The sequence below is a fragment of the Rhinatrema bivittatum genome, chromosome 11 (genome assembly GCF_901001135.1).
Source record: "Rhinatrema bivittatum chromosome 11, aRhiBiv1.1, whole genome shotgun sequence".
In the NCBI taxonomy this organism is placed as follows: Eukaryota; Metazoa; Chordata; class Amphibia; order Gymnophiona; family Rhinatrematidae; genus Rhinatrema; species Rhinatrema bivittatum.
The window spans coordinates 24,227,889-24,516,246 of record NC_042625.1 but is presented as its reverse complement, the minus strand read 5'-3'; the positions used below and the strand labels follow the sequence as shown (position 1 = coordinate 24,516,246).

General features: G+C 43.3%; 2 protein-coding genes across 5 annotated transcripts; one reads left to right on the top strand and one right to left on the bottom strand.

The window, feature by feature from the left end:
• Positions 1-50,943: 50,943 nt before the first annotated feature.
• SH2B3 (SH2B adaptor protein 3) lies at positions 50,944-242,013 on the bottom strand. 3 transcript variants are annotated; one of them, XM_029572112.1, is made up of 8 exons: positions 241,882-242,013; positions 219,586-220,389; positions 96,236-96,337; positions 92,141-92,232; positions 85,687-85,784; positions 78,632-78,846; positions 72,955-73,126; positions 50,944-53,074 (listed from the first exon to the last, which is right to left on the bottom strand). In XM_029572112.1, exons 2-8 carry the CDS (start codon positions 220,360-220,362, stop codon positions 52,764-52,766), a joined length of 1,767 nt encoding a protein of 588 aa, XP_029427972.1. In that variant the 5' UTR covers positions 220,363-220,389; positions 241,882-242,013; the 3' UTR covers positions 50,944-52,763. The 3 variants fall into 3 exon arrangements, with proteins under 3 accessions (XP_029427972.1, XP_029427971.1, XP_029427973.1); XM_029572111.1 differs by lacking the exon at positions 241,882-242,013 and adding an exon at positions 241,007-241,335; XM_029572113.1 differs by lacking the exon at positions 241,882-242,013 and adding an exon at positions 241,007-241,335 and having other exon boundaries at positions 85,687-85,781.
• Positions 242,014-242,448: 435 nt separating this feature from the next.
• On the top strand, positions 242,449-288,046 carry PHETA1 (PH domain containing endocytic trafficking adaptor 1). Of its 2 annotated transcripts, none has more exons than XM_029572115.1 (4): positions 242,449-244,633; positions 284,916-284,991; positions 285,201-285,273; positions 286,783-288,046. In XM_029572115.1, the coding sequence occupies exon 4, from the start codon at positions 286,817-286,819 to the stop codon at positions 287,681-287,683; it is 867 nt and encodes a 288-aa protein (XP_029427975.1). In that variant the 5' UTR covers positions 242,449-244,633; positions 284,916-284,991; positions 285,201-285,273; positions 286,783-286,816; the 3' UTR covers positions 287,684-288,046. The 2 variants fall into 2 exon arrangements, with proteins under 2 accessions (XP_029427975.1, XP_029427976.1); XM_029572116.1 differs by lacking the exon at positions 242,449-244,633 and adding an exon at positions 277,652-277,743.
• The last annotated feature ends 312 nt before the right edge of the window (positions 288,047-288,358 follow it).

Below are 288,358 nucleotides of genomic sequence, written 5' to 3'. Positions count from 1 at the left end.
TCAAACACATTCGATGTGTGTAAGCTGTAAAAGATAAATGATATATTAAATTGGTTTAAAAAAAGGGGATGAACATATTAACTTATTGTATCTAAAAGAAAGGGTGACTTATTGACTTGTTGAGACTACTAAAAATAATAAGCAATGATGATATGTTGACTTACTAAATCTAAAAAAATGGATGAAAAAAATTGTGTGTAGTGGAAAACAGCAGGATAGGATGTATGGCTTGGAAGTACTGCTATCTCTAAAGTATGTGCCATTCAGTGCTGCTGACTGATAATCTTTACAGAAAAAGGGGTTTAAAAGATGTGCTATACTTAAAAATAGCTGATTACTAGCTGCCGTCTATCTGTGGTAACCAATCATAGTATCTGCGGGAGAATTTGAAGGTAAACAGAAACAGAGGCTTAAATGTTATGCCGTGAGCCCAACATTTCTCTCTTCTCTGACAACGTGAAGCAAAATACTTAACCAAATGAACACTCTTATTGGAGAGTCGAAGGGCAATACTTACAGCCAAACTGACGAGCAATGTCACAAATTGTCAAGCACTAGAACGCCGGAAATGACGTCATTTATGCAAAATCACGTGAAGTAATGGCGATTTTGGCGCCAAAAATTAGGGGAGGATCAGAAACGCTGTCATTCATGCAAAACAATGGCGATTTTGGCGCCAACAAATAGGGGAGGATCAGAAACGCTGTGAAGACTAATGTGAAACGCTGTAATGCTATAAATAATATATAAAGAAAATATAAATAAAATATAAAAAACCACTAAGAATGATGATGGACAAATGTATTGGATATAGTGAAACCTAAAATACATGACATGGAAGCTTAAATAAAGAAAAATAAAATAAAAAAGATAAAGTGAGTAGTGTAAAAAAGTGGGATAACAAAATAAAAAATAGAAAATATATAAAAAATAAATAATAAATATATTGATAGGGATACTGTAAAAAATTAGAATAGAAATGCTGTAAAAGATAAAAAGTGGGCTTCCTATAAAAAATAAATAAATAAATAGGCATCCTGTAAAAAATAAACATTCTGTAAAAGATATTATTGGCTCAAATGTAAAATGTTAAAATATTAAAAATGACACAAAGTATATTTTATAGATACACTCCAAGATCTAATTCACTATTGAGACCTTCTGGTATTACAGTATTGAATTCATAAATAAATTTTTGTTCAATCCTAAGTAGTGCACTATTAAAATCACCACCTCTCCAGTTAATATTCATTTTATGTATCACACAAAACTTGAAATCTGTAAATCTATGACCTTTATCAATGCAATGTGCAACCATGGGTTTGCCCTCTTTCAGTCTGTTGATTGCACTCTTATGTTCAATAATCCTGCGGTTGAACTGTCTAATAGTTTTTCCTATGTACCACTTGTTGCAGGGACACATAGCCACGTATATAACACCTGAGCTCTTGCAATTACTTGAATGATTAAGTTTAAAAATCCTGTCCGTGTTTGGAACTTTAAGACTCTGTGTTCTCAAATTTACAATACAAACGCTGCAGTCTCCACAGGGACTATGACCTACTTTTCCTTTATTTTCTATCTGTGCCATGGGTAAAACTGAAGGTACTAAAAATTCCTTAAGATTTTTCTCCCGTTTGTTAGCCACCATTATTTGACTATCTTGAAAAGCTGGAAGAGCTTGGAGGATATGCCAGTGTTTTCTGATGACCTGTGTAATACTGTGTGATAAGCCTGTAAATGTAAGTGGACATATTATCTTGTGCATTTCTTTCTTTTTGCCTTTTTCTTTTGTCACGCCTTTGTTCTTGGGTTGTAACAGGACAGTACGCTGTTGTTGATCAGCTCTCGCAAAACATTCATCTATGCAGTCCTCAGGGTAACCCCTATCCAAAAACCGTTGTTTCATCTGCTCCGATCTCATCCTAAACGTAGTTGTGTTTGTACATAAACGTTTTAGCCGTAAGAATTGGCTATAAGGAAGGTTACGTATGAGTGTTTTATTATGACAACTGTCATATAACAAAAATTTATTCCTATCGGTAGGTTTATGATAGATGTCTGTTTCAAAACCTCCATATGTTTTCTTGATCAGTATATCTAAAAAAGGTATCTCTGTTGAATTGAATTGCATTTTGAAATTCAAATTTGAATCTAGACTATTCAACCATTCTAAAAACTGTAATAAAACCTCACTGCTGCCATTCCAAACTAAAAACACATCATCAATATATCTTTTCCAAAGTACAATCTTATCTTTAAAATGATGCTCAGTTAAAAACATTTGTTCAAAATCAGCTACGTAGAGGTTGGCAATAGATGGGGCCATAGGAGACCCCATAGCTACACCTTTGATTTGCAAGAAGTATTCACAATTAAAAGAGAAAAAATTATTGGTGAGTGCTAAAGTTGCTAATTCGATGATAAACTGATTGGGTATGCGAGAGTTAGCATTGTGTGTATGTACTATTTTCTCAACTATATCGACTGCCTTAGTTTGTGGTACATTGGTATAAAGTGATTCAACATCTAAAGTGGCCAAGATTGTGTCTGTATTATCTATTTGTAAATCCATAAGTATCGTAATCATGTGGGCTGAATCGCGTATGTAAGATGGAACTTGAGATACGTGTGGACGTAGAAAGGTATCAACAAAAACTGCCAAGGGTTCCAGGAGAGACCCATTGGCAGAAATAATTGGTCTGCCAGGAGGATCTTGTAACGATTTGTGTACTTTTGGCAACGCATATATCACAGGCATCATTGGGAAATCAACAGTCAGGAATGCTATCTCTTTTTTAGTTAGAAAGCCAGCAGAATCTCCAACTGCTATAATGTTATCTACTGCTTTCTTAATCAGACCTGTCGGATCATTTTTTAATTTTTGATAAAAATTGGTATCACTAAGTTGTCTTTCAATCTCTCTAATATATTTTGATTTGTCCATTACAACAATTGATCCGCCCTTGTCTGCTGGCTTAATCACTATTGATTGATCTCTACTTAGCTGTGTAAGTGCCTCTCTTTCAGATTTGGATATATTATGTTTATATCTGAATTTGTTTTCTTTAGCTATAATGTCTTTGGTTATGAGTGTTTCAAAAGTGTGAATGATGGGATTCGGAGGTCCGATGGGTACCCATTTACTTGGGGGTTTAACTATTGAACTGTCTATTGTTGATGGTTTGGTTGAAAATATATCAATGATTTTTAATTTCCTGATAAACTTGAATAATTCGACCCTGGTTTTAAATGCATTATATCTGCTAGTTGGAACAAATGACAGACCCTTGTTTAGTATAGACAATTCCTCATTGCTTAAATTTTTGCTAGATAAGTTGATCACCCTTCCTACTTTTTCTTCATCTCTATTTTGCATCACTGATGATGGAAGTATCCCCTTCCCCTTCCTCTCCCTCTTCCCCTTCCTCTGGTGGGTGGTGTCTCCCATTTGTTTTCTGAAACATTGGTTTTTATGGTATCTTTTTTCCATATTTTGCCCAGTGACTATTTTGTATATTTTTTCATATATACATGTTTTTTAAGTTCATTTACTTCTTTGGTCAACACACATATATATATGTATTTATTTGGTTTTATGTCCTTTTGGTTGTATGACAATTTTATGTTATTATTTATGTGAAAAACTTTTATGATATGTGCACATTTATATGTTTTAATTACTTATGTGTCTATTTGTAGTTGCCCCTGAGGCAGCTCTGTGCAAAGAGCGAAACTCGGCCACAATAAAGGGCTTGTTTTTATCCGATTCCTATTGTCCTCACTGGATCGGCTACCGATTTGTTTTTTGGGTCCATCCCTATTACCGGAGATGTCTTTCTCCCCATGGAAAGACGTACTGAGTTATACAGATGGGACAATTAATGACCTCCTTCCACCCGAACCTTTCTTCAAGGAGAGTGAAGAATTTGATGATTTCTTACAAAGATGGGAGGATGCTATCAATTTGAACAAAGGTGTGGTTAGAAGCAATTTGCATGCTTCTACCCTCCTGGACTATTGCAGGTACAAAAGGATCCCAAGAGGATTAAGAGTAAATAAACCCCCGAGTATGTATCAAGATGATAGTATTTTTATGAAAAGTTGGGAAGCAATACTCAATAAGTGTTCTCTTGATTTAATGATTTTAATTATTAAAACAGCCAAACAAAGAGAAGAAAAGTTAAAAGCTGATTTAGATACTCAACTACAATATTTGAAGGAAAAAGATTTATGCTTCGATATGATTTATGAAGACTATAAAGTTAATTTAGATAAATTCACCAAAGAATTAAAAAATACTAAATACGAAAAGTTTAGAAGGGATGAGACAGATTATAAAAACAATAGTGTCTATTCCTGGCATAGATCTAATACATATAGGGGTAGATTTTCAGACGAGCGCGAATAGCCTACTTTTGTTTGCGCTCCAGGCGCAAACAAAAGTACGCTGGATTTTAGTAGATACGCGCGTAGTCGCGCGTATCGGCTAAAATCCTGGATCGGCGCGCGCAAGGCTATCGATTTCGTATAGCCTGCGCGCGCCGAGCCGCGCAGCCTGCCCCCGTTCCCTCCTAGGCCGCTCCGAAATCGGAGCGGCCTAGAAGGGAACTTTCCTTTGCCCTCCCCTCACCTTCCCCTCCCTTCCCCTACCTAACCCACCCGCCCGGCCCTGTCTAAACCCCCATCCTACCTTTGTCGGGGGATTTACGCCTCCCGGAGGGAGGCGTAAATCCCCGCGCGCGAGCGGGACTCCTGCGCGCCGGGCCGCGACCTGGGGGCGGGTACGGAGGGCGCGGCCACGCCCCCGGGCCGTAGCCACGCCCCCGTACCCGCCCCCAAAACGCCGCGACGACCGGGCCCGCCCCGACACGCCCCCGACACGCCCCCCTCCGAGAACCCCGGGACTTACGCGAGTCCCGGGGCTCTGCGCGCGCCGGGAGGCCTATGTAAAATAGGCTTCCCGGCGCGCAGGGCCCTGCTCGCGTAAATCCGCCCGGTTTTGGGCGGATTTACGCGAGCAGGGCTCTGAAAATCCGCCCCTCAATCATAGACAAAATTATAATCAGAGACCAGCTTTTCAAGCACAAAATAATCATAGACAAAAAGAGAAACAACAAGAAATAGTCACTGTGCACAATAATAGTCCCAACATTGATAGAGGAGCTAAACGCATTCGAAGTGAAAATGAAGATGAGATTGATCCCTCGGCATCTTTGTTTGACCCACTTCCACAGAATCAAGTGACATCTAAGCCAGTGTATCAGGTTTTTCAACTGGGCAAAATATGGAAAAAAGATACCATAAAAACCAATGTTTCAGAAAACAAATGGGAGACACCACCCACCAGAGGAAGAGGAAGGGGAAGAGGGAGAGGAAGGGGAAGGGGATACTTCCATCATCAGTGATGCAAAATAGAGATGAAGAAAAAGTAGGAAGGGTGATCAACTTATCTAGCAAAAATTTAAGCAATGAGGAATTGTCTATACTAAACAAGGGTCTGTCATTTGTTCCAACTAGCAGATATAATGCATTTAAAACCAGGGTCGAATTATTCAAGTTTATCAGGAAATTAAAAATCATTGATATATTTTCAACCAAACCATCAACAATAGACAGTTCAATAGTTAAACCCCCAAGTAAATGGGTACCCATCGGACCTCCGAATCCCATCATTCACACTTTTGAAACACTCATAACCAAAGACATTATAGCTAAAGAAAACAAATTCAGATATAAACATAATATATCCAAATCTGAAAGAGAGGCACTTACACAGCTAAGTAGAGATCAATCAATAGTGATTAAGCCAGCAGACAAGGGCGGATCAATTGTTGTAATGGACAAATCAAAATATATTAGAGAGATTGAAAGACAACTTAGTGATACCAACTTTTATCAAAAATTAAAAAATGATCCGACAGGTCTGATTAAGAAAGCAGTAGATAACATTATAGCAGTTGGAGATTCTGCTGGCTTTCTAACTAAAAAGAGATAGCATTCCTGACTGTTGATTTCCCAATGATGCCCGTGATATATGCGTTGCCAAAAGTACACAAATCATTACAAGATCCTCCTGGCAGACCAATTATTTCTGCCAATGGGTCTCTCCTGGAACCCTTGGCAGTTTTTGTTGATACCTTCCTACGTCCACACGTATCTCAAGTTCCATCTTACATACGCGATTCAGCCCACATGATTACGATACTTATGGATTTACAAATAGATAATACAGACACAATCTTGGCCACTTTAGATGTTGAATCACTTTATACCAATGTACCACAAACTAAGGCAGTCGATATAGTTGAGAAAATAGTACATACACACAATGCTAACTCTCGCATACCCAATCAGTTTATCATCGAATTAGCAACTTTAGCACTCACCAATAATTTTTTCTCTTTTAATTGTGAATACTTCTTGCAAATCAAAGGTGTAGCTATGGGGTCTCCTATGGCCCCATCTATTGCCAACCTCTACGTAGCTGATTTTGAACAAATGTTTTTAACTGAGCATCATTTTAAAGATAAGATTGTACTTTGGAAAAGATATATTGATGATGTGTTTTTAGTTTGGAATGGCAGCAGTGAGGTTTTATTACAGTTTTTAGAATGGTTGAATAGTCTAGATTCAAATTTGAATTTCAAAATGCAATTCAATTCAACAGAGATACCTTTTTTAGATATACTGATCAAGAAAACATATGGAGGTTTTGAAACAGACATCTATCATAAACCTACCGATAGGAATAAATTTTTGTATTATGACAGTTGTCATAATAAAACATTCATACGTAACCTTCCTTATAGCCAATTCTTACGGCTAAAACATTTATGTACAAACACAACTACGTTTAGGATGAGATCTGAGCAGATGAAACAACGGTTTTTGGATAGGGGTTACCCTGAGGACTGCATAGATGAATGCTTTGCGAGAGCTGATCAACAACAGCGTACTGTCCTGTTACAACCCAAGAACAAAGGCGTGACAAAAGAAAAAAGCAAAAAGAAAGAAATGCACAAGATAATATGTCCACTTACATTTACAGGCTTATCACACAGTATTACACAGGTCATCAGAAAACACTGGCATATCCTCCAAGCTCTTCCAGCTTTTCAAGATAGTCAAATAATGGTGGCTAACAAACGGGAGAAAAATCTTAAGGAATTTTTAGTACCTTCAGTTTTACCCATGGCACAGATAGAAAATAAAGGAAAAGTAGGTCATAGTCCCTGTGGAGACTGCAGCGTTTGTATTGTAAATTTGAGAACACAGAGTCTTAAAGTTCCAAACACGGACAGGATTTTTAAACTTAATCATTCAAGTAATTGCAAGAGCTCAGGTGTTATATACGTGGCTATGTGTCCCTGCAACAAGTGGTACATAGGAAAAACTATTAGACAGTTCAACCGCAGGATTATTGAACATAAGAGTGCAATCAACAGACTGAAAGAGGGCAAACCCATGGTTGCACATTGCATTGATAAAGGTCATAGATTTACAGATTTCAAGTTTTGTGTGATACATAAAATGAATATTAACTGGAGAGGTGGTGATTTTAATAGTGCACTACTTAGGATTGAACAAAAATTTATTTATGAATTCAATACTGTAATACCAGAAGGTCTCAATAGTGAATTAGATCTTGGAGTGTATCTATAAAATATACTTTGTGTCATTTTTAATATTTTAACATTTTACATTTGAGCCAATAATATCTTTTACAGAATGTTTATTTTTTACAGGATGCCTATTTATTTATTTATTTTTTATAGGAAGCCCACTTTTTATCTTTTACAGCATTTCTATTCTAATTTTTTACAGTATCCCTATCAATATATTTATTATTTATTTTTTATATATTTTCTATTTTTTATTTTGTTATCCCACTTTTTTACACTACTCACTTTATCTTTTTTATTTTTATTTTTCTTTATTTAAGCTTCCATGTCATGTATTTTAGGTTTCACTATATCCAATACATTTGTCCATCATCATTCTTAGTGGTTTTTTATATTTTATTTATATTTTCTTTATATATTATTTATAGCATTACAGCGTTTCACATTAGTCTTCACAGCGTTTCTGATCCTCCCCTATTTGTTGGCGCCAAAATCGCCATTGTTTTGCATGAATGACAGCGTTTCTGATCCTCCCCTAATTTTTGGCGCCAAAATCGCCATTACTTCACGTGATTTTGCATAAATGACGTCATTTCCGGCGTTCTAGTGCTTGACAATTTGTGACATTGCTCGTCAGTTTGGCTGTAAGTATTGCCCTTCGACTCTCCAATAAGAGTGTTCATTTGGTTAAGTATTTTGCTTCACGTTGTCAGAGAAGAGAGAAATGTTGGGCTCACGGCATAACATTTAAGCCTCTGTTTCTGTTTACCTTCAAATTCTCCCGCAGATACTATGATTGGTTACCACAGATAGACGGCAGCTAGTAATCAGCTATTTTTAAGTATAGCACATCTTTTAAACCCCTTTTTCTGTAAAGATTATCAGTCAGCAGCACTGAATGGCACATACTTTAGAGATAGCAGTACTTCCAAGCCATACATCCTATCCTGCTGTTTTCCACTACACACAATTTTTTTCATCCATTTTTTTAGATTTAGTAAGTCAACATATCATCATTGCTTATTATTTTTAGTAGTCTCAACAAGTCAATAAGTCACCCTTTCTTTTAGATACAATAAGTTAATATGTTCATCCCCTTTTTTTAAACCAATTTAATATATCATTTATCTTTTACAGCTTACACACATCGAATGTGTTTGACATTACAGTTGCTATTTGTAGCTCTGCTATGTGGATAAGAAAAATCAATTGTAAGAAAAATCAATTGTTTTCGCATGAACTCATCCATGCTGTAGGTACACTTTATGAAGCACGTTTTTGTTTTTATTTTTATTTTTATTTCTTTTTTGCTTTTCATTAATTTGATTGTATCTGACTTTCTTTCTTTGTGTTTTTATATTTTTGCTTTGAGTATATTGTTTCTTTTTTATCTTTTTTATTTATTTTCACATTCCCTCATTTGATATTTGTTTTTTATACAATTAGGACAACTTATGTGCTACTTTCTACATTGACAATCCCAAGTCCTGGTTTCATTAAGTAAGCATTAATTATTATTGGCTTTTTTATATTTATATTTACAACCTATATATTACATTTGACACAAGGTCGCCATCTCTGCATTTTTTGCATTTTTTGCATTTCGCTTTGTCACCCTTTCATTTTATTTATGATTAAGTTTACATACATTGTAATTTGTTCATCATGTTTTTATTTTTTCATATATACATGTTTTTTAAGTTCATTTACTTCTTTGGTCAACACACATATATATATGTATTTATTTGGTTTTATGTCCTTTTGGTTGTATGACAATTTTATGTTATTATTTATGTGAAAAACTTTTATGATATGTGCACATTTTCTTTTATTATTTTTTATATATATATGTTTTAATTACTTATGTGTCTATTTGTAGTTGCCCCTGAGGCAGCTCTGTGCAAAGAGCGAAACTCGGCCAGAGTCGGGCGTTTCAATAAAGGGCTTGTTTTTATCCGATTCCTATTGTCGTCACTGCTATACAGCTCACTGGATCGGCTACCGATTTGTTTTTTGGGTCCAACAGTGGCCAATCCAGGCCAGAAGAACCTGGCAAGTACCCAAAAACTAAGTGTATTCCATGTAACCATTGCTAATGGCAGTGGCTATTCTCTAAGTGAACTTAATAGCAGGTAATGGACTTCTCCTCCAAGAACTTATCCAATCCTTTTTTAAACACAGCTATACTAACTGCACGAACCACATTCTCTGGCAACAAATTCCAGAGTTTAATTGTGCGCTGAGTAAAAAAGAACTTTCTCCGATTAGTTTTAAATGTGCCCCATGCTAACTTCATGGAATGTCCCCTAGTCTTTCTACTATCCGAAAGAGTAAATAATCGATTCACATCTACCCGTTCTAGACCTCTCATGATTTTAAACACCTCTATCATATCCCCCCTCAGTCGTCTCTTCTCCAAGCTGAAAAGTCCTAACCTCTTTAGTCTTTCCTCATAGGGGAGTTGTTCCATTCCCCTTATCATTTTGGTAGCCCTTCTCTGTACCTTCTCCATCGCAATTATATCTTTTTTGAGATGCGGCGACCAGAATTGTACACAGTATTCAAGGTGCGGTCTCACCATGGAGCAATACAGAGGCATTATGACATTTTCCGTTTTATTCATCATTCCTTTTCTAATAATTCCCAACATTCTGTTTGCTTTTTTGACTGCCGCAGCACACTGAACCGACGATTTCAATGTGTTATCCACTATGACACCTAGATCTCTTTCTTGGGTTGTAGCACCTAATATGGAACCCAACATCGTGTAATTATAGCATGGGTTATTTTTCCCTATATGCATCACCTTGCACTTATCCACATTAAATTTCATCTGCCATTTGGATGCCCAATTTTCCAGTCTCACAAGGTCTTCCTGCAATTTATCACAATCTGCTTGTGATTTAACTACTCTGAACAATTTTGTGTCATCTGCAAATTTGATTATCTCACTCGTCGTATTTCTTTCCAGATCATTTATAAATATATTGAACAGTAAGGGTCCCAATACAGATCCCTGAGGCACTCCACTGTCCACTCCCTTCCACTGAGAAAATTGCCCATTTAATCCTACTCTCTGTTTCCTGTCTTTTAGCCAGTTTGCAATCCACGAAAGGACATCGCCACCTATCCCATGACTTTTTACTTTTCCTAGAAGCCTCTCATGAGGAACTTTGTCAAACGCCTTCTGAAAATCCAAGTATACTATATCTACCGGTTCACCTTTATCCACATGTTTATTAACTCCTTCAAAAAAGTGAAGCAGATTTGTGAGGCAAGACTTGCCCTGGGTAAAGCCATGCTGACTTTGTTCCATTAAACCATGTCTTTCTATATGTTCTGTGATTTTGATGTTTAGAACACTTTCCACTATTTTTCCTGGCACTGAAGTCAGGCTAACCGGTCTGTAGTTTCCCGGATCGCCCCTGGAGCCCTTTTTAAATTATTGGGGTTACATTTGCTATCCTCCAGTCTTCAGGTACAATGGATGATTTTAATGATAAGTTACAAATTTTTACTAATAGATCTGAAATTTCATTTTTTATTTCCTTCAGAACTCTGGGGTGTATACCATCCGGTCCAGGTGATTTACTACTCTTCAGTTTGTCAATCAGGCCTACCACATCGTCTAGGTTCACCGTGATTTGATTCAGTCCATCTGAATCATTACCCATGAAAACCTTCTCCATTACGGGTACCTCCCCAACATCCTCTTCAGTAAACACCGAAGCAAAGAAATCATTTAATCTTTCCGCGATGGCCTTATCTTCTCTAAGTGCCCCTTTAACCCCTCGATCATCTAACGGTCCAACTGACTCCCTCACAGGCTTTCTGCTTCGGATATATTTAAAAAGGTTTTTACTGTGAGTTTTTGCCTCTACAGCCAACTTCTTTTCAAATTCTCTCTTAGCCTGTCTTATCAATGTCTTACATTTAACTTGCCAATGTTTATGCTTTATCCTATTTTCTTCTGTTGGATCCTTCTTCCAATTTTTGAATGAAGATCTTTTGGCTAAAATAGCTTCTTTCACCTCCCTTTTTAACCATGCCGGTAATCGGCACATCCAGTAAAACTGTTTTATGTGTTGACTATTTTATTTATTCATATACCATTCTGGTTTACAATCGTGGTTTACAAAGTAAATATACATAAAATAAAAGCGACATACATAAGTATTGAAAAGATGTGGTAATTATAGTAAATCTTCATAAGCATCACTGCTTCAACCAATGATAGATTTAGCCAAAGCATTGTAGTCTGTCTCCATCTCTGAATTATATTGAGGGTTTATTACATGCCCTTGTTACAGTAAAAATGTCTCATAGTGCTAAAATGGTCTGGGTAGCTACATATTTATATATAAAACCCTATTGAGATCGCATAGTTGATTTTACTAATCCACACCACCTGAGTTTTATGGTGGGAGTTAATATACTAATACATTTACTCCCATTGTATGAAAGAAAAAAATCATGCGCTACAGCCCATGTTCTGCTAGTTGGAAAAAACTTTTATCCAAAATGTTTGGCTGCATCTGTTCTATCTGGTAAAACTCTTATTAACTGAATTTTTAATTGGAAAAATCATTATTCAGACCAATCTTGCTCCTAATTATTCCAGTTGCATTTAGCAAATTAGCTCAAAAAAGCATTTAATGTTAAGAATTATTAGAAGGGACAAGGTGAATAAAGTGGAGAATACCATAATACCTCTATCACTCCAGGGCAAGACTGCACCTTGAATACTGGGTGCAGTTCTGGTGCTGCATCTGAAAGATAGAGTTGCACTGGACAAGGTACAGAGAAGGGTGACCAAAATGATGAGAGGATGGAACAGCTCCCCTGTGAGGAAAGGCTAAAGAGGTTAGAGCTGTTCAGCTTGGAGAAGGTAGAAGTCTTTAAAATCATGAGAAGACTAGAATTGGTAAATGTGAATTAGTTATTTACTCTTTCAGTTAATAGGACTAGGGGCCACTCCATGAAATTAGCAAGTAGCATATTTAATACAACTCAATTTCTTTTTCACTCACCATTCAATTAAGATCTGAAATTCATTGTCGGACAATATTGTTAGGGCAGGTAAAGTAACTGGGTTTAAAAAAGTTTTGGATAAGTTCCCATGCTACTGATGCCAATAATAGCAGAGGCTATTCCCTAAGTCAACTTGATTATTAGCAGTTTATGGACCTACTTAGTGTTTGGGTACTTGTAGCCTGGAGTCTCACAGGACAAGCAGGATGGTAGTCCTCACATGTGGGTGACATCATGAGATGGAGCCAATCATGGAATACTTTTGTCAAAGTTTCTAGAACTTTGACTGGCACCTACTGGGCATGCCCAGCATGGCAATAACCCTGCATCCAGCAGGGGTCTCCCTTTAGTCTCTTTTTTTCCGCTCAGCTAATAGGCATGTGGATTTTTGGAGCTCTTCACAGATCCTGATTGAAAATTTTCCTCAGGAAATTATTTTCAAAACTTGTAAAAGTTTATACCCCTAGGGGTCTCCCTTCTTCGCCGTCAAATACCAGGTCGACTGGTAAGTTTACCACCGTTTTTCAGTCTGTTCCCGGGGACATCTGTAGGCCTTGTCAGCGCCGACCGTGGCCGGCCTAAATTTTGACTGCCACAATGGTGACGTGTTTTCGTTGGTGCCCTGACTGTCTGAGGACTGTCAATCACAGATCCTCATTTAGTCTGTGTTTTATGCCTTGGACCGTCGCACGACGTGGAGACGTGTACCGATTGTGCCCAAATGACCCCGAAGGGCCGTAAGGCATGGTTGGAAAAGATGGCATTTTTATTCCATCGCCGAAGCATCGACGTCTCTCCAAGGTTGAAGACACCCGATCGCTGTCCCAGTCCTCAGCGTCTACATCATCAATGTCGGAATAGGGGAGAGTGGACCGTTGAGAAAAGCACCGACATAAACATCGACGGCTGATGCCCTTGGCTTCCACTACGTCTGTGGAGCCATCGACAGAACCACCAATGAAAAAGACCTGAGCTGAGGAGCATCCTGGGCCCTCGTACCCGGATGCACCAAGGCATCCCACGCCTTCGGTGGAAGGGGCTACTGAGACTCCACCGGGATCAGTGGACCCTCCAGAACTGCCCGTAGTGCCTCCCACTCTGGACCTGGGGCTCACCACCCCAGCGCTCCGAGAGGAATTGCACTGGATGGTGCAAGAGGCTGTAGTCCAGGTGATCCAAAGCCTTCTGCGACCACAGACACCAGCACTGGTGCCTCTGCCAGAACCGGCACTGATGCCCCCGGTGCTGCTGCCTTTCCTGGATAAACTGGATTTGCTCATCAGTGTCCTACCAGGGGCACCGAGAAAATCACCGTTACCGATGATTCCATCGACACCCATCCTGCTTTCATCGGGAGAGGAGGATACATCGCCGGAGCTGGTTCCAAGGCCGTCAGGAGTACCACCATCGAGGCCACCAATGAAATTCCCGATGCCATCGGTTCCTGGGCGTCTGGTACCGATGCTGGATCTCGAGTTCTCAATGCCAAGACCAGGTCCCTCGATGCCAGCACAGATACCTGTCCAACCTTGACCTCCGGCTGGAGAAGTTCCAAGTTTTCCACTTGGACCACAGAGGGATGCAGGGGATCAGCCCTGTGATCCCTGGACGGATGATTCCACAGATACCCAGGACTCAACAGAAGTTCCATCAGAGCCGTCTCCTCCAGATGAAAGGCGTAAGTCTCCGCCGGAAGACCTCTCCTTTATTAATTTTATAAAGGAGATGGCGGAGACTATCCCCTTCCAACTGCAGATGGAGGAAGATTCCAGGCATAAAATGCTAGAAGTCCTGCAATTCCTGGATCCCCCTAAGGAAATCATGTCCGTCCCAGTTCATGAGGTGCTGCAGGACCTGATGCAGCGCAACTGGGAGCATCCTGGGTCGGTTCCTAGTCCAGTCTTCCCCGGGATTTCAGAAGACACAGCTAGCTCATTAGTCAATGGTGGTGGTGGAGTCCACACAAAAGAAGGCCAAGCGTCCAAAACCCCATTCTTCAGTGCCACCTGGGAAGGAGCAGAAATTCCTCGATGCTTTGGGCCGCAGGATATTTCACGGGGCCATACTTATCTCGCGCATTGTGTCATATCAATTATATATGACCCAGTATACCCTTAACCTGTTTAAACAGCTACAGGAGTTTGGAGAGTCCCTTCCAGACCAGCTGAATTCCATCATAAAGAAGGGATTCAACGTGGGAAAACATGAGGTCTGCTCAGCATAAAATGTCTTCGACATGGCCTCCCGTTTATCTGCGGCTGGTATCAGCGCCCGCCGCTGGGCCTGGTTAAAATCCTCTGACTTCCGTCCTGAAGTGCAGGATCGTTTGGCCGACCTCCCCTGCACAGGGGATAACCTGTTCGGCGATATAATCCAAGAGATGGTGGCCCAGCTGAAGGACCATAGGTGAAACGCTTCGTCAGCTCTTGGCAGCTGAGGCGGATCTTTCCACTCCATCCAAACGATCCTTCCGGTGCAACACTAAACGGACGACTTACAGGACCCGTAAATATTATCCACCGGCGACTCGATGTTGCCAGTCCCGGCCTTTCCAGAAGTCCACAACACGCCAGCTTCGAGCTCAGAAAGCTCAATTAGTTAACAGTTTTCGAATTAGTTAACAGGTTAACTAAATCCAGTCCTATCTGCTCACAAGTTACTGACGAACAGGGAAAATGTGAAGACCTAGCCATATTCTTCAACACGAAAATAAGCAACATTATGTCGCGTTTCTCTTCCGCCCAAGTTTCTACTGACTGCCATCTCGATAGTAATACTGCAAGGCTCCCTGCACTTGACACCATTTCCTCAGTGAAAATTGAATCTATATTAAAAAAAATTGAGACCATGGACACACCCATCAGACACCATCCCTACTAAAACTCTCCTTACTATCCCTAACATCATTGCCAAACCCATTTCAAATATCATCAATAGATCCATCACACTTGGTATTGTTCCACGAAATCTTAAACATGCCATTATCAAACCTATCTTGAAAAAACAGACACTTTATCCAGCTGACCTTACCAACTTTCGCCCCATTTCAAATTTGCCTTTTATCGCTAAAATCCTTGAAAAGTCAGTCAACTGGCAATTAACTGATTACCTAGACGAACACAACATTCTCTCACAATCGCAATTCGGCTTTCAACGACACCACAGCACTGAGACTTTACTAATTTCACTGTCTGATTACATCCTCAAAAGTCTAGACAAAGGCCTTTCACATATTCTGATCCTCCTGGATATCTCAGTTGCCTTTGACACTGTCAATCACAAAATACTGGCTCAACGCCACTCAGATATTGGCATTACAGGATCAGCCCTGCAATGGTTCCAATCCTACTTACAAGACAGGCAATACAGTGCACAAATAGGCAACTGCACCTCCAAAACTATCCCCCTGCCACAGGTGTCCCCCAAGGCTCCTCCCTGTCCTCCACTCTGTTCAACATCTACCTCCTCCCTCTCTGCAACCTTCTATCCAATCTAGGCCTCCCGCACTTCATTTACGCTAATGATGTGCAAATTCTTATTCCTGTAAATGACACGCTTCAAAAAGCTACAGAGACCTGGAATTCCACTTTAACGGTTATTAATACACTCCTGACAAGCAACTTCCTAGCACTCAACACTGCCAAAACAGAGCTACTGCACATCACTCCACAAAGCATTTCCCTTCCCCTGCAGCTAGGCTACAATCCCCACCTCCCCTACTACCTCCAACGAACATGTTCGCAGTCTTGGCATCACCATTGATAACCATCTTACCTTCAAAAAATACATCAACAACACACTCAAAGCCTGTTATTTCAAACTTCACACACTCAAAAACTCAAACCCTTACTACACCTCAGCGACTTTCGCACCATCTTACAAGCATTCATTCTATCCAAAATTGACTACTGCAACGCCCTTCTCCTAGGTTTACCCCAAAGCACATTGCAACCACTACAATTACTCCAAAATGCTGCTGCACCGATCCTCACTAACATACACAAAAACGATCACATCACCCCTGTTCTTAAACACATTCATTGGTTACCTGTTGCTGAAAGAATAACATACAAAACTCTCGCTCTCATCCACAAAGCACTCCACAACCAAAGAATGCACTGGTTCACAGAGCACCTTACTTTTTCACAACCCAAACAGACCTATAAGAACATAAGAAAATGCCATACTGGGTCAGACCAAGGGTCCATCAAGCCCAGCATCCTGTTTCCAACAGTGGCCAATCCAGGCCATAAGAACCTGGCAAGTACCCAAAAACTAAGTCTATTCCATGTTACCATTGCTAATGGCAGTGGCTATTCTCAAACAGGCCGATACAGTAAGGAGCGGTAGGAAGAGCTGCGTTAGTGCCGGGCGCACCCGCGGTTGCCGCACGCACAGTCCAGCTCACCTACCGCTCGATACTGTATGTAAATAGCTTGCAAATGCAAGCTGCGTTTAAGAAGCGTCCGTGAAGCGTTAGGCCCGCGCAACCCATTTTACTGTATACAGCGCTATACAGTATCCTGAGTGCGCTGGCCTAAAGCTTCACGGACACACTGGTATCTCTCCCCTCCTCCCGAAGCAAGGCTGCTTTTCGCGCCTTGTTTCGGGAGGAGGGGAGAGAGGACTGACAATTCAGAGCGTAGGATTGCCCGTCCTCTCTCCCCGCTCTCTCTTGCTTTTTTTTTTTTTTTTTCGCTTTTTCGCTTTTTTTGTTTGTTTTTTTCGATTTTTTCCGCTTTTCCAGGAAGTGGACGGTTCTCCTATGCTCTGGATTGCCAGTTCTCTCCTCCCGAAGCAAGCAACAAAAGCGGAAAAAATCGAAAAAAACAAACAAAAAAAAGCGAAAAAGCGAAAAAAAAAAAAAAAAAGCAAGAGAGAGCGGGGAGAGAGGACGGGCAATCCTACGCTCTGAATTGTCAGTCCTCTCTCCCCTCCTCCCGAAACAAGGCGCGAAAAGCAGCCTTGCTTCGGGAGGAGGGGAGAGATACCAGTGTGTCCGTGAAGCTTTAGGCCAGCGCGGGAGAGAGGACGGCCAATCCTACGCTCGGAATTCAGTCCTCTCTCCCCTCTTCCCGAAGCAAGGCTGCTTTTCGTGCCTTGCTTCGGGAGGAGGGGAGAGAGGACTGGCAGTGAAAAGCAACGAAGCGACTTACTTTTTTTGCAGCCCCCCTCCGGAGACGGACATCGGCGACGAGGGACCGCGGCTTCCCTGCCTCCAGCTGCCCGCGAAGATGGACGCATCGCACGGGCAAAAGCGGCCCCTGTGCGTGCAATTGGGCCGCTCAAGATGTGACGTGACATGCCGTGACGCCAAACGCTGCTTTTCGCGCCTTGCTTCGGGAGGAGGGGAGAGAGGACTGGCAATCCCGAGCATAGGCTTGCCTGTCCTCTCTCCCCTCTCTCTCTTGCAACTTTTTTTTTTTTGCTTTTTCGCTTTTTTCCACTTTCGTTGCTTCGGGAGGAGGGGAGAGGACTGGGGCTGCCCCGGAGACCAGCACCCATGGATGCGGCCAGGGCAGGTGAGCGGGGGCTGGGGGAAAGTTTGCCGCCTACCCTTACCCCTGCCTCTAACGCAGGGGTAAGGGTAGGCGGTAAGTTAGAAGGTTAAACGCGCGGCAAAACGGCAGGGTAAAAAAGCGATAGTCAGGGCGCGCGTTACTGTATGGGAGGGAATAGCTAATTCGATCGTTTACATGTAATATACATGCCGCAGGCGGAAGGGGTTACCCGGTGATTTAAGGACGCGGTAAGAGTAGGTTAAAGGGGATTGTGTATCGCAGGAAGGGCTAACGCGGCCGAAAAGTGGGTAGAAAGCGGGTTAGGAGCAGGGTAACCGTGGCCGCACTTTACTGTATTGACCTGTAAAGTGTGTTGGGAATTATTAGAAAAGGAATGATGAATAAAACGGAAAATGTCATAATGCCTCTGTATCGCTCCATGGTGAGACCGCACCTTGAATACTGTGTACAATTCTGGTTGCTGCATCTCAAAAAAGATATAATTGCGATGGAGAAGGTACAGAGAAGGGCTACCAAAATGATAAGGGGAATGGAACAACTCCCCTATGAGGAAAGACTAAAGAGGTTAGGACTTTTCAGCTTGGAGAAGAGACGACTGAGGGGGGATATGATAGAGGTGTTTAAAATCATGAGAGGTCTAGAACGGGTAGATGTGAATCGGTTATTTACTCTTTCGAATAGTAGAAAGACTAGGGGGCACTCCATGAAGTTAGCATGGGGCACATTTAAAACTAATCGGAGAAAGTTCTTTTTTACTCAACGCACAATTAAACTCTGGAATTTGTTGCCAGAGAATGTGGTTCGTGCAGTTAGTATAGCTGTGTTTAAAAAAGGATTGGATAAGTTCTTGGAGGAGAAGTCCATTACCTGCTATTAAGTTCACTTAGAGAATAGCCACTGCCATTAGCAATGGTTACATGGAATAGACTTAGTTTTTGGGTACTTGCCAGGTTCTTGTGGCCTGGATTGGCCACTGTTGGAAACAGGATGCTGGGCTTGATGGACCCTTGGTCTGACCCAGTATGGCATTTTCTTATGTTCTTATGTTCTTAAGTGAACTTAATAGCAGGTAATGGACTTCTCCTCCAAGAACTTATCCAATCCTTTTTTAAACAACGCTATACTAACTGCACTAACCACATCCTCTGGCAACAAATTCCAGAGTTTAATTGTGCGTTGAGTAAAAAAGAACTTTCTCCGATTAGTTTTAAATGTGCCCCATGCTAACTTCATGGAGTGCCCCATAGTCTTTCTACTATCCGAAAGAGTAAATAATCGATTCACATCTACCCGTTCTAGACCTCTCATAATTTTAAACATCTCTATCATATCCCCCCTCAGCCGTCTCTTCTCCAAGCTGAAAAGTCCTAACCTCTTTAGTCTTTCCTCATAGGGGAACTGTTCCATTCCCCTTATCATTTTGGTAGCCCTTCTCTGTATCTTCTCCATCGCAATTATATCTTTTTTGAGATGCGGCGACCAGAATTGTACACAGTATTCAAGGTGCGGTCTCACCATGGAGCGATACAGAGGCATTATGACATTTTCCGTTTTATTCACCATTCCCTTTCTAATAATTCCCAACATTCTGTTTGCTTTTTTGACTGCCGCAGCACACTGAACAGACTTTTTCAATGTAAGTATGTAGAAAAGAAGTGATAAGTATGAGAAAAATGTAAGTATGTAGAAAGACGTAATAAGAATGAGAAAAAAGAAGTGTGAAGCTTGCTGGGCAGACTGGATGGACCGATTGGTCTTCTTCTGCCGTCATTTCTATGTGTTATCCACTATGATGCTTAGATCTCTTTCTTGGGTTGTAGCACCTAATATGGAACCCAACATTGTGTAATTATAGCATGGGTTATTTTTCCCTATATGCATCACCTTGCACTTATCCACATTAAATTTCATCTGCCATTTGGATGCCCAATTTTCCAGTCTCACAAGGTCTTCCTGCAATTTATCACAATCTGCCTGTGATTTAACTACTCTGAACAATTTTGTGTCATCTGCAAATTTGATTATCTCACTCGTATTTCTTTCCAGATCATTTATAAATATATTGAAAAGTAAGGGTCCCAATACAGATCCCTGAGGCACTCCACTGTCCACTCCCTTCCACTGAGAAAATTGCCCATTTAATCCTACTCTCTGTTTCCTGTCTTTTAGCCAGTTTGCAATCCACGAAAGGACATCGCCACCTATCCCATGACTTTTTACTTTTCCTAGAAGCCTCTCATGAGGAACTTTGTCAAACGCCTTCTGAAAATCCAAGTATACTATATCTACCGGTTCACCTTTATCCACATGTTTATTAACTCCTTCAAAAAAGTGAAGCAGATTTGTGAGGCAAGACTTGCCCTGGGTAAAGCCATGCTGATTTTGTTCCATTAAACCATGTCTTTCTATATGTTCTGTGATTTTGATGTTTAGAACACTTTCCACTATTTTTCCTGGCACTGAAGTCAGGCTAACCGGTCTGTAGTTTCCTGGATCGCCCCTGGAGCCCTTCTTAAATATTGGGGTTACATTTGCTATCCTCCAGTCTTCAGGTACAATGGATGATTTTAATGATAAGTTACAAATTTTTACGAATAGGTCTGAAATTTCATTTTTTAGTTCCTTCAGAACTCTGGGGTGTATACCATCCGGTCCAGGTGATTTACTACTCTTCAGTTTGTGAATCAGGCCTACCACATCTTCTAGGTTCACCGTGATTTGATTCAGTCCATCTGAATCATTACCCATGAAAACCTTCTCCATTATGGGTACCTCCTCAACATCCTCTTCAGTAAACACCGAAGCAAAGAAATCATTTAATCTTTCCGCGATGGCCTTATCTTCTCTAAGTGCCCCTTTAACCCCTCGATCATCTAACGGTCCAACAGACTCCCTCACAGGCTTTCTGCTTCGGATACATTTAAAAAAGTTTTTACTGTGAGTTTTTGCCTCTACAGCCAACTTCTTTTCAAATTCTCTCTTAGCCTGTCTTATCAATGTCTTACATTTAACTTGCCAATGTTTATGCTTTATCCTATTTTCTTCTGTTGGATCCTTCTTTCAATTTTTGAATGAAGATCTTTTGGCTAAAAAAGCTTCTTTCACCTCCCCTTTTAACCATGCTAGTAATCGTTTTGCCTTCTTTCCACCTTTCTTAATGTGTGGAATACATCTGGACTGTGCTTCTAGAATGGTATTTTTTAACAATGACCACGCCTCTTGGACATTTTTTACTTTTGTAGCTGCTCCTTTCCTTTTTTTCTAACAATTTTTCTCATTTTATCAAAGTTTCCCTTTTGAAAGTTTAGCACGAGAGCCTTGGATTTGCACACTGTTCCTTTTCCAGTCATTAAATCAAATTTGATCATATTATGATCACTATTGCCAAGCGGCCCCACCACCGTTACCTCTCTCACCAAGTCCTGTGCTCCACTGAGAATTAGATCTAAAATTGCTCCCTCTCTTGTCGGTTCCTGAACCAATTGCTCCATAAAGCTATCATTTATTCCATCCAGGAATGTTATCTCTCTAGCGTGACCCGACGATACATTTACCCAGTCTATATTGGGGTAATTGAAGTCTCCCATTATTACTGCACTACCAATTTGGTTAGCTTCCCTAATTTCTCTTAGCATTTCACTGTCCGTCTCACCATTTTGACCAGGTGGACGGTAGTATACCCCTATCACTCATTGTTAAACATTCTAATTCTCCCATCTTACTTCTTAGACTTCTGGCATTAGCATTCAAACATTTCAAAGTTTGTTTTTTGTATTTTCATTCTGCTTTTTAATTGATAGGGATAAGTTAGAATTTTTTAGCTCAGGTGAGTTTTTAGTTACAGGCACTTGGACTATTTTTCTAATTATTGGAACCTCACTGTCGGGATGCCCTAATTCTAATGCATCATTAGTATCCTTTGAAGATACCTCTCTCCGAACCATGTGCTGCTGAGCGACTGTCGGCTTTCCCCTTTGTTCTAGTTTAAAAGCTGCTCTATCTCCTTTTTAAAGGTTAGCGCCAGCAGTCTGGTTCCACCCTGGTTAAGGTGGAGCCCATCCCTTCGGAAGAGACTCCCCCTTCCCCAAAAGGTTCCCCAGTTGCTAACAAAACTGAATCCCTCTTCCTTGCACCATCGTCTCATCCATGCATTGAGACTCCGGAGCTCTGCCTGCCTCTGGTGACCTGCGCGTGGAACAGGGAGCATTTCAGAGAAATCTACCCTGGAGGTTCTGGATTTAAGCTTTCTACCTAAGAGCCTAAATTTGGCTTCCAGAACCTCCCTCCCAGCAACACTTCTAATCCCCTCTCCTAAACAGTCTAAACTTGTTTCCACTAAAGCTTGGGCTTTATCTTTGGCGGGACCCGTCCTATAAAACAAGTTCCCATCCTTCCTTCATCAGGAACCTTGCCCAAAAAAATTTAAGCAGAACCTGAAAACTTCCCTTTTCAGACAAGCTTACTCATAACAACCTACCTCTCCCCTCTGAATCCTCTGATACTCTAACTTATGACATTCTATCTGTATTTAATTATACTTTGATCCCACATAACTTGTAAATTGTTCAGTTTTAGCTCTCCATTACGTTCTAGTTGGTTTTTCCCCCTTGTATGTTATTTACCTTGCTCACTATTGTTCAGTTTTATGCGCATTGTTCCTTGTTCTCTGTAAAGCTCGTTTAGCTGCATTTTTGTTTATTGTGAACCGATGAGATGTTCCCAACGTTCATCGGTATAGAAAAGCTTCTAAATAAATAAAAATAAATAAATAAATAAATAAAGCTCAAGCTCCTTCCCAATCTGATCCTACAACGGGATTTTGACTTCCGACTTCAGAGCAAAGGTCATCCTCCATTGCCCAATCTACTTGTGGGCGGCCGCTTATGCCAATTCTCCACCAAGTGGCTAACTATCACCACCGACCGCTGGGTGCAAGCAGTCGTCGCTCAAGGCTACCATCTAAAATTTCCTCTCCATTCCGTCGGATACTCCACTTCAGCCGGGGTGGACCTCTTCCGACCACTGTCTTCAACTGCAGCAAGAGATATTCTCCCTGCTGCAAGCAAATGCTATAGAACCCGTTCCTCTTGCCCAAAGAGGACACGGATTCTACTCTCAAAACTTTTTAATCCCAAAAAAGCGGGAGGAATTCGCCCAATATTAGACCTAAGGGCCTTAAACATCTTCGAAAAGAGAAATTTCGAATGGTAACCTTGGGCTCTTTGCTTCCACTTCTCCAGCAGGGGGATTGGCTTTGCTCTCTCGACCTAAAAGACGCGTACATGCACATCGCAATTACCCTGTCTCACAGAAAATACCTCCGCTTCCTTGTAGGGAACCAACATTTCCAATACAAGGTCCTCCCATTCGGCCTAGCGTCAGCCCCTCGGGTGTTCACGAAGTGCCTAGCAGTAGTAGCTGCATACTTAAGAAGACTGGGCATTCATGTCTATCCTTACCTGGATGACTAGTTACTGAGAGCTCAGTCATCGGAAGGAATACTTCACTCCCTCCATCTTACAGTGCAACTCCTACTCTCATTGGGATTTCTAATCAATTATCAGAAATCTCACCTGACTCCATCTCAGTTCCTCTCCTTTATCGGAGCAGATCTCGACACGATCCAAGCAAAAGCTTTTCTTCCCAGGGACCGAGCTCACACACTGGCGTCGTTGGCACAGAACATAAGTTCTCGTCAAACCACAACGGCTCGTCATCTACTAGTCTTGCTGGGGCATATGGCATCCTTGGTCCATGTAACCCCAATGGCTCATCTAGCCATGCGAGTAACTCAATGGACATTAAAGTCCCAGTGGTCACAGGCACGTCATCCAATGTCCAACATTGTCCACATCACCAGGCAACTTCGTCTCTCACTGGCATGGTGGATCCTGGAGTCCCATCTACTTCAAGGTCTGCCCTTTCAAGCTCCAGAACCGCAAATAATCTTGACGACTGATGTTTCCAATCTAGGTTGGGGAGCACATGTCAACAACCTGCAGACACAGGGAATCTGGTCAGCAGAGGAGTCGCAACATCAAATACATTTTCTGGAGCTCCAAGCAATCAGATATGCTCTCTCTGCATTTCGGAACTGTTTGTCCAACAAAACAGTCCTGATCCAGACGGACAACCAGGTAGCAATGTGTACATCAACAAAGGATGAGGAACCGGATCCTACCTCCTTTGTCAGGAAGCGATACATATTTGGGTTTTTGCTTCAGCCTTTCAATCTTTCGGAATCTGTATCTTAGGTCCTCGTAGCTTCATGAAAACCTTCTACGAAAAAGTCTTATCGTTCAAAATGGAAAAGATTCTCGTTGTGGTGCACTTTAAAAGGATTAGATCCTTTTACCTGCCCCACGAATCAGTTTTTAGATTACCTCTGGCATCTCTCGGAGTCTGGTTTACAAACTTCCTCTATCAGAGTGCATGTCAGTGCGGTGGCCGCCTTCCATAAAGGTACAGGGGATGTATCTATCTCATCCCAGCCCCTGGTGGTGCGCTTTATGAAGAGGTTGCTTCACCTGAAGCCTCCTGTCCGTCCACCAGCCCCATCTTGGGACCTTAATGTGGTTTTGGCGCAGCTCATGAAACCTCAGTTTGAGCCTCTGCATTCCTGCGAGTTGCGGCATATCAATTGGAAGGTCCTTTTCCTTCTAGCGTTAACGCTAGAAGGAAAGGTCCTTTTCCTTCTAGCGTTTCCTTCTAGCGTTCACTGATCCTGGATCAGTGAACTGCAGGCGCTGGTTACATACCCTCCTTACACATTTCTTGGACTGTAAACGTGCACTTGCCTTTTATTTGGAACGCACTGCAGACCATAGGAAATCCACCTAGCTCTTTGCTTCCTTTGATAAACTGGGAACCCCGGTCAAAAAGCAGACTCTGTCCTCCTGGTTGGCAGACTGCATTTCCTTCTGCTATCAGCAAGCAGACCTTCCGCTTCAGGACCGAGTTAAAGCGCACTCCATTAGGGCTATGGCAATGTCGGTTGCACACCTTCATTCTGTACCTCTCATTGTTATCTGCAAAGCTGCAATCTGGAGTTTTCTTTATACCTTTGCAGCTCACTATTGCATAGACAAGGCTGGTACACAAGATTCTATCTTTGGACAGTCTGTTCTACGCAATCTATTCTCAGCATAATATCCAACTTCCTTCTACACCCGCTGGGATATTCAGGCTGCCCGTATACCAAAGAAGCACCCCTGTTGTTGTGCCTGTTGCACGTCTTTGGGTGTTTTCGGTACATGCGCGGACATCCTCAGCTTGTTATTCACCCACATGTGAGGACTACCATCCTGCTTGTCCTGTGAGAAAGCAGAGTTGCTTACCTGTAACAGGTGTTCTCACAGGACAGCAGGATGTTAGTCCTCACAAAACCCACCCGCCTCCCCGTGGAGTTGGGTACAGTTGCGATTTATTATGCTATTTTTCGCACGCTCTTTTTTGCTATACATAAGACTGAAGGGAGACCCCTGCTGGATGCAGGGTTATTGCCATGCTGGGCATGCCCAGTAGGTGCCAGTCAAAGTTCTAGAAATTTTGACAAAAGTATTCTGTGATTGGCTCCATTTGATGATGTCACCCACATGTGAGGACTAACATCCTGCTGCCCTGTGAAAATACCTGTTACAGGTAAGCAACTCTGCTCCCCCCCCCCCCCCCCACCCCTTCTGTGTCTTATTACCAAGTTTTGTAATAATCCTCACAACCACCCAGATTAGTAAGGCTGTTACAACAAAAAAACACACCTCTCTTCACTGCTGCTTGGGTTTTAACCATGGTCCCTCCATGCAAGTCACTAGCCTCTGTGGAAGCCCACTGTAATCAGACCACAGCTGTTCAAGGTTATAACCTCTCTGCCATGCAGATTACCTATGTATTGCCTTGGGAGTACAAAGCAGTGGGTTGACAGCTGTTCTGAGTTGAACTGATGTGATGGGTAGATTACCTTCCTCTTTCATCGCTGTTTTTTTGTTTCTACCATCATCATCTGTGGAGGGTCTAGGCTGTGAATTTTATGCATATATATTGTGTCTGTAGCGGGAGAAAGTGAATGCTCATATTTAGTGTCCCATTTTCCCAACCCACACTGACAGCCAACTCTCCTCTGCACCTGACATCGAGGAAGCGCTAGGGACGCACAATTTTCCCTAGCACCTCCTTTTTAGCACAACCCCCTCAATTAAATATTGCATCGCGTGACCATGAGAGGTGGCTGTGCACGCTTTAGGAACAGGTGCGCAATATTGAGCGCTTGTTTTCTATGCACAAATATTGCATTGGCCACACTGGAACAATCTGTGTATGCTCCTTCTGTAAATTTTCAAAGTCACAATTCATTATTGCTCAGCATTTTTTGTAAAATAAAATTGAAAGCTGAAAAATGTTTGCATAAGTATTCACCCCCTTCAGACTAGTACTTTGAACCACCTTTTGCTGCAAAAACAGCTTTATGTCTGTTGGGGTACGTTTCTAGCAGCTTTGCACACTGGGAGTGATTTTTACTCATTCTTCCTGGCAGATTTGCTCCAGGTTGTTCAGGTTTGTTGGAGGAAGCTTATGGACTGCAATTTTCAAATCATGCCAGATTTGAAAATTCTCTACAGGATTGAGATCTAGACTTTGACTTGGCCATTGTAGAACATTCACCTTTTTGTTGTTCAACCACTCCTCTGTTGCTTTGCATTGTGCTTGTAATCATTGCCCTGCTGAAAAGTTAACTTTTGTACAAGTTTTTGGTTTTTATCAGACTAAAGCAGATTGTCTTGCAGTATCTCCCTGTATGTTGCAACATCCATCAATCCTTTGATTTTAACAAGATGCCTAGTTCCCACTGAGGAAAAGCATCCCTACAACATGCTCCTGCCACCCCCATACTTTATTGTTGGGATGGTGTTTGCTGAGGAATGGGCAGTGGTAGATTTGTGTCACACAAAGCATTTTGAATTTTGGTCAAAAAGCTCCATTTTTGTCTCATCTAACCACACAATCTTATCCCATATTTTAGCTGGGTCACTGATGCTTTCTGGCAAATTCCAGATGTGGCTTTTCATCAGTAATGGCTTCTTTCTAGTCACCTTCCCATGCAGGCCAGTTGTAGGCAGAGCTCTTGATATGGATGACTGGTGCACTTCCACTCCAGTCTTGGGCATTGAATTCTATAGCTCCCTCAAAGTGATTGTTCGCCTCTCTGAGGCTTCCCTCACAATTCCCCTCCTTACTCTGATGCTGAATTTTGAGGGATGGCCTTGTCTAGGCAGTGTTTGGGTGGTATGATGCACCTTCCATTTCCTCACAATTGATCCAGCAGTGCTTACTGGGATATCCAAGCATGTGGCTATTATTTTTCCTCTCTTGTGCATGTTAATAACTTTATCTTTCATTTCCTTAGAATGCTCTTTAGTCTTCATTTTCACAGCTTTCCTTCACATTGTCTGACCAATGGTACTGGAGTTTTTTTTTCTGCATAAAAGACCCCCTGACTTTTAATGATTCACAGGTAGAAGCCAAGTCTCAGGGCAGTATCTCATCTGTGTAAACTTGGAGCTTCCACAGCACAGGGGTCTAATACTTGTACAAGCAGGATTGTTCAGTTTTATTTTATTTTACAAAAAGGCAGACAAACAATGAATTGACTTTGAAAGTTTTCCGTAGGAGCATACTGGAGGAATACAGGAGGAGTAGCCTAATGGTTAGAGCAGTGGACTCTGAACTAGGAGACCAGGGTTTGAGTCCTGCTGTTGCTCCTTGTGATCTTGGGCAAGTCACTTTACCCTCCATTGCCTCAGGTACAAAAACTTAGATTGTAAGCCTTTGGGGGATACAGAAATACCTACAGTACCTGAATGTAAATGGGTGTGATATCTCAGATTGAATGTCAGTATATAAAAATAATAAATAAATAAATAATGTAGTAGACTGGCATTTAACAGTACAATTACATAGATAATGAAGAAAAAAGTGCTCCTGGATGCATCAACAAAAACTTCGTGCCTCTTTTGGTTAGACTGGGAGCCAGGGAACATTCTAACATTACAATTTAAAAAGGAAACATTTCTGAGCTTAAGCAATAGGTGTAGTAATAGTTCCCTATCTGCAGTCCAAAGCTAAAGCGACTAGCAAGGTAGCAGAAGAAACAGTCTCCTCCAGATCTTTCTTGAAATAAGTAAATCAAACTCTTGAGCAGGAATCAAAGATTGAGCCTTGGTCGCTTCCCTCCGCATTTGAGACAGATAGTAAATGTTAGAACTAGGTGGAAAACTTTGGTGTGGGATCTTCAAACATTCTTTGAGAAATCTCTTAACCAATTCCAGTGGTGAAATAGTAATTAACTCTGGAAAGTTTATCAGACAAAGATTATGTTGCCTTGAAAAGTTTTTCAATTTTCCTGGAGAGAAGAATGTTATCCTTAATCAGTGAACCTATTTGACACTTATACTCTCCCAAACCATTTTCAACCCTTTTCTAATCAAACTTGGAGAGGTGTTAGCTCTGTCTCTTGCTCTGTAACTAGTGCCATCTCTTGTTAGGGAAACTTGTGAAATGTGAATAAAAACAGATTGTCCCATTGCAGCTTGGGAGTCCTATAAGGTCTCCATGCTAAATTCCAAAGGTTGAGGCATAACTAAAGAACTTATGTGTACCTGCTTCCAAAACTTAGGAGTCTCCTTAGTACTGCTTCTTCCGAAGAAAGCACAGGTTCCTGGGCTTGTAGCGGTAGCATGCCTCCAGCAGGGTCAACACCCTGGAACTTGCTCCCTCTAGCTGCAGCAGGGCAGAGCTATCCTTGGCAATTCTGGATGTTTTGAGGCTGGGAGCTTCAGGAGGCCAGCTAACAGTGTCGTGCTCTAAGGGCAAGGTTGCGGTGTTGCTGTCTTGAGAATCCATCTTACTGCTAAATTGCTCTATTGGACCAGAGATGGGGGGGAGGAATCGCTGAGATTGAGGGAAAAGTAAGACATTGAGCTAGATGGAAACCTCAACATGCCATCTTTGAATCCCCAAAACCAACAGCAAGGTTCTCTGTAAGGGTCATATTCTAATCCACTCAAATTTGCTGCCTTTTTTAGGGGGTCCAATACTTTTGCAAATCACTATATAGCTTATCTGTAGATATCTATTACTTATGTACCTGATCCCTTGTTACTTTATGTAAGCCAGCTTAGGTCTAGAAATATTAAATGTTTATTGATAAATTTGTCCTTCAAAAGTGAACACTATTTTAGGTGAGGTGTCCCCTAATGCTTTGTACAAAGACATTAGCAATTTTTTTTTTTAATTCTCGATATGCCTTTCCCTATGCACCCTAACATCCTTCTGGCTCTGGACCCACCTTATCCTACTTTTGCTACCTAGAGAGATCTGGGGCTTCCATTAGGCAAACTAGGCCTTACCTAGAGCATCAACCTACAAAGGTGGGAGGGGGGGAGGGCAGTTAACTTGCCAGTGTGAGCTTCTGGCTGCCAGTGCTAGCGAAAGAAAAGAGGGGAGAACCCATCTGCTGGCAGCTGAAGAAAAGAGATGGCTCAGGGTGAGCATGCCGGGGAGAGGGGGGGGGGGGGGGCACAAGGCTCTATGGTGTGGCTATGACACCTCATAACCTCGCATCAGCCCTGCCTTGAGATCATCAGCTACTTATCAGTCTGAGGTCTCCTTTCTGGGCAATATTGTGAGCTGCTCACCCTCATCACATATTGGTCATGCAGACATGAAATAGGAGAAAAAATTAAATGCAAAAACATGCAGTCATAGAGCTGAGATGTAGAAATCTAAGGGGAAAGAGAGTAATGGAGCAGGCGCTTTAGAAATAAAGATTATTTTTTCTTCTACTTAATCCTTCTGACCTACCTACACAGTTTGCTTTTCAGGATAACCAAACTCACTATACTGGAAAGAGATTTGCATGCAGTAACTCAATTGTATGCAACTCTAGCTCTTCCATAGAAACATAGAAATGACGGCAGAAGATGACCAAACGGCCCATCTGGTCTGCCCAGCAAGCTTTCATACTCTTACCTTCTATGCTGTCCACAATGTCGCTCACAAAGATATTGAACAGGACCGGTCCCAACACCGATCCTTGCAGCACTCTACTTAACACCACTCTCTCTTCAGAGTAAGTTCCATTTACCATCACACATTGTCTTCTGTCAGTCAACAAGTTTGCAATCCAGGCCACCACTTTGGCACTCACTCCTAAGCTTCTCATTTTATTCATCAGCCTCCTGTGCGGAACCGTATCAAAAGCTTTGCTAAAATCCAAGTAGATGACATCGAGCGCTCTTCCTTGATCCAATTCCTTACTCACCCAATCAAAAAAGTCTATCAGATTTGTCTGACAGGACCTTCCCTTGGTGAGACCATGCTGCCTCTGGTCCATCAATTCTGTTACTTGTAGATAGTTCACAATTCTTTCCTTCAGCAGCGACTCCAATACCTTTCCCACCACCGAGGTGAGGCAAACCAGCCTGTAGTTTCCAGCCGCCTGTCTGCTCCCTCTCTTGTGAAGCAGAACCACCATCGCTCTTCTCCAATCTCTCGGCACCACTCCCGTTTCCAGAGAGCTATTGAACAGGTCACACAGCGGAGCTGCCAGCACATCTCTGAGCTCCCTCAGTATCCTGGGATGAACCTCATCAGGCGCCATGGCTTTGTCTACCTTCAGTTTTCCTAGCTCTTCCCATACATTCTCTTCCGTAAACGGAGTTTCATCCATTCCGCTTCCCTCCAGTTTCTTGTTAACTAGTGTCTGTCCTTCTCCGGGGTCTTCTTTAGTGAATACCGAACTGAAGTATTCGTTTAATATTTATGCCATTTCTTCATCTGTCTCCACCCATTGATCCTTTTCACCTTTCAATTTCAGTATACCACTTTGAACTTTTCTCCTTTCACTGATGTATCTGAAAAATGTTTTGGCACCTCGCTTTACCTCTTTGGAAATCCTTTCTTCCACTTGAATTTTCGCTTTCTTGATGGCTTTCTTTGTCTCCCTCAGTTCCACCAGATATTCTTCCTTGTGTTCCTCTCTTTGGGATTCTTTATATTTCTTGAACACTGTTCTTTTAGCTTTTGTTTTGTCAGCCACCTCCTTTGAGAACCAGATAGATTTCATTTTTCTCTTGCTATTCTTTACTTTTCTAACATATAGATTTGTTGCCTTGGTACTTGCTCCTTTTAGTTTGGTCCACTGTTCCACATCTCTCTCGTTCTCACAGGACAAGCAGGATGGTAGTCCTCACATATGGGTGACACCATCAGGATGGAGCCCAATCACGGAAAACTTCTGTCAAAGTTTGCAGAACTTTGACTGGCCCCTACTGGGCATGCCCAGCACGGCACTAACCCTGCAGCCAGCAGGGGTCCCCCTTCAGTCTTCGTTTTTCCGTGCAGCAGTAGCCTTGCGGTTTAGGAGCTCTGAAGAGATACCTGACAGGAATTTTCCTCACGGACTTATTTAAAATTATTTTGCCCCACAGGGGTCCCTCCTCTAACTTTTCTCAGGCCGCGGTACTCCGGTAAGTTTTTCACCCTTTTTCATCGATTACCGTTGTTTGGCCCTCGTGGCCTACTGGCCGTCGACCGTTCCGCGGCTCGATTTTTTTCTATGGCCATTGCGTCGGGTTTTCGTCTGTGCCCGGACTGTATTCGCACCATGTCTATCACAGACCCTCATGGAGTCTGTGTAATGTGTTTAGGCCGTGAGCATGATGTCCTGACTTGCACCAAATGTGCCCTTATGACACCAAAAGGTCGCAAAGCCAGAATGGAGAAGATGGGACTCCTTTTCCTTGCTCACACCCCGACATCACACTCTGAACCGGCACAGTCGAAGTCGCACCACCATTGACAAATGTCCGGTGACCGCCCGCCATCGATGTCTTCATGGCCATCGACTCCCGTTTCTCCCCCTCACGATCGGGGGGATCGAAGGGAGAAACATCACCATCGGCATCGTAAGTCTTGGACCGCTGAGGGAGCAAAATCATCAACCTCGCCACCATCCGAGCCGTCATCAAAGAAGCCCCGTCCAGGAACGGCACCGACCACTCCTGCGACCGGGACATCGAGGCCACCCTCACCAGATTGGGGTTTAGGAGTCGCGATTCCGCCTGTAAAGGTGGTCCCTCCGACTGTGCCTCAGTCTCCCTCTTCAGTCACGGAGCCGGAGCTGATTGCCCCAGGTCTCCGGGAAGAACTGGACCGGCTGGTCCAGGAGGCCATCGACAAGGGGATGCAACGACTCCAGGTCCCTCCGGCACAGACACCGGCATCAAAAGTGGAACCGGTCACCGACCCGATTCCAGCAGCGCTGGCACCGCTGCTATCCCGGATGGAGGTGCTCATGACTGCCCTTCCACCGGTAATTCCAGGGTCTCAGATGGCCCCGGTGGGCTCCCTGATGACAGCTTCATCGGGAGGAGAAACATCGTTTCGCATTCCTCCTTCGGGGGTATTGCCTCAGCCATTGATGCCATGTCGTCCCTCGCCACCGATTCATTCATCAGGAACGATACGCACATCGGCGCAATCGATGCCGGCACCGATGCCCCCCAGGGCGTCCACGGTGCCCCCAGTGATTCCTTCGATTTTCTCGGAGCCTCAGCCGGGCCCTTCGGGTATCCAACCCGCTTCTCGTCCTACAGGCCAGCCTCCTGATCCTTATGACACCTGGGGTGATGATACTTCCACAGACACCGATGATTTACCTTCACCTCCTTCTCCTACTGAAAGTAGAAAGCGTTCTCCTCCAGAGGACCTCTCTTTCATTAATTTTGTGAAGGAAATGTCAGAATTGTTCCCTTTCCAGCTTCAGACAGAGCAAGATGACAGGCACCAGATGATGGAGCTTCTCCAATTCCTGGATGCCCCTAAAGTGATCACTTCTATTCCCATTCATCAAGTTCTTCTTGACCTCAAAAAGAACTGGGAAAACCCTGGATCCATTGCCCCAGTACACAGAAAGGCTGACACTACTTATCTGGTACAGTCAGCCTCTGGCTTTCAAAAATCTCAGCTGGACCACTTCTTAGTTGTGGTGGAATCGGCTCAAAAGAAAGCAAAAAGGAAGAAACCACACTCCTCTACCCCTCCTGTCAAGGAACACAAGTTCCTCGACAATATTGGTCATTGAGTGTTCCAAGGGGCCATGCTCATCTCCAGGATTGCTTCTTACCAGCTGTACATGACCCAATACAACAGGGTCATTTTCAAGCAAATACAGGACTTCTCTGAAACCCTGCCTGACCAATTTCAAGAACATCTTCAAACCCTTGTCAACAAGGGGTTTGAGGCAGGAAAGCATGAGATAAGAACAGCTTACAATATCTTCGACACCTCCACTAGAGTGTCTGCAACTGCCATTTCGGCAAGACGCTGGGCCTGGCTCGAGTCTTCGGACCTTCGCCCAGAAGTACAAGACAGGCTCTCTGATCTGCCCTGTATAGGAGATAATCTGTTCGGTGAACAGATTCAGCAAATAGTGGCTGAATTAAAGGACCATCATGAGACCCTCAAACAGCTCTCATTGATACCTTCTGACTTCCCTTCTAGACAGCCCTTCAAAAAGGACTCTAAGAAGTCATTCTTCCACCCAAGGAAGTACTATCCTCCACCAACAAGGTCCCGAGTCACGAGGCCTTATCAAAAAATCTCAGCCTCGCCAGCCCCGGAAGCAAAAGCCACAAGCAGCTCCCCAGCCGGGGCCTGCTTCAGGTTTTTGACTTTCCCTCGGAGAGCAGCAGCCTGATTCCTCTGCCAGGCATACCAGTGGGAGGTCGATTGTGCCACTTTCACGGCATGTGGCAATCAATCACAACCGACCAATGGGTGCTAGCAATCATTGCTCAGGGTTACCACCTGAACTTTCTTGCTCTTCCACCGGAAACACCACCTCTACAAGCGTGGAGAGTAACCGACCACTCTGTCCTTCTGGAGCAGGAGGTTTCCCTTCTTCTCCAGTTAAGAGCAATAGAACCCGTCCCTTTTTCGCAACAAGGCCTAGGGTTCTATCCCGGTACTTTTTAATCCCCAAAAAATCCGTGGGGCTTCGTCCAATTCTGGACCTACATGCCCTCAACAAGTACCTCCAGCAGGAAAGGTTCAAGATGGTAACCTTGGGCTTGCTTCCTCCTCTTCTACAAAGAGGAGACTGGCTCTGCTCTCTGGACCTCCAGGATGCGTACACCCACATTGCGATAGCTTCAGCTCCAGCTCATCGCAAGTACCTCCGGTTTTTAGTAGGCCCAAAGCACTATCAATACCGGGTGCTTCCATTCGGCCTAGCATCGGCACCACGAGTGTTTACCAAATGTCTCGTGGTTGTCGCAGCCTTTCTCAGGAAAGAAGGTGTTCACATCTACCCCTATCTAGATGACTGGTTAATCAGGGCCCCAACCCAGCAAGCCGCTCGATCATCCCTGGATTTGATCCTGCACACTCTAATTGCTCTAGGATTTCTCATCAATTACGAGAAATCCTATTTAGTCCCATCTCAAACCTTATCGTTCATTGGGGCAGACTTGGACACCTTACAGGCAAAAGCCTTTCTACCTCAACAACGAGTGCAAACCCTTGTGTCCCTCGCTCATCAGTTGCAGTCTCAGTATATAGCAACAGCTCGACAATTCCTTGTCCTTCTCGGACACATGGCATCCTCAGTCCATCTCACACCAATGGCCCGCCTGGCCATGAGTCATGCATTGGACTCTGAGGTCACAATGGGTTCAAGCGACTCAGCCTCTGTCAACTATTGTCCACATCACCGACGCACTCAGTCTGTCTCTCGCCTGGTGGAAAGATCAGAAAAATCTCCTCCAGGGACTGCCTTTTCACCTGCCAAATCCTCAACTCATTCTCACCACTGACGCTTCCAACCTTGGCTGGGGAGCTCATGTGAACGATCTGCAGTCACAAGGATTTTGGTCTCCAGAGGAAGCCAAACACCAGATAAATTTCCTGGAGCTTCGAGCAATGCGATAGGCAATCCTGAAAAGCTCTGAGAGCATATCAAATCACGTCATCCTGATTCAGACGGACAACCAGGTAGCCATGTGGTACATCAACAAGCAGGGAGGCACAGGCTCCTTCCTTCTGTGTCAGGAAGCTGCGCAGATTTGGGCGGAAGCGCTCTCCCACTCGATGTACCTCAGGGTCACCTATTTGCCGGGAGTGCACAATATCTTGGCAGACAAACTAAGTCGTGTCTTCCAACCGCACGAGTGGTCCCTCAATCCCTCCGTAGCGACCTCTCTCTTCCAGCAATGGGGTCATCCCCAAATAGACCTCTTTGCGTCCCCTCAGAACCAAAAGGTGGACAATTACTGCTCCCTCATTCGGAGCGAGCGCTCTCAGCCCAGAGATGCATTCTCCCTCTCGTGGGCAGCTGGTCTGCTTTATGCATTCCCTCCACTTCCTCTTCTCTCGAAGACTCTCTGAAGCTCCGTCAGGACAAGGGAACCATGATCCTGATAGCACCTCACTGGCTATGCCAAATGTGGTTTCCCATAGTCCAGGATCTCTCCATCCGCAGGCACATTCCCTTGGGAATGCACCCGCTTCTGATCATTCAGAACGACGGATGTCTACGCCATCCCAATCTTCAGGCCTTGTCCCTGACGGCATGGATGTTGAAAGGTTAATCCTTCAACCACTTAACCTTTCAGATTCAGTTTCTCGTGTCCTGATTGCTTCATGGAAGCCTTCCACAATAAAGTTTTATTCCTATAAATGGAAAAGGTATACCTCATGGTGTTCTTCGCAATCCCTTGATCCCTTTTCCTGTCCAATCCCAAGGTTCTTGGACTATCTCTGGCATTTATCGGAATCAGGTCTAAAGACCTCTTCCATCAGAATGCATGTCAGTGCGGTAGCCGCCTTCCATAAAGGTGTCGGGGATGTCCCTATATCGGGACAACCTCTCGTAACACGTTTTCTTAAAGGCTTGCTCTATATCAAGCCACCTTTACGTCCTCCGGCCCCTTCTTGGGACCTTAATCTGGTTCTCAGGCGGCTCATGAAACCACCCTTCGAACCTCTTCACTCCTGTGACCTAAAATATCTCACATGGAAAGTGATTTTCCTTTTGGCTATCACTTCAGCTCGCAGGGTTAGTGAGTTACAGGCCCTAGTTACCTATCTGCCTTACACTAAACTCCTGCAGGACCGGGCGGTACTCCGCACTCACCCTAAGTTTTTGCCTAAGGTAGTTTCGGAATTTCACAATCATTAATCAATCCATCATACTACCTATCTTCTTTCCCAGGCCCCACTCCAACCCAGGGGAACAGGCTCTGCATACCCTTGACTGTAAACGGGCTCTAGCGTTCTACCTAGACCGTACAGTTGCCCACAGGAAGAGCACTCAGTTATTCGTCTCTTTCCATCCCAACAAATTAGGGCAACCTGTGGGTAAGCAGACTCTCTCCTCCTGGTTGACGGACTGCATATCTTTTTGCTATCAGCAAGCAGGCATTCCATTTCAAGACCGTGTTGAAGCACACTCTGTGAGGGCCATGGCGACTTCAGTAGCACACCTACGATCGGTACCGCTTCCTGACATTTGCAGGGCTGCCACCTGGAGTTCTCTCCACACTTTCGCAGCCCACTATTGCCTAGACAAAGCCGGAAGACAAGATTCCATCTTCGACCAATCTGTCCTGCATAACCTATTTCCAACGTGACGTACCAGCACCCTTCCGCCTGCCCGGTGGGGTTCAGGATGCCCTCTACCAAACTCCACCCCAGTTGTTGTGCCTGTTGCACGCCGTTGGGTACATTTGGTGCATGTTTGGACATCCTCAGCTCGGTACTCACCCATATGTGAGGACTACCATCCTACTTGTCCTGTGAGAAAGCAAGTGTTGCTTACCTGTAACAGGTGTTCTCACAGGACAGCAGGATGTTAGTCCTCACGAAACCCACCCGCCGCCCTGCGGTGTTGGGTTCGTAACGTTTTGTGTTATTTTTTCGGCACTGCCTGTAGCTATCAAATAAGACTGAAGGGGACCCCTGCTGGCTGCAGGGTTAGTGCCATGCTGGGCAAGCCCAGTAGGGGCCAGTCAAAGTTCTGGAAACTTTGACAGAAGTTTTCTGTGATTGGGCTCCATCCTGATGATGTCACCCATATGTGAGGACTAACATCCTGCTGTCCTGTGAGAACACCTGTTACAGGTAAGCAACATTTGCTTTCTCCCAGCCTTCTAGTTCTTCCTCCAGGTACTTCCCCATTTCATCAAAGTCCGTGTTTTTGAACTGCAAAACTAGAGTCTTCGTGCTACTTCTCTGTATCCTATTTCTGATATGATGATCACTGGTGCTGAGGTGGGCACCCACCTGGACATTAGAGACATTCTCCATTAGTGAGAACTAAGTCGAGTATAGCTCCCTCCCTTGTGGGTTCCATTACCATTTGTTTGAACAGAGCCCCTTGCAGGGCATCCACTATCTCTCTACTACTGTTAGATTCTGTAGAAGGGATTCTCCAGTCTACATCCAGCAGCTTAAAATCTCCAACAATCACCATGTCTTCCTTCTTTCCCATCTTTTGGGAGTCTTCAACTAGATCTTTGTCAAGCTCTTCCATTTGATTTGGAGGCCTGTAAACCACTCCAATAGAAACAGAAGCCCCATCATCTTTTTTTAGGTCAGCTTCTTTGCCCCATCTTCCTTGCAGCTCAGATGCTTGGATATTGTTTCTGACATAAAGAGCCACTCCTTCCCCTTTCTTGTCCTCCCTTATTAATTTATAGCCCGGTATTGCCATATCCCAATCATGAGATTCCGTGTACCACGTCTCTGTGACAGCAACATTGTTCAAGTCCGCCTCCACCATTAGGGCTTGCAGATCTGGGATTTTATTGCCCAAACTACAACCATTTGTTCTCATAGCTTTCCAGCTTTTCTCATTCAGGTTACTGGTTTTCTTGGCCTCCTTTTGTGATTTATTTATTTATCCACTTCACCCTTTTCCATTGCATATTTCATTGGGGATATACCTAGAAAGAGAAGAAAGCCAGTGCCTTGAAAAGTGTCCCCTGTTCAAAAGGGTCATATCTATCATGGCTCCTACTCCTAGCACTGCAATGGCATCTCTTTCTGTGCACCTGCCTGAGCCCACATATCACTACTTCTGCGTCCATGGCATCAGCCTGGAGATGCCATCACAGCATCCCTTGCCCCCCTACCTTCGATGCAGAGCCTCGACTACATCACTCTATCTGCAGATGGACATCCACAGGAAATGAGACAGTCTCCTCCAGAGGACTACTTCTTTGCCAAATCTTGCTGAGACTAGAGGATACAAATCCATTTATATTACAAGAGGAAGAAGCCTGGGCAAAGCTGCTTGACATTCTTTAGTTTGCAGAACCCCCAAAGCATATTCTGGTTGTGCCTGTCCCTGAAATCCTGTTAAACCTGTGTATAGCATTTCCCACAGCTTTAGAAAGCACTATGTTTAGCACACCATGAGTGGGCAAGTCCAAAGATTTGGCAGGAATAGCCAGTATTGTTTTTAGAATTCCCATGACCTCTGATCTTGGGGTCTGGATCTCTTCATATTTCTAAATTTAAGTGCCTTCCCCATCGTTTCCATAGATTTTCTGGTGGAGATGTGTTCAGGCAGCTTTGGAAGAGAGTCTAAAGGTGCCTGGGGCCTCCTTTGGTATCTAGTGGGAGGACCATGAAGAAGACAGGGATCTGTTGGGGCTGTGAGGTCATTCTGGGAGCTAGCAGATCATTATTTGAAAGTGATTTTTTTGTATATTGGAGGAAGATTATGGTTGTAGTGGAGGGGCTCCTGGTATTTCCTCCTGAGAGCTAATAGAAATGATAGTGGGAACTGTGGTTGTTTCACTGGTAGAAGAATTGACAAGAAGAAATTTCTCATGTCAATAATTTGTTCTATTACCTGCAGTAAACAGTGGGAGTCAGAGGAGGAGCATCTTTTTCCAAAACTAGTCCAGGCTCTTGTTCCACAGGGGGAGGCTGGTAATGGACTTTGGAGCATTGTGCTGTGGCTCATGGGCCACTGTTTTTGACACAATTACCTTTTTAGAAGCCTTAAGGGAGGCCTCAGAGGCAGTACAGCGATAAGTTGATGCATTTGATGTTTTGGTCAGAACAGGCACAGACACCATTGAATGAGCAGGAGAATCCCAGGCCTTACTTTAAGCTATCCACTTATTTCCATATTGGATGCATGCTGGATTTGCTGAGGCAGCTCTAGGATGAATAGGAAGAGCATTGATCACCAGAGGCAGCTGTGTCTTTACTTTCTGCCCTGTAAGCTAGGGTTGCTGTGCATGATCGCTGGGCGCCTGGTGACATTCTAGCATAATCGTGGAAGTTTTTCTGGTGATGGTCTGAGCCTAGGCAGAGATTGTAGGAGTTATGGCTGTTGGTTATTCACATTATCTGTCTACAATCACAGTATTTAAACCAGCAGGATTTTCTTCATGGCCATTTTCCAGATAGCACTGAAAAGTGCAGTAGGAGGGTTGCTTTTGTGAGAGAGAAGAAAAAATGATTTCCTGGCAAGAGACCAAGAAAGGTTTCCGTGAGAAGCACAGCCAAAAATCTCAGACCCTACAGGAACTCCTACCCATGCTCAGTTGTGCTCAAACCTGTACTAGCTTGAAGAGACATTATGCATTCAGTGCCACTGTGTGATATCAGCCACAGATAATGGCTAATGATGCCTGCTTCTTGCTGGAAAATAAAGAGACCATAAAAGTATAACTTGAAACATACAGACAAAGCCTAACTTGGAAACAGCAATAAGCCAGGCGTTGCATGCAGTGCAACAATCAAAAAATGGAAATCTCACATTCATTATAAAACAAACAAGAATATAAATCAATATTAGTAAAACCACACTAATAAAAAAGCAGGTATTTTAAAACAGTTGCCATAGAACATCCAGTAATTATAAATTAAAAATTTACCAAATTAAAATATTTTTTAAAAAACACCCAAACAACTAAGGATAAAAGAAATCTCCCACCCTCTATACCTGGAAATGTTTTATTCCCACATCCCCTGAGCTTTTCATAGATTTCGCTGGAAAGGGGCACAAACTTTCTCCTCTCCCTCATGTAGATACGTACATTCACCCATCCATGCTCAACCACACCCACATGTGCTCTCTACGCCTGCTCACTCTTCTCCCCCCGGCAGCAGCAGCAGCAGCTTCCATCAGCACCAGCAGCTAATGGACTCCTTTCTTTGGGGTGCAGGGGGCAGATGTTGCTCTGCCTCCTGCTGTTCTCTCCTGCAGTTGCACAGGCTGATTATGTCACTGCTCTACCTTCTTCTGGGCATTTATTTATCTAATTTATACACTGTCTGATGAGCAATCAAGACAGTGTACATAGCGGTTGTATAATATATCATAAATTTCAATCTAATTAAGCCAGTTTAAAATTTGCCATATTAAAATAAACTATAATAAGATACAATGCAAAAATTAAAATGACTTTAAAATGCAATAATTTAAAAGAATCAAAATCTAATATTAACTTTAATAATAACAAATAATGGTACAAATTAATATCAGTATAATCTTTTGTTAATCTAATTGTGGGAAGTAATTTAACTTAACTGTCAGTTAAATGATTGATGGTTGGGTATTAGCCTGTTTGAACAGTAGGGTTTTTAAACATTTTTATGGCATGTGGGCCAACCTACTCTGCTGCCTCCTACTCCTTCCTGCGATGTGGCTGATGGCTGCATGCTGCTTTTGCTTCTTTTAGCACTGCAATGGCATCTCCGTCTGTGCACGTGCCTGAGCCCACACATCACCACTTCTTCTGGGTCCACAACATCAGGGTGGAGATGCCATCACAGCACCCCCCCCCCCCCCCCCCCAAAAAAAACCAAACCAACCTGTAGTACTCAACAAGCTGGCTGCATCGTCTGCCTACTGCTTCCACACGCCCACACCTGGAGGTATAATATACTGAACATGCTCAAAGTTTCTAGAAAGTTAAATCAAACTTCCAGGCCAGGCTCAGTCTCATCACACATGTGGGAGGATGAACAGGTGTTCTCAACCTCTGCTTTATGGCACCCACTGTAATATTCCCTAAGCTGGAAAGTACATTTTATCATCAGTAATGCAATATGTTAAAATGTGCTGAGCCCCTCACTCTCCACATCGGGGGGGGGAGGGGGGGGCGGCATAAAACCATTTATTGACAAATAACTGCTGCTGTTTACTTGTACCATCCAAGGTGGTGCTTCCCTTCCACCCATTAGCTATATGTCCTGCAACAACCCCCAAAAGTAATCATAAAGCAGATGTCCAGGGAAGGTGTAGATGTGCAGCAAAAAAAAAAGTGCCTTTTTTTTGTTATAGAGAAATACTTCAGACTTCCATGAAGTGTTTTTTCATAGACTATTCCTGATCCTGAGTTGCCATCCACAAGCATTGTAGACCTGGAGTGTAGATGAAAGCCTTGGAAAGCAGTTTCAGCTACAAATCTTTTACTAGGAACATTTTACAGGAGGTGATAAGCATACTACAGCTTTGACCTGTGAAAGAGGACAGACTGATATAAGCCATTCTGATTCATGCACTCACTGAGCATGGGGAAAAGATTTTAGAAGTCTGTGAAATTAAACAGAAAAATGAGCAAAGATGGCTTTTGATGATCCAAAAGGATTTAGTGTACATCTTGTGCAGAGAATAAAATTTCTTAGCAGAATCCTTATAATGCAGTAAATATGACAGGGAACGTTATCAGGTCGCTGCAATATCGGCACATTAAACGGTTGCTCCTTCTTCCTTAACGTACGCTGATCCACCTCTTCAGAGCACCCACTTTAATATTTAAATTGGCTGCCGTGGTAAAAAGGAGGCACATGGGGAAATTGTGCAGCCCAAATGCTGCCACGGCAGTAGGCTCCCAGCAGAGGTGGCTGTCAGCCAGTTAGGAAAATGGATGCTTAATTTTATGAACCTGTGCTCAGCCACAGATTAGGAAAATGGACAGTCATTAATTGATCATCATTTTTCCTAACCTGACCAGCAGCATACTTTTTTTTTTTTAATTCTCCTATTGCAGCTCCTTCTACTTAATACTGCAGCAATATTAAGTCATAGAAACCAAAAAAAAGGAACAGAAAGCAGTATTTTCTGCTTTTCTGTAAGTTTTTGGGCATCTGAGGAATTAATCTCTGCTCCAGGCCGATGTTAATTTTTGCAGGTTAAAATGTGTGCATCAGGCAACGTTTTGGGGGTTTTTTTGGCGGGGGGGGGGGGGGGGGGGGATGTGTAATAACCTCATCAACATGAATTTACCTGGGATGAGCACTATTACCATGCGCTCAATTGGACACACTAATCCCGTTTTGCATCAGAGGTTATAGACGCATGTCCAAAACACGCATTCAATCATGTGTTGAGCCGTGTGTTAATTGCATTGGGCTGTTGCAGATAAAACCACAAAATGTTAAAAGTTGACCATCTCCATTTAGGTCTCGCTTTAGGATTCCAAGATGAGCTTTTAGAAGCCTTAAAATAAGCTCCTAATTTTTGGTGGCATACACCAGCCAGGTGGTAGCAAACGCAGTCCTAATAGCAGGGATTTGAAAATTCACGCTGGTGGTAGGCGGATTTCCACGGGCTGGAGAAAGCAGAGCTGCTGGGGGCCCAGCGGAGGCATCCACCACCACCTGCAGCCGTAGGGAGTGCTGGGAGGATGGTGAGAGCGAGAGCTGCCCCCTCACCCAACTTGTCTGGGGAACCCTAAAATGTGCCGCTCCTGTTATGAGTACTTTGTAAAAGCTTCCCCCTGTAAACCAAGTACCACATCAGAAGCCATGTACAGTACAAGAAAAAACACAAAAATTCATAGAAGTGATTTTTAAGAGGAAAAAGTGACAGGTTAGGATATGACCAGCAATAAAGTAGGTCAGCATTTTTATTCACTGTTTGAGCTGATTTTATACATTACAGAACAATTAATTGCATTATTTAAGAATAAGTTACTTGCAGATATTTTATGCACAAGTTCTTTATATGCTGTACAAGATGCTATTTTTATACAAGTTGAATTAAACTTTGTGTACCGGTGATAGCTAAAACAAAGGTATTAGATACAATTTAACTATGTCTCCTTCTTACAAAATGAATTCAGGGTTAGGTGGTGGCAGAAGGCAGTGAGCAAGGATACAGATCAAATGTGACATAGCTTGGGAAGATTAAGCAGAAAGGCACAACTGGCTTTCAGTGGAAAGGTGAAGACAAATGTTCAAATCAAGCCCCATAACAAAAGAGCCTTCTACTAGTCAAGAAGTGTAAGAGGGGAAAAAAAAATTGCCAATAGTGTTTTTCAGTCTAACAAACACACAAACGTTCAGATGCTATCATCTTGACCAGTTTTCTATTGCTGAGCCAGATCTTGGAGTTACACACATTGAGACTTATTTCTGTTAGTCTGCATCATTATTACGCTGAAGATTTTAGCAAGTAAAAAGCTTTAGTACTGTATTTGGTGTGAGCCAGCCTGGGCTGTTAAAGAGCTCTGACAGCAATAAGCCCAGTTGGCTTGCTTAAGCACTTCTAAGCTAGCCTGCATCTCCCACACAAGGATTTAATGTCCTGGCAAAAGCCCAACGCTTTCTCCACCTTTGGGCAATTTGGCATACTTTTCAGCAAATAAATCTTTAGCACGCAGGATATTCACATTAACATTAAAGGTGTGAAACAAACCTTTTTGTTTTTAGTTTTCCCTGTAAAATTATGTTCTTGTTATATAAACATTCCTTCCATGAACAGCAGGATTTAGACTCTTCAGTTCATTAGTTATTTATTTATTTATAGATTTTTTTTTATACCGAGGTACGTAAGTAACATCACCTCGGTTTACATTCAAACAGTAATTCAGCATTGCGCTTTACAATATAACTTAGTAACTGAACGAATACAATACCATGTATAACTTTGTATTAATAGAATATAAACAATATATGAGAGACTGTGGAAATTAGGAAGAGTAGTAGAAGATTTAGTTCATTAATAGTAGGCTTTTTTAAATAACCAGGTTTTAAGGTTTTGTTTAAATTTTTTGTGACAAAGTTCCTGGCGTAATTCAGAGGGCATGGTGTTCCATATTGTTGATCCGGCAATAATGGAAGATTGTTCTTTTGTACTAGAGAGTTTAGTCAGATTGGGTGCTGGGATCTTTAGTTTGGCTAAATTCTGGAATCTCGTTGGGCGGGAAGAAGTTTTGAATTGTAGTTGATCTGTGAACCAGAGCATATCTCTATTTTGAATGGCTTTATGTATCAGTGTCATAGATTTATAAATTATCCTGGAAGCCACGGGTAGCCAGTGCAATGACTGAAGTGCTGGGGTGATGTGATCATGGCGGCTTGTGTCGGTGATAATGCGGGCAGCTGCATTTTGCAACATTTGCAAAGGTTGAATGGTGGCTTTAGGTAGACCCAGTAGCAGAGCATTGCAGTAATCATTGCTTTGAACAGCAATTATTTCTGTGTACTCTGTCCAGATCCCTCGAATGCGAGATCTGATGAGAAAGCTACTTGTTGCAGCTGTGAAGGGAAAGGTCGCGCAAGCAAGCACTACTGCCCAGTGTCTGTGTGGGCATAGTAGGGATGGAAGGACACCCTCCTTCCAGTTTCTGTTTTTATCTGGTGTTAATCTTCCAGAGGGACAGGTGCAATAGCCAGCATTAGGCTGTAGGAGCTGGTGGTACCTTATAGCAGTGTCCCAACCCTCGCCTGGAGGCACAGCTAACCTATCAGGTTTTCAGGATATCCGTAATGAACATGCACACAGCGGAGACCCGGTGTTTGTAAAGCGCTCATGCATATTCATTATGGCAATCCTGACAACCTTAACAGACTACAGCTGTATTTGAAGGTGGATTCTGCCTCAGATCTGCTAGTCTGCCAGTATATCCCAACCCTGTCCTGAAGGCACACCTAGCCCGGCCTTTTTTTCAATCTAAGGACAAAATGCAGGTACAGATAATCTACTATCTATTAAATGTGAGGAAAAATGCTTTTTTTATGCAAATATGTATTTTGTCATTACAAAATCTATTTGATGATATTTACATAATTGTATATAAAAAATGTTTTAAACAGATTTTCCTTATAAATGATTGATATTGGACTTTGTCTCTTCTATGTAAAAAAGATGCATTCTTTTCACTTTTAAATATGAGTGCCCTTTGCTTTCTATCAGTGCTCACAATTGTTTTCATGCACGTTAAAGTTAAAATGCATACTAAAATAATTACTAAAATAATTGCTCTAAGTTATCACTTCAGTCTGCTTCAATAATAAATCATCCTGATTGAAAAAAAAAATCTAATTTATATGGAATATTCCAGTGAAAAACGTGAAACACGGAGGCCTATATAATAAAGGGTTTTCCCCAGTTTTGGATGTGGGGAAAAATGCTTTGTATATTCTCGCTTTTATAAAAGTTCTGCTGCTGACAGTTTACATAAAATTGGAAATTAGCTGGCCATGTTCCAATTTGTGTTTTATGGCAAAGCCACAGTACTGCCAAATCTGTTGCAAAACTTCTTATAGTAAGTGAGAAGCTGACAGAGGACTAGAAAATAAAAATAAGGAGCAAAAAAAAAAAAAAAAAGCAAGCAAGTAATGAATTGGGCTATAAGGAAACAGCAGGGGATTAAAGTTACTCCCTGCCCCTTCCCCACTCTGCTTTATCAATATTGATTCCTGCCCCAGAGAGGAGCTGCAGCTGCTCGTACATGAAGTCTCCATGGTTTTCTTGTAAAAAGTCTTAGCAATCACTGGCAAGAGTTAGAATGCATATGGGAGAACGGGCGGACCTGCACACAGAAATGGACATTGAAATTAGCCCAAATTCCAACTGGACTAAACAGCCTGTAACGGACCTCATCAAAATACAATTTTTATTACTAGTTTGCTCATTTTTCACAGTAAGCAGAAGAATCCATCATCCTAAAATCTATACGCTACTGCAGGGCGGTGCGATACTTCATTCTGCATAAGTGGCCTTCAGCCTCCGATACACAGGGGAAAGATTAAGCTTCCACCTTAGGAGCCTCAATCTGCAATTGGCAATATTCTGCATAGCTGAAGCTCATTTTATGCAGAGTTGTAGAATTTAAAGACCTCATTAAATGCAGACTTTGGGTGTGGGGTGTTTGCTAACTTCTGGCATTCCTTGGATTTAGCCCTTATTTGATGTGGTGTTATGATTCAGCTTGAGTGCTTCAGTTATTCAAAAAACAAGATTTTACATTTCACTTTTATACCAATACTGTCTTCAGTATTTACTGCTATTTCAAAAGTAGCATCAGGTAGCCTACCCCAGGCCAAGGCCAGTAATAGGCAAAAGATCCTAAAAACCTTCTTGCAGCAGCCGGTTCCTAACTGTTGGCCAGCCTCGCAGGAAGAGAACTGAACAGAAGTGCTTAAATTACTGGGAATTTGTGGGCCGGCTAAGGATGTGCTATAGTGAGGATTCCAGGTCCTTAATTAACAAAGAGCCATCCTTTATGCCCACGTGTTTTTGCTACTAGTTAACCTCCCATTTTTTGCATTTCTCAAGGTAAGCAGAGTGCTAGCATATATTCCTAGCATTCTATGTACACCAATTGCAACCGCTTTTTGCATGCCAAATCTATCAAGAGTTCAGCTCAATCAAGTCATCTGCATGTGTTTCATGAATTTGCATGAAGAGAATTTTGAAATGTGATTAAACGTGTTTGCAGTGCTGTACAAGTAGGATTGCTCACCTCTGCACTGGCATGTCCTCATTGGCACGCCAATAGAAATGGTGGATTCTGCTTTCTGTATCAAAGTTTAGACTTCAGAGGAGACAGCCTCACAGAGTGTTCAGTCTCATAGTTCAGAAAATGCAAAAGCAGATCAGAAAGCTAGCTCAGAATCCTATCTAGCAAAACTTGTTGCTTGACTGCAGAGAATGCATACATCATCAGGGGTAGGCAACTCTGGTGCCACAAATGCATCCTGCTTTTAGAACACCCACGATGAAGGCAGAACATGCAGATCTCTCAGACTGAAAACCCAGCCTGTCTGCAGCACGCAGAGCTGCTTAAGGGCAACTTTTGGTTACAGTGAGGCAGCCTGAACAGTAGGGTAGTAATTGCCAAGGAAGACCTTGTGAGACTGGAAAATTGGGCATCCAAATGGCAAGGTGATGCATATAGGAAAAAATAACCCATGCTATAGTTACACAATGTTGGGTTCCATATTAGGTGCTACAACCCAAGAAAGAGATCTAGGTGTCATAGTGGATAACACATTGAAATCGTCTGTTCAGTGTGCTGCGGCAGTCAAAAAAGCACACAGAACGTTGGGAATTATTAGAAAGGGAATGGTGAATAAAACGGAAAATGTCATAATGCCTCTGTATCGCTCCATGGTGAGACCGCACCTTGAATACTGTGTACAATTCTGGTCGCCGCATCTCAAAAAAAAGATATAATTGTGATGGAGAAGGTACAGAGAAGGGTGACCAAAATGATAAAGGGAATGGAACAGCTCCCCTATGAGGAAAGACTAAAGAGGTTAGGGCTGTTCAGCTTGGAGAAGAGACGGCTGAGGGGGGATATGATAGAGGTGTTTAAAATCATGAGAGGTCTAGAACGGGTAGATGTGAATCGGTTATTTACTCTTTTGGATAGTGGAAAGAGTAGGGGGCATTCCTTGAAGTTAGCATGTGGCACATTTAAAACTAATCGGAGAAAATTCTTTTTCACTCAACGCACAATTAAACTCTGGAATTTGTTGCCAGAATATGTGGTTAGTGCAGTTAGTATAGCTGTGTTTAAAAAAGGATTGGATAAGTTCTTGGAGGAGAAGTCCATTACCTGCTATTAATCAAGATGACTTAGAAAATAGCCACTGCTATTACTAGCAACAGTAACATGGAATAGACTTAGGGGTAGATTTTCAAATAGCGCGCATAGGTGTACTTTTGTTGGCGCTCCAGGCACAAACAAAAGTACACTGGATTTTAGTAGATACGCGCGGAGCCGCGCGTATCCGCTAAAATCCGGGATCGGCACGCGCAAGGCTATCGATTTTGTATAGCCGGCGCGCGCCGAGCCGCGCAGCCTACCCCCGTTCCCTCGGAGGCTGCTCCGAAATCGGAGCGGCCTCGGAGGGAATCCTCTAACGCCCTCCCCTCACCTTCCCCTCCCTTCCTCTACCTAACCCACCCGCCCGGCCCTGTCTAAACCCCATCCTTACCGTTGTCGGGGGATTTACGCCTCCCGAAGGGAGAAGTAAATCCCAGCGCGCCAGCGGGCCTCCTGCGCGCCGGGACGCGACCTGGGGGCGGGTACGGAGGGCGCGGCCACGCCCCCGTACCCGCCCCCAAAACGCTGCCGACACACCCCCTAAACGCCGCCACGACCGGGCCCGCCCCCCGACACGCCCCCCTCGGAGAACCCCGAGACTTACGCAAGTCCTGGGGCTCTGCACGCGCCGGTAGGCCTATGTAAAATAGGCCTACTGGCGCGCAGGGCCCTGCTCACCTAAATCCGCCCGGTTTTGGGCGGATTTAGGCGAGCAGGGCTCTGAAAATCCGCCCCTTAGTGTTTGGGTACTTGCCAGGTTCATATGGCCTGGATTGGCCACTGTTGGAAACAGGATGCTGGGCTTGATGGACCCTTGGTCTGACCCAGTATGGCATGTTCTTAAAAGCAGGATTAAACCACCTTTTTTTAAGTAATGGTTGTTACATCATATCTCTAATAATGTTAGATAGTAGGGCATTAACCTTCCTACTCTGTGCAGTGGTCACAAGGGACACAATCTCATGGCTCAGACCCTGTGCTTGGATCGTAGTCTAAAGGAGACCAAAAAGTGATAAATTACCGTGATCAAGGTCCAATACCAAACCTAAATAAAATCACATCTAAACCAAACGAAGGGTCTGAGCCATTTTATTTATTTTTTAATGATAGAAGATACACTAAGATCATATGGTTCAGATAGAGAGTCTGAGGGTTAATGTTCTAGCCCTACTGAAAAACAAAATGATGTAATGAGAATCTATGAAGTAGGAGGATTAAACCACCTCCTTAAAAAAAAAAAAGACTGAACTTGCTAGTAAAAACACACTGCAAGAAGTAATAACTGAGCTTACTTCAATTCCTGCCTAGAAACATTACAATTACTATTAAGGTAATTTTCACACTTGTTTTTTCCTTCTGCTTGGAATATTAGGATATAAGAGAATAATAACGTGTTGGAATTTTCCATGTAAAATATCTATCAAAGATGCCACTGTAGCTTGGTCCTTGCATTCCTATTCCTGAATACTTATCATCATGGCTCAGCACAGCACTATAAAAGTAAGGATTATTCAGGAGAAGTATACGTGGCAAGAGTTTGCAGGAGACGTTTTCCAGCTGATGGCACTGGATTCCAGTAGGTTCTGTACATGTTTCAATGAGGCACAAGAAAAAGCATCAGTTTCAGCTATTTTTCACAGTTGTGTTGGGAAGATTGAAGTAAATCACATTGGCCAAATTGGCTTTTCCTGCTGAATAGGTTCACAAAAGCTAGGAATGGTCTTAAACAGGTTGTGGCCATCCCTTCTCTCTCTCTCCTATGAAAAAAAGTGTAAAGCATCTTTCTTGAGAGCTTAACATATGAATGCTCAGGCTGGTTTTGGACAGAAAGCCCTAGAACAATACCTTTGGTGTAGCATTTGCATAGCTTTTTTGAGAGAGTTAGATTACCTTGGCACGGGTGAGGAAGCTTGCCGATTGTGTCCAACTTGAGAGAAGTAATTTTGTTTGGAAGCTCGACCCAAGAGGCAGCAGACATCCCCACGTTGGAGGTTCTGCTACAGGCAACCTGTTCACACAACAATTAACAATCAAATTTAAAGTGAGAGCCCAACCAGGGAGGGTCTAATGGAAAAAGATGGGCAGACAGTGATTTCTGTTGAAGACAGAACAGGCACTGATATCTAATTAATCTAAGGAAAAGCCACAGCTTAAACGGAGGTAAGACCCCCTGGACAGACTGTACCTGATTAACGTTAGACTTGTGCCTTAAACTTGCTCCCTCTTCTGACAAAATAGAATTAGCTTTCTCTAGAAAGCGCCAGTACATTTTTAGATTATTTTTTTATCCAGACAGGCAGTGGGAAATTAGTGTTTATTTTTGGTAGTACGGCCTTAGTCATTACATGCAAGTTATCTTAAAAAAATATTGTGTGTGTGGGGGGGATGGTTTTGCTGCCTTCTCTCCCAGCTGGGTGTCAAGCTCAATGAATTTAAACCATGAACAATTTCTTTTTACATAATAAATGGCACAGCTGGCCTCTTCACCCCTGTTTCCAGCTTCTCAATCACAAAGTAAAGCAGTGAAAAAGAAAAACTAAGTTGTCTTTAGATGCTTCAGTTTGCTTAATTATGGAAAAACTGGCGAGACTGGAACAGGGACACCATGGGTTGAAAGGAAAGTGCTATTTATACAATAACAAAAGGGCCACTTTCTTGAATAAATTTAGGTTTATAACAAACATTTTTCATTAACATGTACTGAAAAAATATTAAGTAAATCTAGCAATAAATACTATCATACAAGCAAAAGAAATGTAGGCTACAAGTCTATTTACAAAGCACTTCAGAAGAAAGACACACAATATGCAGCCACCTCTGGGGCAGAACCAAGGCAGTTGGTGGTTACTTTATAATGCTACCACTGCACCCGGGAGGACGTTAAAAGCCACGGACAAAATACCCCAAGGGGTCAGCTAATCTATCACTGGAGGCCTACTTTTTAAGACTTTCAGGTTCCATCTACCCAGAAACTACATAAAGCAACAGTGTTTCTTACTTGCAGTAAGTAGGAAATGAAGAGTAATGGGAAGCTTAAAGCCCCTCACACACATCAGACTGCTAGCGTTAAAACCGGAGCTTGGGTTAAGCTATTAGCTATGCTTCAGCCCGCTGACAGGCCTGCCGCTGCCTCTCATTGCCGCTGCCCTCCTCCTTGGCAGAGACGAAGTCACCTACTGACAGCGTTAAGCCGACCGCAGGTTTTTCAGTGCCAACATTGCGCTGGTGTGTAAAAATGGCTTTAGCACCAAAAAAAAAAAAAGACACACCCCATGGCAAGCTTAGGCTATTACCTGTAGTTTGCATGCACCTGCACTGCAAGGAGGCAGGCTAGATAGGAAGCCGCAGGACCTTTAAAGTTAAACTGACAAGTCCTCCTCAGGTTACAAGGCCTGGCCCAGTCTGGACCTGGGGAGGGCCCTCTCTTGTACCAACCTTTTAAATTGTTTGTTCGCCGGCAGGTCCTTTTAAAGTGCTGGTTGGCTGAGAGGTGCATGTCTTCAGAAAATAAGACGCCTGTTCCCAATTGGTCTTTTTCATTGACATTGTCAGGGGAAAGGACCAATCAGCAGTAAGTGAAGGAGTGAATAAATGAATATTAAGTGTCCAGCGTGCATCGGGAACAGCCCTGCCAGTATGGGTTTCTGGACAGGGGAGAGGGGATTTCAGGGGCTGGGAAGTCAGCATGGGGGTTTTATTTTTCGGCCAACCAGCATTTTTAAGAGACTTGCTGGCGACTGAGCAATTTAAAAGGCTGGCACAAGAGAGAAAGGACCCCTGGGGTCTCAACTGTGGGCCATGTCTTGGGGAGGGAGGCTTGCTTTTTTTTTTTTTACACACACAAGTTGGCATGCAAATAGACCAGGAGTTTAAAAACAAACAAACAAACCAAAACACACTTTGGTGACTCACGGCCTATTTACTGCATCCCACGGGGAACAGGGCTCTTACAGCTTTGCCTTAATTAAAACCCGCGCTAAAAGCAAACTGATTTTAGTGCGGGTTTTATTACTTTGGTCCCCTGAGTGATTCTGAAGTAGCCACTACTGAAATACAGGAGAACAAGTGAGAGGAAACATGAATTTTTGAAGCAAACAGGGGGTGCTGGTACTTTAAATTCTTTCCTTTAAAAGAAAAAAAAATCCCCAGTAAAAACTGCATATAAATAAATTCGGGAGTGCAGGCTGCTTTCTGAGACGGCATCAGACCATGAGCAGGCGCTTGTCACATGTCCTCTCCCAGTCTTACTCAGCTCTGCATTCAGCTAGACTCTCTGTTAGTAACGAAAGGCAACTCCAGCGCCTTGCTGAAGGGAAGCATGAAGGCATCTGATCCTAAATCTATGAGTAACTAGCAAGTCTTTCCTGCCTAGACCGGCACAGAAAATGAAAGTTTCAAATGCTGTAGACTACTGATCTTAAAGTCTAGGCACAAGCCTAACGCCAGACTTCTGGTTGGCCAAAAACGTTCAATCTGTAAACAGGAATAATTAAAGCTGCATGACTGATTAAAGCTTAAAACAGGCCCTTTAACAGGCCTAATAGAAAATTTCACCCATCAAACTGGGTGTACACTTTATATGTTAACCCATCCCTCTCCCTCCCCCGCTGAAAGAAATAAAAAGATACATTCTGGTTTTTTTGCATTAAATCATGCAAGATTTTAGCAGTCCTGCAGCAAGTTGGCATCCACACGAGCCCATCTGCTCAGCATCAGTAACACTGTCAAAGGGGTGTGTAATGATTGTCAATGGCCCGGACGCGGCCCCGTGCTGGGGAATCCAGTTCGTAGTCCGATTCCCGCTGGAGGCTCATGCGTCTGCCCGCACCAGCTGCTTCACTCTGTCGAAGGCTACGAGTCAGTTCTTCAGGCGAGGGCACCAGGTGAAAAATTGGCTCTGGATACATGTGATGAACATCTTCTAGGCCACGTGCTAAGGGGCGGCTGGGAGAACTGATATGAGGCAGGTTAAGCTCCGAGCTCCAGCGATGGATTGACAGTGGAAATAGTAAAGTATTACTGGATGTGCTTGGCCCTTGATAAAAATAAAAACAGAATATGTTGTCATAACCGGCAAGAAAAAAAAAAAAAGTCACAGGTCCAGTTTAATTCCTATCCCTCTACAACTCGATTAACCTCGGAGCCTGAGATAATGGATATTCACAAGATCTAGGTGTCTATTTTAAAAGGAATTAGGGACCTAGATCTTCCTAAATACAAATTTCACCTGCAAAACACCCAAATTTAGACACTGAAAAAGTGGCTAGGGCTAAGGGGAATGGGGTCACATAATTTAAAGACACCTATTTTTATGTTTATATTCTGCTTTTCACACTTTTCTCAGCACATTACATTCAGGTACTATAGGTATTTCCTTATCCCCAGAGTGCTTAAAATCTAAGGCCAGGATTCAAACTATCACATGTGATAGGAAGAGGGGCGTATTTTATGGTAATAGCTTATTTATCGCAAAGTACGCTATCTTAGTGCTTCGCATAGGTATTACCACAAAGTGTGAAAAAGTTATCACACTTTGTGGTAAGTGCCACAATTGTTGCAACTCCTACCTACAACCACTGGGGGGAGGGGGGGGGGGCGGAAGAGAGAGAGAGACAGAGAGATAGAGACTAGCTATAGGCCCTCATAGTAGTTAGGTATTTATACCTCTATAGGAGGTATTTATATCTCTATAGGAGGCCCACAGAGTTACTTGAGGTGAGGTTTAGGTAGGAGTGAAGGGGTTAGGGGCCGCTTTGACATTCAGAGTGAGATGTACGAACAGAACAGTGCTCTCTTGTGAAGATCTGATGACCTTCGGAGTGAGGAAACTCACCCAAAGATGAGAATTGTACAATGGTCTCTCAACCTAGCTTGATGGACCTCTATACTTGGGTAACATCAAGCTAGGTTGAGAGAACATTGTACAAATCTCATCTTTAAAGTGAGTTTCCTCACTCTGAAGGTCATCAAATCTTCAAACGAGAGCACTGTTCTGTTCGTACGTCGCACTCTGAATGTCAAAATGGCCCCTAACCTCTACACTTAATACCTGAACCTCACCTCGAGTAACTAGGTGGTCCTCCTATAGAGGTATAAATACCTAACTACTATGAGGGCCTTATAGCTAGTGTCTCTCTCTCTCTCTCCCTCCCCCAAAACAGCTTAAAAGACTAAAAATGCTATGTGCGAAAACATCACAAAGTGCAATAAAGCCATGTCCCACAGCTTAACACAAATGAAAAAGATGTAGTTATTTCCCGCCCCAAACTCCCCCCCTTTTCTAAATTAGCATCGCACCATGCGTTATGGGGCTTTTCGCATGAGTTAAGGTGGCTTGGAAAATAACCCCCTAAGTTTGTACCTGAGGATAAAGTGACTTGCCCAGGGGTCACAAGGAACGACAGTGGGACTTGAACCCTGGTTTCCTGGTGGTTCGTAGCCCACTGCTCTAACCTCTAGGCTACTCCTCCACTCTAAAAGTAGGCATTCAGCTTTTTTTTTAGTATCAGTCTATTGTCCATTCCTTCTAATACATGTTGCAAGCTGGAAAACACTGGTGGCAGGCACCAATTAGTTAGGATAAGAATAAAGGCACACCATCAGGCCAATGCAATAAGCTGAGCATTAAAAGACCTGTGCACTGGCAGCAGAGAAGTTGGTGCTTTATCTGGCTAAGTAGCAGTGAACTGCACCAGATACCTGGATAAGCGACAGCAGCTCGCCACTGCCAAGTAGTCAGAATAGTGGTGGAGGTTGCTGCTGTTTACATAGCTAAAGGACAGGTGCCCGGCTTCAGCAAATTCTTGCTGAAGGCAGCAGGGAGAAAGAAGCCCAGGAGCCTGATTCCTTCCCCTAGCCTGACAGAGCCTTAAACCAGGGAAACTTCTGACATTTTCCTAGCGTTGGAAAGTTTACTCCATCTCTGACCAGGAGTTCAATTTCCAGTGCTAGTAAAATGGGAGCTATTCCAGCCCACCACTCTGTATTAGGAGGGAATAGATAATGCCCTCATTTGCATGGGATTTCCATGCGAGGGTGCCAAGACCAATGCACAGTTTTACCTGAGTGTAAAAATCCTTGCTGCATCAGCTGTTAAGTTTTAGGCACAGAAAGTGCGCGTAAAATAAGGGATAAAACCGCACGGAACTCACAGCGCACCTTATTGCGTGGGCCTGCTTGTGAAGAAGCTGGGATCAAGTTAGGTACAGTGGACTATGCAGGAGGGGGTCTTTTTTTCCTTGGACATTTGTATAATATTACTGAAAGAATTGCTGGTCCACTTTGCGGTATGTCAGGGACAGGGAAATAACCTATAATTATATGTAATCCTGTTTGAAGTGACCAACCAATCACAAGAGGCGGAATATCGAAGACAAAATAATCCACCACCTGTAAAGTCGCTTTCCTTCAGCTTCTACGTGCAAGCTAACAGTGCAGTTCTACAGCAACGGACATTTAATTTTATTTATTTCAAAATACATGAGGGAAAGGCTACTGCTGCTGCTTCTTTATAACCCTTTTTCCTTAGACTTCAGAAAAAAAAAAAAAAAGGAAAAAACACCCGAGCCAGTAAGAGCTGGATGGGAGGCCTCTAGCATGTGCTTCCACAGTATTGCCTGCTACATAACACAGAGCCTGGATCCTCGCCGAGGCTGCGTGAAGCAGAGATCAGAGCTCCTCCAGCAGGGTGAAGCCCCCAGTCCCTATCACCTAGCTCTTCTTTTGGGAAAAGGAATGCTTGTCATATTTACTTCAGTTTTTAAGAGACTGGATGGCATTTTTAAAATGACAGGAATCGAGTGTCCTCGAAAGCTCATGCTGTAATAGTCTCTAAGGTGCCACTCGACTCCTGTCATTTTTGCTACACCAGACTAACACGGCTTTCCCTCGAAAGATTTTTCACTGGCTGGTATTTTGATGGTAAAGCTGAGATCCCCAGGGCTGGGCTTCTGCATTGCAGTAGACCCTATAGGGTTTGAGTTGGGTGTCTGACCCGGTCAGCTGGGCTGGGGAAGGGAGCACCAGGCACCAGTGGCAGAGGAGTCCTTGTACTTCCGGGGGCATTCTGGCTGGAGAAGGGAAGGCGGGCACCCCATACACAAATGTCATGTTAGGAGCACGCTCAGCATCCTTTTCAGCTTGGGTACTCTTTGTACAGGAGGATTCTGGCACTGGGAGCTTAATGACATGTGTTAGCTTTCCTCGTATACTACAGACAAATGGTAACAAACCTTAAAACTTCTCATATACCCAGTGGAACGGAGACTGAAGACTGGTTGAGTGTTTCAGAAATTTGTTTTACAGGTTTAAGCTGTTCGGATAGCCCCCTTTAAAATCCATGCAAAATCTTCAAGAAAAGCCTGGTAGCCAGACCAGAAACCTCCGCCCTCTGCAAATACCAAGATCCTCCCATAGTGGCATTATTGAGCTTTCCAACAAAAGCAAGGCCTGTCCTGTTCAAAGTTTATATTCACCCACTCTCAAATTCCTGACATTTGTTCTGTTCAACACAAAAAATGCAGTCATTACTCAGTAAATCCATTACCTGATTAAAACCAGTGGTCAGTTAATGAGCTCGCCTTTTCTTTGTAAGAAATCGGCATTTAACGCAAGACACAGCTTGTATACTTACTAACTACCCAGTAAAGAAAGAAAAAGCCAACACCTCTTCCTGCAAGGCTCCGTGTCAGCGACTGGAGCGACCCCCGGTCTAATGTCCGCTCGTCTCTCTTACCTTCCCCCACTTTCTCCTGAGCTGAGCTTCGCATCCTGCGGCAGGGTGTCCTTCCACCCTACAGCTCTTCACTACTGAGACTGCTACACTCACACCTTCTGGCTGCCGCTGACCAGTTCTCTCATTTCTTTTTAAACAGGAGAAGGTTTGTCGTTATTACTAACCAGGCTTTTTTTTGCCCGGCTGCTTCTTTTTTCTCCTTTTGAATCTACCCCGTGGCAATTTAAGCCTTCATCTGTGGCTTCCTGTGAGGAAGGGGGCAGTGGAGTAGGCTTCCCTTTTTAATTTTTTTTTTCTTTTTAAACGCTCTCTCTCCCCTGTTCCACCTGGCTCGAGTCATTGCAGCATCAGTCAAGACGCGGGGCCCTCTGTTCCCTCTAGATTAAAGCTCAGTACATGTGCAAGCGGGTGGTGTCACTCACTCATCCCAATCCCTAGGGCAGTGATCACTGCCTTCACAGCATCCCCGGCCCCAGGTCTGAGAAATGTACAATGATATTTTCAAGACCTATACAAAATTTCCAAACCATTTAAAATGGATGCACTAATTACTAAAAAAAAAAAAAAAAAAAGTTATCCATTAACCGCTGTGCTATGAAACAGAACAATGTTATGAGTTTTGAAGAGCTAACTCTGCAGTTGGTTATACTGCGTTTTACTGACATCTCAGCATCACAAAGGCAATCAGTTATAGTTTTGATGTATTTCTTGATTTTTCACCCACAAAAGGGCAACTATTATGCCAGACAAGAAATGCATACAAAATTTTGAAGGAACTGTAAACAGTATTGCTCCTTAAATTTTACTAGTCTTAACGTTCAATTTCCTTAACAGTAAAGCTATTTCAGGAGAATGAAAGCTTTGTATGCAGCATATTTTGATCTTCGTAAAGTAGAAATGAGAAGAAAGCTTGCGGGCAGTGGTTAGGGTGAAGTGCTCCTCTTATAAAGGAAGTGAAGTGAACAGAATCACCTGTTTTTGGCTTTGCAAAGACACTTCCTGTTTGCTCTTAGGCATATGTAAGTGCCCTAAAGCACCAGCCAGAGCACCAACCACTCCTGTTATTTCTATTAAAGGCAATCACCTCTAACTACTCTCCAATATCCAAGAGACATGATTCACTACTGCCTTTCTTTCAAACAGAGAAACAGTGTACACAGGCAGATTCTGCCTGGGCCGACCCAGCAGCAGTTCCGTGCACTGCCACACAAAGGTCATGGGTTTCATTCCTGGGTCAGGAAGGGCTGGGGAGGCAGCATTCACAGCCCCTGGAGAGAAGGGAGACCTGTTAGTTGGACAACAGAGGCCACTTCTTGGCTGGACATAGGGTCCATGACTTCAGGGTTTGAGGAGCAGCTGCCCTGCTGCACAGTCAAGTGGAAGGCACTACAAAAATAAGATATTGATATTGTTTTATACACTGTTAACCCATCTTCATACCATAAGCCTCAAAGTGGTGATCAAATAAAAGGGAGAAAAATCCCCAAGTAATTGTGAATGAAGAGGTGGCATAGCCCAACATAGGCTTATTTCAACCGAGCTGTAACCTCAAAAGGCACAAGAAGAAATTGCCGGGCTAATAAAAACAAAAACGAGTAGCTAATCAATCAATCCGATATCAGGCAGTCAGACGGAATCCAAATTTAGTCACTTCATTTTCTAGAATGGAGCACAGTTTATAATTTTATATTAACTTTAGGCCTTTCTAATTTCAGTCTGCTATCTGTCGAGGGAGCTGAACACGTTCTCCTAAAGCTCGGCTTTCTAAACTCACCCCCCCATAGCGACGAGGAGATCAGACTGTGTTTAGCTCCGCTCCTTCCTTTCAGTAAAGCCTGGCCTTCGAATGGCGTACACGAAATGGGTTAGATTTTAAAAACCCTGCGCACGTAAATCTTGCTGGATTTACGTGCGCAGGGCACTCACGCGCCTATTTTGCATAGGCCGCCGGCGCGCGCAAAGCCCCGGGACGCGCATAAGTCCCGGGGCTTCGTAAAAGGGGCAGGAGGGGGCGATCCAGAGTCCCCCGGCACTGCGGCCTGTGCCAGGGGATGCCGAGGTGGCGCGCACAGGTTACGCCTGCTTCAAGCAGGCGTAACCTGCGCAACAAAAGGTGGGGGGGGGGGATTTAGGTAGGACTGGGGTAGATAGGGGAAGGGAGGGGAAGGTGGTGGGACGCGGAAGGAAAGTTCCCTCCGAGGTCGTTCCGAAATTGGAGTGGCCTCGGAGGGAATGGAGGCAGGCTGCGCGGCTCAGCGCACGCAGGCTGCCGATTTGGCACAGCCTAGCGCGCCGACCCCGGATTTTATAAGATACGCGCGTAGCCAAGCGTATCTTATAAAATCCGGCGTACTTTTTTTTAAAGATCTACCTCAATGTGTGCAGTGTATGAAAAAAACGTCCATGACGGGGCTCGAACGAAGGTCCCATGAGACAGATACCGCAGGAGGTGGCATTTCTAGCCGCGTGCAGCGAGAATCTGTGCTTGGGGCGAAGGGCAGGTGATCCCTTCCTGTACTGGAACAGACCCGAATACGTCTATCCTTTCCACAGGGGGGGGGGCCTAAGAAGAGCAGAGCTGGCCGCCGAATCCTAGGGCTCGGCTTAAATTCTGCCTCTGCCACAAACTCTTACAGCAGGACCCGCGCCCCCCCCCCCCTCCCAAACAGCAGCTGCCTGTTCTTCTTGTAGATGACCGCTTTGTGCTTTATTGTTAAACATTCCTCTTTATGTTCAGCCCTCAGTAGGCTTGGGGTCTGTTATGCATCTTATACTTGCTTTTTTCTAACTGCACCATTCTTAGCCTCTCCCTTTCTCTCCTCACATCTCTGTTCAACAACTTGGACTCCACAATGCCACTGGCTCTCTATTGGATCCCGGGTAAATCACTTCATCCAATTCTGCAGCCTTGGACAAGTCACTTATCTCATTGTCCCTCCAGAAACCAAAGCATTTCATTTAAACCTATTTTGGCCAAAAGAATCAGGTTACTACGACTATACTGAGGTGATATTAGGGGGGAGATTCTCAAAAACGTAGTTTTGAAGATAGTATATGTGCCTCTCCTTTGACACACCTTAACTGCACATGCCAAGGTACATATTCTCAGAATTTGGGCTTGTAGCGGTCCCTCTGCAGTGCAGACTGCTGCACATGGCTAAAGAGACCACACACAGGCACAGTGCAAACCAGATAAAAGATCACGTGTGCCCTAAGTGGATTCATTCTGAACTTCAAGCTGTTCACAGTTTTTTGTTTTGTTTTTTTTTAAATCCACATACTGTGAATATCCCAAGCTCCCACAAATTTAGAGTTGCTGTGAAGAAATTTGTTCTAAACTGAAACATGGCTGTGCATTAGGAGGTATCCAGTCCATGATCACCAGTACAGCAGCAAAGCTGCCTACGGAACAGTAGACTACATGGGCCTGAGCCTTGGCTTTTTGGTCTTCAGTTTTGGAAACACTAAAATGTGATCACCCTGCTAAACCACTTAAATACATACAAAAGGGCAAAGTGGCAGGCGATGCCGTCTTACCAAACTTTAATTTATGTGTAACTAACTTTCAAATCATTTTGCACACTGTAACTCTCTCAGTTGGGCACAAATGTGTTGTTAGCCCAATAAAAGTTCTCATCTGTAGCTTATCTGGCATTAGTACCAGGAGCCTGCTGATTTACTGAGAGAGACAGGCAGACTGTCGCAGTAGCCTCATTAGAACCGGTCTGGGTGCTTCCATTTACTTTAAGATTCTTGTTTTTGTTTTAATAATGAAGATACAAGACCCACTTCTGAGCTAGAAATACTGGAGTAAAAGAATTTGCTTTATACATGGTTTCTTTTATTGATTTAGATGTTTTTATTATCAACTGACATGTTTCTCTTTGTCTTCCTTTGAAGGATCTGTTCACCATTTAGAATTCTGGATAAGCAATTTATAAGACTTAAAGGGGGGTGGTAGACACAACTGCTTAGGTTTGGTGTTTTTTTTTTAAACAAAGCAGATTTGTACAGTTGAGTTCCTCTTTAGTGTTTCTTCAGTCTCTCACATTAACTAAAAGGTTTCTCTTCCACTTTTTGTTCTGATAAGGAGAAGTGGTAACATGTTCCAGCTCTTAAGTATCTTTCTAGATCATGAAACAAATATTAATAATCCCTGTTCATTTGGTTCAGCCCCTGCATTACCTTTAAAAGTCTTTATATTTGAGGACATTAAATATTGTATCTTTCCGATATTGATTATAGTATATTTGGATGGATTTAGTTGACTTTTGCCAACTAAAGTACGTCTTGCTTGGGCAAATGTGTTTTTTTGGTGAACGGTTTCTGTGTGTGTGTGCCGTAAAGACACTATACACAAATTCATTGATAAATCTGAAAGCTAGCACTACACACACTTTACCCTCCATTGCCTCAGGTACAAAGTTAGATTGTAAACCCTGTGGGAATAGGGAAATACTTACACTATCTGAATGTAATCTGCTTTGAAGTGCCACCAAGCGGAATATAAAAATTTAATACTACACATGATAGATGTATGCTGCTTGAAAGGCAAGGATCTGGGCACTTGAGTACCTTCTCAGTTTCGGTGTAAAGCAGAGTTGCTTTCCTGGAACAGGTGTTATCAGAGGACAGTAGGATGCTAGTCCTCACACATGGGTGATATCAGATGGAGCCTGGCACGGAAAATTTCTGATAGTTTCTAGAACTTTGACTAGGCATACTGAGCATGCCCAGCATGCCACTATCCACACAGAGTCCCTCTTCAGTCTCATAACAGAATTACGATAAAAAAATAAAAATAAAAACAGGAGAAACACAACTGTGGGGTGGCGGGAGGGTTTCGTGAGGACTAATATCCTGCCGACCTCGGAGAACACCTGTTACAGGTAAGCAACTCTGCTTTCTCCAAGGACAAGCAGGATGATAGTCCTCACACATGGGTGAATCCCTAGCTATAGGCTGCTCCCCAACACAAAAAGGGGACCAACAGACATCTAACCAGGTGTCAACGGGCACAACACCACAGGTGCTGTTGGTAACAGAGGAGGAGACAGCCTGAACCCAAACAACGTGCCCTAGATGGGAAAGTTGGGTTCTACACCTCAAACAGGTTCCGGAGGACAGACTGGTCGAATATACTGTTGCGTCGGCCATCCCTATCCAGACAATAATGTGATATGAACGTGTGAACTAGGACTCCACATCGCAGCCTTGCAGATCTCCATGGTAACTGCTTGCAAATGTGCCACAGATGCTGCCATGGCTCTGACAGAATAAGTCTTGACATGACCCCTAAGATGCGGTCCTGCCTGGGCTTAAGAGAAGGAGATGCAATCTGCTAGCCAACTGGATAGTGTCTTTTTGGCAACGGCAACACTCAACTTATTCTTATCTAAAGAAACAAAGTAGGGTGGACTGTCTATAGGCTTCTGTCCGCTCCAGACAGAAGGCTACAGTCAACTTGCAGGTCAAACTGTGCAGTATTCATTCGCCTTGGTGTGACTGGGACCTGGCAAAGAAAATTGGCAGGACGATTGACTGACTGATTAAGATGGAAATCAGAGGACTTCCTGGACAGGCTCCTTCCCCTTAAAATGGGTTGAAAAGGACATGAAATACCTGGGACTTAAAATACCTAGTAATTTTTTTTTGTAATGTAATTTTTAGTAAGTATGTTGCAAATATAGGAACACCACATATAATGAATATATATGCACACAGGAAATTCCAATGCACGAATCAATAAAGTATAAGCACGTGCACCGTCTGATGGAAAGTGTACAATCAAAAAGAAGGTAATTATGCACTATAACACATAATGCATGCTATCAAATGTCAGCAATATGGAAATGAAAGAATGAGAATAAATGAAGTGGAAAACTGAAAGATCTTTGCCAATCGTGTCAGTCTGTTCAATGGAGTATGTCAATACTTAAGGTGCAGTAGACTCAGAAGTCTTTAAGGCTGCAGATAGGTTCTCGTCTCTCCATGATAGATATGGTGACCTCGTCCGGTGAAATTTGGGGAGATGGTGATGTTTTTGAGCAGTTATCTTATACATCGTGCACATGGTGTCCAATTTCTGTAGCAGTGAGTCCTTTGTGGACACTAGAGGCTGTTTCCAGGTGGCCGCCAGAATGCAACGTGCTCCTAGGCAAAACTGATTAATCAACACACTTTCAAATCTGGAGTCAACAGCAGGAACATTCAAGAGACCTTGGGCGGGAGTTAACTCCACCTGTCTTTGTAAAGTGCATTGTATGATATCATTTACATCTGACCACAATTTCATTACTTTGGGGCATTCCCACCATATGTGTAGGTAAGACCCAGTTTGACTACAACCTTTCAGTAAGAGAGGAAGAAACAGAACACCTCTTAGTGTGGAGAAATATTTGATCCCATTCTTCATCAGTAAGAGAGATACCCAGTTCTCCCTCCCATTTGTGAGTGTATTTCGGCCGTCCCACTAAAGAGCCCTGCAACATATTATAGATTTTAGATAAGCCTCCCTTTATGCGATCAGCATGGTCACACCAGCCCTCAAATTGAGACTTTCCTTTAATTAGTTCTCCCTGGACAATCTCCCGCTGGTCAAATTGTCTAAGTTGTAAGTATGAGAAGACGGCAGATGGGGACAACTAGTATAGCTCCTGGAGTCGATCAAATGACATTATATCATCCTTATCTCTAATCTGACCCATTGTTATTATGCCCTTGCTTTTCCATTCACTAAACAGTAGAGAATCCCATCCCGGGGAGAATTTAGTATTATAAAATAAATAGCTGGAGAAATATCTTCTCGTGCCCACAAGAAGAGATTTCCACTGATCCCAGGTCTGTAGTGTAATTTTGAGTGGGAGGGAAATGTCTCCTACTATTTTCCCATGTCCCTTTGGGTTGCCAGGTGAGGGCTTTAAGAGGAAAAGAGCCCAAGAGAGCCTGCTCTATAGCCACCCATCTCGGAGTTTCTCCTCACCTGTGCCATGACAGGACCGCAGTGAGCTGAGCCGCTGCATACTACCACTGGAGTTTGGGTACCCCCAACCCACCTCGGAGTTTATGTCTGTAGAGTATGGGTTGTACTACCCTAGGGGGCCTCCGCTTCCATATGAATGCGAACAAACGTTTTTGCCATGTTTTCAGCACTGCAGTGGGAATATGGATTGTAGCAATTGGAACAAATAATTAAATTTTGGAAGCACAGTCATCTTTAGTATCGCTACTCTCCCAGTCCTAGAGATAGGCAAAGATGCCCAGTTTTCTAAATCTTGGAAGACTTTGGCCGTGAGAGGGATGTAATTAAGTTTAAATAAATAGTCTAATTTAGTGCCTATCATAATTTCCAAATATTTTACTTTTGTCCCTGCCCATTTCAGGGGGAACTGCTGTTGTAAGTGTGTAGCTTGTGCTGGAGGTAAAGAGATATTTAATTCCTCTGACTTATCAAGGTTTAAGCGAAAACCGGACACTGAGCTGAATTCCATCAGTTTGTCTACTACACCTGGTAAAGATTGTTGGGGGTTAGTTAAAGTGAACAACACATCATCTGCAAAGAGCGATAGTTTGTAATCTTCTGACCCCACCTGTATACCCCGTAATGGACCTGTCCTCCCGGATATTCGTGGTAAGTGGCTCCAAAAATAGTGCAAAAAGCAGAGGGGATAAGGGGCATCCCTGCCGAGTTCCTCTAGAAATAGGGAAGGGATTTGAGTATACCCTGTTTACCTTAACTCTAGCTCTCGGGTTGTCAAAGTGTAAGCAGCCAATTTAAGAATCTAGGGCCAAAATTCATCTTTTCCAAGGTCTTGAAGAGAAATTGCCAATGAACCCATGCCAAATGCTTTTTCAGCATCAACAGCTAATAATATGGTTGGTTCTTGAGTCTGCTGTGTCCGCCATAAAAGATCTATAATTCTCCGGACATTGTCCGCCGCTTTCAGACCTGGAATAAAGCCGGCTTGGTCAGGATGTGTTAATTTAGCCATCACTCTGTTGAGGCGGGCTGCTAAAATTTTGGCCAGAAGCTTTAGATCTATATTTATTAGGGAGATGGGTCGATAGGACCCGCACTCCAAGGGATCTCTCCCCGGTTTTGCAAGTATGTTGATACCTGCAACATTAGCTTCAGCTGGAAGTGTACCCCCATCTCTAAGCGCATTAAAGGCTTCCAATAAATAAGGTGATAGGGGATCCGTAAACTTTTTATAAAAAAACATACGCGTGTATCCATCTAGTCCTGGCGCCTTGTTTATTTTGAGAGCTTTAATGGCTTGATGAAGCTCATTAGGGGTTATAATTCCCTCAAAATATTGTTTTTCCGTTTCTGTGAGTGTGGCTAAAGTGATTTTATCAAGATAGGCTCCAATAGCCTCCTGAGATATGGAGGAATCTGCAGTGTACAATGCTCCATAAAATTGTTGGAATCTTTGCTGTATCTCTGCTACGGAGTCCAACACTGATCCATCTGCTGCCTTGATCTTGAGTATTTGATTTTGCGCAATCTGTTTCTTCAATTTGCGCGCCAGTAATCTACCCGCTTTATTGCCCCATTCAAAATCTTGCCGCACCAATTGTAATTTATATGCTATGTCCTTGCTTGGAGTGCTTTTAAAGCACTACAGGCGCTCTGGAGCTTAATATAGACTCTGGGAGACAGGATACCTAGTAATTTGTCCAACCTCTATTCTGCTAACATATGCCCGCTGCTGTACAATACTTCTCAGCTCCTCAGCAAGTGGCGGAGCTTACTCTTGTCCCTTTCGGGTAAGATTCAAATATTTAAGATGATGGTCCTTCCCAAGTGGCTTTATGTCCTCCAGATGTTACCAATTTGGCTTACTAAAAACGATTGTAGAGAAAAGTGGAGAAATTGCTTTGTAATTTCCTATGGAATGGGAAGAAAGCTCGTATATCCTTACAAACTCTCATGCAACCGATGTCCCAAGGGGGGTTGAACTGTCCCAATTTATGCCTATACAACCTAGCCCGTATGTTACGGTTTATATGTGACTGGGTTTTGAGGACTTCATACTTGATCCCATACCATCAATTAGCAGCTTGGTTAGATCTCCCATCTTTCAATAATATCTTACATGCAAACAGAACAGCTTTTTCCCCTGCTCTGTCAACCCATATACTGAAAAAACTCAGGGTGGAAGGCCTGGTCTTATCTATGCCAATCGCTCCATCTCCCCTCCAGAATAGCATCGTTGCTAAGCATTTGTGACAATGACCTATTTCCCCCGGCCAAAGGAAGCTCCATGTTCCACAGACGGAGGAAATTAGGCTTAGAGTTCAACTGTCAATGCTTTTCACAAGACTCCGGCAGTTACTTAGTTTTCCGGAGTTGCAAAAGCAGTTCAGTTTACCAACATTCGATCTCTTTTCCTATTTACAATTATGGCATTTCATTAAAGCACATGAAAATTCCTTTAAGGGTTCGACGCAGATTCAATCATTTTATAGTATTGTTTTAGGCAAACGTAAGCATAAACTTTCTATAGCTGGTTTTTCTAAGGCTGTGAGAACTATCTTGATAGTGGGAGACCAACCAAAACTACATGATAAGTGGAGGTAATGGCTGGACTTCTCCCTATCCTTGCAGGAATTCACCCTGTACTTTCAGAACATTACATCCTGGTCAGAAAATATACTTTACCGGGAGCTACAATTCACATTTCTGAGGCAATTTTAGTTGTCCCTAGGCAGGGCCTTCCAAGCTAAGTTGGTAGCTTCCCCACAATGTGTTAAATGTTCAAAATCCATAGGTTCCTTCTTTTATTGCTGGACATATCCAGCAGTCCAGGTGTTCTGGAAGAAGGTAGGCCACACGTACAGCCAAATTCTTAACATCTCAATACCGGTAGATCCCATGTTGTGGCTTTTCGGAGTCACTTCACATCTCTCTTTAGCAATTGATCTTCCTACTCTGCAATTCGTACAGAAAGCAGGCCTTTTAGGGAAAAAAGTTATCTTGTGTAACTGGATCGATAACTCAGTACCACAACAGGAACATTGGTTTCGCCTGTTAGTGAAACTGTATACCTCAATTTTTATCAGTAAAGTTTTCTTCACATAAATGATTCTTAGAAATGCAGTCAGTGTGGGGAAAAGTTTAACAATTTTTTAACACTCAATATATGGTAGGGGGTTCCCTCTTTCCCTTACACATTTCTATGTCATTTTTCATCCTCCCTTCTCTTCGCCAATCTATTTTTACACTCAGGAGGGAGGCTCCTCTTGGGTGGGACTTGGACTAAATTCTTACTTACAATCAAAGGACTCCAGGACTTAAATCCGAGTTTATCTATTGCTTATTGTTTATAGCTTGCCTGAGTGTCATCTGCTAAACAATTTTGGGAAGGGGGGGATGGGTTAGGGAAATTTGGGGGTTATTTTAGTTTAATTTAGTTAGAGTAGTCTGGATCAGACAGTTGCAAAATTGATGATTACACATTTTGGTAATTGGAATGCTATAGCCTCTCTTTGATTAGCATTGATGTATGTCTCTTATTAAGTATTCAGTGTTAATTTGATGTTATATGCAGTTCATTTGATGTTATAACTTACATGATGTATGCCTGGAAATTCAATAAACAAAATTAACCAAAAAAAAAAAAAAAAGATGGAAATCAGTCACCACCTTAGGCTGGAACCTACGGTGGCACGCAAGATCACTCTGTTATGATAAAACTTAATAAAAGGTGGATAAGTCACTAAGGCCTGGAGTTCACTGACCCTGCAAGCTGAAGTGACCACCATCAAAAATATGACCTTTCAGGTCAGGTCACAGGTGCATAGCAGCTCAAAAGGAGCTTTTATCAGATGAGCTAACATCACGTTGAGGTCCCAAGACACAGCTGGAGGCCTTAGGGGAGGCTTCAACTGAAGCAGGCCCTGCAAGAAATGTACAATAGGCTATACAGAGATGAGCATACCATCTACACCGTGGTGGTATGTGCCAATTGTACTCAGAAGAACTCTAACAGAGTTGCTTTTCAAGCCCACCTTCAATAGGTGTAGAAGGTAAATGAGCAGTTTTTGTGTGGGATAGGAGAATGAATCTTGGGCCTTCTGCTCATACCACATGGAAAACCACCTCCACTTCAGTTCATAGGACTTTCTAGTGGAAGGCTTTCTAGAAGCCACCAGGATCCGAGACACATCCTCTGAAAGATCAAGTGGTTGCAGGATTAACCTCTCAACATCCAGGCTGTGAGCAACAAGGCCTGGAGGTTAGGATGCCGCAACCTGCCCTGATTTTGAGTGATGAGATATGGGGAAGTCCCCAGACTGATCAGTTTCCAGATGGACAACTCCCACAGGAGTGGAAACCAGACCTGTCTCGACCAATGAGGGGCTATGAGGATCATAATCTCCATGTCCTCACAAAGCTTCAAGAGTCTTCGCCACTAAGGGAATCTGAGGATATTGTCCTTTGTCCCAATGACGGGGCAAGGGTATCAGAGGCTGGTTTGCCATCTGACCTGTACAGGAAGCAGAACAGAGGTACCTTCCTGTTGTAGGGGGACACAAAAGATCTACGTCTGGGCTCCCCCCAGAGGCAGAATATTCGATTCGCTACTCCCTCGAGTCCAGGGACCATTCTTGGGGTCTGAAGGCTCAACTCAGCCTGTCTGCTTCCGTATTCTCTGAACTGGCCAGGCATATAGCCCTGACACAGGAGGTAAGTGCCCGTGCCTCACTGCTTGTTGACATACCACATGGCTACTTGGTTGTCGATCTGGATGAGGACAACTTTGTTGGACAGCCTATCTCTGAAAGCCCATAGCTCACACTTGATCGCCCTTAGCTCCAAGAAGTTGATTTGACAAGAACATTCCTGAGCCAACCACAGACCCTGGGTGCTGAGCCCATCTACATGAGCTCCCCACCTCAGGGTGGACGCATCCATGGTTAGCACAATTTGAGTAGGGAGACTCAAAGGAGATCCCCTGTTCCAGATTGGAAAGTACTCGCCACCAGGGCAATGAGTCTCTGAGAGATGGGGTAACTTGGATACAATCCTGGAGGCTCTGAGTGGCTTGGCGCCACTATGATCTCGGGGTCCATTGGGCTCTCCATTTGCAAGCATGCCAAGGGAGTGATATGGATGGTTGCGGCCAAGTGGCCCAACAACCTCAATGTGAGCTAGGTTGACAACTGCTAGCTCTGTTGAACCTCTGCCACAATGGTTGCCAAGGCGACAGCCCTCTGGCAAAGCAGAAAGACCTTGACCTGACCCATGACTAGCAGGGCTCCTATGAAGTCCAATCAAGTTGATGGACTGATATGGGACTTTGGTAGTTGAGGACAAAGCCTAGTGACTCCAACACCCAAATGGTCAAGCGCATGGACCTGACAGCCCCTGCTTGATACACGCTTTTGACCAGCCAATCATCCAGATACAGGAAGACATGCACTCCCAAGTCTGTGGAGGTGCGCCGCCACCACGGCCAGGAATTCTGTGAAGACCTGTGGGGTGGATGTGATCCAAATGGCAACACCTAGTACTGGTAGTGCAGGTTTTCCCACCGCGAATCTGAGATATTTCCTGGTCACAGGAAGTATCTTGATATGGGCGTGTGCGCTCTTTAGGGCAAGGGAGCATTGCCAGTCCCCTTTTTGCAGAAGGGGGATCAAAATGCCCAGGGAAACAATCTTGAATTTATTTTTTTTTTAAAAACTTGTTCAAGGCCCTTAGGTCTAGGATGGAACGGAGTCCTCCTGTTCTCTTTGGAATCAGGAAGTACCTGGAGCAGTATCCTCGCCCTCTTTGCCATGGTGGAATGGGCTCAACTGCTCTGGCAGGTAAGACTGAGGATAGCTCCATTGAAAGTACCTCCTGATGTGCTACCAGCCCCCAAAATGGGTATGGAGAGCAATTTGGTGGGATACCCAATAGATTTCTACATGAAATTCATGTTATGTTTTGTCATGTTTTATGTTTCTCAATTATTTTATGTGTTTATTGTAAATCGCCTTGACTATTTGTGAAAGGTGATTAATAAATATGAAAAAAAAAAAAAGATTCAATTGGTAACCCTGACAGATTATGTACAGAATCCACTGGTCAGAGGTTACACTGGGCCACTGGTTTCAAAGAACCACAGTCTGCCCCCGACCGGAGGGTCAATCGTCCCGGGTGCGGGCGACTGGCTTATGCTCCCTGCAGCCCAGTCAAAACTCCATCCCCGGGTTTGGCTGAGGATCCAGCTGGGGCTTGGGAGCTCTCTGCTGCCTGGGATGGCCGTGGGAGCTCTGATGGTGTTGACGGGAGTGAGGCAGCGGAGGATAGTATTTCCTTTGGCGAAATAAAGACTTCCTTGGCCCCAGTCTCAATGGCCTCCTGGAAGAGAAGGATGGGTCTGGAATATTGGTGGAGAGTTGCTGGAGGGTTTTGTGACGGTCCCAGAGTTGGGCCACAGCATCCTTCACCCTATCTCCGAAGAGATTCTATCCTGTACACGGCATGCCAGCGAGTCGATCCTGTATCTCCGGCACTCCAGATCTTTGTGCACCAGCAACATAAGGGTGTCTTGCTACGGTTGAGGCAGCTGCTCAGCCACTTCCTGTACCTGCTTCCAGATGTCCTGTGAGTATTGGCTCATGTAGAGCTGGTAGGCAGCAATGTGGGCAATAAGCAAGGTGCCCTGGAACACCTTCCTATCAAGAGCGTCCATCACTCTGTGGTCCTTCCCTGGGGGCACCAAGAAATGGGTCCAAGATCGCATGGCCCTCTTGAGGCGGATTCGACTACCGCAGAATGGTGAGGCAGCTGACACTTACTGATTCCGGCAGCCTTCTGGACGAGGTAAACTCTGTCTGCCTTCTTATTAATGGGAGGCACTGTGAGGGTTTGTTCCCAATCCTCAGCAGCAACTCCTTAAGGATCTCATATACTGGGACCACTACAATCTCTTTAAAAGGCTCCATGAACTGGAGAATCTCAAGCATTTTGTGCCTGGCATCCTCCTATGTCAAAAGCTGGAATGGGATGGCCTCCGCCACCACCCTCACAAACCCTGTAAAGATTAAGTCCTCAGGTGGAGACTTCCTTCGCTCACCTGGAGGAGAAGGTTCTAATGGGAGACCATCCGAGGCCTTAGAGGAGGACAGTCTGATCATTCCCCCAAGGGGACTACAGGTTTCGTTGCCTCCGCCGTCCCCAGTAGAACTTCCTCCTCTGAGAAACTGGCGATGGCCTCCATGTCCTCCTGGGCATTTGTGCCATCCCAGAAACAGACAACAGCTGGGTTGGTAATGCAATGATGACCACATTTAGCTTCTCCAGAAGCAGTACAAGGACGGGCGGCACCAGCTCTGGTGCCATTTGGGCCACAGGACCAAAGTCCTGCAGTGCCTGCTCCACCACTGCTGGACTTGGTGCTCCAGCTCCTCCTCAAAAGTTGATGATGTCAACACCAACTGGGAGGAAGGAGGGGTGGCCAGATCTTCCTTGGCCCCATGAGGGGGATCAGCAACTGGCACCAGAACTGGTGGAGACAGTCATGGACTCTGGGCATCGATGGAGGTTGGGCATTCCTCGCCACAGGGACACTTTGAGGGCATCACTGCAAAAGCAGGTGATTCCCTGTGCCGATGCTTCTTAGTGTTCCCTCTATGCTTGGTCCAGTTCTTCCCCCTTGCCAAGGTTGAAGACGGCCCAGAGAAGACAGAAAACGGTCAGTCTCCGGCACCCCTATCCACCGGCAACATCGATGGAACAGATGGTCCCGCCAATGTTAATGGTGGGTGTCCACTGGTGCAGCTCAGAGATCCTTCAATGCAGATGCCGCCTTTGCTGATGGCTCAGACTTTCTCAACTCAAAGAGCTGATTCATCTTGTCAAGTTGAAGCAGACATCCCCTTCAGGGTCACCTGAGTGCACAAGCAGCAGCCCCTGATGTCATACGATGCCCCTAAGAAAAGGATACTTACCTCATGAGGATCAGTGATGGCATGGTCCTCGGGAACTGGGGGCATTGGCGAAAACCAGTCAGGGCCACAAAGGGGTGAACAAAAGGGCCAAAAGGCGAACAATGGTGGTGGGGGTTGATGGCCAGCAGGCACCGAGGCATCACTACCATGGGGTGAAATCGACTGCAAAAGAAAACTTACTGAAACGCCGAAAACCCTGACTGGGGATACTATAGGAAGGCACCGAGAGGGACGCGGTGACGGATCAAAGCGAAAAAAAAATTGCAAACAAAAGTTTTCCACAAGGCAAAAAGACAAGTTTTGAGCTCAATCAAAGCATGAAAGAGAGAAACTAATGAGGGACACTGCATGGCCGTGTGGATTAGGGCATGCTGGACATGCTCAGTGTGCCAAGTCAAAGTTCTAGAAACTTTGACATAAGTTTTCCATATCGGGTTCCATCTGATGTTGTCACCCATGTGTGAGGACTAACATCCTGCTGTCCTGGGAGAAACGTACTAATTGGCCTGCGTGTTCAGCATCACCTTTTCAGAAGGTGCAACAATCCATGTTTCTCATGAAAAACCCAGACTAGACTGAATAAAATGAACACACTTAAAAGCCTGAAAGGAAGTAGATGAAGGCAATTTAACACTACATAAAAGATTTTCATTTAAGTAGTACAACATGCAACTTTTATCCAAAGCAGAAATCTAGGGGTTTTGAATCTGATTTTTGGAGTTGGCTGACATATTCCTAACTTTACAATACCCACAAGAAACTAAGAGAGATTATCAGCTGAAATAAAAGAAATCTCCTCACACCAAGACATTTTGACAATGCAGCATAAAATATCCTGACTATGGCCATACACAATACTGTACCTGGCTGCAAATACATTCTTTTGAAGATGCCTAGAGATTTACACTCCTGCTTTATCTAGAGAAGATTCTGGTTGTCTAGGTGATAATCTCAGAACTCAGACTGAAAAAGCAAGTGCTGATGAAGCAATACTCAAACTGCCTCCTACACAGTCTAATGGCAAGAGATAAACAAGACATGTTTGTCAACTCAGTAGTTTTTGTGAGGCTGAATGAAATGTCTGTGGGGAGGGGAGGGGGGGGAGGGAGTATACATTCTATACATTCAACAGAAAAAAAAAAAAAACAAAACCCTAGAAAACATCCAATTTGATTATTTATTTATTTATTTATTTATTTATTTTTTAGATGAACTGCCACGCTCTCTGGTCTTACCTTGTGGACGAGACATCGCCACCACATAACTGGAAAGCTTGACATTGCAGGCTGAGCCACACTCCAAGGGGATGGGATACAGGCGGAAGTGATGAAGCATATCCAGGACAGAGGGGAACCGAAGGTGCTGAACGCGACACTGTCCCCCCTCTGTCAGAGTGAGTCGCAAATGCTGCAGGAAACACGCAGTGGGAAAGTGTTAGCAAATATTAGAGAGGTTAAGGGCCTTATCCCTAAGCCTTCAAACGTTTTTCAAAGTGTAAACTGACAGAAAAAAACCACAGGACCGATGTGATGCATTCCCTCAGACCTGACCCTGAGTAAACTTCCATGTATTGGATAATCATTTATTACATGCTTTTCCAACAAAAGAGCATTGGCAAGCACTGCTGGCAGACAAATAAGATAACACATACTATAGCTGACAGTAAAATACAGCACAGTAGGTGGAGGTAAAAAATGGTTTAACAGGGTAACACTTGGGAACGCATAACGAGTAGGAAACATAGGGATATAGGGGCTAAAGATTAAAACCAGTTCGGGTCAACCTCGGACGTATTCTTAAGGTAAGGTAAGGAGCAAGCTGATTTCTAGGTGGCTGAGAACAGTTGTGTTCTGCATCAGAGTGGCTTTTTGGTGATGACTGGGTAAGGTATAAAGCATTCAAAGCAATTTTGCTTTAAAGCACTCTTTTAGATGGCAAAATAAGATGAAAAGTAGTTTTCCAGCTTTCATCTGTAAAAGAGACTGTAGAGATTCAGCAGCAGAGCTGATCGCATTAGCTCTTTCAGGCAGCTGCCTTTGGAGAAGTATTGATGGGCAGCAGAAACTATGACCTCAGTGAATTTTCTGAGAGATAGGAGGTTAGGTGCAAGTCTGATGTTAAGTGCTAGGGAGTTCCTGAGCAGGCTCTCTCTCCAGTACTTGCAAGGTGCAGTTGGTTTGGAGAGCTGGATGGCGTGTTAACGGTTCACGCTACTGAAGGAGGCTGGTGCTTTGCCTTTGATGGCCTTGAAGGCCAACTTCTGGATTTTGATCTTGGCATGGCAGAGTGTTGGGAGCCAATGTGAGATTTTGGGAAAGGCGTGATCCATTCTCTTTTTTTTTTTTTTTTTTTTTTTGCTGCATTGTTCTGGATAAGCAGCAGCACTGATTAAGCTTTTTTTGGAATCCCAGTATAGCTGGAATTGCAGTACTCTGTGTAAGAGCCTGTGTGATTTTCTGCCCAATTTCACCTTTCCTAACAACCAATACTGATTACTGTATAATAGATACAGCTTACAATTCTCTCTTATGCTTATTATTCAATTACAAATGGCTAGAGACTGAGGCCATGAGGCACTGCTGAATACTACTTTCAGCACGTCTACAGAAAAGGGAAAGAAGAAAACAGGGCACATCCCTAAAAATAAGAAAGGAAAAGCAGAAAAAAAAGAAAGTCCTGATGTGTGGAGGATAGCTCCAAGCATCACTGAAATCTGAATGTCAAAAAATACTTGGGGATAAAATTGACATTTTTCTGTGCTCACTAAATTGAGAAATATTCATCTCCCTTTTATGTTGCTCCCACATCTCACATGGAGTTCTTTTATTCTAGGAATATGCCAGTCAGGACAGTCACTACTAACCAGTTGTAGGGTTTTATACTATCCATGGCTGTTGACTGGTTCAGCTCTTCAATACACTTCTGTTTTTCAAGGACGCAAAAAGAATTAGAGCGCTTATCTTAAGCATCCATGTGAGATAATAGCTAAGCTATGATTTGCATGTTATCCCTACTGCTTCCTGGCTGGTTAAAAATCATGTTTCATAAGAACATAAGATATGCCATACTGGGTCAGAGCAAGGGTCCATCAAGCCCAGTATCCTGTTTCCAACAATGGCCAATCCAGGCTACAAGTACCTGGCAAGTACCCAAACAAATAAGTCTCAAGCTACTATTGCTTATTAATTAAATAGCAGTTTATGGATTTTTCCTATAGGAACTTATCCAAACCTTTTTTAAAACCCAGTTACACTAAGTATTGTAATCACATCCTCTGGCAATGAATTCCAGAGCTTAACTATGCATTGGGTGAAAAAGAGTGTTTTTCGGTTTGTTTTAAATGAGCTACTTGTTAACTTCATGGAGTGCCCCCGATCCTTCAATTATCTGAGAGAGTAAATAACCAATTTACATTAACCTGTTCAAGACCTTTCATGATTTTGTAAACCTCTATCATATCCCAACTCAGACGTCTCTTTTCTAAACTGAACAGCCCTAACTTCTTTAGCCTTTTTTCTCATAGGGCAGCCGTTCCATGCCACATCATTTTGGTTGCACTTCTCTGCACTCTCCAGTGCTGCTATATCTTTGTTTTAGATGGGGTAACCAGAACTGCATACAGTATTCAAGGTGCGGTCTCACCCGGGAACGATACAGAGCCATTATGACATCCATCCCTTTATTTGCCATTCCTTTCTAATAATTCCTAACATTGTTTGCTTTTTTTTTTTTAATCGCCATAGCACACTGAGCCAATGATTTCAATGTATTATCCACTATGACTCCTAGATCTCTTTCCTGGGTGGTAACTCCTAAGATAGAACCTAACATTGTGTAACTACAGCAAGGGTTATTTTTCCCTATATGCAACACCTTGCACTTGTCCACATTAAATTTCATCTGCCATTTGGAAGCCCAATCTTCCAGTCTCACAGATCCTCCTACAAATTTATTATAATTCGCTTGAGATTTAACTACTCTGCATAATTTTGTGCCTTCCGCAAATTTGATCACCTCACTCGTCATATCCCTTTCCAGATCATTTACAAATATACTAAAAAGCACCAGTCCAAGTACAGATCCCTGAGGCACTCCACCGTTTACCTTTTTCCACTGTGAAAACTGACCATTTATTCCTACTCTCTGTTTCCTGTCTTTTAACCAACTTGCAATCCACAAAAGGACATCGCCTCCTATCCCATGACTTTTTAGTTTTCTTAGAAGCCTCTCATGTCGAACACCTTCTGAAAATCCAAATATACCTCATCTATCTGTTCACCTTTATCCACGTTTATTCAACCCTTCAAAAAAATGAAGGAGATTTGTGAGGCAAGACTTCCCTTGGGTAAATCCATGTTGGCTGTGTCCCATCAAACCATGTCTATCTAAATGTTTTGTGATTTTATTCTTTATAACAGTTTCCATGACTTTTCCTGCCACTGAAGTGAGGCTCACCGGTCTATAGTTTCCCGGATCACCTCCTTTTTTAAATATCGGGGTTATATTGGCCACCTTCCAATCTTCAGGTATAATGGATGATTTTAATGATAGATTACAAATTACTTGAAACAGGTCTGAAATGCCATTTTTTTAGTTCTTTCAGAACCCCGGTGTGTATACCATCTGGTCCAAATGATTTACTACTCTTCATTTTGCCAATCAGGCCTACCACATATTCCAGGTTCACCGTGATTTGGTTCAGTTGATCTGAATAGTCGCCCATGAAAGCCTTCTCTGGAATGGGTATCTCTCCAATATCCTCTTCAGTAAACACCAAAGCAAAGAATTTTTTTAGTCTTTCCTCAATGGCCTTATCTTCCCTAAGTGTCCCTTTAACCCCTCAATCATCTAACAGTCCAACCAATTCCCTCGTAGGCTTTCTGCTTTGGATATATTTTAAGAAGTTTTTACTGTGAGTTTTTCCTCTAAGGCAAACTTCTTTTCAAATTCTCTCTTAGCCTGTCTTATCAATGTCTTACATTTAACTTGCCAGTGCTTATGCTTTATTTAATTTTCTTCTGTTAGATTCTTCTTCCAATTTTTGAATGAAGATCTTTTGGCTAAAATAGCATCTTTCACCTCACCTTTTAACCATGCCAGTAATCGTTTTGTCTTCCTTCCACCTTTCTTAATGTGTGGAATACTTCTGGACTATGTTTAAAAAAAACCAAAATACAAAAAACCCCACCCATCCTAGAAACAATGTCCACGTCTGTTGCACACTTTATCTTTGTAGCTGTACCTGTCAGGTTTTTTTCTTTTTTTAAACTATTTTTCTCATTTTATCAAAGTTTCCCTTTTGAAACTTTAGCACTGGAGCCGTGGATTTACATACTGTCCCCTTTCCAGTCATTAATTCAAATTTGAACATATTATGATCACTATTGCCAAGCGGCCCCACCACAGTTACCTCTCTCACCAAATCCTGCACTCCATTGAGAATTAGATCTAAAACTACTCCCTCTCTCGTCGGTTCCTGAACCAATAAATGTCATTTATTCCATCCAGGAACTTTCTCTCTCTAGCTTGTCCTGATGTTTCACTTACCCAGTCAATATTGGGGTAATTGAAATCTCCCATTATTATTATTAGCTTCCCTAATTTCTCTTAGCATTTAGCATTAATACAGCCTGTTTCTCTTAGCATTTAGCATTAGTACAGCCTGTTTTCCGTCAATTCTGTTAATTGTAATTTTTTTCTAATTAATAACTGCTAAGAATGTCAATTGTAAAGCCTGTTGCTAAATTACTGTTAAATGTAAACCGCGGTGATGTATATCTTTACGTACTGCGGTATATAAAAAATCCTTAAATAAATAAATAAATAAATTTCACTGTCCATCTCACCATCTTGTCCAGGTGGACGGTAGTATACTCCTATCACTATACTATTCCCCAAAACATGAGGGATTTCTACCCATAAAGATTTGATTGTGCATTTAGTCCCATCAGGATCTTTATCCTGTTGGTCCCTATGCCATCCCGAACATAAAGCGCCACACCTCCTCCTGGGTGCTCCTCTCTGTCATTGCGATATAATTTGTACCCTGGTATAGCACTGTCCCATTGGTTATCCTCCTTCCACCATGTCTCTGAGATGCCAATTAAGTCTATGTCATCATTCACTGCTATACATTCTAATTCTCCCATCTTACTTCTTAGACTTCTGGCATTAAACATACAAACATTTCAAAGTGTGTTTTTTGTTTGTATTTTCATTCTGCTTTTTAATTGATAGGGATAAATTGGAATTTTTTTTTTTAGCTCAGGTGAGTTTTTAATTACAGGCACTTGGACTACTTTTCTTATTTTTGGAACCTCACGGTTGGGATGCCCTAATTCTAATGCATCATTATTCCTTTGAAGAAACCTCCCTCCAAACCATGCGCTGCTGAGCAACTGTCGGCTTTCCCCTTTGTTCTAGTTTAAAAGCTGCCCCACCTCCTTTTTAAAGGTTAGCGCCAGCAGCCTGGTTCCATCCTGATTAAGATGGAGCCCATCCCTTCGGAAAAGACTCCCCCTTCCCCCAAAGATTCCCGAGTTCCTGAATCCCTCTTCCTTGCACCATCGTCTCATCCACGCATTGAGACTCCGGAGCTCTGCCTGCCTCTGGTGACCTGCGCGTGGAACAGGGAGCATTTCAGAGAATGCTACCCAGGAGGTTCTGGATTTCAGCTTTCTACCTAAGAGCCTAAATTTTGGCGTTCAGAAGCACTTCTGCTCCACTTCTTTACCAAGCCACTCCAGTGGCACCTTCCTTCTCAAAGTGATATTAACAGGCACCATCTTATTGAGCTTTTTTAAAGCAATATCAGAGACCATCTTCCGAGCAGGTCAATTACTGAAAAATTCCTTCTGAGCACTGCACTCCTTTACCATGACCAGCACTTTAAAGTCACGCAACAGCAAATACCTTTGCTCTTCCTTGGTAGTTGAACGTTAGGACATATTCTCCTCTCCGCGTTTCGCTCTGTCGAACAAGGAAGATCCCATGCCCTTCGATTCCTTGCAACTGGACTAGCTGGGCAGCCTTGAATCGAGAGATGGGGCCGTGGAACCATGGATGTAAAGAAAGCAACTGATCCGTTTTGTGCCAAGATTGTTCTTGTAGCCCTAAGTGAGTAGCACCTAGTGAATACAAAATAACATGTCAAATGGTCATGAGAACTAAATGAATTCCATAATTAAGAAAACTGCTATGATTTAATCTGACCTTAAAGAAAGTAAATTATCTACTGCATTATATGATGCAGACCACAGATGGGCAGAAAACAGTCAAATCTGAACTGGGTGAATCTCCATCTGGTTTGAGTTGATTACATTTTTAGATTTTCCCAGATTTTTGGGTAAAATCTGCTCAGATTTTAATGTAGATTCATCAATTTATGGGAATCCACATCAAATCTTCCACTGTGATCCCCTTGAATTGAGTAGATTTTCTCAAAAACCATAGCAATTTTTTTTTTAAATAATTAGTTCATTGAACTAATTAGACAAATCCATTAACTTTTTCCAGATTCGCCCAATTAGTTTGTGAACCTTTTCTCAACAGGTTCTTATATCCAGAGTATCAAAAATAAGAGATTGCAGGTACACACAGTAGCGAAAATGGAATATTTTGGACAAGGGGACAAAAGTTGCATTAGATTTATTACCCATAGTACCCCACTGTTTTCAATGGAAAAAATGTTTGTGGAAAGCTGGGACAACTCTTCAGTGCTGCAAGCCTCACACACATCAGCTCAATGCCTTACACAGCCATTACCCAAGTGCCCCATTCAAATAAACTGTACCATATCATGCACACGACACTTCCTTTTCAGCAAGGTCTATGAAAGAAAACAGAAGCAATTCAGTAACCTGTTTCATAATCCACCTTTCTTCCTGCCCACTTTGCTCATGTCAAAATCCAGCGTCTCCATTAGCCACAATTCAGTCACCAAAATGAGCGGTTGGGGGTCTGTGGCATTATGGGATAAATCAAGCTTCTCTTTAAATGTAAACAATTTTGGGCACTGGTCATTGCTGGGACGGACCACCATCAGCTATGGAACGTTTCTGTGGCTGGACACCACTCAAACTGGATGATTCAACTATCTGCCATCCCGGTTTTCAGACAAATAAGAGTGAGCTGAAATCCAGGTAGAAATACTGTGCAAGCACAGGATGCGCAATGCAACCTATTTGTGTCTGGACGTCACCATTAATGAACAGCGCCTTGTGTAATCAGAAACAAGGAAAAAAAAAAAAAAAAAAAGGTATAGGAAGTGTGCCGTGGGTTAGTGGACGATTTAATGCAATCAAGGCAATTTTTTTTTTTTTTTTTTAAACAGGGTTGCATGCTTTCCTGACTATACTCAAGTGGAAAACCAGTCTAATATTTAATTTGATTTGCATGCTTTGGAAAAGAAATAGAAACTGTTCTCTTGTTTAGACACACTACAATAAACATATTTGACATTAACGTTACGACATTGCAGTAATCTGCATCGACTTGTCTTTTGGATATCATGACCTTATAAATTAATTGCAATTCATCTTGTAGCCCCACTACCAGTTGGTGTTCACTTCAGCCAAGCAGAAGTCCCTATCTGCATGCATGCACAGTTTGCTATCCCAGGAAATGAAAAAACTATGACACAGCAAAGCTTGGATTTAGGTAGACCAAATCCCAGCTTCGTGTAAACTATACCTGAGCCCAGCTCTGTCTTGACTCTTATTTTAAAGAAACCATGGTCACAAGTGCTCCCTTTAAAGTAGTTGTACTAGTCAGATTGCTCAAACCTCCCACTTGCCCATTTCTGGTCCCTTATTTAAAAATGAATTTAATTTTGTATTTTTTATTTCGCCTTTTGTGGCTGTTCTGCCACTTCAAAGCGTATTACATAGTGTATGGTGCATTATGTTATAGCTTAGGAAGCATTAGGAGGCATTATATTACAGGTAGTTTGCATGCACTGTAGTGCATTCATGCAATATTAGTTATGACTTACAAAGAACAGTAGCTAACAGGTTTACAAAGAATAGTTTAATTACTTGACAGGGTGATATGCTGTCCTACAGGGCGTTAGTCTGCTAGGTAAGCAGCCATGTTTTTAGCTGACATAAGAAATCCTCTCCATCTAATTCCCAGGAGTCCTATTTATTTTGTCCAATATATATATTTGCTTACATATTTACATTTATAAGAAATCTATAATCTTGAATTACAAAGCAGGCTTTTTTTTTTTTTTTAATCTTTTTCCTTAAGTCCTTTTTTCAATGGTCTGTGCCATGTTGCTTTCCACGTAATTTAAAAAAAAAACAAAAATAGATGGCAAACCACAAGAAGGCATCACAAAAAAAAAAACAAACCCACATCCAATTGAGTACCAGGCATAATCAAATATAATAAAAGACGACCATCATCTGATAGAGCGTAAACAGACACCGATTCACCAGGACGACAAAGTGTCACTAAGGATTCACAACCGGATCATAAACTGGTCCTTGCTATTTTTTGAAGATTTTTTTTTAAGTATATTGCATAATAAAAGACAGGAGTATAGCCACACTTATCTTACATGATGAGGCTCTGCTTATAATAATTTTGCAAGGCAATAATTCAAAATCGATAGATGAAATCAAATGAGCCCAGCAGATTCTTCTTGCTCTTTTGGGGAAGGTGAGGGGTGGAGGGTCCCCTATTTTATTACCTGGCCAATCACTACAGTGACGGTCCTTATCCAGGAGCCAATGATCGTAATTTCCTCTTGTGCCCAACATATGTGCCCCCAAGTCTGGCCACTAGGTGTCACCGAGAGACTCCCCTGCCTTTCCCTCCCCCCCCCCCCCCCCCCAAAAGGTCTATGAACACTGCCTCCCTTCAGCACCAGCTAAACTGGAGGCAAGAACCCCGAGCCCAGGAAACAAACACAAGTCTGGCAGGTCAGATCACTCTTAAAACTTCTAATAAACTAAAAAAGAAAGTGCAAATACTGCAAGAACTGCATTATACATCAGCTTATTACACAATGTGGGCATCCCTCTCTTTATAACGTCTGGGGCTGGAAGCCCAGATGTTTGCTGATTATTAAAGAGACTTTTTTTTTTTTTTTAATAGAAGAAATTAGATTTCCTTCTTCTGAAGAGGACAGAGTGAAACACTAGGAAGGGTGATGTGTGCAAAACCATGCAGGCCGTTTGCAAGAGTCTCTCCCACCTGAAAGCCACTTTCACTCTGCTCCAGATGACATTCACATTTATATGTTTCAATAAATCTCCAATATATTCCTGCAGAGGCCTGTTACCACCCATAAGGGATTTCAGAGTGAAGCAGCCTGCCACAGTAATGGAGTCGGTTTGTTCTAGCGGCTGCAGAGAGCAGACCCAGGCTACAGGAAGACTGGATGCAATCTTTACATCCCACTAAAGCCTTGCAAAAGATAAATATGTAACCAGGCCCCAGGCAGACACCATTGTTCTCCTGCAAGACAGCCTAATTCACTAAGACAAAAACCTAAATCCCATTCTTAATGTTAGCAAATCACTGTTACATCCATTAAAAGTGTTTCATACGGGAATTTCATGGTGTTAGCTTGGAAAGATTTGGGATTTTCATTTATAAAAACAAATTACATCAGGTACATCCTGGAGATAAAATGCTTTTTTTTCTTTTCTTGACTCAATTAAAGGTGGTGCTGCCTGGATTTGATTACATGAGGTGGTATTGAGGGATAGGTCTGAGCTCTGCAGCCTCCTGGTTTCAGAGCTGTAGCTAGCCATCCACCAGGGGAGCCGTCCTGTGAAAACTATCAGTCTCCTCTTCCCTCATGCGACCCCACATGCCTGATCCCTCCCTGCCCCCGGCAATGAAGAGCAGCACCACAAAAAACATGTTTCCTACTTCCTGCCCAGATAGTGCAGGGCAGCTCAGCTCACACTCCTGATCCCTCCTCACCCTGGCACTGAAGGGCAGTGCGGCCTGCGGGGCCGTGAAAAACAGCCGCCTCCTCCTCTTCCTCTTCCCTCCCTGCCACCCCCCCGACCGTGCAGGGCAGTGTGGTCCTCTGGGCCTCCTCCTCTTCCCTCCCTGCCACCCCCCGACCGTGCAGGGCAGTGTGGTCCTCTGGGCCTCCTCCTCCTCTTCCAGCCCCACAGTGAGGAGTGGCGCAGCGGGGCCTCAAGGAGCAGCAATGAAGAGCAGTGCGGCCCACCTGATGCCAAGAAACACTGGCCTTCTTCCCCATGCTGCAGCACGCAGGGAGGCTAAATATGAGACAGTGTATGAGTGTGTGTTACTGAACATGTAAGAGACAGCATATGAATGCATGGGTGCATGACTGAGCGCGAGAGTGCATGACTGAGCATGAGCATATGAATGTGCTTGAATAATTGAGCATGCGAGTGAATAAGCATGTATGCCTGAGCATGTGAGAATGTGTGTGTATGGCTGAGCATGAGAGAGCTAACAAGATGTGTGGATATAATTGAGCATGCATTAGAGAGCATATGAGCGTATGAATGATTGAGCATGTGAAAGAATGCATGAGCATGTATGCGTATGAATGAGCATGTGAAAAGGCATATGAGCGTGTGTATATGATTGAGCAAGTCAGAGAGTATATGAGAGTTTATATGTGTGACTGAGCACATGAGAGACTGAGCAAGAATGTATGTGTATATGATTGAGCATGAGAGACAGCAAGCGAGTGCGTGTATATTATTGAGCTTGAGAGTGTGAACAAGCATGTGGGTGTATATGATTGAGCATATGAAAGAAAGAGAGAGTGTGCGTGTGTATATGATTGAGCAAGTGTAAAAAAGTTTGTATACAACAACCCTCACCCCTCTCCCTGTTAATCCATGACATTCAGGTCATCTGGAAATCAAAATTTCCCAGGTATGGACAGCAGGGGATTTTTTTTTTATCCTTATTAGTTTTAATTATTGGGGGTTATTTGATATATTAGCTGTTTTGAAATATTTTGACATTTAGAAATTAAGAGATATGAGTTTTTAATGATTGGATGTTCTATTTGTCAGTTTTTTAAAATGTATATCATTGTTATTAGTATGGTTTTATTATGATTTATATTACTTGATTTTATTGTTTGATGTTTTATAAGAAATAGTGATGTTTCTGTATGCAGTGCAACTACGGAAAAGCAGAATCTGGCTTGTTGTGGTTTTCAGTTCAGTTTTTGTCTGCATGTTTCTATTTATACTTTATGGTCTCTCTATTCAGTGTTTGGTGAGGGTGTGTCTGTGTTCAGCATGTGTGACCAAAGTGAGGTGTTCTGCTGGCACGTAGTGTCTGTGTGGGGATCTATATCAGCCTGGCTTGTTCTGTTTTCCTAATAGGAGGTGTATTAGTGTTTTAGGGCCTGGTGTAATATTTGTAAGGTTGCCCTTTCATAGACAGTTTCTTACTTTTTGAGTGCTGGCAGTTAGTGTTTTGGTATGGGAGATTTAGTATATTGTAATTCAGTGTACTCATGGCTTTCTGAGGGCCAAGCCTACCACTTTTTATTATGTATGTTTTATCTGTACCCTGCTACGATCACTGGCATGGTGGGTAACAAATATTTTTTTAAATAAATACACCTAACACTCGCTACCATATTTGTCAGTTTTTTAAAATGTATATCATTGTTATTAGTATGGTTTTATTATGATTTATATTACTTGATTTTATTGTTTGATGTTTTATAAGAAATAGTGATGTTTCTGTATGCAGTGCAACTACGGAAAAGCAGAATCTGGGTTCCAAGTGTCTGTTTTGCAGAGTTTTCTGGTTTCCACCACAGCAATGCATGTAAGTGAATTTTTGTTACCTAAGAATGTCTTTTTCATGAACAATCTAGTATTATAAATGCATAATTTGTAATTACGTGTGGGGAGGGCGTGACAGAGAGAGGGGTGACACCTAGTGCTTGGATTGGGGGCCCATGATTGCAAGGATCTGGAGGGAGTCCCGGTGCATGGTCCCCATCCCAGAGCTAACAATGCAATGATAAAAGAGTAAAGGAAGTTGGAAGGGGGAAAAAAAGATCTCCGGTAATCGTGACTGAAGGCTGCTGACACCTGGATCTCTGTGCTGGAAGCCCAAAGGAGCAGGAGGTAACGTCTGGGTCACAATAAAAATAAGAATCAAAGCCCCCTACATTTAAGAGTGTCTCCCAGTTTGCAGTGGGTTGTACGTTGGGCTCAGGATGAAGGTACACTTTTTCATTTGGCCATGGCTCTGCTTGGTTTCCTCATGGAGAGAGAGTATGGTCAGATGCTGTGCTGCAGGTGTCCTTACAGCCAAAAACTATGCAGCAAGGGAAGTGATGCGGCTCACAACAGTTCTGTTCGGTTCCTGAGCTGAGGAAAGTGAAATCTGGTTCTTTCTTCCAGTGTACGTCTCGAAAACCACAACTTTTACAATAAAAAAACAGTTCATCATCATGGTACAGCTAAAGGACTATATACATACACATATACAGTTTTTAAGCCTTAAATTATCCACATCAATCAAAATGTAAATAGCACGGTTCTGCCCACTGACCTGAACAAACAGCCCAGAAGTGTCATGATCTCTTTAAAAAGCTAACAAAACACACCAAAGCATTCAATAAGAGTTATTGAAAAGCTGGATCAAGTGCATAGCGATAATACACCAAATCTACACCCAACCCCCCCCCCCCCCCCCCCCACCGGAGTACAGTGTGCCTAATTCATCAGCATCTGGAAGACTTGCACACACAGATCATAAATGGTTGCATTCTCTGGGGAAGAAAACGGCCTTTAAAGTCAATAATGCACGACATAAGGGGGGTCAGCATTTTAATATAGCATGGAGGTGAATGTGAAAAGCTAGGTACCCTTCATAAAGCAGCTAGCACCAAAATCTGCAAAGAAGAGGAACATGGCTTCAAACCAGAACGTTCACAACATACACTGCTACTTGCGGAATCAGAGAGGAGAGCGTGTGCCCGCACTTACCTTGGTTAATGGAATCCGTGCTTCCAGCCCCGGGGGTTGACGTCATGGCGTCCGAGTGAGATGCTGAAAGTAGCTCTACATCAGTGCCATCAGACCTGCTGGAAGGAGCACATCCTTTACTTTGCCTTCAGTCGCAGGTGTAAAGTGAGTACGGCATTTGCAATTTAACTACGACAATCGCTGAACATTCCTTGCACTCTTATGCTGCACACTTGGTACTCCTGAGTAGCGTAAGCGTGTGTATACCCCAGAAGGAGCACAAGCAGCACAATAGATTACTATTCAAAACCTAGTCAGTTTAGGATAGAATATTTCCAGCCTAGCTTTGTGGTCTACTTGCCCAAAGTGAACACAATGGCATTTCTTATAGCATAAGAGACATTTCACAGGATACATTTAACTTATATAAATGTCGCTGAAAGTGGCATTCCGGGTAGTCTTCTCTCACAGTAAACGTACATCAAGTCATTGTGCTGCCTTTTTTTTGGGGGGGGGGGTGGGGGGGGGGGACGGATAGTTTCCTCTCTCTCATTTCCCCTCCAGCTCAGTCATAACCACCGTTGTGACCTGGCACTGTGAGAGCCTTCATTCGCAACTACCCAGGGATTTGCTAGACATCCCCTCCCCACCGGCCATTACAGCAACTGCCCTGAGGCCAGGAGCCATGCAACAGGGCTGCTTCCAGGACCCTATTCTAAGGGCACTAAGACCGGCCACCAGACGCTGCCCTCAACTAGGACAGACTCCCCCCTTCCCACCTGGGGCTGTGAATGTGAACATGCAAAAGCCCCAACTCAACCTCGCCCAGCCACTGCTCCTTAGTCCAGGGGCACTGCAGCATGGCTCCTGCCAGAACCCTGTGACCTTGAGCCCTAAATCTGGCCAGTAGATGTCACAGGTCAGCAATGACGGAGACTCCCTCCTCGCACTCCTCCTAACCCGAACTCCAACCCCAGGGGCTGTGGACCCAACCCCAGCTCCGCTCGTGACACAGAAGATGGACTCAGCAGTTCTTCCACTTAATGCACAGCACTTGCCACAGAGTCAGATCTGGCCTACATTATTTAAAGCACACTAGAGCTGCCTTTTTTTGTTGTTGTTGCTGTTGTTGATACTGCCCTGTTGTGGGTGTGGGGAAATACTGAGGCAAAGCAGGGAAGGAAAAGTTTAATCCAAATCCATGCACCAATTTTCTGCTACTTTTCAAAATCTAGTGGAAGTAGGGCTATTTTCATTTTCTCATATTTATTTTGCAAAGGTACAGTATAACATTGTCATTTTGTGGTCAATAAAGACCACAAAATCGCTGTGTCAACTTGGTATGTTGACATAGCGATCCCGCAGCCACACTCCTACCATCAGTTCATTATTTATTTATTTATTTATAATTTTTATATACCGATTTTCCTGCATCAAATGCAAATCAAACCGGTTTACAATGAAACAGTATAAGCAGGAGATACAATTCCTTAGTCTAATACATTGAGCATCTGTAACTAATAATTGTAAACTGAGCAAAAAGCTAAACAACATTAAAAAAAGGTTAAATTTATAATGAAAACATAAAAACCAACTATTTTAAAATGAGCACAAAGGTTAGCACGAAGGGGAGCACAAAGGGGAAAGCCCCTTTGTCGCACCCCTTCGGCGCGCGACGCCTGTTGGAAAGGCGCCGTTTACCGGCTCGACGCTGAGATGACGTCGGGGGGGGGGGGGGGGGGCGGAGTTCTTCCTCACTGTGTAGTCCGATTTCTTTCTTAGTTTCAAAGCGAAGTTTTTCTATTTTTTTGTTCTTTTTTTTTTTTTACACAGTTTGCCTGATTAAGTGCCCGATGTTGTTGGGCTGCCTCACTGTGTCAGCGCCTATGCACACATAGCGTTCCCATAGCCATGCTACTATTATCTTTCTTCCAATTAGATATGCAGCATTTCAGTTAAGATTATTTATCAGTTTTTATCCACATCCAATAACCGTCATGTCAGTTTTTATTGCCATTTGTAACTAGTTCTTTTCATTAACACAGTCGGCGGCATATTGTCCTAATCTTGGTATTCATTTGTTCTGTGTATTTTAGTCACACAATTCTTATCTGTGTTTGACGATGCAAACTGAATGAAGTGATCTTCACTATTGGCATTACCATACATTCAAAGTAGAGATTTATGATCCAACAGGTAAACTGGCATATTTGTAGGTGGTCCTTACTTCCTATGACGTACCATACACTTTAATTCATATTCATACTTAGATACTTTATCTTTTTCTTTATAATTATTTATTTTTTCTTATTTTATCAGCACAGATTGTTTTTATGTATTTATCTATTTATTTTTTTACAGGTAACAATCCTTATTTTTGTTCTATATTTTATATAAGTTATATGTTTTAGTCCTTAAGTTCCATCATGAAGTAGGGAAGAGTCATACTTTGACAATTTTTTGACTTAGATTTATCTTTTTTCTATTATCGGTATAAAAAAAAAAGAGTTAAATAAATAAATAAATATTATTTTAACAGTACAGTTCATTTTTAATTTACTATTTTTTTATTTTTTTTTATTTTTTTTTGTACAGGTTACTTAATCTTTATTTTTGTTTTCTTTTATATAGGTTATACGTTATAATTTATGCACAACACTTTGTCATCTGCCCTGCAGGCACATAAATAAGTTCTGCTTAAACTGAGTAAGCATTCTCATTATGTTCTATATCATCACTTTTTAATTTTACTTTTGGTTTTAAATTTTAAATTTTCTTTTTTTATGTTTATAAAATTGCAATCTCCTTTTACATGATCACTTTTACTCCCTGACATCTATTCATACTTTAAGCATGATCATTTAATCACGATTCATTCTAACACCAAGTTATCCTCTCCAGTACTATCGTTTCTGTGTTTACAACTGTTGTCTAATTCATTCACATCTGTACACATATTGTGCCCTGTGTTCCTTTTCTGCATCATTTCTGTATACCATTATGATGTCAACACACATATATGTTAGGATTTATTTTCTGGAGTTTGTACACCTATATATGTTATTGATTGATTTTAATTTTTTAAGTGTGCTCATTTTTTAACAATTTATATATTTGTTCCTAGTTGCCCCTGGCAGCTCTAGAATAAATTTATTTATTTATTTAACATTTTTATATACCGGGCTTCATGCAGAATTTGCATATCAGCTCGGTTTACATTGTAACTGAAAGAGACATGCATGAAGAATGCAAGTTACATAGAACAGGGACTTAAAAACTTGGTACAGAATACATGGGTAAAATAACTTATAACATAATTGAAGAATGAGAAACTGAAAATTATCTTTGATTGTGAAGTGTTATGTTTCAGGCTTGGTTGAGAGTCTTTGGATGGATTATTTGCTAGTGTGTGGATGTTGATGTGACTTATTATCATGATTTGAACGCTTGTTCGAAAAGCCAGGTTTTTAGTCTTTTTTTGAAGTTGATTGGGCAAAGTTCTGTCCGGAGAGAAGAAGGTAGCGAGTTCCAGAAGGATGGACCTGCTGAAGACAAGGCTCGCTTGCTAAGCGAAGTTTTGACGTGTGTTGTTTGGAGAGTGTTTTTGTAAGCTGATCTCGTTGGTCTGGATGGTAGATGAAGTAGAAGAGGAAAGTTGAGTTCCAGCGGACTGCCCTTGTGTATGGTTTTTTGAATGATTGTTAATGTCTTGTATAGTATTCTATACTTAATTGGGAGCCAATGTAGGTCCCTCAAAATGGGGGTAATATGATCTCTCCTGTTGGTCTTGGTCAGTATCCTGGCTGCGACGTTCTGCAGCATTTGAAGGGGTTTAAGGGTGTTAGCTGGAATGCCGATTAGCAGAGAGTTATAAAGAGATTATAAAGAGCGAAACTCGGCCAGAGTCTGGCAAATTTTAATAAAGGCCTTTTTCCATCATCAGGTTCTCGTTATCTTTACTGCTACACAGCCAACTGGATCGGCTTCCGCTTTGTTTTCTGGGTCCACTTTGTGGTCAATGCACATGCATAAACATTCATAAAACAAAAGTCTTGTGCGATCTAAAATATAATCATATTTCTTCTTTGGGCGTTGTGTGTATTATGCCTTAGAAAAATAGAGGCTTAAAATAGTGAAACGAATGCCTCTGATAAGGCATAGGTTGCTAGACTCTGTTGCATTGAAATGCACTCGTTTGTTTTCTCTCTTATCTTTACTCTTCCTTTTTATCTAGGTCAAAGAGAGACCAGTACACCCTGTACTCAGATACACAAAGATTAGTGCAAAGGAATACTGCCTCAGTCAGAAGTCAGACCCAGGACTTCTTGTAATCCACATCTGATTGCACACTGTGCCTGATAAGTTTTCACGGGAACCCATGGAACAGAGCAAAGCATTCAGGTTACAAACCAACTGGTTCTGGGCCGAATCAAGCTATCACTAACTGTCACCAAGCGAAAGCATGAAAATATGCCTGCAACTCTTGGAAAAGGACAGGAAAAGCTTAACTGCTGACAGAGCTCTCAGTATTTCAGTGACTGGCAAAGCCTCTGTATGACTTTTAAAACCCACGTGACATGCAGCCTCTGTAGGCCCAACTTCCTGCCTAAGACACAGACCTCGTCACTTTTTGCAGCACTAAAAGACAAATAAACCATAGCTTAACATTTAGAACAGGCAACTAAATTATACTCTCCAGGGGAAGGATTGTGTTTCTAGTCTGTCTATTCAAGCAATAGCCTTCCAAAGGAAAAAAAAAAAGAAAGAAAACTTTACACATCTGCCCGATGCACTATAGAAGTAAACAATGCTCATTTTGGGGCCGATGGAATAAATGAGCGCAGAAAGCAGGCGCTCCGTGTTGAGCGCCCTCTTGCCTAATGTGCGCCCTGGCACCACTCATGGGTGCGCGATGCAATATGTAAATAAAGGGTCATTTCCCTAACCTGACCTCTGGCATTTTTTATTTATTTATTTTTTTAAACCTTTTGAACTTTTGGTTCCTCCGACTTAATATCACCACGATATTAAGTTGGAGGATGTACAAAAAAGCACTATTTTCTGCTTTTCTGTACAACTTTTGGGGGGCTAAGAAATTGACGCCTGATCTGAGCAGACGTTAATTTTTGAGCGTAAACATGTGTGGGTCGAGCACACTTTTTTTTTTTTTTTTTACATTCGGGGTGAATAACTAATAGCCTCATCAACATGCATTTGTACGTGATGAGCACTGTTGGTTTCGCCGGGGGTGGTTGGACGCGCGTTTTGGATGCACTAATCCCCTTATAGTGTCCAACCGCAGGTTAAAGAGCGCGCTTGGCTGAGCGCACTGTTTTGCATCAGCCCCTCAGAGGAAATCCAAGAAGAATATAGCAAGGACTATAGGTCACCTGCAGGAGTCAAAAATTCTCTGGTGCTGCCCACTCTTGTTCACCTTTTCAGACACGTTTCTCAGCCTAAAACAGACTCTGATTCTTCTCCCCACCTACAACAAACTCCTAGCCTGAGCGAGTCCACAGTTTCAGCTCCAAGTTACTTTCCAAATCTTCATTTTAGCGTGTTGCAATACTGACCAGACAATCCATTCATCAGACGAGGCCTTTTCTGTGCCCCTAACAGATTATTATTGCATTTCTTGGTTGACTTGTTTTCTCACCTATCATTAGGATGATGATGAGGTGGTCCAGAAAATGAAAAGTAATTCAATAGACTCTTGCAAAGTAAATGAGATTACAATAAACATTTTGAAGTACAAGAAAAACCTTAATACAAATTCAAATCGCCTCTTCCAGTGACCCTGTATGACCTTGAATAAGTCACTTTTTTTTTTTTTTTATCCCGTGTCTCAGGTTACCCAGCTGTAGTTCTCCACTATATAACAGACATCAGAACTGTGCCGCTCTACTCTCCACTGCAGAACCGGCCGCATCTACAGTCTGGGGTTACAGCATGCACTGGCATCCTGCTCAGATGCAATATAAACCACAAAATGATTTTCCAAATATGTTTACTAAGCCACTACAGTCCATGTACTTGTCAATCCTGCCGTCTAATAAGTTAGATAAAATTGATACTGTGCAGGGTTTTGCCTCTAATTATCTGGGCTGGTCTGCTGGCTCGGGAATGTGCCGTGCACGGTCATACAGAAAAGCCAGGCTGGACTCATGCACAGCAGCAAGATCAGACTCTGGGGACAGGAAGGAGATTCCAGACAGAGCTGTGCTCCACGGCCCCCCAGCCAAGGATTGTCACTGAGATGACTTGGGGGGGGGGGGGGGACGACTGCAAAAATGGGGAAAAGGCCTGGGTAATTACAAAGGAAGGTAAATGGCACTGTAAGAGGCTTTCTAATTGGAGCCAAAAGCACAGAAAGAACAGAGAGAAAACTGTCAGATCAAAAAAAAACAACACAAAACCTGTGGTATCTGAGTTTTAGTCCGTGTAACACACAAACAGATGCCAAATGCATTCTTACCCTCGATTCATACACTCGCTGATTGCTGATGTCCAAGAATTCAACTGTTGATCATCAGCGGTCTCAAAAATAACTTCTGTTGCGTTGTTAACCTAGATTAAGGGGTAAAAAAAAAAAAATTAAATAAAAAAAAGAGACAGTAGTTGCACTGTACACTGCACAAAATGCTTCAGCTTCAATCTTAATGGCCCTGTGTGAAAGCACTGCAGCTCCTTCCAGCACTCAAGCGACCTCCACCACTGTGGTCTCCTCTCCCCGTGGCTTCTCTGCTTCATTCTTCCTCCCCCCCCCCCCCCTAATCCCCACTGCCATATTTACTTGTTCTCTGCTTACTGGGGCTTGCTGTAAAAGGAAATAGTGTTTGCTGCTGTAGAGACAAAAGACAGACAGCGAAAAGCCCAAATGTATCGTATTTATTTATTGGTGCATTTTATATACCGACATTGGTCAGAACATCATGCCGGTTCACATTACAACTGCTTAAACAAAAGAGCGAAAATACATTATAACAGGGAGGGGGAAGGGGGAGCAGTGGTGAAAGGAAGAGAGAGGACAGCAAAAGGAAGGATAGGGAAAGAGAGAAAAATGACAGGAACTGTAAAGCATGCATATTAAAAACTAGAAACAATAAATATGCAGGTTAACTGGAGGAGTACAAAACCATTGATGGAGGCAGGGGTAGCTGAGGGGAGGAGGAGAGAGAGAGTGGGCTAAGTGACTAGTGGTCTAAGCTATGTTGGTTCTTTAGTCAAACCTTTTGTGCTCTGTGAAACAATACACGTTAGCTTTATCTCAGATCTGAAGCGCTGCTCTCCACTCAATTCATTTCTCAGAGTTTGGCTAAGTGCTAACAAGCCAGGATTATTATAAAGTATGATGAAAGGGCTCTGTCTAGCGAGATCAAAGAACCAAGATAAAAAAGTGCAGACACTATTGATATTAAATCATAACTTGCTCATGCAAATCTAACTTATTTTCTATTAGTGTTTCCCTGTTTTCAGCTAGAAAAGGGGGAAGAGGAATTACAGTTGTCTAGTACATTCTTCAGCAAACTTGTTGGCTCAAATCTGATAATCTTATCTTTGCCTCATTATTAGTTTCAATCAAATACGAAGAAGTAAAATCAGCTTTAAACATGGAACTAACCTACCATGTCCATGTTACCTCCAGCCACTAGGTGGCAGCCAAGTGCATTCTAGCTGGGGAGCTGCTCTGGATCTGGTTTCCTGCAGGAGTTCTTGAACTGCATAAGTAGGCCTGGAGTCCCTGAATAAACTTATGTTATTTATAAGTTCTGCCTCCTCTCATTCTTCAGGATGACACAACAAACCCCACCATCTGAAGCATTATTCTTCTCATTTGCATAATAAAATACATGAATTAATGTAGGGGGCCCACACTCCCATCACAACTTTTAAAAGTGGAAGTGAACTTATTGGAGAGCCAGTGTCAACAGTCCCAAGTGACAGGAAAGAGCTGGCAGAAAAAAAAAGCTTTAAAAAGGAAGATTTAAAATAATAAAAACATAAGGACTTCAGCAGGTAGTTGCAAAAGCAATAGTTTTGGCAACTGGACAAAAAAAAAAAGTAAATACATGGCCTTTTCTCTAGCATAATAAGTGCTTAGCACGCTTTAGTCTGAGAAGCAGGTAACCATTAAGATCAATGAAAAATCCCATGAGCAAGAGAGCTAGGACCCGGGTTACATCAAATGAACCACAAGTGCCCATTAAACTGATTAAAAGCAACACTTTTTTTGATTACCTGTTTCAGAGAAATATTGTGCCTGTTCTTTTACTTCATCCCTGAACTGTGACCATAGCTCACTTTGATCCTAACCCTTCCCCCACAGCCATGGATATTAAACTATAGGGAGCAATCACTCAGTCCTTACATGGATCATCCTGGGACATCTGCTGGCTGTCCACAGGGGGTCCGAGGACTGACATGAAGGACTCTGCATCATCACCAGAGCATTTAGCATGATTTGCTAAGGCCACCACCAATTTATTTCTCTGAACTAGACTTTCTATTCAGTGAGAATACCTTTGGATTTGAATTGTAATTTAATGTTAGCATTTTTATTCTGCCGTCTGTGGCTGGTCAGCCTCTTCAAGGCAGATTACATAAGTGGATGGTTAGTCAGATTAGGTTAGAGCATTATATTACAGGTTAGGAGGCAGGCATGCATGCATTAAGGAGTGTTTATAAAATAGGTGACAGTTATGATTTACAAACCATTTATTCTATTAAATCAGCAGCTATCTGAAAGAGGTCTTTATGCCACCTATTCTCTTCATCAGTAATTACTGCAAGACCTTATGGCCAGACTTAAATGATCCTGCATTTTTCCCTCAAGCAAGCAAATGTCCTCATCTTGTCCCAAGAGGAAGGAAACGACCCTTCCCCTTTTCCAGAATTTGAAAGAATTTCACATAAAATATTTCGTCTTCTGGGGTGCATGCATTTGTCAATTCTAAATCTGTGAACCCTGCTGCCACTCAAACTTGTGAGATATTCCTTGCTATGTGTAAAGCTGCAAATGACCTTGTTCATGTGCTGCTCCTTCTGATGGACTGTGAAATGCCTTGTGTGAATTTTCGTATTCAAAATGGCAGGTAATAAACCCAGTCAAATAAATAGAAATCTAGGAACCAACCATGTGACGCTTCCCCTTAGGGAAAGGAGCCTCCCTTCTATGGGGGAATATAAAAGTCTATTCGAATGCACAGAAACCTTTATTCCTGACAAAGGAAAGTTAGGCTTCCAATTCGGCAAGGACATCTGGGTCAGAAATCATACGAGGAAGTCAAATATTGTCAGACATCACACACACATATACCATCGAGTGCACTTAAAAATAAGTTAGAAAAGGATTAATCACTCAGTCGATATTTACCCACTTCATAAACCCCGGAACTGGCCATTCCTTCCTAGGCAGGGGGAGATATAAGGGAGCTTTTCCCAAGCATAACGCAACGCATAGAAAATGGTTCTCAGAATTCCTTTGCTCTTCTAGGGGGTAACTTTCACATGCCAAGTAGTGCCGACATGCATGAGAGCACCTTTGAAAATTCACTTGCAGGGCGGGGAGGGATGGTGGGAAAAAGAGAGGGTTCTGCTGGCAAAACGTACACGCAGGGATTTAAAAATAAAGTCGCCATGCACACTTTACTGTGCTGGCCCCCCAGACGTGGCTCTGTTTGGCACAGATAAAAAGGTATGCATGCTTTTTAATCCACACTCATGGAGGAGTGGGGGCAATTTTGAAATGGTATTTTTTATATCAGCAAATACAAAGTTTAAATGTGTAAACTCTTCTGAATATTGCCCTCCAAATAGATTATTTATGTGCGGACTTGTAAAAGATAAAGCTTTGTGTTCCCACATTAAATACTCCTAAAATAGACCACCAGATGGTATTAAACTGTAATCATGAAATTTGTATACTCTTGCACATCATAATTTACATAACGAGGGAGAAAAAATAATCAGCTATATAATTACGGATAGCTATGTAAAGTGCCTAAGTAGAGCACATACAAAGTTAATTTAGGATCTTTTCCATACTTGCATAAGTATTTTAGTAACTGATGGGAAACAGAAAACAGTAAAGACTTTCATATTTGAAATAGAAAATATACTTTTTGTTACTATCCCGACAATTAAGGAACTGGCAAGTCTTGCTAGCCAAACATAAGGAGTCTTCACTCAGACAGGGACTCTGCAAGAGGACGGAGGAAGCTGGAAACAGCCCATCCCATCAGGCTGAAAGAGGGAAGCCCCCTCCACCAGCCACAGACTGAGCCATCAGAAGAAGGAAGAGGAGAAGAGCAGTGCACCGGGTAATGTCCTCTAATCGCCTGGGGCCTGCCTGATACTTTGCTGCCCAGGACCAGACTTGTGTGCCTTAAACTTCACAAGACACCATGCTGCCACGTGGTTCAGAGAGGGACTCAGCCCAAGCCACTATAAGAATACACAGATAATAAATTTGCAAGGTTTGCTTATCCTGAAAACCAGATTGGTTCTGTGGACTTTGATGACCGCTCACGCTGAGGCGCTCTCTCAAGAACCGTAATGCATATATATGTACCTTAAGCACGAAGGTGTTCAGGTTGTCTGGCATTTCTAGGCGTGTACACTTCCGTATCTCTTGCACAGCTGAACAAGGTGTGTGTAGCTTTGGTTTCAGACACTGTAAGGAGAAAAACAACAACATTTAAACAATCAACAGAATGCAGCAGAGCAGATCAACAAGCAAAAAAGGTTGTTTAAAAAGACAAGCATGGAAATATCCAGAGTTGTCAGGGTCACACTCTGACTCAAACGCATCAGCACACTTTTCCACTCCAGTCAGTCAAAACATGAATTTGGTCCAATTTAGTTCAATGGGGGAATTAAGGTAGCACCAACATTTCCAAAGAAAACCACCCTTAGGCGCTGGGTGTTTATATCCTTATTAACTGGAACTAACATACAATAGTAATATTCATGTATAACAGGAAATGCTATGCAACTGAACAGGACAGCCGACTCTTACTCTTCTGTTGCACAAAATATTGAATAATCTTGTAATATACATGAGTTAAATCATGTATAGAATGAGTTTATTATTTTGTGCAGCAGAAGAGTAAGCGCTGGACTACTGCATTCTTCCGGAGGCTCATGTAAAATGAATCATATTAGTACACTATACATTTTATTTAAGGGAATGCAAACCATAATCTGTCCCTCTTAAATAAAATTTGCACATCAAAGTCTAAAGTCAAATAAGCAGTAACCATCTCGCATTTTATACTGCTGTAGCACCACATTGTGGGCCTACCTCAATAGATAAGCACCCAATTTCAGGCAATACAAAATGCTATTGCCAGAATGGCTACTGGGAAGAGAAAATGGGAACGGTAGTCCCCTGTATTGTACTTAGTACACCGGCTCCCCATTCCTCTGTGCATTAAATTCAAAATCCTTTCTTGCTTTCAGAGAAAAAAAAATGGATGTCAACCCCTCTTATGTGACAGAAAATAAAGGGATAACAAGTCATCTGAAACCTACTTTTGTTAAAAAAAAAACAACCCCCCCCCCCCAAACCCCTCAAGACCCTCCTACAGACAAAAGCAAGATCTTCAAGGGTGTGGTGTGGCACCTTGCTTGTGGAACACCCCTCACTTGTGAGCCACTAACAGTGTATATGGCTATCGCCAATTGAAAACCTGGTTGGTTCTTCACCCAGTACCTTCCATCAACCAAAAGCAAGTACAAAGGACTACAGTGTAAATAGAACTCCCTTGATAGCTCCCAACAGCCTGCAGTCCACCAGACACAAGACAATCTATGTCCCGCTATAATTCTCAGGGCTATAAATATATCTTTACATGTTTGTCCAGACTCAACTTCTACCATGCACCTAATATATGTTTTTTCCCTGAGGAAAAGAGTCATCGTTTTGCAGCAAGACTACCTTCTCAGCCTCAACTTTAGTCTACTGTCTGAGGCTGATCTAATATACGTACCTTCTCTGTTACAGATCTATAATATGTCCCTCAATTCCCTTTGTAACAATGAACTTGCCTTCCTTTCATCATTTGTAATCCGCTCCTTCCCTTAAATTGTTTGCAATCCACTTTGCAGTGGCTGCCTAGCCACAAAAAGGTGGAACAGAAATCCAAAATTATATTAATATTGAATTTATAGATGAATCCAATTCTTTTTGGCATCAACATTTTCAGAACTCTGAAAAACGCTAAAGCTTATTAATTTGCCACATGCACTGTAAACCAGCCAATATTTTTTTCCCTTCCCTCTAAATACTATCCTGAAATCTGGCAGAATTAGTAGATCTCTACCTGTGTATCTTTTTGATAAAAGGCTCTTGAAAAGCCAGCCAAATTTCCCAGATTCTGGTATAAAATCGCAGTCTTTGGCTGGATCTAGTAGCACTGTGTAAATGTGGACGAGTCTTTCAACACAGGTCAGAAGAAGAATGTAGTACTGGTACCAGAATTACCAGAACACAAGTAATAAGTAACAGTAAAGGGGTGAATTTTCTCAAAGGTGTGTGTGTGTGTGTGTGTGTGTGTGTGTGTGTGTGTGTGAAAAAGGCCTATACATGCACGCATGAAGCCTTTGAGCACAAGTCTCATTTTCCAAATGGATCACATGCGCACGTATATCCGTAAGCGCGAGAAACGGGAGCATGGTTTGCAGGTGCACGCCTTAAGCTGCTATTTTATAAGAGATTTCTGCAAATACATTTAGGCAACTTATCTGTGCAATTTTACACCTGCTAATTACGTAATGCAAATGACAGACGAGTCTGGTGATTTCAAGTACACGCACATTTTAAAATACACCTGCCTCTGTGTGTAAATCAGGGTTTAAGACAAGCAAGACTTTATTCGTGTATAAAATACACAAACATGTTTGGAATTTAAGTAGAGAATGTATGCATTGCAGGTATTCACATGTAACCAAACATATGTTAGGGGGTAAATACACGCATATTTTATAATGAGAAATTACTCCTTACTTGATAATTTCCTTTTCTTTAGGACAGACAGATGAATTCAGAACCAATGGGTTATGCACCTCTCCCAGCAGATGGAGACAGAGCAAAGTTGACATCAAGGTATTGTTATTGTTTGTAAGGTTTTGGGTGGACCCTTGGACACTGTGGCAGCTGACCACGCCCACGGGGGGGGAGTCCCGTGAGGGGCCACAGGTCAGGCTCAGCTTTGGGACACACAACACAGAGTTATATCTTTTATTAGAGTTGAGAAGCCACCAGAGGTGGCAATAGTGAGTAGAGATGAAGCCTCAGGATACTGGAACAGCGATTCCCTCTATGGCTGTGCTGTAGTGGAGAAAACTGAGATAGTGAGTACAGTGGAGCATACCCAGGGTTCTGGTATAGAGCCTCGTTGGTAAGGTTACTCACACAGCGATCTCTCCCGGAAGGTAACACAGAAGCTGGAATAGAGGCAGGCCCTCGAGGAGCGAGTACCTGGTTCCAGGGAACAGCTATGAGGAAATAAAGCTGGTAACTCACTGATGGTGTAGGCAGTGGTTTCTTCCAAGCAGAAGAGATAGGTTCAGGCAGCGAGTCCGGTAACATGGACCCTCGAGGAGCGAGTACCAGTTCCTGATAGCGACCTGAAAGAAATGAGAGAGGCTCCCGAGGAGCGGGTACCCCGTTAGGATAAAGTCCAAAAGTTGGAGAGGCAGAGTAGCAAGGTACGGAGAGCGAATCCCATCTGTAAGGAGTCCCTTGCTAACTCGAATAGCTAGCAAACAGAGTAGGCTTTTGTATCCGGGATGCGTGACGTCATCACAGGGGGACGCCCCTGAGGTTCACACCAAAGAGAGAATAAGAAGCAGGGCCGCGCGGCGCATGCGCCCTATGGTAGCTGAACAACATGGCGGGATGCAGCGCCCAAGCCAGACCGGGGACACCGGAGAGGACGGCAGGCAGATGCCGTGGCAGCCAGACGTCCATCAACCGCAGGAGTCGTCGCAAAAAAAGGTAAGGTGGGCGGAGTGGAGACGTCGGGCAGTGACAGTCGTAACAGGTATATATACCCCTGCAGCGACATCAGCCCATCAGTTTTCTCTGCAAAAGCCAACCGTGGACAGACCAGCAAAACTTTATTAACAGATAATGATTCGAGCACTCAGTCAACAGGAAACACTGAGCTCAGACAAAGAGTATTAACACTAGTCTAGGGACTGGATTAACACTGAAATACGTAGTCACGCAGGAGGACCACAGCAAAACCATTTGACAGCCAAGGGTGGGAAGCTGGGTTCATCTGTCTGTACTACCACCCTACAAAGTAAAGATTAACCCTCCCTATGAGGTAGCAATTCTAAAATCTCCACAACTAAAAACTTAGGACTGGTCTATGGTCCACCAGATATTTTACAAAAAGATTGCTCACCACGTATTAATTATTTGCTAAGATGCTTCCAAACCCAGAGTCCACCTTAATTGTAGGAGACTTTAACCTACATAGAGATAAAATACCGAGAACAGTAGCCTGTGAAATGTTCATAGAGACAATGGGAACCTTGGGATGTTTCTAAAGCTACTCAAAGAGGACATAGTCTAGTCCTAATATTTGCCAATACCAGTAACTGTCTATTAATTGGTGATCAGACCAAGGCAATATGGAGTGAGAAGTATTGATTAAAGGCAAAAATAACCTTCCTCAACCCAACTCCTAAGTTCAGATGAGCATTATACTTTAACTTTCAGAAAAAAAAGATAAAAACACAATTACTTGCAGAATCAATAGAAAACAGGTTCTCTGAACTAAATAAAACCAATGCCTCTGCAGCATTTGATTCCTGGGATCAGATTGTCAATGAAATAGTTGAACACCTCAGTCCTGTCCAGACAAAAACTATTAACAAAGACAGGAATACCTATAAACTTAAGAAACCCTGGTACAATGAGTATTTAAGACCCACTAACAGAACCTTAGAAAATTAGAGAAAAAAATGGCAGAAATGCCCATCTTCTGAATCCCTAGGAAAATACAACTCTTTCCTAACAAAATATCTGGCTCTAACCGATAAAGCAAAGAAAATTACTATGCGAAACAGATTCACGGGGTAATATTCAATTCTATATTGCTCTTTGATGATGTTAAACATTTAATTAAGGACCCATCAACCTCCATCCCGAGAAACTATAACTTCTCAAAGGCCACTTGCAATGAATACACCACATCCTTTTTACACAAAATCAACAGATTAAACTCCATTCCCTATCTGTTCTCCCACAAAAGCACCTGATGATTCACATAGCCCTCTAAAGTGGTCCATGTTCAACAGAGCAACTAATCTTGAAATTAGTCAAATCATTGCTAAAATTAATCCTGCTATTCACCCACGTGACCCAATTTTAGCCAGTTCCTCGAAACAAGTGCACAGTATTATCACTTCTACAATCACAACCTTAATCTCTCTCTCTCTCAGAAGGAATCGTACCACCTGAGTTAAAGCAATTTGTAATAAAACAAATTCTGAAAAAAATCGGCAGAATCAATGACGGACAATTATAGGCCCATATCCAACTTGCCTTTCCTCTCAGAAGTACTGGAAAAAGCTGTACTAACTCAAATCATGAATCATTTGGAAGAACAAGCTATTCTTTTCCCTAATCAATTTGGATTTAGCAAACATCGTTCAAATGAGACTACTCCTCTCCTTAATGGACGCTGTTTTAAGAGGGTTTGATGCTAAGGATTCCTATTTTCTTGTAATAATCGATTTAACAACTGCCTTTGACACAGTGGATCATATCCTGCTATGCCATCAGTTGAGCAAGATTGGGATTGACTGCAGTGTTCACAGATTGTTTTCCTCCTTTCTATCTAACAGAACATTCCAAGCCAAATTACGATATCACATCTGATACCTTCAGTATTGATACATGAATACCACAAGACTCAGCCCTCTCGGCAACACTATTCAATATGCTCCCGTTATGTAAATTACTGGCAGATTTAGGGATCACTTTCTTCTTGTATGCTGATGACACAGTTTTACATTCAATTCGCCAAATCACTGGAAAATACAGGAACCACACTTTCAACCTATATGAAAGCAATACAGCAGGAGTTATCAAAACTCAATCCAACATTAAACCCTAAAAATACTGAAGTAATTTGGTTAAGTAGAAACTCTTCAATAGTTAAACCACTGGTTCTAGACCTGGGTAATTTTCAAATTACTCCCTCAGAACCTTACTATGAAAAAGCACAATCAACAAATTGATAAATACAGGCTACACCAAGTTGCATTTATTACATCGGTTAAAACCTCTATTAATTTTTCAGGACTTCCGTACTGTATTGCAAACTAATCTTCTCAAACCTAGACTACTATAATTCCTTATTACTTAGTCTTCCCATAAGTATCCTAAAACCATTACAATTATTACAAAATGTGTCAGCAAGACTGCTGTTAGGAACTAGGAAATTTGATCACATTACACCATCACTGATTTCTCTGCACTGGCTACCAGTACAATACCGAATCTATTTTGAAGTATTAATGTTAATATTCAAAATCATTAATTCCAGTAACACCGATATGATCAGCGTGACATTACAACCATACACACCTCAGCGAACACTAAGATCTCAAAATAAAGGATTACTGAATGTTCCCACAAAACAGAGCACATATCTGTCACAAGTAAGAACGTATGTTTTCCATTGCAGGCCCAAAACTTTGGAATTCTCTGCCCGAGATGCTATGTTTGATACTAGATAGAGATTTAAATATGAGCTAAAAACATGTCTATTCAAAAATGCATAACACCTAACTTAAAATCATCAAAATGCAGAGAACTACAATAAGAAAGCAAGAGAAATCAACTGAAGCATGATGAATAAATTTAACGAATGAATGTAAGAACCTCCACAACATACTGACATATGCGAAATCTGTTGAATTATTATATGTTCTGTACCTCTTGCCTTATGTCCTAGATCTTTAGTTACTATGTAATGGAACATTTCATTTAATGCCTGTTGATGAATACCTCCTCTATAACCCATCCTTATTTGTTGCTACATAGCTATAAATGTTACTTTTGTAAACCACTGTGATCTTTACATGGGACAACGGAATATAAAATGTCCAAATAAATACTAAAGAAAAGGAAATTATCAGGTAATTACTAAATTTCTCATTTCTTAGCACTCAGACAGATGAATTCAGAACCAGTAGGATGTACCCAAGCTACTCCCAAATAGGGCGGGAGGCTGCCTGCAGTCCAGTCAAAAACCACATGTGCAAAGGTTGTGTCCTCTAGGGCTTGCACATCCAGACAATAATACCTGGAAAAGGTGTGTAAGGGAGGACCACATCGCAGCTCGGCAAATGTTGACAGGAGACAACAATCTAACTTCCGTCCATGACACTGCCTGAGCCTTAGTGGGTTGAGCACTAACCTGACTAGGTAACAGCTTACCAGCATCAACATATGCTGCCAAGACTACCTCCTTAATCCAGCAAGCTACTGTAGTCCACGAGGCCAGCTCTCCATGCTTAATACCACTGTGAAGAACAAACAGGTGATCCGTTTTCCATAAAGGCTCGGGAACCTCCAGATAACGGACGATGTGTCTCTTGACATCCAAAAGTCACAACAGACTATACTCCTCTACATCTCTCTCTCTGTCCAGAGACAGCAGGAAGATGGACTGATTCAAGTGAAATTCAATGACCACTTCGATAAAAAGGAAGGAAAGAAGGAAGGAAGGAACAGCACACAGCTGTATCATCCCTGGAGTCACCAGAGGAATAGCTCCCAGCAAGACAAAGCCTGCAGCTCGGAAACTTTACGCAGAACAGATTGCCACAAGAAAAAACGTTTAAGGACAGATTATGCATCGGCCTAAATGTAGGACCTGCTAAGAAATCCAAAGCCAAGTTAAGACTCCATAACGGTACTGAACCACAAGGGAGGACGAATATGTTCCACTCTTTTCAGGAAATGGGCCACATCAGAATGAGCCAACAAGGAGCCACCATTTACCTGGCCCCTGAATCAGGCGAGAGCCGCTACTTATACCTTTAATGAATTAAGGGCCAAACCTTTAGTCAAGCCATCCTGCAAAAATTCCATAATGAGTGGGATCTTGACTGAATGGGAAAAATAACTCGATCCTCATACCAGGCCTCAAATACTCGCCAAACCCGCACATAGGGCAAGGAAGTGGAGAATTTTCTAGCTCTAAGCAAAGTGGAAATCACTGCCACTGAGTATCCGTTTCAGCAAGCGAGCCCTCTCAAGGGCCATACCGAAAAACAAAACAGAGTCAGATCTTCAAGAAAAATTGGACCCTACTTAATAGGTTCCTGTGCACCGGAAGTCGAAGGGATTAGTCCTCCAGGAGCTGCCACAAATCTGCATACCACGGCCTCCTGGGTGAATCTGGAGCAACCAAGATCACCATCCCTCAGTGGCGCTCTATCCTTTGGATTAATCTGCCCAATATGGGCAATGGAGGAAAGGCATACAGCAACTTGTCTTCCAGCCACTCATGCACCAGGGCATCGATCCCTGACGACTTCAGATCTCTCCTGCGACTGAAGAATCACGGAACTTTCGCACTGCAAGAAGTTGCCAGGTCTAGAAATGGGGGACACCAGTGATCCAGAATCACTCTGGATTTATCAGAAATGCCTCTTCTGATAAAGCCCATTCTCCTGGGTCCAGACTTTTCCCTGCTGAGAAAAAGTCTGCCCTTACATTGTCTTTTCCTGCTATGTGTGAGGCTGAGATTATCTGGAGATGTACATCTGCCAATTCCATAAGATAATCCATTTCCAGTAACACTTGCTGGCTCTTGGTTCCTACCTACCGATTGGTATAAGCCACAGTCGTCGCATTGTCCGACATTATCTAGACCGACTGACCCTGCAGCCTGTCGCTGAACCACAAACATGCCAATTCAAACCGCCCTGGCTGTCAGACAGAATCCTATGCATTCTAGTGCCCTTGCACCATCAGCTCCTGACAGTGAGCACCCCAACCAAGGAGGCTCACATTTGTGGTCAATAGCAGCCAGTCCGATGGTGCTAGGGAAACTCCTTTCCTTAGATGATCCACCTGCAGCTCACCACTGCAGTTGGGAAGAGACTTCCATTGGCAGGAGGATCTGAATCAAATAGCCCCGAGGTTGCGGGTTCTACCGAGACAGTAGAATGAGCCCTAACCTGACTAGGCAACGGCCGCTCAGCATCCACATATGCAGCTGTGACTACCTCCTTAATCCAGCGAGCTATTGTAGCCCGCAAAGCGGGCTTGCCCTGTTTACTTCCACCATGGAGAACAAATAGGCGATCCATCTTCCTGAGGTTAAGAAACCTCCAGATTTATTATGGTAAGTCTCTTGACATCCAAGGGTCTCAACAGGCAATATTCCTCTGCATCTCTCTCCCTATCCAGAGACAGCAGGGAAATGAACTGATTCAAGTGAAAATCAGAGACCACTTTGGGCAAAAAGAAAGGAACAGTAAGCAGCAGTATTGCCCCCTGGAGTCACTCAAAGGAATGGCTCCCAGCAAGACAAGGTCTACAGCTCAGATTCTCTACGTGCAGAACAAATTGCCACAAGAAACACAGTTTTCAAGGTCAATAACCACAAGGAAAGGTTACGCATCGATCAAAAGATAGGGCCCACTAAGAAATCCAAAACCAGATTAAGACGTCACAAGGTAAATGCAAGGGAGAATGAAAATGTTTCACTCCTTTCAAGTAATGGGCCACATCTGGATGAACCAACAAGGGTCCAGCATTTATCTGACCCCTCAAACAGGCAAGAGCCACTACCTCTACCTTCAAGGAATTAAGGACCAACCCTTTATGCAATCCATCCTGCAAAAATTCCAAAATGAACGGGATCTTAACTGAATGAGGAAGAATCCTCTCGTTCTTTACACCAAGTCTCAAACACTTGCCAAACCCACACATAGGCTAAGGATGTGGAAAACTTTCTCGCTCACAGCAAAGTGGCAATCACTGCAATAGAATATCCATGCTTCAGTAAGCCAGCCTCTCAAAGACTATACCATAAGACAAAATAGAGTCGGATCTTTGTGAAGAACAGGGCCCTGCTGCAACAGATCCCTGTGCACTGGAAACCGGAGGGGGGGGGGGGGGGAAGAGTCTATCAGGAGCCTTCGCAGATCTGCATATCATGGTCTCTTGAGCCAATCTGGTGCTACCAGAAGCACCATCCTCCTGTGACCCTCGATCTTCTGGATCACTCTGCTGAACATGGGCCACATGGGGAAGATGTACAGCAGCTCGCCCTCTGGCCACTCTTGCATGAGGGCATTGATTCCCAGGGACTTTAGATCTCTCCTGTGGCTAAAGGAACAAGGAACCTTTGCAGTGCGAGAAGTCGCTAGTAGGTCCAGAAATGGAAGGCCCCAGCAACCCACTATCAACTGAAATGCCTCATTTGACAATTCCCATTTTCCTGGATCCAAACTCTTGTCAGCTGAGAAAGTCTGCTCTTACATTGTCTTTTCCTGCAATGTTCGAGGCTGAGATCTCCTAAAGATGTACTTTCATAAGCTAGGCTATTTCTTGTGATACTTGCTGGCTCTTGGTCCCTCCCTGCCAATTAATGTAAGCCACTGTCATTGCATTGTCCAACAGTATTCGGACTGCTCGACCCCGCAACCGGTCACCAAACCATAAGCATGCCAACTGGACCACACGGTCCAGTTGGCATGCTTCCAGCCAATTGATACTCCAGAGAGACTCTTCTGGACTCCAGCACCCTTGTGCTATCAGCTCCAGACAGCGAGCCCCCCCCCCCAACCCTGGAGGCTCGCATCTGTCTTGAGTACCAGCCAGTCCAGTGACCTTAGGGAAACCCCCTCTCTCAGATGATCCGCCTTTAATCATTGCTGTAAGTGAGTGCAGATCTCTTTCGGCAGGTAAAGCTGAATCGAATGGTCTTGAGACTGTGGGCACCAACAAGACAGTAGGGAGCACTGTAGAGGATGCATATGCGCCTTCACCCATGGAACCACTTCCAGGGTCACTGCCATCAATCCAAGCACCTGCAGATAGGACCGCACTGTTGGGCATACAGTGTTCTGAATATGACCTTCCGGCATGAAGCAAACACCATGATACTCTAGCGACTGAGATGACTTAAGACTGCTCTTGGCCAGGTTCACCAGCCAACCAAACTCCTGCAACAAGCAGATCACCTTGCACGATACCAGGAAGCTCTCTTCCAGAGTCTTGGCCGAATCAGCCAGTCATCCAAGTACAGGAGTACCAGAATCCCATTCTCTCTCAACTTTGCCACCACCACTACCATTACCTTGGAAAAAGTTCTGGGCACGGTGACCAGACCAAAATACAGCACTCAAAACTGACGATGTCTCAAAACCGCAAATCGCAGAAAACATTGGTGCTCTAGCCGGATGGGAATATGTAGGTACCACTTGAACAGATCCAATAATGTCAAACTCCAACTGCATGGCCATTATCACTGAGTGCAAGGTTTCCATGTGAAAAAGTCACCCACAAATGAGAGTTGACTCCTTTGAGATCCAGGATGGGACAAAAAGAGCATTCCTTGGGCACAATGAAATAAATGGAATATTAGCCCGCATTTTCTTGCGGCGTGGGCGCTGGAAACACAGCCCTTAGACTGAGGAGCTTCGACAATTTTCACTTCATTGCCTGCCTCTTCTGTGGGGCGTGGCAGGGAGACAACATGAACACATCCCAAGGACAAGTGTGAAACTCTAGCGCATATCCATCTCATATCACCCTCCAGGACCCATTGGTCTGACATGATTTCGACCCACTACCTGAGCCTGTGCCCCATTTGGGTTGTCCGGGGCAAAAGGACTGAGACCTACCGAAAGGTCGAGTCCTCTGAAAGGCCACTCCTCTATAGGGTCATTTGGATCTCCTAGCATGACTACTCATGCTAAAGGAGTGCAGCATCTGTTTCTTATCCTCTGGTAACAGAGGAACTGGGGACTTGCCCCATTTATTGAGCTTTAAAGGGCAACTTCGTAAGTTTAGATTGAGGTCACATCAGCCGACCAATTTGTCAGCCATAACTGATGCCTGACTAGTATTACCGAAGCCACCCCTCTGGCTGAAATGCAGACCAAATCACAGCCCACATCTGCTAAAAAGGGGCCTGCTGGCCTTATCACTGCCCTGGAGTTCACACTAGATTTATCGACCTCCTGAGAGAGAAGTAAACAGGAGCAAGCCTCCAGGGAACAACAAGAAACTATCTTAAGATGGCTTCAATCCTCCTAATGTGCGCATTCTTCAAAGCCGCTCCTCCCTCTACGAGGATAGTCATCTGCTTGGTGACAGCACACACAAGTGCATCCCACTTTCGGAAAATGCAACTGCTCTTTTGCTGCTGGATCCAGGGGGTACAGGCCTTCCAAGACTCATCCCCCTTTGAAATTAGCCTCCAGGGTGTCCCACTCAAGATCAATTAATTCTTGAATGGCTTCCATATCACGAAAAACACAAGAGGCTTTAAGCAAAGAAATCAAAATGGTATCTTTCTTTGGCTCAGACAAGGATTCTGCCCCAGGGACTCCCAGCATCTTTAATGACTGGAAAATCAGAGCCGGTAACTCATCTCTATGCAACATAGTCCTATACGGTTCCAATCCTGGAGGAATTTCCCCATCCTCCAGGGAGTATCTGTTTCATCCTCTGTGCCATCCGGGTCCCTACAGGAAAGACAGTACACCAAGAGCGGCGTCCGTCGACACTTAAACCGCAGCACCAGGAGGTCACCATCCGTGACTCTGACCTGGCAAGATTAGTCGGGGCTGAGACTACGCCTGAAGAAAGGATTGCAAACCTTGAAGAAATTCCACCCAAGAAAAGTCAGAAGGATCCATGCCAAAACCAGGAAGCACCTGCCCTGTGCCCACTGAACTACCTTCCCCCACTATCAAACCAGTTAGGGAAGTTCCAAGGTCAGACGCCCCCTTCTGACACATCTTTACCCAGGCAATTAGGCTAGGAAGAACCGGATTTCGTAAAATCAGACTAAGGCAATTCTCCCTGAGCCTCCAAGCAGCACTGGCACAAGTTAGAGGGAATGCCAGCCTGAGATGCCTGAATATGACAGGCAGCAGAAGGCAAGGCACTTAGGTTTCTTAACTATAGTTACATTCAGTCTGTCAGTATGCTTAACAGGCGACTGAAAGGTGTGCGTCCAGCTGTATTCATGCCGCAAAAATAAATAAATAAATAGGCATCCAAAATGTAAGCATACAACCCTGTGCCTCGATGAGTGCCCTTAATGCCACTCAGGATGTGCATATAGATAAGCATGTGCTTCAGTTAGATGCTGCTACCAACTGGACGCCCAAGTAGACATCCAACTAAGCATCCAAAGACTGGGTGCACAACTGGATGCACAGCTGGATGCACTCACACAAACATATGGTGCTGAAGAGGGCAGCCAAATGTGCAGGAAAAATGTGCAAACACACTGCCGGCCTACCAAATGGCGCACATAGATAAGCCTAGGAGCGGGGCCTAGCCTGAAAGGGATGCTCAACCTACCAGGCTGCCCATGTCCCCTAAACTCCCACAGAGACAGGAACGAACATCAGATAGGCGCACCGAGCACAGACACTGGAGGAAGGAGGAATCCCTACAAATAACTCTCCTCTGTTCTTTTTTTTTTACTTTATCTGAGCTCAGCCCATCCCGGCGGAGCACAGAGTCTGTCTCTGGCTGCGGAGGGAGAGGGTATATACTGTCACCACAGTGCTCGGCTTACTGCACCCGCTCGCCTTTCAGTTGCTTTTACAGCTAAGTCCACGCCAGCTGAAAATCAGCTACCAGAGGGAAAATCCAATATATATCACCTCAGGAATTCTCAACTGAGGGAGGGGACCATTTGGTACCACCACAGAAGAGCGGGGAGAATTAATATTTTCTTCTTTTCTCCTTCTGAAAACTTTAAGCAATCCCTAGAAAGGAGATGCGCATCCACCATCTGCTGGAGACTGAGAATACTGGCGGGCTGATGCCACTGCAGGGGTATATATACTGTGATGTCAGCTTTGTTCCATCTCCATCTGATGGTAGAGGTGCATAACCCACTGGTTCTGGATTCATCTGTCTGAACGCTAAGAAATCTGCGCTTACCTAATACATGCAGGTTATAAAATACTGTAGTAGATCTCCATTCAGAATCTGTTCCCAGTAAAGAACAAAAAAAAAAAAAAGTACAAGCATCTCCACAGAGGGTCTGTTCACAGATTTGCTGCTAGATGAATAGTTTGAAAGTTGTGAGCAGCAGGGTCCATCATAAAGGTCTCTACCCTGGCTACTGCTCACACGTTTCAGACATGGGCTAATTCAACCCGTTTTTGGATCTGTTGTCACATGTCCGATTTGTCAGTAACTTTGAAACGGCCACGCAGGTGCACATGTACGTACGATTGCCGGCTCACATCAAAGGACAGCCATTTTATAACATACATGCATTTATGTGCGCATGGTATAAAATAGGCTGTATGCGCGTACATGTGCGCATACTGTTATATGGACGCGCTCGTGTGTGCAAATGCCTCCTCTACCGCATAAGTGAGGGGACTTTAATAGAAATGCACGATGACACAATTACCAGTTAAACCACTTCATTCCCAGTTTGCCCAGGTAAAGGATAGGACTTCCTTACCCACTAGTTAATTAGCCTCCCTTTTACCCCGTTAGCCCAGACCCTTAAAACTCTGCTGTCTAGCCTAGTTTTTTTTGTTTTATTACTTACACACCATCCATAGCAGAAGTAAAGTTACACGGTAAGGGACCCCGGCGCGCGCCTGTTCACGTATTTATGTGCTGGTTTCATTCATAAATCCTGGAATACCCATGCCCCGCCCCCTTTTCTGCAAAACATTTTTTTGTGTGCGTACAGGAGAAACGTGTGTACACAGGCGCCTTTTAAAATCTGCATGGTGCGCGCCGGCCCAACTTCTGCGCGTATCTCCAGGCTTTGGCACGCAACAGGCTTTTAAAATTTTTTAAAAAGTGTTTTTCTGCTAGAGGAATGTGACGAACGACAATCGAAGAAGCCTCAGGTCTTTGGCAAATGCATGCACTCAGCCTGGAATCTGGGATCGTCCATGTTCAAACATGCATCCACCAGGAAATCAAGAACTACAATTCTCGGGATAGCATTAAGGAACTTATTTTATCCCATTAATAAGCATTGTCAAGAATTACCAAAAAAAAAAAAAAAAAAGTGTTGGTTTGTAGATCTTCCTGCCACAAAAAAAGCAGAACAGGAATTCAGAATGCATGTTTTTCTTTTATTTGGTGCAAACACCTTAAAATGCGGTGGGATGATCAGTGGCAAGCAGCTACTATTTCTCTGCTGGCTCTTCACATCCATATAGCGTTTGCTCAAGCTGACACAGCTACCTAAAACACATGTTCCCTTTGGTAAAAATAAGACAGCGTCAGCATAATTTCTGAAGGAAGTCTTTGATGGTTTACTTAGAGAGAGTTATACTGTAGCGTCAACATGTGAAAACACACACTGCTTAACTACAGAAGCTGCCTTCGGCAACACCGATCCGCCCAGTGCTGAAGGCAGCAGAGCGCGCGACAGCGCCATCAACCAGAAAATGAAGACGACACGGCGCCTTCAAAAAGGACCAAACTGCTGGACGTTTCGAGTCCGGTGCTGGTGTCTGCACCTACGACAGATGCTCATGACTGTCTGGAGCGTGCTAACCTGCCAAGTCTGAGCAGAAATTCATCTGCGCAACACTAATGGCGCACTTTACAGCATACGTCAGCGCTGTGCGTTATTCGCAGAGATGGGCTGTTAATTCAGCTTTGCACCGCTCATCTTAAAATAGCATATGCAAGACTGAAATGTGCAAGCAATTTATTTCTAATCAGCAGTAAGTATGGGAAAGTTCTCTGAATGTAAGCTGAGTTACCACAGGACATGGCTCCCAGATGGGTTTTGCACACAAGCTGAAGTGGAGCCAAGTTGTGGGCTGGTAGATAACTTCTGAGCAGCTGTACTTTTGCTTCCTGAAAACTAAATTAGCATTTATTTTTTTTTTGTAAAACATTTACAGGATAATACAAGAAAAAGCTCTCTGACGTTGCTAGTGCATTGCACTGAATTAGAACAATTGCTGCTGTCCCCCTTAATAAAATTATGCCCGAGTAACAGGCGTAAGAAGCTGTGCGTGGTATGATCACCCACACTACAGAAAAAAAAAGCACTAATATATAAATATCTATCTCCAATGTACATCTGGTGTGCCCTGGAGTGTCTTCTCACATCTGAACGTTCAAGGCCTGGAACATGCAAACAAGCGTATGTGGCTGAGGTACAGAAAGAAGAAACCTCCAAAGGCCATGTCCAGGATATTCACACTGACCGCATGCTCTATTCACCATCTTCCAGCTCTCCTAGGCCAGGCCCCTCCCCCCCAATCCTGACCTGGAAAGCCCCACAGCCGATTGGGTTTTCAGGATATCAGCAGCGGATATGCCCAAGATGAAGCTCCATACATTAGAGAGCCTGGTTATACAAATCCACCTTATGCATCTTCACGCATGCATATTTAACGTGGATATCAGGAAAACCCAACTGGCCGAAGATTCCCCCAGCTCAGGTTTGGGAATCAGTGGCCTTGACAGCCAGCACTGTCTTTTATCAAGGAACCACCTCGCTACAAAATGTAAAATACTGGGTTCCCAATAAACAAAATGCAAGACTAAGATCTGTTGGGCGGAACTTTACACTAGAAATTTTCTTTGGCATTGATATATATATTTTTTTTAACTCCTTTATTTCTCCTACTCTGATGTCTGACTACACCTCATTTCCATCCTGGTAGTAAGAATGTTTTATGTCCTCTGGCTCCAACTTTATAGCAGACAAAACTAAGATGCACCTGCACACACACCCAACCCAGACACCCACATTGGGTAATTAAAAAATAAATAAATAAATAAATAAATAAAAATAATAAATTCCCCCAGGCAGAGAGTTTTCCTTTGGAAATTCAGGGTCATTGTATTTGGGCTTTTCCCCCCATCAGGGCCTGTTCCTCCCACTCAATTGGCTCAAGACTCTCTCGTATGGGTTTATCATTCCTATGCTTCAAGATAAAGCTTTGGCATGCAATGCTCTTGGGACTTCAGCACCCAACCCTAACATGGCACTCATCTCACTTAGCCCTGATTGTTGACTATCACCAGGGTTACCAGGAGTATTTTCAACAGTCTACTGCAGAGGGAGTGACAACCAGGAGAACGCTATCTGCATGACTGATATCTCCTGTTGGACCCAATATCTACCCCCGGAGCTACCAGACCTCACATATTTAGAGACTTTCTATTAAACCAAACCAGTCATAACTCTGGACTCTCTATGGGCGGCCAACATCGGTTCAGAGAAAAATCTTGACAACAAGGATTGATAGTTCTTTGTTATCTTTAAAAGACTTCATTCTCAGGTCAAGACCCAAGTACAAGCAGCTGGAGATCTTGAGCAGAGAATGGAGCAGGTGGAGACTAAGCAAAAAAAAACCAACCCAAAACTCAAGGATGTGAATTTGCTTGAAGGATAAGAATATTAACCAATGTAAATTAGTAATGTTAAAGAATCAATGTAAAATATGTAATCTTCATCTTTTAAAATTTCCCTAAGTTCCCGCTGATAGCTCCTAGTGATATGATGAAAAGATTTTATCAGGAGATTTCGAAGGTTACTTTGGAACCTATTCCATCAGTAGTCAAGGGTTTTTATTTGCCAACTGCATCTGGGCCTAACCTGAAGTAGAAGGTTCTGCTTGAGCAGATCTATAAACAGATAGCTTTAATCTTACTGCTTATTTGCAGGATTCCCAAGTAGAAATTTCTGGGAGGACAACTCTGCGGATAGCTTTTGCTCTAGACCCTGACAAAGACTGGACTTTAAAGATGTTCTTCCGGGCCAAACAGAATATGTTTTGGGGGGCATGGCACAAGATTGCAACTTTTCCTGATTTATCTAAACCTACTCAGGTTAGGCATAAGCCAGGGCTTCCCAAAATATCCACAATGAATATACATGAGATAAATCTGCATACACTAATACATAAATATCTATCTCCGAGGTACATCTGGTGTGCCCTGGAGTGTCTTCTCACATCTGAACGTTCAAGGCCTGGAACATGCAAACATGCTACGTAGCTATAATACAGAAAGAAGAAACTTCCAAAGGCCATGCAAATGTATCTCATGCATATTCATTGTGGATATCCTGAAAACCCGACTGGCTGTGAGGTCCCCAGGGCAGGTTTTGGAAGCCCTGGTGTAAGCAGTTCCCAAGGAGGACGTAAGACGTGACCTTTTTATGAGCATCCTTTGTTCAAAGATTTCCATGTAAATATGAAGTTAAGTTAGAAGGCAAGAAATACGTTTTCTATCAGCCCGGTCAGTTAAATTTGTTTCTACAAGCCAGGGCAACACCAAAACAATGGTGAAGACACATAGCATTAATTCAGCTAACATATCAGTAGTCTATTTTGTTTGTATTTTACAAATTTTGCTTTAATATGGTCCTTCCAATCGCAGTCTAATAGTAATGACTGTGAAGGATTTATATTCTCTTTCTTTTTTTTTCCTTCACTTATATTTATCTTCTCTCAAATCATGTATGATTCCTTCACAAACGTATGTTTTTGTATTTTGTTAAATTTATTAAAAAAATAAAAATAAAAAATTCAGGGCCAGTGATGCATCTGCACCCCTAATTTTCCAGGGCCTGGGGCCAGATTCCAGCCTCCTTCCTGGAACAATACAAAAGAAATTCCCTTACAGGTTCTATAGGACAGTAAAGTGTTTTAAGACTGGAACATATCGTCCTATAGAAAAAATTCAAAGCCTTCTGCAGTTTATGGAATCCGCTTAGAAAGTCTATTCTAATACAAGCAATTTTAAATAAATATTCTCTGGCTCCACAAGACCCTTAGGCAGTGTGGAGGAGCCTTTCTGCTCGGAGGACTCCCTAGAAAGGAGAGCACACGTTCCACTCTGTGCGTTCCCATCGTCCCACTGACCCGTTACATCATCCTTGCATTAGACTCTCTTGCACTATATAATCTCTCACACCCCGCCCCCAAGCAGCCCGACTTTGCTTTCAAAAGAGCAGCAATGAGGCAGGTTTGTAAAATCACTGCCACACTTGGAGAGGTTTTCACTGGACACATTGTCCCTTACCTCCAGCTATTCTCATAGGACTGACTTTTCTTCTGTTTCTTGTTACAGGACGCAGTGATAATGAGGTAGTACATGAACAGCTTTGTGTCATGGTAAAAGGTGCAGTAAGCAGCAGTCACAGAACTATCAGCACTGAGAAAGGGCTTCTGAAAGTCACCAGTGCAAACGGTCAACTGAAGAGAGGCTAAATCATCCTTAAACCAAGTCAATCCACTTACGACTCTTATACAGAACTACAGCTTGAAACCAAAGACCTTCATACCCGTTAAGACGTACTCGGCATGCTTAGTTCCATACCACACGTTTGGTATAATCATAAGTTTTATAGTTATGGTTTAAAAAAAAAAAAAAAAATGTTCAGATCAACTTGTGTGTCAATACGCTCCAAAGTAAATATCTTTCACATGGAAAAAAAAACCCAAACCCTGTGCTTGCTTCTACACCTCATATCAAAGACCCCAACATGGGACCATGTTTCTAAAGATCTCTGCTTCAGGGGGAACTTTACAAGAATGAAAAGAATCAGAACAAACATACTCACAAACGCACTTCCAAATGTAAAAAGCATGTTGAACTTCTTAATCAGCCTTCTGGCATGGTGCCCCTCCTTTAGGACATATTTTTCCATCCCCCAGCAGTTATGACATCAGACAACCTCCGTGATTGCAGGAGGAGACACAACGGGCTAGACCCTCCATACAGACCAGACGGGAACAGCGTAATTAACCTTCCGGGGAGAAAAGAATTTGACACCTACTCAAGAACAAGCCCTAAATAAGGAATCATCATACGCCCCTACACAGTTACATGATCCATTTAAATGCCAGATTGAATTATATAGATTTTTTAGGATTTTTCACAGCAAGATGGAGAATATACTGATGGCTCTATCGTAGACATAAATCTCAAAGGGTTTCCGCTAGGTCCCATGGATCCTTTATTTGGCTACCTTTGAGGATTAAGTTTTGCAAGATTTAGCTAGTGTAGAACAGTCCTAATAACATGGGTAACCAGGACTTCACTTTCTCCCTTCATCCATCCTGTCACAAAAAGATTGGGGGGGGGGGGGGGGGAGGGAGGGAGGCAGGCAGGCATGTAGACACACACACACACACACACACACACACACACACACACTCTGCTTGGAATCAAACAGGTCGCAGCTTTATTAACAAACGTATAAGCAACAGCCCGAGCTGACTGTACTAAAAAAATAACCAGGCCTCTGTGTTCACCCGCCACCACCAGCAAAATGAACGCCCCCAGACCACCCAAGCCTGCAGGCCACTGGCGGCTTGCCAGCACCAGCTCACACAACTCCTGCTTCAGCCCAGCATGAAGCTACTCATGGAACAAGTGCACCCAATTGCTCCAGTCACAGAATTTCCGGACCTGACCATCCGGTCAAGTCAGCAAACAATTCAGCCTCCTGCTGAAACTCAAGCCGGCTTGGGCTACCCCGCTTACCCCAACTGCGATGACCAAACCCCCCTTCCCCGAACAAGCCATAAAACATAGCAAGGGTGGGTGGGAGGGATGCAGCTCGCAGGAAGGAAACAGGCAAGTGAACCACTCAGCCTGTGGCCAGACCACCCCCCACCCCCCCAAAACTCCTCCTCTTTTCCCTCAGTACTAGTGCCAATAGGCTAATCAGGTCTGTATAAACCCCTTCTCTCTCTCTTTAATTTTCCCACCAGCTCTCTACTCTAACCGTCAGCCCAATCTAACAAAGACACCCCATTTTCCTTACCCCCCCCCCCCCCAAGAGCCACGCAAGGTCGAGCCTGGCAGCCATGTTACATCGGGTGGCCAGGTACTTCACCCTGAGCTCCCTCTCATTGCATCCATTTTTTTTTTTTAATTTGAACACATGAGAGAGAAGGACTCTGGGATTGAATAAATAATGATCATTTAAATCATTAAGATGGCTAATGAGGGGGGGGGGGAAGAGTCATTCTGGTACAGAGCAAAGATTAGTATGTGACGGAAATACAGCAACAGGGAAACGACACACAGTAAACTTGCAGAGGATCCCACCTTGTCTTTAGAAATGCATATTGCAGCGGTTGTTATAATCAGCCAGGTCTGTGGGATATATCATTTCTAGGGAAGCTAGATTTCGGACGGTTACACATCCTAAAATCCCAGCGTTCTATAGCGGCCCAAACTGCTTACCATCTTTATGGGAACCTCTGGGTAGCCCTGTTGTATCTTTTAAGAGCTCCTTGGTGGAACTGCTATCTATCTTCATTGACTATTTTTATTTTTTGTAAACCTTTTATCTCTGGGAGATCTTTTATACAAGATTCATTTCATATGCTAGGAATTCTAGGGGAGCTTTGAGATTTATCAACAAATGTTGTTATGCTGGTTACTCTCGACAATGAAGGGCATATATTAGTATTATTAAATGTTTTATGTTTATTATCTTTGTTGTAATCCGCCTAGCACAAATTTTATTGCTGAAGGCAGATCAGAAGCATTTTTAAATAAATAAATATTCCACAGGAGGTAGCAGTGCAAATTACAGATGCTTTGGCTTTGAGATCTATTCTAGACCACAGAGAGATCCTACTGAGTTCATTGTAGAGCTAGCAAGAATAGCACTTTGTCAGAATTATTTTTGTTTTAATCAACAATTCTATTTACAGATTCATGGCACGGCAATGGAGGCCACAATGGCTCTTGATACTACTGATCTAGATGTGGCTTGTTCCGAGGAACATTTTTTATGTCAGTGGTTTCAATACACTTTTTTCTTGTTATAGATATATTGATTGTTTTGTGTGTCACGGACTCTTAGGAAAGAATGTAATGGTGGAACCAAACACGGCTAAATTCTTGTGATCAAAATTTGAAGTTCTCCATGATGTTCCATCTTGAGGAAATCATATCTGGATAGTAAGACAACAGCATTTTTGAACTACTTTACATTGAAAAGCCACAGACCACCCCACATTTTGGGATGGTTTGAAAGCCATCATCTGTAACGACTGAAAGGATCTACCTATCGGCCATCGGTGATTATGAGCAGATGTGACAGAGTTCAAGGTCCATGGCACGAGGATTTTTGAGACAAGGATATCCTGTGTCCGTTATAAAATCTGCCTATAAAAGGGCTCAGTTTGCAAATTGAGAATTGTTACTGCAGTACAAAACCTGCAGACACAATGAGACACGTATGTGTTTTGAAATATACTGATAAATCAGCAGTGGTGACATCCATCTGTATACACTGGAGCAGGTTACAGTTACATCAAGTTTTTAAAGATCCCCCAATTATAGCTTATTCATGGAGGTCATAATTTTAAAGAAATAGTAGTGAAAAATCAGCTTTTATAGCAAAATAAGTCCACAAATCAGAGGAGGATACACATTTCCTATGTGGATTGTGTTCCCTATGTAAGCAGTTATTCCAAGGAAAAACTTGGATCCATCCTACAACTGGATTCCAGATGTACTTGCAGACCAGAACATCGTGTTGGTCTTCTTATGCGAGATAAATTTTAGGGCAGGGACAGAATATAATGTATGTGGTATGTAAAAAGAGGGCTATTAAGAGTCTGTTTAATTGATCATAACAACTGTCTGGCTACTTGTTAAAAAAAAATGCAAGCTCCTTTGGTAAAGCACTGTCTGGAATCTAGATATTGCTTTGAAGATTACAAAAAATGAACTACTTATGTATTTAGATATTTGCTGCCAAATATTACTGTAATTTCTTTATGTTATTTATTCGCTGTTAAAAAAATTTTGGACTTTATTAATCTTAAACTTTTTAAACATTAAGTTTTTTAATTAGAGAGAAGACCTCAGTATTGGCAAGAGATCAGAATTTTCAGAAACTTCTTATGAGCCAATTGTTACAATCACCGGTCTTTTACTCTCTTATTTTGAATTTTAGTAAAATTGCTTGAATTTTTTTGTGTTCAAAGTCTTATTTCCAAAACATATTGAATCATAGTACTATTGTTTATCTCAATAAAGTTCTTACAATGGCATCCCTTAATCTTTTCTTTCCCACAACTATAATTTTATATCTCTTTCGACAAAATATTATTTCAATATGACTTCATTTAATTATGAATTTTCTTCACAGCTTGTTCTCATTAAAGCATTTTCTTCGCAACTGATTCTCAATGAAACATCAATAATGGATATTAGAATATGATGTCATTATATATCTCAGTTGCAGTTCTTATAATACCGTCACTTTATCTTGTCTTTCCCACAACAAAAATTATCAATCTCTTTAATCCAATTTTTGTTCTCCCGTGACTTGAATTTGCTCTCTCATTTTATTGAATTACTTGAAGATTCTTGCTGTTGCAATTAATAAATTATGCTATTATATATCACAATAAAGTTCTTATGTCGCCGTCTCTTGATCTTTTTCTTTCCCACAACTATGGTTCGTATCAAAATTGTTTTCGTGTAAGTTCGATTATGACTTTTCTCCACAGCAAATCATCAATATCAAATAAAATTGTGTTTCAGCCCCTCTTTTTTCCGAACTTCAAACGGGTAGCAATCACACTATTCCTCCGTTCCAATTAATTTTCAAACAGAACACGATTTTACATGTCCTGCAACAACCCGGCGCAAACAAATCTACGCCTGATTTTATAACAGGGTCGGCGCGCACAAGGGGGTGCACAATTGTGCAACTTATACGCGCCAAGCCGCGCAGCCTTCCTCCGTTCCCTCCCCCAACCTTCCCCTCCCTAACCCGCCCCCAGCCCTACCTAGAAACCCCCCTTACCTTTGTTGGGTAAGTTGCGCCTGCCTCCTGGCAGACGTAGCTTACAAGTGCCAGCTGACAGCCGGCCTGGGATGCCGGGCATGCGGCAAATGGCCGCTGTGCCTGGAGGCTCCGGCCATGCCTACGCCCAGCCCCTTTTTGCAAACCTGGGGCATACGCGCGTATGTCCCGGGCTTGCAAAAAGGGGTGGAGCCAGAGCCTCCAGGCACAGCGGCCATTTGCAAGATAGGCTCGGCACACGCAGGGGCAGCTTTTTGGGGGTTACACGCGTAACCCTTTGAAAATCTGCCTCTATGATTATACCGAAAGCATGACATGGAAGTGCTAAGATTGCCATGTAGGTTTAACAGGTATGAAGATCTGTGGTTTCAAGCTGTAGTTTTGTATAAGACATAAGTGGATTGTGGATTGACTTGGTCACTAAAAGCTTAAAATCTCTACTGCCGATTAATTCTTGGTTCATGGATTCATCATGCCAAAATGAATTCCCATCTTTCCAAAAGTTACCCAAAGCATCTGTGGTATAATTGCATAACTGTACTAATGCAGTATTCTGAATGGGCTTCACACAATGAACTTTCAGATATTCGATATTCTATTCTCCATCAAGGTCTATGCATCAGCCTGGAATCTGCATTTTTTTTGTGCAATGTTTCTGTTAGAGTATTTTCTTCTTTGCATCTCAACAACTCCAGGCTCCCATGCCATTTATTCTGACCAGCAAGTCATCTTGGACCTACAAGTATTTGCGTTTCCTGGATGGTTTTAAATACAAAAAAAAAAAAATAATTCTCCTGTTCTCTTCTCCCACCATCTTTAAAGTTTAATAGCCTAGCCAGACATGTCCAGAAAGGAAGGCAATAGGGTAATACAGCTTCCAACTCTGCCTCTGGAATCAGATGGTGATAAGCCTATTAACATTTTTAAATATAAAATCTTATCACTTAGCTTTGATAGTCATTCTAGAATCAAGTCTTACTAGACTGTTGGATCCTATAATTACTTACACATTTCAAATAATAGATCTGTACCAAAGTTAGCACGTGATAGCTAAAATATTCCATGGAGATTGGTCAGCTTTCAAATGTAGTCAGCCTCATAAATCTGCTCTCTTCTTTCAGTGCTGTTTAAATTTAACAGGTTCAAGTTATAGGTTTCTTCTTTCCCACTGATAATAAAACTAGAGAAAAGCAACATTCACCAATATAGATGTAAATAAAACCATGATGCTGTAAAATACTGAGAGAAACCAAAGCATTGCAAAATAGGATGAAAACTAGTTTATAACCCTCCAGAACATGGACAGACAACTTCCATAAAACGTCTGAAGGGTCATCTGAACAACTGCATGCCACAAACCAAAACTAAATGTAGGTGAATAACCCTACAAAAAATTTTAACTACTCCATATCTTCAATATCTGAGGTACCCAACAGGATTAAGAATCAGGGACTCCACTAACATTCAGGGGGGCACAAAGGAATGACTGCACTTGACTGAAGGAGAATGTCTTTGACCATGTGTCAAACAAATGATTCCTAAAACTAGTCCAAAAGGGGGAAAAGGGGTAAGCAATGCTGGCATCTGGCAAATACAAAGACAACACCTTACACATAAATCTTTCTAAGTAAAAATTATTATGGCTGGCTGGAGACTTGGCCAAATCTACTCTAAATGCAGCTATAGTGTTTACAAAGCTCTCAATGAAGCAGAAAGTATTATTAAATGCAAGAGCTACCTAGAAACTGTAAGCCTTAGTACCTTGTATACTATAACTGGAAGCTCAGCAACATCTGGAAATTATAAAAAAAAAAAAAAAAAAAAGATCCCTCAAAAAGGATTGAACACTGAACTGTCCAAGGCAGAGGAATCCGATACTGTCCCTAGAGGGAACTCCAAGTAAGGCTGGGTACAAATGGAACGCAACAGTCAAAAAATATATAAACCTTTAAGGAATGTGCCAACAGGTCATGTGATCCTCAGACTTCCCTACCCTTTCTCCAGGTGGGTTCCTACTTCCAGAAATGGCTATATTGTTGGCCAATTCTTCCAGGAGAAAGCGAAGAGCCAATCCTAATTATTTTATTGATTTTCTATAGCTGCTTTTACACATTTTGCCAAAGAAACACAGCCCTGAGGCCCAGAAGATAAAAAACATTATCTGGAATTGAGATGCTAAAACTTACGCATCAAACTGAATTTTCTAGAACCTTTTCTCTCAATCCTACTCAACAACAAAAAAAAAACCAACCCTCAGATTCCCCCTTTTTTCCCATCTCATCTCAATCCAGGCTTCCAGCTCCCTTCATCTCTTATACCTTCAAATTCTCTTTCTGCACTCACCCTCCTTCCTGTTTCATGTCCTCCAGTTCTCTGTCTTTCTTCCCCTAGTCCACCATTCTCTTCTGTTGCCTCATGGCAACAGCCTGGCATAATGGCTTTCTCCCTATTCTGGCAGTGACCTGGGGGAATGGGCTTTGTCTGCCACTGTTAGGTACAATTTCTTCCTACTACTGTCTTGGCTCATGGGACAGACCCCCATATCACCTTCAGCAAACCTCCAGTAACCACACTATGGGAGCCACAAAGGCAGAACAAACAAATTGAAGCCCCCATGAGCTTTCTTCCCAGGACAAAAAAAAAAAAAAAGATTTACAGAGGGCAAAAAAGATTAAAAGAGGACTTTCACCATCCAGTGGCAGAGTTGAAAGCTGTCTACATTGAAGTGCTCTTCAAGAGATCTAAAAAAAAATTTAAAAAAAACATTACAACTTATAAATACACATTAATTCCATATTTTGGAGATTGTAAATGCAAAGAGCCTATAAGAACATAAGAAATTGCCATGCTGGATCAGACCAAGGGTCCTTCAAGCCCAGCATCCTGTTTCCAACAGTGGCCAATCCAGGCCATAAGAACCTGGCAAGTACCCAAAAACTAAGAAGATCCCATGCTACTGATGCCAGTAATAGAGGCCATTCCCTAAGTCAAAATTTAACTACTCAGTTCTCTTCCCTACAGTACAAGGCTTCGAGCTGATCTCGTTTCATTTCTGCTATGGTCACATCTCCTGTGATGAATAGTGCCACTGTAGAGTTAGTGCTTATGGGCATTAAAAAGGACTACAAGTTCCCATTTTCCACGGGGATTCAGTTACTGCTTTGCATCTGCTACTGCTGTTCTGTGAAATGTGGAACATTACTTTAAAACGACTTCTTCTCGTAAACTTCTTACAGGTTCCTGATTTATAGCTGTGGGGCCTTAAGTGCAAATGTGCACTTGATCTTTAACACACCCCAATCCATTTTTATTGGGTCAATCTGTCGATTGATTATGTTACAGATTCCTCCCCCTCCAGATTTGTTCGGTGATTTTTAGCAAACTTGTATAGTGAATGCTAGTGTGCTTTAAAAACTGTTGCAGTCCGGCGACAGATGCATCTATGTCAGAATGGAGCATAAATGTTGCTTTACTGTGAACGTGAGCCACCTTTTTTTTGTAGATTTCTGGATACTTTATCTGAGTCGTGTTATCATGCCTCCGTTAAGTACATCATGTGGATGGGTCCTAATCATGATCACATCCTAATCTCCGAGAGCCAGGCGGCCCAGATATAACCGTTTCCGATGTTCTGTTAGGCTCCCTGGCAGCCAGCACTTGTGTGAACCCTGAGGAGCTGCCATAACTGGGACCAGCAGCCAGACTGCAAGTTGCACTGAAGCACTCTGCACCCCCTATTCTCCCTGCAATAGTCATTCCTACTCAGCCTTCTCCTACATCCCTGCAAGCTCTGAATAGGGCAGCGTAATCAGATACACCATTATCTAGTGTCTTGTATACAACCTGAAAACAAGAGGTTGGTGCCTACTAGGTTACACTCTCCCCCTTGCTGACCTTTTTTTCTTCTCCCCTTTTCACTCTGTTAATTACAGGATTATTGTTATAGGAATTCCCTCTCCTCAGGAGTCTTTCATATCTTGTAAAAAAACTTGGTTAAGCTGACTTTGTGGTGCAGAGGTAGCATGTCTGACTCCAGAGATGCATGTTTACATCATGTTGCTGGGGTCCTGGATCTGTTTCCCTAATTTTTATCCCTGGTTTTAAAGTTGTACATTTAAAACTAATAGGAGAAAATATATATATTTTTTACTTAATGTATAATTAAGCTCTGAAATTCAATGCCAGAGAATGGGGTGAAAGTGGTTAGTGCGGCTGAATTAAAAAAAAAAAAAAAAAAAAGGTATGGACAATTTCCTGGAGGAAGAGACCATTATTAAGTTGGGGGCTGCAAGAATCCATTGCTTGCCCCTGGGTTAAGCAACGTGGGATTTATTTACCCTTTGGGATCCTGCCAGGTACTTGTGACCTGGATTGGTCACTGTTGGAAATAGGATACCGGGCTTGATGGACCTTTGCCATACTAGATCAAATCAATCTTATCTTCTCCCCTGTACGTGTATTAAGTACTGTTAAGTCCTAACATTTTTTGCGTGTTAACCTTCATTAAAATACATTATGTAACATTCACTATGGTTTCAAACATAAAAAGACCATTCTAATTTGCCCATCCACCCATTAATTTGGCTTTATATTTCCCTAGAGATTCCCTGTATTTATCCCATGCTTTCTTAAATTCAGATACTGGTTTTTTGGTCTGTACCACCTCCACTGGGAGATCAGTCCATGCATCCACCATCCTCTCTATAAAGAACTATTTCCTATGATTACTCCAGGGTCTACCCCCTTTCACCCTTATCTCTTGACCCCTCGTTCTAGAGCCTCCTTTCCTTTGAGAGAGGCTCACCCTCTGTGCATGGAAACCTTTGAGATATCTCAAAGGTTTCCATCATATCTCCCCTGTCTTGCCTTTCTCCTCTAGGGTTACATGTTTAGATCTTTAAGTCTATCCCCATATGCTTTAGAACGAAGACCACGGACCATTTTAGTAGCCGCCCTCTGGGCCGACTCCATCCTGTTTATATCCTTTTGAAGATGTGGTCTCCAGAACTGTACACAGTATTCCAAGTGAGGATTCACCAGGGACTTATACAGGGGCAATATCACCTCCCTTTTTCTGTTGATCATTCTTCTCCCTATGCAGCCAAGCATCTTTCTGGCTTTTGCCATCACTTTATCCACCTGTTTGGCCACCTTAAGTTCATCAACTATAAATCACTCCCAGATTCTGCTCTTCCTTTGTGCTTAAAAGAATTTCACTTCCAATACTGTACCTTTCCCTTGGGATTTTGCAATCTAAATGCATTACTCTGCATTTTTTTTTTAGCATTAAATCTTAGCTAGCAGACTTTAGACGCCTTCGCTAGATCCCTCTTCAAGTTTTCCACATCTTCCTGAGTGTCCACCCTGTTACAAGTTTTGGTGTCATTGGTAAAAAGACAAATGTTTCTCGACAACCCTTCCATTATGTCGCTCACAAAAATGCTGCAAAGAACTGGTGCAAAGACCAATCCCTGAGGCACAGCACTGATGACAACCCCCTCCTCAGAGAAAATTCCATTTACCATACCCTTTGTTGCCTCTCGCTCAGCCAGTTTCTAGGATCCATACCAAGGGCGCACAATTTATTTATAAGTCTTCTGTGCAGAACAGTGTCAAAGGCCTTGCCGAAATCTAAGCACACTACATCTAGCACTCTCCCTTGATACAACACTCTGGTCACCCAATCAAAGAAATTGATCAGATTCGACTGGTAGGATTTTCCTCTGGTAAAAACGTGCTGCCTCAAATCTTGCAATCCACTGCATTCCAAAAATTGCACTATCCTCTGTTTTAGCAGCGATTCCATTCGTTTGATCACGATAGAGATCAGACTAACTGGCCTGTAGTTCCCAGCCTCCTCCTTACTTCCACTTTTATGAATAGGAACCTCATCCACCTGTTTCCAGTCCTCTGGGACTACTCCAGACTCTAAAGCATCATTGAAGAGGTCGGCCAGCAGAGCTACCAGGAGATCTCTAAGTTCCCTTAATACCCTCAGATGTATTCCATCTGGCACCCATCACTTTATCTACTTTAAGTTTAGTTAGCTCCTCACGAACACGCTGCTCTGAAAATTGATTGAGGTTTACCTCCTTTCCAATCTTATTTGTGTTTTATGGGGTACTCTATTAGGTAGGAGGACAGCAAGCAGACTTCTGACTCCTTCTTTTGACACGCACTGTTGCGTGCACCAACATTTTTGCTTTTTCCAACTTGTTGGTCTGCCTGGTCAGTGCTGGTTGATGTACAACTGTGTCCTGCTACGCTTTGGATGCAGTTCACTGCTTTGTATCTTTGTTAAAAGTGAACAGTTGTGGTCATGAGAGGTATATTATGTCATAGAACACACAGAAACAAATATTGCAAAAACAAAAAAACAGTTTACTAAATGTAAATATATGGATAATAAATCAGCAAATATCAACATTGAATATAGTATCACAGTAAACTGTGATACTATAAAGAAAAGAACAATAAAGAACAAAATAACACCTCCCTTATACGCCCTCCTCTATATAAGCCACTGTTCATAGAAATCTGGAGGACTTTACGAGCTTGTGGATCCTGAAAGAAAGAGACGTGCTCTGGTCTTTTCAGCTCATCCAACTAAAATAAGAAAATGCTATGTTAGATGTCCTTCTGCAAGTTAGATATTTCAAAAGCATTTCAGTACCAGTCCTTTGATCTCCCATTTGGTAAAAAGACATCAATTGTTATAACTCACCATCAGCTTATTGGTATCTATATTAGTCTTTAGCATTTGATCTTCCCAGGTGATAAAGAAATACCATCAGTAAACCAGGTAAGTAACTTTTGTTCTCGTGTCAGAGCATCATACGCTGGGGCTTCTAAAACCGGACTCGCAGGTAGATTGCTATCAAACACTGGGAGTACATCTGTGATACTAGGGGCATCCATGACTTCCTCATGAATTTTAGTTAAGCCTGCGGAAGAACCTCGGACACAGCTGGCAATGTACCATTTCCATTTCAACAGACTCGCTTGTAAGAGCAGTGCCTGCTGGTGCAGTATTGTTTTCTGCATTTTCCCAGGTCATAAGAATCTGTGTTCTTAAAGTAATATCTTTCTTCCTCCTGCAATTTGATTGGTTTCATTAATGCCCAGTAGACCCCTAATATTTGTTTTTCTAACATTGTATATTACAAGGCTGCAGGGGTCCATTTTCTTCCCCAAAATCCTATGGCATTTTTGTGGCCAGTCTCATCTATTTGCCAAAGAGACCAATCATCTCCCGTAGGACATAAGGAGACTTCCAGAATAAAAGGAGCATTTTCCTTTACAGCATATCCATCTTGAGCTGTTAGCACTGCCAGTTTTGCAGCCTCAAAAGCATGTTGGGTTTCCTCTGTCCACTGAAAAACATTTTTCTTTTTTACAGAGTGCCCTTAGAGGACGCAGTAACAGAGAGATGAGGAGTATGATTTCTCCGGAAATTAAAAATACCACAAACTCATTGCACTTTTCTGTGAAGCTGGATTCACCAATTGTTGCATCTTATTAATTACTGAGTCAGGAATACACCTTTTACCTGCTTGCCAGTGAATACCCAGGAATTTAACATCCTGACTGGGTCCCTGTATTTTTGTTTAACAACCCACCCATCCTTTTCCAACCCCTGACACACTTAAAGCTAATACATCTGCAATTTCCTGGGAATCTGTCCCTTGCAATAAGATATCATCTGCATAATGGTGTAATGTAACTGAACATGGTAATTGGGATGACAGCTTTTCTAAGGTCTGTGCAACATTTTCATGACAAATGGTTGGGCTATGTATGTATCCCTGTGGCAGAAAGTATATTGTCGCCCGAGCCATGAGAAAGCCCGCATCTCCCGACTACATGGTTCAAAGGGAATACTAAAAAGTGCATTGCTAATATCTATCACAGCATACCATGTGCCATTATGCTCCTGGTATTGCATGTACCAAATCAGCCATAAAGGGAACTGCAGCATGTAATGGTGGGGTAAGAGCATTCAACTTGCAATAATCTACAGTCAAACGCCATGATCCATCCGGTTTTAAGACTGGATTTCACAGGTTTCACTACTCCAGCCTCCCTTAATTCATCAATAGTAGTCTGCAGAACTGCTGTAGGGCATTTTGTTTGAAAATGGTCAGAATGCACAACCTCAGTGGACTGTGGGAAAGATATAGGATCTGGCAAACAACCTACACACACAGCAGACACAAACGTGTGTTTTGAGCGAATAGCCATTCGTCCCTGCTGTACTTCCCAATCAAACTGTTTAATAAAATCAATACCTAATTTGCAATCTTTCTGGGGAGCAATGACAACAGGAAGAGACAGTCTATATCCATTCTCAGTAATAAAATGCGCCAGAATCTGCACACCTGTTATTCGGAGCCTCCGTACCCCTCCAGCTGCACTGACTGACCCTTGTATCTGTTCAGGTTACCTCTAATAGTGGCCTCCGCCCCTGTGTCCAGCAGAGCATTACTCTGTTGCCGATTTCCCCCTTTCCATGAAACAATTACATTCATATGGGGCCGTTGATCTCCTGCAAGGGGAAATTGTTTTATTCTGGCATCAGAGGCTTGGCCAATTCCTTACCGGAGGCTACCTGAGTCTGGGAGTCGGGGGGGCTGAGGGACCCCCTGTGCCCTTAGACTCCTGCGGGTCCAGTAACATTTGTATCCACTGCTCAGTAGGTAACCCATCCATATCTTTATCGACACCCATCCAGAGAAGGGAACGCCAGATTTGACTCCAAAGGGGCTGGAAGGGCAGCTTATGCAAACGATCCTGCACTGAGAATAAGGAGGGGGAGGGGGGGGCTGGTCTCCACAGGAAAAAACGCCCTTTCGGACTTCTCCCCCTTCATTACTGTCTCTCCAGTGCTATCATCTAAACCCAGGGCATACAGGTCATCTAATTTAGCAATCAGTTCTTTAACCGTGTTGTTGTGCTTCCATACTAAAGATAAAACTAAACCTGCCCATGCTGACCCAGCAATTTGCACAAAAGGCTTCACGTCACGACATGTAAACTGAATATCCTCATACGCATCAAGTGGCACGTTTTTCTGCGCTGCTAACTGTAGCCCCAATTTCCTCAGGACCTTTGTCCCCTCAGAAATAGTTCTCCATGTCTCCGGCCGTCGAGGACCAGGCCAATCACCTGGGTCCCTGTATTTACTTCTCAGGGCCGCACCAACAACATTAAGTAAACATGGGAGGGAGTCATCATCAGGTACAGCATCTGTTATTTGTTTAGAGCGCTCATAAACAAAGCGTTCCTCACAAATAGGTCCTAGAGGTGCAGCTTCCTCCTCGCTAAGCTGAATTGTTCAGCAAGACGCACCAACCAGTCCCCTAAATTTTCTTTATCTTTTTGTTTGGATCTATCTGCTAGCTGTGTTTACTGTTTTGAAGTATTATGTTGTGGTAATTGCCTGCCTTGTGGCTGTCTTAACCCCCGCTTTTTCCTTGAATCTGAGCCTGCATCTTGAGACACTGAATCCCCACCCGGGACTCTTCCTCCTCTCATCAGACTCTACAGCTTCATACTTATCAAATCGCTGGAGTCTGTTCCGATCCACTGCTGGCTATTCGTGGTACAAAGTCTTCCGGAGATCGAACTAGCGTGCCTAAAATTATCCTTACACAAAAAAAGTGGAAAGGCAAATTATCCACAGTTTTATGTAAATGCACAGTTACCGTGTGTCACATGTAAGTTATGTGTACTCCTTGTCAGTATCCGGAATCCTCTGCAAGCTGCAATACAATTGAACAATTAACCAAAGACAATAACTGACAGGAACTTTTGAGACAGACTGGCTCCTTCCTCAGTATCCCAGAAAAGCATTATACCCAACCGTATAAAACAGGGGTATAATCTGGGACCTACATGCAACTCTCATACTTTTGTCCTTTAACATTACACACTGAAGTTAGAACAACTGTATGATTTTCCCATTTCAAACCAAACTCCTACCTATATATTACATATGCACACATATATATACATACACTGATTTGATAGAAACATCTGTATGCCTCAAAAGAATAAATCAGGCATAGGAAGCAAACCTTTTTCAGAGAAAAAGAATGCTCTAGAACAGAGATTCTCAACCAGTGTGTCGCCACTCCCAGACATGGGGCCAATGGGAAGCCTCCTCCCTTCTTCCAGCCCCCGTGGGCCAATGGGAAGCCTCCTCCCTTCTTCCAGGACCCGTGGGCCAATGGGCAGCCTCCTCCCTTTGTCCAGCCCCCAAGGGCCAATGGGAAGCCTCCTCCCTTCGTCCAGCCCCCGTGGGCCAATGGGAAACCTCCTCCCTTCGTCCAGCCCCCGAGGGCCAATGGGAAGCCTCCTCCCTTCGTCCAGCCCCCGTGGGCCAATGGGAAGCCTCCTTCCAGCTCCCGTGGGCCAATGAGAAGCCTCCTCCCTTCTTCCTGCCAGTGGAAGAAGGAACTTATCTACAACTCATCTCTTGCTTTTATTTCTAGGGTCTGTTGTGCTAAGTATTTTTCCCATAGTCATCTGTCCCTTAGAAACTAAAATAAGACAGAACCAGAGGGATGCCTTTCCACCCCCAAACCACAGATACAATAGGGATAAAATGTGATCTCCAGAAAGATAGCGGATTCTCCTCTCTTTTGATGATAAAAATGTCTCTCCAATGAGAAAGCAGAGTTGCTTACCTGTAACAGGTGTTCTCCTAGGACAGCAGGATGTTAGCCTCACAGATGGGTGATATCATCAGATGGAGCCTGGCACGGAAAACTTTTGTCAAAGTTTCTAGAAGCTTTGACAGGCACACTGAGCATGCCCAGCATGCCACTGTCCACGCGGGGTCCCCTGTCAATCTTATTTTCAGCGGTGCTAGTTGCCTTGCGGTTTTGGAGCTCTAGTTAAAGCATGAAAAAAAAAAAAAAAGGAGCATAAAAGCTTTTGTCTCCTGTTCTATTTTTCCCCGAACTTTGTCACCTCAGCACGGCAGGTTATTCTTACTATTTCCACAGAAGGCAAGCACTGCTAGCCCCCAGAATCCCAGAGACTGTAGAAAGAGGAAGGCGGGCAGCAATACCCAGAAAAGATAAGAAGCTGAGAAAGTCAGGAGAAGGAAGGCATGAGTGGAAGAAAACAGCTAGCAGGGTGAGGCGCGGAAAAGACCTGTTTTAATTTTTTTTTTTTTAGATATATTAATGATAGGAGGAAGTGCAAAGATGTGATGGTGATGCAAAGGTGAAGGAAGGCATATGTAGAGGCTGATGAGGAGAAGCCTTGGTTTTAGAAGCGATTCCATTAATTTAAACCACTGCTGAGGTCAGACTAAGCAATCTGCAATTCTTCCACGTTTGTGAAGAGTAACCACATCTGCCTGTCTAGTCCTTCGGCATCACTACCACTCTCAGCTCTAAAAGAAGCATTGAAAAAGGTCAACCAGCAGACTGCCAGAACTTCTCTAAGTACCCTCAGATGTATCCCATCCGGCCCCATCGTTTTATCTACTTTTGACTTTGCTAGCTCCTTTTGAACACTTGTCTTCTGAAAAAATGGATTAAGGGCTAGCTCACTTTTATGCCTATTTGTGGCAGTTTTCAGTGGTCTTATTCGAAGCCCTTCTTCAATGAATACTCAACAGAAGTATTTGTTAAGCAATTCTGCTTAGTGCAATGTCTGGAATCCAATGGATTACAGGATTCAAGGCAGCGTGCTTTTACCAGAGGTAGGTCCTGTTAGACGAATTTGACTGGATGACCAAAGAAATAGATCAGGGGAAAGCACTAGACGTGGAGAACTTGTATTTCTGTGCACAAAATAAGTGTGATCTAGGCATGATCATATCTAATGGTTTTAAGGTGAACAAACAAGTAGATAAGGCAATGGCAAAAGCCAGAAGTATGCTCAAATGCAAATAGAGAGGAATAGCTAGCTAGAAAAAGGTGGTGATATTTCCTCTATAAGTCTCTGACAAAACCTCATTTCAAGTACTGCATACAATTCTGGAGATCATACCTTCAAAAGGATATCAACCGAATCAAGTTTGTCCAGAAGGCAGCTACTATATTGGTCAACAGTCATATACTATATGAGGACAGACTTAAAGATCTAAATACGTTTACCTTGGAGGAAAGGAGTAATATGATAAAGAGATTTAAATACCCGCAAGGAATAAATATGTATTTATTTAGCCATTTTATATACAGTCATTCCAAATGAAGATCACAATGGTTTACAACATGACATACATATACATTGACTATAATATGTTTGTTATATGATTACATTAAGATTGACACATACATTGACTAATGTAAATACACAGGAGGATATTCTCTCATCAGAAAGGAGGAGCTGGTACGAGGAATCACGGGATAAGGGTGAAAGGGTCCAGACTCTAGAGTAATCTAAAGAAATATTTCTTTACAGAAAGAATGGTAGACACATGGAACAGCCTCCCCATGGAGGTGGAGACTAGAGCAGCATCAGAATTCAAGCAAGCTCGTGACAAACACAGCTTGCTTGCTCTGAGAGGCAGGGACTGTAAAAGGTGAACAGGAGATGTGGATGGGCCGTGTGGACTTTACCTGCCATCATCTTCTAAGTTTCTAGAAAAGTCACAGACAGAATGATCACCTGGATACCCAAGCCAAACTCGCATCTCAACTAACAAATGTCTTGGGTGCGCAAAACTGCAAAAGCAGCAATATGTAATGGCTCCAAGGCCCCTTCCTTGCTTAATGGTAGGCTTTTTCTTTATTAAATTTCTTAATACATTTTACAATGAGCAAAGAAAAAGGAAAATTTAGTTTACATCCATAAAGCCAAGTTTCTAGAAAGAAAAAAAAACCTTAAATATAGTCCACATTACTGGGAGGTTATCAAAAGTAGAAATTAAAAGGAAGATTTTCATATAAACATGAATCATGTGGAGATATATATATATCTTAATGACCAAATTTTTCCATTTCGGGTTGTCAAAGATTTCTCATCCTTCTTTATCGTTTAGGAAAACTTCTAGATGTGTTGGCTCCAAGAAAACAAATTTATTTTTATTAAACATAATCAAACATCGGCAAGGAAATTTAAGAAAGAATGTTGCTCCTATGGCAAGCACTCTTTCTTTTACACCAAGAAAAATTTTCCTTCTCATCTGGGTGTTCTTTGAAACGTCAGGAAACACCTGAATTGTTTGCCCACAAAATTTAAATACCTTGTTACTAAAGTATTTTTGTCCTGTTCCAAACTAAATACAACAATTAAAGTTGCTCTAGTTTGTATGTCATCAACTGACACTTCTAGAAAAGCTGTTAAATTAGGACTTTGCTCTGACAAATTATCTATACCACCCTCTGGGACTAATACAGCTCTTTTCTGTTTTGAAAGATAGTACATTTTAGAAATTAACAATTCCTTAGATATTCCCAGTATCTCCTTAGTGTATTTCTTAAATAACTCATATGCTGACAAAAGTCTTGTACTTGGGAAGTTCAGGAAACGTAAATTCTTACTTAAGTTATTTTCTAAATTTTCCATTTGCCGATAAATAATCAGTGAGTCCTTCATAAATACAGTCCCAGTAGATTGTAAAGAGGAAATTTGTGATATAGAGGAAGCATCTGCAGCTTCTAAAACTTCAATTCGCCTTCCTGGGTCTTCCAACCTCTCATTAATTTTTGCAAAATTAGTTGAAGATTGAGCTATGGACTGGGATAGTTTCCCCTCCAGACATCTAGCAGTGTGATGTTTTCTGGCTCAAATGGTGCAGCTACTTCCTGACCCACTTCCTCAGGAATTTTTCTCTCGATATTCCCCATCTCTCCCTTCTCTGCATTATTTGCATCAGATATCACTGCTAGTTCTCTAGATGGAGGATCTCTTAAGTTAGAGGTAGCTTTAAATCTGCTATCCCCTTCACTTCCAAGAGTTGTATTGGAAACTTGATCTTGGGCAGGACTAGCAGAGGCCCCCGACGATACTGATGTATCAAACATTGTCTCTTTCGAGACAAGACTCACCCTCCTCAAATGTGAGTCATCGGCCCCCCCTCACTTCCTTAGGCCCCTGCGTGGAGGCAACAATTTTCATTTTACGCTTTTTCCCCCATCTAGCGAGAACAATACCTGAGCGGCAGAATTTCCCCCAGGGGTGCGCCGCCGCTCACAGCTTTTTAATCGAGCGGGCCTTCACTTCTGGTAGTCCCAATAAGGTAGGGGATTAGAGTTCTTTCACCTGCCTCGCTCAGTCTTCTCGCCCGGACGCCAATCAAGGCGCGATGTCTCCACGGGTAAAGCCTCCCTAATGGTAGGCTTTTCATGATAAAGACCAGCATCAATGATGTATTTTATAGGCAATTTAATTACGCACAGATCATAAAAGACTGAAAGACATTTTTGAGTAGGCGTGCAATTCCATGAAAGCTGGAAGTAATGAAAGAGTCACAGTTTAAAAAAAAAGCTCATGCATTCAACTAGCCACAAAAACACACTTAAACAGACTGATTAAAGCAGCAAGCTACGAAGCATGGAAGCCAGGGTTCAAATCCCACTGCCTCTCTATATGGCCGCAGGCAAGTCACTTCACCCTCTATTACCTCACATAAAAATTTACATTTTGAGCTCTTTGGGAATAGGGAAATACATTCAGGTACTGTAGGTAATCTGCTTTGAAGTGGCTGGAAGCTGGAATATAAATAAAATAAAAAAAAACTTTACCAGCAGAAATAAACTTTCAATCAAACAGACTACAATTTCCTTGAAAGTACAAGGGAATATATTTTCCTGTTGCCTAAAGCCATTTTCTGCCACATGTATACAACAGCAACGCTCTCGGGAGGTCAAGAGCCAAAGAAACACACTTACAGCGACCGGGGAAAGGGGACTGCACTCTAAAACCATCAGCTTAAAAACTTCTGGGTGAAACTAGGCCAATTACAATCCAAAAAAAAAAATCCTCCAACACAATTCTGTGTGTTTTTTCATTTATTTTCATGCAATGAGCACCAGCAAGATGGAAAAAAAAAAAAGTGCATGCTTTTTGAATTTTAGAATCATGCATGAAAGGAAAGCAGCACCTAAATGACTTTGTTCTCATACCACAGAAAGCATGAAAGCAACATCAGCAGTGATCTTATCATTCGGATTGAGAACTGACACATGTTCTCTGAAAGCCTTAGCACACTTGGTTAAGTAACGTGATCTTATCCCATTTCCCCTTTACTTCACTATCTGAGCCTGGCAAGTCTGATATTCTGCTAATATCAGTTGAAAGAGCGGGGTAACAGGACATTAACTTCCTGCTCTTTATGTTTAATGTAACTTAGCCTGCGGAAAGCAATCAGACAATCACCCCACTTTTGGCGTCCCAACCCACAGCCTTCACCAGCTTCTAATCCAACTCAGTGCTAGCCAAGTTAGCTCTATTTCCAGAACTGCGGTGCTGGTTTGCAGCTTGAGGACCAGGCACTACTCAGATAATTCTACTTGGCAGAATGCAACTTTGACAACTGGTTCTTCAGGCTAACCGAACCGCCCTCCTTAATGAGTACATTGCATGCAACCTGCCCACCATCAAACCCCCGCACTCCCATTCTATCATTCTAGGAAAATTCGACCACAGCGCGAGGACTAAGCCATTGCTAAATCTATTTTGCTTTTGTTCAATCTACAGAAAATATGATAGATAACGACCAGTTAAGGTTCCAGACTACGATGCAAATAAGGATGAGGGCGTGAAATGAGCAAAATTCTGTGTTACAAACAATTATAAAAACTAGCATTTATGATGGCGTGGGAAAACTTCTTGCACTCACAAGTGGAAATGAAGCAAGATAGGTGGCCTCTCCTAGGGCAACAGGATAACTTTACTACTTCTAAACCAGCATCATTTTCTATAAGGAGGCACCCTCCTCGCTCCTGTAAAAAGTCTCCTATCAGACTGTCAATTTTGTCCTAGAAAAGAACAACCTCGTATTTACAAACAATCTGCATCTTTCACACATGTATTTAAAATTTCAAGCCACAAAACCAGTATGGACTGAACAGGCCTCAGCAGGTAAAATACGTCATGGTGACTTTGGTTCTATTTCTAGGAATCAGATGGAAGTATTTGATGGCTCTGCACAGTCATTTCCTCTCTCTTAGAAACCACTAAACTCGAGGGTTGCTGCTAGATTTATCATCACAGTGCATCAGCCATCTGATTGAGTAATTTAATTACATTTTTGGAACTCCGTTTAGCAAAAAACCCAGGAATTATGGTTTATCGGTCTTTACTACATTGCTCCACTACACCTCTCTGGGAAATTACATATTTAGGTTCACAAGAGCTCTCAAAGACAGGGTTAGCTTTAGCAATCATCTATGAAAAAAAGAGGCAAGTCCTAAAAATTATTCACAATCAATAGTGGCCCCTGTGCTAGAGAGCCATGAAGGAGTAGGAAAGACAAGAATGTTCTTGGAATCACAGGTAAATTCTGCATAAATATCTTCCAGCTTACTGGAAGGCATGAGCGCCGAAATCGCACGGGCATTCATTCACTGCCGGCGGGGGCCGTGCATTCATCCAGGCAGAGGGAGCCGGAGGCCGCTTTCGCCGCCGGCTCCCTCTGCCTGGATGAATGCACGCCCACCCGGCCGCCTTGAGCGCCGAAATCGGGAGGAGAGGAGAAGGGAGAAGGGACTACCGTAGCAGGCCCGAGCCTTGCTACTTTTTCGGTTTTGTTTTTTTTTTGCTTCGGGAGGAGGGGCAGGACTGGGGCTGCACCGGAGACCGGACGGGGCCTTGAGCGCCGAAATCGCCCCCATTTTTTACACTTTATTCCCGTTTTAATTTTCGAACACCACACTAACACCAAGTAGAGAGTAGGCGGTAAACTAACAGGTTAAGGACGCGGCAAAATAGCAGGTTACAAAGGAGATAATCTGAGCGTGCGTCACAGTATCGGAGGGGAATAGCTAATTCCTTCATTATACAGCTAATTCGTTCATTTACATATCATATACATGCTGCGTGCGGAAAGGGTTATGCGTCTGTTTTAAGAAGCGCTAAGGACGCGTGAAACTGGAGACTGGATCGCCTTACGCGTCCGAATTGTGCGCTCCCAGCACGTTACAGACGGGAAATCTTCAACCGCACGTTACAGTATCGACCTGTAAGAGTGCACGTATCACCATGTAGATGGATAGAAACCTATGGAAACATGCAACATCAAGAACTCTATGCTATGACGTGACTATAGTACAGGAGAAGACACAATTGAAAACCATTGTTGGAATGGAGACAAAATATTGTTGTAAAGTAAACTAGTGCAAGAAAAACAACTTTTAGTCTGATAAGCTTTTTCCTAGCCATTTATCTGCATATCATGGATCTCCCAATAATAATAAAAAAAGAAAAAAAAAAAAAAAGGAGCGTGGTTGTACAGCTGGAGAATAGCTAGTCTGCATGGTCTTTTCTTGTCATCAGGTTTTAATTTTTCAACTCTCGACTGCTTAGGATCGTCTCTTTGAAATGCAGTTAAATCCCAAAGCCAGGTGCACAGTCTCTGTAGAGGACTGCAACAGTTGGATGGAAAATAAATTCCTCCCTCCCAGGATGTTTCTAGAGTGTTTCTGCAGAAACTCTCATTTCTCCAACAGTATCCATTTTAACATCTATTGCACTACTGATCTGCTGAGATGGCTCTTACTAATGTTTCTAAATAGTGTTGGTTTTCCTAAAAATTAAAACAATAGCTTAAAGCTGTAGCAGAATTCGCCCTGCAAATCAACAATATCTTAAAGACTTCTGTTGCCAGAGGATGTGGTTAGTGCAGTTAGTGTAGCTGGGTTCAAAAAAGGTTTGGATAAGTTCTTGGAGGAGAAGTCCATTAACGGCTATTAATCAAGTTTACTTAGGGAATAGCCACTGCCATTAGCAATGGTAACATGGAATAGACTTAGTGTTTGGGTACTTGCCAGGTTCTTATGGCCTGGATTGGCCACTGTTGGAAACAGGATGCTGGGCTTGATGGACCCTTGGTCTGACCCAGTATGGCATATCTTATGTTCTTCTGCGAGCCTTGCCAACAGGAAAATCATCTGTGCGAGAGGGATTTGGTGACTTCTGCCTTGCCATCTACAACAGGGGTGCTCAAACCAGTCCTATGGGCACCCCCCCCCCCCAGTCAGGTTTTCAGGATAGCCCTAATGAATATGCATGAGATTTATTTGCATGCACTACCTTGGTTTAGATCTGATTTGATACTGATCGTGGAAATGTGGCTGAGAAGGGTGGTATGGCTTTCTCAATTACATCCTAAATGTTATAAGATAGAATACGAATCTTGGAAGGCGGAGGAGGGGTTGCTGCAGTGTTTCAGGAGCATGGGGGGGGGGGGGGAGGACAAGGGATGGATTTAGTTGGGGCACTACGACGTGAAGGGCTTTATTTTTAGTGGGCCATTAGTATATCGTCCACCCAATGTATGCTAAACTGAGTATAATGGTGATCATAACTACCCACCTCTCCCCTCTGAATTCTCTCTTATTCTAACTTATATAACATTCTTTCTTCATTTAATTATATTTTATTAATTATGTTTTGATCCCACATTTATTGTAAATTCAGTTTTAATTTTGCAGTACGTCCCAGTTGTCTCACCCCCTTGTTTTTACCTTTTAAACATTGTTCAATTTTTTATGCGCATTGTTCATTATTCTCTGTAAAGCTCGTTTAGCTGCATTTTTGTTTACTGTGAACCGATGAGATGTTCCTAACATTCATCGGTATATAAAAGCTTCTAAAATAAATAAATAAAAAATGATGGGAACTTTAGCCTCTGATTATACTTTCATGGTGGGGAACTTTAATTTACCTACTGATGATTTACAATCCAGGCCAACACAATTATTTTTAAATTTATCATCAGCTAATGGGTTGAAAACCCTGGAGACTGGGGCAATGCAAAGGGGGTCGCAGGTTGAACCTTATTATAAGTTATCATTCGGTGGGGAAAAAAATGAGATTTGGCTTTTGTGGGCTCTAGTAAGAGTCCTCTGGAATGTTCATTGTGTTTTGCAATTCTCCTTGATAATGGACGTTGATAGGAAGAGGGAGGATATTACATTGTTTACATGATCAGGTAAGGTGGGATAAAACTGAGAAAGATCTAATTATGGAGGTGGTGGGGGAATTTATTAGGACAATGGTTACAAAAGGGTCACAGTTTCACCTGCTGTGCACCCTCACTGTGCCTTGGTTTTACTTCTGATGCCTTCAGTAAGCTTCACTCGTTACCTTGCCAGTTACCGCCTCAATCCAGCCTGCTCAATGGCTCAGTGCCTCTTCATTGAGTCACCTCTGATCTCTGACCTGGCCACCTCTTTCTTATTATTCTAACCTACCTTTCAGCCTACCCAATTTTCTGCCTTGCTGTGTGGCCTTTGGGGCTCCTTGCTTTTCTCTGTGGCCTCCAGGCCTGCTAGGTTCTTCTAATCAGCCTTGTACCATGTTGGGCTACCCTGTTTTCTGTTGCCTGTTCTGTCTGGTCCAGTCCTGTCCTGCACTGCTCTGTCCAGCCCTTTATCTATTCCCAGTCCTTGTCTCTGTCCTAACCTGTGCCCTGTATCCAGCTCCCAGCCAGGACCTGAGTCCAGCTTCTAGCCTTCCCCCGTCCAGCCTACACTCAGCTCCATCCATACCATAAAGTTCCACAGAAGGCAAGCTCTGCTAGCCCCCAGAACCCAAGGGCTCAACCTGTGGGGGGAAGGGGATTGGATAAGCAGAAAACCAGCTCCAGACCTGTCCTGCAGTTCTGTACTGTCTCTGCAGGTGCTCCCTGACTCCAGCCTGCCTGACCATGACACTGGGGATAAATGTAGTGTTAAGATCAGATTGTTCCCTGAAAACCCCTGAAGCACAGGACTTGTGGAAAGAAGATATAGTTTATTGAGGAACTGCATGCATTAAAAAAGGAGGTACGTCTGTTAGAGTACATTTGGAAGAAGCATAGTACCAGTGTTAATGGGAGTAAGTGGTGGAAGATGGCCAATTTTTATCACAGACAAAAAAAAAAAAGCAATTTTCTGAGAAAATTGCTGAGTTTGCAGGTAATGCTAGAATGTTATTCAATGTGGTGAAGAAGTTACTTGGAAGGGATGTGGTTAATAAGGTAGATTCAAGTTTGTTACTGGCTAGAGAGAAGTTTAGGGATTATTTTTGGAATAAGGAGGTCTTTTTGCGAGATCAGTTGGGCGTGGGCTCAAATATGAGAAATACATTTGATTATATCAATAAAAAACAGGTAGAGAGACGTGGCATGAATGTTTTGGATCAGTTTGATAATTTGTGCATGACAGAATTTAAGCAATTGCTTAGTCAGGTTCAAGCAACCTTTTGTAGTTTAGACCCTAGACCAGAAGCTTTGTTGAAATTGTTGCCGGATAAAAGATTGAGATTCTTGCTGCAGATTGTAAATGCTTCTCTACAGGCAGGGAGTGTTTATGACTGGTTGAGTGGTGCAATTATTACCCCTTATATAAAAAAAAAAGTGGGCTTGGATGTAATGTGTTGTGAAAATTATAGGTCGGTGGCTTCTATACCATTTATTGGAAAAGGTGTTGGAAAAAGTGGTTACTCCGCAGCCAACCACATTTTTGGAGGAGAGGAGTAAACTGGATAGATCTCAGGGTGGAAAGAATACAGCACAAAAACCAATTTTGATCTCAGTGATAGTGGTGTGCTGCTGGCTTTGTTAGATTTATCAGCATTTGACTTGGTAGATCGTGACATTTTATTACAGAGACATAATACTTTAGGGATTAGGGGAGCAGCATTATAATGGCTGTCTTTTCTGAGAGGGAAAAGGTATTGGGTGTCATCCAAAACACAGTTTCCATGTGGGTTCCTCAAAATTCCCCTCTTCTGTTTAACATCCTTTTACAGCCAGCAGAACTTATCCAGATGAATACTGTGTGCAAGTCTGGTCACCGCATCTCAAAAACGATATAGCTGCACTGGAGAAAGTGCAGAGAAGAGCGATCAAAATGATAAGGGGCATGGAACGGCTCCCCTATGAGGAAAGACTAAAGAGGTTAGGACTGTTCAGCTTGGAGAAGAGACGACTGAGGGGGGATATGATAGAGATGTTTAAAATCATGAGAGGTCTAGAACGGGTAGATGTGAATCTGTTATTTACTCTTTCGGATAGTAGAAAGACTAGGGGGCACTCCATGAAGTTAGCATGGGGCACATTTAAAACTAATCGGAGAAAGTTCTTTTTTACTCAACGCACAATTAAACTCTGGAATTTGTTGCCAGAGGATGTGGTTAGTGCAGTTAGTATAGCTGTGTTTAAAAAAGGATTGGATAAGTTCTTGGAGGAGAAGTCCATTACCTGCTATTAAGTTCACTTAGAGAATAGCCACTGCCATTAGCAATGGTTACATGGAATAGACTTAGTTTTTGGGTACTTGCCAGGTTCTTGTGGCCTGGATTGGCCTCTGTTGGAAACAGGATGCTGGGCTAGATTGACCTTTGGTCTGACCCAGTATGGCATGTTCTTATGTTCATAATTTTGGTACAGAGGCCTGGAAATTTGTTTCCAGTAACATGAAAATTGCAAGTACAGAGTCTCCAAAAACAAAAATAATAGGGAAAAGCCTTTGTATTCAGAGAAATCATGAAGAGACAGAGATGCTGTGTGGACTACATCCACAGTCAGGCTTGTATGTAACGTTGTAAAATAGAAGATGTAGGGAAACAAAATTTTAAGCTATCCCTCAAGTTCATGCAGATTTTGTTCGTTTTATGGTAGTGTCACCGCAGAATGTTTCAGCAGGCTGGAGCGGGAGTGAGTATTTTAGAGAAATAGATATAAATATAGACATGCAACGTGAACCAATTTCTAGACCAGGTAGGAATCTGAAACTGCAATCTGGGACAGTAACTTTTAAACAGCCATGCTGTTTAAAAGTTACTGTTGCTATTTAAAAATTCTCTGAGACATCTTACTTCCTTTGGTAAACTGTTCCATAGGAGCGTTCCTGTGGACAAGGCACATTATCTAGTTTCCTCAAGGTGCGTAAGCTTTGGACATGAGACATCTTAATAGCATTTGGTTAGACAATCTGAGGGGGGGGGGGGGGGGGGGGGGGGGGGGGTCGAGAAGGAGTATGGATTTTTATTACTGAGGAAAGCCATGGGGAGTGTAACTTGTGATCATGGCAAGCTTGTATTGTAAATGGTAAGATTGGGAGCCAGTATAGTGATCTGAGTACAGAAGAGATATGTTTGCGATTGGAGTGCTAGTAAGGAGTCTTGCTGCAGAGTTTTGTCTGATTTGCAATGGACGGCTTGTATATAAAAAGGTAGACCTATTAGGAGACAGTTGCAGTAGTTTATACCGGAGAATTGTAGAGATTGTGGGACAGACCTGAAGTCAGAGTGTTCAAGGAGGGGCTTAAGGTGACTGAGTAGACGTAGGTTGTAGAAGGAGTTGGTAATAGTTCTTATATGGTTGTGCATAGAGAGAGAGAGGGGTCGATTGTGACTCCCAGATTGCATACATTTTGCGAGATGGTGATAGAATGGGAGTCAAAAGAGAAAGTGTATTATCGATAGGATAGCATGATAAAATGATGAGTTCCGTTTTAGAGGGCTAATTTATTGCTGTGGAGCCATTTTTGGATGATTGTAAGACAGTGGGCAATTAAAGATTCTGTAAGGGCCCATGTTTCAATTTTGCTATCCTCTGAAAGAATATCATCAGCATAAGTTTTATAGTGAACCCCAAAGTCAGCAAGGGTGCAGCATTAAGGAGTTAGGTAAAGGTTAAAATAAGGCAAGAGAGAGCAGATCATTAGGGAACCCTAGAGCTCAGAGGCATCACAGAGGAAGTAAAAGTCGATTTGGACTTGTTGGGTCCTGTTGTTGAGGTATCAAGTGAACCAGGCCAGCACAGAACCAGTTATATACCAATAGAGCGCAGTGTTGAAAGTAGGATGGAATGATTAACAATGTCAAATGCAGAGGAGATGTCAAGCAGACAGAAGGAATGCTGAGCCTTGATCAAAACCCTGTCTCACCGTGTCAAAGCTGAAGAGCAACAGTAATTCGGTGCTGTGGTGCTTCCTGAACACGAACTGATATTGGTTGAGGATATTATTAGAATCAATAAAGTTGCAGAGTTGGTGAAGAACTGCCGTTTCTAATCCTTTGGCCATGAAAAATAGAGAGGAGATTGAGAGGTAATTGGAGATAGTCAGCTGAATGTTTTGGGGTGGGGTTTTTTTGGGGGGAGGGGGGGGGGGAAGAGTTAATTTTGGGCCAGACTGAAGCTTGTTTCAGTAGGTCAGGGATGACGCCATGTTGTAGAGATGAATTAATTAACTTAGTAATAGCTTTTCCTTTTGCACAGGAAATAAACCATCAAATTATTTTTGGCGGGGGAGGTGGGCAGGTTCCTCCTGCTGGGCTAGCCTTTGGCTCCATTAACCTTCATTCCTAGCTGCCTTGGAATTTTTCCTCTATTTTACATTCTCTCCCAACTCACTTAGCCCGGTCATTGCAGCCACAGTTCTTGGCGGGGGGGGGGGGGGGGGGGCATAGACTAGGGCTCCTTCAGGAATTGTACAATCGTTAATGCCCAAATCCTACCACTAGGTATTGAGGCTGTATGATGAATGGGACTTTCCCCTGCCAGGTAGGGCTGTGAACGCTGCCGCCACAGCATCCTCAGTCCTAGTCTACCTGAGAGGAGCTGAAGACCTGGGAATCAAATCCAGATCCTCCGGCATGGCAGCACACAACACTGTACCTGAGCCACTGGGCCAGCAAAGACAAACAAACATCCTCTGACCAAAAGTAAAAGTATGAATGAAATAGTTGCACTGAAACAGTGTTGGGCTATAATTAACCCTATGTACTTGATCTATATGCCGCAGTTAAATCTCTGCAATAATTCTTATAACTCCGTGCTCTGGAAGGATTACAGCACAAAAGCATGGCATATTTTTAAGCTGCAGATGTAGTGGGGAAAGAACAATTTCCTGTTTTATATGCATGAAATTTCATGCCAATAATTAAAAACATTTCTGGCAAGACAGTGGACCTCGGAAAGTAGATCTGAAACCTGAACGGAAGCTGGACTTTCCTGGAAGTACCATGTAGAGTGTAGGTCGTCTCCCACGGGGTGCTCATGTGTTCAGGAATCAGACTGTAATTGGTTTTTGCAGACAGAAAAAAAATATACAGGGAGTTTAAAAAAAAAAAAAAAAAAAAAAAAGGATTTTTGCATACAACGTACGGACCCATTCTTAATAAATAACACACATTCCCCAGTTCCTGCCAAGGTTTGCCTGAGTCATAGAAATCTTCCGGAGTGAAGGATAACAAAAGAGTAAGAGTAATTTAGAACAAATAACCAGACAGAGTGATAGCCAGACCTGTCTGTATGTTCTTAAGTACTTTCATATGCTCTCTGCATTTTTTACTTCCACTCCTTCGACATACAGGCTTTTAACAGTGAAAGGGCAGTATTAGAATGTGTCATCTAGAGGGTGGTGGAGGAATCTGTCTTGAGAGGATTTTAAGAGCAGAATACACAAACATTTTATGGATCTAGGAAAAGTGGATCCTGCCAGTGGGCCAAAGGGCATGCATCCCACTGAACTCTAGAGTTAGATATGTACAAAAAAAAAAAAAAAAAATGTTGAAGGAGCTTAGTTTTTAAGCCTTCATTCACAATCTTCTATGCCTAACCGGGTTGTTTACAAGCATTTAAATCAGTCATCAATACCCTCTGGGATTACTATAACTTTGCCGGGACATTCATATTTGTTGTTTCACAGTCGTTGTTAATAAGGAAGAATTTCATAAAAACACACTAGAAAGGTTTGCACTTGGTGTCATCACATTTATCTTAAGAAAAATACTGGACGGAGGAGGTTCGTTTATGATTATAATTATAATCATATTACCCCTGGTGGGGATCTATGATAACGATATATGAAACGTTCTCTCTCCCTAAAAAATTTTTTCTTAAAATACACATTTATTTAAATGTTGCTTAAATTGTTTTACCGGGTTTTGGGATCAGAAGGATCATAGACCCATATAGATAATTCATTACGGAGGATTCGAATTGTGGTTTTTCAAAAAAAAAAACTTTCCAAGGTCAAATTCTGAACTATTTATTTATTTGTGAGGTTTTATACACAGACATTCGGGTGGATTTCAAGAATTCTTTAATTTCCCTTGAGATCTATGAGTGGGAATCTGTGAGGTCAGATCTGTGATTCAACAGATATCTGTGCCGTCTTGTGCTTGGATTAGTTTCAGAACTATTCCCCCCACACCCCCCAAAACAGCTCTACTATATAGAAATATAGAAACAAGGAAATGACGGCAGAAGAAGAAGACCAGTCTGCCCAGCAAGCTTTCACACTTTTTTTTTCCAATACTTTTCTGTTACTCTTGTCCCTTTAAATAATTTTTTTGGTTCTATTTCTCTTCCACCCCCGCCATCGTAGATAGCAGTGCTGGAGCTGCATCTAAGTGAAGTATCCAGCTAATTGGTTTGGGGTAGTAATCGTCGTAATAAGCAAGCTACTCCCACGCTTGTTTACCCAGCCTGTGCAATTCAGTCCTTGTTGGTTGTTTGAAAATAAATCCTCTTTTCTTCATTCCCCCTGCCATTGAAGCAGTGAGCTGCACTGGATATGTATTCTAAGTGAAGTATCAGGCTTGATTTGGGGTAGTAACCGCCGTAACAAGCAAGCTACACCCATGCTTGTTTTATCCAGACTATATAATTCAGTTCTTGTTGGTAGATGTGTGAATATAAAACATCTTTTCTTCATTCCCCCTGCCGTTGAAGCATAGAGCTATGCTGGATATGCATTGAAAGTGAAGTATCAGGCATTTTTGGTTTGGGGTAGTAACCGCCGTAACAAGCAAGCTACTCCCCTGCTTTTATGTGGATGCAAATCCTTTTTTCCACATTTCCTCTTGCCGTTGAAGCATAGAGCAATGTTGGAGTCGCATTAACCATGTGTAGGTTTATTGAATAAGGATATTCATCTCCAGTCATTCCCGCAAGCCATCCCCATGCCTCTTCTCTTCATTCACGTCCTCTAGACTTTATGGGATCCACAGTATTTATCCCATGCCCCTTTGAAATCCTTCACAGTTTTGGTCTTCACCACTTCCTCCAGAAGGGCGTTCCAGGCATCCACCACCCTCTTCGTGAAGAAATACTTCCTGACATTGGTTCTGAGTCTTCCTCCCTGGAGTTTTAAATCGTGACCCCTGGTTCTGCTGATTTTTTTTACAACGGAAAGGGTTGTCTTTGGATCATTAAAACCTTTCAAGTATCTGAAAGTCTGTATATCACATCACCCCTGCTCCTCCTTTCCTCCAGGGTGTACATATTTAGATTCTTCAATCTCCCTCTCATAAGTCATTCGATGAAGACCTTCCACCTTTTTGGTCGCCTTCTCTGGACCACCTCCATCTTGTCTCTGACCCTTTAGAGATACGGGCTCCAGAACTGAACAATGTACTCCAGGTGAGGCCTCACCAAGGACCTGTACAAGGGGATAAATCACTTCCCTTTTCTTACTTGATATTCCTCTCTCTATGCAGCCCTGCATTCTTCTGGCTTTAGCTATCACCTTTTCACATTGTTTCGCTGACTTCAGATCGTTAGACACTATCACCCCACGGTCTCTCTCCTGCCCCGTGCACATCAGCCCTTCTCCCCCCATTGAATACAGTTCTTTTGGATTTCCACACCCCATATGCATGACTCCGCACTTCTTGGCATTGCATCTCAGATGCCATGTCTTCGACCACTCTTCCAGCTTCCTTAAATCCCGTCTCATTCTCTCCACGCCTTCCAGCGTGTCCACTCTGTTGCAGATCTTAGTTTCATCCGCAAAAAGACAACTCTTACCTTCTATCCCGTCCGCAATGTCGCTTACATAGGCATGTGCATTCGTTGCTCCATTCATTTTGGCAGAACACACATCTGGAGAAAGGATAGTAGGCGCATCAAAACAGATGGCTGCACATCATGTTCGTGACTACTACATACATGTATACCATCCATTTTGGTATGCCTACTATTCATTTGTCCAATACATGCATACTGCCGAAACAAATGAAGCAATGAATGCATATTCTAATTGCCAGCAAAAGTCCTTTTTTGGGGGAAAAACAAGTTTATTGAACTGATTCAGCAAATCTGCAGATGTTTCCTGGGTTGCTCAAAATGGTTCTTAAATCTGTGTTAAAAATGTTCACACATCCCCCTTCTCATGAGGCCCCTTCTGGCCACATGATTGTATGATTTATTAGGTTCAGTAGCATCAAATCTAGTTAATTTAAAAACTCATCCCATTTTATATTTATTTGTCAAGGTTTCTCTCACTTGGATCTTTTTTTTTTTTTAATTTCTGTATTGAAATGAAGACCTGGCTTAACTCTTCTAGGAATGAAGTTAATTCACATGCAGGAATAAATCAATCACTCTTTATTGCAAAGACGCAGTTTCTTGAGAGAGAGGTATAGGCTCTGCCTAGAAACAATACTTCTTCCTCCTGCCAGACCTGTGGGATTCTCCCTCCCACTAGCAGACGGGGCAGAGTGTGAAAGCTTCTTCTCTGACATCACCACCATAAAGGCTGGCTCAGCAGAGAGGAAGTCCATAGTCTCTGCCTCCAGCAGAGGACAGAGCACAGATGTCCTCGCTGGTCCAGCAGTCTAAGAAGGGCCCTAGGGAAACGGCCTTTCCTAATGCCCTTCCCTAGGAGCCTGTGCAGGGTGGGGACCCCATTGGATGACAGCCTCCATAGGTCTGATCTTCCCTCCCTAGGGCAACCAGTTGTTTTGGTCTCCTGATTTCCCGAAGTTGCCAGAGTTAAAAACAAAACAAAAACAAAAAAAAAAAGCAGAGAAGCAGCTCAGCCCAAACCCTTGCTGCCTGCCCCAGGTATGGACAAGGGGAGGATGTTTGCCAGGTGCAGGTCCCGGTGGGTCTCTAGCATCGCTGGCTTTCTGCCACAATTGGGATGGTAAAAAGCAGGCCCCGGGGCAGGAAGGAAGGAAGGGGCTGTGCCAATTGAACCTTGCACACCAGGGTGCGCGTCCTTTCCTCTGCCTCTGGAGCAAGTTTCAGGGTGGTCAAGGCATTCCCTCTGCAGCTCCAGGCAAGCAGCATCAGCTACTACAACCCCCAGGAGAGGAGTCTGTTTTCTTCAGACTTCATTTTGGCTATGCACCAAGCCTATCTCCAGATGAAAGATAAGCAGAATAAGGCTCCTTCTTCAGGAGAAAAACCCAAGCCACTTTCAGGCTGGGAAGATCAGAGTCCCGAAGAGACTTTAGGTGAGGAAGAACCGGAGGCTAGGGATTCAGCCTTGAGTTTGTTTAGGGCAGATGAGCTGGGGGTCCTAATTACAAATGTCTCACAGGTCCTATGTCTGAAAGACCCAAGGCTAGAATGAAGGGGAATCCCATTCTGACAGATTAGGAAACCTTGCAAAGCCTTTCCCATCCATTCAGCAATCCAGGATATGCTGACAGTGGAGTGGGTGGGAGATCCTGGAGTCTAGGCTTAGAAGTCGTAGAACAATGCAGAGGCCTGTATCTAACAGAACAGCAGGATAAGGATAGGCTTCTAGATCTGCCTAGAGTAGATGCGGGATCTCAGCAATAGCAAAGAAAACAACTCTACCTGTAGAAAGTGGAGCAGCCCGGAAAGACCCTCAGGTAAGGAAAGTGGAAACGTTACTAAAGAGAGGTTTGGCCCTCCAGGCAGCTATTTGTGGAGGTTATGTAGCCAGGGCCCTTCTAATCTGGACTCAACAAGAGACCCAGGGTCCCGAAAATGCAGGATCCTCAGAGGATACGGCGGGGCCATCCCTACTGGAATCAGCAGCAACCTTTGTAGCAGATACTATGTATGACCTTATTAGACTTTCAGCGTAGTTAGCAGCAGAGGTCGTGGCTGGGTGGTTTTTATGGCTAAAGAATTGGGCAGCAGATTCAGCATCCAAAACCAGGTTAGGAAAGTTACCCTTTAAGGGGAGGCTCCTGTTTGGAGAAGACCTGGAGAAGATGGTCAAAGACTGAGGAGGATCGAGGCCCCCAAAGATTACTGTAAGAAAAGCCCAGGGGCTTTGCAAGGGGAGGCAACTGGAGACAGTGGCCCAAGGAGTACAGACAGTGGCGTGGTAGAGGCCAGATCTCTCACCCCAGTCAGGATCCCAGGCAGATCTCAGCCCTTTTAGGGGAACAGAAGATTTTCAAAGGAGCCCCCCCCCCCCCCCCCCCCTAGCAGCAAAACTACACAATGACAGGGAGCAGGCCCACTCCATGATTCCCCAGGTAAAGGGCAGGTTACAGATCTTTTATCAGGAGTAGGCCAAATTATCAGAGGACCAGTGGGTCCTGGATATAATAAACAAAGGAATTCCCGGCAGCCTTAGATTTGTCAGAAGCATATTTTCACATTCCCATCAGATTTCCAGCGTTACTTAAGTTTCAAGATAGCTGGTCAGCATTACCAGGTCAGGGCACTCCCCTTAGGACTGACCACGGCACCAAGGTCCTTTACAAAAGGTGATGTTAGTACTGGCAGTCTTCTTAAGGAAGGAAGGGGGTCAAAGTGCGCCCTTACCTAGACAACTGGCTAATAAGAGCAGACTCCCTGCAGGAAAGCCGACAGGCCAAAGACAAAATAGTTCATGACCTGGAGAAACTGGGCTGGATGGTGAACAGGACAAAGAGCCAGTTTCAGCCATCTCAAATGCTGGCATACTTAGGGGTACTTTTCAACACTAAGTTAGGGAGAGTGTATCTGACAGACAGAAGGATAGGGAAGTTGCAGGAGCAAGTGCAGGCCCTGACACAAGCCCCGCTCCCTTATGTGTGGAGATATCTACAGGTCCTGGGCTCCAGTGCAGTGGTAATCGGGGTAGTACCATGGGTAAGAGTACACATGCACCCTCTCTTCAGGCGCACCTATTGTACAACTGGTCATCACAAAGTTAATCTGCCACTGACCTAACAAAGCAGGCAGAGTCTGTGGTGGCGGCGGAGCCCTCTCGATTCCCCATAGTGGACAATATTAACCACAGGTGCGAGTTGTCGGGGGTGGGGAGCAGACACTCAGGGCCCAACTTGCTCAGGAGTCCTGGCCACACCAAAACGGTTCTAAGTTCCACAAACGTTTCATAATTAAGATCAATCAGGTTGGCCCTAAGCCATTTTCAATCCCAGTCAAAGAACAAAGCGGTCCAGGTCTCTGCTCAGGCAATGCCACAGCAGTGGCCCTATGTGAACAGGCGGGGGCGGGGGCGGGGGCCCCCCCCCCCCCCCAGAGTGCAGCCCCAGTGAGAGAGGCAGACCATATCATGGAGATAGCAGAGAGACATTTCTCTGCTCTCTCTCTGCAGTGCACGTAGCAGGACAATTTACAGGAAGACCTCAACACCCAGGCTGGGTGGTCCTCATAGCGCCAGACTGGCCAAGACAGCCCTGGTATGTGGCTCTGATAACATTTGAAGACAACAAAGCCAATCTCATTCAAAGGGATAGCAGCACTCCTCAAGCAGGAGCCAATAGTCATGGAAAAATTCTCTTACGGCCTGGCTATTGAAAGAAGAGGGTACTCAGCCCAAGTAAACATGACCATACTAAAGGCCAGAAAAAAGTCCACCTCCTTCACATATCGTCGCATTTGGACAGTTTTCGAAGCCTGGGGTAAAAGTAGAGGTTGGCCCAGATGAAAGCAGAGATTGCTTCAATCCTAGAGTTTCTACAGGAAGGGCTAGACAAAGGGCTAGTGATTAACACACTGAGGATGCAAGTGACAGTGACTGCGTTTCAGAAGGCCATGTAGAGGAATATCAGTGGCTGCTCACACAGATGTGAACGCTTTCTTAGGGAAAGTTTACAGAACTTGGATGAATATCTTGCAACAACACAGTAAGCTTAGAGAGAGTTAGCCACAGGGGATCCCAGCAAAATGTTCTGCAAATAAATAAATAAATAAATAAAATTCCTTAAGTAACAGAAATGAAAAGCAACCAGATGTACATGAAAATTTTCAGTGTACACACACACACACAGCTCTTTCTGCTGACCCAGCAAGGATGAAGATGACCTGACCAAACAGAATATAAGCCCTCTGGGATCAGGAAATACCTACAGTACCTGAATGCAATCCACTTTGAACTGCTGCTTGAAAAAGAAGAATCTGTCACCACGCTTTAGTTATTTTTTCACTTGTACCTTTGCTATCCTGTTTACTTTTTCTGCTTCCCAGTACCAACTCCAGAACAGATGTTGTGAATCAAGATGGACAATACATAGTTTCAGCTGGGATCTGGGTGTTGGGAATGGCTGGTATATAGACTTACATAAGACTCCATTCTCTTGTGGCTCAGGACAAGAATAGCCCCAGCTCTTTAACTATTAAAAATGAACATTAACCTCTCTCTCGTCGTGACCTTGTCACCAGGCCGTGACTATGCGTGCTGCAGAATCCAGATTCATAGGAATCTGACACTACTGAGGTGTGAATGCTCCTGGCCCTGGGACTGTACTGAGACCTCCACTTCACTTCAAATAGGCCTCCTGAGCTGGTGGCCTGGGAGGTAAAGGTTACAACATTGAGGCCTATTTCCCTGAGCCATCCAACCCTCACGATGAGAATAAAATCTAAAACTAGAATTCACCTTACATTTTAAAAATGCACACATCCTACTTCCAGCGTCTTGGAAGCTCCTTACAGATATACTGGTACTCCATATAGTCTGTCCGTTAAAACTACATTTTTTGTTTGATACCAATGGTCACCAGCGACACCTGTAGGCCTTCCTTCCTTGAAAGCAAGCAGCAATCCATATTTCCATACTACAAGGTTACTTGGCAAACTGTTAGTGCAAAATGAGTTTTCTTATTGAACATAATTATAAAAATATTTCTATATGGCTATACTGATAATTTAAAATATATGCATACTGACGACACACAGTCACTAGAAAACCATGACAAAAAACAAAACTAATATATAGCCCACACCAAAATCCTCCAAAGGCCACTCAAAAAAACAAGCCAAGACACCAATAACACAAACACAATTGCCTACACTTCAGCATTTCACTTTCTTCAAGGTCACACTGAGTGAGGATGCGTGTGTTGAAATTCTAGGAGCTGCTTTAGAAGAAGGGTCAAAGTCCGTGCCATTAAACTGCAGGCAGCCTTTTGGCTGGATGACTTGGCTGGCTCTGCGCATGGGAATCCTTAACGGGACCCTGCTAACGAGGCAATCATCGCATGGTAGATGCATCCTCTAGTTATGAAATCCCGTCCACTTACAAACAGGATTCAAATCAAGCCAACAGCAAACTTGTGTATAAAAAAAAAAAAAAAAATTATTTTATCAGCAGGCCTTAAAGTTCAATTTCTTGTATAATTATTCATTAAAAAAAAAAAAAAAAAAAAAAAGGGAGAGGATTCTGGCAGCACAGGATTACAAATGTCAAAGTAAAACAAATACAATGAGATTGCTAGCATGGTAACAACAGTTTTTGAGCATTCCCATGACTGTCATGTGTACTTTTTTATTTCCTTTTTTTTTTTTTTAAACACAGGAAGTACTCATGACCAACTGCGTGGGAGACAACTTTGATTCCAGACACAGCTCCTGCTCTTTAGGCCCACTGGGATGGGAGGCAGGAAGGGAGCCAAGGAGGTAGCAGGCACAGTCTCTGGAAAGGAGTGATCTCTAGCCGTCATAGTGGTGCACACTTTTTTATTTTTTTTAACCAAACTTTGGAGGATTATTACTGCAACACCCTAGCCAGGTGGAAGAGGAACTTAAGGAGTGGAGGGGAAAGCCACACATCCCAGCAGCTGCAAACCAAGGCTGAAAGCCAGAAATCTAGTACTGAGCAGAAATGAAAAGCTGCAGGATAACAAAAATGTAGTTAAGCAATAACATTAACTTTAAAAAAAAAATAAATGCATCTCTAAAGATCATCCTCTAAACCAGGGTTTCAGAATATCCACAATGAATGTTCATCAGATGGTTTGCATATGAATGGCCAAGAACAAGGCTGACTGTCACCCTGAAAAATAAACATATTTGCAACCCTCTAGTACTGGACCTGAGAACTGCCCAGTCCATGCAACGAATTAAAATGATGTAGACAAATTCTGAGCGAACTTTTATCTTAACCCTCTCCATCATGCTCCTGCAAAGAAAAGATGTCAAAGTCCTGCTTGAAAGAAAAAAAAAAAAATCTAAAAGCTGGCCAACTTCTTCCTCAAGAGACACAATAATTATGCATGGGCTATGTCAACATAAGTTAAGGGGCAGCCTTGAAATGCATCTCATGTATATTCACTGTGAATATACCAAAAATCAGACTTGGTGACTCTTGAATTGGCAAACTCTGGATGATGCTTTCATCAACTCTAGAGTTATAGACATTTTAAAAGAATATACGACATACACAATCAAAAAAAAATAAAAAGGAAACTAGATTTGAGCAAGACAAGCCTCATTTGAAAAAAAAACAAAACACACTCAGAAGTCCTCAGAGTACGAAAAATTCCCAAATCAGATAGCAGAAGCCTAGTCTAGCCTACACCAAATGATAGCACTTTGAAGACAAATCATCCTTCATTTTCACACATAGCATAAGGACAAGTTCTAAATTTGGTTACAAACAAGTCATTTTATCCTACCAGAGAAAGTTTAGCACACACTTCAGCAGACTCAGAACATAACCCAGGCTTACAATCTCAGTATGAGTTAACTTTCAACCACAGGCAAGTTTCTTTCACCTCAGAGACACTTTTCTATCATGACAACCTTTTATCTTCCTAACTGCCCAGGGCACAGTAAATCAGGCCTTCTCAAACTGGCCCGGGTAACTCCACAAGCCAGTCGGGTTTTCAGTATATGCAAATGTATCTCATGCATATTCACTGTGGACATCCTGAAAAGCTAACTTTGAGGTCACCAGGACCACTTTCGGGAGCCCTGTGAAAGCGTTAGTCATGGATTCACAGTAATCCACTCAATGGTTGAACCTGCCCAAGCTGGAAACCTGTATGCGGTAAAAACCACCGTGGAGATTTCAGCTCCTATTATTATAAACTGTTTTGCTACAATCAAGATTGTGGTAAAGAACCTGAATAAACCAAACGATTACTGTGCCGTGGCTCAAGTCGCAAACATTCAATCGTCATATTAACTTTTGGCACTTAGCACCGGTGAACTGCTCATGGCCTCTTTTTGGCCAGGATCCAAGTGCCACTTGAGTTCATTAGGAGAGACGATTATGTTACCATTGCCAGAGCAGGAACAGTATTAAATCACCTATTAACCGCCACCCCCCCACACACACACATCTGGCTACTCACCCAGGCAGAGAAACCATTACTAAGCAGGAAACAAGTCTGGAAAGCTACTTCTATCCTAGAAAACCTGAATTTTGAGGTGCAGTAATGTAGCATTCGCGATACTAGAGGATTGCACGCGACTGTTCAGGACTCTCACTGCGGATCATGAATACCACTAAAATGTTTAAAACCGTACAGAAACCGCCAGACTGGTTTGAGGGCCAGAATGCAGGAACATGCCTCTGGGATTCTGGACATAAAAGAACGAGCGAGTATCACCGGCCTGGCCTATATGCATTCTTGGGAGCGGGAATGTGCCATGCATGGCACTCTGAAGCAGAGAAATCCATCCCCTTTCATCGCAGCTGCTACTTAAAATCTTGCAAAGGAAGGAGAGGGTCTTACACACTGAGGTCATCATAGCAAATGCAGCTCAGAACCTCATTTACCAAGGGCTGAGATATTTATTTATTTATTTTCTAAGAGATCCAGAAAGTTCCCGTGCCTGGCACTAAACCAGTCATTAAAAACAAATAAATAAATAAATAAATGTGGTTTTTTTTGGGCAAAGGTGCATGACTGCACAGTAGTTTCCACTCTATGTGAAAGACCTAGTATGGGGGCAATTTTCAAAATTATGTGGGTAGTTACAAAGTCCCACTCATCCCGGCAGCCCCTCCTCCAGTCAGGAATTTGCATCAATTTTCAGAGAGAAAACACACACGTACCGTTCTCTTTCAAAGCTACCCTAAAGATTTGCATCTGCTTTTAAACGTGGATTTTTTTTTTTTTTGTGAAAAATGTGCAGCTTTGAAGATGCACAAAAGTACGTGCATTGGTTGCCTTCCCTGCCCCCAAGCCCACTTACTCTGAAACAGGTAAAGGAGCATGCATCGTTGATGCCCATATGTGCTATTACCTGCATATAGGGCAGGCAATTTTCAGACTGGTCTTCTACCCGGCAAATGGCTTCTGAAAACTGCCCTCCCCATTAATATATAAACAACCGATACTAAAGTGAAAAGTGCCATCAACAAACCTATAGTAAAAACTAGCAGGTGAAGTTTAATTATTAAAGATCAGCCCCAACCAAAAAAGTCAGTTATTAATTGCAGAAGTCATGTTAAGACAGATGTCTTGTTTCAAAACTGGGGCCTGAGGCACAACCAGGAGGGCATCAAAGTTAAAAGGGGCCACAAGGCCTATTTGTATCAAAATATTAGAGAATTTAATGCATGCCCCACTCTCCTTCATGAATCTTCTCCTCTTCCTGTTTCCCATCTGGTAGAGCTCTCTACAGAGAATCAATCCCCACCCCAACTGTGGTGGCAGCAGACGGGGATGGAGGGAACGAAAATGGGTCCAGGGGCTCCTCTCTGGCCCCACCCACTCGTGGCTTCCACTTAGGAGGCAGGGGCTTAGATCGTGGGTTCACTCCCTGGCCTGTATGCCTTCATAAAATGAGAAAATACTACTTACCTGATAATTTCCATTTCCTTAGACCAGAATTCAGAACCAGTGGGTAATGCACCTCTAACCAGCAGATGGAGACTAAGCAAACCAATGTCACAATATATATTCCCCTGCAGTGACATCAGCCTGCCAGTATTCTCTTCAAAAGCAAATGTGGACAGACTAGCAAAATACTTGATTAAAGACAAATCACTATGGTAATAATAAGCCAATAGGGAACACTGAGCTCGGATAAGAAATGTATTAACACTAGTCTAGGGACTGGACTAACATTTACCAGTAATCCCTGTAACACATAGTCACACAAAGGGACCATAGTGCAAGCATTCGGCAGCCAAGGGCAGGAAGCTGGATTCATCCGACTGCCCTAAAGAAAAGGAAATTATTAGGTAAGTAGTAATTTCTCATTTCTTAGCACCCAGTCAGATGAATCCAAAACAAGTAGGATGTACCCAAGCTAGTCCTGAATAGGGCGGGAGGCTGCCCGCAGTCCAGTCAAAACTGCACATGCAAAGGCTGCAGCCTCCCGCTCTTGCGCATCCAGACGATAATACCTGGAAAAGGTGTGTAAGGAGGACCACGTCGCAGCCCAGTAAGTGTAGATGGGAGATACCTACCGCCTGAGCTTTAGTGGGATGAGTCCTAACCTGACTGGGTAACGGCTTACCAACATCAACGTATGCTGCTGTGACTACTTCCTTAATCCAGCAAGCTACTGTTGCTCACGAGGCTGGTTCTCCTTGCTTAATACCACTGTGAAGGACAAACAGTGGACCCGTTTTTCATAAAGGCTCAGTAACCTCCAGATACCGGACAATCTGTCTCTTGACATCCAAAGGTCGCAACAGATGATACTCCTCTACATTCCTCTCTGACCAGAGACAGCAGGGAGATTGACTGATTCAAGTGAAATTCAATGACCACTTCAGTAAAAGGAAGGAACAGTACGCAGCTGTATCGCCCCTAGAGGAATGGCTCCCAGCAAGACAAAGCCTGCAGCTCAGAAACTCTCCTTGCAGAACAAATTTTCACGGTCAGTAACCACAAGGCCAGGTAATGCATCGACCTAAACGTAGGACCCACTAAGAAATCCAAGACCAAAGTTAAGACTCCATAAAGGTACTGGAACCACAAGGGAGGACAAAGATGTTCCACTCCTTTCAAGAAATGGGCCACATCCATAATGAGCGGAATCTTGGCCGAATGAGAAGAAGAACTCTATCCTCACACCAAGCCAAACCCACACATAGGCCAAGGAACTGGAGAACTTTCTAGCTCTAAGCAAAGTGGAAATCATTGCCACAGAGTATCCACATTTCAGCAAGCGAGCCCTCTCAAGGGCCATACCGAAAGACAAAACAGAGTCGGATTTTCATGAAGAACCAGACCCTGCCTTAACAGGTTCCTGGGCGCTGGAAGTCAAAGGGGTGAGCCAGATTGATACAGGAGCCGCCGCAAATCCACAGACCATGGCCGCCTGGGTCTATCTGGAACAACCAAGTGCACCATCCCTCTGTGGCACTCTATCCTTTGAATTAATCTGCCCAATATGGGCCATGGAGGAAAGGCATACAGCAACTTGCCCTGGTGCAGGAGTGGCTGGAAGACATTATCCCCAATGACTTTGGATCTCTCCTGCGACTGAAGAATTGCAGAACTTTCGCATTGCGAGAAGTCGCCAGAAGATCTAGAAATGGGGGACCCCAGCATTCCAGAATCAGCTGAAATGTCTCATCTGACGGTGCCCATTCTCCTGTGTCCAGACTCTCCCTGCTGAGAAAGTCTGCTCTTATATTGTCTTTTCCTGCTGTGTGTGAGACGGAGATCATCTGGAGATGCCCACTCCATAAGACTATCTATTTCCAGCAACACTTGCTGGCTCTTGGTTCCTCCCTGCCAACTGATGTAAGCCACAGTCATTGCATTGTCTGACATTATCCGACCCGACTGACCCTGCAGCCTGTTGCCAAATTGCAAACATGCTAATTGGACTGCCCTGGCTTTCAGCCAATTGATATTCCAGAGAGACTCCTCTGCATTCCAGCATCCTGCTGTCAGCTCCTGACAGTGAAAACCCCAATCAAGGAGGCGCCCATCTGTGGTCAGTAGTAGCCAGTCTGGTGGTGCTAAGGAAACTGCTTTCCTTAGATGATCCGCCTGCAGCTCATCACTGCTGTTAGACTTCTATTGGCAGGAGGAGCCAAATCAAATAGTCCTGAGATTGGGAATTACGAGACAGGAGGAAACACTGAAGAGGACGATACATGCCCTCATCCATGGGACCACTTCCAGGGTCGCCACCATTAAGCCAAGTACTTGCAGGTAGACCATATGGTTGGGCACAGAGTGTTCAACAGAAGTAGCTGTGTCATCAACTTCTGAACTCAAGCTTCCAGCAGGAAAACCGTGCTCCGCTTCATGCCGAACTGAACCCAGAGGTATTCCAATGACTGAGCAGGCTGAAAACTGCTTTTTGTCCAGGTTCACCACTCAGCCGAGCTCCTGCAACAGGGAGATCACCTCGCAAGTCACTCTGCACCTTTTTTCCAAGACTTTGCTCAAATCAGCCAGTCATCCAAATACTGGTGTACAAGGATCCCATCCTCTCTCAATTCTGCCACCACTACCACCATTACCTTGTAAAGGGTTCTTGGGGCGGTGGCCTGCCCAAAGGGCAGGGCCCAAACTGATAATGGTGTCCCAGAACTGCAAATCGCAGAAAGCGTCGATGCTCTAGTCTGATGGGAATATGAAGAAATGCCTCGGACAGATCCAAAGACGTCAGAAATTCCGACCGTACAGCCATTATTACCAAGCACAATGTTTCCATGTGAAAATGTGTCACCCGCAGATGACTTGACAACTTTTAGATCCTGGATGGGATGAAAGGAGCCCTCCTTCTTGGGCACAATGAAATAAATGGAATATCGACCTTATATTTCTTGAGACAGGGGCACTGGAACCATAGCCCTCAGACTGAGAAGATTCGCCAATGTAGTTTCCACTGCCTGCTTCTTCTGTGGCAAGTGGAAGGGAGATACCATGAACACATCCAGAAACAATGCGAAACTCCAGCACATATCTTTCTCATATTACCTCCAGGACCCATTGATCCGATGTGATCTTCTCCCACCTCTGACAGAAGAGAGAGAGAGGCATTCCCCAATCTCCTGTTCCCAGGGGTGGGTTGGCAAACCTTCAATGGGAGGGTTAGGAGGTTCCACTACCCGAACCCATGCCCCTTCTTGGCTGTCGGGGATGAAAGGACTGAGACCTACCAAAAGGTAGAGTCCTCTGAAGAGTTGTTCCTCTATAGCAATGATCCCAACCCTGACTTGGGGACCCCCCAGCCAGTCGGGTTTTCAGGATATCCACAATGAATATGCATGAGAGAAAATTTGCATGTATATATTCATTGTGGATATCCTGAAAACCTGACTGGCTGGGAGTCCCCAGGACAGGGTTGGGAATCACTGCTCTACAGGGATGAAAATGCCTGGATCCTCTAGTACGACCTCTCATGTTAAAAGAGTGCGGTGTCCATTACTTATCCTCTGGCAAATGAGGAACTGCCCCACTCACTGGCCAGTTTCTCTAACACGCTCCAAAATAAAAGCGAGCCTTTAAATGGCAATTTGATGAGATTTGCCTTGGAAGTTGCATCGGTCAACCAATTTCCCAGCCATAACAGACGCCTGGCCGCTACTATGGAAGCCACTCATCTAGCTGAAGAGCGGACCAAATCATAGCCTCATCTGCCAAAAAAAAAAAAAGCAGCAGCTGGCTCCACCACTATCCTGGAGATCACCCCAGAGTCATCGACCTCCTGGAAGAAAAGCAAACAAGAGTGAGCCAACAGGGAACAACAAGAAGTGATCTGCAAGGTCATTGTCACTGCATCAAATGCTTGCTTAAGGATAGTCTCAATTTTTCTATCATGCGCACCCTTCAAGGCCGCTCTTCCTTCCATGGGAATAGTAGTCTGCTTGGAGACTGAACACACAAGTGCAGCTACCTTCTGAAAACGTAAACACTCTCTTGCCACTGGATCCAGAGGAAACAGGCCTTTCAAAACCTGACCCCCTTTGAAATAAGCCTCTGGGGCTCCCCACTCAAGATCAATCAGTTCTTGAATGGCCTCCATCTTTTCAGCTCAGACACAGTGTCTGCCGCAGGAACTCCAAGCATTTTCAAAGTCTGGGAAATCAGAGCTGGCCGTTCATGTCTAGGAAAGAACCATAGCATAATTCTATACGGTTCTAATCCTGGAGGAATTTCACCATCATCAAGAGAGACAGGATTGGCATCATCATCGTGCCATCCATCGGGAAGTCCCGCTGCCGCTCTAGGAGTACTCCAGCGCTTAATAGTAGGTCCCAGCCAGGACCCTACCTGTGAACTGCTCTAGGAGTGATAGAAAGGGCTGAAGATTGTGCCTGGATAAAGGATTGCAATCCCTGGAAAAGCTCTACCCATGAAAAAGTAGGAGCATCCAATCCCGGAGGCATTTGAGACATACTCACTGAGCACACATCTCCTGCTGAGAAACCAGTTAGGAGAGTTCCGAATTCAGGGGCCCCACCTTAGCAGTCTTGACCCAGGCCCATATCTGGCTGGGAAGAAACAGGCTTAGTGAAATCAGAGGAAGATAATTCTTCCTGAGCTTCCAAAGAGCACTGACAAGTTAGAAGGCACTCCTGGCTGAGACGTCTGAATATGACAGAAAGGCTCTTAGGTTTCTTAGGCACAGGCGCCATTATGGCTGACAGAGCGCTTGAGAAGTGGCCGGAGGCATGCATCTAGCATTTTTTTTAAACAATCAAAAGAGCCTAGGTGTCCCAAAAATAAGCGCAGTACTAAGTTAAGAGCACAATAAAACTTGTGCGCACAGGTAAGTGTACGGACACTTAAGGCGCCGCTTATCTTAGACACACCAAATACAAGGCCCAACTAAGCATCCAAAAACTGGACGCACAGCTACACACACACTCACACACACACCGGACAAACCCGTAGAGGGCAACCTTAGAAAGCGTGCGAAACGCCATTGCAGCCTACCACACTGCGTACAGCAAAAAAGCTTCAGAGTGGGACTTAGGCTACAGAGGCTGCTTAACCCACCAGGCTGCCCATGTCCTTCGACCTTCCATGGAGCGGGACATAATTCAGAATCAAGAACCAAGGAAATCCTACACTATAAAAACCTCCTTTTATGTCTCAAAAAAAAAAAAAAATACCAAGAACACGACCCGAGGAATACATTTTACAAACACTTACCTGAGCTCAGCCTTACCTGGCTGAGCACAGAGACTGTCTCCAGCTGTGGGGGGAGAGGGCATATGCAGTCACCATCGTGCTCAGCTTCCTGCACCCGCTGCCTTTCAGCTACTTAAGCAGCTAAGTCCACACCAGTTCCAGAGTAGCAAATCACGTGGACCAGATGGTATGTACCCCAGGGCTCTAAAGGAACTCAAAAATTAAATTTCAGATCTATTAATTAAAATGTGTAACCTATCATTAAAATCATCCATTGTACCTAAAAAAAAAACCAAAAAACCTGAAAGGTGCAGTTGCAAAGGTTAAAAGTGTACAACAGGTGTGGACACTGTGGGGCAGATTGTAACCAATGTAACCCCAATATTTAAAAAGGGCTCCAGGGCCGATCCAGGAAGCTATAGACCAGTGAGCCTGACTTCAGTGCTGGGAAAAATAGTGGAAACTATTCTAAAGATCAAAATCTTAGAGCATATAGAAAGACATGGTTTAATGGAACCCAGTCAACACGGATTTACCCAAGGGAAGTCTTGCCTAACAAACCTGCTTCTTTTGTTTTTTGAAGGGGTTAATAAAACATGTGGATAAAAGATGAGCCAGTAGATGTAGTGTATTTGGATTTTCAGAAAGCTTTTGACAAAGTCCCTCGTGAGAGGCTTCTAAAGAAACTAAAGTCATGGCAAAGGAGGCCATGTCCTTTCGTGGATTAAAAACTGATTGAAAGACAGGAAACAGAGAGTAGGATTAAATGGTCAATTTTCTCAGCGGAAAAGGGTAAACAGTGGAGTGCCTCAGGGATCTGTACTGGGACCCTTACTTTTCAATCAACCTAATAAATGAAGCTTGACCGACGTGCCGCAAATGCGCAGTAGAGAGCAGCTCTACTGCGCATGTGCCGGCGAGCACATCGGTCACAGCAGAGCGTCAGCTGTTTGAAAACATGGCGGCTGCAGAGAGGAGCTGTAGCGGCGGCATCGGCGAGGGGCGGTAGAGGCGGGCGGCGAGCAGTAGCAGCCTCGGCGAGAAGCAGCGAACCCGGTGGTGAGGGAGGAGAGAGTGAAAGTGAGGGGAGGTGGGAGGGAGGAGGGTCAGAGTAGCCCTTTGTTACGGGCTGCGAGCATCAGCTGGATATCAACATGGCGGCGACGAGGAGCAGCGAACTCGGTGGGGAGGGAGGTGAGAGGAGGGAGGGAGGAGAGAGTGAGAGGGAGGGAGGAGAGTGGTGGGAGAGAGGGGAGAGGGAGAATGAGGGGGAGGTGAGAGACAGAGGGATGTGAGTAAGTGGAAGGGTAAGAAGTTGTGGAGCAGAGAAAAAGGGAGTGGAGGAGGGCTGAGGGAAAGGGGATAGGATTGAGAGAGGGTGGGGAGTGACTGAGGGAAGGGGAGGGAGACAGAGGGTGAGTAAGACTGAGTGGAGGGAAGAGGGTGAGTGAACGAGGGGAAGGGGGAGTGAGGGAGAAAAAGTGTAGAAGGGTGCTGTGTTCGAAAATGGACTGAAAAAAAAATTTAATGTAGCTAGTTTTAACAGGCTTAACGGCTTGTATATTTATAAATGATTGAGAAAGGAATACAATGAGTGAGGTAATCAAATTTGCAGATACAAAACTATTAAAAATAGTTAAATCACAAGTGGATTGTGATAAATTGTAGGAGGGCCTTGCGAGACTGGAAGATTGGGCATCCAAATGGCAGATGAAATTTAATATATGGACAAGTGCAAGGTGTTGCATATAGGGAAAAATAACCCTTGCTGTAGTTACAAAATGTTAGGTTCCATATTAGGAGCTACCACCCAGGGAAAAGATCTGGGCGTCAAAGTGGATAATACATTGAAATTGTCAGCTCAGTGTGCTGCAGCAGTCAAAAAAGCGAACAGAATGTTATAAATTATTAGGAAGGGAATAGAAAATAAAACAGAGGATATCATAATGCCTCTGTATCGCTCCATGGTGAGACTGCACCTTGAATACTGTTTACACTTCTGGTTGCTGCATCTCAAAAAAGATATAGTTGCGATGTAGACGGTACAGAGAAGGGCAACCAAAATGAGGAAAGGCTGAAGAGGATAGGGCTGTTCAGCTTGGAGAAGAGACGGCTGAGGGGGGGATATGGTAGTAGTCTTTAAGATCATGAGAGGTCTTGAACGAGTAGATGTGACTTGGTTATTTACACTTTCGGACAATAGAAAGACTAGGGGGCACTCCATGAAGTTAGCATGTAGCACATTTAAAACTAATTGGAGAAAGTTCTTTTTCACTCAAACGCACAATTAAACTCTGGAATTTGTTGCCAGAGGATGTGGTTAGTGCAGTTAGTATAGCTGTGTTTAAAAAAGGATTGGATAAGTTCTTGGAGGAGAAGTCCATTACCTGCTATTATTTAAGCTGAATTAGAAAATAGCCACTGTTATTACTAGCAACGGAAACATGGAATAGACTTAGTTTTTGGGTACTTGCCAGGTTCATGTGGCCTGGATTGGCCATTGTTGGAAACAGGATGCTGGGCTTGATGGACCCTTGGTCTGACCCAGCATGGCATGTTCTTATGCATTTATGCAGTGTTAGACAGCCGTGGGAGCCAAAAGTCACCTTATTGGTTCTGAAAGATGTTTAGTAGACAGTGGCCAAAGAATTCCAGGCCCATAGTTGGCCTTCACCCCAAATTTGATACCAGTCAGTCTACTCCGGAGGAAAGCTGTTGTGCTGAGGACTGATAGAATCAATACACAAGTACATTTCTGCTGTGTTGGAAGTACTAAAAAGACTTTTTTAACCTGCACTACATATGGAGGGGGATTGGCTTGCACTGGCTTTGTTACTTCTATGATGGATCAGCTAAGCACAGTAAGATGTTTACTAGACAGTGGCCAAAAAAAAAAAAAAGAGACAAGTCTCCACTCTCTGCTACAAGCTTTCCCCTCACCTCTTTAAAAGCAGCCTTGAAAGAGTCTCAGACCAGAGCTCCCAAAAAGCCAAGAATTAGCCAATAGCTGCACAGTATTTTGATACCAAGGAGGCATCAGTACTAGGGCTCCCCCATTTCCAGTCACATTATAGGAGATCAAGCTGAAAGTCCTGTACTGCTCATTAAGGTCAGAATTAGTGGGACCAGCTAACATTTGGCATGCCTGTCACTTATTTTGGTTCCCAAATCAGATTTTCACTTCCTAAAAGGAGTCGGGGGAGTTAAGTAAGAAGCGAATCAGCACAGGCATGGCATGGCACATGCACTACATTTGTGCTGAGGTTAGATCAGAACTTGGTTTCACTCTGACTTGTCACCCTACCCTGGGCTTCTCAAAACCAGCAGCAAGCACATGACTGAAAGCAGATCAAACCACCTCGCCGTACTTCTAAGAATACCAAAGGCACGCCACTTAAGTTGAAAAACGGCCTCCTTACCTCTTTAAACCATTTCAACTAATTCAGAAAAGTAGAAGCTTCATTATAGAAGCAAAAAAGCTAGTGTAAGCCAATCCCCCCATATGAAAGGCCTTTTAGCACTTTCAACACAGAAGAAAAGCACTTGTGACACGATTCAATCCGTCCATCAGCATAACAGATTTCCTCCAGAGTAGAACGACTGGGGTCAAATTTGGGGTGAAGGCCAACCATGGGCCTGGAATTCAGCTTATGGGAAAAGTGACCTCAACCCAAGAAGGATCATGCTTCGCAAATGCTGGAAAATTCATCCATATGCTGGTTTTCGCTTCCTTTTGTAACTTTTGTAACTTATCATTTGATAACTTTTGTAACTTATCATTAAAATCATCCATTGTACCTGAAGACTGGAGGATAGCAAATGTAACCCCAATATTTAAAAAGGGCTCCAGGGGCGATCCGGGAAACTACAGACCGGTTAGCCTGACTTCAGTGCCAGGAAAAATAGTGGAAAGTGTTCTAAACATCAAAATCACAGAACATATAGAAAGACATGGTTTAATGGAACAAAGTCAGCATGGCTTTACCCAGGGCAAGTCTTGCCTCACAAATCTGCTTCACTTTTTTGAAGGAGTTAATAAACATGTGGATAAAGGTGAACCGGTAGATATAGTATACTTGGATTTTCAGAAGGCGTTTGACAAAGTTCCTCATGAGAGGCTTCTAGGAAAAGTAAAAAGTCATGGGATAGGTGGCGATGTCCTTTCGTGGATTGCAAACTGGCTAAAAGACAGGAAACAGAGAGTAGGATTAAATGGGCAATTTTCTCAGTGGAAGGGAGTGGACAGTGGAGTGCCTCAGGGATCTGTATTGGGACCCTTACTGTTCAATATATTTATAAATGATCTGGAAAGAAATACGACGAGTGAGATAATCAAATTTGCAGATGACACAAAATTGTTCAGAGTAGTTAAATCACAAGCAGATTGTGATAAATTGCAGGAAGACCTTGTGAGACTGGAAAATTGGGCATCCAAACGGCAGATGAAATTTAATGTGGATAAGTGCAAGGTGATGCATATAGGGAAAAATAACCCATGCTATAATTACACGATGTTGGTTTCCATATTAGGTGCTACAACCCAAGAAAGAGATCTAGGTGTCATAGTGGATAACACATTGAAATCGTCGGTTCAGTGTGCTGCAGCAGTCAAAAAAGCAAACAGAATGTTGGGAATTATTAGAAAAGGAATGATAAATAAAACAGAAAATGTCATAATGCCTCTGTATCGCTCCATGGTGAGACCGCACCTTGAATACTGTGTACAATTCTGGTCGCCGCATCTCAAAAAAGATATAATTGCGATGGAGAAGGTACAGAGAAGGGCTACCAAAATGATAAGGGGAATGGAACAACTCCCCTATGAGGAAAGACTAAAGAGGTTAGGACTTTTCAGCTTGGAGAAGAGACGACTGAGGGGGGATATGATAGAGGTGTTTAAAATCATGAGAGGTCTAGAACGGGTAGATGTGAATCGGTTATTTACTCTTTCGGATAGTAGAAAGACTAGGGGACACTCCATGAAGTTAGCATGGGGCACATTTAAAACTAATCGGAGAAAGTTCTTTTTTACTCAACGCACAATTAAACTCTGGAATTTGTTGCCAGAGAATGTGGTTCGTGCAGTTAGTATAGCTGTGTTTAAAAAAGGATTGGATAAGTTCTTGGAGGAGAAGTCCATTACCTGCTATTAAGTTCACTTAGAGAATAGCCACTGCCATTAGCAATGGTTACATGGAATAGACTTAGTTTTTGGGTACTTGCCAGGTTCTTATGGCCTGGATTGGCCACTGTTGGAAACAGGATGCTGGGCTTGATGGACCCTTGGTCTGACCCAGTATGGCATTTTCTTATGTTCTTAAAGAATAGATATTTCATCAAAAATACTGAAGGTTTACAAAAACATAAGGGGGGGGGGGGGAGGGGGAGGTGAGTAAGAGAGAGAGACATGCATTCCAGTCCAAGCCACATTGGGAAACTCATGAACAGTCCGAAGTCATCACGGTTTCACTAAGCCCCTTGCACAGATGCGTATCCCCACCACAGACCACCTTTTCTGCCTGCCAGGCATGCAAGTTGATATTCGCAGGGACTCAACAGCTCTCCACCTACTACAGGGCTCCCACGCAGTTTCAACCATGGGACTGTGCCCGGCGAGGAGAAAAGGTTTATCAACAGCCTCCCACACACAGCTCTCAAGTTTCAAACTGGTGCCAATTCAACCCTTCTCTAGGTCCGTTACAAGACATCTTATACGCATGCATGTACTTCTCCAGGTCCAAGACAGAAAAAGGCAGCTGGTCTTTCCATCCATAAACAATAAATCCGCTGCAAATCCTCCTATGAGAGTTAGAAAGTAACATTCATCTTCAACGGATGTTGTTGTTTGGAAGCAGCAGGATAATGCAAAAAGCACTTTTCCCCCAAAAGACCTCCAGGAATATCAGGCAGCCCCCCTAACAGCTCACCCTATCATTCTGCCAGAAGTTGAACACAAAAAACAGAGAGTAATGCTCAGAAGCTGCCAAGTTCACATCAGCAAATCCATGCAGAAAACTGCGAAACAAAATTGAGCCGGAGGGTGTTGAATTGCAAAACCCACCAATCATCATAAGAACGAGCCACACTCTAAATACTACAAGAGGGACTTGGGGGGGATGTGTTATGTCGATTTTAATCTTTTACTCTTTGTCCCTTCCCAAGACAGCTATTGTGCACCTTCAGATTCCTCTCATTAAAGGGCTTAACAGGTTCTATACCCTTAATGTCTACAGTACAGCTGAGATATCTTAATTAAACAGGCAAAAGCCACTTTCAGAGTTTGCATTACAGATTCTTTTTTAAAAATCACCATATTCTTCTTCTCTCAGATCAGGAAGCAAAAAGTACCTCACAGACACCTCCTGCAGCTGAGTCAAGCCAGTGTCAAAATAAATAAATAAATAAATAAAAAAGTGCTGATGGCAATGCTAAGCTTACATGGGTCAAAAGGCATCTCAGAGCAGAGGTAGATTCTACCCTTTGCACGGAGGCAAAGGGTAGAATTCGTGTGCAGTGCTCTCTGTATGCTTTGTACTCCTGTGTGCACACATTTCCAGGGGACATTGATGAGGGAGAGAGAGAATGAGCTGCTACAGCAGATGGTACCCAACTCCGTTGGGCAGAGTGAGCTATAGACTTAACTTGCTGTCAGAAACTTACTGTCAAGCACGACTGTCCATCTCCACGTGGTAACCGAGCAAGGGAATCTGGCATACTCCGGCAGCGGGATTAACCAGATCTTCATGTTAACACCTCCATTTGGACTTCACTTACTTGTAGCTCTGCTCGCTGGCAGCAGAACATTTTAACATGGTTTCAGAAGGAACACAGCTCCTCTGTGCTTCTCTTTACACCCCACCTCGTAAAAACGCCACTCACTGGGCAAGTCCTTTACAGGAGAAGGGCATGAACTAATCACCAACTCCAGCCTCCCATGCTTTCCACCTTGCTGGCTCCATACATCTAGAATAGGCTTCCTGACTCTGTGAGTCATACGCCAGAGTTCTGGCCTTATTCAAATCCAGCCTAAAATCCCCACTTTTTTTGAAGCATACCACTGCTGGTTTTAACCACTTTCCATAACAAATGAAACTTTGCAAGTCTCTTATTTGTCCAGTTTGTCGGTCTTGAATAGACTGAAAGCTCTATGAAGCGGGGATTCTCATGCACAACTGCACAGCGCCGTACTTGTCTACTAGTGCTGCAGAAATCAGAAAGTGGTGAGGATGAAGTAAGGGCACCATGGAATAGGGCAGAGGAGCAACAGCAGCAGCAAAAAAAGCCCCTGCACTTCCTCTAGAATTCGCCAAGAACTGAGAAAATGGGCCAGGCTCATACCAGCTTCGGCTTAAAATGTCAGGTATTTCAGGGATCTGCTCAGTACGCATTTTTCTAGGCAGATAAAAATCTGTCTGGTTGGCAGGAGGTTTCATTTTATTCAGAGATAAAATCTTCCCCTTTTACAGGCACAGTTATGCTGACCACCGTAACTGTCCATTTTACAATAGAAAGCCTCCGAGTTTATTACAGGGGCCTGCCAATGCAGAGGAAAGCACACCATTAAGTGTGGTCTTAGTTCCTGCTCAAGAAAAAAAGGTTTCCACGAGAAGACTGCTGAAGAGATAAAGCCATGCGAAAAGACTTCCCCCAGGTATTAAGGCCAGAGATGAGATTGTAAGGGGGGGGGAGGGGACCATGGAGGGGAACCCAGGAGAAAAACAAACACACAAACCCAGAAATGCTGCACAAATGCTTCTGCCGGGTATGCATGGAAGGAGGAAGCAGAGACTGGAGGAGGAGGACTGCCAGGCCAGATCTCACAGCATTCATGGAAGGGAGGCTTCCTACCGAGCCTGCATGAGATAGTCTGGGACCTTCGTTTTCAGGTTGGTTTGTTTGTTTCCCCAGGAATTTAAGTGTTTATTATAAGCAAACAAATGGCAAAAAAAAAAAATTATGTCTAATTTAATTTATTTATTTATTTTTAACTTTTATATACCGATGTTCCTGTATAGGATACATATTGCACCGGTTTACATGAAAGTGAACTGTCGCCGAGGGGCGGATAGTGAATTTTCCCGTTGTTGTTTATAACTAACACTGACATTCTTGGAGAAAAATAAAGAGTTGGAAAGACCCCCCCCCCCATGTTGTGTCCTCTTAAGCTTCCTCTACCTTAAGCAAAGCTGTAAACTCAACAGTCCACATTTAAAAGGACAACTACGGTATGTATTTTCGCTAGCTGAGCCAGAAAATGCCTCCTCCAGAGCCACCAGAAAAAAAACCAAAATTCAAATGTTGATATTCAAAGGCATTTATTCAGATAACATTTATCCAGAGTGCAAAAGTTGTTACATAGTAAGATGGTAACACAGGAAATGAGGACAGTAAAACCAAAATGGTCCAGCTAGTCTGCCCAAGAAATAAAAAAAAAACAAAAAAACTTTAAGGGTAGTAGCAACTGCCAGTCCATGCAGGCCACCCCCAAGCATAAACTTAAGCTTTAGGAGTAATAGCAAAAAATTGCCCCCATTTGCTAGTTTATGCAGTAGGGATCCTTTGTGTATGGCCTTTTTGAATTCCATTACCGTTGTCGTCTTCGCCACCTCTTCCGAGAGGTAACTCCATGCATCCGCCACCCTTTACGTGAGAAATATTTCCTGACCTTGTATTTGACTCTTTCCCCTTGGTGTTTCATATTCATCATGACCCAAGGTTTTGCAGCTTCCTTTCCATTGCGAAAGATTTGTTTTTTTTTTGTGCGTCATCAATTCCTTTCAGGTATTTGAAGGTCTGTATCGCATCTTCTCCCTTGTCTCGTCTCTCCGAACAGACGCCAGGACCATCTTGGACACCTTTCTCTGGCCCGCTTCCATGCTGCCCTTATCCCGTTTAAGAAGAGGTCTCCAAAACTAAACGCAGTATACCAGGTGAAACCTCAGCAAGAATCCGTACGACGACAGTGTCGTTGACATCTGGATACGTGGAAGGTGTCTCAGGGCCTTTCTGGAGTGGAGCTGACAACTCCAGATGGGGCCAAGAGCACGGTTCCTAGATAACTAACTGGCTATTTTGCTAGGAGGGTGGGAGGGAGTATCTGAACTGAAGGTTTAGTGGTTAGAGTACAGTCATGATAGCTCCTGAGTTTTTTCAAAATTCTCTACTACACACACACTGTGCAACCATGAACAAACCACTTAAATCTCCCATGACTAGAATGGAAGTAATACAATTATTCCTTTCAGAATCTTTCCTGCAACCCAGACACCAGAAATAGGCTGCCTTGCCATCAAGCCCAGAGGTGGCTACATTCATGGTGGTGCAGTATTAAAAAGGCAGTCCAGTCAGGGTTAGCAAAAATGAAAAAAAACCCCAAACTTTTACAAATGTGATGTAACAATGATATGCAAATTAAAGCAACTGAATTCATATTCATAAATTCAAAAGGGCGTGGGACAAACAGAGGATCCTTGCTGGCTTCAGAACAGAAATGAATCAATCAACGGGGTAACTTTTGCTACACCTACTCAGGCCAATGCAATATCCGCGTGGGCAAAAAACGGGCGCTCGTGATTGGGCACCCACCCGCCTCTCCTGGGCATGCGATAGGCTGAGGAGCCGCTGTGTTAAAAAGGAGGGGGAAGTTGTGCATCCCTGGCACCTCCTCGGCATCAGGTACCCAGGAGAAGTGGCTCGTAAACCGAGTGTCCATTTTTGTAACCTGACCGCCATCCAAACTTTTTAAAAAATATTTTTCACGTTGCTGCTTTCTGTGGTTCCTCTGACTTTCCTCAGACTTAACGTTGTGGCGTTACCACAGAAAAGCAGTATTTTCTGCTTTTCTGTTAAACTTTTGGGGTTTCACAAGACTTAAATGTCAGCTCCGGGGCTGGCTTTAAGTTTTGAGGGTTAAAATGTGTGCGTCAGGTGCATGGTTATTTTTTTTTTTTTTTTTACATAAGAAGGTAATAGCTCATAGCCTCATCAACATAGTGTTTACACGTGATGAGCGCTATTTGTTGTGCCCTGGTTTGGACATGCATTTTGGATGGGCTGATCCCCTTATTGCATCAGGGGTTAACCTGTGCGCAAGCCTGAGTGCATGGTATTGCATCGGCCTGATAGTTTACATTTAGGCTTGGGGTAGCTTGCACGGAGCAACAGCTGCTACTACCCTTAACAGAAGGTTTGGGGGTGGCCTGCATGGAGTGGCAGTTGCTATTACCCTAAAACTAAACAAAAAAAAATTAGATCTTTATCTGCCATTATTCACTATGTTACTATGAATTAGCCAAGCTTGCAGTTCCAGCAGCTACTGAGTCTCTGCTTCTCAAATCTGCATCTTTGCTGCAACATGACCATAGACAGATGTCAGATGTGTAATGCAGCTCAACATCTGCACAACCTTCACATTTTCATTATAAAACAAAACAAAAACAAAAAAAAAAAAACACACGACATGACATTCAGCATCATAAGAAATAAGCACCACATAAAAAGGATTTATATGACCTAGGGTATGGACAGCCAACTCTGTCCTCAAGAACCATAAACAGGTCTGGTTTTCAGGATATCCACGATGAATATGCATGAGATAGATCTGCATACAATGGAGGAGTGCAAGCAAATCTCATGCATATGCATCGTGGACATCCTGAAAACCAGGTCTGTTTTTGTGCCTCTTCAAGCCTGGAGTTGCCACCCCTCATCTGGGGATTTCCAATCCCCTCAATCCAGACATCAGCCCTTAAACTGAAAAGCAGAGTGGCTAGCCAGAGCTTCCTAAACTTATCCTGGGGACCCCACAGTCAATCCAGGTTTTCAAGAGATCCACAATGGGTATGCTTGAGATAAAATGTACATATTCTGAGTTTCCAATGCAAGCAAATTTAACTCGTGCATATATTCACTGTGGATATCCTGAAGGAAAAACAGCCTAAAAGTAGGGCAGCGACCCGCATGCAGGACCAGCTAAATACACTGGCTGCAATAAATTCATCCCGGCTGCAGCCTCATCTCCAGAGAGAGCTGTGCACTCTGCGACTTAAGTTTATAAACAGGAAGGGAGCGTTTCCACGCTAGACCAGAACGCCGAGCTCGGACGACCCCGCCTTCTCTAACTCCCCCCCCCCCCCCACCCCCACCCCCACCCCAAGCTGCCTAGTCTCTGAACTGCAAGCCCTAGGCAAATCCACTTGCACAAGTTTGGCACCTGTCAAGGCATATTTTAAAACAGTTTGGCTTCTCTTCATTTAATTTTGTGCTTTGGCAGAGTGCAGCAGGATACCGCACTTTCAGCTCATGTTCTCCCAAAACACGGACATGACAAAAACAAAAAAAAGTGTTCTTTCCCTTTCGGCACTGGTGCAAAAACATGAAGGCCTTCAGCACTGCAGAATGACAGCAAACCTTTTCCACAGCTGGCCACGTGTGCTCTACACAGCTCCCTAAGGCACAAAGAATGTTTAGTTACATTAAGGATGCACTCGCACACTTCCCCATAAGCACGTATATGCAACCTCCTGTCACTGGGTCAGCTCTTTGCCCCTGTGTAGAGCAGCAAGCTTCTGGATTTCAACTGTGCTGGTAATAGTTCATGGAGGAAACAGAACACACAGTTCTCCAGGATCGGTTTTGGCCTACCACTGAGAATCATTTGCTAAATGGTACAAGTGGCCCGTTTTTGCTGGCAGTGGGGCTTAGGGATGGCCTGTTCATGCCCCTAGCAAGAAACAAGCAATCTAGATAAAACCCGAAAAAAAGAGTTCCCATGCACATACTGGAACGCCACTGGTCCCGATGGGTTGCTTCCAGGTTCAGACGGTTTTCCAAAGAAACTCATTCATTGACTGTCAGCCAATACTTAAAAACAGGTTGTTACAAGGTATAAAAAAGTAAGAATTTTCTACCCCACAGTCGAGAGGGAGGTGGACAGCCTCAAACAAGAAACTTTGAGAGAGAATACGGAGCCCTTCCCATCCCAATGATTTTTCACAGGAAAAACAGAAGCTTACGCTGGAAAAAGCAGCATGCCCAAAACGCAGAGGAACCGCCCTGCAGTCAGGACACAGGAAGTCAGCCAAGCCCAGACAGAAAAGGTGATTTCTGGAAGGAGGACAGGAATGAAGGAATGAGAGGGGAAAGGACATTTTTTTGGAACCTGACCAGCTAAGGCAGGTAGAGACGAGGTGCATGAGCGCTAAAAAGAACCACAACTGCTGCTTAAGACACAAATAAGGATGAATGGGTGTTTTGTAATACATTTTACTCCCACTCCTTTCACATGCTACAGGGAAAGCGACTAAAGGCATGCTCACCACAACACAGGCCAAAAATTATTTAAAGAAAAATACACAAATCTACTCTATGGAATCTGAATTAAAAAAAATAAAAAAAAATTTACATACATAGTATTTAAAGTTAGCCAATGATAAACCATACTGAATGCTTTTTTTCTATTTGAGGAACATGCGTTTTATCGTAGAGTTTCATGTGATCAGTGGGCGTCATTAACCCTCTGGTGACTGGATATGCTCAGGTAGAGGAGGACGCGCTCCTTACTGTCATGCATTCCCATCACCTTCCTTCTGATTCTGGTCTTCAGCTAGGACGTCACGACCTGGGGGCTCAGATGAGCAGAGGATCTTATGTGAAAAACAGAGGTCATCTCTTGAGTATTTCAGAAAGGAGCCTCAAGCACCAGTTCGAATGAACGAAACGCATAGAATACAAACTACTCTCCATAATACACAAAAACATGAACAACAATGAAAAAGAATGCTTAAATAATATATTACAAAAACTTATCCCTCAACGCAACACCAGATCAGCTAATAAGGCTCTGCTCGCCATCCCATCAGTAACAACTGCTAGCCTAACTACAACTAGAGAAAGAGCAGCTTCAATAGCCGGACCTCGCCTATGGAACTCACTACCTGAAATCCTTAGGCTACAAAATGACACGAAACTATTCAAAAAACAACTCAAAACATTCCTATTTAAACAAACTTACAAAGACGGCATCGGCTAAAAAATCACCAAGCATACACACCAAGATAAGAAACCTTTGAACTTTAAAACGCAATCAAAATGCGCAACAGTAACCATCAATCACCTAAAATACTAGTAAACCTAATATAGCCAATAATTACCCCAACTGCTAACAAAATCAAATGCAACCAAGCTAACTTTAGCAAATCGAAAGATCACCATGTTATTTCTAATAAAGTTAAATCATAACTAATTGTACCTGTTTTAACTGTTATGACATTCATTGTAAGAAGTTGTTATATTTGTAAACCGGAGTGAAGGCGAGTGTCAAACTTCGGTATATAAAAACACACAAACAAATAAAAATAAATAAATGTTTCAGCCTGAGTGCGGAGGCTCAACCCATTTATAGGGAGTCGGCATTAAGAGGTCCCCGTTTCCCTTGGAATTAAAACAAGGGCCGCCTGTGCTCCTGCGCGTTAAATTCAAAACTCAGTCTAGGTACTGTTTTTCAAGGCCATGTACGACTTTGGCCCAGATATTTGACTGCATTTCTTCAGGACAATGCCTCCCTGCAGGCTGCCGTCTCCTTACTGCTTCTCTTCTTGCTGTTAAACATTTTTACTTGTTGGACTCCGACTCTGGCAGTTCTGGTGGCAGGCCTCACGCTTCAGAATTAATTTCCACTAGAGCTTTGGCACGAGAAGGATAACCCCAGTTACGGAAAGAAGGCGAAAGCCTACATTTTCCAGCAAGCTTTTGATTAGATAAGATGACATTTTAGTTACACTTTGCTGTTTTTGTAGATTTTCATTTTGCCAGTTGTTAGAATTTGTTTCTGTGGATTTTTTTTTGTTTATGTAAGATGTTTGATGTTTTTATTGAAACCTGCCAGTAGCAAATTACTTGGACTGGTGGGTTATTAATATTCATAACGAACAAAAAACAAACAAACCTAAAGGCATAAATCTGGAAAACTTACTGCCTTACACGCTGGCAAAGAAAACAAAAATTAAGACTATGCCTTTATCCATTCAGATTTTTCTTTCATATCTTAAGGATTCAAATACTTAAAGTTTAAGAAAACTCCTATGCTACACACTTCATCAGAACCCCATGCATGTAAAAGTATAAATAGCTAAGGAGGATTTTTTATTTATTTATTTATTTATTTATTTTTATTTTTTTTTAAGAGAAAGGGGTTGTATCCCTAACAAAAAAAAAAAAATATATATATATATATATAAAAATCTTACATTTTACTTTTCTATTTTTTTTTTTTTTTTTTTACTAGTACATAAAAGATTGCCATGCCGGGTCGACCAACGGTCCATCAAGTCCAGTATTCTGTTTCCAACAGTGGCCAATCCAGGTCTCAAGTACCTGGCAGGATCCTAAGAGGTAGAGAGATTCCTTGCTGTTTATTCCAGGAATAAGAAGTGGAATTCACCATGTTCTGCTTAATAATGGTTTATGGAATTTTCTTCCAGTAACTTGTCTAAATTTTTTTAAACCCAGCTACACTAACAGCTTACATCACATCTCCAGCAACAAATTCCAGAATTTAATTATGCGTTGAGCAAAAAGCTATTTCTCCTATTTGTCTTAAACATATCACCTAGTACAAGACTTCCCAAACTTGTCCTGGGGACCCCACAGCCAGTCTTTTTTTTTCCAGGATATCCCACAGTGAATTTACATGAGATAAATTTGCATATTATGCTAATTTATCTAATGTATATTCATTGTGGATATCTTGAAATCCCAACTGGCTGAGGAGTCCTGAGGACAAGTTTAGGAAGCCCTGACCTAGTCACTCTTTCAGAAAGTACAAAGAAGTTAACAACCAACTACCATTTACTTATGCCACACCACTCATTTTATAGATCTCTATCATTTCTCCCCTCAGCAGTGTCCTCTCCAAGCTGAAGATCCTAACCTCTTTAGCCTTTCTTCACAGGGGAATTGTTCCATCCCCTTTAACATTTTGGTCACCCTTCTCCATACCTTTTCTAGTTCTAACTTTATCTTTTAAACTGAAATGGAAACCACAACAAGCCAGAGAGACTGTATGCAGTGCAACAAAGAAAAGAGAAACTTCACCAGTTCTCATAAAACAAATCAAGAAATATAAAATAAACAGCAGTAAAACCATAATAATAAAAACAAGTTATTTTGAAACAGCTGATGAATGGAATATCCAATAATTAAAAAGTCATATAAAAATCTCTACAGACCAATAAAATATATTTCAAAAATAGAAGACACAAAGACCCAATAATGAAAAATAATAAGGATAAAAAATGCTTTGCTCTGCATTCCTGGAAACGTTTGATATCCAGATGCCCTGAGATTGTTTTGAATTTGCAGGAGGAAGGATGGTTTGCTTGCAACTTTCTCCTCTCTGTCACACATAAGCGCTCTCAATCACACACAAATATACACATGCTCTCTCGCTCACTTAGGAGTAGATTTTAAAAAACCCACGCATAAATCCATTGGATTTACGTGCGCAGGGCATATTTTAGAAAAGCCTGGCGACGCACGTATGTCCCGGGGCTTCGAAAAAGGGGCAGGGTCAGAGGCTCCCGGCACAGCGGCCATTTGCCACTGTGCTGGGGGATTGCGTGCCGGCAGGCTGACGGCGGCGCGCCCGGAGGCAGGCACAACAGGTAAAACAAAGGTGGGGGCGGGGGGGGGGGGGCGGGAACGGGGGAAGGCCACGGGTGTCGGCACGCACAAGTTGCACAATTGTGCACCCCCTTGTGTGTGCACGCCGACCCGATTTTATAACATGCGTGCACCTGCATGTTATAAAATTGGGCATCCATGGGCGCGCACCTTTTACAATCTACCCCTTGTCTGTCTTTTCACACTTACACACACACACACACACACTTGCACTCACTCACCTACACAGGCTCTCAGTCACATTCTCACATGCTCTCTTCTACACCAGCTCTCAATCACAGAGATATATATGCTCTCTCTCTTATACACACAGGTTCTTAATCATACATACACATGCTCTCTTTCACACACACTTACACATACAGGCTCTCAATCACTCACATACAGGCTCTCAAACACATATGCTTTCTCACTCACTCACTACCCCCCCCCCCCCCCCGAATTAGCGACAGCAGTAGTCTCCTCCATTTCCAGCCCTCACGGCCTCTAGAAAGGAGTCCCATCCACTGCAGGGGCTGACGTCGCTCCTCTTTTGCTCCTCGCCGCTCTTCTTCAGGCCGATGCTGCACGCACTAGTATGGTCTCTTCTTCCCGCGTGCACATTCGTTGCTCACCACTTCCTCTTCCAGGCTGCTGGGGGTGGGAAGAAGAGACCACGCTGGTGCCGCTGACTCCAGCTCTCCTGCAGCGTCCCGCCCGGGCTATCAGCATCATAAGCCCGGGCGGAGGATGAATTCCTATTTCTCTGGGGAGGGGGAGCAGCTGGGTCAGCGGGGGGGGGGGGGGGACGGGACTGGGAAGTGAGGCGACACCTAGGTTGAGAATCACTGCAAGCTCAGTAACACATCCTCCAAATAGACAGCTACTGAAAACAAAACCGGTCCCTATTTTTCCCCCCACAAATTTATCACTGTTTATTATAACGAACAAAGACTGGAAAGATCGGGGGAGGAGGGATAGATGGACTTTCTACAGTTATAATAAAAACATTGATAAATCCCTTGGAAAAAAACAAAACAAAACCTGAAGATCATTAAATTTAGGGCAGTTTGTGATGCACTTATAATCATCTCCAATACTCCGGGGTCCTGTGGAACATGTCCGATCTGGTCCTGTGCATTAGGGATTTCAATCAAAAGGCATGGCTGCCAGTCACATGTCAAAGTGTCTGATGTAATCAAATGAGAGTTTAAAAAAAAAAAAAAAAGAGGGGTTGCAAACTGCAGCATGCAAATTTTAACTCATGCATATTCATTGTGGATATCCTGAAAACCCGACTGGCTGGGGGGTGTCCTCCAGGATAGGTTTGGGAATCTCTGCCTTAGAAAACTTACATGCCTGATTTATCGCCAGTTGACAGGTACTACTTGCAAGTTAATGCAGGGGCTCTATTTTGAGCCACAGCTAAGCACCTGACCTTACCCTCCAAGTTTTGACTGGGCAGACACAGACAGATTCATTTCTGGCCAGAACTGTCTGCCCACACAAAGTTAGCACAATGAAGGCCATCTGCCCCCTTTCTAGAAGTGCTGACAGAGCGAGGAAGCAGGCTGCTTAGGAAGGCTCTCATTTCTATAAAAAGTCAGCTATAGCACCTCGCAGGTTTTCAAATATCAGGGTTCATCAAAAGATTTTTTCTGTCTTCTGTTTGAGGTAAACCTCAAAACTAGTTCACAGAATTAACTTTGCTATGCAAATGAGTACCTGGAAAAAAAAAAAAAAAGAAGGACAGGCTCAAACCTGTAGTGGTGCATTTAAGATCTTTTTCTTCCTCTAATTACTATGCATTCACATTAAATACTTAAATGTAGAATATACATATTTGCATTACCAGTGTTGTAGTTAGTTTACTTAGGATTTAGCTGGTTTAACAAGCAAAAAATAAAAAAAATATATGTTTAATAATCTCTTGGTGCTGGGTTTGGAGCTACACCCAGTCTTCCTTCCCAGATGAAGTCTTAGCCAAAGTAGTAAAAGCCAGTGGCCCAGTTTCACAAAACATGAACCCTCAAGCAATTTCAGTTGTGCGTGTCACAAACTCAGGGGGTTTTGGAGTTTCGGCAAAAGCCTGGGGATAGGCTGCATTATTCTGCATGGTGCTGATGGAAAGTTTCTTTGTTTCTGTTTTTGGCATGTCCTGCAATTCTAGTTCATTTTCCAGGAAATCTGTGCTAGGAATGCTGAATAAAACCATTTCTAACTCTGGCCATTACAATCCGTAAGCTTTTCCTGTTCTGTTTGCAGTACAGAAAAACATCTTTTTTTTTTTTTAACTTTATACAAAGGAAATATATGTAGCACTAAATATATCTGCATACTTATTTTACATAAAATGTTGTCTAGAAAGATGTGCCCTAAACTAGGGATGAAAGATCACAGCACCTCCACCATCTTCTCAGACTGGTAGCGTCTTTGATCCTTCTCAGCAGATAGCTATAGGGGTTTTTCTAATTTAATTTAGAGTAACATTTTTCCCCCTCTGTCTCAAATCAGTGGGAGTGCTTAGAAGAGGCTGGGAGGGGAGGGTAACTCTTCTATCCTATGAACAGGAGGGGCTCTCTTGCTCTGGCAGCTGCTAGCTGGTAGTGACACTGCTGCTGGGAGTACTGCACATCTGCATGGGGTTCCTAGGCTTTCTATCCTTCAGTCATTGAGTGATAACCCTATACAAAAAAAAAAAAACACACCACACACCTCTTCCCAACTGAGATCTCTGTGCAAACTGTGGGCAACAGAGAGCTGCATTACCATTAACAGTTTAGCCTTCATGATCTCTCACAGGACCTCGGCTGAGCCTTCTGCAGGATGCGCACAGGTGTGGCACTCAAAAGTGTTCTTCTCTGCCCCAGAGTTACAAGCTTGGCAAGAGCAGTCCTGCTCTTTCTGGGTGGGGTCACAACAGAGGAAGAAACACCATGCTGTCAGTTCAGACTAAGTGGCAGAACTAAAGAGACCATTTTAAAGGTTAAAGTCAAGGTCACGGCTGCACTGGCTCCTATAAAATCTTTGCTGCTCCACAGGGCATTTGCTCCATTTCCCGCTTCAATAATTTGGTATCTCAAATACCACAAAATGCCATGATTTTCTACTCAATGTGTATTTATAACCAACACACGAATGCCATCCTTCAAAGCAAAAACGCGCAGATGTTCTCAACAACTCATGGTTTCCTTGCCAAGAGGCAGCTTCAGTTTTCCAAACCCTGAAAATGCATTTTTGTATTTGCTCACCACCTGATATGGAGTAGGAACAGAGGAAGCGTTTTTCTCAGCAAATCAAACACTAAATTATCAAATCTCTTCTACAAATCCAGGTGCTCACACTCAATTTAAGGCAAGACGCTGTCCTCCGAGCCATAGGGCTAAGAGTTAAAGAGGAAATTCTGCAGGTACAGGTTTCTGGTCATGCTTTTCCACAGGCTCGCCCCCATGCAACTCTGGATAAGACCCTATCTGAAGAAAGAGCAGCTGAGAGCACAGGAGAACTTGGTACCAAATAAAACCAAAAGGTCTGTAACTTGTTAAAATATTGCTTGCTGAGGGGAGTTCACATAGAAATGACAGCAGAAAAGGACCAAATGATCCATCCAGTCTGCCCAGCAAGCTTATGCCAGTATCCACTGCACTATGCAGGTTACGCCCCATGCTTATCAGTTTACCAGACCATAAAATCAGGGCCCTCGGATGACGTTTGAATTCAATGTCCCTTAACCGTTGCTGTGTTGCATCAAAAGTATCAGGCTTAGTGATTAAGGGTAGTAAGTGCCGCAACAGCTCGTAACCCCCATGTTTATTTCTTCCCCACGTCATAAGACTTGGGGCCCTTGTTGGTTGCTGTGTGAATCCAATTCCTCTTTTCTCATTCACTGTCATTGAAGCAGAGAGCAATGATGGAGTTGCATTAAGCTTAGATACTGTTATTTGTTAAGGGCAGCAACTGCCACACCAGTGAGTTACTCCCAGTTACCCCCATGCACTCTTATTTATTTCTAACTTCCAGCCTTTAGGGATCCACACAGTGTTTATCCCAGGGGTCGGGAACCCATGGCTCGCGAGCCAGATATGGCTCTTTTGAGGGCTGCATCTGGCTCGCAGACAGTCGCCACACTTTCCCGCTGACCCAGCTGCTCCCCGGTCCTCCTCCGCCCGGGCTTAAAATGCTGTCAGCCCGGGCGGAACGCGGCAGGACAGCTGGAGTCAGCGGCACCGGCGTGCTCTCTTCGCCCCCCCCCCCCCCCCGCGGCCCGGAAGAGGAAGTGAAGAGTATCGGGTGCCTGCGCAGCAAGAAGAGGCCACGCTAGTGCGCTCGGCATCGGCCCGAAGAAAAGAAGACTGCAGCGCGGCTCGGAGGAAAATGAAGAGCTTCAGCCGCGGCCGATGGGACTCCGCGTCCGCGAGGGCTGAAAATGAAGAGGTTAGCGTTGGGAGGAGGCTGCTGCTGCCGCGAGTTCTCAGGGTGGGGGAGAGAGAGAGTGAATGTTTGCTCGCTCATTCACTCTCTCTCTCCTCCACCCCGGGAACTCGCGGCAGCAGCAGCCTCCTCCCAACGCTAACCTCTTCATTTTCAGCCCTCGCGGACGCGGAGTCCCATCGGCCGCGGCTGAAGCTCTTCATTTTCCTCCGAGCCGCGCTGCAGTCTTCTTTTCTTCGGGCCGATGCCGAGCGCACTAGCGTGGCCTCTTCTTGCTGCGCAGGCACCCGATACTCTTCACTTCCTCTTCCGGGCCGCGAGGGGGGGGGGGGGGGCCCTGCGTGTGTGTGTGTGTGTGTGTGTGTGTGTGTGTGTGTGTGTGTGTGTGTGTGTGTGTGAGAGAGAGAGAGAGAGAGATTGCATGTATGTGAATGATTGAGAGCCTGTACATGTGAAAGAGAGTATGTCTGTGATTGAAAGCCTGCCTGTGAGAGAGAGCATGAATGTAAGTTTACCATTGGGAACCTGTATGTGTAAGTTTGTGATTGAAAACCTGTTTGTGTGAAAGAGTATGTGTGTATGATTGAGATCCTTTGTGTGTGAGAGAAATCATGTGTATGTATGATTAAGAGCCTGTGTGTATAAGTAAGAGAGAGATCATGTGTGTCTGTGTGTGATTGAGAGCTGGTTTAGGTGATGGAGCATGTGAGTATGTGATTGAGAGCCTGTGTTTAAATGAGAGAGAGAGACCATGTGTGTCTGTGTGTGATTGAGAGCTGATTTAGGTGAGGGAGCATGTGAGTATGTGATTGAGAGCCTGTGTGTAAATGAGAGAAAGAGAGGACATGTTTGTAAGCATGTGAATGAGTCTGTGTGTGAGAGAAAAAGACAGCATGTATTTATGTGATTGAAAGCCTGTGTGTGTGTGTAAGCGTGAAAAGATAGACAGCATGTGTGTAAATGTGTAATTAAGAGCCTATATAAGTGAGTGAGAAAAAACGTGTATATGTGAGTACTGAGAGCATGTGTGTATAGGAGTGTCATTGAGAGCCAGTGTGAGAGAGAGCGCTGGTATGTGACTGAGAGAGGAGAAAGTTCCAAGCAAACCACCCCGCCTCCTGCTAATTCAGAACAATCTCAGGACACCTGGATATCAAACGTTCCCAGGTATGCAGAGCAAAAACATGTTTGTATCCTTATTATTTTTCATTACTGGGTCTTTGTGTCTGCTATTTTGAAATATTTTGTTGGTATCTGGAAATGTTTTATATGTGTTTTTAATTATTGGATATTCCACTCATTAGCTGTTTCGAAATATGTTCTTTTTGTTAGTACAGTTTTACTGCTGATGATTTTATATTTCTTGATTTGTTTTATAAGGATGGGTCATGTTTCTTTTTTCCTTTGTTACACTGCATACAGAGACTCTGGCTTGTTGCAGTTTCCAATTCATTTTTTTCTGTATGCTTCTTGTTATGCGTTTTGGTCTCTTTATTCTATGTTAGGTGAGGGACAGCACGTGATTCAGGTGAGGTTTTCTGCTGGCGTGTAGTTTCTGTGTAGAACTCTATAGCAGCCTGACTTGGTCCGTTTTCCTAATAGGAGATGTATTGGTGTCTTAAGGCCTGGTGTAATATTTTCAGAGACTTATTGTACTTTAAAAGTGTGATCTTACATAAAATGCACACATTTACTTGTATTTAGTTTTAAACATATTGTATGGCTCTCATGGAATTACATTTTAAAATATGTGGCGTTTATGGCTCTCTCAGCCAAAAAGGTTCCTGACCCCTGGTTTATCCCATGCCTCTTTGAATTCCTTCACTGTTTTCATCTTCACCACCTTCTCTGGAAGGTCACTCCAAGCATTCAACAGCCTTTCCATGAAGAAATACTTCCTGACATTGGTTGAGTCATCATCCTTGGAGTTTCATTTCATGACCCCTAGTTCTATTGATTTCTTTCCAACGGAAAAGTTTGACGATTGTGCATCACTAAAACCTTTCAGAAAGCTGAAGGTCTGTATCATATCTCCCCTGCACCTTTTTCTTCCAGCGTGTACATATTTAGATCCTTCAGCCTCTCCTCATAAAAAAAAGTCTTCCAATGCTGACCCCTCACCATTGTGGTCGCCCTTCTTTGGACTGCCTCTATCCAGACTATCCTTTCTGAGATACGGGCACCAGTATTGAACGCAGTACTCCAGGTGAGGCCTCAACAAGGGCATCATCATCTCTTTTTTCTTACTGGTTATTCCTCTCTATGCAGCCCAGCATTCTTCTGACTTTAGCTATCACCTTGTCACATTGCTTCCTCATCTTCATATCATCAGATGCTATCACACCACGGTCCCTCTCCCACTCCGTGCACATTAGTTTTTCACTGCTCATCATATACAGCTCTTATGAATTATTGCACTCCAGATGCATGACACTGCACTTCTTGGCATTAAATTCCAGTTGCCAAATCTTTTGACCACTCACGTTTTTTTAAATCACTTTTCATTCTCTCTACTCCTTCAGATGTGTCCACTCTGTTGCAGATCTTCGTATCATCTGCAAATAGACAAACTTTACCTTCTATCCTTTCCGCCAGATCGCTCAAAGATATTGAGCAGAGCCAGCCCCAAAACCGATCTGTGTGGCACTCCACTTAACACCGTTCTTTCTTCAGAGTGGGTTCCATTTACCATTATACACTGTCTCCTGTCAGTCAACCAGTTTGCAATCCACACTACTACCTTGGCACCCACTCCTAGGCTTCTCATTTTGTTCACGAGTCTTCTATGTGGGACTATATCAAAAGCTTTACTAAAATCCCAGTAAATCACATAGAGTGCTCTTCTCTGATCCAATTCTCGTATCACCTAATAAAAAAAAAAAAAAATTGGATTTGTCTGACTGGACCTTCCCCTGGTGAATTCATGCTGCCTTGGATTGAGCAACCCACCGGATTGTAGATAGTTCGCTATCCTTTCCTTCAGCAGAGTCTCCATTAATTTTCCCACCTGTAGTTTCCAGCATCAGTAGCATGGGATCTTCTTGGTGTTTGGGTAACTGCCAGGTTCTTGTGGCCTGGTTTTGGCCTCTGTTGAAAACAGGATGCTGGGCTTGATGGACCCTTGGTCTGACCCAGCATGGTAATTTCTTATGTTCCAGAAGACTGTGCTCATGAGGAGCTAACAAAACTAAAAAAAATAAATAAATTAAGCAACAGGGACAGAGGATACAGCCAAGGGTATGAAAGGAATTTAGGGGGGCTCTGGCAGCGTCAATGCCGCACCTTTCCAGTGCTTCTTTAGAGTCAGGAGTGGCTCTGAAGGACCGGAGAGAATCAGACGTGGCTCCTTGTCACAAGGAGGAGAGGTCTGAAAGCTACAGGCCGGTCTGACCTCAGTGTGCCTAAATTAACGAAATTGCGGCTAAAAACAGAAGATAGCGCAGTCTCTGGGATCCAAAAGGCTTGCAAGATCGGAGGGGCGGCGTGGATTTGCCAGGAGGTAGTTCTCGGCAGATAAAAATCGAAAGTCGATCAAATTTCTCTGATTGGATGACCAGAGATTTAAGTAAGGGGAAAGCAGTACAGCTAGTGTATTTGAATTTCAGAAAGGAAACTGATAACAGTTTTGCAGAGGCAACTTATAAAGGGAGCGCTCTTGGTATGGGCCTTGAGATGGAGGCGAGATTCTGGTTTTTGCAGCAGCTGCTGGGATCCAGGAGTTCAGACCCCGGTTCTCTTTGTAACCTTGGGTAAAAGTCACTTCACCCTCCACTGCCTCAGGTACTAAACTTAGAGATCCTAAGGCCTTACCAACGTGCCACTGTTTTTATAACAGCGAAGTCATTGAATCTAAATCATTATCTGCCATCACAGTCTTCATTTCTGTTACCGAAATCCAATCAGAATGAATTTTCAGACTTCTCCCCTCCCCTAATCACATGAATATACTTCCTCCCAGCAACAGTTTGCTTGCTCTTCAATATAGTTAATGCAAGGGATGTGGTCGTACTGCATGGGTAGTGTGTTTTTTTTTTGTTTTGGGGGTTTTTTTTGTTTTTTTTTTCCATGTCTGACCCAGGAGGGAAAACTTTGTGGTTAACAAGTGAGAAAATAACTGTGTCACATCATCCTCTCCATAAAAAGAGAAAACAAAACTCGCCATGAATATCTTTAAAAAAAAAAAAAAAAAAAAACCAGACAAAAATCCTACACATTCAAAATCAGCCCACGGCATCAAAGAGTAAGGATTTCCTCAAAATTATGAAAGCGGGAACGTAAGAGGAGGTTTCATCCCTCCAATTTTTTTTTTCTTCTTTGAATGAGCTTGGAAAATGAGGACACCTGTTTTTGTTGCTAGAAAGTCATATAAGAGACACCTTTGTACAAGAAGTAGGTCACGCGTCACCTTGCACACAGAGGTCGGATCTCAGCAATGTCACCATTCAAAAACTGCTTCATTTATGATTTAAAAAAAAACAAACCCTCACTGACAGCGCTCCCAGTCTGGAGCACAAACCTGCGTTTGTGTTGTGGACAAACTAGGTCTCTGTTTATGAAGGAAGAAAAGCTAGCTTAGGGCATCCACAGATCCTGCCACATCTACAAGAAGAAATGGGGAATGTCCCTCCTCGGTACAGCCAGAACTCTGGTAAGGGCAGAGACAGACGGCCACATCTATCAAACAGAAAGTAGAACTTGGGTGATCAGGACGCTGTGTACTAATAATAGCACCTCTTCAGTAAGACACAATGACTTGCCCCCTCCCCATTGCTTAATCCTCATTATTAAAGAGAAAAAAAAAAAAAAAAAAAAAAAAAAAAGGACTGTTTTACTTACACTCGGACCTTTCGGACAAGGAGGTCAATCTAATAATTTGTGATGGGTCAAACCTGTCCGAGGGCAGAGGTCTGGGCCAGCTCATGTTATTTTCCCCCATGAATAAATTTTAAAATTTCCTGAACAAAATATTCATTCTAGCTCTGCTGTTCAAACGCATCAGAGAAAAACAGATCTTTGGCTTGCAACCAGCTCCTGCACATTTATAATTCCTGGAAAGTTCAAAAAGGGAGGAGGAATCACAGAAAGCAGCAACATAAAAAAAAAAAAAAAAGTTAACAGCGGCCAGGTCAGGAGAACGGACGCTCATAAAATTGAGCATTCGTTTTCCTAACCCGCGCACAGCCACGTCTCTCCTGGACGCCCAATGCCAACTGATCCCTAGCAAGTCCTTTATAACAAGGCACCGCATTACCATACTACATCGGGCTGTGCGCCCATTAAAAAAAAAAAACACAACAAAAAAACGGGCGCCCAGTTTAGACGCAGATTTTTTTTTAAACGCGGCTTATTGCATGGGCCTGTGAAGGCAAAGGAGCAGGAAGAGCTCTGAAGGGACGCAACAGGCTGAACAGAGGCTAAGGGCCCGCCCGTTTCATCTTTCAAACTGCAGACAACGCTTTCAGGTGCAGCGAACAAAGAAGGGATGGGCCCAAGACCGAATGGCAAAGCAAGGATCACGTACATTCGCAGCTCACCAATCTCCACAGCCACGTTAAACGCTCAGTTTCCTCAGGCGTGTTATAGCGAGCAACAGCGTGCATGGATGGACTTGGCTTGGTGCCCATCCAAATCAGAGATCAGCCTTTTTCACTTAAAAACAGCCCAGTGGCCCCATGGCAGTGCCAGGCAATGCTAAGCCAAAGGTCCCCCCATTCACTCTCTGAACAACACCGCCAAGGCCAGCTGGGGAGGCTATGAAGACAGTGTTCACAGCTCCAGGGCAGGGAGGAAGTTATGGTCCTCGCTAGAGCCCAGGGCACCAGGCTTCTGGGTAGCAGCCCCAGTAGTGTTGCTGCAATGACCAGGCTAGGACCAGTGGGAGAGGTGGTCTATTAAAAACAGGGGGAAAAAAAACAATTTCCAGATAGTTGTGAAGGTAGGCTGACAGCACCAGAATCCCAGCCCCGATTCCTCAACAGGTCTAAATGATAGTCAGATAAGACTTATCCGGCTAACTAGTGAATCTTACAGAGATATTTGGCAGTATAGCATAGCTTTCATTAGATGTGTGACGAGTCTTCGGTGTGATTACATCTATATCACTTTGCTTCTTCATGAAGGGCCCGATTTTTAATAAGAATTTACACACAATTGGGTTTTACACATGTAAACGCTTTTTAAAATTGCCTCGATAGTATGTTACATTTACACATGTAACTCCTTTTAAAATCTACCTGATACTGTGCACTCACGTTGCCTTGACTTCCAAGGGAAATGAGCAGCTCTGGAACATAATGAGAATGCATGTTGTGCAGACAGGAGACTAAGACAGGGGCTGGGGAAACCTTTAGACTTGAGGGCCTAGTCTGGGAAGTCAGAAGAGATGAGAGTAGCCCCCTCCTCACCCTCAAAAAGTGAGAAATAGGAGAGCCTGTGGGGGAAGGAGGTCCACTCACCTGAAGGTTCAATGCGAGACAACGTAGTCACTTCCAGCCCAATGTTATAAAACATCCAGACAGCGCACCTCTTGCTGGGTCCCGACTCACCGCCACAGGCCAAACGTGGCCTGCAAAGCCATATAGTTTGCTCACAGCCACAGAGAGGTTTGATTACCAGGATACACCAGATATTCAGCAGCTATGCTTTTCAGACATTTGAACAAAAAACATTTCTGTACACAGTTATCATGAAAAACCAGCCTGGCTTATGGCACTCAAGAACCAGAGCTGCCCATCTATGTGTTAAAGGGACGCAGCAAGATATGTACAGTGAGAAACCCCTTGCAACCAACAGCTGAGGTTCAGCCATTCACGACTTTACAAAACGTTTTTCTCCAAGCTAGTCCAGGAATACCTAACCCTCAGCACCTCTGGTTTTCAGGATACCCACGTGAATAAGCACAAGACATTATTTACATATGACAAGAGACAGCACACGCAAATCTCTCATATGCATATTCATGGAAGGTATCCTAAAAACCAGACTAGGGGGAGTACCCCACAGCAGGCTTAAGAATTAGAAGAGGTACAGAGAAGGGAGACTAAAATGATAAAGGGGGTGGAATAGCTCCCCTATGAAGAAAGGCTAAAGAGGTTAGGACTCTTAAGTTTGGAGAAGAGATATGACAGAGGTCTATAAAACAATGAGGGGAATGGGGCGAGTAAATGTTAAATCAGTTGTTTACTCTTTCAAAAAGAGTACAAAGACCAGGGGACTCACAATGAAGTTACTGAGTAATACATTTAAAACTAGTAAGAAAATATTTTTTTACTCAAAGCATAATTAAGCTCTGGAATTCCTTGCCAGAGGATGTGGTAAAAGCTGTAGGTGTAGCTGTGTTTAAAAAAAGATCTGGACAAGTTCCTAGAGGAAAAGTTCATTAGCCATTATTAAGGTAGAACTGAGGAAATCCACTGCTTATTCTTGGGATAAGCAGCTTGTGATTGTTTACCTCTTGGGATCTTGCCAGGTTCGGCCACTGTTGGAAACAGGATGCTGGGCTTGATGGACCCTTGGTCTGACCCAGTATGGCATGTTCTTAATCTCACTGCTTTACAACACGACTGGTCACATAATTCGAGGGTACATCTAACCAGCCTGCCAATACCTGGCAGCTCAAGTCTGCTTAGAAATGTCGAATTTCCAGAATTTTTCCCCAAAAACTCTTCCAATAAATTTTCATACTAAGCCTTGGCAAAAATATTCTATGAAACTTTGTGGCTGTTTCCACCCCTCCTCTAAACCCTCACATCTCAATAATGGCCAGCACTTTATAAGTCTGACAAGTTTACATGTTATGTTATATTTGGTCCTTAAGCTGTCATGCTTTAAAAACACAACAGTCAGAAAATGTTATATTGGCTGCGTATATGTACACACCATGCTTCGAGTTCTTTCAGCCTTGGGTCTTTAGAGCAAGGTATTTTGCACCCGCTTCATACAAGATCATTAATTTACTATAGCACATCCAAGTTTCCCCTGTGAGGAGAGAGATCTTGCATTAAGATAAAATCTGTCCTCAGACCTCTGTACCAGGGATCCTAAATCTTCCTCTGTCCTCTTGTTGAAGTCACTTCGTAACGGCACAGAGCTAGTTTCAAATGATCTTTTTTTTGCTTAGTCGTACTTCAAACGCATATGAGCACGCTCGACATTCATACAGTACCTGAAACTCATCTGATCTAGAAGACAATCCAGCACAGTCACGTTTCCAAGAAGAGAAAAAGGCAGCTCCAATATAAAAGAGTGGAAATCTTGAGAAAATACGAGGCCGCACCAAGAAAAGTAGCAAATGATTCAAATACCCTAACACTGGAGGGTACAGTAAACCAAGAGTGAAAGAATCGAGCAGATACAGTGGGAAAGGCCAGGGAAGGAGAGAAGTAGCGTTTGAAGTGACACGGCATACAGGGGATCTTTTTCTGGCTCACTATCGGTCGAATTGTATGTTGCTGTATTACTCCCTTTGAAAAGCACAATCACAGCATACAGTGTCATTTTGAAACTCAAACATACTGTAAGATTATAGAAATGAGTCATTTGCATACAAAACAAAACAGCTTTGTTGTGAATGGATTCTCAGAGTGATAAACTTAGATTACATGAAAATATAGAACATGGACTGCAGATGGAGACCATACGGCACATCCACCTTTACTGCTTTCCTCTCCCCTCAGAGAGCTCTGCGCTTGTCCCATGCTCTCCAGCACCTCCACACAGAGAGGCTTGCTCCACGCACTCACCATCCTCTAAGGAAATATTTCTTCAGAGATGAGGAGTGGGTGCATGAAACAGCCTCCCTGGGGAGGTGGTGGGCCTCATCAATTTAAGAGTATGGGACCTCCGATGGAGAGGAAGCAAGAAAAGCAGGCTAGACTATCTGTCATCATGTCCTATGCAATAGAGTTTTATCCTCATTTTGAGAATCCACTTGCAACATAAAAAGTTCTGCCAGTTAATATATAAGTGACTCATTTCTGTAATTTTAGGTTTGAGTTTTGAAATGACCAGATGCATGCTGTTATCGCACCCACAATTTAAAAAAAAAACAAAAAAAAAAAAAACCAAAAACAACCCCAAAAAAACCTAGAAGTCAGACCCGCAGTGCCTTTGTGGTATTTTCCACTAACCTCTAAAATAAGAAATCTAAAACCACCCTAAATAGATGCCAAGCTGACATCAATCAGCCAGAGGATTCATCTATTAAAAAAAGGCACAGCCTGTCACAGCAATCCTAAACATAAACCAATCTTAAGCCTGTGTAAATAATGCTGTAAAGCTCCTGTACACCATGACCACCATCTTTACAAAATAAAAAAAAAACACACCACAAAAAACACTTTCTTTTTTTTTTTTTTTGAAGGGCCATCCCAGTGGCAGTGCCATGCAGATTTCACCCCGGCTCAGGATTTCCGCTCCCCAGGTCCAAGGGTGCTATAAAGGCAGCATTCACAGCCTCTTGTTGGGGGATGGGAAGAAGGGGCAGATACGGAGTCGCACTTTATTTATTTTGACATTCAGAGGCCAGATTTAAGGGCCCACGACTGTGGGGTTCTAGAAAGTCCTAGTGTACGGCCTCTAGCCAAGCGCTTTTACTGTAACAACCGAAGTAAAGTTTAAATTGGAAAGGGGGGATATAAGATGACAGGGAAAAAAATAAAATTGTTGCAAATGAAAGCTCATGACATCTGATCTCAACCCTGGCGCCTACTGAGCTTTGGGGGAAAAAAAAAAAACCCCAAAGAAGCCACAGAAAACCAGAGTGGGAGGAGGAGGCTCAGCCAGCCTTGGGATCTCCTGCACCATCATCATGCAGAAAATCTCTGTTCGATTCCTGGCTCCTGTTTTTCACTGCCCAGGCCAACAAAGGCAGGGGATTCATGAAGCGTTCACAGCCTCTCGGGAGGGAGTCTCCACCATTGCCAACGCCTACTGGCTGGAAGAATGGGCTGGGGAGTGCGAGGAACTGCGGTCATTGGCCCCCCCAGTCGAGGATGGTGGTCACTGTAACGACAGGACTCGAAAAGAATAAAAAAAACTCATCTAGGAAGAAATATGCTGGGCCATTGCAAACGAAGTCATAGCCCAGTAAAAGCTGCTTCCAATTGAGGTGTGGCACAAAAAAAAAGAAAAAGAAGGAGAAGAAAATCTGCTGGGCGAAAAATACACTTAAAAAAAAAAAAAGGGAAATTCATCAGGATGATCAGAGAATGAGATGTTCACATTAAAAAAACAAACAAAAAAACCAACAAATAGATAAAAAAAATATTTACAACATCTAGGATTCTTAAGAACATAAGAACCACCATACTGGGTCCATTAAGCCCAGTATCCATTTCTAACAGTGACCTATCTGGGTCACAAGTCCCTGGCAAGATCGCAAATAGTAAATATATCCCACACTACTGATGCGCATTGATAAGTAGTGGCTATTCTCGACGCATGGGCATCCATGTGCTCGTGGTTCCCGACACGCACGCATGTTATAAAATACCAGTGCGTGCATGTGCCACACTCACAAGAGGGGTGGGGGGGATTATTATTTTTTTTTTTTTTTTTTTTTTTTTAAATACGCATGGAGCTGCAAGCGGACTGGGCGGGAACTTTCATATCCCTCCTACCTTTTCCCTTCTCCTCTCCTTCCCAAACCCTAACCCTACCTACCCTCACTTTGTTTTATAACTTACCTGCTCCTCTGAAGTCACACGCACCGGCTGGATGCCGGCATGTGCTGTCCCAGCCAGCCCCCCTGCCTCTCCCCTTTGAGACAGGTCTGCCCATCTGTGCATACTAGGGGATATGCGTGTGGCTGGGCCATTTTTTTTTTTAAATGCGTATTCCCTGGTTCTAGCACCCATAGTGCTTTTAAAATTTGGGCGTAAGCCTACTTAGTTAATAACAGTCTATAGACTTCAAGAATTTGTCCAAACTTTTTTTTTTAAACCCAGCTATGTTAACTGCCTTAACCAGATCCTCTGGTAATGAATTCCAGAGCTTAACTGTGCATTGCGTGAAAAAGATTTTTCTCCAATTTGTTCTAAAAGTGCTGCTTGCTAGCTTCAAGGAGTGAAAGAGTAAATAACTGATCTACAATTACCTGTTCTATTCCATTCATGATTTTATATACTGCTATCATCTCTCCCCTCAGCTGTCTCTTCTCCATGCTGAACAGACAAGCTCTTTAGCCTTCCTTCATAGGGAAGCCATTCTCTGTAAATTCTTTTGAAAAACTACCCCCCATGCAAGTAATTTTAAAAGGAGTTAAGCACTAAAGGTAACTACTATTGTAGCAAAAGCCACTTACACAGGTAAAGTACATTTACACATGTAAATGCTTTTGAAAATCAGGACCTATATGTTTGGTATTTAACAGAGTAAAGGAAGATAAGAAAACATGGCTCTTCTGCTTAAGGGGTTAAATAATCAAAAGGATAAATAAATATTCATAAACTATAATACTCTGGGATTAATTCATTGAGATTTTCCTATCACCAACCACATTAGGAAGTATTCTAAAGTGTTCCTTACACTGTAAATTTGCATGTACTGTTGTTTTTTTAATTCAGTTAACTACACTGTAATCTGCTTTGAAGCAATGGGTCAGCCACAAAAAGCAAAACAAAAATTACAATTAAATTAAATTCTGCAGGAAAAAAAAACTGCATTCTAATCTCTATGGAGAGAAATTCCATGCATAATGGGGGGGGGGGGAGGAGTGGTGAAACAGATTATGAAATGTTAACAGATTAGACAGGGTACTAAGCATGGAAACAGAACAACAACTGGAGACTTCAATTACACCACTACCAATTAGGTTACTATATCAGGGCATGCCAAGAAGTTAAAGCTCCACAACGGGATAAAATGACTGCTTCATGGAACAACTGGTCCTAGAACAGAAGAGAGGGGCTTTAAATCAAATTATCCACAAAAGGCAGGATTGATGCAAGGGACAATGGTGGTGGTGCCATTTGGATATCGTGATAATAATGCAATCAGATTTGAGGAGAAGAAATAAAACTAATTGAGATTACTTCTAACCAGTTTCCCTTTTTAAGGTTAACTAAACAGTGCAGTTGCAAAGGTTAAAGGTTTTCATGAGGCATGGAGATGTTTAAAAATATTCTACTGGAAGCCCAGATTAAATATATTCCATAGGTTAAAAAAAAAAAGTCAAAAGGGGGAAAAAAAACAACCCCAATATCTACCAGCATGGCTAAATTTTTTTTTTTTTACAACACAGAAGCAATTAAACCTAAAAAGGCATCTTTTAAAACAAAAAAAAAAAACAAAAAATGGAAAGCAGGACCTAATGAGGAAAATAGGAAAGCGCACAAGAGGAAGTTGGAGACCCACAGCAGAGCCACTTTGTAGGTGATGATTCAGAGGAACCGAAACAAATCCATGTGAATTTTAGTAAAGCTAGAGCCAACGGACAAACTGAATAGTAGCAAGTCATCAGGAAGCGATGATATTCATCCCAAAATGAACTCAAATATAAATCTGCAGACTTCCTACTGGTATTCTGTAACCTAATCATTCAAATTCACCTCCATACCTGAGGACTGGAGGGTGGCTAATAATTTTCAAAAGAGGCTCCAGGGGTGACTCAAATAACTACAGACGATTGAGCCAGATGTTGATGCTGGGTAAAATGGTGGAAGTAAAAACAAAATATTAGTCATATGGATAAAACATGGGTTAAGAGGGAAAAGCCAACATAGATTAGCAAGGCACAACTTTTCTTTGATAAATCAACTAGAATTCTTTAAAAATGTGAATGAAAGAGAGCTAGTCAATAGTGTATTTTGATTTTCAAAAGGTATTTGATAAAGTCCTTCAAGACAGAATCCTCAGGAAATTCGTTATTGTGGATTGGTAACAGGTTAAAAAGATAGGAAAAAAGAGGAGTCACGTGATGTGGTGAGCCGGGAAGGAGGGTTTTGCCCAGGCCCCGAGTGCCTGCTCCTACCATCATTCTGCATCCTCACTATCTAGGCAACTAACGAGCCACTTTTCATAAGATTTGTTTGGAGCTTATGTCCATCATATATTACATGCAGAGAACATCTCCTACGATGTAGATGTGACTTGGTTATTTACACTTTCGAATAATAGAAGGACTAGGGAGCATTCCATGAAGTTAGCAAGTATCACATTTAAGACTAATCAGAGAAAATTCTTTTTCACTCAACGCACAATAAAGCTCTGGAATTTGTTGCCAGAGGATATGGTTAGTGCAGTTAGTGTAGCTGGGTTCAAAAAAGGTTTGGATAAGTTCTTGGAGGAGAAGTCCATTAACTGCTATTAATCAAATTCACTTAGGGAATAGCCACTGCTATTAATTGCATCAGTGGCATGGGATCTTCTTAGTGTTTGGGTAATTGCCAGGTTCTTGTGGCCTGGTTTGGCCTCTGTTGGAAACAGGATGCTGGGCTTCATGGACCCTTGGTCTGACCCAGCATGGTAATTTCTTATGTTGGCTTCTAAAAGCGGTAAAAGAGAAAAAGAGAAAATCTCATGGCCCAGATACCAAGATGGCAACCGGGAACGATCTCCCAGGAGAGAATAAAGTTCCAGCAATCACTCTTGCCGATATTAAAAAAAAACAATCTGCACAGCTTTAGATGAAAGATAGATGAAAAATTGGCTGTAGTCGAGGGACACCTTACAGAGGTACGTGAAGCACTTGTCGAATTAACACCTCATCTCGATTAAGTAGAAGGCCAAATCGTGGTTCTTGAGGATGATGCAACTGAATATGCTACCAAAATGGCAGCCCAAGAAAAACAAATCTCAGAATTAACTGGAAAGTTAGATGATATAGAGAACAGGACGCGGCATTCCAACCTCCGCTTTCTTGGTTTCCCAGAATTCGTGGAAGAAAAAGATCTGGGTCCCCTGTTGGAATTGTGGTTACCTGCGGCCCTGAACCTTTCGGATATGCATGGGAAACTCATTGTGGAGCGTGCTCATAGACTCAGGGCAAAAAAAAAAAAATGACATCACAAAAGGCCCCGCATAGTTATAGCAAAAATCTTGAACTTTCGCCATAAACATGACATTTGGCAAGCTTACCGGAAGCAGCAAGAAATCGCTTATAAGACTCACACACTTCGCATATTTTAAGACTATTCCACCCGAGTATCAGAGCTGCGTAAGGGCTTTTCGCATGTTTGCCCTCGCTTTACCAATGGCAGATCAAGTTCTCCCTACAATACCCAGCTAAATTACTGGTTTGGCACAACAACCATGCTTGCAAAAGCTCAAGCTTTTCTGAGCGCTCTACAGGGATGACTTTTCAGTCCACCAAATTAGCCACAATTACTACCTTGTAGATGATCCAGCGGGCTATTCATTGGATGCATATTGTCTCCTCAAACCATCTCTTTAGAATTTACTGCCTTTCTAGAGAAACACTTTAACAAAAGAACTTTAAACGCGCTTGTTCTAGTCCAACTCTCTTATGCGATTCTCACCAGCAGCACTAAGTAACCGGGAGGAACATTTCTTCCCCATATTTTATCTTATAGCCCTGCGATAGAAGATACTAGCACAATTTTTTGCTTCTTCCAACAATACTTGGCCCAACACGGAACTCTGCCATCCTCGAGAATTAACAGCACCAGCCAGCCATTCTTGGCGACCGAATATGGCCATTATTCAACTCTATGGTCAGGGGCTAGATTCCCCTTTCATGCGGCACATTAGCAGCTCAGTCGCAAACTTGATCACTATGAAACACTGCCTGCTGGAAAGGAACTGAATAGCTAACGACCAGTCAAGATCTTTCAGCACAGCAAGTGAAGCAAGGCATGCAGACCAAGAGACTATGAGCACACAACCAAGTAGAAATAGAAACGGAACTAACCGAGGGACTTTAAATCTAAGTAGCCGTCTCATCCTTTTATTAACAGGACCCAAACACCCAGAGTGTTCTGATTTCAGGACCCAGATTTGGTTTACAAGATTAATACCTCAATGCTCACAAGCTGCTTTTGGTTCTCTAGAGACTTTCCTTGGAACTAATATTATGATTGACTAACAGCACTGCTTTCTAAGTTCAATTAGCTACTGAGGTACAGTAACTAGATGGCTCTCTCATACCTCAAGAGTTAAACATGAGACTAAATTTTGCCATTATTTCTTATTATTACTGGTTCTACAGATTCTTGTTTTCACTATAGGATGTGAAGTAAGGTTTCTTACTATAGAATCGAGGAGAGGAATGCAGTACTCTTACATATGACTGCACTCCATCATTGGTGGAGGGTCTTTCTTTGGACTAGGGGTGCGAATAGGGTTAGGGGATATGGTTCTGAGGTGAGGGAGGGATGAGCTGAAGGGGAGTTTTGTAGTTTCTCTACTCCATCTTTATCTTTACATGGAAACTCAGAATGCACATATTTAAAAAAAAAAAAAGTTAACTCCTTCACACTTTATCTGGCTTTGGAATATCGAGTTGTCAAATGCAGTAAAAACTAAGATATCCTGTGGCCACAAGGATATATTATGTTGGGATGTGGAAGCAGAGGAGGCTAGGCTGGGGGCCCCCCTGTGTTTTTTCTTATAATTATAGATTTAAGGTTTCCACCCACAGAAGACCCACACTACATAAGCAATGGTTAAATCTCCTGGAATGTAAATGGCCTGGGGATCCCTACAAAGCGGAAAAAAATTATATCCCATCTTAAACACCTTCAAGCAGATAGCTTGCTGCAAGAAACCCACCTTACCTTAGCAGAAAATGAGTAGTTAAGAAGTGAGTGAGTTGATACCTGCATATATTCTGCTGCCAGAGGCAGGAGTTGCCATTTTAATCAATAAAGCCACTAACTTTCAGGTCACTAAAAGTATCGCAGATCATGAAGGTCGGTTTGTTATCCTCACAGGAGAATGGAATGGCTCTTTATTCACAATTTGTAATATTTACGCTCCCAATGAATACTTGCATGCATTCTTCGGCAACCTACGTAACCTTCTTCTCACTCACCTGCAAGGTTTTTTTTTTTCCTACTGGGCGATTTCAACTGTGTGCATGACCCCACCATAGATAAATGTCCCCCACTGCCGAGCAAAGGCAGAGGGAAAGAGAAAGGCATAGCTTTATGTCAATTAGGACCAATAGATATATGGAGATCTCTTCATCCAGAAGAGAAAGATTATACCCATGTCTCTACATCGCATCTTTCTCTGTCCCGTATTGATTATATTCTAGTCTCCCAAGCTGCCTTTCCTGACATTATTAAAGCAAATATCGAATCTCAGGCAATTTCAAATCATTCCTCAATCTCTGTCCATATCAATACTAGATCAGATACTGATACAACCCGAATCTGGCAATTTCCCGCTTACCTCAAAGATGATATCAAGTTCCAAAATTATCTACAGGATAAATGGAATGAATTTGTACTACATAACCACCACACCTCAATTATTTTGGGAAGCAGGCAAAGCAGTATTACGAGGGGAGATAATCTCATATACCCAAACGCACAATAAAAATTTACATAAGGATATACTGCACCTGGAAACACAACTGAAGCACTCTAAAAATGTGCTGTCACAAACACCTTCCAATACCCAGAGAACTGAATACTATAGTACCCAGAGTTGCCCGAATACCCTGCTTAACCTTCGAGCCCAACACATACTATACAAAGGAGAAAAACATCTTTTCCGATTTGGCAATAAAGCTGGTAAACTGATGGCCAACCTGGTATTCTCGGCTAAAAAGAGCTCGTTTATCTCATGTATGAGAAATTCTAAAGGGGACCTGGTCTTTCCTAAAAAAAAATACAAAAAACCAAACACATTTGCGAAACTTTTCGTGTTTTTTATGAAACGCTGTATGCTGCAGACCCCACTGAAGAAAGGGAAGCGGAAAACTGTTTTTTCCAAGATCTGACATTACCAATCCTCTCTGGCCCACAGCTGGATTTTTTAAGCCGCCCAATACAAAAACTTTCGAAGTTCTACAAGCATTTGGTTTGGTACAATCCGGCAAATCCCCAGATCCCGATGGATTTTCCTATGACTTTTACAAAATTCTATGTATGCACCTAGCTACCCCTTCACTAATTTCTATCTTGATGGCTTACACCAAAAAAACTTCCCAGCAACTTTCAATTTGGTTCACTGTACTTCAGAAACCCAGCAAAGACCCACTTCTGCCCTCCTCATATTGACCCATCTCCTTGCTTAATTGCGATTTAAAGATCCTAGCGAAAATCTTAGCGGAGAGGTTAAATGTTCTACCCTCTGATTTCACATTATCAAGTAGGGCTCATTAAAGGAAGGAAGGTGAATTCTAACATTCTCAAACTGCTAACAGCCTTGAAATTCTGTCAATCCCGAGATATCCCCGCACTAGCCATCAGATTTGACTCTGAGAAGGCTTTTGACAGAGTATCGTGGTCCTACCTATTTTGCATTCTCTGTAGATTTGGGTTTGAGGGGGATTTCATGACCTATGTTCTTCTTCTTTATGAAAACCCCATTTCACATATAGTGGCCAATAAATTCTTATCTGGAGATATTCATATCCGTAGAGGAGTGCGGCATGGATGCCCGCTGCCTCCCCTGCATACATTCTTTCCATAGACCCTCTTAAGAAGCTCGCTCTTAGCCCACACAAAAGGTTTGGGTGCCCCTCACATATCTTCAAAGTTCGCAGACGAAGTTCTGGTTTTCATTCTTGATCTGTACTCTTCTCTTCCTACAGTATTATGTTTACAGACCGAATCTGGAAAATTTGCTGGGCTAAAAATCAACCAGGACAAATACGAAGCCATTGATGTTACTGGCAGACTCCAAGCTACCTGGCCAGGTGCTTTTCCTTTGCGCTGGGTCAAGGAAGAGTTTGAAATACCTAGGCATTAAAAATCCCAATTAATATTGACAGTCTCTACACAGCAAATATACAGCCATTGCTAGCACATACACTCCGAACACTGGATAAATGGCAATCATTGCCTGTCTATGGTGGGAAGAATCCAAATCTTTAAAATGATACTCCTTCCCAAATGGCTCTACATATTACAAATGACACCTCTTTGGATTCTTAAATGGGATTATAAATCTCTACTCAAAAGCTTTACATTTTTATTTGACGAAATAAAAGGGCCAGATTGCCAATGGAAATACTCAGACACACAAGTGAGGGTAGTCTAGGCTATCCAAATTTGCCCATGTACAACTTATCGTGTAACTCTCGATATGTGAGGGACTGGCTTTTTTCGCTTTCAAATTTCACCCCATATCAATGCCTGTTAGAGTGGTATAGTATGTCCTCACTCAATCCCTTTGTATAGGTGGACCTACAAATGATTCCCCTTTCTATTAGATCCCATATACTACTTTGCACATGTCGTTGAGCTTGGTTACAACTATGCACAAACACCTATATCGCCTAACCTCCCTGATAACTATTGCTAACAAGCCCCTATTCCCACAAGGATGTTTAATAAATGGGAACGGCAAGGGCTCACTTACATTTATCAACTATATGACTCAGCCTTGGAGCAATTACTTCGTTTCCCAACACTAAGTCGATGCTTTCAGCTGCCTCACACAGACTTCTTCGCTTTTATGCAAGTCCACCACTTCCTAAATAGCAAATTGACCTGTTTTTCAGAGTCTATTCCCATCAAACATTTGAGAGATATAGTACAATTGAAGACAACACAACAACCTACCATCTCCTCTTTCTATAAAAAGCTGATAATAGGATCACCACAACACCTGGAGTGTATCCACGTTACTTGGAAAGAGTGGCCTCTTTTTGATATTTCCCTTGATGAATTCAAATCCTTCTTTCTCCACCTTTTCGGACATTTCTGGTAACGTGCTACTAAGAGAATCTTATTATAAATTCCTCTGGCAAAATCTACATCCCTCCTCGAGCCTTCCGATTTAACATAAGTTCTTCAAAATTATGCCATAAATGTAACAAGGCGGCACATATTACCCCTGTTTCTGGGAATGTCCTTTTGTTCTAACGTTTTGGGAGAAAAGTCAACTGGTACATTTCACACTCCCATTGGACCCCAATTTGTGGCTTTTTGGTTCAGAGACTTCCTTGCATTTAAACTTAGATGTCACAACACAACTCTTTGTCCAAAGGGCAAGCCTTATTGGCCGGAAAATCATATTGATTAACTGGCTGGATACCCATGAACCCAGTTTTGAACACTGGTTCAAGAAGATGCTCCATTTGTGCTCCTTAGAATATGCCATAACCAGAAGAAATTTAAAGATCTGGTCTGCTTTCGTGGCCCACTTATCACCTATGTTGGAGAGGGAATGGACATCTCAGCAATGATATGATACCCTATACTATGCATCATGATTTGCCACCTGTTCAATCTGCTGTAACTTGATAAAGGTTATATCTTTTCCTTACCGCATTTATCTACTCGTGTATTTCTATTTCCCAACCCATTCACTTACCTGTTTGTTTATTGATTCCTTCATTTCTTCCTTAAGTCCCCAATACGCCCGGGTATTTATTTTGTTTTCTAAATGTGGTTTCGCAATTCTCAATGCAGTTCAGGAATTTTGCCGATAGACGGTATTACAACTGTACTATAATTTATTATGATCATACTGCATTGTGTTCCCATATATGCTCACGCATGTGCTTGTTCATTAGCCTTGGTGGGAATAGAGAAAAATGGGGGGGGGGGAACTATTTACTGTAAGAAGTTTTGTTTAGTTGCTCTATTGTTATGTTTGTTATATTAAAATTCAATAAACATGTTAAAAAAAAAAAAAAAAAGATAGGAAACAGAGAAAACTATTTAGTCCAATCCTCTAAGGAGAAAGGTAAATAATGGAGTTCACCAGGGATTTATATTGGGACCAGCGTTAAAACTTGGTCAATCTGGAAAAGGGAGCAACGAGTAACAATCAAATTTGCAGTCAACACAAAAATATTCATAGTTAGAACTGAGCAACTTTGTCATCTAAAACAGCAGATTGCATTTGTTCACATTCAAGTGATGCACTTAGGGGAAAATAATCCCAACTACAGGAACATAATTCTGGTTTCCATATTAGGAGTCACCATAACCATAGCTTGCCTGCTTAATTTGAGGAAAGGGGAAGAGTAAGGAGTAGGGAGATCATATTGGTAGGGGGCCCAATTAGCACCTGGAACATATTGGAGGGGCACTGCATCTGCATGCTCCCCCCCCCCAAAAAAAAAACAAAAAAAACCCAACACCACTATACCTATTGGAGTCACCATCCAGGAAAATCTTGACGTCATTGCAGTTAATTAATTTGAAACTATAAAGATAGACCTTGATCCCACATAGCATATTAAGTCCGCATACCATATCTAACAGTAGTCAGTCCAGATAAGTATCTGGCAGACCCATTTCTTGTTAAATCACTCCCAGGGATAGCAAAGGCTTTCCCCCAGTCTGCCAGATTTAAAAGTGTGTTTGTGACTTTTCCTCAAAAACTTGTCCAAACCTTTTTTAAACCCTGCTATGCTAGAAACCTCGGCCACATCTTCTGGCAACAGATTCCACAGCTTGCATGTGCAGGCGTGAAAAAAAAATACTTTTGATGTTTTCTTTTAAATCTGCTGGCTGTTAGTCTCATGGTGTGTCTGCTTGCAGTAGAAATATTTAAAAGGATAAGTTTACATCCTTTATTTACCTGTTCCACCCCACTTATGATTTTATTAACTTCTATCATGTCTGAGGTCACGAGATGTGGTGAGCCTGAGAGGTCATGGTTTCTCAGAGCTCTGGGTGCTACTCTTCACAATCATCTGCAATCCCATCCTTAAAATAAGCCAGAATTGGTGGAAAACCTACTGGGAGATGCACAGATCTCCCAATAATATATATGCCCATAAAAAAAGGGGCAAAGAAGGATAAAGCAAGAGATGAGTGGGAGAAGGTAAAATGGCCGCCACCACTATGAGAAGTCAGACCTTGCCTGCACTCTTTAGTGAAATGATAGCAGAATTGACGGAGGCTGTAGTGGCTGCCTTAAAAAGGCACTCTTCCATTGATCTCCGAGCAAATTGCAGAGGTAAAAATCTGCTATTTCAGATTTTAATTCACAAATGGAGGGAGCTGAGAGAAGAATTTGTTGTTGAAGATGGGGCAATAGCAGAAAAAAGCTGGTTTTTTAGACTGGAAAAATGGGCAAAGCTGCAGTAGGAACAAAAATAGAGGATTTAGAAAACCACTCCAGGAGGAACAATATTCACATTGTTGGGCTGCCAGAAGAGATCTCAGACTCTGTCCTCTTTACCTAGGTTTTTTTTGTTTTATTTTTAGAAAAATGGATTCCTGAAGGTCCATCACTGCCCAACTTGAAAGGCACCATGAAAGTGGAGAGAGTGCACTGCTAGGAAGTAAGGAGGGGGAACATGCGGCAGAGAATCACCCTGGCCCAAAGTATTACATTTTGCACACTCACCACAGGAGACAGTGCAGGCATATCGGAAAGAGAGATTTGAAATACAAAAGACGTAAACCTTCGCCTTTTCCAAGATTACTCTGTGTCGGCAAAAAGGCGCACATTCAATCCCTTATGTGCTGCTCTAGTCCAAAAGCAGATTAAGTTCTCACTTCAGTATTCTGCTAAGCTTCGAGTATGGGTGGCAGCGCAGGTAAGGTGCAGCTATTTGAGGAGGTGGAAGCAGCAAGGCAATTTGTCAAGTCACTATACATTTCATACATACACTGGTGTCTGATATCAGTGGCAACAGTTTTCAGCGGGTTTTATTTTTCCTTCAACCAAGGGGAGCTGTTTGCAAACATGCATGGTTGTAAGAATGCTCCAGAACATTAAAGTTCTTTGAATTTCGGTTAATCGGTTCTATGATTGCTGGGTTTGTTTTTTGTTGTGTGTGGGGGGAGGAAGGGAATCCCCATTCCACGGTCTTTATGGATACAGATGATATGTGAAACACATGCAGAAGCCACTGAGCCGCAGGCGTGTGGAGCAAAGACCTGCTCTTCATCCTGGCTTATAGCACGAGCATAAACAGTGCTGCCCCTCCCAGCCGACTAAGGAGTCATTTATAAATCATCCTTTATGTCAGCAGAGATAAAAGTATGTTATTTTAGTGACTGGAGAAGGCGGATCCACGACAGCAAAAGCTCCCAAATCACAATCCTTGAGGTTCTGCGGGGTGTGGATCAAACTCTTTAACCCTTTTCATTGTTGTGTCAAGGGAAGGTGATGGGACTGATTATTACAGCAGGATCTGACAGCCAGAGCGACACTTGTCTTTCTGGGGGTGGGGGTGAGAAGGATTAAAGCTGAGTGAACAACAGTAGTTCATCTGAAGGTGACCTACTTCTGGAATAAGTTGGATCCCCCTTTGATTGTGGAGATGACTGACATTCTCTTGCGCAGGGGGTCAATTTAAATTGGAATATAAAATTTAAATTTTGAATTTTAGAGCCTTTGGTGTTTGACAGAAATCCCAACTCTGCAGCTTCCCAAGCATGGGTTTAACATCAGGAATGTCTGAGTTGGGAGGAGCGACACCCGTAGACATACAGCAGACCTCCTGCTCCCTAGAGAGCTTTGGTGTCTGCGTTATATAGGGGAGAAGGGGTTAAGAGGGGCGGCTTGGACATGAGAAGGGACATGGGGCGATTCTCAATACAGTCTCAGTAAGTATCTGAAGCTAAGACTTGATCAGAGGCAAATTGACTTGAGGGCAGAATCAAGGAAATAGGATATGGGACTAGCTTGGGGGTCCCAGATCGGGATAAGATTTTTTCTTACTTTCATTAAAAATGAAAAATCAATGCATTGAGTGATCTTGTTAGAATTCTCTTTAAATGTTAATGGGCTAGGCTCCCCCATAAACAGGTAAAAAATAATGAAGTGTTTAAGAGAATCAAAGCTGGGATAGCATGCATTCAAGAAAAAAAAACTCACTACAGATGCAGAAAGTCGGAAATTAAAAAGAACAGGAGGGGAGCCTGCTATTTCTCAGCAGTGAAAGGGAGAAAAGCGGAGAGGGCGGGTAGCCATCATTCACAAGAACTCAACTTTACAAGTGATGAAGGAAATTAAGGATCCGGGAGGGAGATTTAACACTATCATTGGGAAATTATGTGGTACACAGGTTACCGATAAGATGTGCAAACTGTTATCGGTATATAAAAACCTTTAAATAATGTAATCTATATGCATCTAACAAATACCAGCATAGTTTTTTGTAAAAGTAGAAAATCTCTTGAACACAAATGTGAAAGAGAAACAAACATTCTAGCAGGTGACTAATTGTGTTCATGATTTGTTAACATTTAGGAATGAAATACCCTTCCCTTTTCTTCCAGCCTTTTTAAGAGTAGGAGACCTATGCCAGAAATTACAGGTTTTAGATGCCTGGAGAATCCCGATATGAAAGTCTTCACATGTCTCCAGAGCACTTATAATCTACTCTAGATAGAGATTCATCTTAACTTCCCAAGAACGGTTTCCCAGAGTAGTTTCAGCAGAGATTGGTACATCAGGAATCTCGGATCATGCGCCCGTCTGGACTGATCTTAGAATAGTGGAGAAGTAAAGGGGGGAGAACAGCTCATCTGAAGGGTGACCTTGTGTTTCAGGGTTTCTTACAAAACAAATGGAAGGAATTTATCTTTCACAACAGGCAAACATGCAGAGACTCTCCTAAATTATTTCAGGAAACCAGCAAAGCTACTATGAAGGGGTAAATATCTTATCTGATGAGTAAGTCCGCCCATATAAACAAGACTGTTTTGGGTGGTAAAGAAAAAGTTGATTGGGCATTTAACAAAGGAAAGTAAAGCTGAGTACTGGTCTAGCTTAAAAGAGGGCATAAGAGATGCTGTAGCACTCTGTCTGGAAAAGTCTTAGCTAATGCTGTGAAAATTTGGAGGGGGAAAACTTAACGCTGAAACTCTTAAAACTGCACAGGGTAAGAGATATTGAAAGGGCAGATATCAGTGAGGCTTTAAAAATTTTCTACGAAACATTATACATGGAAGATAAAACTGGTGGTCAATCAGAAGACGACAACTTTTTCAAAGATATATACCTTTACCTAAAATTGCGGAGCAACAATTGAATTACTTGAATAGACCAATTCAGTCCTATGAAATTCTCAACGTAATAAATAATCACTACTGAATTGTGAGTTAAAAGATCTTTGCTAAAATGTTAGCAGACAGGTTAAGCCAAGTCCTTCCCTCAGTTATCTCCAGTAACCAAGTGGGATTTGTAAAAGGTAAATTAGTAACAGCCATGACTATGTAAAAGCCAAAGAATCTCAGTTATGGCTATTGGCTTTGATTCTGAAAAACCTTATGATCGTATTTCATGATCTTACATGTTTTCAGTTCTCAAAAGGTTCATCATTAAAAGGGGACATAGTTAAAAATATCGCGTGCTCTTATACAAAGGATTCGGTGTCTAATATAATAGACAACAGTTGTAAATCCTCTGACTTTCGTATGCGGCGAGGAGTCAGACAGGGTTGTCCACTTTCACCTTTATTGTATAAATTATCCATAGACCCCTTACTACGAAAATTGAATGGAAATGAGACTATTAAAGGGTTTGCCGAAAGGGGAAGAGATTTTAAAGCAGCGGTCTTTGCTGATGACGCTCTGGTCTCTCACAAACCCAAAGGAAGCTTTATAAAAAATGTTAGAGCATCAAAGATTATTTGCAGGGCTGAAAATGAATCAAGATAAAAGTCTGAAGCTCTGGCAGTGTTTGGGAACCTAAAAGAAAAAAAATGGGGAAATAAGTTTCCTTTACGGTGGGTGAAGGGAGAAATGAAATACCTAGGGATTAGAATTCTAGTAGATGATAGCCTGATTTACAAGGTAAATGTACAACTTCTACTGCGAGGTACGTCTCAGGCTTTGGTGCACTGGCATATAAGATCTTCTGACAAACTACTACTAATCATTCCCCCCCTGTCATCTGCGAAACTATCTGCTACTAGAGATAGAGCCTTCTCGATAGCAGGACCGATAGTATGGAACTCTATCCCTGGATAGCTAAGCTCTATCAGAGATTCCAAAACCTTCAAAAAAGAACTAAAAACATGGTTTAGACAATCATTCACAGATGGATATGATAAATCTTAGTTTTCATCTTGAACCCTACTTCTTTCTTTAACAAGTATTTTCTAATTTAAGTTATAATTAGTCTCCTGCTAGCTTGTTCTACTCTGCTTTTTGCCGAGATGTTATATTTATATTATCTGTAATTGCTTTACAACTTATAACTCGTTCTCTGTATGAAGTTGTTTCACTGTAAACCGGGGTGAAGGCACTCAGCTATACTTCGGTATATAAAAGAATATATATAAATAAATAAATAAATATTGCCTTTTTCACTAATTGGGAAGCTCCGTCTGCTGAAGATGATGGAGATGCCAAAGGGGCTCTGATGCAGATGTTACCTATAATGTTGAACCATAAGGATCGCAAAGAGATGAACTTGGGTTTCCTCTGGAATGGGTTGAAGGCAAGATTACCATTAAAGGTTCTAATGCAATCCTCAAATCAAGGGGGATTAAATTGCTCAAGCCTACAAAGATAACTTAGCATGCATGTTGCAACACACAGTGGACTGGTTGTTTGGCTCCTCACATTTCTCTCCTTGGGAGTATTTACAGAGTTGATTTGGACCATGCTCTCTGAATCCTTTACTTCAGGTAGAACCAGAAGTACAGACAGAACTGAAATCCCAGCTGGTTGTGGTCTCATGTAGGAAAGCATGGTCTTTGCTATGTAGATGGTCTCTTCAGTGAGGGCGTGCTTCATCCTTTATATTTATAAGCGGGAATGAACAAAATTACACTAGGAATGGAGAATGCGGTGTTTAAAGAATAGGACAGGAAGGGACTTAAGCGTAACCACCAATGTTTTAATGAGCACACAAATAGACTATGGAGTTTGAGAGTTGCAAAACCAGTTCTCCCTACCACAAAAAGGACTTTTATGCATACTTCAGCTGAGGCATTATATTACAGAACTCTTCAAAGCTAATCCAGATGTAGGCTTAGGGGAGTCCAAGAAAGATCCTTTTGGGTGAGAAAATTGTGAAACCATCTTGTGCTAAGTTCAATAAAGCTTTATCAAACTAGAGGATCAAGATGATCCTTTTGAAATTTTTGCAAGATGGTCAATGTGGTTGGAATTTACTTTCAGACCGATACAGTACAGTGCGCTCTGGTGGAGCGCACTGTTAACCAGCATTTGGACGCGCTAGCTTTACCCCTTATTCAATAAGGGGTAATAGCGCATCGGAAATGCAAGTCCAACCCCGCCCCCCCCCCCCCCGAGACTAATAGCGCCTGCAATATGCAAATGCATGTTGATGGCCCTATTAGTCATTCCCGTGCGATACAGTAAGTAAAATGTGCAGCCAAGCCGCACATTTTACTTTAAGTAATTAGCGCCTACCCAAAGATAGGCGTTAATTTCTGCCGGTGCCAGTAGAAGTGCACAGAAAAGCAGTAAAAACTGCTTTTCTGTGCACCCTCAGACTTAATATCATGGCGATATTAAGTCTGAGGTCCCAAAAGTTAAAAAAAAGTAAAAAATATTTAAAAGCAGCCCGCGGCTTGAAAACCGGACAATCAATTTTGCCGGCATCCGGTTTCCGAACCCGTGGCTATCAGCAGGTTTGAGAAAGACGCCAGCAAAATTGAGTGTCAGCTGTCAAACTCGCTGACAGCCGCCGCTCCTGTCCAAAAAGAGGCGCTAGGGACGCGCTAGTGTCCCTAGCGCCTCTTTTTACCGCGGGCCCTAATTTAAATAATTAAGTTACTGAATTGCGCGCACAGGAGAGTGGCCTGTGCACGCGCTGGGAGAGCGGGTGTTTGCCCGCTCTCCCACGATTTTTACTGTATCGGCCCATTTGTCAGTACAGGAGTTCCAATACTGTTACAAGCAAATCCCGGAAGTTACAGAAAATATATATATAGTGTTAAGAGAAACAATACAAGTTTTTATACCAGTTTTGTCACGAAAAAGAGAAGAAAGCGCAGATTTGCTCCTCAGATTTCTGCCTTATGTGTAAGGAAGTAGTAGGCAATTATATCCATGGATTTTGGTTGTGCCCACAAATATAAAAATTCTGAAGAGAGGTAGAGGAGTATTGTTTCAAAACGTCTCAAGTGCTATGTAAGGGAGGGCCGAAAGTCTGGCTCCAGCATATATGATAAGGTTCAGCCTACTTTAAAGTTCCAAACAAACTGTTTTTAGATAAAACAGTAAGCTTAATTGCAAAGAAAGCAATTCTAGCTATACTACAGAACAGGAGAAAGCTAAATTGGCTCAATGGGAATCTAGACTGGTTAAATTGTTAACTTTTGAATATCTTTTGCCAAATCCTTATCTAAAAGAAAGTATGAGGACATGTTGGACGTACGGCAACACTTCTATCTATCGTCTCTCACCAATGGTGTGAAATGTAATATTAAACCTATAATACACGGAGGACAGCATTGGGTACGAGACTGTGAAAGGGGAGTTTACTACCAGATATAGAGCGGTATACTGGTGTATGCCCGCCTCGCCCATGGTATTTATAATCATCATTTCAAGTATTCCTTGCATTTGCACTTACCTGTTCACTTTTACTCCCTTATGCTTTCGTTAAGTTTTAGAGTATGAGGTATGTTACAAGAGAAGATACTTTATAAAAGAACAGAAGGGGGGGGGGGGGAGGGCAGGAGGGAGAGGGGAGGAAGAAAGAAACAGAGTTTAACAAGTTTCCTGTTCAGATTCTTGGTTTTACATTCTGTATAGAGGAGGAGGTTATTTTGGCATATTGTGTTTAATCTCCTGATAGATGTGACTCACTGTTTCAAAAACCTAGTAAAGAAGTTATAAAAAAAAAAAACAAAAAACCTTCTCTCGTGTCCTCTTTCGGTCCTCACTTTTCCAAGCTTACGAACCCATTACCTATTTATCCTCTCATAAGCGGAGCAGTTCTATCCCCTCTCTGCACTCTTTCTAACTACGCTGTCTGTGTTTTTTCTGAGGGGGGGGGGGGGTATGATCAGAACTGCACACAATATTCAAGTTACACCGAGGCTCGATAGAAAGGCATTATATGCTGGTTTCCATTTCTTTCTGGATCTTGCCTGCATCTATTTGCTTTACTGACTGCCGCTGTTCACAGAGCCGGGGATTTCAGTGTAATGTCCACGATGTCCTTTTCCTGGCTGATGACTTAATACGTAAGCCAGCACCGTGTACCTGTAGGTGGGATTAATTTTCCCCAATATACATGACTTTGCGCTTGTCCACATTAAATTTAATCTGCCATGCAGAAGCCCAAACTCACAAGGCTGTTCTGCAATTACTCACAATTTGCTTTAACTTTGAATCATTCTGTATCATCTGCAAATCTGATCACTTCACTTGATGATGCTCCTTCTCAAATTCTCTCTTGGCCCGTCTCATTAGTATTTTACATCTAAAATTTGCCAGTACTTATGTTCTTACCCATTTTCCTCATTAGAATCTGCTTTCCATTTTTTAAAATGATGCGCTTTTGTCTTTAACTGCCTCTTTCACCTCATCATTAAACCTTGCTGGCAGTTCAACATTTTTTTTAAATGCATGGAATATATTTTATCTGGGCTTTCAATAAGATATTTTAAAACCATGTCCAAGGCTCATGAAAAAAAAAAATCTTAACCTTGGCAACATCTTTTTAATTCCTTTATAACCATAGTTCCCCTTTTAAAAAAAAGTTGTATGCTACTGAAGTAGTTTTACTTTACCTCCTCCGTGCAGTGATAATGTCAAATTGGAATATGATTACTATTGCTAAACAGCACCCCCACCATGCTCCCCCATCCAGCATCCAACTGAGGACTAGATCTCAAGTACTTGACCATTTCACTATGCTTTTCAATGGAAGTTAAAGACCTCAGTGTTTTTCTCACCCTTCTACTTATACAAACTTCAAATAAGAGCATTTTTTTTTTTTTTTTAAAGCTGCCTTGTAAAAATTACATCTGGTTAGATGTTTGAAAATTTTGACTTTGTAAAAATATATCTTAATCAGTTGTACAGGCTTTTATTGCAACACCTATTGATTATTATAACTCTATATAAAAGACCTTCCAAAATGTTTGTTATGTTTGGTGGCTCACCCCTACGCCGCTGGTCAAGTGGGCCTCTCTCCGGCGACGGATATCGCTGACCTCCGGCTGCACAGCAGGACGCTGCCATGGACACAGCCTCCTGCCCGTGCGGCCAACAATTGCCAGCTTTAAAAGGGCCCATGGCGGGAACAGGCTGTGGCACCCCCTTGATATCACATCCCAGAAGGGCTTCTCTGCTGCTTCCTCTTTGCCTCAATGGGTCAGCTACATTTTTTGTGGTGCGAGTTGCTGCTTCTTCCTGCATTCCTGATCCCGAGTCTGCCTAGTCTTTACCAAACCTTGCCTCCTTCCTGCCCTTCCGTGTCAGTCCTTCTCCTAGTCTCCTCTGCCTGTTCTCAGGTTGACTTCTGAATCTGACCTTAGCCGGCACTTGACTACTCTTGCCTGGATATTGACCACTCTTACTTGCCACCAGCCACCAACTCTCCTAACTTGTCGCTTGCCTAATAATGGACCTACTGCTTAAGCCTGCTTCATAGAGACTCTCGCCTAAAACCTGCCAGGCCCCAGAAACCAGGGGCTCAACCCGAGAAAGGGATTGGTATAGGCGAAGCTGCTTATCCATCTCTTCCCAGCGTAGATCCTCCACAGCTGTCGGTGATAACCTACAGGGCCTTCCCTGTAGGTTGAGCCAACCTCACCACAGCACAAGGGTCTATGAAACTTACAAAGTCAAATTAGAGTCCTGCTACTTGGCTTATTATTCGTGTGATTATAGGGATCATTTATCTCCTATATTATAGCATTTAAACTAGCTACCAGTTTTTAGGATTTCTTTTTTTAAAAAGTTATAGTTCTAGTATTTAAGATTTACAAAACAGTACGCCTCAATATTTAAGCGATTTACTTCAGTTTTATGTTCCACATGATCGTTGCATTCTGAAGATAAGCAGCTGCTGGTGGTGCCTTCATACAGGGAAGTTCACCTGCTGCCTGTGCATTAAGACATGAATTTTCAGTTGCAAGTCTCACACTTTGAAATGCATTGCCAGACCTTAAATTATTCCAAGTAAAACTCTTATTTCTGCAGGCATGTGGACAAATCCATTTTGGACTATTATAATGCTAGTCATCTACTATTTTAATGTTTATGTAATTCTTGGTCCTCATTTAGAATAAGTGGAAGCCACAATAAGCGGTTATAAGAAACTTGTCTGTCCTAGGATCAGCTGCTACATGAAGCAGCCGTGTATGGCATCTAGAAGCTTAACCTCTCTAGCACGCCCTGAGGAGACACTGATCCAATCAATCAATACTGGAGTAATGGAAGTTTCCCCATTATTGCATTACGAGTTTTGTCTGTCTTTCTAGTTTCTCCTAGTATTTCACAATTTATTTCTTCATTTTGACCCAGCGGACGGTGGCATACACCCACTGTTACACTTTTAGCAATCGCAGATGGAATTTCTATCCACAAGGATTCCACAGTGCATTTTGCTTCTTGCACGACCTTCATCATGCTGGACTCTGCCATCCTTTACGTATGCTGCGCCCCATCCACCAATTTGATCTGCCCTGTTGTGTAGTTATAATTTATACCCGGATTTCAGTGTCCCATTGGTTACTTTCCTTACACCACGTCTCCGAGATGCTTATTATGTCTGTCCTAGCCGAAACCCACTGACATTCCCTGGAGGCCACAGGCCCCTCCCCCCCCCCAAAAAAAAAAAGTGCCGGGGCCAAGAACCACCCCGAACCCCATTTACCCCCATCCGTAAGGGTCCTATGCAATGAAAGGGGACAGGAGGGATGCCTGCTTGTGTGCCATCCCCTTGAAATGGTGGCGGTTGGCCCTGAGACCGGCACCACAGTGACAACCCAACAGCACCGGTCTCATGGCCAGTCTGTGCCATTTTGTACATTCTTACAATAAAAAACAGTGCGGGCCATGCATCAGAGCAGCACCATCCAAATAAAAAAATAAAAATGGGAGGATGACGCAAAGGCAGGAGACACTAACTCATCCCTCCCGCCTCTTATGGCAGAGGACCCCCCATGGATGGAGTTTAAGTGGGGGCCGGATTGGTTTTTGGCCCTCAGTACCTGTCTGAGTGGTGGTGTGTCAGAGTCACCAGAATCCAGAAAGGTTTTTTTGGGGTGGGGAGTTGGAGGCCCTGGGAAGGTATTCTTCAGCCACTGGAAGGCTCTGCCAGCAATCCAAGCCTCCTCCTGTCTAGGCAGTCAGTGGGAAGCCATGCACACCCCTCCACTCCTGGCCCCAAAGCACATTAAATATTATTTCCATAAAGTCTCAAGTCTTTTTTTCCAGACTTCTGGCATTCGCATTCAGATGTTTAAAGTATGTTTATTTGTATTTCTAATTTTATTTGTATTCACAAACTGATTGTTAGCAGATGATACAGGCAGTATGGAGTCAATCATATTGGTGTGATCTTTATTTAAATCCATCTGGTCTACTTCAGCATTTATCATAGACTCTATAGTGGGATACTTTCCCAGTTTTGCAAGCAGATCAGGCCCTCTGAATTATGCACATCCTAGAGAGACTACTAACTCCCCCTCCCCGGTCTAATTTAAAAAGCTGCTCATTCTCCTTTTGCAGGGTTAATACCAGCAAGCGGGTTCCACCCTGCTTAAGATGGAGAACAGCCTCAACTCAGTATACGACAGCATTCAAACAAATAAATGGGAAAGGAATGGAGAAAACACTCACACAGATTATAACGCCTTCATGCAAGTCTACGGTGCGACCTCACCTTGAATATGGAGTACAGTTCTTGGTCGCCCCATGTCAGGATAGATATAAGCAGAACTAGAAAAGGACAGAGAAGGCACTTATGAAGTGAAACTAAACAGGCTAGAGCCCTTCAGCTTGGAGAAGAGAGGACTGAGAATATGATGGAGGTTTATATAAATCATGAGCGGGATGGGAGAGATAAGGGAATGGGTAACTTATTTACCATTTCAAACAGACTAGGGGGACACGCCATGAAAACCAGTAGGTAGCCAATTTAAACACATGTTTGAGAAAGTATTTTTTTCAGCCAACATACAATGAAGCTATGGAATTTGTTGCCAGAGGATGCAGTAGAAGTTAATAGCATAGCTGGATTTAAAAAAAAAAGTTTCTAGACAGCAGGTCCATTAACACTCTTTAGCCAGGCAGGCTTAGGGATCGCCAGCTCCTACATCTGGGAATGGGCAATAAGGAAGTGAGCTTCAGGTACGTCCAATTGCCTACTTTTAGGGGAGACACTGCTGGACTATTGGTTTGACCCAGGAGGCCACTAGCTTTGTTCTTATGTACTCAGCAATATCCAGGCTATGAACAAAGTCTCAGATCAGGACATTTTTGCTCCTTTGCACTATGAAGAGAATGTTCAAAGGCATTATGCACATAAAAGTAGATTATATATAAAGTCACAGCAATTTTCAAGAGCCTTTTTATGTGCGTACATTTTTTTGAAAATTGCCTATGTGAACAAACTTGCAACAGAGGGAATCTCAATCAGGACTCACGGATTAGAGCTAGAGGCAATAGTGAATTGATGTGTCCTGGTCAAATACTCACTATTAAGTCCATAAAGAGAAATCTGATGTCAACTCAAGAATATTTATGTTATCTATTCTAAAGGATGGAGAGCATGTATTAGTATTGAACATTTGAACCAAGTATGGCATTTTAATGCGTGTCCTGAAAGAAAAATACATAACAATGGGCTAGACAGCTCATTCTCTTCTGGACATTCCTTCTCTAGCCCTTAATTACAGAAGTAATATGAAAAAATATATAGAACAGTAAGAAAATAGACATTTCATAATGAGGTGCAATTATAGTTATCTATAAACTCATCAGATGTTACTTTTCTTTCCTTCTCTCTCAGATGGGTCAGGGACAGTTGTTTTTAACACCTTCTAGACCACAATTTCCAGCCATTCAATGCGAACAACAAAATTCAGAATAAAAACTTACAAAGCAAAACAAAAATACAAATCAGCTCAAATCGATTCTGTCTAAACTCAGCATTCTTGCAAAGGCCTGAATAAAGGGGAAAAAAAAAAAAAAAGCTTTCACTTTTTGCTAACACATCTACCCAAAGTCAAACACTACTAGCATAGACCGTGTACTACAACTTTTCCTGGGGGTCAAATGGGCACCACCCAAGACTGCATACACAGCTAGTGCAAGCAGTCCTTTCCTATAGACTGTCAAGATCTGGAAGTCATGCTGGCGCACACAACTTGCACAATACCATTTCTTTTTCTTTTCTTTATTCGTTTTGGGTTTTTGCGGTTTGATTATTGAAGGGCATCAGCTTCACTGAACCATGAAATTTTACTATAAATAAAAAATATAAAATAAAATTTTATAATAAAAAAATAAAAAATAATAAAAAATAAAAACAAGCTGGCTTGGCAGACTGGGTTGGGCCACTTTGGTCTTTTTCTGCCGTCATTTATTAGATTACTGTACTATTATTGCAACTTCTCCTTCATGGATGAAAGCTACTAGTCATTTTCATGGCTTGCATATTACACGCCAAATTATCCTTCCCTTTAAAAACTGTGCAAAACCATCTGGCTTATAAACAAGATTACTAATCTAAATCATTCCATAGACAAAAATATAAAACAGATTGCCGTAAGTGTTAAACTTATACCAAATTTGGTTATAACATTTTTATTCAATGTTTAAAAAGCTACAACCTCAAATTTCTGTAACATATTTCCAAAAAAATACAGATGGAATTCTTCAACTGCAGCAGTCTTCAGTCAGAAATGGGTCTGGTTTCCAGACAGCCACAATGAACAGCTTTCATGTGAGGAGATGCTCAACACACTAGGGTCTCTTCAACCTGGAAAAATTATGGTTGAGGGGGATATAGGACAGAGGTATATAAAATCATAAAAGGTGTTATTCCCTGCAGCACTGAAAAATAAACTCCAACCACCGACTCACCTAAAGTTTGAGGCCTGTCACTTGACTGGAGCTACTAGGACTGCCCATGGTCCAATGAAAGATGACAGTGCTGCTGCTGGCCTGGGGAAGAAACATGGTGAGGCTGGGAAAAGGCAGATAAAGGGAATGGGCAATGACCCCGGGGAGAAGGAGGAGAAAATCTAGGGAGAAAAAAAAAAAAAGAAAAAAACAATTTTCCCCTGGATCTTAAAATAAATTTTGGGTGGCACCCAATTTTTAGAACGTTTTCCCACATCTGATTCTCTGTATCTCTTCATACAAAAAAAAAAAAAGTAAGAGCGCTTGACAAAGCTATCAGGTTTAAAACCATACAGATGGAAGTACCTCTTCACATAACAGCCAACTTATGGCACTCCAAGATGAATTTGTACCAGATATATCTGCATATACTGGGGACTCACTGTATGGGAGCATCTTGCATGCATCTCAGTAATATGTATCCTAGAAACTAAACCAACTAGAGTGGTCAAGGACTAGGTTGAGAGCTATTTGCCTTCATTTTCATCCACTTAAGATTGCAGACAGAGTGGGGCAAACAGTTCCCTTATTGATTGCATTCTATGACTTGTGTTCATTATGTGATTTCCCCCTGAAGAAGCCACAATTGGCAAAAAATTGGTGCTATTTGTTGGGGAATCAGGGCATTGTATGCTATTAATTCTAAGAGAGAATGTGAGGTCTCGTCTGTTATTTATTACGTGGGCGAGTGGATATTGTGCATATTTGCAGTATTGTTTTCACATGTGTATATTTATGTTTGAGGGTATTGACCATTATAAATGTCACTGTATTTATTAATGGACTGTGAGCTTACATAATATGTTGGAGTAGTTTTATGAGGGTTGAAGGGGGATATGATAGAGGTCTTAAAATCAAGAGATGTCTAGAAAGGGTAAATGTGAGTCATTTATTACTCTTTTGGATAATACAAGGACTAGGGGCCATTCCATGAAGTTAGCAAAAAAGTGCAGAGGGCAGTGGGATGAATCTGGACAGACCCTCTGGGCTATGCAGACAACCTTTTCAAATGCATAATGCTGAAGTGGCAAACTGCACCGACTTACCATAGCGGTAATGCACTGGTAAGACATCTATGAGCCTATTTTTTGTCAGGGTTAAACCCATATGCAGTGGTAACACCTCTGTACATGCTGAGGAGGCACCTTCTGCTTCTCCTCAGAGACTGAGCGGTCCTCTAGTGTGTACAAAATACTGATACCACATGTAAAAAGAGACCCCACATAGGCCAGAAGCAAGAGATTACATTTTGCCTGTGTGTGTGTATAGGGGGGGGGGGGGGGGGGGGAGGGGTCCTTGACATTTGTGCACTTTTCAGCTAGTCTCTGCTTCGCGTACAGGTACAACAGGATTAAAAACGTGACCATTTCACTAAAAGCTTTCTTGCCTTAGCTAACCAGCATCGGAAGAACCGGGTCAGGAAAAAAAAAAAAAAAATCAATCATCAATCTAGCAAGGTCCCAGCCATCTGGGTAGCTTAGCATCCTGGCTCCATTTCTCCAATGGTTCACAGGGAACTCCGCTGGCACAGTAAAGAGTTACCAGCCGGCTTAAGTTTTCTTCCAAGCGGATCCACATTACGCCCACTGACCTCTAACGTTAAGCGGCCCACCCACCCCCAAACCTGCAATGCTATAATGGTAGGACTAGATCTGCCTTTTTCCAGGGGCAGATCTCTTCTTCACCAGCAGTACAAACAACAACAAAAAAAACAAAACGCTTGTATGAAACCAATCCAGATGTGGCATGCATTTCTACTCAGCAGCAACCTCCTATTCACTCTAAAGCAGGGCCGGGGCTCGTTTTCCTGTATTCTGCAATCCTTTCTGATTCACCTCTGCTATTCACTATAGCAACAGTTGCTAGCCAAGGGTCCATGCACCCTCCCGAACGCTGCAAACGTGCACCCTAAATCTGGCAACTGGTCGCTGCCACCGTGCGTGGATTTCCCCTCCCCCCACCAAGGATTCTGGCTCCTTGCCCCCAGCATGAGGGACTGAGGACCTGAGCCAGACGAGCCCAGAAGCTTCCTCGTGGCAGTGCACAGCACCACCGCTGAACCACCAGGCAGCCCCGTTTTTATTTTTAAATACAAGCCTCTCACGCTAAAGCCAGAGCTCTCATTAGTGAAATGGAAATCCTGATCTGCCATCCCCCCACCCCCAAATCACCTATTCCTGTTTCAAAGGCCCATCCTCCAACTAGGAACTTCTGAAGAAGTTTTGGGTTTTTTTTCTTGCAGAAAGAATAAGGACACAGCAACCATCATCAGGTCCTATCTTATCTGTGACCCCCCCCCCCCCTTGGGTTGCTGTACTCTGGGCCATGATGTGTAGGGGGCACTGTGTCAGCAAACATGGGGGGGAGGGGGGGGGGAGGCAGTTGTGGTGCCATCGCTCAGACACAAAAGCATCCACCCCACACGCGAAAGGTGCTGTGGCGGTGAATAGCTGGAGGTACGGGCAGCTGGCCCAGAAGGGAGGGGGCATGCCCAGCTGAGCCTGCTAACATCTGTAACCCCAACCCAGTGCTTAGCACTTCTAACTTAAGAGAGGACATATGGAGAGAGGGAATGGGGGGGGATCTTAACCAGCCTGACAACATCAAGAAAAAGCAAGCCTGGAGCATTTATTCCTTGTAAGGCTCTGTATGGTTGCAAGGAGGGTCCCACGTGTGCTGTATTCATGCATACGGTTCTCATGCAGGTCCCTGCGGCCATTTATGCTGCATCCATACAGTGCGATCAGGGTCTGAGCAACAGCAGGCTGCTTTACTTACATTTTACAGTACTGGAAGTAGCCAAGTGGCAGGCACAAAAACCTTAAAGCATTAATATCAACTCAGGAACACTGCAGAAAGTCAGAGAAAGTGCACCTTTTTTTTTTACACAACCAATTGGCTTATTTAAAAAATATGGAGGTGATTTGCAAAAGGGTTTATGCACATAGAAGTAGCATCTCTCATAGCAATTTTCAAACGCCCATAAACCTACATTTTACCCGTGTAAATCACCTCTGAAGCCTTTTACTGAAGTTGATTTAGGCTGTACCTACACATCATGGCATTTACAGTATTTCCAGTCACAGCCAATTTCCATCTTTCTTTAATCACTTACAAAAAGCTCCTTTGAGTACTTTTGTGCACTTTTTTTTTTTTTGGGGGGGGGGGTTGACCTATATAAAGCCTCAACTGAACCAATCAGCTTGTGCTGGCAAACCTCGGGTCTCCCCACTGTACACGAGGTAGGTTTATCCGCGCTCTCTACCCTGGATGGGTGGGTGTGTAACAGAATCCAGCAGCCTCATGTGGTAATTTTAGAATAACTCGCCCAGCACTCATTTCTTGGCAGACCCTCCCCATCAGCCACACTCAAAATATTTTTTCTACTTGGCAACATTATTGTTAAGGCAATGTAAAATCCAACTGCCAATGATGTATTTATTAACCAGGTTATAGTTAATTGGAATGCACGGGATTAGCACATAAAAAAGGCACAGGAAAGACATTTAAGAACTGTTTAATGATGTCAATGTACAGTGACACGTCAGCCTGAACAGGTAAAGCAGCTTCCACGCGGCAGAAGCAAGTTTGTACGGAAGCTCTTGGGTTTCAGAGTGTGGAGTCCAAGCGCCAGGCTCAACCGGCTAAATGCCAATGGATCCACTGAACACTGCTCTACCCTCAACCCCAACCTTCAAGACACAGGCAGCCAAATCCATGCCAGTAAGGCTGAAGACTTAAGGATTCATAAAAAACACTCCATGCATGTGTCAAAATAGTAGCACATACAAAAAAAAAAAAAAAAACCACCCACACAAGGTCAAAATATTCTCCAGCAACACCAAATTTTAAAAGGAAGCAATAACCTTTAGAAATTCAAAATGAGAAAATCTACTTTAAGTAAAGTCAATACAAGTTCCTGAGTTTACCTCTTCCCACTGGTTTGCAAACCTTCTCATCCACTTCTTCCTTGGTCACTCAATCACAAACCATTCTCTGCTTTCTAACTGGCCTACGAGGCCAAAGAACTGAGAAGTAATGCAGGGCTCTCTGCTCTTGGTTTGAATGGGTTTTTTTTTAACTTCCAAAAGGCTTGCAAGTTTTATTCAATGCAATGCACAGCCAATGCAAGAAACACAGAAAAGTTTTGAAGACAGTGGGAAAAAAAAAAAAAAAAACCAACCCACACCTTTCGATCATGTTTTTTCAGCATTAAATACACCCTAGAGCTTCACCAGTGCTCCTAGCCCATGGACAGCAGCTGGAATGGTCGCATTTCAGAAGCCCTGGCACCAATCACCTTCCCAGAAACAAGCTAGTTTCACAGACAAAAAAAAAAAAAAGAAGAAGAGTAGGCCCAACAGCAGCATTTCCAACTTGATCCTGGAGCTTCACCAAACAGGTCTGGTTTTCAGATTTTCCACAATGAATATGCATGAGCTGTATTTGCATGTAATTGTTTCTGTTATACAAATGCACCACATGTACCATTCAATGTGCAACAAGACCTGAAAGGTAAGGCCGTGGGAGCAGATTGAAGAGACTGCTTTACTGTTTGTCATCAGGAGCCTTACCTTTGGCGGGTCGTACAGCTCTAGCAGGTACTCTTCACTTTCAGACGCCCCTGCCTTCCGCAAAACCAACCGACACCGCTGCCAGAGAGTCCCGTTGTTGTCCATGCCGGCTTCATCCACCATGCCATACTTCAAATGGCCTTCTTTACAGACCTCGTTAGCCTGATCGCTCGAAACGGTCCAAGGCAATATCCTTTTGGGTAGGCCGCGCCACCTGGGGGATCCCACTAGATCCGGGCCCGCCTCCCGGTGCTCTGCGGGCGCGGGTTCTGAAGACTTCCTGCGGAATATATTGCGCAGGCTCCTGCGCAGCTGACTGAGAGAGAAGCGCATTAGCTGCCTCCCCGCCTGCGGCGAGGCCCTTGCCAAAAGCTCCTCGGAACTCCAGGATTTGGGCAGGCCGCGCAGGCTGGCGTCGGAAGCCCGATGCTCCGGGCGGTCAGTGGCCTCGACCTTGGCTGCGAACGTACCCGAGGAGCCTTCGGCTAGCCTTCTCCTGGTTTCTCGGTAATCCCGTACTGTATTTAGAGGCAAGAGTCTGATGTGGTCCATGGTCGCGCTCTCTTTAACTTCGTTCCGGAAGTACTGCTGGAAGAGATCTGTGAACTGCAGCGAGAAATTCTCAGCTGCCAGGATGTCATGGTGGGGGTTCTTATTTGCAAACAGCCAGTACTGCTTGGCAAGCTCTTTCGCCGTCGTAATGGCATGCAGCTCACAGAACTCATTCCAGCCTTGAGGAAGCGAGGCAGTCCCTGGTTGAATAGTGTCGCCATTCATTGCAGTGACCGGACCGGTTGAAGTGCGCTATGGAACAAAAAAAAAAAAAACAAACACACACACACATTGGATCAGGGGACTTTCCACACATTATACTGCTGTCATCTTTCATAATAAGAGGGGGGAAAAAAAACCAAAACACTTCTATAAAAAAAACAAGTGGAAGTTTGTACCTCTTATCAACTGTCCAAAGACATTAAACAACCTCCCAAAAACCTGCACATGTACAATGAATACAAACATTTCAAAGTCTTTTCAAATTCGAGACACAGGCTCCAAATTTTGTGGCATGCGGTAGCACTTATGCTCTACCGCATCATTTAAACACAGAAGTTCTAATCCAGTGGTGGCCAACTCCAGTCCTCAAAAACCACAAACAGGCCAAGTTTTCAGGATCTCCACAGTGAATATGCATGAGATAGATCTGCATAAAATAGACAGTGTATGCAAATTTGTCTCATGAAAGAAGTTGGCCATCGTTGTTCTACTAGAAGTAGCAACTATGGTGGCACCTCGTGTCAAGTCAATCGAACAGGCTGTTTCAGGCCTGATTTTGCCTCATTTGCACGCATGGAGTTGCAATTACAAATTGACCCATTAATTTCCATAAGGAAAAAATAATAATAAAAAGAACTCCATGCATGCAATGGGAGAAAACCAGGCCTGGATCGGCCCTGTCTGGCTGAGCTGGGGGTAAGATGCCAACACCACCTTTCAGTAGCTTCTTGTTCTCATTTCAAAACCCAGATCTAGTGTTTGGGTGATTGCCAGGTTCTTGTGGCCTGGTTTGGCCTCTGTTGGAAACAGGATGCTGGGCTTGATGGACCCTTGATCTGACCCAGTATGGCAATTTATGTTCTTAAAAAAATAAATAAAAAAATAAAATAACATTTTTTTAAAAAACCCCACACAGTGCCCTTTCACCCCAGCACTCAGATTGCCAGCTACCCTTCCTTTCTCTCTCTGCGGACATACAATACATTTTACAGTAGTGTCACCTCCTTCCATTGCATTCCACTGTCTCACTCCTTAGACTGCCATTGTGAAGCACCGTAGGGGAAAAAAAAAAAACAGCCTGACGCAAAAGAAAATAAGGAAACTAGAAATGCAAACAAAATGCTTCTGAACAAGACTGCCAAGCCTGCCAAGTCATTAAAAAAAAAAAAAAAAATTTGGCAAACTGTCAGTAAAAGATTTTTCAAACAACCTTAACTTTTGTACAGGCACATTTTGTGTACAGTTTTGGAAACGTGCACAATACCAAACAAAAAAAGGAACCCACACACAATCACCCCAAGCTGCCTTAGCTCTGCTATCGGGCCGATTTTTCCATTACATCTCCTGGTCTAGCTGTAGACCCATTGTCTGCACAACAGTGGCTGTTACGAACATACAATATTTGGCACACCTTGCAAACTGTTAGTTTAAAAACATTATGGGTGTGGGGGGGGTGGAAACTTTTGCTTTTTTCTATGAACAATATAGAAAAAAGTACAACAGAAGAAATACCCTGTCAGTTTAAGGATGTGTCATTTTTTGCTTTTTTTTTTTTTTTTTTAATCACAGACTGTCAGAAAACTTACTGACAGTTGGCAACCTTGTTTCTGAAGCACTTAAAAACTCTCTCTCTCTCTCTCAAATTTGCTATGTTTGTTTGTGTGCTGGTCACTGTCAGTCATGCTCCAAAGAGCCTATCTGCACTGCATTTTCAGGACACTGAAGGATTGATTGTGTTTCCTTAGGGGGTACTTTTGGTACCTACCAAAAAAAATGCCTTAAAAATTACATAAACTGAAGAAAAATTACAATGAAAAAAAAAAAAAAGTGTTCGCAGGACATGGCAGTTTTTGTGCATGTCACATGAGAAAAAAAAAAAGAAAACACACATCAGCACATGTTTATACATGTAAAATTGCCATCTGATCATTGCCCAATTTGATGCATATAAAAATATGCACGCTGTGTGAGCAGTACATGCACTTTCCACCCACAGAGAAAAGCATGTTGACAGCACGAATACTTTTGGCTGCTGATGAAAGGACCAATTCTGGAGGCCAGGTGAAGTCAGGGAAGCAAAAATACGAGTATATATCTCTTTCCTGTCATTTTTTGTGTGCTCTTTATTGGAGTGAGGGCCCCAATACTATGACTTGGGAGTCAGTTCAGATATGTCACTGTGACATTTTGTGACAAAAGGGTGATGAACGAGAGAAGAGAGTTTGAAATTAACACTTAAAAGAATTTAATTTTTTAAATAAAATATTTAATATTTTTGACATATTCCTTAGCTAGAGGGGAAACCGAAAACGGGCCTTATTTTCAAGAATTTCTCACATCCTTCATCTATAGTAAAGCCCTTTTCAGAAACAAGGACCAGTGTGATTTTTTTTCTGAAGACATTCAATTTTATTCTTTTTAAAAAAAAATGGAACAGACTATATACAATGCTGACTGCCACTGGCCTCATCTTCAAGAGCAATGCTGGAACGAGTGAGCATCAAGACCATACCAACTTGCAAATTTACTCTCAAAACTTCAATTTTTTTTTTTTTTTTTTTTTTTTAAGACACAAGGATGTAGTTAATGAAAGAGGTGTCCTTCCATCCCATGGCCCTGGGAAAGGTCTTGAGAATCCTATCACGGCCTTGTGGGGGAAAAAAAATTCATAACAGCCTTGCTGAGCAATCAGGAGGCAGTTTGGGCTTGCAGGCCCAATATTTGCATTTTTTCTCTCTTTCTGCTTTGACTTCGGAGAGGGCACCATCATTTTAACTGCAGAAATTCTGAAGCAGAGGAGCTTAATTATTGATTCTTACCATCAAAGACCTTTCTGGTTATCACTTTGCTTTGTAGTGTCTCTACAGTTAAATAAAAAATGTTTTGAAAAAAAAAAAACACAGACCTTTCTTGTACGGGTCTTGGAGTAATTAAGAACTTCCTGACACAAGTAAGGTGGAGAACTTGTGCATCCTCTGGCCGCCGGGGGTAAGATATATAGTCGTCTCTCTCAAAAAGGCCACGCTCTTTCTACATCTTGGATAACCGTGTACACCTACGTACTTTAAAATTTTAGAAAGACACTTTGGCAGCACTGGTGGCCACATGCTAGACAGCCTTGCTGATTTCTCCTCGGAGCTGAAAAAACGGCAGCAGGCCTTTGGGCCTGTGAAGCAAGCGTTCAGCAGCATGGGCCTCTCTTACGCCGTGCTTTATCCGGCCAAACTTAAAGTCATCATCAATAACAAGGCGGTCGTCTGCACTGCTTTGAAAGAGGCACAACAGCTCCTGGCTGACATCAAACAACGTTCTGACCCGCCCATGATGGGTCAGCGATATACACATTGAGGTGCCATTGCTACACAGCGCCACGCGGGAGCGAAACAGAGCGGTGGTTTTGGACTGTACTGTGTCTTACCGGAGTTCCTTTTATATTTATTTTTGTTTCTCAAGTTCTTGTTCTATGTCTGTTAACTTCATTATTTGGCTCGAAGACATTGTCTACTTGGGGGGAGGACTTTTTCCCTTTCTTTTTGTGCTGCGTGGGTCTGTTAATTCGGGCCTTTTTGTTTATCACCCCTCGCTACTAGGCTCAGTGTCGTTTTTATTTTTAATGTGGACACTGCGAGTACAGGGCCCACTGCAGAGAGTTTTTCGGCAGGCCATACATATATACACTTGCGTATTATATGCCTGGCAATATGATTTGAACAGGGTGCGCTCCTTCTCTTTTAAACTTGTTTCCAAGCCATTGCTTTTCTTGTGTGCGTTGTCGGGCGCAACCCATTTTGTTTTTTCAGGGCATATTGCTACTGACACTATCAGGCCGATACAGTAGAGTGTGCTCCGACGGAGCGCACTGTTAACCTGCCCTTGAACGCGCGTTTTCCCTTACCCCTTATTCAGTAAGGGGCGGAAAATGCGCGTCCAACCCGCGGCACCTAATAGCGCCCGCAAGATGCAAATGCATGTTGATGGCCCTATTAGGTATGCCCTCGCGATACAGAAAGTAAAATGTGCAGCCAAGCCGCACATTTTACTTTCAGAAATTAGCGCCTACCCAAAAGGTAGGCGCTAGTTTCTGCCGGCACCGGGAAAGTGCACAGAAAAGCAGTAAAAACTGCTTTTCTGTGCACCCTCCGACTTAATATCATGGCGATATTAAGTCGGAGGTCCCGAAGAGTAAAAAAAAAAAAGTAAAAAAAATTTTTAAATGGGCCGGCAGCTGTCGGGCCGAAAACTGGACGCTCAATTTTGCCGGCGTCTGGTTTCCAAGCCCGTGGCTGTCAGCAGGCTCGAGAACAGACACCGGCAAAATAGAGCGTCGGCTGTCAAACGGAGGTGCTAGGGACACCCACACCACCTAATTTAAATACAGAATCGTGCGCACAGGCGAGCGGGCATTCGTCCGCTCTCCCGCAGACTTTACTGAATCTGCCCGTTTGTGCGTCCCATGCTATTTCTTAAGTTGTCACGAGTCGATTCAGTGTTTAATAACCGTGATCGTATTGGGGTGGTCGTTTAAGTGGGTTTCTGTTACAGGTTGGTAAGGGTAGGTGGGGGGTTGTTTGTAGGCGAGAGCCCCGGTTTTGATTAGTTTCCCCATCGTGGTGGGTTTCAGTTGTTTACCCTTTCGGTTTGTGGGGTTAATTGATAGTTTGGGTAGGGATAGGGGATTGCCCGAGCTTCATGTTTTTCTAGTGAAGGCAGGTGGGTTTGCTGTACTTACTACCTGGCTGGAGGGCATGCCCTCTTCTTTGGATTTTATTGCTATTCTCTGTACACGTCTCCGTTATTTTCTCAAGCTGTTGGGATATTGGCCGATGGAGTTTTTGCCCTGGCTCCAGCGGTGATCTCTCTTTGGGGTAGGGTTCCCTGATTGGGAGCCCCTCAGGGGGTCTGTAGCCCTACCTTTTTGTAATGGGTATAAGACCCCTGTTCAGCCTGCTGTTTTTTGTTTTATTTAAAATGTCTGCTTTTAAGCTTATGTCTTTAAATGTTAAGGGTATTTCTTCGCCCATTAAACAGAAACGTATATTACAATGGGCGAGCCGTAATCAGGTTCAGATTCTTTTCTTGCAGGAAACTCACTTAACTAATGTGGAGCATGAGAAATTGGGCGGGACGTGTTTATTACTCAACATATAAATAACTCCCGTAGCCCAGGTGTTTGTGTTTTGGTTAGTAAGAATCTGCCTTTGCAAGCCCATAAGTCACCGTGAGATCCCTAAGGCAGATATGAAATCCTTAACTCTTTTCTTTATGAGGATATATTTGCTCTTGTGGGGTGGGTAAGGGGCAGGGGTGTGGCCTGCTGGTTGCGGCGGTTGCTACCCCTGATTGAACTGGATGTTCACTAGGATGGCGCTGCTCTCTGCATTGGTGGAGGGGTGGAAGGGAATTGGGGCCGGAGGGTGCTGGAAGCCAATAGAGACGGGTGGGAGGGAGAAAAAAGGGGGGAAAAAATGGATAAACTGCGTAGCTTGCTGGGCAGACTGGATGGGCCGTTGGTCTTCTTCTGCCGTCACTTCTATGTTTCTGTTTGTGAATGTGTATGCCCCCAACCATGACTAGGATGCCTTTTAGAGGAAGCTGCTGGACATTGTTGTGACCTTTGGTTATGATGAGCTCTGTGTGTGTGGGGGGGGGGGGGGGGGGGAGATTGGAATGTTTGCATGATCCCCTCCCCCCCTCCCCCTTTTAGATAGGTCCTCTGGATGCCCTTCTTTGTCCCAATCCCAGTTTGATTCTGGTGAGTTTGTTTCCTCTTTATCCCTGTTAAGACATCTGGCGCCACTTTCATCCTACAGATAGGGACTATACCTTTTAATCTCCCCTGCATAAAACCTATAGTAGGCTTAATTATTCTTTTTTTTTTGTTGTTCATGCAACTTTTTGGCTGGGACACAGGACTGCACCATCCTCCTTTGTACCATTTCTGATCATAGCTCTGTGGAGCAAACGGCACAGTTGCTCAATTATGGTACTGGCCCATGACTCACGATTTTGAGGGATTTTTCTTTATCCATTTGTAAGGGCATTCATTTTCAGTTTTTAAATTTTAAATGGGAATTTATCAGTGTTTATTACAACCAACAAAAAGCAGGAGAAAATAATTGAGGGGGAGAGGAAAAATCATCCCTCCCCCCCCACCCCCACACTGATTTTCTGTCATTTGGTTGGTGATAATAAACACTCATAAATTCCCAGGCAAAATAAAAAGAAAAAAAACGCAAGTTCCTATCCATTTGGCAAAATTTCCTTGTTATTGTTTGGTGGGTAGGAGACAATTAAGATACCCAGTGAAAAACTGACAGTCTTAGCCCTCCAGACTTCCCAGCCTGTAACGATCTGCAGCAGCTCAGCAGGCTGTGCCAGGTCCATTGCAAATAGAAGCATCTCTTTGCTGCTATCATCGCTAGAAACCTTTGCTTTCACTTTTTTTTTTAAAGTTTCTTCTATAATTTTATCAGCATTATAACAATAACAAAAGAGAAAAAAAAAATCAGTGGGAGGGGATACATTTTTCCATCCATTTCACCTTCACAGGAGAAATAAAAAACATAAGATCTGAAAACAAAGGCCCCTAGATACTACAGATTGTCAGTCATATTTTTAGCAGCTTTGAAACACCTACTAAAATTCAATTTTGACTAATGCACGCTCTCTTTAAAGCTTATTGAACACAAAATTTAAACATACATACCTATCTATCAGCTTTCATGGATGAGTATTGGGCATTTTCATGGGTTCCTGATTTTGACTGCTAGATTGGGTCCTCAGCACCCCGGATCGGGTGGGGAAGCTATGGAGGGAGCGTTTACAGCTCCCAGCACAGAAGGGAATCGCATCGTTGTTAAGAGCAACACCAGGTGGCTGGAATCTTTGCCCAGGGTGGAGGGTTCTGAAAGGAGCTCTGGTGCACGGCTCCCAGCCTCAGGACCATGGCTGCAAAGTGACCAGAACAGTGGGAATAGGGTTGCCAGCTTTCCCATGGAGCAGGACCAGACACTTGGGAGGGGGGGGGGGGGGGGGGGCCACAGCCCCCCCCCCCCCCCTTTTTGTTCCCTTTCACATCTAGCGTTTCTGCCTAGTTAAAAATATATATTCTGCCTGCCTGTCTTTGGGGCTTGGGTTCAACTCTCTTCTTCCTCTCAGAGGGCCAGCCCGAACCAGCAGCACAGCTGTGGGAGAGGCAGAGGAGGAGGAGAGTCAAACCAAGGCCGGAAAACAGGCAGGTGATTGGAGCGCTGCCAGGCTACCACCACTGATTGGCCCCTGACCTTGCCTGACCAGGTTTTACAGTGTCAGGTTACCCTTCTAACCACTGTACAGCAAGCTGGAAAACCGGGCAGTTGTTCATACTAAGTGGGAGGGAGGGAGGGAATCCCTGGGGGAGCTGTGGCACTGGATACCAGCACCAGTCCCACAGAGCTGAAAGAAAAAAAAAAAAAAAATAGGCACAACCAGGCCAAAAGCAAACAAAAAAAAAATGCCAGTTGCAGGCAGCAAAATTATTTTTGAAGCTACAGCATTTATTTATTTAATAAAGAGTAGGTATCTATTTTTCCCTTCCCTGTGTAACAAAGAGAAAACTGTCCAGTAAGTAAGATAGAGAATGCAAAGTATCGTGTGCGGTTAGCAATAGCTCAGAAAACCTGTAAATAGTCCTTTCTGCAGATCATTACCAGTGAAGGGAAGTAAATGAAGCAATGGCTAGAAGCACTCTGTACTCTGACATTCGGAGGACTTGGACGGAGCTGCTGGGCTTGGCTATTTTTAGTTTATTTGGGGAGGGGTTATTAGAGTATGTAGTTTCACCCAGGTATGGAACGGTCCGCGCGCAGTACCCCCGGGTTCTCCAAACAGCGGCGGAGTGCAGAAGTGCGCCCCCCCCCCCCCCCCCCCAAATCACTCAACTCATCGCCCCTATTTCGGGCCCCCCACTTAGACGTCCTATCAGCGCTGCCAGCCTCTCGGTGACTCAGCATCCTCGGGGCGCCGCTCGCTCGCACTTCCGGCCCTCGGCGAGCAGTCCTCTCTAGGAAATCACCACGGCTGCAAGCGTGTGCATTACACCACATGAAATCGTGGGAACAGGGGCCCGGGGCTACAGGCAAAACCCAGGGGCTGCAAAAAAAAGGTGGTGTTCAAAGCACAGAGCTCGAGAGGCACCCACGAGTTTTCATCATTCACCCCTTGAAAAGTATTGAGAGACGTGTGACCTCGGGGGGGGGGGGGGGGGGGGGGGGCGGAGGGGGCACAGCCATTACGATCTTTAAACAAAAAGCAGAGCTACAAACAAAACCAGGTATACACAGGATATAGCTTTGTCATAGATGCCATTTCAGAAAGTTGCTTATGGCTTTAAAGATGTAAGATGCAGGACTTTCAGAGAAAGCTTTGAATATGGATTTACTATACACAATCAAGAGGAGTTTTTATTTATATATCTTATCTTGATGGGCCGTGTACACAAGTGAGGTGACAGACAAGTAGAATCATTTGCACACAAAAACTAATATTCCAGCTGCACTTTATTAAAAGGGTTCCCGATATTCTATACCTATAGGAAGAGTTGTTTGAGTACTGGACTCCCATTAGGAGGAATAAATAAATAAATAATTCAAAATTGGCTAGAGATTTTTTTTCCCCACTTGGTCCTGGATTACAATATAGGACAATGGAATTCAGTCCCAGCCGTGAAGGACTACAAAACAAGGTTTGGATTTTAGGGTATCCCAAACTAATAGGCACGAGACAGATCTGCATATAATGGAGGCAGTGTGCATGCAAATCTAACCAATGCATTCTCATTAGGCATCTCCTGAAAACCCAATTCAAACCTGTTTGCAGCCCTCCAGCACTGGGAGTGAACACCATCACTAGAGGCAGAGCAGGTGGCAGCAGAACTAGAGCCACCATCAGCATCTATAAAGATTCCATGAATTTAGGTCACATCCATAAGTCACTGAAAGCTGACTTGCACTTGATCACCATATTCCGCCAAGATGCGTTTCTCTCCCCTCAAGCACATTCTGGGAGCATTTTCTTAAAAAGAAACGTCTCTTCAGGGCACTATAAAATATTTCCCCCCAAGTTCATGTGATGTACAGTAATAGCCTGCCCCCTCCCCCCAGGAAAGTGTTTTGAATGTATACTAGTATAAGAAATTTAAATTATTAGCAATGCAAAAAATGTTCCTGCTCATCACGTGGACTGCTGAAGCAAAGCAAGGGAGGCCAACCGATATCTTCTTGGGGATAAATTTTAGGAATCCAACAGCTGAATATAATCTTTAAAAAACCATAACCATTGAAACGACAAGCTGTGGCCATGCTAGGATAATATTGAGCTCTGCCACATTATCTATTCAATACGTTGACATATAGACTCATTTCTTCCTTGCATGTCTTTCAGTTTGCCAGGATTTCTAATGTGCGCTAATATACCATAATCAAAAAATAAAAATTACAGACCTCCCCTGAACATTAGAGATGCTAAGATAACCTGGCAAGGGGGGGGGGGGGGGGGGGGGATAGATAAAGTTTGTGCTTTTGATCTTGCTGCACTGTCACCTGGAACACTCCACCTGAGCTGGTTCTTCATGCTCCCTTTCTGGCCAGGTTGTTTGATTATTTAAAAAAAAAAAGTTTGCCCTAGTAAGCACAATTTCTTTTGGTCTATCTGTGTCTTAACAAAAACTGTAAGCTGCCCCGAGCAGGGCCTGTCTCTGATGTGTATCAGTTGCTTATACTGTTCATTATGTACAGAATTGCAAATTGCAGTTTTTGAATTTTTATTTGAAAATGTTGGTTTTTTTAAACCACTTATACCAGGTTGAAAGTGGTTTACTGAAATTAGACCAAAAAAAAAAATACTCAAACAGAAAAACAATAGCAACAAGTAGTAGGACTAGCAGTACTACTGCTAAACGTTGTGGGGAGAGCAGCCAGCAATGATGGGGGAGAGGGCATAAGAGGCCAAAAATGATTTACAGAAACTATTCTGGTGACCACTGGCTCCTAGAAGGCCCTAAAAAAAAAAAAAAAGTCATTGTTTGAGCAGAAGCACAGTTTCCTTCTGGGGACAGGCACTGTAACTTTACTGGTGGCCTTCAAACGCCCCTAAATTACTACTGCAACTACAATCACAGGTTCACACTCAATAACTGGAGCAAAATAATGTCAAGAGATTGGTTTTCAAGCAGCACACTCAAATCTCTGGGTCAGCGGGTAGGAAAAATGACAGTTTTGTAAATTCTACACAAATGAGTCACCTCCCCGTCTGCTTCCTATCTGTTTTTCCTCCTCTGCTAATCTGTCAGAACAATGAACAGAAAGCGGCCCTAGCAAAGTTTCAGGGACTGCATGCAGAGCAAATCACGCAAACAGAAAGACATTAAATATCAAAATTAAAATCTAACATGTGCATGCTTTGTGCCCGTGGCCTGGCATCTCATGACTTCTGTGTGATGCAGTTTAGAAACAGGATGCTACCAAGAAGCATAAAATATGTTTTGTCCCTTCCAATTATAGACACTTCGTATTCTTCGACAAAGTGACCACTGTCTCCTACTCCTGGACATGAGCAACAGGGAAAGGAGCTCCCAATTAGGGCCTGATGGATATTTCTAAGTAACCCAGACTGGGCACCATTAGCCACAGGATACTGGGCTTGATGGAGCACTGCTCTAACCAGCACACCACTTATGTGCTTTAGTGCAAGCATTTAAACCGATAAACCATTTGAAGCATCTGCTAAAAATGCCGAGTTTTCTGAGATACTGATTTAGGGCTCTAATTTACTAAGTTTTTTGTAGACACAAAATAGCAAAAAGCCTTTGTAAAAAATCAGGCCCTTTCAGAAGTACATAGAAGGAAAAAAAAAAATGTTTTGGGGTCCAGCAAGCTACCCACACCATAGCATCCAAAACCACAAAGCAAGCAAACAGCCATCTGCATTTCCAGCTTAGCCTGGGTTAAGAGGCACAGTATATGTTTGGTTTCAAATTTTTTTTATTATTTTTGTTTTAGTACTTTTTAAAAGATAAAAAGTCATAAAGGGACAGTAATGGATAAAATACCCCCAGTGCGCTCCATGGGTAGTTGTGCACATCTGCAAGGAGTCACAAGCAGGGACCGGCAGAACAGCGAAGATAATCACCATATACTTCAAATACAAAAAGTGACCAAAGCATCACGTGAAGCTTTAGGAATATAAAACTGCATCAGACTGTAGCTTCATGGGAAATTAAACTACCATTACAAAGTCTCTCCCAGACTGCCTCCTATATTCATGCCTCCTGGTTGCAGACTGCCCATCTTTTGCACCCAATAAAGATCTCTCCCTAATAATCTAATGATCTGTAAAACAGCAGATTAGGGGGTCAAAATGTAAAACTAGCAATCTGCTTTTGAATTACCAGAAGTCTTAAGAGAAAAAAAAAAGTGTTTAAAATTAGTCACTTACACTTACAAATTAATTCTAAACCCTGTGATTTGTCTATAAATGCAATGCCGGCTAAGCAGACTATTTAAAAGAATTCATATGCTGCACAAACCCAACCATTTTAGAGATTTAATCTACTTCTCACAGAGCAGACACCAAGAAGCCTGTTTTTCTTTAATAACTCTGGCGATCTCTTACTTTAATGGGACAGAAATATACATGGGAGGTGACAAACTGTTAGAATTTTATTGACAGCCAAGACAAGAGAAACAAGTACTGAATGAATTTTAAAACAAACTTTATAACAAATTTCAGACTGTTTCCTATGAAACTGCCCTCAAATGCCATTTTCTATTACTAAACATTTTATTGCGACACTGTCACAGGTGTTTTTCTCTCACTTGCGCACAGCTCAGGTAACTTTACCCGTTACTGTCCCTTTAGGAGTTGGGGGGTTTGTCACTTTGCCTTTTACTCTGTATTGAAAAGTATTTGCAACCAAACGATTACTCACAGCCTCTCCTTAACCCCAGGCTGTGGTGGAAATGCAGACGATTGCTTTGCAAAGATTCTCTGCAGGATCCGGATAGGGCCCAGCCCGAGGGGGGAGCAAAGCAGCTGGGATCAGCCATGGGGAAGAAGGACCAGAGGGATATGTCTTACACAAAGGGTGTGCCAATATGAAGCCCAAAGATTAATTTGCCTGGAAAAATAATTTATTACACAAACACTCATTACCATCCTGAATGTACAACTTATTTCTCTGTATGAACTGCATGGCAGTCATGTCCTGTATTCACCACCGATTAGTTATTCATACCCTACCAATTAAATCCTCCAGTCACTATGAATTACCAGGAGCTTCTGAAAACGGTCTGCAGTGTCAGATTGCTCAGGAGATGTCTGGAGTGCTCACAGATGTGCATCACATGCTAGAGTCTTCAAGACAGCAGTGCCCATGCCTAGTCCTGACCCACTAGAGCTGTCTTCTGATTTGAAAAGGATACTACACGTCTACGGCCACAGAAGGCAGATCCTGGCCTTTCCAGTCTGCCCGCTGTAGCCAAGCTGGCCGCGAGCACGGCAATGCACGAACTGCCCCACTGGAAGCCCCGTGAAAAGGCAACCACTACATGATCAGTTTATGCATGGGAAAAATCTGGTGGTGCCAGCTAGCAGAAAGCCAGAAGCCATCCTGCATTCCCCTTGTAACAGTCCTACATTTTAAAGATGCAGATAAAGTGGACTGTGGACATATACTCCCCTCAATAAAATAAAAAGTAAAATGTAACATAGGCTTAAAGCAAACAAACAGGTCAATCCAGTAAAGTGCGGCCGCGGTTACCCCGCTCCTAACCCGCTTTCTACTCACTTTCCAGCCGCGTTAGCCCTTCCTGCGATACACTATCCCCTTTAACCGATTCTTACCGTCTCTTTAAATCCCCGGGTAACCCTTTCCGCCCGCGGCATGTATATTAGATGTAAACGATCGAATTAGCTATTCCCTCCCATACAGTAACGCGCGCCCCAACTATCGCTATTTTACCCTGCCGTTTTGCCGCGCGTTTAACCTGCTAACTTACCGCCTACCCTTACCCCTGCGTTAGAGGCAGGGGTAAGGGTAGGTGGCAAACTTACCCCCAGCCCCCGCTCACCTGCCCTGGCCGCGTCAATGGGTGCTGGTCTCCGGGGCAGCCCCAGTCCTCTCCCCCCTCCTCCCGAAGCAACGAAAGCGGAAAAAAATCGAAAAAGCCAAAAAAAAAAAAATAGCAACGAAGTGGACGGTTTTCCTACGCTCGGGATTTCCAGTCCTCTCTCCCCTCCTCCCGAAGCAAGGCGCATAAAGCAGCCTTGCTTCGGGAGGAGGGGAGAGAGGACTGGAAATCCCGAGCGTAGGAGAACCGTCCACTTCGTTGCTATTTTTTTTTTTTTTGGCTTTTTCGATTTTTTCCGCTTTCGTTGCTTCAGGAGGAGAGGACTGGGGCTGCCCCGGAGACCAGCACCCATTGACGCGGCCAGGGAGGAGGGGAGAGAGGACTGGCAATCCAGAGCGTAGGAGAACAGTCCACTTCCTGGTATCTGTCATTTCAAATGTCATTTGAAATGACAGATACCAGCATGTCCGTGAAGCGTAAGGCCAGCGCACCCAGGATACTGTATAGCGCTCTATACAATAAAATGGGTTGCGCGGGCCTAACGCTTCACGGACGCTTCTTGCATTTGCAAGCAATTTAAATACAGTATCGAGCAGTAGGTGAGCCGGACTGTGTGTGCGGCAACCGTGGGTGCGCCCGGCACTAACGCAGCTCTTCCTACCGCTCCTTACTGTATCGCCTGTTAGTGTTTTCTCATCTAGATCTCAAGTTGCACAATCATACCCACATCAAGACCTTAATCTAATCTTGGGCTGGATTAACTCCCTTTATTCAAACAATATTTTGATCTGCCATAATCATAACTTCCTAGTATGGAGGGATGTCTGATCTTTGGCCTCTACAAATTTCTAAGTATTTACATATAAGGGCCCAAAATTATTAAAGGATTTATCCCATTTTTTTGTGCAAGGAGATAAAAAAAAAAAAAAAAGCTTAAGAAATCATTTTAAGGCATTATCTGTGCAATTTCAAAATCTAATTGACTCTTTAATAATTGCAATTTTAAAGTGTTACCCATTAGAAATTAAAGTCACAATTCTTACCACATTTGCACATTTTATTTTTCAAGTGATGTTCCCTTATCCTATACAATAGAATGGTTCACATCTGTCAGTTTCCCAGTGAAAGAAGTTGAGTTTCAAGAGCCTCTCACTGACCAATCTGCTTTTGGACTGGTTCGACAAGCAACCAGCGGGTCAAAGTCCATTTTTGTTTCTCTTTAAGTTGCCGAAAGGAGCTTCCCATGCACGCTCAAGGGTATCTGCAACTTGGGAGCGAGACAAGGACCCTGGGAGCATCGAGCGGGCATGCAAAACACACAGACCCAAGCACGCAACCCAACGAAAGGCTTTGGAGGTTGTGTTTACCCCTTTGAAAATATCCCTTCCCGATCCTGAGAGGGACCAGGAAAAAAATTTCCTGAACTATCAAACCCTGCCATTTTGCTAAACCTCATTAATTAGATAACACATTAGAACTTTAAGTACAATAATGTTCCTGTATCTTTGATGTGAACTATAAAATCCTTTATCCTTTTGACAATTAGTAAAAGGATTTTTGGGAGGGTTAAATATTCTTTTCAAAAACTTAAAAATCTCTGTATAATATGCTTTGGATGGTGTCTCTGGAACTGGCTGGGGTGGGTGCACACGCGCATCCCACCGTCTGGCGAGGAGCACAGATGCGTACTCCCAGGCACGAGCGGGCGCTTCCCCGCTGTCAAGCTGGACGCATAGCACCAAAACGTGGGCATCTTGGCACAGACTCGCTGGAAAGCCTCGCGTCTGGAAGGAGGCAAAAATCGATGATGCCCTGATGTAAGCAGGTAGGAGGTGCCAAATGGGAATGCAGTCAGGCCATGGGGAGGGATGAGTCACCTCGGGTCGTGCGTTGGGAGTCGAGCAGAGATGGTGGAAGGGGAAGGGGCTAGGGCCATGCTATTGCCCAGCAAAAATGTTTTGTGGGTGTCTGATCATTACAAAAAAAATGAAACCCTTAAAACTTCTTGCAATTACCAAGCAAAACAAAAAATATAGACCACTGAAGGAATTGTCAATCACAGATGGGGACTGCAAATATGTGGTTTACCAGTAATTCATATTAGAAACAGACATGATAGCAGGAAAAAAAAAAAAATCTATCCATCCATGCACTCAACTACTCAGCTCTACAATCCCTACCACTCCTGCTCAGATCCTACTTCCTAACATTTCTACAGTGCTACGCAACACACGCAGCACTGTTCAAACAAATAAAAAAAGGCAGTCCCTGCTCAATAGAGCTTACAATCTAATAAGACAAACAAAGGACAAGAGACTTGGGGCATTTCATAAAGTAAGACAATGGTTAGAAAAGAAAGTTAGTTAGTGAGGCTAAAAGCAGCCAATCAGGCCTAAGATGTAAAAGCCGCTGCAGAAAGATGGGTCTTTAGTTGGGATTTAAGCATTGCACGAGAGGAGCATGACGCACCAGTTCAGGAAGACTATTCCACCACACAGCCAGTTGGAAAGCAGGGAGTCGGGGAATTGGAGGCAGAGAAGGGCACAGATAGGAGTGACTTGCCTGATGAAGTGTGTAGAGAGAGGAGAGGAGACGTGGCGAGGAGCTGCAGAGTGAAGGCACTTGTAGGTGTGAAAGAGGAGCTTGAACTGTATGCAGGAGCGGAGAGGGAGCCAATGCAGTGACTTCAGAAGAGGGGTTATAGCGACTTTGGTGAAAGTTAAGGTGCACAGCCTGCAAAGGAGAGAGCGCGCTTCCCAGAAGACCTGCGAGGAGCAGGCTGCAATGGTCTAAGCGGGAGGTGATGAGAGAGTGGGGTAAGGGTTCTGGTAGTGAGTTCAGGAAGGAAGGGACAGATTTTGGTGATATTATAGGGAAAGAAAACGGCGCGCTTTACCAGAGCTTTGGATATGCGTAGAGAAGGAAAGAGGAGACGAAGATGACTCCTAGGTTATGGGCTGATAGGACCGGGAGGATGACTGTGGTAGCCACAGAAACAAGAGGAAAGGGGGGAGGTGGGCGGATGATCCCTTGTGTAAGCCCTAATTTTGTCCTGCAAGTAACATTTCCTGTTGATTTCTGTCAATGTGACTTAAGAATTGTTAAAGTTGGCCAGGTCACAATGTACATCTCAGCCAGCAACCCATCTTTACTGGTGGCAAGCAAGCAGGTACTACCAGAAGCGTACAAGACGGCGGGCTCCTGTTACAACTCTTCATACCCCTGCCAGTTCATAGAAGAATTAGATCTGGGATGACACTCCCATACTCATGAGAAACTCAGCCATGCAAAAACCTTGCATTTCAGAAAATGCAATAATAAACACACAGAAAACCCCCCAACTTGCTCTAGACTACTGGTCTGCACAACAGACTTAGTTCACTTGTCTAAAAGCCATGCTTGCGGTTTAGCTCTGAACAAGGGCTGGGTCTGGCCTGCTGTAACAAAATTAAAAAAAACCACCACTGGTCTGCCTGGAGTGCAAATAAAAGGTAAGTGCCATAGGGGGATATCGCATCCTGTTTACTCGCATAAATCCTGAAACCGGCCCTCACCCCAGCTACAAATCCACATCTTTCCTGAAAGCGTTTTAATTTATTACTTCTTAGGACAAGCTCAACTATTGTAATTAGCCAGGCAGCTCTTAAAGGGGGCTTTTCCTCCTCAATTAACAGACTATAAAGAACAGCCTCCTTCCCATGAAGACAAGCTGCACTTCTGAAAAGTCAACGAAAAAGCTTCAACATGCTCCAGTTTTTACAGAAACCGCTTACCACATAAAGAGTTCCACTAGTTTCAAACTGAGTTTGTGTTTTGCAATTCACAGCAAACCTAGAACAAGTCTTGTTATCCTATAGCCACTGCCAACTGTTTCCAAATGAACCTTTTCTCCCAAAAATGGAAAACAATTCTGAGCATACAGCAGCATATGCATCTTTCAAAGCAAAGAACGCAATCTTGTAGTATATTCTCAGTGCAATAAGAAGCCCAATGTACACACACACACAGAGTAATCTAACAAAGCTGCTCTTACCGGTCCTGACAAGTTCTCTTTTAGATTAAATAATAGTCTTCCTGCATATTTAAACACAAAAATCTCAAACTTGTGTTAATAACTGTTGTTGCACCTTTGGACTTATGCAAGCATTTGCTTAAAAAAAATATTCATAAAATAAACAAGAACCAGATTGAACATCTTCCAGGCATGGATTTAAGCACAGGCAACAGTCTCCAGTGCAAAGTTCTGATAGGTGCCAGAACGCTGCCTCCCAGCTGCTTACCTAAAGCAGAGCTGCCCCAATCTTACGCAGTGGCAGCAGCGGCAACCTAAGGGCAAATCAGTGTGGGGCCTGCAGCTGCCCGCTTGAGGCCCTGCTTCTCGCACAGGTTTCCAAAATAATAGGAAGCCCGCGTGAAAGAAAGGGGGGGCAGGGCCTCGAGCGTGCGGCCTCGGGCTTCAGGCTCAATTTCTTTTAGGCTGCTGCTGCCTCCGCTGCTCAGAACTGGGACAGCTCCGCTTCAGGTAAGTGCTAGGAGTTTGCCTCTGCCACCGGTATCTCAGCAGAGAAGAGGGGAGAAAAGGTGCCACTGCCCCCCCCCCCCCTTAGTAAATTAGGTCCCAAGTGCCAGTCTGAGGGCTCAACAGCAGCGCTGCCTTCACAGGACACCAGGATTCTGTTATCGGCAGGGCCGGCACATCCCAATAGGCAAACTGGGCGGTTGCCTAGGGCGCCAGCCATTAGGGGGCGGCAAAGAGCAGCCATGTGGGGCCACGAGCGGAGCCCATCCCACTCACAGCTGAGAAGAGTAGAGACTCAGCGGGCAATGAGCGGCACCTGTATGTGTTACCAGAGAGAGCAACGGTGTTCATGAGAGAGACGGAGGGTGCATGAGAAGGGGGCCTGTCTGAGTAAATGAGGTCGGGGCAGGAGAGGACGCAAGGCAGAAGGTTCGCCTAAGGCGCCTAAATACCCTTAACACCGGCCCTGGTTATTGGGGCTTGCTGCAGAGGTGACATTCACAACCAAGGAGGACACCCAACTCGCTGGGTAAAAAGGATGAGGTGCTGGGCTCTAGAGGGACCCATATAACCTCTCTCTCAGCAAGAAAACTTAGAACTGCAAAAGCTGGGCCAGATGGGAGGGAGTTACAAAATGGGGAAACCCTTCATCTGAGTGCATACAAAGTCTCATGGCACCCATGACCCTGGCAGAAGCTTGTTCTGATAGAGCTGGAAATTTGACACAGAGATGAAAAACAAAGGTTTAAAATTTAAAAACTATTTTTCCCAAAGATAACATTCAATAATTCTGTTTACAGATGAATTCAATATTGCCTAACTCCTTAAACATAGGCCAGACTACAAGAAAGTAAACCTTACTTGCTACTGTAATCCATGCGTTAATCATCAGCCGAATCGATTATTGCAGCTCCTTACACAGCAGACCCCTCACAATACAGTTTGAAGTGCCCCCAGCGAGAATTTTGAAAGGTGCAAAAGCAACTGATAAGCCTATTCTACATCACCTTCACTGGCTCCCAGTAAGGAGCAGTTTTGACTACAAATGCTTGAACAGGTCCCCCTCTCCCCCTATACACCCCCAAGGGAACTCTAATCTGCCGGAATACTTTTCCTCTCCTCCCCTGACTGCTGCCAGACTATCCTGCATGGGACGCCGCGCTTGCAGCTGTAAACGCAACTCTGGCACAAAGCACCACTAACCAGGCACCTGGAGCCATGGTACCTTAAGTTCAGGAAAAAGGCCAAGGCATGGGTTTTCAGCCAGGCCTCCCCCACACCCAAGTCCACATCTTCCTGAACCCTATGCAAAGGACTGCATTTATTCACAACTGGGTCTTGAAATTATTCACAAATATGAATCACAATGCTTCATTAATTGCAAATTCTGATTTGACTAAACTGGTTCTATTGCCTCTGTTCATTTAAATGTATTGTAATCCACCTTTAGACCAACTTTTGGGGAAAAGAATATAAAATGTTCATGTAATAAATAATAATCAGTGAAAATCTTTAGGCACAAACAAGAGCAACGTTTCTAAGATAAACTTGCTTTGCTTTAAGTTTGATGTAATTTATGTACAGTAAATAGTGGTTAATGTGTTCGTCCACTTATATACACACACACACATACGAGTCTATGTGCTGAGTGTGCAAGAGATACATTTTCACTGGACTAACCTATATGTTTTGTTATACTTCGTTTCGAAGTACAGTCAATTAAGCTCTTGATCCAGATGACAAATTCTTTTTTCACTAATTCCACAAGTGCTTGGCTCAGCGACTACACACAGGCTAAATAAATATTATGAAACTAATGATCACGTTCCAGTAGGAAAAAAAAAAAAAAGCCTCTCGTCATTGGTGATCACAAGAACCACGAAAAAATAAACCACACACTTTTTCTGCCTAACATACATGAGCTTTTAAGGGCCGCAAAGCTCCATGAACTGAAAAGAACAGGACCGACAATGCTACCAGGACTCTGCACTTCCAGGGCAGGGTATGAAACAGTGCTGCGAGGCACACGTGCCCTTGGTTTTATCATCTCACCTTACCAGCAAACATTAACCAAGCGCTCAGCACCAAGAAATCCAAATATTTACAGTCTTCCTATGTTCAGTAACAAATGCATCTCATATTAAGCTTTCTTCTTGCACACAAATTTGTGCATGCTTTTTCACTTTTTAATCAACAGGCACTACAGCAAAAATCTGAGGGGGGGGGGGAGAAAAACTGGCCCAGAATACATAATGGAAATAAAGGCTGCGAATTGTTTTGGAACAGTCTAGTGTCCTTCTCCTTTGCCAAGCCCACCCTAATCCTTCGATAAACTCTCAAGGGGAAGATTTGGGAGAATGAAACAGAGATACTGATCCAATGAAATGGTATTAGAGATTCGAGGGGGAAAAAAAACCCCACACTAAACAGATCTCCAATTTTCGCGCAATAAGATGGCCAGAACCCGCTCCTAAACCTACAAAAGTTAGAAACTTTCACGGCTCCCACCCAAAATAAGAGACACAAGGCACTAAAAAGCAGCCCCGACGACCGAGGTCAGGGTTACACGCTGCAGCCCTGCTCTCTACGCAGTAATAATATCCGCGCACGCAGCCGCTTTCACTTTCTAGCTAAGGGGGGGGCAAGATAAGCCCCTCCCAGGCAAAAAAAAAAAAAAGTCCCGCCGGCGCCAGCTGCCCCCTCCCTCTCTTCCTCCCAGTTTCCGATGCTCCGGCCCGGGACTCATTCTCCCCCACCCCCCCGCCCTCCCGGAAACCTGCACGAGGTGCTGGCAAAGCGCGCGCGGAGTGGCCAAGAGAGACACTGGGAAAAAAAATAATAAAAAAAAACAACTTTACAAACTTCTACATACACACACCAGGCGCTGTTTAACGTGCCCTGGCTGCGTCTATTGCGCCCCCCCAGCTGGAGGGAGAGGGAGGAAAGAGTACTAGTCTCTCACCCACCACGATACACGGATGGGCACAACCCGGGGGAAACTAGAAAGGCTCGGAGTTTTTACCTGCACGAGAAGCCGCCGTCCGTCAGCTCACCCATGTTGCCTCGAGCCCATGCCTTTGCAAAGTAAAAAGAAAAATGCTTCAGGCAGGAAACCCAGTCGCGAAAAAACGCTCGCCTCTCATCATTTCCGCCGAGAAAAAGTTTGACAGTTGAATGAAAAGCAAGGGGAAAAAAATGAAACAAAAACTGCACTCGAGAAAACAAACAGCAGCGACGCTTGCTTCTGTAACCCGATTAAAACTAAATAATAAACTATCTTCACACAAGAGCTTGCCCAAGTGCAATAAGCGCAGGCTTGGTGTTAAAAGCCCCGTGCAGCGTGGGGCCGCCGATTCCTGTCATCGTTCCTCGTGCCCTTATGTAAATGGACGTGGGGGGCGCGAGGGGCTGAGGGTGACGTGCGGCAAACGTTCACGTGCAGACTGCGCGCGGCCAGTGGGAAAGAGCTGGGCTAAGCTCGCGCGGGAGAAACACCGCAAGTACAAAAGCTGCTGCCGCTGCCTGTTTACGACCCCGGAGGCCTTCTGAGGACAAACCGAAGAGGAAAAAAAAAATGTCTCCTGTCAGGAAGCGGCGCTGTGGATCGACTTCTTGCCAACTATCGGTAAGTGAGGTTTGCAAAACCCCAACCAAACAAAAAGGCCTTACTTCAGACTCCGGGATTAATCCTCAGTTCCGGACCTATGGCTGATTGCACGGACAGTTCGCACTGCTAGAAGGCTGCGCTTCAACTCTGGCACGTTTGTGAACCTCTCGGTCCACCGGAAAAAAAAACCGAAACTGATTTGTGTGTGTGTTTCTTCTCCCCCTGAGTGTAAGCACCAGGTACCAAAAATATCGGGAGCAACGAACAGCACAGTGATTCTACGGCCCTACCTGATTTCATCCGAGAAGGGGCCCCAGCTGCACGTGCATCTGTATCTTCCAAGCTCTTCGCGCTTAAAGAGAGCTTCCAGTGATGCAGTCACTTTGACATAAATGGATCATTCATTCAGTTTTACCTGGGTAGCCGTTTTGACTTCCTGCTCGGTTCTCCTTGGTTTATTGCCAAACGTTCATTACTGTACAGTGTAAAAGGAGAGGGGGAGAGAGCTTCAGGCTTTTTTTAAAATTTTTTTGTAACTCTTCTCCGCCCCGGATATGGCCATCCTTGTATGTGATGCTATCTGCTCCCGAATCGTCCCGAGCTTTCTTTATTCCTTGCAGTGACTTTTTTTTTAAAAAATGCTTTTCACATGAGAGGCACTTTTAAGGTATTTGCAAACAACACAAGCCTGCAAGATAGCCTGGAGGTGGCGAGCTGAAACAGCTTCGACTTATTTCAGATTCCTGGCTGAAGACAACTGCTTTCTGTTTTAAAGATCAAGGCCAGGTTTCGTTAGCTGTGGAAGAAAATAGCCAGAAAGAGGAAATTAATCACACTGAGGCAAATATCTTCTGTCAAGGCTAGAAGACAGCTCTGGTGGGAAGAGACTAATCATCATGCTCTCCCTCTATACTAGGATTACAAAGAAAAAAGAAGTGGGTTACTTTCTCACCTGAGAAAACAGGAGGTAGAATTAGGAAAGGTAATTTTCAAAATCCATTTAGCCAAGTAAAGTAGGCAAGGGGATTAAACAAGCCCAACAGCCTTGTGCACTTTTGGACCCAGGGAAAAAAGTGGGCGGAGTTAGGTCAGGGGTCGAGAGTCAACAAATGCTTTTTCAGAACTTAACACCTGTTGCTTTCCTCACCAAAATGCAAATCTGTGCAGGGTAATGGGGGGGCGGGCAGCAGCTGGCGCAGGCTCATGCGTGAGGTCTTGGAAATTGCTCCCCAGTGGAGGTGCTGCTCCTCTCCCTACAGCGGAGGAATATCTGAATAGAAATGAGCTCTGCTCTACTCCTCACCGGCTCCAGAAGGAGACTCGCTCTCTTTGGCGCAACTCAAATCTCAAGTGGAGTACGAGCAGTAAACTTTAAACTGAGATCGTACCCTGGCTTACGAGAGAGGCGCGGTAACATTTGCAGAGGGTGATCCGAGGAATGGGACACGATGCACAAAATGGTTTAAAATAAGCACTGAAAAAAAGAAAAATGAAAAAAAAAACCAAACCCCAGACACATGTAGATTAGGTAGCACAGAACTGAAGACCATTTAGCAGCTGGTTGCAGTGAATATTGGAAAATCACTGTCCAGAAGCTCTGATTGTGTTCTTAGGCATTACCGAAGGCAAGAGATGATAAAAGCTGCCTGCTTCGTCAGCTGTTAATAGGTGGAACCCTCAGATACCTTAACAAATGGCAAACTGTTTATGCAGGAACCTCAGAAGCTCCTGGGAGAGACTGGGAATGTCGGGCCAAACTTACAGGCAGAAGCCGAGCGGGCTGAATACTGGGAAAGGTCATTTCTACTCCATTTCATACCTGCACCAAATGAGTTCGCCCCTGAGTGTGGCCTTGACAGAAAAATGTGGGTTAAACTGAAGAGGCCATGGTCTGGGTACAGGCACTTGAATGCAATATTTCATAAGACAAACATCTCACATAGCCCCCAGTGTGCTAGGCGTTTCCAACCAACACACAGCATCTAGTTAAAAGCTGCATTCTCTACAAATAACCAAAATAAGAAGACTGAATCCACATATTGAGCAATAACGCCAGACATTGGCTCAGAAATCTGGAAATAATCTGATATCCAGTACCCTATTTAAAAAAAAAAAAAGAGATGAGTTCAAGGAGCTAATGCCGAAGGCCTGTGTACAGAAAGAAGTAGCATGGCTCAAGCAGTGGAAACTTTTTTTAAACTCTTGTTATAAAATCATGGTACCAGAGAGAGACTGGGCCTAGGTCCTCTAGCAGAACTACGGATAATGAAGAAGCTGTGATCAGATGGGATAGTTCCTGGACTAACGGCTTAACACCTGCAATACAGACATAGCAGCAAGGGAGGAAAACACAAGAACAGCATCAATAGAATTTGTCAGTATCAAGCAACTATTCCATTCTATATAATGAGAGACAGAAGATCCTCAATTACCAGGAAATGCAATCAGACCAGGAAAATGTGGCAGAAAGATGCAAAGAATTAGTTCCAGATATCTTAAGCACAGCCTGATTAGACAATTTTTACCAAGCACAACGTGACATGCTGCCTGTTTGTATTGCACAATATGAGCTCAGAATGATGCTCTCTGTGACACAATGTGAACATTAACAGCAAATTTTAAAGATGGAGATCATATCCAAGATAACCTGGGGCTTAGGAGAGAGGTACAGTCCTGTAATGGTTCATGCAAGGCAAACACATTTGGAGATACCAAGACCAGAAAAATGTGGCAGAAGAATGCAGAACTAGTCCCCGTCATCTTAAGTGATCAAAACAACCTTCTGAGCACATCTAAATATACCACCTGCATCTCTGACATCTTACGATCTCCAGGAGGAGTTGTTGGGCACCAGCAGTCAGTCTGAGAGCTCAAGATCAGTCCCAGGATACCCTGAATTCAGGAGCTGGTTAGGACCTCTGACATTTGGCTGGTGCTGCTACTACTGTGTTTATCACTTTAAAAGGGGTCTTTATTTCACAGTCCACCACTAAAGGATACAGGTGCTATTCTGAAGGAGCAGCTCAGGGTTTTAGACCAGAGGTAAGATACATTGTTTATTTGTGATCAGAGGCGGGTTCTCTATGAGGTGGGCATGCAAAACACCATTTTAGAAATGTTCCTGTGCCGTTTTTTGCCTTGAGGCAGCACAATAGGAGTTGCAGGACCTGGCTGGATGCAGATCTCCATTACAGTCCCCGTGACCCCCAGCCTTACCCCGTCACAGGTCAAGCAGTATAAACGTTATTGGAGTGCATAATTAAACACCTGCTTGCTCCCCTTTCCCATTCAATAGTAACTCTTGTAGGAGCTCCGAATCCTGCCAGCGCCCTTCACCCTGATGGATTAATTTGGTAATAATTTAAAAAACAGATGCTCTTATGTGATCCAAGATGAGTCACCTGTGTTATGAAAAATTGAAAACATTACAGGACTGGTCAGAATGGAACCATGCAGGGACTGCTTCCCTGCCAAGTCAGAATGCCTTAGAACATAACTTAGTAACCGGGTCATTCATCAAAATGCGTTATGGCGTTAATGCACGCGATAACACGTTAACACATGAGATGATAACGCTAGCACGTGATGCAAATGCAAACTTTTGGAAGGGGTGGGATTGAAGAAAATGAGGGACAATGTCACACTGTGCAATAGCATAACACATGATGTCGCACGGGTTTAACACCAGAGGTAACTACACCTTTTTTCCTGGCGTTAGGCTGTGCGATATGGCCATAACACAAGTCTCGATAAATTTTTAGAATTGCATTTTGGCCATTTCTGGCTTGGGGGAGAGAAATAGTGGCCCTCACAGTGTGCAACTGTTTTTATCTCTATAGGAGGGCCATCTACAAGTTCGAGGTGAGGTGTTGTGGTGGCTTAGGGGCCAATTTTGCATGTAGAGTGAGACGTACGAACAGCACAGTACACCTTGGTGAAGATTTGACGTCATTTGGAGTGAGGAAAGTCTCACAAAGATTAAATTTTGTACTATGTTATTTCACCCTAGCTTGATGGTACCCTGGAGTCCACTGGATACTGCCACAGTATCAAAGCTGGAAACTCAGAGATCCATTCATTTTTTTTTTTAAATAAAAACAAGATATTTTGTTCCAATTTGAGAAGCGTTCTTCTGAATGTTAGAAAATCATCAATCCAATTTGTTAAAATATTTTTATTGCATTATCAGTGTCAAATGCAGACAGTATATAACGGTGTAGTGTTTTCACTATCTTCAGTATTACATCCCTCGTTAGATGTAATATCTTATTCAGCTTTTTCTTAAAGTTTTTAATAAACAGCACAACTTGACAGCAAAAATAAACAGAGAAAAACTAAACGGGTTGTGGTTGCTTTCTTTCACATTTACTTTTATTGAATCACACATACAACTCTAGCTGTGCTACTCAAGTTTAGTATTTTATCCATATACATAGTCAGTGGCCTAGACCAGAGCTTCACAAATATGTCTTGGTGACCGCTCCCCCCGAGCCAGTTGATTTTTCAGGATATCCCCAATGAAAGTACATGAGGTACATTTACATATGTGTGCGGCAGGGTCTGTGTTTCCCAATGTAAATACATTTATCTCGTGCATGTTTATTGTACATACCCTGAAAACCCACCTGGCCATGAAGTCCCCAGGACAGTTCTGGGAACCCCGGCCTGAGACTTCTGGATTATATTTGTCTCTAGATAAGACCCATCATGCACCAGGTGCCCAGAGTCCTTTGCTGGGCACAGCCTAGGTATCTTCTGACTGACATCGCTTTGCTGTGTAGGAGTACACCACAGGATTTAGGGAATTAATTTTTTTTCTTGGCTAGTTTTATGTATTGCTAGCTTTTACTCGAGAGTCTACCTGCAGTCTGGGGAAGTTCAGTGTTACAAATACGCTTTACTTTGTATTAAGATGATCATTGCCGGGACATTCTTTCGCCCTTCTGTGGGGAAAGCAGAACTATATTTGGAAAATACATCTTGAGTGCTGTCGAAGCAGAGTTCAGTTTTGAGGAGGAAGTTACTCAGACTTTCTCCAGCCTCCTTCCTATAGAAAAGTACCTTTCCTACTTTGAAGGCTGTAAGGCAGCAGTGCCTTATTTAGCTATAGGTCCAGATTCTCAGCAAACGAGATCTCGGATCCATGTAATTTTAGAAAGTGGTAAATAAAGGGCCAGCCTAGCAGCTCAGTGTTAAGTGCTGTGCACTTCCATTGTAGGAGGTTTCCCGGCTCCGTTCCAGAGCAGGAAGAGAACTTCCACGCATCAGCCGGGCCGGTGCTTCCATTAGGCAAACTAGGCGGATGCCGGGAGCCGCACCATCCCAGCAGCATGAGGCCCAGAAGAGGAGAGCCAATACTACCAAGGAAGGGAGTTGCTGTGCTGAAGCTGCCACCAACGGATAAGTTGGGTAGGGGGGTGCAGGTTCGCCTAGGGTGCAAAATACTCTTGCATCAGTTCTGTAGCCCAGGCTGATTGTGGATTGGAGAATGCTACAGAGACGGTCCCATGTGGGGGACAGACTTATTTATTTATAAAAATGTATATTCTCCTATCTCTCAGCAATGTGGTCATTAACAAGGGAGATTACATGGTGACCAGACTTACAGCCCATGATACAGGGGTCCTGGAAGGAGCCCCCTGGAGAATGGCTCCCAGCCTCAGGACTGTCATTGCAAGGACCCAAACTAGCAATAGCAGCATGATGGGGAAAAAATTCCTAGGTAGCTCTGACTGAAAGCTCATGACATCAGGATCCTAGTTCCAGCTGAGCTGACAGAAATGAGGATCTAGGCCAAAAGCTGAAGAAAAAGTGGAAACGAAATTATAGAAAAAATGCAAGACAGGATTTTTCCATGTCATCATATAACTATTCCTCTATATAATATCTTTCATCCAAAAAAGATCACAATGCACTTTGAACTCCATTCTTCAAGATTTATGAGCTGTATACACTGCCAAATAGCTCTAGATATTCAGATCACAGCATCGTTTTTTTTTCTCAACCTGCAAATATGAAAAAATAGCTTTGGGCTGTCCTGCTGAATCAGGGCTTCTATAGGCCGAGTACTATTTCTCAGATAAATACACACAGACACCTGGGGGATAGTATGCACATTGCCTAGCAGCTCCCAGAGGGAAGGCATAACATGGCATTTATTAGGGCTCAACTGCAATAAAATGGAGCTAAAAGACACCTGACCATCCATGCCCGTCACTGATGGCTGTGGCTCTCATTCTTGTGTTTCAACCACTAGCTCCCTACTTGAACAATCAAGGTTACCAGACAGGGCCCCTCACTCTCCCTTGAAGGGAAAAGTAGTTTGGCTGCTGCGTTGGTCTGAATGCACAGAAAAGGTTAACAAAAACTAATGTATAAGTTGAAACCTTTTTATTGGATTAACTTAATATATTTCTCGACTAGCTTTCGAAAGTTAAGACTCTCTTGTCTTCAGGTCAGTATTCAAATGAGCAAAAGATGGCATTTTTAGAAAAACTGTGAAGTCCTGACTGTTTAGTAAGGCATTTGATAATATTTAATTTCTGTTGAAAGTCATTAATAGGCCCATAATATTATGTAAACAAGGCTCTTGAACAAGGATGAATTGTGATTGATAGTTTTGTGTTTTTATATTTTTAAGTTTTGTGGAATTTCTGTATTTGTTTTTTGTTTTTATTATTTGTTTGTTTTTTTTAATTGTATTTTTTATTGTACTGCTGCTTGGGCAACAAGTTCTATCAAGCGGGATATTAAATTTGAATAAATAAGAACATAAGAAAATGCCTTCCTGGATCAGACCAAGGGTCCATCGAGCCCAGCACCCTGTTTCCAACAGAGGCCAATCTAGGCTACAAGTACCCAAAAACTAAGTCTATCCCATGCTAGTAATAGCAGTAGCTATTATCTAGGACAACTTGAATTAATAGCAGTTAATGGACTTCTCCTCCAAGAACTTATCCAAATAGAAATGTGTGTGCTTTCTTTCACAGGCTACGGCAGATTTTCTTTTCCTTTTTAAGAGGGGAGGGAGCTTGCTATGAAATACTGCACCTTGTCAGAGATCCATATACTGTTTCTTTTGCTTCCTAAAGAAATGCCTCCAAGACTCATTTCAACTGGGTGTGCAGCCCGTGAACATTTTAATGTCCTGCCAAGGTACACTTTAGAACTTTCCAAGGGACTTCACAGATTTCTTTAAAAGCTGCAGCCATCTGATGATGATGGGGAAGATGTAACAAGCTTTGGCTAAAAGAAAGAAGCTTCTTCGTCCTTGGAAATGGTGTCAGTGGGAGAAGCAGCATTTCAACCCTGGTTTCCTTGATTCTCAGCTCACTGCTTTGACCACTAGGCTACTCTTCAACATCTATGTATCTCTGCTTGAGAAAGGGCCAGATACAATAGAGATATTTTACCATGTTCAGGCCTGTACACTATGGGCCTGTGTTTTTAAAAAGCATTTGCATGCTTAAAATTGAGTTTTACATGGGTAAATGCACTTTACCTGTGAAATTGAGCTTTTGAAAATTGCTACAACATATGCCATTGAATTGTCCATAAGCTATTCATGAGTAAGTGCACTTTATGTGCATAATAGCTTTTAAAAATTGCTATGATAATGTTACATTGACACGTGCAACTCCTTTTAAAATTCACTTGTAAGGAATTACGCACTTAAAATGTAACTACTATCGTACCAATTTTTAAAAGTCATCGACTGGAGTAAAGTGCACTTGTGCGAGTAAATCCTGTGGACAGCTCAATGGCATCTATTGTAGCAATTTTTAAAAGCCCACTTACTCGAGTAAAGTGCATTTCCATGTGTAAATTCCAGTTTTACTCGCGTAAATGCTTTTTAAAATCAGCCCCTAAGGAGGGAATTTTAAAAGGAGTTACATGCGTAAATGTAATGTACTATCATAGCAATTTTAGAAAGCCACTTGTGTGTGTAAAGTGCACTTAGACATGAATATCCTATGGACAACTCAATGGCATCTATTGTAGCAATTTTCAAAAGCCCACTTACACGGACAAAGTGCATTTACATGTGTAAAACCCAGTTTTATGCGTGCAAGTGCTTTTTTTTTAAATCAAGCCTCAAGCTTTTATCCCAAGACACAAAGTAGGGGAAAAAAGGTTTAAATGAATCAATCCCTTTGTATCTATGGGAAATAAATACTCGGCACATCTGCTCCCACAGGGACTTGTATTTTGTCTTTCAGAAAAAAGAGTGCTGAATTGTAATTGTGTAGGCTCTCTTACTTTGACCCTGTATACTGTTGTTACTTGTGGAGGACCATCCTCGTCAAATCCCAAGCGTATTATATGGTATCTTGAATTCAGGCAGGCCCTCACACACTTTAAAATTACATTTTAGAAATATGTGCACAGCCCCTGGCCTCTAAAATTTGGTGCCTGATCAACACAGCCAGCGGTAGCCAAAAGCCAGGAGAGAAGGAACTGTGCTACTGTTAGTGTATTTGTATCTGGGCACAGGGAGCTCCAGTAACTGTGTGTAAGGCCACTGAGAGAGAGGTTTGTCAAAGAGCTCCCAGCCAGAAGGAGCAGGTTGAGCCAGGTTACACCTGTGGTAATTGTCTAAAATAAATAACAAAGATACCAAAGTCATGGCCAGTGGCCGCCTCTTATCTTCCATGCCAGCTGCACTGGGGAACAGAGAACACGTTTAAAACAATTTCAGGGGAGGAGGAGGGTGATGCGTGGGAGGGGGGCAAAGGAATGTATGTGCTGGGGGGGGGGGACAGGGGAGGTGATGATGACACGATGTTAGGGGGAGGGTAGGTGATGATGCTAGGAGGATGGGAAGGAGGAAAGATGACAATACCAAGGAAATGGACAAAAGAGGGAAGCTGATTCTGCCAGGGAAGTAAAGAGGGGAGAAGGTGATGAAGTGAACCCAATGCTGGGTGTGCCATGATATGAGGAAGCGGTGGGGACCACCGCTGTAGCCTCACTATTTTTGATAGCTGCTTAGATTACTTCAAAGCTTGGTGGTAAGGACTGGTTGAGCTGAGAGTGAGGACCGGGTGCTCGCCTACCTGGGATGGTAAAGAACCAATGAGGAAGACTACAAACATTGCCTTGGATAAAGAGCAATCTCCTAGAAGTAGTTTTCAAGCTTCTAGGCCTAGCAGTTGGAATATATCCTTAACAGTCTGAAGCACAAGAACTGGGCAGACTGGATGGGAGAATTTTACAGTGTTACAATGATCGTGGTCTTACATAATGCACACCTGATTGGTCATCGGTAGTTACTAATTGAAAGGAAGGGTTGTCAATACAAAAACAATGCAAGTTTTAGAATATTATCCTGGTGTGGAGGTCCGATTAAGATGGCCGCCTGAGGAGACAGCAAAAGGAGAGCTCCTAACCTGACTACCCTTTTCCTTTCTACAATTACCTTATCAGCCGCTGAATCTTGGAAATGCTGCACACAAAAAGGAAGGCAAGGGTGAGGGGGACTGAAACAAGTTCCTCCCCGGTAGAGACCACACAACCCAGGATTGGAACTTCTTTTTGGCGACGGCAAGAACGCCGGGAGAGCCGGTTGCAGAGCGGACAGCTGTTGGGCGAACAACATCCCCCTTGACCTTAGATACATCTGAGCCCCGGATCACCGAGCAGGCCTGCCCCACTGCACAGAGAGAGCAGTGGAGAATTGCTGGCGACTGCGATTCTAACAGTGGACCCTCCCGGGAGGAGAGACCGTGGCGGCGTCTGGAGAATCCCCAATGGAGATCTATCGGGGAGAAGATCAGCTGCAGGTACAGTCCCAAGTGGAAGGTAGAGAAAAGGGACTTGAGATGCCTGAACAAACTGGAACATCTTTAACTCCTAAGAGACCCCTAACCACGGTTAGTGGGACAGACACTACTTTTGAAATGGGTGGCAATATCCAAGGAGTGCAAGGTTTGGGAGTAAATATTCAACCCCCAGCAGAAATGACTCTGAATACAATTTGGGTGGCTTTAAAATCTCTTGAAGTTTCAATAACATCCCTAACAAGTATTATGATGGAAACTAAGAATCAAGTGATGCTAAATGCTACTGGGATAGAGCAACAAAATAAAAAAATTGAAGCATTGGATCAACGTGTAACAATGGTGGAGAAAATACAACAAAATCTGGTTCAAATGGACTCGGTTTATAGTAGGAAACTGGAGAACATTGAAAACAGTTTGAGATCTTATAATTTGAGAATCTTGAATTTTCCTGAATTGACTATAATTTCCCCACTTGAACTTTTTTAAGACTAGTTCTGAAAATTCCTGATCCTATTCAACCACTTATTACCAAAGTGTATTATTTGCCTCCAATTAATGTTGCTTCTGAAGAGTTGAATGCAGCCCAGCCTTCTTTAGATGTCTCTGAGCTTTTAGAGATGTCTTTGGAGACTGAGGTATCTAGAGGAGACCTCTCTTAGTCGCCTTTGCGTTTCTAACTGATCGCAATAATGTGTTTAAACATTTCTTCCGTAATAAAGATGCCTTATTTTATGGCCAAAAGGTTTGGGTATACCCAGACCTTACAAAAGTTACTCAAACCGGAAGAAATATTTTTCTAAACATGCGTACAGAGGCAATACAGAAAGGGGCGCAATTTGTATCGCGCTACCCTTGTAAATGTATTATTAAATATTTAAACCAGAGTTACACCTTTTTTGATCCTCCCCAACTTAGAGCTTTCTTGGATTCACACACCCTCAAGTTATTTCTCAAGTAGGCTCGGTAATTGAGTAGTGAGCTAACTCCTCCAAGTGTCCTTTTTTACTTGTTTTTCTTTGTGGTTATTCGGTGTATCGCCCATATCCTAGGGCCTCCCCATATTTCCTTATTTAAAGCTTAGTACAAAATTAAAAATGTATATGTAGAATGTTTACCTTAATGGAAGCGTTTGTACTGAACTGATATTTCTGTGCAAGTTGTTTGCTTGTAATATATAAAAACTATAATAAATTTAAAAAAAAGATTATTATCCTTAATGGCTTATTTCAGCATAATGAAATGTTCATGTGCATGTTTGTGGCCCTCAAACATGTGTTCTCTGCCCATGCTAGGTTGCTCAGAATAGTGCTGTGCAAAGACCTCAGTGCATGCTACCCCAGGAGAGATTGAGTGGGGAATGATGTGTTGTTTTGCATCCTGAGATGTGTTTGTGAAGGACGTGGTCATAAGGGAGTGCTAGCAAAGTATAGTGTGCAGAGGGGTTTGCGACAAGTCTCCTTTTCTTTACATATACATACGCCATCCTTGACTTTTTTTTTTTATAAATTATTTTTTCATCAGACATTGCACTTGTTTCTTCCAATTTTCTTATTGATTCCTAGAGAGCTAGATCAAGTACGTGATTTGGAGATATCTATAAGAGGGTGTGTGGTGATTTTTGTGAAGGAAAGCATGTTTGGATTCTTACCCTAGGACTGAACTGACATCACAGTGGCAGCAGATGCATTTCACTTCCTCCGCTCCCTGGCTAGATGTTGGCGCATAAGAAGGCAATTCTGCACACCTTAAAAGAGATGAGGGCCATACATACCAAAATGAAGCTGGTGCTGTATTAGACAATTCTGAGCTGGGCTAGTCCAAAAAGGCAGGGGCCTCTGAGTCGTATCTTTACTAGCATCTGCCTAAGTTAATGAATACATTTCTCCTGGAGAGTTTTCCAAGTCTCAGATTTGGATGAATCAAGCCCTGGATGAATAAAATAATTATAAAACCTCTTGAAAGTGCTTAAAATAAAACTTGGCCTACAATATCTTAGGCCAGCAGGTGAACTATTCTTCCATACGTTACACTAGGATAAGGCAGAAATTCACATAACACAATCTGTGGGCAGTGAAAGGCATATTTAACTTTCTAAGCTGAAACAGTCTTGCTCCAGAAAAATTATCACTGTAACCTTCAACTGGCAAAATAATCTTGCACTATTGTTACTGTACATTTAATTCTATTGTGGATAGCAGGTCCACCGCTGGACTTTATATAAGCACAAATTAAAACAAATAGTAATAATAATCCTGCAACACAAATCAAGAAAATCTGAGAACTGGTGAATTTATCATTTTACTTTCTGTTTCAGTTTCTGTTCCCCAGTTTGTAGTGATTCTCATGAAAGAAATCTGGTTCTCAGCACATCAGCACTGAATGGCCTTTTGTTGAAGAGCTAAGTTCATTTACAGATCCTGCCTATCATGAAAACTAGAGTTTTTGTAAACCTCTCCCCTATTGTGGGAGGGGGCCACAAAAATAACTCCACCTCTCAGTTGTGTGTTTAGGGACAGACACATGTATAATGTGCCCACACAACTAAAGGGTCTCCCAGGGATGGGGAGGAGAGGCTGGAACAGAGAATAGAAACTACAGACCAGTTAGCCTGACTTCAGTGCCAGGGAAAATAGTGGAAAGTATTCTAAACATCAAAATCACAGAACATATAGTAAGACATGGTTTAATGAAACAAAGTCAGCATGGCTTTACCTAGGGCAAGTCTTGCCTCACAAATCTGCTTCACTTTTTTGAAGGAGTTAATAAACATGTGGATAAAGGTGAACCGGTAGATGTAGTGAACTTGGATTTTCAGAAGGCGTTTGACAAAGTTCCACATGAGAGGCTTCTAGGAAAAGTAAAAAGTCATGGGATAGGAGGCGATGTCCTTTCGTGGATTGCAAACTGGCTAAAAGACAGGAAACAGAGTAGGATTAAATGGACAAGTTTCTCAGTGGAAGGGAGTGGACAGTGGAGTGCCTCAGGGATCTGTATTGGGACCCTTACTTTTCAATATATTTATAAATGATCTGGAAAGAAATACGACGAGTGAGATAATCAGATTTGCAGCTGATACAAAATTATTCAGAGTAGTTAAATCACAAGCAGATTGTGATAAATGGCAGGAAGACCTTGTGAGACTGGAAAATTGGGCATCAAAATGGCAGATGAAATTTAATGTGGATAAGTGCAAGGTGTTGCATATAGGGAAAAATAACCCTTGCTGTAGTTACATGATGTTAGGTTCCATTTTAGGAGTTACCACCCAGGAAAAAGTCCAGGAAAAAGATCCAGGCATCATAGTGGATAACACATTGAAATCGTCAGTACAGTGTGCTGCGGCAGTCAAAAAAGCAAACAGAATGTTAGGAATTATTAGAAAGGGAATGGTGAATAAAACGGAAAATGTCATAATGCCTCTGTATCGCTCCATGGTGAGACCGCACCTTGAATACCGTGTACAATTCTGGTCACCGCATCTCAAAAAAGATATAATTGCGATGGAGAAGGTACAGAGAAGGGCTACCAAAATGATAAAGGGCATGGAACAACTCCCCTATGAGGAAAGACTAAAGAGGTTAGGACTTTTCAGCTTGAAGAAGAGACGGCTGAGGGGGGGATATGATAGAGGTGTTTAAAATCATGAGAGGTCTAGAACGAGTAGATGTGAATCAGTTATTTACTCTTTTGGATAATAGACTAGGGGGCACTCCATGAAGTTAGCATGGGGCACATTTAAAACTAATCAGAGAAAGTTCTTTTTTACTCAACGCACAATTAAACTCTGGAATTTGTTGCCAGAGGACGTGGTTAGTGCAGTTAGTATAGCTGTGTTTAAAAAAGGATTGGATAAGTTCTTGGAGGAGAAGTCCATTACCTGCTATTAATTAAGTTGACTTAGAAAATAGCCACTGCTATTACTAGCAAAGGTAACATGGGATAGACTTAGTTTTTGGGTACTTGCCAGGTTCTTATGGCCTGGATTGGCCACTGTTGGAAACAGGATGCTGGGCTTGATGGACCCTTGGTCTGACCCAATAAGGCATGTTCTTATGTTCTTATAAATGATAACATAAAACCCACCTTATGTAGCTTCAGCAAGTATTACATATAAAATCAGTGCATGCACAGTTATACAGCGCATCAGGATTTTCATACACCATAGCAAACAGATAAATGGCGTTATAGGTAAAAAAAAAAAAAAAGAATGAAGATTTTATTAACATGGAAAAGTGAGGAAAATCAAGTTGCAAGATATAAAAGAAAATTCACTAGTTCTACTCTGTATCTCAGTTCAGTTCACTTGCAAAATACTTCAAATCCCCACCTAAATTCTGGCCAAAATAATAACATAAGTTCTTAGTTGAGTCTCACATGAGTTCTGTTTTCCTTTTCTTTAGGCAAGCTGCTCCACTGTGTGCTTGATGAAGCCGATGCAAATGCTTGAGATCTTGTGGCTGCAGGGTCCACTTGCCTCAGGAGATTGGAAGTCCTGGTTCTCACAAAAAAATATAAATTCCCTCTCTACTCCACTAAAATCATGACAAATCTTCTGAATTTCCCTGCAACTAAGTCAGCCTGATACTGGATGTATGTAGATACTATTCTAAATACTGTCCAAAAGGTCAGGAAATACTTGAAACACACTCTTTTCCCTCACTACAAAATAACAAACCACTGTTTTCTCAGCACTGCTAAATAATTACTATTTTATTATGGCGCTGAGGAACACACCCATCTATCTGCAACTGCTCTTTCGTTTGTGGTAGCAGCCATGTGGCTGGGGTAGGACTGTCACCTCTTTGCTATGCCCTTCTGTCTTTTCCTCTCTCTGCCTGTCTGACTGAACACAAAAGACAACCTTTCTTTTACAATTTAAAAAGTTCATTAGCAATCGATCCCCTGCTCCTCATTGGCTCTGGTCCGCGATTACACCCCAAGTTCTGATTCCAAGAACTGCCATAGGTCCATTCAATTCAGAATTTTCCTTCTGCGGAAATATCCATTTAATCCTAGCAATTGAAGCCAGGTCCACTTGGTGTCACTGCAGTTCAGGGGATAATGCCACTGGCTTCCAGCCATGGCACCACCACCCTTGTAGTGGAGCCAGAGGGTAATTTAACATTTGCATAAGTGAGAAGGACTTCTGTAGGCTTCAAAGGAAAGCATTTGCATTGGCCCCTCTCTGTCTTGACCAACAAAGCTACTGCCAAGTAATCCACGTCACCATTTGCCATTACTTCCAACAGGGAATGAACAAGGGTTCTCTCCTTTGCAATTTAATTCACCTTTGCTAGTCAGAGCAGGAACAATATCTTAAACTTCTAGCTTATGCTATCTGTGGCTCATAAGTAGTGGGGTTACATAACTTGGTAATGACGGCAGAAAAAAGACCAAAGGGTTCATCCAGTTTGCCCAGCAAGCTTCTTGTGGTAGTAACTGTCGTTCCGTGCAAGTTACTCCCAAGCCTTATGTTTAGGGCAGTAATATTTACAATCAAAATCAAGCAACTATCAAACCCGTAACAAAATTACTGCGAGCAACATTTTTATGGGGTGAGCCGCCTTCTTGATAATTCAGACAATGCTGCTTCTTGAACGCGCTTTTGCTTTTGGACTTGGCTGTAGAAGCAGTTTTGTGCTTTTTCCCTAATGTCCGTGTATCGATATCACAGACCGTAAAAGTCAGAGCCCGGCATTGGGTTTCGTCTGAATCCAGTTCCCCCTCCCTCCCCGGAGAGAGCGATACTGCAGAAGCATCAAGGCTTATTGGTCAAGGGTAGTTATCCCACGCCTTCTGTTAATGTTCTCTAGCAAAGGATGGGGCGTGGGCGTACACAAGATGTTAGTTTGGTTTAACATCAGTTTTTGTGCTGCTATTTAAAAAAAAAAAAAGCTGATGTTACCTTTTTGGAGGGGAGAGGCAGGGTACCAAAAATATTACAGCAAAGATAAAACAGAGTACCTGATCTAAAATGTTTAAGAAGCACTGAATGTATAGGAGACTTCCTTACTTCACTGTCCTGCAACAAGAATTATTCTCCCAAATTCAATGTAGCAGTTTTACGAATGACTTCTGTCATTTTCCACACACACACACACAACTTAGCTTCCATTCGCTTGTCCAACTAGTCACGTGTGAAACACACACTTTGCCCCTGGATGTCCCAGGCCAATACAAATTTGCACAAGCTGTGAAAGGTAATTTTTTTTTATCACCCTGGAGAACTTCCTAGTAATGCCATGTGGCCATTTTTTTTTTTTGGGGGTGGGGGGGGAGTGGGGCTAATATCAAAAATTTGGGATCATGGGCCAAGGCCTAGTGGCTGAGATGAACCTGTGGTAGCAGTGCCATGCCGCAAAACCATTTGGACCCTGAACAAACCGCAAAGATTACATTTCCCTGCAATTCAGGCAGACAATGGTATTTTCATGGCGTGGGAAGCTGGGGAGGGTGCATTTCCTCCTGTAAAAATAAACGGTAATAGGAAGGAAATGCTGAGTCCCCGGCCTCCCTTGCCCTGGACACGTCATCGTTTTCCTTACAGGGAGACTTGTACATTTTGTGCACCCTTGCAGCTAAGCTGTGATCTGAATGCACGGAAATCATCCTGTTTCCCCAATCTGGATTCAAAATCTTTCAGGATCCCCCACCCCCCACGCTGCCAGGTGCAGGCTGTATAAAGATCATGGTGCATCCTATGTTTGACATCCCCCTAATACTGGTTGGGGAGGGCGGCTGCGAGGCTCTTGTGCGTTGCAGTCATTCAGCATTGCGTAAAGATCAGGGAATATATTGCCAGGTTGGAAAAAAAAGTTCCAGCGTGAGCGAAAAGACAATTCTTCTCTTATTGAAGTCCTGTGACATAACTGTTCCAGAGCAAGGGCCTAACGGATAAGGAGAATTACAGTTCCCTGCAGCGGACCGGAGTCCCGATACCGGCTCGAGTTTCCTGTTCTGGCTGGTACGAGGGGCTCCATTTTCCGGCACCACTTTTCTTGGCGTGCTTACTGCAGCTGTGCACTGAGAGTAACCTTCTGCAGATTTCAGGCCCCATCTAGTGGATTCTCCGCCAACGCTTTGTGAAGAATGAAAGCAAATCATTAGCAAGTTCTAACAGGAGATTGAACTAAAAAGGTTTTCTTCCCTGACTGCCACAGAAATGACTGGACACTTTGGAATCTATGCTGTCTTTTATTTTTATTTATTCATTTGTTTTATTAGAAAAACTTTAAGAAGTTATACCTATATGCTCTTGTTCAAGTATCATGAAAAGAAAAATACATTAGCAATATTAATTTTTTTTCTCTTTCTTGGGATAAACAGCTCGGGCTCTATCTACCTCTTGGGATCCTGCTGGGTACTTGTAGCCTGGTTTGGCCACTGTTGGAAACAGGATGCTGGGCTTGATGGACCCTTGGTCTGACCCAGTATGGCATGTTCTTATGTTCTCATAATTTAACTGTTCTCTAGTATGTAGCTGAATTGGTGGAATTTCTGTCTCCGTTTTTCTCTCACATACACGCTCCCACTCCAGACGATGGGCCTGGGGACACGCGCCCTCACCAGCCATGGAAGGACAGTCTTCCCTGCTCCCTCCAGGATCAAGCACATTCCTCTCTTTCCCCTCCAATGCTCAGCCACTTCCAGCCATATTCTATGGTAGGGATATGCAATGTTTTGGGGGGTTTTTTTCCATTTGACTTTTTTTTGGGGGGGGGGAGAGAGTGAGCAGGTTCGTTCTGTTTACAAAAAATTAGTTTTCTGTCTAAAAAAAAAAAAGAAGGTATTAGCGGCCCTAGAGCTCCTCCCCCCTCACCCACTACCAAAATTGTAATTCTAAAACATAAAACAATGTGTCCCCCCCCGTGCTCTGTTATCATTTTGAATAGAGTACCAGTGGGGCAGGAGCATCTGGGGATTGCTCCTGTCAGTGAAGATGTTTACAATTGCGGGTAAGTTGGAATGGGTCAGGGTAGGTAGAAGGGATGGGAATGGGAAAAGGCCTGGGGGGACTTGGCTTTATGTTTTAGAATCATGATATGATTATTTTGGCAGAGGAAGAGAACTCCGGGGTTGGCTGCTACTGTCTTAAAAAAAATAATTTTTTTCGTTAGTGTTTTGTTTTGCTTTGTTTTAAAAAATGAAACGAAACAGGAACCGTTGTTGAAATTTCCTGTTTCGTTTCAAACGAAAACACATCCCCATTCAACAGGAGACTCGGACATGTCTCCTATGCAGCTGTGGATTTATATCCCCAGTTACCCATATGCAGGTGGACAGCCAGCTAACCTCCTTCCCCGAAACCCAGCTTTCTTATGGGATGTTTAGAAAGCAACAAGGAAGAACAGCCACCGTAGCAGCGCCGTGCCACAGGCGACGATGTAAACAGCGACTCGCGCAGGCAGCACAACGGTCCATAGGCACTTGCCTACTTTGCCTATCGGTAGCTCCGCCTCTGCGCCTTATTCCTATCCATCAAGCTAAGGCAATAACTAAATTGTATCCATTCCAGATCTGCCTTCATAAAGTCCTACTTAGAAGAATTTGGAGTTATTTATAGCCCTATTTTCTCCACAAGTAATGCTGAACTATATATACATAGCCAAGAATATTTTTGGCTGAGCGTAGATGATCAACTGCCAGCATTAATTTTGAAGAACATTTTAGGACAAGCATATGCTGGAGGAGTGAGGGTTAGAGAAAGCTGGCCTCATAAAGCTTCATTGAAAAATCTATTAGACTGGATGAAGACTTGAATGATATCAAAGTAAAAGGTGCCCAGGGTTAGTTTTACCCCTAATTATGGTGGAAGTTTCTGTAAGAGAAGGACAGCTGGTCACACCGAGTAGTGGAGATATTGAAAACCAGGCTTGACCCTGCCCTCTCTTTAATGACCTGAAGCAAGGCATCATCTTACACTAGCTGAAGCTGTCAAACAACGTTTGCATTAAAATTTTTATCTTTATTGCAACAATAATCTCCCCTCCCAACACCCCTGGCACCGATCTTCTCTTTCTACATACACAGAATGAGTCAATCTCTTCTCACTTTCCACCTATCTCATCCCCTGTCCTCTCCTCTCTCCTTCGTCTCTCTATCCTCTTTCTCATCCCCAGCTCCTCCCCGCCCCCCCCCCCCCCCCAGCAATCTCTAATATTCCCCCTTCTGATCCCACTGGCAATGCCTTTGTCGCCCCCTTTTGATGCCTTCACCTGCTGGTCAACACCTATGGTCTACAGCGCTGGATTTGTCAATGGGCACTTATTATGCCTGTGCCTAGGGCAGCAAACATTTATGGGAGGCAGGCTGGCTAAAATGTGCTGCCTTCCAGCTCTGCTGAATCTCATTCACCAGAGGAGCGTCCTCTGCTACCCCTGTAACAGGGTGTGGGGGATGTGGCAGCACCAGGAGTGCCCATTGGCAGCAAAACCCTAAATCCATCCCTGGTGGTCTGTGCAGCTGCTAAGAGCGCCTGCCAGCACCCTCATGGGAGACTGGCTGTGGCCCCACACTGCTCCTAAACAATATGCTCAACACTGTGGTCCTTGCCACCACTAGCATGGCACCAAAGCCTCCACATTGTCACCGGGGCACTAAGCCCTCTGCTGCCTTTTGTCATCCTACCTGCACACCTTGCTTCAGCCTGCTGCTGCTGCTGCTGTGTGGCCTGCCTCGGCATCACTCTCTCTCTCTCACCATCGTACATCGCTGGAGCTCCCTGTCTCCAGTGCAGCCCCACATGTGCATGCACGTTCAAGACAGACAAAAACTGCCTAAGATTATATTACTCGGTTTTTGTCTGCCCCAGAAATGAAAGAGGCTGTAGTGCCAACAGTGGCCAGAAGGTGTCAGTGTTTTCCGGACAAAGTACTACTATCATAAAGGGATTATAGCATGCTGTGTAGTTATTGGTGTTACACAATTCCTCTGTGCATTGTGGCAAGATCCTGTCCTGATCCTACAAATTAGAATTTAATTTGAAGCTTTTAATATGTTATTGTAGAAGAGTGCTACTTCTGTACTACTTCTTACACATGTGCACCAACTGAACTTTTTGCCCAGACTTGTGTGGCGTAACACTCGTGTGAGGAGAAGTATCAACTGTGAAATGTGCTAACTTTGGCCTGTAGGGTGTGAAATTACGTAGAGGAGGCTCTCTCCATGGGGGCAGGGTCAAATGTCCCCCAGAGATGGTTTGAATATAATTTCTGCACCAAGGGACAAAATGCCTCAGGATGACAGTGTGTTTATTTCTAGAAATCAGTATTGAATGACAATCATCAGCTGTGAGGGGTGCATGATTTTTCTCCTTATTATGGTCACATGGTGTCAATTATGTTTTTCGATTGACTTCTTACTTCAAATTTTTAGTTCTGAAGTTTAGCCACCACATAATACATTAACTCGGTCGCTATTTGTTTAATGTTTACACCTCTATTTCTATTCTAGCCGCACGTGATTTTGAGGTGTGGCACACATGTTTTTTCATTATATTTACGTAATTATTTATTATTTTTTTTATAAAATATCATAATGCATTTTTAGTATTTTATAATTTTAAAAGCATATTAGATTGCAGTTATGCAATTTGATTATCCAAAATATTTTTGGAAATGTCATTTATTGTAGCTATATGGTGACCACATATCTAGAAAAAGCATAGCCTTGTACGGGGCATTTGATTCTTAATATGAATGCACATGTTAGGTACTTATTTCTTTTTTTTTTCTTTTTTTAAAACAAGTCGCTGAATTGATATGATACTTGGGCAGACATACTCTTACAACTTTTCATTCGCTTGTTTATTTACGCACATTCTTATTTATTTTTAATTTTTACAGATTACCTGTCTAAATGGTTTGTGCTTTACACTGATTTTTTTTTAGCATTTATCATAAATCATAGACTCTTATAATACTTTTTATTACTTATTTATTTTTTAAGTTAAAGATCAGGTAAATAAGAGGGTATATAAGAGCAACAAAAGACGGCCGGCATAGTTCAAAGGACTATTTCCGGTTTATCGGTGCAAAACGCTAGACATGTTTACCCCAGCGTCTAACATAGCTTGTGTAAGTTTCTATAATTTCCAACATTTATTTGCCATTGATGTGTTTTGTTTTTTTTTAAATTGTAACAATGGTCAGAATAAGTATTCTTAGGAAAAGCTATGGTTTTACGACCCTTAGAGCTCTATAAATAGCCGAGCAAGAGCAGTACACTAATTTATTCTTGGTATGTTTTTGCTAAAAAAAAAACCCGTTAACATTAAAAAATGCTTGCATTAGCAGACAGTGAATCGCACCACAAATTACACTTTATTAATGTTTTTTTTCATAATTTGAACGCCAATATTTTGAGTTTAGATACTATCCCGTTTTTTGTAATTCAGTAAACCTAACATAATATTGATTCAAAAGTCTATGGTGAACACATATTTATTTTTAGTACCTATTTGGCAGTGCCCGTTTTTACTTTTTAAGTTTCAGAAAATTACACTAGCACAAAGGTTAGGTTATCACTGTCTTTTTTCAGTTTTGATTTTTTTATTTGGGATGTCAATTTTTATGTCTTTCTATTTTTATTTTTTCATAAGGATACCGTGCGCAAGTGAAATGTTTTTTACATCGATTCAAGCTAATATTTTTGATAGTTTGCTCCTTTGTGTTGAAATAATTTTTCTGAATGTTTCTGCAGTTCCTCATTGTCGATTTTTTTTACCACAATTTCAAAATTTTTTGAAATTTAAGATTAAAATATCAGGTTACATAAAGACAAGTAAAAACATGAAGTAGAGTTCAAAGGACAGTTTCCGGTTTATCTGCGTGGAAACACCGGATGCGCTGACCTCTGCGTCCAACAGAGCGGATGTAAGATTTTTTTATAGACATTTATTATATTTGTCATTATCTACATAATATTTATTCGTTTTCTAAATAAAGGCAATGGTCAGGAGGTTAATCTGCTGGCCACTCTCCCAGCTGGACCAAAGGCCCTGCGGTCGAATGTGAGCCAGGTGGGACCCCCACCCTTTGTTTGAGGAGTCCATGGTGGGATTATTTGATACATCAGGAGCAAAACAGCATTCCGATGGTCAGAACTGTGGGGCATAACCATCAGTCCAAATCCACTTTCATGGTTTGAGTTAGACGCACTCACCTGGACAGTGGCTGGGAGAGCTAAGCCATTGTGTCTTCAACCCCCATTGCAGGTGCCGCATGTGCAGGCAAATGTGCAGCACTACATGAATGGCTGCTGCCAGATGGCCCAGCAGGGTCAAGATCTGACGGGCTGATGTGTAAGCCCTGCACTGCAGTTGCACGGCCAGGGGGTGCAGTGTCCGAGCCCTGTTTGCAGGGAGGAATGCCCTCCCCAGCACGGTATTCATACGAGCCCCAATGAACATACAGGTTCTGTGTGGGTTGTAGACTGGACTTTTCATAGTTGATGAAACCAAGGCCTTCTGTTACGGTTTCGAGGTGTTTGAGTGGATTCTTGGGTACTGCAGAGATGGTCACTCCCAAGGGGAGGAGCCCCGTGGGGAACCGCAGGACTAGGCTAGACTCTTTGCTCGCAAACACAGAGAATTTGTGTTTATTATACAGCTTGATGGTACTGCCCAGGAGGTGGCAGCAGTGAGGTAACCCAGTAGAGTAGCCCAGGGGTCCTCGGCAGAGGAGATCCGTCCCACACTTCAATGATGGTAGACTGTGCTGGGCAGAGGACAGAGTCCCGGATGTAGACTCGCAGCGCTGAAGCTGAAGGTCAGGCAAGCTGACAAGGTTAGTTACTCACTGAATAGATAGCTGTATTAGATGACAATCCTGGCAGGCAGAAGTAGTTGGATTTTCAGGCACCAAGGCAGGGAGAGCAGGCCCTCGAGGAGCGAGTACCCAGTATCCCAGATAGGCACCTGAAAGAAAGCATAGGGCCCCCGAGGAGCGGGTACCCAGGTTAGAGGTGAATGGCCCCGGAGGGCAGAGAGAACTTCCAGTGGCAGCAAGGAAGCGGCAGAGCAGCTTAGACCGGAGGCAGTCCAATCCTTGCTAACTCAGTGTTGCGTCCGTCGCTGCTCGACGCCCTCACTCCGCCCTCTTTACCTCTGTGGCGACTCCCTCCGGGTCTGATGGACGGCTGGCTGCCGCGGTGTCTCCATGCCGTCTCCGTCCGGGGTCCCCGGACTGGCTCGATGTTGCAGATCTGCCATGTTTGCCTGATGACCTAGGGCGCACGCATGCTCTGACTGAAGTACCAGCAAGGGCGCGAACCGTAGGGGCGTCCCCCTGAGATGATGTCATCCGCTTCCAATATTTAAAGGTCTCTGTTATCGCTAACTAACTGAGTTAGCAAGGATTCGCTAAGGACTCGCATTGGCTATCCAAGCTACTCTGCCTCCTCGGACTTACCAGAGGTACCCGCTCCTCGGGGGCCTCGCTCTCTTTACCTTTCAGATTACAGATAGGAACCGGTACTTGCTCCTCGAGGGCCCATGTTCCTGGACACTCTGAAGATTCTCTACTGCCTGGAAGCTATCGCTGCCTCAAACAATTGTGAGTCACCATCTCGCTCTCAGAGCTTTCCCTGGAACCAGGTACTCGCTCCTCGAGGGCCTATACCATTCCAGCACCTGAGCTTCCTTGAGACCTTATGTGAGTTTTGTCATCTAGTTCTGTTCATGAACTTTGCCTACTCACTTTCTACAGTTTCTCAGCAGCTCAGCCATCCTGGATCGCGGTTCCAGTGCCTGAGGGACTGCAGCCCTGCCGGGCTTATCAGCTCACTACTGCCACCTCTGGTGGTTTCAAAAACCTGTTTAATAAAAGAACTAATGTGTGTCTGTCTCCATACTCAAGCCTAGCCGGTGGTCCCTCTCGGGGTATCCTCCCGGGGGCGTGGTCATCTGCCATCGGCCCAAGGATCGACCCATAACTATCCCAAACAATAACACTTGCTCATATGCTTGCTCACTGGCTTACTCACTCTTGCTCACACATGCTCTGGAAACCACAAACCTGACTGTATTATGCAGTGCAACAACGGAAAAACAGAAACATCATCATTCCTTGCAAAACATCAAGCAATAAAATCAAGAGATAAAAAACATCATTCATAATATTAAAACCATACTAATAGAAAGAATAAATGTCAAAACAGCTGACAAATATCCAATAATTTAAAAGTCATGTAAATTTGATCTATTTCCCAAACACCAATAAAATATTTCAAAACAGCAGACACATGAAAACACCCCAAAATTTAAAATAATGGTATTAAAAAATCTCTAGCTCTCCAGATCATAAAATAAATAAATACCTGGGATCTTTTGATGTCCAGACACCCAGAAATTGTCACAGACTTGGGGGAAGGGGATGATTAAACTATATCTTCTTTTTTCTCCCCTTCACACACATAGGTGCGCTCTCTCTCTCATACACGTGCATCTCTCTGTCCCATGCACACATACAGGTTCTCTCACTCTCATGCACATGCAGGCTCTCATATGTACACACAGGTGCTCTTGCTTTCTCTCACACACATATGCAGGCTCTCTTACACACATAGGCGATCTCTCACACACATGCAGGTTCTCACACATAGTCACTCTTTCATACACACATGCAGGTGCTCTCTCTCATACCCAGGTAAGCTGTCTCATATATAAATGCAGGTTCTCATAAGCACACACAGGCACTTACTCTCTTACACCCACCAGACAGGCTCTCTCTCACACGTACATGCAGAATTTCATGTACAGACAGCCTCTCCCTCTTGTACACACACACACCTCTCAGGCCCCTTTCTCCTCCTTTCTTCTGGGCTTTAGCAGCAATGTTATTTTACTGCCCGTGGCGGGAAAGGGGGAGGGGAAACTTCACTAGTTTACCATTCTTCTTTTTGCTGATGGGGCGTGAGAACCTCCACCTGTACATCATCAAAAAAGTGCTGCTGCACCCACGTGGAACTCTCTGCTGCCGTTATGTGAGCAAACAGCGCTGCCATCTTCCTGCCGGTGGGGGTGGGAACTTCACCAGCACTTTCTAAAACTGCGCCACTGTCTTCCTGCCAATGAGGGTGGGAACCTCACTGGCACTTTCTCAAACCGCACCGCTCTCTTCCTGCCTGTGAGGGTGGGAACCCCAGCGGTATTTCCTCAAACGATGCCGCTCTCCTCCTGCTCTGTCTTGTGCCACTGAGTGGACTTTTCATTTCTTTTGACAGGGAAATGAGACGGTCACCAGAGGGCTGTTTTGTGGGGGGCACTTTTTGCCGCCCCAAAACTTTGCCACCTGAAGCAACCAGCTCACCCTGCCAGCCACGTGATGGGGCCTAGCAGCCCACTGGGGCATGTCTGAAGCCCTGATAGGCCAATTTGCCCCTGATTCAGTACCTTGTTACTTTCTGTAATCTGCCTTGCGACTACCTTTAGGGAAGGATGGAATATCCTATGCTTAAAATAAATAGATTACGGAAACAATTCCTTTTATTAAAACCCAGAGTATTGTCCTTAGGGGCAACTTACTTTTTGCGTTTCCCCTGTAAATGCCTCATTGTTTACCAAAAGAATAGATTTATTTTTCAGGAACCGAGCCATCTGGAAACGTTCTTGGCAGATAAGGAAGCTGGTTGAGATTTAAGTAGTTGTATAAATATATAAATCCAGCTAATGTAATAATTGGATTACAATTTCTTATGTTTTGTTTAATTACAGTATTCTTTGGTGGTATCCTCCCAAATTGTGGACTATAATTTTTGACATATAGAAGATGAATATTTGTGTTAATTAGTTTTTTGACTTAATTGTGATATATGCAATTGTATTTCTTGATTTTTTTGCATTTTTTATAAAATTGTAAAAACTCTAATAAACTTTAAATAAATAAATAAATAAATAAATAAATAGATTACATTAATATGTGTCCTATTTACAAGGCCCTATTTTGGAGGAAGGGTGTAGGGTAAGACCAGTTGTAAGAGCACTTGTTTCTGTGTGTGCCACGTTGAGAGGTTCTTGTGAAGAGATATACACACCCCTCGTATTTCCAGAGAGTTCAGCATGTTTAGAGGTTGGAGCAGCTGTAGACTTGGAGGCAGGAGTCTTACAAATGCCCTCCCAGGTAGTTAGATAGGGAGAGCAAAGCAGACGCTTTCCTTCTCAATAGCACTTCCTAGTGCCCTAAAGTTGAGGACAAGAGGAGCAAGAATTCCCCAAGAAGTGGAAGAAAGCTCTTGCTGTAGCAGTGCTCAGAGAAAGAAGGAAGTTCCAGCTGGATTGTCCGGAAGGCGATCTGGGACCCACACAGCAGTCTGCTGCAATTCTACAGAGAGAGAAAGAAAAAAAGAGTATGCGGACTCGTCCAGTCAGTGCTAACAAGACACAGGCATGGCGCTGCACGTCGGAAGAGGAGGATCTGTGGCAACAAGATACTTTAATGAAAAGGGAGGTGTCTGAGCTGCCGGGGTGCAACATAACGAGGCTTCTAGGACAGAGGTGCGGGAGTTCCCTTAGCAGAGTGAGCAGCAGAACCTACCGCAGAGGAAGCGAGGAGATCCTGACCGAGTTATCCGATGCCAATTCCGGTTTGTCAGATTATCTCTACCGAAGACGTTTTCTTGCAGTGTAAGTCACTGCACCCAGAGGGCTTTAAAGTGAAGCTTCCCCACCCCTCAATGCTCAGGAACAAACTACTCCCAACACCTTCCTTTAGTATTAGGACGTAGGGGGAGGGAGGTTACATATGCACTGAAAACATGACATAAAAGTAATGAACAGAAAGCTGTAAATTTTATGATAATGATCACTGACCATTTACATGTTATCAGTGCCATAAGAGCATTGCATCTAAAACACTCCCAATATATTTCCCCTTTCTTAGCACTAAATATATTAAAAGAGCTGGGCTAGTGATCACGATCAAGGACTCAGACCAAGACAAGGGTTTCCGGGACAAATTGATTTGCATTCAGGTTGGCCATTTCTCTTCCTGCATGGTTTCATTCTCCCCAAGTGAAAGAGGAACAGCCAGTAGAAACAAGACAATCCTACAAACAAGCCACCCACGCAGAAGTGGAGCTGAATCACACAGAGGTGGGAACATACAAATTCCGGTAGCCCTCGGATCAGGAAAGAGTGACGACGCCTTTCCAGCCACGCGATTCTGCAGCGGGAAAGAACCACTAAGACATGCAACAACCAGAAGCACCGTTCTGTTGTATTCCGATTCTGCGCCGTGCGAGAGAACTGCGCCCACTTTTGGAGCACGCAGGGGCTGCCGCAATACAGTGCGCTCAGCCTAGCGCACAGCTTGACGCGTGGCTGGGCGCCCTAGAATAACTCCCGATGCAGTAATGGGATTAGCGCCTCCAAACAAGTGCCTAGCTGATAGCGCTCATCGCATGTAAATGCCACGTAGATAAGGCTATTAGCTATTGCCCCCAATTAAAAAAAAAAAAAAATCGCCATGCATCCGACACGCACTTTTCAACACGGAAAACTTTACACCTGTCCCGGAGCAGGCGCGTCAAGGGCTCAACTTAAAAACAAAAAATACTGATTTTCTGTGGTTCTTCCTACTTATAGTATCGTCGAGATACTAAGTAGGAGGAGCCTCAGAAAGCAGCACCATGCAAAATTAAAAAGACGTGCCTGGAAAATATATTTCTAGACGCACACTACACATGCTCAGGGCCGTGTGTATTGTGCCGGTCAATTAGATGCCACGGGATAAAACGGACGCTCGTATTGAGAGTCCGTTTTCCTAACCCGCACACAGTCACACCTCCTGGGTGCCCGATGGCAAGTACGCGCTAGGGATGCACAATTCCCTCCAGCACATCCTTTTTAACACGGCAGTTCATTAGCATATTTCACTGCACGCCCAGGAGAGGCGGATGGGTGCGCCTTAGGGAAATGGGCGCTCAATACAAGCCCCCGTTTTTACAGCGTTTATATTGCATCGGCCTAACAGTGCCAGGGTGCCTGCAACGTGTACTTTTACAGGATCATTTCAAACGGCATTTACACAGGAAAACAGCCATTTAGGCACATAGAATTGACTGTCTGCCAATTGCCTTCCCCCCACTTTAGGGCTGGTCCCAGGGGAATTGTTAGGATGGGGAGGGGAAAAAAATAATGCAGGTGAATTGTACTTTCATTTCTATACACGTCATTTTCTATGGAGTGAGTACCGGCACCAAAAAAAACGGGTGCAATAAAGTACATGGATGCCTTTAGTACCGGGGCAAGTTTGAAAGTTAAAGTACACCTGTGCTCTCTCTATGAAATCCAATTAAAAAAGTGGGGGGTAAAAAGCAGAATTTGCCCCATTATGGATACTTTGAAAATTGTGCCCCCTCCCTCCGCTCCCCATTGAAATTGTTAATTTCAGAAATTGAACTGCTCTGCGGTTTTCCTGGAGCCCCTGGAAGTGGCTATTTTAGCACCAGTGTCACAAATCGCCCCACGCCGACTGGGTCCGATCGTCCTGCGCTAAAACTAAGACCTTTACTGCACCCCCCCCAGGCTTTAGAACAGTTCTTCAATCCTTAATTTTTGCAAAATTAGACTATTGCAACTCTATTTTAATAGGCTTGCCAGCTACCAACATTAAACCCCTTCAACTGCCACAAAATGCTGCCGCTAGATCCTTAACAAAATGTAGAAAATTTGAACATATTACTCCTATCCTTAATCAATTACATTGGCTTCCCATTTCTTTCAGATCACAGTACAAAATCAATATGCTTGTTCATAAAGCTTTATACAATGATCACTCCTCTTGGTTGCAAAAACCCCTGTATCAATGTATTGCCACCAGAAATCTACGTTCAGCCCTTCCTATTCCCCCCAACAAAAACATTCACAAAACAACCACTAGGAACCGGGCTGCTTCTATAATTGGTCCTAATCTATGGAACTCTCTACCGTCTTCTCTAAGAACTGACCCCTCTACACCTTCCTTTAAAAAGAACCTTAAAACGTGGCTTTTTATCAAAGCTTTCCCCCAACAAATCTAATAAATAACACCCCTAAACTATGTTTTTTCCTTTTTTTTCCTTAATTACTTTTTATTGTTTTAGAACAATTGGTTATTGTTTTATATAGGTCTACTTTCAATCTATGTTGTTTTCTAATTTGATGTTATATTTCATTCTTACGTTTTTGAATTGTTTCATTGTATTCTGTCCTCAATACTATATTTGATGGCAATGCTGTTTTCTGTAAACCGATGTGATATTTTGAATTGAATGTCGGTATAAAAAAACAAACAAACAAATAAATAAATTAGGTCGAGAACCCATATGCTTAAGTGAGATCATCAATGCCTTTGGATTTTGCCAAAAATAAAAATACCCAGGGACCATCAAAAGACAAAGAGGGGGTCTTTGAAAAACACCCACTGAGAACATTTTTCGTAGCAATTTCCACAGGCAGAAATGGGCTTTTAGAAAAAATTGCAACGCTCTATGGGCCGGATTTTCAAAAGGCCCGGCGACGCACGTAAAGCCCCGGGACGCGTGTAAGTCCCAGGGCTTGCAAAAAGGGGCGGGGAGGTCCGGGGTCAGAGGCTTCCGGCACAGCAGCCATTTGCTGCTGTGCCGGGGATCATGCGCCAGCAGTCGGCCGGCGTGCGCAACTTACTTCAGGTAGGAGGGAAAGGGCGGGGGAGATAGGGGAAGGGAAGGTGGGGGGGGGGGAAGGGAAGTTCCATCCAAGGCCGTTCCAATTTCGGAGCGACCTGGGAGGGAACGGGGAAAGGCAGCGCGGCTCGGCGTGCGCAAGGTGCCAATTGTGCACCCCCTTGTGTGCGCCGACCCCCGATTTTATAACATGCGTGCGCCTGCACCGGGTAGCACGCGTACATGTATGCCCGCGCGATCTTAAAATCTACCCCTATATGTGGTTAAATGTACTCACGTCGGGTCTGTATGGGTGACCTTTTCACCCGCCATAGGAGGAGGCATTCCTGGGGGTGGGGTTTATACTTACAAGCATAGGGGTAGATTTTGAAAGAGTTACGCGCGGAACCCCTGAAAACCTACCCCTGCGCACGCCAAGCCTGTTTCGCATAGGCTCGGCGGCATGCGCAAGCCCTGGGACACGCGTATGTCCCGGGGCTTTCAAAAATGGGCAGTCCGGGGGCAGGGGCGTGGTGGCGGTTTGGGGGGTGGTCCCGAATCCTCCGGCACAGCGGCCTGTGCAGGGGGATGGCGCACCAGCAGTGGGCCAGTGCGCGCAAGTTACGCCTGCCTCGGGCAGGCGTAACTTCGGAAACAAAGGTAGGGGGGGGAATTTAGTTAGGGCTGGGGGGTGGGCGGGATCGGAAAAAAAGTTCCCTCCAAGATAACGGGGAAAGCCATTGGGGCTCCCCTTGGGCTCAGCGCATGCAAGGTGCACAAGTGTGCACCCCCTTGCGCTCGCCGACCCTGTATTTTATAACATGCGCGCGGCAGCACGCGCATGTTATAAAATCAGGTGTACATTTGTGCATGCCGGGTAGCACGCACAAATGTACTCCACGCGCGTAACATTTAAAATCGGCCCCATAATTTTTGAATTTCCAAAAGTATATGTGTCTTTACCTTGCGGATAAAAAACACCCAAACCCTACTTGCACACGTGCAAAAGTCGTTTTTCTGGGATAACTTTATGCGCGTAAAGTGTGCTAAGTCCACGGGTGACTGACTTTGAATCTATGCAGGCAGCTGCAAAATTGCCCCTTTAAGGACCACGATGTGGCTTCTCCCCAGCGCGACACTGAACAGCTTTGTGATTCTTATCGACCTTTAGATCCGATTTGGACTTGGCTTAGTAGAGCTCAGGCCTACACCAGTAAGTGCAATTCCGATTCTTTCTTCTCCACATAGTTGTCTGTATTTGAACTAGCTAGGGGTTGTTTTTTTTTTTATTTTGACATCTTGAATAAAAATCTAACATGACACAAAATTACTCAGGATTTTTTTTTTTTTTTTTAAATTGCCATGATTTTCTCTTCCATAATAATGCTCGAAATATTTCTAATTGCTAAAAAATAAAGTGTCACAAAGAGGGGAAAAAGATGTACAGAAAGTTGGCAAAAAGCATTTGTGTGAGAAATGTGATGTCAGTTACGAGTTTCACTGCTATATCATGTCACAGAAAATCTTCAGTGGTGCCATATGGTACAAGTGTGAACCAGTAAATTAGCTAGGGACAAAAAAAAAAACCTTCCCTTTCTAAAGCATATAATCATTTATCTTATGCAAAAGAAACCAAATGGGTTTCAACTTCATAATGAAGCCTGCAGATTTTGTCTTCAGCTGTTCATCATGTTCTCGGTGTGGGATAAGTGAATTATTGCTCTGTTCTGCAGTAGGTAGGGACGGTATTAATCACATGCTCCCAGCCAATTCATTTGGTTAAGGTAAAAATGATTTGCTCATTTTTATTCAAAGCTAGGAGTGAAGAGAATAATACCAGGGAAAGACACATTTTTTAAAACTTGCATTGCTCAGTTGTGGTCAAATTTTAAGTGAGGCACTCAGAGATCATCTACAGCTCTGGATGAGTGATCCCCACAATGCTGTCACTACTGTACCTCTCATAATTAAAGGCAAAGCACTCTTCATTTACAAGGGTCCCATTTAAATGTGGCCGCTGGTGCACATCACATCTGTAACCACTTATAGGTGATCCTTACCACCCGGGTTATGCAATGTGATTTCCAGTAAGCAAGGTGGGGACAGTTTTGTGCCCTGCTGCAGCCGTTCCCCAAACTTCTCTGCTGAAGTCGATGGAAAGGTTTCCTCTTACAGACTACTGCTAAACATTTATTTAGTGCTACAAGCCATACGCAGCGCTGTGGAGACACAAAGAAGAGAGAGTGCCCGCTTCGTGGAGTTTGCAGTCTGGTTAACAGAGGGGCACTGAGAAGGAAATATGGCGTAGTCAGGATTATTAGATTCTCTCCGTCTATGCATACTTACTACTATCTTTAAAAACAAAACAAAACAGGTACTGTCTTGCTGACAGTAAATCCTGACAGCTTATATCTATTTTAGTAAAGAAAAACAAAAATATGTAGAATATACTCCTGAAGATGTTCACAAACACTGGGGAGCAGAGGGGGGAGTCTCTGCCACCGCACATCAGTGACGCCTACTGGTCAGACTCAGGGCACATGTGTACCAGGGTCCAGAAGGACAAGGACTGTCACTGCGATGGCTGGGCAGCTTAAAAAAAAACAAAAAACCTTAGGTATTTGTCAATGAAGGTTCATGATATCAGAGCCCAGCACAGGCCAATTCTGACTGGAAGCCCAAATAAGCAAGACAACACTGTTGGGCCAAAATAAACACTATGAAGAGAGAACCTATGTATCATTTACATTCACGTACGTGCACGTTCTTCCAGACATGCACTAAGAAGAAATGATGTCCCTGTGAGAGAGCTCCCCTATAAACCAGTGTAGGATCGGGCTGGATGCCGGGTGCTCCTGAAACCCCCTAAAGGGAGGATGCTGTACGGGCAGGAGGAGCTCAGAGGGTGTGCGCAGTGAATAAGAGGGTAAGCCCCGCTGCGATAGGGAGGCCCCATCCCTCCAGGAGTAGGAGCTCCTGAACCCCTCTGGGAAGTTGTACTGTAAAGAAGACTGTAAAGAGAGGCCGTGATTGTGAAGAGGAGTCTGCTGTTTGATTTAATAAAGTAAAACTGCAAAAGAAAAGGCTGGAGAGGAGATTGCTGGACCAGTCCTCCCAGTGCCATTAACGTATTGTTCGATGCTGCTCCCCCAAGGGGAGGAGCTAGCAATGTGTAATACTCCGTAGGCGGAGTTAATGATCTGTTGTGGGTTGGCTCCCACAGAGTGGCAGTCTGTTATGATACTGCTCTAGTAGTGTAAGGAATAAACACTTAATGGAAATTGGTGAATCCTTGGGCTGATGGTAGATGACAGCGCCCCCAGGAGGATATCCTGAGAGGGACCACCGGCTAGGCTGGAGTATGGAGACAAACACAGACAGGAAGTAGAACCACCAGAGGTGGCAGTAGTGAGCTGATGTGCCCGGCAGGGTTGAAGTCCCTCTGATACTGGAATTGTGATCTCTGGGTTCTAAGCTGTAGAGAGAGACTATAGGTAGTGAGTAGACAGGGTATGCTGGATACAAAACCAGTAGAAGATGATACACTCACACTTGTATATATCTGTAATGGCTTCTATGCAACAGAGAGTCTTCAGTACATTCAGGAACAGGAGCTGTAGGTGAGTACTGGTTCCTATATGCAGTCTGGAATAAGAACTCACAATCGCCGTACCTGCGATAACGTCTTAGACAGAAGGGAGTCTTCAGAGATTAGGAACATGGACTCTCGTGGAGCGAGTACCGGTTCCTATCTGCAATAGTAACTCACGATCTCCGTACCTGCGATAATGTCTTAGACAGAAGGGAGTCTTCAGAGATTAGGAACATAGGCCCTCGTGGAGCGAGTACCGGTTCCTATCTGCAATCTGTAATAGTAATGTACCAGATATAGGTATGCAATAGCTTCTGAGATAGAAGAGAGTCTATGAAGGGTTTTAGGAACATGGACCCTCATGGAGCGAGTACTGGTTCCTATCTGCAATAGTAACTCACGATCTCCGTACCTGCGATAATGTCTTAGACAGAAGGGAGTCTTCAGAGATTAGGAACGTAGGCCCTCGTGGAGCGAGTACCGGTTCCTATCTGTAATAGAACTCACAGTGTTCACGTCTGCGATCGCTTCCAGGCAGTAAGGAGTCTTCTGAGCATTCAGGGACGTAGGCCCTCGAGGAGCGAGTACCAGATCCCGTCTTAGCAATCTGAAATCAAGAAGAGAGAGCGGGGCCCCCGAGGAGCGGGTACCCCTGGTAAGTACAAGAAGGCAGAGTAGCTTGGATGAATCGTAACCAAGAAGAGTATGATTCGAGTCCTTGCTAACTCGATTCGTAGTTGCAAGCAAAAGGCCTTTTAAGGTGGAAGTGGATGACGTCACTACGGGGGGACGCCCCTGAGGTTCGTGCCCTTGCCAGTACAAACTCTGGAGCGCGCGCACGCCCTTATGTCATCAGGAACATGGCAGATCCGCAGCGTCAGGCCAACCCGGGGATTCCAGAGAGACGCGGCAGGGAGACACCGCGGCCGTAAGCTGTCCCTCAGACCTGGAGGGAGTCGCCACACAAGTAGAGAGGGTGGAGCGAGGGCGAAGAGCAGGCACGAGCGCAACATGTATACAGTGCTCTAAGAAATGTTCCATTCATGTGCATAGAATTAGGGTTAATTTACAACTCTGTGCCCCCCCCCTCCCCTTCCCAGCCCTCACCACACAATTACAAATGGTGCATTTATAATAACCGCCTTTGCACAAGAGAGGACGATCATAGTCTTCTGAGGTACATGTGGGGCCAGCCTGAAAACCCTGCAAAAAGGACATTTGGAACCTGTAGAGTATTAGGCCTATTTAGGGACCTTTATTCAGTTTTTATTTTATTTTACCTGGGAATTTCAATGTGGTAACAAAAAAATCAGGGGAAAAATATACTTTATTATAACAGGAAAAAAAAAATCAGTGAATGTCATTTTTCCACTGACTTTCTTTTTAATCACATTGAAATCTCCAGGAAAATGTAAATAAAAAATTAAAATGATAGTCCTGAGGCATATTGTAAAGTGTGTTCAGTGTCAGCTTGGCCCTCACAAAAGCCATGAGTAAATTGAATTACAATTACAATATAGTAAACCTCCCATAGCAAAACAGCACTAACTGCCAGGACTCTAACAACTCTACCTATGAAAAGGCAACATTACAAATATTATTCTAGGCCCTAAAACACCAATACACTTCCTATTGGGCAAACAGAACAAGCCAGGCTGCTGAACATAAGAACATGCCATACTGGGTCAGACCAAGGGTCCATCAAGCCCAGCATCCTGTTTCCAACAGTGGCCAATCCAGGCCATAAGAACCTGGCAAGTACCCAAAAACTAAATCTATTCCATGTTACCATTGTTAATGGCAGTGGCTATTCTCTAAGTGAACTTATTAGCAGGTAATGGACTTCTCCTCCAAGAACTTATCCAATCCTTTTTAAACACAGCTATACTAACTGCTATACTAACATGCCAGCAGAGTACCTCACCTTGGTCACATATGCAAAACACAGACTGACTCTCACTTGAAGTGCCAAAATGTGGAATATAAATCAAATAAATTAAAAAAACAATATTAAAAATACAGAATAAAGTGACCATAAAGTATAAACAGAAATGTGCAGACAAAAACTGAACTAGAAACCACAAGAAGCCAGACTCTGTATGCAGTGCAGTAATGAAAGAATGGAAATACCATCATTCCTCATAAAACCATCTTGAGGTCCATATCCAGGCACTGTGCAGCTCGTCTGGTTACCTTAGCCCATATGTTCAGCGGCACAGTTGAATACATGGACCGGCTAACCTTTGGATAGGTCTGTGGGCCGACCAGAGTTAACCAGAGAAGTTATCCGGCTAACTCGACTTCTCTCAGCTATGGGCCTCGTTCTTTGGTCCACGTTCCCACTGGGCCTTATTGCCTGGGCCCCGGCAGGATGGGGTCTCGCTCTTTGGCAAGGTGAGGCAGCCACCATAGGAGGGGGGGGGGGGGGGGGGGGGAGAGAACTTTTGGCCGCTCCCAAAAATTTTGCCACCTGAGGTGGCTTGCCTCACCTTATCTGATGGTAGAACCACTCCTGTATAACACATACAACATAAAATATGTAATTTTAAGGCTCAGAGTAAAGACAAGAGCAGCTATTAAAACATATTAAAATCCCAATCCACACACAATTACATCATGAAAGTACATTTCTTAATTCAAAAATATATTTACACTAAGATTTCATATATTCATAGATATATTTACATAAAATAAATCTCCCATAACACAAAATAATATTCTGATACATTCAATAGTCTGTAGTCAATAAAATGTAAAATAATTAAAATGCAGACCCCCAGGTTTTCTATATGCCCTAGCTTCTAAAAGGAAATATTAATGCACCCGACAAGGTATGAATAATCTCGAAAGCGAGAACTCTTCTGCTTTGATCCGGCACAGAGCTGGTTAACATCAGAGAACTACCTCCAGGGGAGGGCGCTCAGAGGACCCTGCATCCCTGCCACTGAAGAGGGAGGAGGGAGAATCAGCTTTGTAATTAGTAGGAGAACTCACAGTAATTCCTCGCCAAATGTCAACTTGCCAAAGGGAGGAAGACATCGGGGAATAAGATCCTGGAAGTCATATGGAATAAGCAAAGCTAAAAAAAAAAAAAAAAAAAAGCTCGTCTGGGCTCCCTTGTTATGGAACAGCTGGACTATTTATTAACTCTGTAGGAGGTAAGAAAGTGACATTTTCGCTCTGCGAGAACTGTGATAAATTGAATTTTGTGTTTTATTGTTTAAGACTATTTAAAGCATCTTTTCTAGCACAGTAAGTCCTAAGTAATAGTATATTTGGTAATAACTACAATTTGAACAGAAATTCGATACAAAAGCTTTGAAGACTTGATTATTTTGGTAAGTTTATAGCATTTGTTGATTTATTTTTAAACAGAAAGCATTCATGCATGTGGGTCTGTCTCCACCCACGGCCCCGATGTCACACAGGTGAGGGCCGAAGCTCGCGGGGGGATGGCTCGCTTGCCATGGCCACTGCGCTGAAGCGAATGGCCTGGGGCAAAGGAGCAGTGGGAAACCCTGCCCGGGGGAGGGAGGGGAGTTTGGAGTTGGGCAGCGTGGCATGGGGGGGGGCAGGGGCAGGGTTGGCAGAGCCCCTGGAAGCGGGGTGGGGACCGCACTGCCAGTAGGGGGCTGTGCTCAGCGGTGTCGGCTCTGGTGTCAGACTCGGGGAGCAGGCCTGGGAAGTTTGTATGTGGGGGGGGGGGGGGGGAGTAAGGCGGCAGGCTGGGCCTTGGGGGGGGGGGGGGGGCTTTCCTCTGTTACTGTCGGGGCCTGGGTCGATGTTCTCATTGCTGCTGCTGTGGTCGGGGCTCAGGCTGAGGGTGGCAGCGCCCCCCACTTTGGGCCCGGGCTGAGGGAGTGAGGGGGCCTGGGATGTCGAGCCAGAAACCCAAACCTGAGTGGAAGGAGGGGAGCAGCTTGCGGGGAGGGAGGTGGAGGGTTGTATTTTGGGGGCGAAGGCTGAGAGGAGAAGACGACGGCACAACTGGAGGGAGGCCCAGAGTAACTTGCCATACAATTCCAGGCTTTTCTGGATCCTTTGCAGGGTGCCAGACCCTTCAGTGGCCCAGCAGGAGCTTTTGGGGGTCACTCTGATCTCGTCTTTAGCTGCCACCTTGTAAACACTGCAGTGTTCATGGACAAAACGTCAGTTTCTTCTTTTCTTAGTTCCCTTGCTCCGTTTTACAGAAACCACAAGTCCTCTGGTAACTGATGAGTCACAGGGAAGGGTTTTTTTTTCCCCCCTTGCTTAAATATTTTTTCCTATTAGTTTTTCTTCTTCTTCTCTTTAGGGGGCAACTTGTAAAGCAATTTACCCCAGTACATTAGCTTTTCTGAAAGCTGCTCTCCTGTATCCTGCTAAAAGCGATGCCAATTTTTCAGCCTGGCTAAAAGAAAAAAAATAAATTTGGTGTCCCCAAATTTGAGGTGTGAGGGGGAGGAGAAAAACAGAACACACACAAGGTGGTTTCCAAGCTATTCTACTTCACTGCCCCTCCGCGGGAACATCAGACACACAGCAGGCAGTACACACGGCACCAAATGGCCGCGTTCTTTGCACCTGCACACATTGTTTCAAAATTCCCCCTTAAGAGTTTTGTTTATTTCTTTATAAAAATCTCCATTTCATAGAGTCTGAAAAAAAAAACAATTTTTTAATCAATATTTTATTCTATAACACTCCCACAAAGCATAGAAAGATATTTTTTCCAAGATTATCTTCAGTTCTTGTGGGCGGAATACAAAGTTGTTATATAATTTTTTAATTAAAAAACAAAAAAGGAAGCCAATGCAAATAAACCAATCTCCAGCAGCCTTTCCCTCCTCCCACTCTTTTAAGAGATTTCATGTCAGTGAATTGCATTAAGCATAAGATATAATTGTAATTAGAAAAAAAAATCAATCTATACACTAGACTCTTACATTATGATAACTGGGGGCAGGGGGGAAAAATGAACAAGGAATTATTATAACAGGATCTATTTTAATTACCAGGAAAGGATCCCAAATCTTATTAAATTTCTCTAATTTCCTTTTTCTTGTAGTGAGAGAAAGGTTCTAGCCGTTACTTGGATGTATTTCTCTGCTTTGTATTCCTGAGTCGTACAATTCTGTCAGCTACAAGAACAATAACCTTTATATTTTAATTTCTCCTCTTCATGTCAGACATCCAGGGTGAAGGTTCAAAGTCACCAATGGACATAAAACCTGGTTTTTTATGCATGTAAACGGCAGTTATAAAACAGCCAGGGGCTAAGGCCCTGATTTTCAAAAGCATTTACACGCATAAAACCGGACTTTACTCGTATAAGTGGGCTTTTGAAAATCCCTACCCTGTATGCCATTGAAGTGATCGTGGGATTTACCCCACGTAAGTGAACTTTACTCGCGTAAATGGCTTTTGAAAATTGCTACAAGAGTATGATTTACGCGTATAACTCCTTTGAAAATTCAGCACCCGTCCTCTTACGTGCGCTTGGGGACAGGTGCTCCTAGGTTGGGAGTAGGTGGGACTGGGGGTGGAGTCGAGTCTTACGCACGTGTGCTTTCTGATATAAAAGGGCACACGGTCGTAAGTTCACACACGCGCGCGTAAGGCCTGTGATAGAGAGGGCATCATTTTTGTGGGGGTGAGTTTTTACGTGCCCTGGGGCCACTTGACCAGGGTACTTTCTAAGGGGATGCACGCACAAAATGTTGGCATCAAAAACGTGGGGTGAAGTCTCCGTGTGAAAAGTTACAAATAAACTTCACCCCTGTCCACACATTACTTTATTTAAAAGTATTTATGTCTGGCACCCACCGAAGTTCATCTCCACAGTTACTGTGCTGCCCTAACAACGGCGGCCGTGACAGCTTTCAGAGTTCGTAGAACAACTGGCCGGAAAACCATTTCCAAGGAGGGATTTGGCTCATTCCTCGGAAGCAGACAAGTGCATGGAAGGCCTTGAACTTGTCCGGCTGCGAAATCCCACCTTTATTTATTTATTTATTTATTTATAAAATGACCCTCCTTATGTAAAACTATGTATAATACCCCATTCATTTTCTTACTTTCTCCTGCAACTTAACCTTGTAACGTAGCGGGTGATGGAAGATGAGGACACTCGTTTCCTCCTTGCCCTGCTGCAGTTTCACGCTGCTTGACCCATTCTCTCCTCTTCCTGGAGGCTTGACGGCAGTGGTACCGCTGCTCTCTGCACATTGGCTTAGCTCACACCCTCGTGTTCCACCTGACTGAGTTTAGAGCGCGGTTTCTCTACCTTTTTTGATGCCAGGGACCAGACCTCCGAAAGTGGCCTGGACTGGCTGGCAGAGCTGAGAGAGAGGAGGGAGGAGCATTTCCTTCCCGTGGCTGAGGAGCAGGGGGGGATCCCTTCTAGAGCTAAAGCGCAGGGGTGGGGAGGAGTATCTGCCCCATCACCTCACCAGGAGTCTCAACCTAGCCATGTCCTAATGATTTAATTGCAAGAATTATGACAAAGGAGCAGGTACGTCTTGCACCCAAGAGCAGGGGAGAGCAGAAAATAAGGTCTCCTTATTTCAAAGGATAGCGTGGCCAAGGGCTAAAAATACAGTGGGGTAGAAGCTGCCCTTTAGGTGGCTTGCAGCAGTCTTTGTGGTTGCACAACCAGCAACCTGTTGGATTTTTTTTTTTTTATTTACTGAGCTGGCGTGGGAGCAGTTTAGTCCACCAGCCCCGCTCAGCTGTTCAGTGGCAGTGGTGTCAGCCTGTCCCTGCCCCTGGGAGCAGCAGCAGTGTGCAGCACTGTGAGGCCAGGAGTAAAGCTGCCACCAGGTCTACTTTGGGCCCGGAGATTTGGGGCAATAGAGAATGCCCCACTCGTGACTGGGGGCTACCATGTGTGAGACAGTATCTGTGTGGCCGCAGCGTGAGTCCCTGTGTCTTCCTGCAGTGACCGCCACTCCCGAGGACCAGCGAAAATGCTGCTGGGGGCTGCTACAGGTCCATGGACTGGTGGTTGAGAAACACTGGTTTGGAGGATTCCAGTCTGAGACTTCCCCTGCCCCCATTTCTTTCCACCTACTACTCCATTCCTCACCTGCCTCTTGCAGATTTTTGGAAATGTGGCAGGCGGTTTGTTTATCTGGAGACTCAGAGTTGCTGGGACTGAAATGCCAGGCATCCCAGCAAAATGCCGCAGACATGGAAAGCAAGGGATGACCTTGGGAGGGTGCACAGCCCGGGGCCAATCAACCACACTGGGGCCCCGGAATGCTGACATGCAAAGCTCCGCCCCCTAAGCTGACAGGATCTTATAGCATTGGGCACAGGGCCCCGCAAAGTACAGAGCCCTCAGCTTATTCAACCCCCCCGCATGTTCGTGGATCTTAACTGTGCTCGTGGAGGACGATATTCAAAAGCCATTTAGAGGGAAAACTGAAAAGTTATCCCTCTAAATGGCAAAAAGGCAATATTCATCACCATGTGCTAGATTGTAGCCGCATAAATTGGGGGCAGGCCGTGGGAGCAACTTAACTTATGCAACTAACTCTTGTCGCGTTGTAAGGCCGTCCTAAAATTAGCTGGATATACTTATCCGGCTGACACTAAGATAGCTGGATATATTCAGCGGTGCTGCTGCGCCAGTGAATATCCTGGTTAAGTTAGCCGGATAGGTGTATCCGGCTAACTTTAGGACGGCCAAGCTATAGGGGCCGATATTCAGCTCCACGCCTGAATATTCATCCCCTGTAGTTTGATTATTTTTCTATTTATTACTTGTTAAGATTATACAGTCGGTAGATTTTTATGTGACACAAAAAATAAGTGAAAGCATCAAAGGGAAAAAAAAAAAAAGAAAGCAAAGCAATCCAATATTATGCTCACACTAATCCAGACCTAAATAAGGGAGATATCAGAAATAAATTTAAAGGAAACAAAGTATTTAAAAAAATAGTAAACAGCCATGTCAGCAAATTAATAAAATCACTGCTAAAAAAAAAAAAAAAAAAAAGATAGTGCAGATTCCGGAATCCAATGGATTGCAAGAACCAAGGCAGCAATCCATTGGATCAAGGGAGTGCGCTAGATGTAGTGTACTTGGATTTCAGCAAGGCCTTTGACATGGCTTCACACAGAGGACTTATAAATAAATAGTGCACCCTTGGTATGGATCCTATAGTGACTGACCGAGTTAGAAACTGGCTGAGTGGAAGGTGACAAGAGTAGTGGTAAATGGAGTTGTCTCTGAGGAGGGAGGTGTTCCTAGTGGTGTGCCTTAGGGATTGGTCCTTGGACAAGTTCTTTTCAACATTTTCTTGAGTAAACTTACAGAAGGACTGTCTGGGAAAGGTTCATCTTTTTTCCAACGATACCAAAATCTGCAACAGGGTAGACAGCCAGGTGTTGCGGAAGTGGTCTCTTGGACCGAGGTGAGGTTGGTGCATCCCACAGGGAGGAGCCCTGTGGGTCCCCACCGTCGGCAGGTGGAGCTGGCTGAAGCAGAGGCCCAACAGGAACTTCACCAAAACCAGCCTCGTTCCCCTTAGTTTGAGCCCTCGGGTGCCGGGGTCAGCTGGACTTAGGCTTGGGCCTCTGTGGAGAGGTGGATCCATTGTCGAAGATGTTGTAGGCCAGCAGGAGTGAAGTGGAGAAGTACAGGCAGTAGACAGGACAAGTGGCAGACAGCAGAGACAACAAGGCTGTGGTCAAGGGCAGGCAGAGTTCGTGCAGTGTCAAAATCTGAGCAGAGGGCTGGGCAGGCAGACTTCTAGCAAGAAGATGAGCAGGTAGAGGTCAAAGGGCAGGCGGAGGTCAAGCAGCATTGAAGAACAAACCAAAGTCAAGCCAGGAATCCAACCAAAGACAGGGTCAAGAATCTGAATAGAAGTCAAAGCCAGGAGTCCAATCTGAGGGGCAAGACAAGGTGGAACAACAGGAAAGGCTGGACACTGAAGACAGATAAGGGACCACCAAAACACAACTCAGGAGAAGACCAAACTTGCAGAAGGACCAGGAACTGATGACACACAGTGGAACCAGGAATACATAGGCAAGGCACAGGATCAGGAACTAGGAACACAGAGGCAAACCGCTACTCCGAGGAGTCGACCTATTGCTGAAGAATCTGAGGGAAGTCCAGACAGGCTTCATAACTGGAGGCCCGTGACGTCATCAGAGGGCGCTGCGGTGGATTTTCCCACTGTGGACCCATTAAATGCTGAGTGCGCATGTGCCTAGGGATGGCTTGATCAGCTGGCAGAGGTGTCCTTTGTGTGGCTTGTCAGGCCTGCTCAGGTGAGGCAGCCTGCCGTGTCCTCATTCGGGAGCCTGCTGCAGCGTTGGCGGGTCCCCACCATGGCTCAAGGCCGGAGGTAAGAGCGGCTGGTCGCGGGTCTGCCCCACAACCAAACAAACGCAACACCAGGAAGGTGTAGAAAATATGAGGGGGGGATCTAGTGAAGCTCAAAGAATGGTCTAAGCTCTGGTAGCTAAGATTTAATGCTAAAAAATGCAGAGTAGTACATTTAGACTGCAAAAACCCAAGGGAAAGGTACAGTATAGGAGGTGAAATTCTTCTAAGCATGAAAGAAGAGCGGGATCTGGGGGTGATTGTATCTGATGATCTTAAGGTGGCCATACAGATGGCTAAAGCGACAGTAAAAGCCAGAAGGATGCTCGGCTGCATAGGGAGAGGAGTGGTCAGCAGAGAAATGGAGGTGCTATTGCCCCTGTATAGGTCCCTGGTGAGACCTCACTGTGTACAGTTCTGGAGACCGCACCTTCAAAAGGATATAAACAGGATGGAGTTGGCCCAGAGGGAGGTTACTAAAATGATCAGTGGTCTTCGTTCTAAAGCATATGAGGATAGACTTAAAGATTTAAACATGTAACCCTAGAGGAAAGGGGAGATATGATAGAGATATTCAAATACCTCAGGTTTCCATGCTCAGCAGGTGGGCCTTTTTCAATGGAAAGGAGGCTCTAGAACGAGATTGAAAGGAGGTAGACTCAGGAAATATGTCTTTACAGACATGGTGGTGGATGCTGGAGCAGCCTCCAGTGGAGGCAGTTAGAGGCAAAACCGGTATCTGGATTCAAGAAAGCCTGGGATAATATAGGGGATCTGTGAGGGAGGGATGGGAATTGTAAAGGTAAATTAGTTGGGTAGATAGGTAGACTGGATGGGCCATTCGGTCTTTCTCTGTCAACAGGTTTCTATGCAGGTATTTGGTATTTATGTCTTTTATGTTTAGAATTCTTTTTGTTGATTCCTTTCCAAGTCTTCTTCCCAGGCCCCCAAGACCCTTTGCCCCCATTTCAACTTAGCAGGAAAACTGTCAATTACACTGCTGTCTTCCAGGTGAAAGGAGCTTGGCTAGTGGAAACTATTCAGATCTTGCACTGTGGAGAAGTAGAGCCTGGCCGTGGGTCTTCAGGTATGGATTTGTTTGCCCGTTCAGTTACCACGCCTCCCCAAATTTACCTAATTTAACCAAACCAACATAATCTCTACTCAAACACCATTTCCCACACCACATTCCTTCTCCCTTGTCATGATCACTGGGCATGGAAAGGTTAAATATGTTGTTCTGTTATGATTTCTTTCAGGGTCTTATTATAATATGATATTTCCATTTATCTTTAGTGGGTTTGAAGCTTCAGAAAGTGCCAGAGCAAACGCATCACGGCCAGTGACAGCAGAGGAGTTACGTCTAAGGGTGAGAATCTGCTTATTTTTCCATTCTGTTTCATCTATGGCTTCTATATTAACACTGACAGTAAGGCGCCCTGGGGGTGAGAAACAGAGCCTCACTATCCCACCATGGTGACAACTGCTGTCCAGGTTCAAGATGCAGTGAAAGAGTAGCCTGAGAACCAGGGTTCAAATCCCACCGCCGCTCCTTGTGACCTTGGGCGAGTGACTTCACTTTCTATTGCCTCAGGTGCCAACTTAGATTGTGAGCCCTCTGGAGACAGGAAAATATCTGCAGTGTACCTGAATGTAACTCAGCTTGCCCTACAATGAAAAAGCATGAGCTAAGTGCACAGAATATATATAAAAATAAGATAAATATAAGCTTCTGGATAGAACCGTGTTCTGCAAATTACTGGGGTACGTGGAGATGGGGGCAGGCGAGGGTTATAAAGCAGGAGTGGGGAAAAAACCTGGGTAGTCGTGTATGAAGGCTCAGTGGTACCATAACCCTATAGAGATAGTTCTGATTGAGCTGGAAGTGCAAAAGGAGAAGGATGAACTGCTGGGCCAAAGAAAAAAAAGAGCGTGCCAAAGAGTGAACCAACTAGTCCCAAACATGGTGGTTTGGAAGGCCACCTAAGGGTTATGTAAGACTTGTGGTCACTGGCATCCTACAGGTGATATTCCAAGGTTAACCCACCGAGACATTCAGCGCCCTCTACTTTCCCTGCAAGAATGGATGCCATGCACCTTCTTTCTTATCAGTGACTTACTGTTCTGCATGCTGAACCCGTATTCTCAGACTTTTAAGTAAAACAATCATATCAATTAACAAACGAAAATGAACAGAACGGAGCCCCTGATCATTCTATGTAGTGGACCAAATTTGTTGTTGGCTGCTTCCTAAAGAGAAAAAAAAAAGTCATCCCTCAGCAGTAGAAGAGTAGTATGCTGGCTCCTCAAAGGATGTAGAATTGACTCTTAAGAAAATAACTTAAGAGCCACTCATACTGCATCAGACCAAAAAAGGTCCATGCAGCCCAGGGTCCCGTTTCTGACCGTGGCATCTACCGGGTGCTTAGGGGAAGGGCATGTGCACAGTGCTTTGTCCTGGTCCTGTCTGCCCTCCATCTTCAGGCAGCATCCTTTGCCCTTGTGATTCCTAACCTTGCTTAATCCCATTTTGAAGCTGGTTATTATACCATTTTGCCTCGCCAGTGCAACAGTAAAGCGCAGCAGTGATTTCCACAAGTTATATATAGTTTGAAACCTTTAGCTGATGATTTACTGGGCTGCCTCCTCTCCTCGTTCTTTCATTGTGACACAGTAGGTAGTACATTTATTCTATTCATTTTTTCCCCCGCATCCTTCGTGCTTTTAGTGAACTCCTCTCTCTTCTCGGACACCTCCTTTCCCAGCCAGCGAGTTTGAGCTGTATGGCTTTCCTTCTTCCCTCCTAGATCACCAGATTCAAAATTTCAAATTAGCCTTTTTGAACGCATATTTCTCTTCTCTTTCTCTCTCCCTCCAGTTTTCCTCTCGCTAAAGGGTGACTGAGCTTGGCAATGAAAGTGAACGAGAGAAGTCTTGCCAACTATGCCATGTGTGGATCGCCAGCAGAGAACACCGGATTCCTGTACAAAAGGGGCGAGCACAACTCAGCCTACCACAGGCGCTGGTTTGTTTTAAAGGGTAACCTGCTGTTTTATTTTGAGGCCCAGGACAGCAGAGAGCCAGTGGGCGCCATCGTCCTGGAAGGGTGCACGGTGGAGCCGTGCGCGTCCACAGAGGAATTCATGTTCGCAATTAGATTTGAAGGTTCAAAATCACGGACCTACATTCTGGTGGCCGACAGCCAAGCAGCGAGGCAGTCCTGGGTGAAGTCACTCTCTCGGGCAAACTTTGACTACATGAGGCTCGTAGTAAAGGAGCTGCAGCTGCAGCTGGAAGACGTGGAGCAAACCTTAATGGCCAGCTGCCAGCTGCAGGGGGAGGCAGGCATGAACAACGAAGGCAAACCGGTCCCCAAATCCAACCCCTCATCTGGGGGCACCCGTCGTCAGCTTCACGGTGAACCTGCGCTCTCCGGTCCCGTCATAAAGGAAAACGGTTGTGCTGTGTGGAATAATTCTCCCGGCTCCCTCAGTTTTCCAAAGGGCTGTGCACGCGCTGGCGGCCGCAGTCTGGGGAGCACGGGGAACTGTTCAGGTAGTGGCTCGGAAGGCAACCTTAGACCCCCTCCCCCTGCGCCTCCTCGAAGGCGCCCACCGCCCAGCAGTACTGGTGATGCCGCTGGCCTTTCTGCACTGGCCATGGAAAATCCTGTTTATTCAGGGACAGTCTGTTTTTCCAAGCTTCATGACCGGTATAGCCAGGAAATTGTTGAGCTAAGAAGGCACTGGAAGGAAAGCCAGCTAGGGAAGGAAGAGTAATCAGAGACGAGACTGATTTGGAAAAACAAGTGCGATGTGTTTAGTCATCCTTGGGTGTACTGGGGGGCGGGCAGGACAAAACATTTCCAAGTACGCTGGCTGGATCATTTTACAGAAAAACCTCAGCATGGAAAATGTGGCTTGAATTCTTTCACAGGGTTTCTGCAGCTGTCCCTATCATTGGAGGAAGATTTGCTCTCACAAATTCCACAACTGGATTCCATGTATTTCAAACTGTTGAGTATATTTTCAAAGGGGGATATGATAGAGGTCTTTGAGATCATGAGAGGTCGAGTAGATGTGACTCGGTTATTTACACTTTCGAATAATAGAAGGACTAGGGGGCATTCCATGAAGTTAGCAAGTAGCACATTTAAGACTAATCGGAGAAAATTCTTTTTCACTCAACGCACAATAAAGCTCTGGAATTTGTTGCCAGAGGTTGTGGTTAGTGCAGTTAGTGTAGCTGTGTTTAAAAAAAGATTGGATAAGTTCTTGGAGGAGAAGTCCATTAATGGCTATTAATCAATTATACTTAGGGAATAGCCACTGCTATTAATTGCATCAGTAGCATGGGATCTTCTTATTTATTTATTTATTTATTTGAAGCTTTTATATACCGAGGTTTAGCACATGCCTTCACCCCGGTTTACATTGGAACGAAACAATGATACA

Bases quoted from the DNA above. Each gene is read 5' to 3' on its own strand.
- PHETA1 (XM_029572115.1), top strand. From the start codon at position 286,817: ATGAAAGTGAACGAGAGAAGTCTTGCCAACTATGCCATGTGTGGATCG.
- SH2B3 (XM_029572112.1), bottom strand. From the start codon at position 220,362: ATGAATGGCGACACTATTCAACCAGGGACTGCCTCGCTTCCTCAAGGC. The intron at 96,338-219,585 runs GTAAGGCTCCTG...TTCTCCTTACAG, and splicing joins AGCTGTACGACCCGCCAAAG to TGTCTGAAACCAAAGCTACA. The intron at 92,233-96,235 runs GTACATATATAT...CCCTTAATCTAG, and splicing joins TGAACACCTTCGTGCTTAAG to GTTAACAACGCAACAGAAGT.